At 38.2% G+C, this 222,554-nt stretch overlaps 8 protein-coding genes across 17 annotated transcripts; 5 read left to right on the top strand and 3 right to left on the bottom strand.

Moving 5' to 3' along the window:
- Positions 1-489: 489 nt before the first annotated feature.
- On the bottom strand, positions 490-9,915 carry Maf1 (repressor of RNA polymerase III transcription Maf1). The gene is made up of 6 exons (XM_019062380.2): positions 9,170-9,915; positions 8,283-8,432; positions 7,193-7,349; positions 6,248-6,372; positions 5,415-5,534; positions 490-4,319 (listed from the first exon to the last, which is right to left on the bottom strand). Exons 1-6 carry the CDS (start codon positions 9,250-9,252, stop codon positions 4,247-4,249), a joined length of 708 nt encoding a protein of 235 aa, XP_018917925.1. The 5' UTR covers positions 9,253-9,915; the 3' UTR covers positions 490-4,246.
- A 1,628-nt stretch (positions 9,916-11,543) lies between these two features.
- On the top strand, positions 11,544-45,511 carry LOC109044548 (uncharacterized). Of its 4 annotated transcripts, none has more exons than XM_019062341.2 (17): positions 11,544-11,986; positions 12,452-12,660; positions 14,403-14,562; positions 16,741-16,873; positions 21,483-21,562; positions 23,800-27,946; positions 30,389-30,608; positions 31,649-31,884; positions 32,649-32,829; positions 33,145-33,263; positions 34,608-34,705; positions 35,650-35,816; positions 38,526-38,637; positions 40,706-40,885; positions 42,542-42,640; positions 43,757-43,900; positions 45,088-45,511. In XM_019062341.2, exons 3-17 carry the CDS (start codon positions 14,410-14,412, stop codon positions 45,166-45,168), a joined length of 6,150 nt encoding a protein of 2,049 aa, XP_018917886.2. In that variant the 5' UTR covers positions 11,544-11,986; positions 12,452-12,660; positions 14,403-14,409; the 3' UTR covers positions 45,169-45,511. The 4 variants fall into 4 exon arrangements, with proteins under 4 accessions (XP_018917886.2, XP_018917885.2, XP_072159191.1 ...); XM_019062340.2 differs by having other exon boundaries at positions 11,545-11,986; positions 34,551-34,705; XM_072303090.1 differs by lacking the exons at positions 11,544-11,986; positions 12,452-12,660; positions 14,403-14,562; positions 16,741-16,873 and adding an exon at positions 20,259-20,435 and having other exon boundaries at positions 34,551-34,705.
- A 1,557-nt stretch (positions 45,512-47,068) lies between these two features.
- LOC109044394 (uncharacterized protein C18orf63) lies at positions 47,069-83,720 on the bottom strand. Of its 3 annotated transcripts, XM_072303475.1 has the most exons (11): positions 83,587-83,720; positions 81,775-82,027; positions 80,539-80,674; positions 78,945-79,119; positions 78,205-78,361; positions 76,681-76,777; positions 75,504-75,752; positions 73,143-73,268; positions 72,203-72,448; positions 70,827-71,062; positions 47,069-49,592 (listed from the first exon to the last, which is right to left on the bottom strand). In XM_072303475.1, exons 2-10 carry the CDS (start codon positions 81,921-81,923, stop codon positions 70,835-70,837), a joined length of 1,563 nt encoding a protein of 520 aa, XP_072159576.1. In that variant the 5' UTR covers positions 81,924-82,027; positions 83,587-83,720; the 3' UTR covers positions 47,069-49,592; positions 70,827-70,834. The 3 variants fall into 3 exon arrangements, with proteins under 3 accessions (XP_072159576.1, XP_072159575.1, XP_018917643.2); XM_072303474.1 differs by lacking the exons at positions 70,827-71,062; positions 72,203-72,448; positions 73,143-73,268; ... (5 more) ...; positions 81,775-82,027; positions 83,587-83,720 and adding an exon at positions 56,633-59,757; XM_019062098.2 differs by lacking the exons at positions 70,827-71,062; positions 72,203-72,448; positions 73,143-73,268; ... (5 more) ...; positions 81,775-82,027; positions 83,587-83,720 and adding an exon at positions 50,812-54,604.
- On the top strand, positions 63,369-70,125 carry LOC109044520 (uncharacterized). Of its 2 annotated transcripts, XM_019062289.2 has the most exons (6): positions 63,369-63,528; positions 64,710-64,883; positions 65,829-66,035; positions 66,850-67,894; positions 68,377-68,497; positions 69,391-70,125. In XM_019062289.2, the coding sequence occupies exons 2-6, from the start codon at positions 64,724-64,726 to the stop codon at positions 69,514-69,516; spliced, it is 1,659 nt and encodes a 552-aa protein (XP_018917834.2). In that variant the 5' UTR covers positions 63,369-63,528; positions 64,710-64,723; the 3' UTR covers positions 69,517-70,125. The 2 variants fall into 2 exon arrangements, with proteins under 2 accessions (XP_018917834.2, XP_018917835.2); XM_019062290.2 differs by lacking the exon at positions 64,710-64,883 and having other exon boundaries at positions 63,370-63,528.
- Positions 83,721-83,734: 14 nt separating the features above from the next.
- On the top strand, positions 83,735-103,391 carry LOC109044589 (guanine nucleotide-exchange factor SEC12). The gene is made up of 8 exons (XM_019062400.2): positions 83,735-83,989; positions 85,213-85,423; positions 86,135-86,297; positions 87,143-87,320; positions 88,456-88,574; positions 95,554-95,788; positions 97,353-97,512; positions 99,981-103,391. Exons 1-8 carry the CDS (start codon positions 83,852-83,854, stop codon positions 100,064-100,066), a joined length of 1,290 nt encoding a protein of 429 aa, XP_018917945.2. The 5' UTR covers positions 83,735-83,851; the 3' UTR covers positions 100,067-103,391.
- Positions 103,392-105,583: 2,192 nt separating this feature from the next.
- On the top strand, positions 105,584-151,636 carry LOC109044525 (stathmin-2). 3 transcript variants are annotated; one of them, XM_019062300.2, is made up of 7 exons: positions 105,584-105,778; positions 106,695-106,732; positions 140,475-140,635; positions 145,748-145,939; positions 147,900-148,040; positions 149,149-149,286; positions 150,661-151,636. In XM_019062300.2, exons 2-7 carry the CDS (start codon positions 106,711-106,713, stop codon positions 150,745-150,747), a joined length of 741 nt encoding a protein of 246 aa, XP_018917845.1. In that variant the 5' UTR covers positions 105,584-105,778; positions 106,695-106,710; the 3' UTR covers positions 150,748-151,636. The 3 variants fall into 3 exon arrangements, with proteins under 3 accessions (XP_018917845.1, XP_018917844.2, XP_018917843.2); XM_019062299.2 differs by lacking the exons at positions 105,584-105,778; positions 106,695-106,732 and adding an exon at positions 129,919-130,078; XM_019062298.2 differs by lacking the exons at positions 105,584-105,778; positions 106,695-106,732 and adding an exon at positions 131,956-132,382.
- Positions 151,637-152,179: 543 nt separating this feature from the next.
- ninaC (STKc_myosinIII_N_like and MYSc_Myo21 domain-containing protein ninaC) lies at positions 152,180-218,715 on the bottom strand. Of its 2 annotated transcripts, XM_019062295.2 has the most exons (29): positions 218,604-218,710; positions 200,647-200,801; positions 199,605-199,777; positions 198,797-198,901; positions 197,877-197,986; positions 196,950-197,089; positions 195,849-195,996; positions 195,047-195,137; positions 194,306-194,401; positions 193,663-193,848; positions 190,882-191,070; positions 189,749-189,948; positions 186,927-187,279; positions 182,558-182,768; positions 182,084-182,225; positions 181,392-181,542; positions 178,561-178,871; positions 177,711-178,000; positions 176,612-176,761; positions 172,357-172,460; positions 164,979-165,077; positions 163,782-163,829; positions 158,452-158,585; positions 155,807-156,009; positions 155,353-155,438; positions 154,909-155,048; positions 153,953-154,131; positions 153,302-153,431; positions 152,180-152,487 (listed from the first exon to the last, which is right to left on the bottom strand). In XM_019062295.2, exons 2-29 carry the CDS (start codon positions 200,780-200,782, stop codon positions 152,230-152,232), a joined length of 4,563 nt encoding a protein of 1,520 aa, XP_018917840.2. In that variant the 5' UTR covers positions 200,783-200,801; positions 218,604-218,710; the 3' UTR covers positions 152,180-152,229. The 2 variants fall into 2 exon arrangements, with proteins under 2 accessions (XP_018917840.2, XP_072159823.1); XM_072303722.1 differs by lacking the exons at positions 163,782-163,829; positions 164,979-165,077 and having other exon boundaries at positions 218,604-218,715.
- On the top strand, positions 160,079-162,867 carry LOC140225301 (uncharacterized). The gene is made up of 2 exons (XM_072303724.1): positions 160,079-161,201; positions 161,489-162,867. Exons 1-2 carry the CDS (start codon positions 160,723-160,725, stop codon positions 162,201-162,203), a joined length of 1,194 nt encoding a protein of 397 aa, XP_072159825.1. The 5' UTR covers positions 160,079-160,722; the 3' UTR covers positions 162,204-162,867.
- Positions 218,716-222,554: the final 3,839 nt, after the last annotated feature.

Genomic DNA, 222,554 nt, shown 5'->3' with positions numbered 1-222,554 from the left:
AAATTTTGACTATGATAACTCGGATGGAAACATAGGAATGATTGAATGATGTGGACACTAGTCTGCGGCAAGAAACTTGCTGTACATTGAACAGAATTTGAAATGCCCAAGTTTCAAGGCTAACAAGGGCATTGTCCACTACCATATATGGTGTTAAAAAAATGGTAAATGTGCGCAGGGTGTCTACCGTCAGTAAAAACGGAGAAATATCTGGAAATCTGACTTATCAGGAAGATCGGTCGGAAATCAGGAAATCTCGAGTGCATCAAGCATTTTTCAACTAGATGCAGTTTAGCATATTTAAAAGTGAAACACTTGATTCCATTCTTTAACATGTTGGTTTGCAAAATCAAAGGAGTGTTGCTTTCTTCCAGCAAAAAATTGAGAAATTTAATATTAAGAAAATATCTGGAGAATCCAAAATGATATTTTAGTAGGTACCCTGAAACAATACTTTTTTTAAGGATTGTGGTGAATAAAAATGCACTGTTTTAAAAAAAGAATATTTAATTACCCAACAACTAAGACAGAGTTACAGTTATGTTAAGTTATTAAACGGTGTTGTATTCACAACAAATAACTACACTCACTGTGATAAAGATAATTTTAGATTTTTTAAACAAAGCATAGAACTTCTTTTTTACAAATACTTACAGGTAATATAAATTGATAAAGAACATGCAAGTACTAAAAATAATGAGAGAAAAGGACATACATCAGACCACAACGAGAGAAGACCTACAAGAAAGCAAGGAGAGACGTAGGATGACGCAACTCGGAGAGTAGGAACTAGAATTGTAAATTCATTGGAAACCATTTAATCTCGGTTAATCAAGGATAAAAATTGTAAAGAACAATTCATTTCATTTTAATTAAATACAATCAGTTGGCACTTTGTTGAGGTATTGGAAGGGAAACAACAACAAAGACCCAAAATACTGATAATTTTAATCTGGTGAACCCTTCAAGTCCTAGAGTATGGTTGATTTTCGATTATTATACTATTAGATTCGATAATTATACAAAGGAAAAAGACGAACAAACAAAATTGATCATGGAACATATTAAAACCATAGTAGCTAGGAAAATGGAATCAGGAAAGTTAAAGCAGATACAAGTAAGTTTGATCTAAAAACAGTTGCTCGAATGACACTTTCCTTTTTGCTCGATGGCTCAAATTAGAATTGTAAATGATTCAGTTGCGCTTGCCACAGAATTGCAATTTTTCATTTTTTAGATCTTCAAGATTAGTAAAAATCAATGAAATCTATCTAGGCGCCAAGTTTAGATATTAGCGGAGATATTGCCCTTTGAAAATACAATGGTCCACATCATTTCTAACACTATGGCATACCATGGTTTCCTTTAGATTGATTTTCTTTAATCTATAGAATTTAATAATCAAAAGTTGATTCTGTGACATGCAGAGCTGTGTCATTAACTAATGACTAATCAATTTGTAAGTGATGCAAACGAACAACACAACGAAGTTAAAAACTAGGTGAAAAACTAACAGAGACATGTAAACTAGCCTAGACCATACGCACTCTTAATTCAGCTAACTACTGATCACTGGACACAATGGAACTGATTTATTTCATAAGGGCCCAAGCGCCAAAATTCAAGTTTTATTTTTCCCGTTTTTCCGGAAACTTAGATTTTGGTGCTTCGGCCCTTAGGAAAAATATCCGTTTCGTTTAGAACTAGAGTAAAAGGAATAAATAAAATATTCTCAAAAAATAAAAACAAAGGATAAACTTTCTACTGAGACTGGGATAAATAAAAATCTTGATAAATTAATAGAGGTTAGAAATTATAACTACTTGACGAAATTATGAGACAGATGCAGAGAAGAGCATAAATAATATTTTTTTCTAATGAAGTAAATTGGTTATTTACAGGATGAATAAAATAATCTAGAAAGTGTGGTGCATTGTAAATTTAGATATTAGGGCACGATTTATACAAAAGAAAGGAGGGATAGAGTTATAATGAAAATAACGTAAAGAACCCTCTTAATGACAAATGAGTGGACTGAAAATGTAATTTTGGTGGATAAAATAAATATGTGAGGGATGAATAAAGCCAACTGGATTTCTTGGGGGGGGGGGGGGGGATTAGAATAAAATTTTGCAAAACTAAAGTTCTCTTCTGAATTCACTGGATAGATTTAGTGGAGAAACTAGGAGGGACTTAAATATAGTAATGAACAGAAGGAGGGCCTACTTGAACTTGAACAAAATGCGATACTGATCAGATAAGAGACAGTTAATTGGGAAAATCGCTCCATTCACAGAAGATGCGTCACTCTTTTTGCTGCAATTTTGAAGTGCATTAAAGCCAATGGATTCTTTAGGGGCGGCGAGTTGTGAATGAGCTAAAAGGTAAAATTAATGATTTTCAATGAAATGGTTTTAGGTTGGTCAGAGTTTAAAAGTACACATAAATATTCCTGGAGGTAGGTTACGATTTTTAAACCTCAGAAAATAACCAGTAATTCTACGAAACCTAAAATTGAGTTAAAATCATTATGAAGTCAATCTTGTAAAAGAGTGGCTGTGAAGAATGTTATAGGTTTTTTGACAAAAGACTGCCTGTTGTCAAAGCTTCACGAAGAAAATTTCTGGAGATCTGATATACTTAAAAATCCGAACATCATGACCATGAGCTAAAAGATTCACTAGCCATTGTATGTAATTTTTAAAATAAACTCTGATCAATTAACTCATAACTGAAGTCAAAAATTGAAAACAGATCTATCGCTTACTTTTTTTAAAAAATGAGATTTTTCCAAACAATTAATGTCTGCTAACACTGCGTACAAGCACACAAACATAATTTAAATGTCCGTGATCATCATATTTAATTAAGAGAAAATAATTGTACAGTTTTTTTTATAGATTCTGGTGGAAAAACTACACATTCAAGGAAAAAATTGCTCAAGTTTTTAGAAAAGTCAGTAACGCTCAGGCAGACAGATAAATAGAATGTTAAAATTTTGCACGAGGGTAAGGTTGATCATTTTTGTGCAGTGTTAAGCAAAACTACTTTAGATTACTTCAAGAATACAACCAACATCAAAATAGGGAAACATGGGTGAACTAAACAGGCTGTGAAAACAAAAAGAGTTGAAATCTGAAAAAACATGACGTAAGTCGGAGCGATAAAAATACTGACGTAAATTCTGGAAAATGTTTGAGAAGCTGTAACAGTTTTCTTAAGTACTAATACCCTTCATTAACATTAGTTTTAAGAGAAGCTAAAACTAATCATGATAAGAGTTGCGGATTGAAACTAGTGGGACTCTTTGGTTTCATGTTTCAGCCCGAAAAAAAATCAAAATAAAAGATATAAACGGTTTAACAGTTTTCATAAATTTTCTTTGGCAAGATTCAAAAGAAATAGGTCAAGCTAGTGCAGTTTACTCAAGATAATTACATGACATTTCTTACTACATTTTGGCACATGAAAACGTAAAATTATTAAGCTGCTTCAAGGGCTGGCAAAATGATCATGAAGGAATCAAATAGGTAATAACCAAAAAATATGTAACAGAGTAATGAGCTGAAAGTGAGTAAACTGAAGAGAACGGAACATTAAACAAAAGAAAAATTCAAAAAGATAAACTAAAAACTCAAAAAATTAAATATAAAAGAAACTGTCATACTTTAGGATGCCCCTTCCATTCTGAATACTCTCTGAAGAAAAGGATAGACATCCTTAAAACACAAAATTTCTCATTTATTTATTTTAGGAGCGCTGAGTATATAATTTTGACTTGAACTTACGTTGTACATCCCATTTTCTTTCATGTATCAAATCATCCTAAACCATCTATTCTAACAGGATTACAAAAAATATAATCCCAACACTCATGATAAGAAATTCTCAAAATTTTGGCCTTCAAAATTTCAAATCCCACCAGCTAGACGTACGCTTTTGAATCTTCCCTCTTTATATTTAAAAATTTTCGTTGAAATTGCACGGTAAAATTTTAGGGCTTAAAGGTTACCAAAAAAGAACCACATAATTGCTGAAGAGGGGGGAGCAAATGACGATCATTGAATACGGAGGGTAAATCTAGAAGCACTTTCCTATTGACTGTGGGTAGGTGCTTACATAGAGAGTGTACCCATAAGATTATCCTAGAAATTAGAATTTAAAACACACAACAAAATAAGATCGATAGAGGATATTGAGAGTGAGGATGTGACAGGAGGTAAGACTTAGCTCTTCTACACTAAAATTAGTAAGTATCTTCTTCGTCTTCGTCCATAGCAAAATCGCTTCCAATACCTGAGTCAATCGCGTAGATCGGACTGTAACACAATTGTAAGAGTCAGTTAGATTGAGTGTTAAAGAATACTTTGACTTCTTTGCCCAAAAAAAAGACAATTACCCCCAAGGATCATTGCTCCTCTGGCAAAAGGGCATGCCTCAATTTTCGCATGAGCTCCAAAAAGCATGAGTTTATATGTAAAACAGGGCTCGAGAGGAAATTGAGAAACGCCCTTACGTCAGAGGGGCAATGAGATGAAAGTAAAGAGTTAGGAGCAGGAGAAATAAAAAATTAAATAAATGAAAAAAAATTCGAAGGTATGATGATAACAAGATTTGGCTACAGAAAAATGATTGCAATTTGATGGGCAAAGTGCAAAACCACGTATCTTTATTGCGCTGTTTCAAAACTTCCATGCCCGTATCACTTTTTCGAAAAAAAACAAGCCAACTTTATGGCTTGAAATGTAAACAGAATATTCTAGGTGCTAATAGAGAAGAAAAATCAAAGAAGTTTTAAAAAAATTACGCTGACATGTTTTCCAAAGAAAAAATAAAGTATGAAAAGAAGTCTGCAATTTTGCAAAAGGAGATAGGTGGTTTTACACTTTGGCCATCGATTTAATACTGGAGATAAATTTTATGTTGAATGCAATATTTTGTACCGAGCCAAAATGTGTATCACATGGCTTTCGATACAATCTATGCACAAAGTGAGAAACCTAGACAAAGCCTCAATTGGCTCTGCTCTCAAACCTGTCAGTGGGGCCAATACTTCCCAAAACCTAATTTTAGCAAACCAATATGGTCAAGCGCCCATTGTATCAAATTAGGGAAACCCCGCATGAATGTAAAAAGATAGGGAAGCCTGGTGCAAACTACAGCATTTCAGCAGTGAAAAAGGCCGATTTTTCTTCTTTTTTTGTCTTCAAGTAGAAGCTATCATGAATTTTGATCGAAAATGGGGGAGGGTTGATAGCATTTAGGGGAAGGCTTGGAACTTTCTGCACATCTGAATTTCAGCACGTTATCTAACCTTTTGGAACATCTCATTTGATTTAAATCACACTGACAAAATTATCAGAGACAAAAAAATTTCACTGTAACAGGTATGCTGCTTGAAATGAGGCACTTACTTGATAGCACGACAGGTGAAGAAAACGATTCGTTTTAACTTCTTGTTGTAGAAGAAGTAGTTGAAAGACCACAGACAACCATCCTCGCTAAAAGGATCTGATGTGAGATCAGGATTGTAACTGGACAAAGAAAAAAATAAAAAAATAAATTAAAATCGATAAAAATAAATGAGTGTAGAATACAGCATAGAAACTTTGTGCAGATAGTACAGATTTTGTGTGTTTATGTGCACTGCCATGCCAAAGAAAAACGCTGTATGAACATTTGAGAGTTGCCACATTTCCTCCGAAGAAATGTTCATTTTTGAGGAGTGTTATGAATATTTTAATTGGATTTTTCAGAAAATTTAGATCTAATTACAAAGAAATTCCTCTGAAAAATTAAAATGAAAATATTCACGAGTTTTTCTGAAACTTCATATTAAATGAAAGGAAATTTGGCAAATGATGAAGGTTCATACAGCGTTCTTCCTTAGCATGGCAGTGCACAGATGGACCCAGTTTAACAGAAATACACCAAGTCACGTCAAGTTCGGACAAAGAAAAGGAGGTTTGAAATTTTATTCCTTCATAAGACTCAATGTTAAACACCAATTATAATGAATATTTTCATGTTCCAAACATTTCATCTTGGCTTAAAACTATTTGAATCCAAATTACACATGACTATTTGGATACAAAGGCTATGGAGAGTCTGAAGTGAAAACATGACTCCTGATTTCTTACAAAAAGAAGTAATAATTTGTCTACTTTGTTGAATGTTGCTGCCCCTTTCAGGTTTTAAGTTTTTTACCCACAGAAAATTAGAAACGAATGAAAAGGAAAATACAAACCTGTAAATATCACATTCGTTCATTGAGATCTCGTCTTCAATGGCTGCCCATAAGTGCGACCGCATTGTTCGATATTGTTCACCTGCTGTTGTACTCAGATTGCTATCAATTGCGTTCATAACCCACTAGAAAAATTCCAGAAAAAATTATGTTATTTCTTGGAGCACGGTGAGTCTTACTCTTACACAAAGCTAGATGAAGTTTTTACCTGTATCGATTGATTTGAGCCCTTTATAAAATCTCAAAAATCTTTGTAAGACGAGAGGCATTACATTCCTTACCACTGCACTTACATCTGTAGAAATTTTTCGGTGAAAATGTCGTTTTTTAATGCTACTTTGGAAGCATGAAAAATCATTACTAATAAACTTTCAAGTTCAGAAGATAAAGCTTCTGAGTAAATAGTTCTGTTTTTTACTTTTCATACAACTTGCTGGGCAAGGGTTAAGTATGATTAACCTTGTAACATCATACACTATGTCAACTGAGACATAAAGGTGCCAGCTTCTTAAAAGGGAATATTTTTCACCAGAGTTAGCGAGCATGGTGCATGCTTTGTTTCCATGCAAATAGATGCAGATTTTCATCTAGGAAAGTATTTTCAAGAAAGTACAAAGAATTTTGTATTTTAATTTATTTGAACACTCTACAACATTACAAATTCAAAACTAAATTTTTATTAGCAGTCAAAAGATCACAAATGAAGCGGCTTTTCAATAATTTCCTCTCAGTGACAAGTGCTCGACATAAACCAAGAAAGTAACAAGAAAATAATTACTGATTGAGAATACAGTAAGAAGATTTTAAACCACAAGCGTCGAGTTCTGCCTAGCTTTTGGAAGATTGATACTTTGAATAGTTATTTTTGCTAAAATGCTCTGCCTACATAAAATCAAATAGATTTTAGTATCTTGAAAGGCTAATCAGGGTATTTTGGAGGCATACCTGAATACTGGGCTCTTTGCTGAATTCATGACTCTTGGCATGAGAAAAGTCATAATCAGGTTGGAATGCTGAGTTCAGAGTTGCGATCAAATAGAACAGTGTTTTACGACTGATTGTATCGCAGAGAGGTCCTTCTTCATCTCCAGAAACACTGCGGCTGTGAACAATAGTAGAAATTTCAGATTAATGCAAATCTTTCCTTCTGGATGAGGGTACTACATTGAGTTTGACTTCGTATGAAATTACCTCTCTCTAAAAATTGCAACAACAAGTCATTAATTTATCTATCTACTTTCACTTTTGGACATGTTACCTTTGGAGCTCTTGAAATTAGTATTTGATGATGGTTGCATTCAAAGGCTTTTTCAAATGTGATATAAAATCGATGGCCAGTTTATGTATAGACAGATTATTGTTAAGCAAAAAAAAAAAAAAAAAAAAAATTAAAAAGAACTTTTATATTAGACTTTATACTAGACCCACATGACTGTTCTTCTGAATTTCATCTTAGTAGGAGCTCTAGAAACTTAGAAAATCGAGGGAAAAAAATATTGAAATTTTGTACCTGCTTTTTCAACCTAATTCCAACAGGGTTGCCACAAAAAAGAGAAAATGAAATGCCCTGAAATGCCCCTGATTTCTTGGAATAAATTTTGGTAAAATTCCTTGACGTTTGGCGCTAAGCAAGATGATTTAAAATTATTGCACATCCGAGCTCTATCTTGCAACATTTGTTGTTCGAAACGTCAGATACATTCTAAGAAACAACAAATAGGGGATTTTAAAATTTTAATGAAAGTTTCCTATCATTTTCCAGCTATCCCTGAATGTGGCAACCCTGTTCTAGTGATCTTCTCAGCTATTCAAATGTTGCCGGTGAAGAGCCCATACTTAGCCATTCACCTGGGTGAATTTGGGTCGTTGAGGTTTAAATTAAGAATTAGCTAACAGATGAACTTTGTTCTTGAATTTGTACTTACTAGCACTACCTCACTGCATTTTGGTCAACTTAAAAGTCGTAACTTCCGAGGTTTACTTGAAATTATGATGTCCACAGGAGAAAATTACTTAGGTATACATTAGATCTTACCTATACTGACTCTGACCAGGAGAGGCACTGTATGTATGCTGCGGAGGAGAGAGAGCTTGTAGGTCATGCGGTGTCACACCTTCCTCGGAATTGAATTTTTTGTACAGCTGCTTGTCATTTCCTGCCATCTTGCAGGAGTAGCTTTCAATCCTGGATGGAAACAAGAAGCAATGGGTCATTGATAAATTCAATCAACTGCAATTTTGACCATCAAAGATGTCATTTATTTTTCATCATTACTTTCTTCTTCATTATCATTGAGAGTACTGTTTTTTTGAATTTACAAAAAATACTTTTCAAAACTTGATGTTGTCCCCTTGTAATGTACAGGACGTGAGTAGCAATTTCTTACTTTTTTCTTAATACTCTGAAAAAGTGGGGAATTGGAAATTTTATTGTTCAATTGGGCAGTTGGCCGTTGGACAAATAAAAAATATAACAAAGAAACAAAAATGTCGCCTTGTGGCAAACGGTCGGCATTTAGGAACTTTCTTCATCTGTAATTTTGAGGGGCTAATTGATTCAAGATATTGAGAAATTAAATAGAATGCATAACTTGTAAAACAACATCCAACTCATGTTAAATGGTCAATTATTTAAACCGTCTAATAAAAAGTAAGGTTATATCTCTTCAATCAGCGTTGCTGGAATTCAGCTTCTTGCTGTTCATCATCAACTAAACTGAACTTTCCTTCTTGCAACTTCTGGTAAGGAATCCTACCAGAAATACCCTAGTTTCAAGCAGACTTGTCCTCGTGAACAGAAAGCAAAGATTCTTTCTCGTCGGCTACAAAGAGAGTAAAAGAAAATGTCAAATCCTTGTTGAAAAGCTAGTAGTCCCAAAATTGGGACAATAAGAGCTTATTCTCCTGTCTGAAGATACAAACCTTCCAATAATCTTGATGTCCCCACAGTTGATTAATAAGGCACTGTTGAGAGCTTCAAATCGGCTGCTTTCTAATAGCTTCATTTTGTACTATGATGATTCCTTCAGTTACAATAGCGATGAGAAACACACAGTGAGAGCGAAGGATCTAAAAAAATTAACCGGCTGTCAACTTGAGTCTATTTACACATATTGATGATTGTTGCAGCAACTATTACTACTTATTCGACTTGAGGGACTAAAATTGTTCCTGAATATGATTTTCGGATGAAGAAATATGCCTTTTCTTCTGGAGTGTTGAACATAGCACTGAGAGGTAGATAAACTCAGCAAATCCTCGGATATTGATGGACACATTACAGAGAAATGTTTCTGCAAGAACACTAGTGCACTATCCGCACGAATGATAAATTATTGGCAAAATCCGAATTTTTACGAAAAGAAAAACACACAGCTGAAGAGCGTCCTAATCACGAAAAGTAGGAAGATCTTTCCTACGAAGAACAAAGAAAGTTCCCTTGTAGTGAAGCCAAGCTTTATATAATCGGTTGAACAACTCAAATAGACACACAAAATCAATGATGAACTGTATAGAATTAATGCTAAATGAATTTGATAAAGGCAGACAACATTATTGTTTGTAAATAGAGCCTGGGAGCATCAAAATAAACAAATCTAACGATTAACTTGAATTTGACAGTCACTGGAGGCAGCTGATTTGGATTTCTTTTTTTAGACCACAGATGTCGTAAAAGTGCGCTCGTGAATCTATCCGTCGACTTGCGCAACAGGATGCCTTTGAAGCTTCAACTTCACGATTCAACATTGATAAGTGCAGCAAATCGCCAAAGAATATTAATTTTAATCGGAAAAGGTGCAAAAAAGAAAGATAAAGACGACTTATTTAAAAAGTTACTTCAATTTGCCCATGAAAAGGTGACCTCGTCATGGAAATACACCGAGTGTGATGCTTTTGAAACACCCTATGACTCCAAGCAGGTATATTTTCACGTCGCAATCGCAGAGTGGGGTGAGCAAGGACGCGGGGATGACCGACGAAGGTAGTTTGAGGAGGGGAGGAGGGGAGAGACGTATTCCATTGCTTGAGCAACCTTCTCGGATTTGAACTAGTGCCATGAAAGATTGCAAATCGTTTAAGAAAAAGAAATATTTTGATTATTTCACTACCTTCCTTATCAGTTACGCTGGTTCCTGTCAGATCGCAATGAACCGATAACTTTTTTTCATACTTCAATAAATCAATTGCCGCTCTCAATTCAAGTATTCATAACGCTGATATTAGACGTTCTTTTTTTGACTGATAGTTTTCCATCATCATAGTTGAGGCTTTAGTCTTTACACAAGATGCACGTAGGTGTCCTAGAATGCGACTGAATGTTATTGTGTTTAAAAAATGATGCCTATTTCGAGAGTTCAAGGGCGTACAGCACGCAGCCGCAATAGGATAAAACTCAAAACTCAAAAAATTAAATCGCTGAAAAAAGCTGAAGTTCGCTCTGCTAACTTCCTCAGAGCCATATATTATAAAAAACGCCTTCAAAATTACATATGTGCAAGTAAATTTGTGACAGAGCTAATTGAAGGCGAATTCAAACTGCAAGAGGCTCCTGTTTTCTCTCTGACATAGCGTAGCGACATTCACAGCTTTCATAAAAAATTTTGGGAGATTGAAAATTTTAGTGGAACATGCTGATTCTCAAAACATTCTTGAGTGAATTGTTTTGAAGTTGTAGATCGCTATAACTTTCTTAGAGACTCAGAGCCATTATCCTTATGTTGTGAGAAACGCCTTCAAATGAGGAGATTTGTAAAATTATTTCCCTGTAATGACAATTCCCACTTGCCGCACAAAAAATTGACAGCGAAATAATGTATGGAAGTAAAGTTGCCGCAGAGCTTATTGAAGGTGAATTTAAATAAACGAGCAGCTGAGCTCCGCCGCGCTGTTTGCTTCTCTCACAAAATAGCTACGTTCGCAGCTTTGCAGATGGAGTGTCTCAGCTAAATGGACTGCATTTTGCAATTTGGAACTATAAATTCTGGCCTGGTTTAAAAACAACGTATGTGACATTAGTTCCAAATTGCAAAATGCAGTATGCTGACACATACTTTAATAATTATAGTACCCTAAAGTTGTAGTTCTTTATTTAACCTCCTCAGTCCTCAGAGCCATCATCTTTCCCACAAGAAACGCCTTCAAATGTTGATGTATGTAATATCAATTTTTCTGAAGTGACAATTGCCGCACAGCTTATTGAAGGCGAATTTACGATCCGTCTACGCGCTGTTTGCTTTCTTCCAGATATATCGATGATCGATATTCGACTGTCGATTTCTTCGTCATCGAATATCGAATCGGCGTTTCTAGTTTTTGATAAGATAAGGAGTCCAAGTTGAGCACCCGCGAGGAAGTGACCCAAAACGGAAACTGAAAATAGACTGCAGGTTGTAAACGAATCCAGAATTGTTTATAAATCGTCTGGGAGCTTGGAGGAAAGTGCAGGCCGGGCCGATTACCCGAGGGGAAGCAGATTACTTCACTCACATCGAAAAATTGCAGCTCTTTCATGGAACATCGTGTGCTTCAGTCTGTTTACAAAGTTGGGTGCTCTTCTGGCATGATGTATGTTTCTTGACAGTGCCATTCATGAATTAGGTACTCACTAATGTGCATATTCAATTAAAAGTTTTGTATAGTCAATTTTTCTCTGCTGTGCTTTCATCATCTCCATCCATCAGTGCTTCGTTAACTGAAAGTGATATTTGCAAATTTGTTGGTCCTCTCGCAGAATCTTAGGTAAGCACATCAGTAATCTTCTTATTTCCTTCTCATTATTCATGATCACTTCATATGCTCTGCTAACAAAAAATCAAATACATCAAGGAACTTGGGCGTTGAAGATGGAAACTGAGGAAATATTCCTGTGAATAATATTGTTAGTCAACACTCTCCAGCAGCCTGATTGTTAAAATTTATGTCGGCACGACAAAAATCAAAAAAGGATATATTAAGGGCTTTTTTTTATCCAAACCACAGTGGACCGCAATGGAACGCATCACTTTTTTATTGCGTTCCACTGGCGTGATCCAGGAGACGTATCTGGAAAAAATCCTCAGGCGCAATTTTTTTATCGAGTGTGTGCTTTATTATGGAACAGCTGGAACCTAATTACTCGGATCTCATTACTATTATCTAGGAAAATTGAAAACTGAGGTAGCGTCTGCAGTCAATCATTGATTTTGTTTTTGTTGGTGTTTCTAGGTTGATCAAATGTCAAAACAATGTGCAAACGTTACAGTGACAACGTGTTCTACAAAGAAGGAGAACTGTACTTAGAGGTCTAGCCGTGGTGTTTAGTTATAGTTGGTAAGGTGCCTGTCGCCCCTTAGGCCAGTCCAACAAACTCTGGTTGCATCCAGCTTTTTAGAGGCAACAGAAAATTGAAGCAAGGAGTGAATGCAATAGTTACGGTAGGTTATTCAAACAGGTGTGCCAATATTTCATCACCTAGGTTAAAAATTTTGGCAAATTATGGCTCCCAAGCCGACGTATCAATACTGCTGCGCTACGGATTATTGCTCATAGACTCATAACTCAATCTAGACTGCGCACTAAGCTCAACATTAGGCAGGAGAGGCGAGACAGCTAGGGGGTGAAGACATGTCTTCACCTGAGTTGATACAGCCTGGTATACATGTAGTGACCTATGACCTAATTGAAGGATTGCGTTCCTTTTTTCCCGATGGGCAGTTTGCATTCACAGAAATTCACTAGCTGTCAAGGCTGCTGGCAGTATGGCTGAACCATTGCCAAGTGATGGCTGGATAGCACTACATGCAAGCCGCATTTCCCATCGTCTCGCCGAAATATTCTAATGTGCGGTCTGGATTGTATTATGCGTTTATGAAAATGCCGTAAGAACATTTGAGAGTCGCCAAATTTCCCCAGATAAAACATGAATTTTTAAGGAAAGTTATGCATATTGTTTCTTGAAATTTTCAGATATCTTAGATTAAATTGCAAACAAAATCTTCTGAAAATTTTGAAGTAAAATACTCACAATTTTTTCTGCAAATTCGTTTTTTACAGAAGAAAATATGGCAACATCTGAAGGCTTACGGCGCTCTTCTCTAGCATGTCAAAATATTGACCCCTGTACATGAAATTTGTAGAGAAAAAAATTGCAATACCTACACAGAAAGTGGAATTTGGTTTAAAAAAATGATTAGTACTAGATGCGAGCAACTGATGCTTGGATACATCGGAGCAGGGACTGGTAGCGGCTACCTGGCCGCAAGTATCTAGCCCGGATACGGGATCCCGGCTACTGAGCTATGCTCAAGGCTCCTGGATCTCGGGGCATGCGCATAGTATGCTATGCTGGTAGGTCAAAGGCTTCGATCCTCAGAATATCATTTTCAGCATATGGATCCGGAGATACTCAGGTAGCCGGCTAGACGGTGACCCAATAGATCTCGGCAACCGCATAGTAGTTGGATCCTGTAGCAGCCCTCGAGAGCTGGTTACGTCAAAATTCGGCCCGACGTTCACCCTGGAAATCCCGACGGACAATGGAGACAATACCCTCAATGCGAGCGCTTCAATGGAAGTTCCGCGAACTGCGGCGGCCAACCTCGGTGCATTCAATAGCCGGCTAGTAGCCGATACCTAGGGGATATTAGCATCTCAGCATATCAATGTAGCCGTCCACCCTCGTATCCTGGGATCCTTCGCGGCGAGGTATGCCAGCATACCTAGAACTTCAGCTACCAACGTATGCTGGCAGATCCTGCTACTTGGGCATACGGCATCCCTACGTAAGTGGCATCTCGACGTATTCCGGGGGTCAACCTCCGCTATCAGTCCCTGCATCGGAGGTGAAACTTTCTGTGTAGCCGAATCCTGTTTTTACTTTTTGAGTTCTGCAATTTTTTGTTACAAATAATTTTTTACATTTGTGGGAAGCAGCAGTTTAAGTAAACCCATCAAGTCTTGTCACTCAATAAGTTTAAACTGATATCAAGAAGCTGATATTTATTGTATCAGTACGGTAATTTTGTTATTTTTTGGCTTTCTCCTCCCAACAGGGATTGGTAATTTTATCAGGTATTTTATTTTTATTACTTTATTTTCTTTAGCAGTCACTCAGAAAAATGTCTAGTGACCAACAATGACACATCTTTAATTTTTCTTATTTATTGTTCTGTTACAGTGACAGGATGTTCGAGAATCAAGTGCCATTACCAGTGTTAATCGGAGAAAAGGTTCTTTGGCTTGGTAGCGGAAGTGGAGAGCCAAAATCAGGGAAAGTTTTGTGGATAGGAAGGCTGGCAGAAATTTCTGGCAATGACTGGACACTAGGATTGGAGCTGGTGAGTGCGGAAAAAAATTATCTGCATAGTTGCCTCCTTACTTAGTTAAGTAATCGTACGTCATTTCTGACTCCTAGGTCAAAGTTTTTTAGAGTTGCATAATTTCCATGCCCTGTGTATAAGATGAACTTTTCCACAGAATAATTAGAATTTGGATCGTAGAAAAAAGGGAACAGATACTTCAATTTTTCCTGTCCGTCAAAATTAAGCAACTCAAATCCATGAACTCATAAAATGTTTGCAGGAAAATGAAATCAGTCAGAAGGTCATTTTCCTTTACAGTAGAATAACTGGAAACCGAACTTTATTTGAACTTATAAAATGTGGGTGAGAAACTGGATGGTTGCAGATAAAGGGATCAAGTTTAACTTGGTAGTTTAGCCAAAATACAAATTACCAATCAAGTAAGACTGACAGTTTTTGGGTGACTGAAGCAGTGGATGTGTGCATTGCAACAAAATTGTCATCAGAATGGTTTTTGCCAAGTCTAGAAAATTAGATTCTATGCTTTTGATGAAAAACTCTCCCTAGTCTCTCGAATATGAAGTTACGGGCAGTTTTAATTCATATTTATGCCCACAGAGCGGGTACAATTGCAGAATGATCCATTATGTGCCCTAAATGTGGAAAATTATATGTAGTGTAAAATAAGTAGCCTTTTCTTGAATCTACCGTTTCTGAACTGCAAACTTCAAACCGTCAGGACTCCAATTTGGTTTCCAAATATTTGATGTTTTTAGGCCCAACGTGTTTTTAGGACATTCCTTGATTATCTGATATAGGAATGTGATTTTGAGTTTTGTCAACAAGGTCATTTTGCTCGTACACTGTCAGTTGTTTATTAATGCAGTGAGGAGAAAAAGAGAAAACACAATATTTATGCAGGAACAACATTCTAGAAAAATCATAATGATTTTTCTGGAAAAGAGATACTGAGTGCAAGTAGGTAGGTATAGGGTTATATTGTAATAATCTTTTTTCCAGTTGTTGATGCCTCTCTGGAATAAAAAATACATTGGAGTATGAGTTTGTAAATTATGGTTTTATTCCATGACTAGCTGTAATATCAAGTGAAATTCCATTTGTCCGAGAACGGACAAATGGAAGATGGTCATCAAGAAATGCTGAATTTTTTTCTCAATACGGTTGGTTTTTTTTTCATGCTCTGATGTAAATTTCCTGTGCATTGTCGATATCTTCGATTTGACTGCCTGATGCAAAATTACAGATGATAAAAGTACCAATAATTTCATGTAAAAGAGAAGGTCTCATTCCAGAAAAATCCAGCAATTAATGAACTCACAACTGACAAGACCAGTCCTTGACAGAAATCAGGGTAGTCAAGAGTAACCGAGGTGCTGATGAAGAGTAAATTCACAGATTTGCATGCAAATAATTTACCTTGTTCTGATGCATGCAGAAGTTGTGGATACTGACTGTCTCAAGCACTTGGAAATCAGAGTACAGAGCCAGTATTTCAGGGGTGCAGTTATTACGCAATCTTGTGATCATGATTGCCAAAACATTGCCTCAGTTTTTCTTCGCATTTTTGTGCAATTTTTTGATTATTATTGTTTTAAATAATTAAAATTATGTAGGTATTGCAAATTTTTCCTCTAAGCAGCTGTTCCAATATGTTGATTTTTCAGTTTTTCGATATTACAGCTCCTCGTTGCATGAATACTCTATTTTTTTACATATTTCCATTCATCAGAAACTCCTTTGCAATGAATAATCATTTCTAACTATATAATCCTTCCTTGCAAACTGCCACTGTAACATATCATACAAATATATATTATTGAAATTTGCGATTTCATCGCCATTTCACAGAGACAGTTTGCAGGATCATTAACATTTGTGTGATCTCGCCCAACTTAGTCGCAGTTTTTTCACTGATAATGTCTCTTGAAATTGTCATTGGAAAATCAGCTTTTTCATCGCAGTGAAGCTACATTTTTTATGAATCATATTGCAGTAAGTTGCGGCCCACAACCAACAATTATTTATCGATTGAATCGCAACTTGTTGCTATCATTGAGCGCTAGTCAAATCGAATTCAGTTCTTTTGAAAATTGCGATGTTGGTTCTATGCAATATAGTGGTTTTTTCCCTCCCTCCTGCAGTATACCCCTTGAACACTGCTAACTTGCAATGTTTTGTATATTTTCTTTTCAGGATGAATCATTACCATACGGAGGAATTGATGGAAAGTGGCGTGGCCGAAAACTATTTGATTGCAAGCCAAAGCATGGTTTATTAGTTCCTGCATCAAGTATCCTCTCAACAAAAGGTCGCCTCCCGTTTCTAGGTATGAATATCAATGTATTAATAGTAGTTGTCACTTCCCAAGCAGACATGCTTGCAATGAAGTGTAATTTGATTGGTAGATTATCGCAATTTTATCAGTGGCTCCTCAGGAGGGATTGCTGAAAAAGGGAAAAAGTAATTTTGAAAATCAATAAACTTCTTATCCTTACAGACATTCCAAAAATAGGTATCCCATGATTGAAGAAAATTCAAAATTTCTTTCTTGTCCGCTTATCTTATTCTGAGAGGCTCTCTCTCTTTTCATTCTTGTTATTCTTCTTTTCATTCATCTTTCTTTGATTCCTCTTCTCACTCCTTTTCCCTCCATTCTTATTTGCATTATTATAGATTTCTATACTACGTATAATAAATACTATAAATTTATATTATACTTTTTGGTATTACTCTTTTAAATGCGTTTTATTATTGTATTTATTCTACTCTTTCTGCTTATTTATTATTATTTTTATTATGTTTTGTTTTATTATTACCATTGATTTTGCTATGCTTTATTTTATTTTCCTTTTGTCACCAATTCTTTTAACCTTTCTTTTTTGAATGCTTCTTATTTTTATTCCTCCTCTCCTTGTCATCTTCTTTTCCTTTTTTTCTCTCTACCTTCCTCTTCTTTTATTTATTGTTTTTCTTCCTCCTCTATATCTTCCTTTTTTATTCTTTCTTGTCCTCCTTGGCCTTTTCTTTTTCTTCTTCATCTTCTTCATCTGCCTCCTCTCCCTCATCATTCTATTTCATTTCTTCTTTCTTCTCCTTCTTATAACTCCTCTCTTCTTTAGCATTCTCCTTCTCCTTCCCTTTCTTTTCCTTCGTTCTTTCTATATTTTTCTTTTTCCTTTTCTTTATCTTATTCTTTTTTTTATTTATCTTATTCTTCTTTTTCTTTATCTCATTCTTATTTTTCTTTTTTTATCCTTCCTTTTCTTTCCTAATTCCTCCTCTCTTCTTTTTCTTTGTCTCATTCTTCTTTATCTCTTTCTTATCCTTCCTGTTCTTTTACTTCTTCCTCTTATTATTTTTCTCAGTCCTCTAATTTTTATTGGTATTATTCTTCCTCTTCTTGTCCTATTTTTTAACTAACGTCCTTATCATTCTTCATGTTCTTTGTGTCTTAGCTTTGTCTCACAAAGTGGAGATCCTCTTTCATTGTTGCCCAACAGTGGTATAAACCGGCTTTTTCCATATTTAAACCCATGTAAAATAATCTCATATCATTGCACAACCTAGCAACTCTGCGCGTATTCCTCTATAGTTTTTCAAAAATCTATGGCGCCTGAAACAATTGATAAAGCTAACTTCTGGCCGGAAATCAAGTTATTTGTCCAAGTTAATTCTTCCTGCCTTCTCAACAAGATAACAAATCAAAAAGAAACAATCCAGCTTGTCTGGTGATGCATGGCTTGTGGCTCTCCAGCTGAGACTTGCTAATTTTAGTATGCTTATTGATGTTAATAGAGTGAATGCTGTTTATATGGAATGGTTCTTTCTTTCTCTTTCCCCCCCTTTTTTGTGTCCAGCTCACCTCTTTTTTTTCTCTGCTCAAATCTAAAATTACTCCATCTTAGAGCCGACAGATCTCCCCTATCATGATCCTCTCCCCCTCCCTCATCCCATCCTAACCCCAGCCACTCATCCCTCCCCCTCCCTCACCACCTGTCTCCCCTCTGGTCGTTCGTATTTTAGTCATCTGCTTTATGTTTTTGTTTTTTTTTTTTTTAAATTTTTTGTCCTTCCACTCTTGAAGTCATGTCTGGCTCAATTCTTTGTTTAAGCTGTGCATTTTTATCTTTAACACATAGTAATAATTTTCACAAAGCATTCCTTAGAAAGTCTGTATTTTTTATTATTTACTGACAATTGATTCTTTCCAATATTTAATTCTATTATCCCATTTTTTTTTCATATATTTCAGTCTACTGTTAGTGTTAACGTTAGTGTTTTATAATGAACAGTTCATAATTTTCTGAGTAGTACAGTAAGTTTTTCTGTACTTTTTCCCTAAGAGGGAAACGATTCAAAGGACTTCTCAGTGTCTAAGGATGTTTAGTTGTGACTTTCCAATTTAAATTGGTGCAGTTTTGAGTTATGTACTTTTTGGAGTAAGTAATTAAAATCCTCCTAAATTAAGGTGCGAATAGATTGCTTTCTCGTAAAGAGTTTTCAGTTCAAAAGATTATTTATGGAGTGAAATCAACAGAGTACGTAGAGGATACAAAAATGTTTACTCCCTAAATCTCTTTCTTTTTCTTCTTTTTCCTTTGTTTTTTGTTTGATATTTCTCTTTTTAAACTAAGAATTTCTGCCTCATAAATAATGATAAAGGAAATAGACATACAAATAAAAAAACTTCATCAAAAATAAAACAAAAAAGTGCATGTGAATGAGGAGTCAAACAAGATAAAAAAAAGAACATTTTGCTTAAAATTAATTAAATAAAATTAAATGCTACCGCAAGGAAATTACTTTTAAGCGCTTAAAATTTTAAAATCAAAGAAAACAAAAGTAAAATATCAATACAATAATCTTGAAACAAAACAAAAGATTCAACACCTTGGAGGATATATATCTGCCTAAAACAAAACTAAAAATCAATCTTCAAAAACTTGACCGGGAAGAATAATTTTTTTGTAATTGAAACAAATTTTATTTAAAAATATCATAACTACTACAAGAACTATATGCCTTGTATCGGTCCGTACCAAGGTACTAAGAAACAAAGTAACATTAGACAATGCAGATTATCTAGAAGACCAGGAATTTTAGAATGCTCTATTTTTTGTTTTAAGAAAATCAAGTGTGATTCATTTCAAGTTCAGTTACGTTGTTTTGTCATGCCTCCTTTTACTCTTCATTCACACTTTACAGAACCATAACTCTACAACACAGACTTCCAAAATCAATCTTGACGGGAGCTTAAAAGTCTCCCATCTTTTTAATCTTTTCACTAAAATAGTACAAAGCAGGAAATGAACATTAAAACTCAGGAATTGAATAACTTATCAACTTTAATTTATCAAACAAAGTAGCTAATACACTATCATTATCAAGGAGGTGCACACAATCACAAAATTTTGCTGTAATATATCTAAGCATTGTAAAAATTATACTGAAAACGTTTATGCATTTCTGCCCTAAAGTATCACAGTTTCAATGAAAAAGTTGTTGGTTTTATTCAATGCCCTGAGTGGCAATATTCTATTGATGGATCTGTCTAAATCTAGAGAAGCAAGCTCTGTGAAGGGAAGACATGATCATCATGGAGGGAGGATGGAGGAGGTGTTGGGGAGTGATGTCATCCGAGTGTTCAAGATCTAAAATTAAATCCCAACTTAACGCAGTTCTGCTGATATTAATTTTTGCTGAGATGTACAAGTGAGCATGTGTGGGGTGTAAAATTAATTCCTCCGGCGAGTTCAAACAAAACTTTAATGAGCCATCCTTACCTATTAATTTTGCTTGGCTCCATCAGATTCAATCAACTTCAGAGTTTTTCATTTTTAACCGAGCTCCCAGTTGTTGACATCAGTTTTAACCTTAATTAAAGTGCGGTGTGTTGAAGTTTTTTCATTTTTGATTTCTTTGTGGACAGGTGTATCAGAAATTTACCTTTGACTAAGCTTCTACTGAATTTTTGTCTTGAAACTTTACTTGCATGTTTTTTTTATGATACCTCTGCCCAGCAAATAACGATTCACTATTTTTTAATTTTTATGTCAATCAGTGGACTGCAAGGCTAGGTTAGAAACAAAGCATCATAAAACCGATGGATCTTCGCTCTTATCAAAATTTTTCCTATGACATATTGAATCGATCTAAGGTTTTTAAAATGAATTCTCAAAGTAGAAATTAGTGTTTTTCTTGCTTGCAAATCCAAAGTTTCAGCTTGTCTGAAAAAAAGTCTACTTCTCGATGGACAAGTTTCCTCAGTGCTTTGAATTCTTATCAGCAAGATTACAAGCACTGCTCATTAAAGGGAGAGGAGGCAATTTTATTCCATTTTTTCACTAAATGATGAGTATGTTTTCAGTGGCCGATTTGACCTGTATTGATTTTTATTTTATTTTATTTTTATTTTGTGAGAAGGAAGTTTGAACGGACTAACAGACAGTCAAGAATCTAAACATCGTAAGACATATTTTCTCATCAAAATTCTATGCAGGGCACTTTAAATTTACTGAAAATACCGAAGATCAATACCTAAGAGGGAAATTAGTGTCACTTTCAAACATCAGTGTCAGAGAATTCAAACATTTTGCTTGTAATAAAAGCCAAAATCAATGCAAGTCAAATCGACCATTTTGATCAAACTTATCGTTTGGCAGATAATTAGACTTTTATGAACAGAATTGATCAATATTATCTCGGTATGAGTAAATAAAAAAAATCCTGGTAATGACGGAAAAAGATGACTCATCTCTAGGTATTAGTCTTCAGATATAAACATATATATTTTTTTAGTGTTTAGCAAATATTTCATGGATATTTTTTGCTAGGATAACAATTGGTTTTTAAGAAGGATATTCCGTCCAGTTCGCGTTACAGATTCTGTTAAGTATTCTTCACTTGAAAATTAATTGGTTTTCATTTTCTTTCAGACCCTGTCAGAAATGAAGCAGAAGATGAACTCTCGAAAAACCTTATCAGGTATCGTGGACAGGAAAGCTTTTGCGGATCGGTGAGTTTCATTTTATAGTTGTTGTAAGATATTTATATACTAGATAATTCAGATACCACAGGGAGGTGTTTTAGGTCATGAAATTCCCATGTTTTCCAAATGAGAGTTTGTCCTTTACAATGAAGATAGGTGGGAAGGCCTAAGTGCTTACATCACTTGACAAAATCACTTACGATTTTTAGGGATCCAATTATTGAAAATTGAAGTTTAGGAAGCAAGTGTCCTTGCTTTTTAAGTGTCCTTAAAAATACTGAACCTGTGGCCTGAAACTTTTCTCGGAGAATACTGTACCCCCCCCCCCCCCAAGAAACCAGTCTTCCAATTGTCAAGTGCAATGGTTCCCTCATAGATTACATTATAAGTTATGCGGTATTTTTGTTGCCCTTTTTCCTGTCTTTGCTGAATTGCTTTGCAAATCTCAACTCCAACAAAATATGTAGGGCCATGCTTTAAGCCTCCCCTCTAATATTTCTTTAGAATTTATGCAAATCACTGGTTTTGAAATTAAAATTTTACTGTGCTATTTTATACAGCCCTGAATGTCTGCCTGCAGCTTATCCTGCGCCTTTTATTAAATCCTAAACTCCTTTCCTTTTTGTAGAGTGTAACGTAATGGATCAACGGACTAAGTTAGATGCCAGGCATCACAGGACAAGTATTCTCATCAAAACTTTATGTACTTAAAAGATGGTGGATTCATTGTAAATTTCCAAACTCGACTCCTACCCGGGAACTCATAGCTTTTTATATTTTTTAATTCAAACTTATTTCTTACCAAAAAGTCTTAATTAATCAAATCTGAAGATGTCAAAAAGTCAAGATGAGATATCAATGCAAGGTAGCAATTTTTCAACGCGAGCTCATCACAAAATGTCACACACAAGCGCTAATTTAAGGGGGAATGAACTGTGTTTTACGTAATTATTTTTGGGGGTGGAAGGAGGGAGGTGCAGATCTCTGTTAAGTGTGCATGACAAAGGGGGGGAGGGATCCCATTTTCAGCGTTACCTATTTTATGAGGGGTCCCTTATTTCCTTTTGAAAAATGAAACAAATAATGATTTGGAGATTCAGCCTAATGTGTTCATGTACTTATGACATACCTGCAACAGCATGTATGAAATCCTCAAAACTTGTTTTTCCTGTCCTTGAATTTCATTGTTTAGCATCAAAAATTCTGTTTCTTACACAATATGTACTTATATTAGAATTTCAATGTTCTGAGCCTTTATCAGACTTAATGCAGCATGTTCGTTGTTTGCTCTCTGACAGCATGGTTTTTTTTCTTCATTGTTATTATAATGCATCAGACTATATACCATTTTCTCGAGTAAAGTTACCTCTAGAAAGAAGAAAAATGCTTCCACATAATGAGTCAGTAGATTGCAGTATTTCCTCCGAGTATTTCTTAATTGTTAGAATATGATGCGTAAAACACTTTAAAATGAACTACAACGATAGATATTGGAGGCTGTAATTATCATTTGTGTGGAGAAAAATAATAATAATAAAAAAAACGAAAGAAAAAAACCATTGATTTGATTGGATTGACTTTTGAAATTTTGCCTTTGACAAATATCAATTTTGAATTTTAAAGACCTAGAAGTAGAAATTCAAACTTTAAGTCGAGACTACCATATCAAGTCAAATTGTGAAGAGGTAACATCTGAAAGGAAGCGTGGACTTTCCCAGACCATCTACCGGCAAATTTATGAATGATGAGTTTTAAATAAAGAGCTATAATCAGGGGCGTAGCTAGGAAATTTCTCTGGGGGGGGGGGGCATGGGACCACCTCTCGTGGTGAAGAGAGCGGGGGGGGGGGTGAGGAATGGAGGATCCCGTTTTTCTGGGGGGGGGGGGGCTGCCTCCCCCCAGGACCCCCCTAGCTACGCCCATGGCTATAATGTACAGTAGTGATAAAGATTTCATCATAATCGTCTCACTTTTTACTGCAAAATTTTAAAAGTAAAACAAAAACTCTCAAAAAACTACTCATCTAATCCAATTAAATTATTTTGTTTCACACAGGGACATTTTTTGTTTTTTGTTTTGGTTCCTGTAGCAGCTAAACAGAACCATATTTTGGGCATTTAACGCATTTTCATCAACAGTTTTATCATGCTCAATAGACCACCAAACAAGGTATAAACTTTAACACTCTGAAATATGTTTTCTTTTTAAAGCAAAATTATCTCTCTTTAGTTTTCTCCATTGGGCGTTCTGTTTTGTGATTTCAGTTGTATTCACACGTGAAGCCAAAGCCTGCTGTCAGAAAGAAACACCAACAATGCATTAAAAGTGACCGTAACAATAACACTTGCAATGAGGCAGTTTTAGGGACCGATTTTTTAGGAAGTAGCGTTAGTTTAATGTCGAACAGCAGTCCGTCTGTGCCTGTCATTCCGCCTCGAAACAAAGATGTCGTGAAGTTTTGCAAACTGTTTGGCTACTCGGACCCAACAAATATCATCATTGACGACCGCCACTTTCAGCTCTACAACGAAGCGAAAAACAATAGTGCAGTTTTAAATTTCAGCACTGAAATCGAAGGAAACCAGAATGGCATTCGGATCCGTAAAACAATGAGCGCCTACTATGGAAACGAAGAGCCAAATCTGAGTTCAAGTCAAGAAAGCAAAAAAGTTTCATCATTGCAGTCAGTAAAACGGTTATTTTCAAAGTCCTCTACATCTCAGACATCGATTTCGGCTGCCAGCTCAGCAGCGTCTGATTGTAGCTCGCAAGAAAAGAGACTCAGCGGTTTGTTTTCGTTCTTTCGATGGTTCAACAAAGACAAACGAAAGGACAGCCTTTCTTACACAGACTGTGATAGACTTCCTCCAGAATCTGCCTTTTTACAGTTCAAACAAACCCCCGTGCACCACACAGGGAGTGTGGACAGTGTATACAGCACAGCAACTTGTAATAGTTTTTTTTATGTTCCTCCTTCGCGGTACAAGTCAAAATACTGCATTCAAAGGCGAATACCTTATGACTCCGAGACAGACACATACCGAAATCGAGTTAAACAATTTGAAAGATCAAGAGAAACGGAGCAGAAAATCAGTTTAAGGAAGAAATACAAGCTACTGGGTAGCGCTTTAACTCTTCATAGCAGTGTTGACAACGTATCTCTCTGTGATCGCGGTAGGATAGGTAGTAATCTAGGGCTCTCAAGTTTAAATTCAACTTTGCAACGAAGAAAACGCCAAGCACCACCACCTCCGCCACCTGTAATACGTGAAGCATCTCCCCAGCCTAGTCCCAAAGAACCCCTTCAATCAGGCAGCAGTCAGTGGAAGAACCATCGCAGGAGTTCAAGTGAATCGTCGAAAGATAAAAGAGCTGGTGCTTACTTCCATGTTAAAGGAAAGCGGAAAGCACCCCAACCTCCTTCTTTCCTTCATAGAAATCAAACATTGCCCAGAAATTTAACGATCGGTAGCACAAGAAAAAAACGCCTCGCTCCACAACCTCCGAAAAGAAATAGTGCAATATTTCCGTCTAGTAGTTTTGATCTTGAAAATTTTACGGACCCCAAAAGTTCAACAAACGATCAATCTCATACTGACATTGTTGAAGATCCTGAAGAAAAAACTGACGATAGAACTCAGTTAAACGCCGATGTTTCCCCGTCCAGTAAAATAGAAGAGTCTGTTATTAAGTCAGAAACAGAAGTGGATTGCTCAAACATAGATCTTGAGGAAGGGCAAATAGAAACAAATGCTGCTGTAAGAAAAAAAAATGGAGAATTGTTGACCAAAGCAGATAAACAAAAGCTCTTTGAAGACTTCGAGAAATTAGAAGCGCACAATAAAAAGCATTTCACCGGCTCAGAGTTACCTAGTGAGAGATTGGAAATGGCACAGTCTGTGTGTAACGACTCGTTGAAGCTGGAGAAAGGAATTTTAAAACCAAATAAGGCTGACTCAGGAGCAGAAAGTAAAATTGTCGAAGATCGAGTGGTCCCTCCTCCTTCTCCAGTTTCGCCAAGGCCGTGGTACAAGAGAACAGTTCAGAGCACGAGCATCTCTCATAGCATGAATAAATCAAATCTCCTTGAGAAGTTGAAACATTTGGAAAAAAATAAAGTAGAAACAAGCGAAGCGAATGATCTTCCAGAAGTAAGTAGTTCAAGAACGATGAAAATTGGGAATGAGTCAGGAAGTCGGCTGGGATTATCACCAAATGTCAGCTCACCGACCAGTGAAAACAAAAGACGATCTCAATTGTCGATTTTAACTAATATCAGCGAGTTGGATCGCGAGGCTGCTGAAATTGTTCGAAACGAGCGGTTGCGCAACTCGCGCCTCATATCTGTGGAAAACGAAAAATTTTACGACTCTAAACTTGAATTACCATCGTATCATCCATCGGAAACGACTAATTCCTGCAGCGCAAGCTCACAAAAGAAGACGTCTGCACGAGATTTGATATCTTTGTTCAATGCCATCAGCAATGTCACTAAGGTGACCGTCAATACCGCTTTCTTCACGAAAGACAGCCTGAGTTTGTTTTCAAAAGATTCTGGTGACAAGAAATCAAGCTTTTCAAAGTCCAAGAAGACACCAACCAAGAAAACAAGTTATGTTCCTGAACCCTCCTGTAATGTTCCTTCAGTTCCTAACCGAGAGGAACACCTGGATGATAGCATTTTTGTCAACTTGCATGCCCTCGATGATATTGAGCCGAAACTGAATGAGTCCAAAAATTTGTGCGAAGAAGTCATGACAGAATTTGACATCCGAAAATCGCGAACCCAAGAGCTTTTTGAAATCAACAGACAGCGGCGGCACCATTCCCCAAGCCCATCGATCCCTACTATCACAGAGATGTCGGAGTCTATTTCGGGTTCAACCACTGTTGCATCAATGAAGATTGAGTCTCCAAGTCCACCGGCACAGGTCAAGCCCATTGAGCAGACACAGACAGCTATTGAACAGACGCAGGCAGCGGTTGAACAGACGCAAGTAGCAAGCGCTAGCTCCTACAATGCTGTCTGGTCTTGTCCCCGGTGCACACTCCAAAACCCAATGTGGAGGATACTTTGCGATGCGTGTCATTTGTTCCGCACGACTATTTCCGTCAACCCAATCGAGCCCCCTGTTATCAAACCCGTTGATCTGTCATTATCGCCTAGAACTCGAGTTGCATCTTTTGCTAATACATCGGACTTGAAGAATTCATCTGAAAGTGCTTCGAGTGAACAAGTCTCAAATACAAGTGAATCCTCCTCAAATGTTAGCAAAGACAAAGAAGCACCAAAGGATGGTGCCGTAAATTTAAACAAATCATCAACAGGTACCGTTAATAAAGAAGCTCAGTCCTCTTCAGCTGTCGAAGCTCCCAGTATCAACTTTGCAGAAGCTAAAATGAAATTCAGCCGAGCCAGTGAAAGTGAGAGTAAGAATTTAATCGAAAGTAAAAAATTACCACCAAAAAATAATCTCATCAGTGAAAAGTTGGGCAATGTCTCCTCCGCCTCTGCTGTAGTTGATGACACCACCATCAACACCAACACAAGAGAAGAGAAACTCATCCGAGATAAAGTTGTGCTGTCAAACAGTGCAGAATTAGTGGAAGTTAGAAAAGCACGGTTGGCTTTTTTTGACAAGAAAGGGACGGAGAACAACTTGAACAAGAAGATAGAAGATGGTCCTGAGAACAGTAAGGCTAATAAAGATATGGACCATGCAGAAAGAGAGAAATTGAAGGTGATGTTGAGGGAAATGAAGCACTCATTGACGAAACAAGACAGCACCGAGGAAAAAAATGGCTCTGATAATACTGCTCCAACAGCACCTTCGCTGGCAAATGACAGAAGGTTTGGAGCCATCAAAAAAGTGAAAAAAGTAGACCTGGATAGTAAGAAATTGAGTTACAAAAAAGTTGAAGACTATTTAGATGGAATCCAGAGTGAAAAAACGGCGGAAGCATATTTAGTAACAAGCGATGTAATATTTGAAGATGTCAAGATAAAATCCTCCGACCCGTCTACATCTGCAGACAAAGTTTCAACCTCAGTTCAAACTAGCTCAGTTGTTCGAAAAATGGACCTACCACCTAATATCCTGAACAAGTCTGTTGAAAATGGCTTGGTGATTGCTCCAGTCATCATTGAAAAGTACAATATCAAAGATGGCAAGGTTAAATCGTCAGTCAAACGAGATACCAGGTCCATTAGTATGAGTGCATTCGAGTTAATCAGAGCTCAAGACTTTGCAGATCTTAAATCTAAACCCCCAACCCATGCCCTTTCTCCTGTCTATGCCAACATTCCGTCTGATGCGAGTGTTTCTGAATGTTATTCTCAGATTTCGGACCTGGTGCCTTCAAAAAGTTCCAATCTGTCTTCGAGCCAAACGCAGTCCTTCGATTCTTCAGGTATTCACTCAACTAGCTTTTGAAGTGAATATGTTTTTGCATGTTAGAAATCACTTGTATTAATAAACATAATTTTATATTATACTTTATAGTATTATAAGTACTATTGTGCTTAAGTACATTTTACTTATCATGAAAATTAGTAGTGCTAATGATTTAGATTTATTTGTGTTTAACGCTGATTTTCTCTAACTTGATTTCACATGATTTCACATAATTTTTCTTGCTTTTGTATTCTAACCTCGAAAAGTTAAAAAAAAAACAAAAAAACTACAGAGTTGTTTTTATGTTCTGCAAAACGATTCTTGTTTAGTTTCAAAAGATTGTAATAATACTTCAGTATTTACCTCGATTTTGATTATTTCAATGCGTTATGGTGGAGCATGATCAATTTTTATAAAATTCTACGATTTCTAAAAAGATCAAATTTCTAATCGATTAAGTCTCCATCATTAATGACTCCAAAATACCATTGCACTACAGAAAAGAAGGGATTAAGTTTTTTCCACTGCTTTCAATTTGTCCAATTGAAGCTTAAATAGAGCATCTTCTGTTGTAATGAAGTTATCAATTTTTCAAGAAAAAGCCAGGAAATATTTTTCAAAATTCCTTTTTTCCACAAACCTTTTGGTCACAGAGCAATGCAGAACTAAACTTCCCTAACAACTTGTATATTTACTGAAAAAAGGAAAAATTAACCTCTCCCCTTTTCATCTGCACCAATAACTTTCCATTCTGTGAGATCAATTTTTGCCCAAGAACAACTGATGCTAAACTTTTCAATGAAATTGTTTCACAGACAAAATATATAAGTTCAGCACGTTTCCTCTCTTAAAAGCTTAGCCCTTCATTCATCAGTAATTATAATTAGGCAGAGATGAGCATTATTCTTCATTCAAAAACACCGAACTCTGAAATGGAGCCTTGGATTATGTCCTCTAGTAGTCTATAGTGGGCACGTCGGAAGATGCACTCATTGATCATAATTCACCAAAATACTTTTCATCTAGGAAGAGAAAAATGTGATTGTTGTGTTTCCTCTCTAACGTACTTAACCTTTTTCAATATATTTTTTACTAATTTCTTTTGGTTTTGCTTGCCCTCACAGATAACCACTTAAAGCAGTGTGTACTGAAAGTAAGTGTTTTTGGATTGTATACTCATTTTGATGTGCTAACAAACATTACTTCGATGTTCATGCGAAAAGACTCTTAAGTCTATGAAAGCAAATTCATCACAGCAATTTTTATTATATTTAACCGAAAAATTGGCATTAAGTTTTGAGAGAGATTTCGTTTTATCTTTTAGCACAAGCTAGAAGTAAAGTAGTTCATTTTGGATCGAATGATTTTTGCATTTTGTCAGATTTTGTATTAATATACTCACTCTTTTCTTTACTTTGTCAGCCTGATCTATCAAGGAATTGTTGTTTATTCATAGAGGATATCAACAATGTAAGTCAACAATCACATATCTCATTTGCGGTGTCTGAAAATATCTGCCTCTATGTTATTTTTTTAAAGGAGAACAAATTGACATAATTCCTTGAAGTTTTTGCAGAATTTTCTTTGCACAGAGAAGAAAAATCACGGCAGTTTTAAAGAATTGCCGTTGAGTAGTTCTCCATTTAAATAGTAAAGTATGACAGGAAGTCTGCAACGTTGCAAACCAAGTTAGGTGATTGCCGACTTATACCGTCGATATCTGTTTTAATCCTCTCAACTCATCTTCAAGCCACTGCACATAGCTTGCAATTTTATAAGGTCCGTTCAATAGGAAACAAAACAGAAACGATAAAAATTGGCATCTTAAAAAATTATAAAACTAAGTTAAAGATAATAAGACTGTCACCAGAAATGAAAGAACGAAAAAAGGCTGTTCTAACAGAAATTTCATGAATACTAAGCTCTGTCTACAGACGGAAAATTAAGTGGCAAAATGATTCTTTCTCTTTTGATCAGGAAATGTAACAAGATCGGACAATATTCAGTATGGTCAAGATATCAACTCGGGATGAAGTCACTTTACCAAAGCAATCCCTATTGCTTGTATAATTTCAATTCATACGGCTCCCTTTTTAGTCTAGTTATTTTTATCTTCAGTTTGGTTAGATGCTTATTTTTCCAAAATAATTTTTTTTGAGGAATATGGTACTGTTTTTTTTTTTTTTTTTTTTTTAGAGCTATGCAGGTAGTTGACATCAATGAATGAGATGAATTGGACATATTTCTATCAAACAGAACTATGTGCATTATGAAATGAGCCCTGTTACACATATATTCTTATGAGTCTCAGGGCTCATGTCTTAATGCTTATAGTTCTGTTTGACAGATATACGTCCAATTACTATTTAGTTAACTAGAAAACTCCTTAGAAAAAAAAATGATCATAAGAACTTTTAAGTTGATCTGCCAATTTTAACAGAATTTTCTGTGTTTGCAGCTAGCACTAGTACCACCACCAGCAATAATGCTTATCACGCTCCTCCAGAGAATGTCACAACTTTGGCCATCAACCGACTTCTGCGACGTTTGGAGACTGCCATTGCCAAAGGTCAGCATCACCAAGCTGCAGCTTTGGCCAAAGAACTTGCCAGACTAAAAATTAGCTGCTCTGTTGTACGTCAAAAGCCACTCAACGCCAAAGCTTCAAATGACATCACGTAAGTATTTCATTGCTGTTGCCAATTTTCCTTAGATAAAATGAAACTTTATAGTAAAAGTTGTAATTATTTTTCTCCCAATTTTTTAGACAATTTCGTTTGCAGTTTAATCTAAAATATCTGAAAATTTCAAGGAAATATATGCTTAAAACTTTCTCTACAATTATTTTTTTCAAGGAATCAAGGCACTCAAATGTTTATACAGCGTTTTTCCTCAGCATGACAGATTATCAGATTTCTTACAACCTTGAAAAATCCTTGATTTTATTTTCGGATCTTCAAAGTGGTAAAATTACTCCGAATTAGTTGTTGAAGTTCCCAAAAGTCCTCAAATTTCAGAGACGTGTCTAATGGACCACTGAATAGAGTACAAATTTAGGCGATCCGATTTATATTTCCTCTTCAAAATTTAACTTAGAGCACCATCTGCGCAATGAAAATCACCAAGTTTAATCCCTAGCCATGAAATTACTTAGCTCTATTTATGAAAATTTTGAAATCCATGTTCACAAAACAGACCAAACCTACAGGAATCAAATAGTGCAATAAAAAAATTTTGTCAGGGTTCTTAGTCGAGCAGACACTTAGTGGTGCTTATGAAACATTCCATCTCTATATGAAATCAAATTTTTCACGTTGAGATATGGCTAAACTTATCTGAATGGGGAAAGTCAAAAAATACAAGTGTTTCAAAATTTCTGATTACATTTTATTTTTTGTTTAATGTGGGACAAAATTACAATCTGGAAACTTGATAGAACGTTGCTACACAGTAACCCTGCCAAAGTTTGTCGCCCTATCTCTGCATGGAAAGATTGACACAACAAAGAGGCATAGAACCTCCTGTACATATCCTCTTTTTGAAGCATGAACTATCACCTCCCTCTTAACCTCAATTCAGTAAGCTATGGATTTGATGTAAAAGGAAAGTAAAGACACACATGTGTGTTACTTGCAAAATCCTTCTGTTTTATGCAAGGACTCCATTCATCCCTTAAAAATATTTGCCGCTAACTCAGACTCATCGCTTTATTTTCTAGGGTCAGTCTGTTTGTTGAAGACAAAGTCTCCCATCAAGGACCATTTTCATTGACAGTCCATCCAGGTATGAAAGTCTCAGACTTAAAATTAAAAATTGAAGCGGATTATGAAATTCCTGTTCGATTTCAGCGATGGATTTTGGGCAAAGAACTTGTGACAGACAATTCTCGCACCCTACAACAGTTAGGGGTTGCTGCTCCCGGCTTTCCGTTCTTCCTTTATCTTGTGGCTCCTGGTATGTATTTCAAATTGGTCTCTTTTCTTGCTCCGTTCCAAGGAAGCTCAATAACAGATTAAGCTCTCGAAGTTTCAACTTACCTGAATGCACCAATAATATTTTAATTTTTGTAGCATTTTTTCTTTCTTCCAAGGCAATTTCCAAAAATTTACTAATCATAAAGTACTTAATGTCCGGGGGGGGGGGGGGGGGAGTTAGGGCATTCAGGGCTAAAGTTAGAATGGTTGCATAATGCTAATTACTTAATGCTGATTACTTGAAAATCTAAGATGAAAAATCAATGCAAGGTAGCAACTTTTCATCCAAATCTCATCACACAATGCTGATTTAAGAGGGGGGGGGGGGGTTAAATTAAAAACTGAGATGGTGGCTGCTAGATAGAGCTGATAGATGTTTAAAAGAATTTGGTAATATTTAATGGGCCCGAATTTTTCTTCCTTGAAGGGGAAAAAATCTTATGTTGATGGTCAAAGTGTAAAACAACATATCTCTGTCTGCAATGTTGCAGACTTTTCGTCATATTTTATTTTTTCTTTGAAAAACTAGTCAATGTAATTCCTCGAAAACTGCCTTGATTTTTCTACTTTGTGGGCAGAATATTCTGTACTTTCATGCTTTAAAATCGGTTTGCTTCTCTTTGGAAAAATAAAATAGGAGCAGAAATTTAGAAACTCTACATTGGAGTCGCACAGTTTTGCATTTTAACCATCAATGCTCTTTATTAGATGAACTCAGGACTGTTTTTTTCGTCTGCTCAACAGAGTCAACTAAGCAAGAAGCCTCACAGTCAAGCTTGTCTGATCCAAAATTATTCAATCACCAACAGAAGTCAACAACAGTTGCGTCTGCACCGCTTTTGAGCCTTTCCAGCAGTGAAACAGATGACCTCTCTCTGCCTGAAAACACGACGTCTGGCATCTCTAATATTCTGGAAGAAGTTGTGTGAGTATCCCCTTCTTTTTCCTTTTTTATCCCCTAAAATTAGTGTTTCAGAACCATGAATAGGATATCAGGTCTCAAAAGAAAGGATCCACCTTGAACATCTTCTGAATTCAAATATCAAAAAACGCCGAAACTCTTATTCAATAATTTTAAGGGGCACCTTTTTTCCGCACATTTTTGGCCTCCCCTAGGAGCGTTCCGGAACTTTTCGAATTCGTTCAAAAAATATGCTGGGTAGACACCTTCTTTTGAAAAACCCTGTATTATTTCAGCATCCTGGGTTTATTTTATGCAGCTGTTATGTTTTTATTCCAGGGAGGAGGATATCTCTGAAGAGTTGGACAATGCTGATGCCAGTTTGATAGAAAATGATCAACAGTTGCCAGAACCTGGACCAAATGTAATTCATGAAGCAGATGACTTGTCATTAGTCGGTAAATACTTACCCTTATTCTTCAATTTAATAATGTAATTGCTTCAAAGCAAAAGTAAAAAAACTGCCTGGTGCTAATTACTATCCATCAATGAGTTTGCTACACGCAAGATATTCAGCCAAAGAAATAGATTCTTCCCAGGTGGAATAACAAAAAAATCATGCTGCGCACCTAAAAAAGTCTGAAATCCTCTTTTCAGCAAGCAAATTGCGTAATTTGTTACCCAATTTTTGAAATTTCCTCTGCCCTCTGGAAGTTTTTCTTAGCCATTGGCGATCAGGTTTCCTCTAGAAGAGATGTAAAAAAACCTAACAAACATCTTGCAAGTTTTATTTTGCATATGATCTCAATCATTAGTTTCCTCCTCATTGCTTTGTTTTGCAAAAATGAAAGGTTTTATTAATTAAAATCATATGTAAGCAAAATTGGTAACAGCCTGCAAGAAACAAGATTGTCTCTTAATTTCGGTTAGGTTCTCTTGCGTCTCTCTCTGGGTAAATCTGACTGTCAGTCAGTAAGGACAGCTACCCGCAGATGCGGGAAATTTGAAAAAGCATGTTACGAACTTCACGGATTGGATGGCTGACAAGTTGTACAAGTATATCACCCGATTTTATTTACAGCTCATTCAATTGTCAGACAGTAGGATCAACTGATGATTCGATCCTCAGAGATTTGATGTAATTACATTCAGAGGGACAATGGAACTTATCAATGTTGATGAACCAATTGAACTTATTTCAATCTACCAGTAGAATCGACTCGGCCGTCATGTAACAGTGACAGTTAATTTGCTCTGCTGCGAATTTTGACATTCAACAATGATTCTTTCAGACACAAGAGAAAATTTCCATTTAAAACTGAAAGTGTGATTTCTCTATTGCATTCAACGATTAATCTCCTAAAAAATCTGCCTCCAAGAATTTTTTGTTAAGGAAAAACGTCGTATGGACATTCAAATGTTGGCAAGTCTTCTCCAATAAAATGTGTAATTTTGAAGGTAGTTATGGATATTTTTACTTTAAATTTTCTGATAGTTCAGATTAAGTTGCGAATAAAATTATATGAAAAATTGAAAAAAAATAGTCACAAATTCCCCAAAACATCTGTATTTTGTGCAAAGAAATTCGGCAACGTCTGAAGGCTCATACGATGTTCTTTCTTAACGCAGCAAAGTATTGAAGCATTTTTCTCCAAGGTAGTCCGAACGTCTTTTTTTATGTTTAAAATGAAGTTAAACTTGTTCTGTTCAAATGCTTTCATACTTATAGTTCTTGTGTTATTTAGACTGGAAATGTTCAGCTTGTACTGTTTTGAACCCACCATCAAACTCTTTGTGTGCAGTTTGCAATAATCTCAGGCTGGAAGATAAGCAAATTTCATCAAGTCACATCGATGAAAAGTCCAAGAATCAAGAGGCAGCGGTCAAAATAACGGAAGAGGTTTGTTCATGGAATACTCTGCTTAAAAGTAGAAAATAGTAAGGTTCAGAAAGCCCAATAATATTTTCACAAATGGATTGCATTTTGCTAACAGGAACCAAGAGCATTCCAATGTCGCCAAGATTTGCAACTTTGTTTACCTTGTAAACGTAAACTGATCATCTCATCAAGTTTTATCTTTACTTTCAAGAAACTATAAAGTCATACAAAAATTACCTGAGTAATTTTATTTTTTGCATAATTTCAGTATTTCTATTGTAAAGAATTTAGGTTGCGCAATCCCAGCAACATTGGAATGCTCTTGGTTCCTTTTTGCGAAATACCATCCAATTATTATTATGGCTACATAAACGCATTTTATCTAATTTTATATCGCATAACGCAATAGCGCATTTGTTGTTTCTAAAAAGACTCCAGAACATTAGCGCCTTATTGTAAAATGTAGTACAATTAGCATTGATTAAGCAGGTTAAAGCAGATGGTAAAATTTTATTTTGACCCCTCGTCTATTATGTATAGATGCTGATTTTTTTGTAAGGCATTGATTTTGAAATTTTTTGTCAAATATGCTGTTTTTATTATTAAGTATAGTTTGAAGTGAAAACATGCAATGTTTGTTTTAATCTCTAAATATTCATTATTTTTTGTTTTTATTTTTTCCTCTCACATGTGCTAATTAATTAGTGAATTTTTGAATGTAAAATTATGTAAATATTGACTAACTGGTTCTTTAACCTTTTATTTACTTCTCTTTTATTTCTGCTGTTGCCGCTTAGTTTTAAATATTGAAGAATAAATGGGACAAAACCACGAGAATCAGACGTAGGCATCACTCTAGGGCAATTTTCCATGTTTGCTCTAAAAGAGAATAAAGAAAGATAGAGAGGGAGGGGAGAGGAAATCATCAGTAGTATTTATAATAAAATCACGATTTATTTTTTCAGGCTGGTACAAGTGCAGAAGTCAAACTCTCCAACTATCATGAGCTTCTGAATTTGGATAAATCAGACCTTATACCGAATGTCGACGAATTTGAGTGCCCTGTTTGCTTTTCCACCTGCAAGTCTCGTGAAGGGGTCGTACTTCGAGAATGTCTCCACACATTTTGCAAGTAAATCCATTCTTGTTGAATCATCAAAATTTGAAAAATTTAGTCTTACATCTCTCCAATATTTATCTTTTGATTTTTGTGCGAGATATTCTAAAGAGCCGATCCCCCCTCTCCCCCTCTTTTGACCCTGATTTGGATGAATTCTGAAGTGAATCAATTGGATTTCATTTTGCAAAAAAACCCTGCCGCTTGCGGCGGGGTTTTTCCGTGGGGGGCTGCCGGCAAGTAGGGGACGGTTCTTTTTGTAGTCCGCGCATTTACCGCGGCATGAGTGTATTTTCTGAAGGGTAGTGTCACATTGGGGAATGGAATCATTTACCCTACCCCTCTTGCCACAGATATGTTTCAAGAAACAGCTCTCCTTGGCTGCGCAACTCCTACCCCCCCCTCACCCGTAAAAACGGTAAATTGTCACTATTATGGAACGCAGTGGCCGATTTCGCTGAAATTCAATAGGAAACCAGTCTTAGTAGATATCTAACTACCATCAAAATTTCAGCTCAAAATATTCATTTTTACTCGAGTTATCGCGTGGACAAAATTAAACCTCCCCCCACTTTGACCCCTCGCTGCGCGAAAAGTAATTAACGTATTCCGATTTTTTCTTCACAGTTTAAAAGTACTCTTAGGGGACTATAAACCCCAGAAGTTTCGTTTCAAGAAACTTAAAAATTAACTGCCGCTCAACGCTCTGAAAACTGAAAAATCCTCACGCTGGCTGAAATACATACATATATATATATACATACACCCTAACATACATACATACTTAGATGCTGATCGTCGTGAAATAAAATTAACTAACTAACTAACTACATACATACATACACACACATATATATATATATATATATATATATGACAGAAAATGAATGACATATATATTCGTGATCTACGACTTGAGATCGGTGCTCTTTACATGGTCCCAGGTCTAGGTCCCACCATGAGGGAGAACGCAATAGTGTATCTTTCCTTCGGAAAATACACTAAAAGGAACCAAGAGCATTCCAATGTTGCCAGGATTGTGCAACTTACGTGGTTGCAATAAAATTACTGAAATCACGAAAAAAATCAAATTTACATCGGTAACTTTCACCTTGAATTTATAGTTTACTGGGAGTAAAGATAGAACTTGTTTAGATAACCAGTTTATATTTGCACGGTAAAAAAAGGTGCATGATCTTAGCGACATTGAAATGCTCTTGGTTCCTTTTGCAAAATGCAATCCAATTATTGGACTCCATTTTGATCATGAAACTACCATTTCTGGCTCATTTTAAGTATGAAGTTTACGCCATTAGTTACCTCATGCAGTAAGTTTCTTTTATGGATGAGTTAGAAATATTTGTAGTAGTTGCTTTTTGAAAATGTAGTCCACTTTATTCATGTCAAACGAGTCTATTTGCCATGGATTCTCAAAAAGATAATTTTCTCGTTCCACAAAACCAAGAGTAGTATATTTTGAGTGGAACAACTATGGAAGTACAGCCACATGTCAAATTACCTACGAATTCTTTTAAAACTAATTCCTAATGTCGTTGTGTCCTGGACAAAGGCAGGTATCCACTTTCTAGGGTTTCAAATTACATGGTGTGTCCTAATTATTTCTGATTTTTGCATGAGCGCAGAAGGAAAATCAGGGAAATTTTCAGGTAGAAATGCCCAAGATTCACCTGGTGATAATGCAATTTGCACGGGGATATTTGACAATATTTGAATTTAGTTACATTTTTTCATGAGTTAAATGACGAATGGGTGTTGGCGATGAGTATGCAGCTGAGGAGAAGAGGACTTGAGGTGAAAAAATTAAAAATTTAGATCACTGTGTTTTTTGAAATTAAAGGGCTAATTTTGAATCATCTGCCATTAAAAACACTCGAAAATACAAACAAATCGACTTTTCTGAAGGTATCAAAGTTTGAGAAGGATAAAACGCAATTTAAAATTTTAAGAAAATAGCAGCTAAAGTTTTAGAACAACCTTACTCAATTGATCACTCAAGGCTTCTTTTTCATTAAAGTAATTCCCTCATGAGTATTGTGTACCTCAGTATCGTGTAATGAACTCTAACATATCTCTAAGTTCATATTTGTAATAAAAAAGCATAGTCTTGCTAAACATTTAATATTTGCCTCTCAGCTGAGTTTGGATTGAGCGTACTGTTGCTCGTTTTAACCTTCTTCACTGAAAATGATGATATGTAGCATCATTAAAAATGCAAATTATTGCTTAAAATTTTAACTACATGGTCTTGAGATTTTTAGAAATTGACTAGGATCCAAAACTAAAAATTTATCATTTTGACCAAAACTGCTTTTTTTTCGCTCTCCTGAACAAAATTGCAACTCATTTTAAAAGTCTCCGTTTCCTCTGGTGCATCGCATGTCGATGGCCAAAGTGCAAAACCACTCAAGTTCATTATGGTGTTTCAAAATTTCTGCTCCAATTTTATTTTGTTGAAAAGAAACAAGTCAAGTTCATAGCTTGAAACTTAAACAGAATATTGTGTTGATACGGAAGTAAAATCAAGGAGGTTTTTGAGAAATTACTTCGAATAGTTTTCCATAGGATAAATAAAATTAACCAGAACTCTGCTACGCTGCAAACGGAGGTACGTAGTTTTACACTTTGGCCATTGAAATGTAAGAAGAGTTTGAACTAACCTGAATGAATCGGAGCATTTAATCCATGTGATGTTTATTTTTGCAGAGGATGCTTGGCTCAAATGGTGGAATTCTGTGAGGAGGCCGAGGTGAAATGTCCATTCCAAGATACGAGTTACTCCTGTGATTCTGTCATTCAAGAAAGAGAGATCAAAGCAGTAAGTCCCAGTGAAGAGTACCTAGTTCAGAATTTCTGCAAGGAAGTGACAAATAGCTTTGCAAATTGCAAGTTTGGAGGCCAGGGTGTCTACAAATCTGGATATAGTACTGATTTTTTAAGGGCGGTCCGGAAGTACTGAAAAAGTGCGGAATTTCGCGAGAAGGTCCGGAAGTTTTGTCGCAATTCGAGCGAGAAATTCAAATTTTTGAAAATTTTCGAATTTTGTCAATTGGATGTACTGAAAAAGTACTGAATTTCTCTTATGAGGAGGTACTGAATTTCTTGGGAATGGACTGGAAAAGTACTGTAAAAGTACTGATTTTGGCCAGCCTGTTTTAGTAGACACCCTGGAGGCTTACGCTATGGTGTGGAAAAACCAGGATTCATCAGGGAATGAAGAATTTCGGGAAAATCAGGGGAAAAACCAGGGAATCTGCTCCAAAACTTTGGAATCTTTTCTTCTACTGCGCAGGGACAATTTTAAGGTTTATGTTATTGCACCTGAGTCGCCATCATTGACCTATTGAATCTTCAAATCATCAGATCAATAGAGAAGCTTTCATTGACAGAATAATATAAATGTCAAAAACGCTTTTAGAATTAGAAATTCTAATGTGCTCCTAAGAGAAAAATGAAACAAAATCGATATTCTCATCTGGAACATTGCAGAATTACATAGGCAGTTTGTCTCAAGAAAATCCTGAAAAAGTGGGAAAACACTTCGATTTCTTATCAGAGAATGAAGGGGAAAAATCAGGGGAGAAACTAGGAATGAGCAATGTCAACAATTCTAGACATTATGCTGGAGAGGTATGAGAGAACAAAGATGGAGCGAGGATCTACAAAATCTAAAATAACGCTCTATTTGAAATTCTTTTCGCATAGAACAAGGTCCAACTTTTTTGATGGTCAACATATTGATGGCTAAAATTGAAAAACACGTATTTTAGATTGCAAAGATGAAAGTCTCCAAACTTGTTTTATTTTTTGAAGGAAAACCAACCAACAGTCTCATTATTGTTTATTCTAAGTAAATCACAGAAAATTACAAGGAAACATTTTGATTAGTTTTCCTTGCTGTGAATAAAAACTAATCGGAGGTTTTTTGAAGGTTACAATTGAGACACGTCTTTTTCGTGTTTAGCCATTGATACATGAAGAGTGGAAGATTAAAACTTGTCATCAGGTTATTGCTAAAATTATGCTTATTGTTCCTCACCTAAAAGGAGCCTAAAATCTCCCCTCCATTGACTTTTTATGAAGAAATTGTCTCTAAATTTTGGTCCTGTAGAAACTTGCTCAATCATGGCAACACCTGATTGCATTTATCAGGTTTTGAATTTCCTTTTTCTTATAGAAAATGAAAAAATCAAACTTCTTTTAGGGTAGCGCAGCTTTCACCTGAAAATTTCAGCATTGCACAGCTTCAGTGAAAAGTTTCTCAGGTTTTGACGTTACTTACATATTAATTTTTTCCATTGTATTGCCAGTAGCTTTAATCTACAACGCTGAAGAAGAATGAGGAAACAGCTTTTGACAAGCTCGCTTTCACACCGTCACCTTTAGGAGAGTCCAATCACATAAAGGATATGGTGCTGCTCCCGGAGGTAGAACCACATAGGACAGTTAAATAATATATGTTCTAAATTCACTAGCTGCTGCATATTACACAGAGAGCAAATTTCTTTTAGGGTAATTTTATATGCAGATTGGTTACCTCTTATAAGGAGCCAATTTTCATTTGGTGTCCTCTGTTGGCTGAATCTCCAAGAAGCCGAATTTATTTTTTCTTCATTAAGATTAATCGATTTAATGTCGTGTTTCTTAGGACCCTTCTGTCCGAAATTTAGGTGGCAATCACTCTGTGGTCCTCTCGGCTAGCCGGCCATTGGGAAATTATAGTCGTATATTTCATTTTTTTGGTATCCAATGTAGCTGCGCCTAGTCATTTTTGTTTTTGGCTTGTGCCTCTTTCCTGGAATGAATTTGTCCCTGTTGGTCTTTGATACAAATTACTAAATCTGCTTGCCTAAAAACGTAACTAATGTGGGTTTTTCTGCCTCCAGTTAGTGACGGCAGAGCAGTACGAATTGCATTTAGCAAAGTCCATCGCCCAAGCTGAAACGAAAATAGGAAACACGTTCCATTGCAAAACACCAGATTGCCGAGGTTGGTGTATCTTTGAAGATAACGTCAATTACTTCCTTTGTCCGGTCTGCAATCGCAATAATTGTCTCACATGCCAGGTGAGACCCTATTCTATTTTGTTTTATAGTTTCTCCTTTGAATTTTTTTTTTAAATGTAATATTTGTGACATTTTATAGGAGAAGAGATTTTAATGCTCAATAACTTAAGATTGAGATGTTGGCTTCAATGCTAAGGGGAGTGTTTCACGAACATTTTGGCACAAAAAGATCTGAAAATGTTAAACGAAACTGGAGATGTGACCATTTTAAGGTTTGAAAATAAAAAGAAAAAACTTTGTTTTGAGAAAAGGTTAATAAAACTTTTGGATTGCCAAATCCGAAGTTTAAAACTGTCGAGTTTTAATGTAACTGTACTCTCTTCATTTGTACAAAAATGAACTAAACTGCTCTCAACATATTCTTTATACACATAGCTTGGAAGTTTTTTCTGTTGAAAATTCTAAATGCTACTCTCCCTTGACTTGAAAAAAATCGCTTGACTAAAAATTTTTCTCTACACAGAAATGTGATTTTTCTCCTGAATAATCACATTTATACAATTTTACTGGTAAAGGAGCGTCTACCTCAACTTTTATCAAGAGACTTTTGAGAAAATGAATTACTTTTGAGCGCAACTGTATTAAGTGCTCAGTAGGGTATTGGCTAATAGTTTGAGTTTCTCTTTGTTTGAAGAGCCTCTTTTCCGTAGACCCTCTCAATACTGAGTGAAGATGACTAAAATTGAGATTATTAATTTACGATACAAAGTCAAATAGCGTGTATTTTTTTTAGGTCTTATTCCATCAACATGGAGAGGCCTTAGAGCGTGTGCTGCAGTCCAACAAGTTCACTTGTTATTGGTTCACAGAGTGTGCAGCACAGTAAATAAGTCAGTACTCCTGTGGTATTGAAAGGACAAAATGTCTTGAGTGGGGAAAGATAGGTTTATCAGCTTGTATGTACTTCAAACATTTTGAAAATGAAGAGATGTTTTGGACCATATGGATGCAGGGTTTCAGGTGATCTAAAAATCTGGAAAGTCAGGAAAATTCAGGGAATTAAAGGCATTTTGGAAAAGTCAGAGATTCCCTTGAAAGTCTGGGAATTTTGTGAGTCGCATTTTGCAATTGTCAGCATAAATAAAAAGGCAAAAATCTAATTGGACTTTTTATTCGAAGGTCTGTTAAATTGGAAGAATGCGAAAAGTTTTTAGTCAAGGAAAAGCAAAGAAAGTCAAAAAAAGTCAGGAAACAAAGAATTGAAAATATTATGGAAACCCTGGGATGGTTGAACCAGGAAAACGTGCGTTTTAGACAAGGCATCCCAAAATTTCTGCTCACATTTAATGATTTTAAGAAAGTGCTATTTGACATTTTTGCTTGAAATTTGCTGAAAATCTACTGGAGAGGATAAGAGAAGTCACGTAAAATCATAAATAATAATGAGGAAAGGTTGACTTCCTGAAATCAAGAAAACAGGAAATTTCTAAAATCATCATTCATATTTTTCCCGATTCCAATCGATAATTCCGGAAAATTGTCACCTGTGGCCTCCTCAAGTAATTGACATATTTTTAATTTTGAATTTTACAATTTTCATTGAGCTAATGACCAACAGATCGGTGTCCTATTACTTATTTCAAGAGCACTTAGCTTTTTACAAACGCTGAAAACCTGAGAAACAATGAATGCTTTTATTCTCTCCTCTTTTTCCAGGCAATTCACAGCGGAATCAACTGTAAACAGTACCAAGAGCAAATGCGGGAAGAATCGGAAACAAATGTTGACGCCAAACGGACAAGAGACATGTTGGAGGTGAAGGATTTATTCGCCCTTAAGAGAAATAATCTTCAAGATTTGATGATAGATAGTGAGGATATTATTTAGAAGAAAAGAAGGGAAAAAAGGGGGGGAAAATGATTGTTTATACCGCCATGCTAAGGAATCATGCCCTATGAACATTTGCGTTTTGCCACTTTTCCTCCTTAATAATAATTTCAGAGATAAATTATGAATATTTCTACTTAAAATTTTCAGATACTTTCGATGATATTGCAAAGACTATCCTCTGAAATGTTGGATGGATAATTTTCAGAAGTTCTCCTGAAACTTTGTGTTTTATTTAATGAGATTTGGTAATGTACATACTGCGTTCTTCCTTATTAGCATGGTAGTATAAGCAGCAAGTCAGACTTTTCTTTCCTTTTTAAGTTCTTGTTTCTCAGCTGAAATAGTGCAGAAGCTAGTTTCTCTGGTGTTTTAAAGAATAAAACAATATATTAGAGTGATTCTGTAGCTTTTCATGAATCAATAAAGCAATTAAATTTTGGTTTCTAAAAAAAAAAACAAATTGAAAAAAACCCCAAAAGTCACATAATGCTGCATTATGTTAGGTCATTGCACACAATATTTGATTGAGAATTACTTGAAATAACTCGGTAAGTACATTCTAAGTGAATATCCCATGTCAGAAGACAAAATATTCATGATATTTACTAGGAACGTACTCTTTTGAAGCTATTTTAAAGATGTTTGTTTGAAGTTATTTTCCCGATCATATTTTAAATACAAGCACCTGACACTTCAGAGCATAGTGTGACTTTCAGGAATCCTCAAAAAAGTGTTTTAAAATCCAGAGATCATTTTATGTAGATTGATCAACTACCGAACTGTGCAAAATGAACTGCAGGTTCAACTACAGGCGTTTGAAGAACCCTTGACAAATGGATTTCTGGATAGATTTCGAAATCAAGCATTAAAACCCATGTTCTTCACGTAGTAATTTTGTGTAACATAGGATGTATATGTTGCAGGCAAAAAATCAAATCAGGCATTTTGTCAAGTTCTTAAGAGATTTATCCAACATTCTCACTCAGTTTGAAATTGAACACAAATTTACTGGATATATTTAACTTGGATTTGATTTTGCAGGAGATGGTTGAGCGAGGAGAAGCAATGGCATGTCCATCGTGCCAAGTCGTCCTCATGAAGAAATGGGGCTGCGATTGGGTTCGCTGCTCCATGTGCAAGACCGAAATTTGTTGGGTCCGTCGATGTGCCAGATGGGGTCCCAAGGTTCGTAACTCAATCACTAGTAGGGTTGAAGAGAAAAAAGATTCTATGCTATTGTTGGTTCTTTTTTGTTTATTTTTCATCGTAATGAAGGAAAAAAGGCAATGGCGTTTTCCGCTTTGTTTACACCGAGTTTTAGATTTCAATGTGCAAACAAGATATAAGTGTTTTAAATGAACATTAGTTAAATGGCAAAAATACAAATGACGTCATTAGTATAATCTAACCTCCATTTTGTCCGTGTTAAAAGGACTTGTAAAGAGCTCGCTCAGAAGTCGGTCTTCCAACTTCCTGTTGTGTGAATCGTTTTCCATGTAAAATTTTGAAGAGCAAACATTGATGCAGAACTTGTCAAATCTCATTTGAACTTTCAAAATCAATTTATAAATGAGAGATTAGCGTTAATTATTACAGTTAAAATTAGTCTTTTCGAACTCCTACCTCACAAAAGATACTAAAATTAGCACCTATCTAAGTATCTTTAGAGATAATTTTATTATTCAATAAATGACTCGAGTTGGGTTTCACAGACATTTTCCCTCTCCAATGTTCAGTATGTTTAAAATTATCAACAACAATGAGCCTGTAGACGAGGTTTGAACTACCGGTAAGCAACGTCACACGTTCTCCTTTCTAAATTAGACATAGAAAATGATTCATGCAATGGTAAGCTTGAAAATCAGCTTCTGAACAAGATATCAACGGGTATTTTCAATACGTATTAAATGGAAGTTAGAATGTCCAAATTATGTTATTTGTATTTTTACCTTTTAAACAATGTTACCTACTCGCAAACTTTCATGTCTAGTTTAGGAGTTTATTCCTTGTTGAGCTTCATTTTCCTTGTGAAATTTTAAAGAGAAGTTATGTTGCTTAGTGCTGAAATGACTACTTTGTCTTGAGGCCCACTCAGCTTACAAAGTAAATTTTTTCACCATGAAGCAGTTTTGATCTACATAGCCTTGAACATTATAGATTTAGTAGATTTTGGTGAGCAGGAAGTATAAATATTTAAACTTGAGAAACGATTGTTTTTCAATTCTGTTTGAGTCATGTACACACACTTTTCGTGAACATTTTCAATTTGTCCTTTGTGCTCTACAAGATATTTGGATGTAAAAAATAGTATTGTGATGCCGCAATCCGTCCATTTGATTGTCCATTCTTAACACAAGCTAATACTGTTACAGGGAAGAGGCGACACCACTGGTGGATGCCAGTGTGGAGTAAATGGAATAAAGTGTCACCCAAAGTGCACCTATTGTCACTAGTACCCAGAACATGGGTCTCAAATTGGATGAACTGCAACCAAGAATTCTCAAGGTGCTCTCAAGATGACTTGTCCCAAAAACAGTAATTTTATCCATGACAACCACTGCAGACGCTCTCACCGAACTGTTCTAGATTTGGAATGAACTCTTCGCATCAGGACAATCATTGAACAAGTTTCTAAATGACTGTCAGAGCTGTTCAGCCAGATTGTTATGTTGTCATTTCAACTGGCTCTCAGACTGTATTATCTTCTTGTAAATTTAATATAATTCAGAGTTTGTCTCATTTTGTGTGAGCTTTTGGATTGCATTTCTGATTTGAAAAAATTGAAATCTTCTTGTCTTCATGTATTTCTTTCACTCTTGGACCCTGCATTAATCTCAAGGTTACTTGAATAATCTCCTGTTTCGGAAAGTGTCCAACTTGGGGGGGGGGGGGGGGAGAGAAAAATTCTGAAAAAGACAAGAACCGAATCTTGTCAAATATTTTTGGTGAGGGAGCGTTCATAAATCACCCAACATTCTAAGGGGAAGGAGGGGGTATATGAGCCTGCGTCACACTGCATTATAAGGGGGGGGGGGGGGCAGTGCCAGCATAACATAACCTTCTGTATTGGTAAAAATTACACAATAACCCAAGATACTTAGTTTGCCAATTTTCTGAATTTCTTATCCATTTTTTATTTTTTTTTACCCTGTTATGGTATCTTTTGCCTTCTATAGACATTGGTTCTCTGTCGAATACAGTGTGAATATATATGTTGCAGAAAGTAGTCAAATCAGGCATTTTATCGAAATACTGGGCAGATAGTCAAATGACCATTTTCGAAGTTTAGTATGCTTTGACGAATAGCCCTCAAGTTTTTAACATGTGTAGAGTAAAAATTCATAAAATCTACCCAATTTCCCCATTTTTTCTCTCTAAATGCTCCTCGTGTGTTAACTGTAAAAATTCTGTATTTTAATAGATTCTGTAAATTTTGAGATGAATCCTAGCTAAAAGGGTTAGTGATCCTAAAGATACTGTTGTATGATACACATCTTTATGGTGAATTTTTTCCAACACAAATAAGGAGTTATTCATTCGAAAATCAACAATAGAACCAAAATTTCATTCAAGTAAGATTATTTTACTATCTGCCAAGGCATTTGTCATAATGCCTAACTTGATTATTTGCCTGCGACATATACATGGGTATGTATATATTCCAACGTATGAAGATTTTCCGATTTTTAAGTATCTTACATTGCGAGATATTTCAGCCAAACTTTTTACATTTTGCAGAGCCTCTTCTGGCCTCATCAGAGCCGCTATTTGGTGTAAAAAATTTGAAATTGAAGGCAGTAGATTTTTAGTCACGGGACGTGAAAATGGATGAATAAGGTTCAATCTTGTAAGCGCAATGAACCAAGTTAAATCGAATATTCTGAGCTAAAATTTTTTTAATCTTGATATAACATCCGACCTCATTTCACTTCCTCCTTAAAATGCTGAAATATTTTACTTTAAGTAACGATGTGCCCATTAATTATATATTGTATATTATATCACATTAAGCAGAGGGGAACCAACGCCATTATGGTATTTTATAACTTGTGCATATTTATCTAAATAAATGCCCAGAGTAGAGAGCAATTTTGGTTTTTCAACTGGAAAATTGTAACGGAATTTTAAAGGAAAACAATGTGCATACTTTTAGTACTTTTTAGAAGAGGAAGAAGAAGTTGCACGATTTTGAAAACACTTGATCACATTGGTTCTCTTCTACTTAATGCGATCCAACTCTGCAAAAAATCTAATGAGAGACCAGGCCTGAGATTTAAGCGGGTAATCTCCAATTAACAACCATGCGAGAAGAAAATAAAGGAAGTACATAAGGACTAACGCAAAAACAGAGACTTAGAGAAGGAATAAACATTTAATGAACAAAAAAGGAAATATAAAAATACAAAATGAGAATGTCGGTGGTTCACAGGAAAAATAAGTATTCTAGGCACTTAATACTGGGACAAAAAATACAAGAGACTGTACTTGAATTAGACCTGAGAATTGCCAAAATGAGGCCAAAGAAATATATCATTAACAGATATTTCATCTGTAAAACAAATTAAGCTCTTTTAAACTGGAACACTATCTTGGTAACATACACTTTAAAAAAAAAACTGCAAATGCAATAAAGGATTTTACTCCTAATGGACCACTAGACACGGTGCGTATTTAGGCAATATGACACAATATTTCCTCTCCAAAAATCTACATGGAACTTGATTCACGCGACTAACATCACTGATACCAACTCTAGACCAAGATAATAACATTCGTATTTAGCACTTGTGAGGAAAAAATTGAATTTCCCGCTCACAAAAAAAAGAAGAGTATACTTGTATTAAACATGCACAACAACGGTTATGGCGGGCTTTTCACTCGAGCGGCGTTTCTTTCCCACCCTGTGTTCTTTACATTGTCCTTAAAGTGGAACAGCTGAGCTGAAGTCCCGAAATTTTAAACACTTTAATTTATACCATAGAGACTGTCAGGGTTACGTTGTGGGCGATTTAACACAAGTGGATGATTGCTTCTTTAAGAGATGGAAGTTCGATTTCTGCATTAAAAAACGTAAATATCTTGGTAAGGAACTACTTTCAGTAATTATTATTGTCCTTTCAAGAGATTTTCACAAGAAAACATTAGTTCTGTTTATGCGAGGCTCTAAACCTAACTTCAATCGAAACCTGAGTTTGGAACCTAGGTTCAAATCACGGCATAAACGATGCGGAACTAACGAAATATAGGTTTCCTAAATTTGTGTTTGAAACCTTAATTTACACTAAAGATTAGGTTTTTGCATTCCACATAAAAGAACTGGAGGTTGAAATTCAACTTGAAATGCTATTTTCAGGTGGACGATCGGTAACATGACATGTTATCCAACATTTGTAACAGCTGGTGCTTTTTTCACTATTTCGTTCTAATTTTGCCATTAATCAACATTTTTTGTTATCATAATTTTAGTAATTGTTGTTAAAGCAATTTAGCGTAATTCACTAAGTCGTATGTGGCTTATTTATCCTGATTTAGTCAATTTTTAAAAATGAACATGAAATCATTTAACTAAACATCCACTGTCATTTTTCCAATAATTCCTCGGAAAGTCAGTAAAGGTTTTTCTAGTGAAGATGAAGCCTCGCATGTATTGTGGAAGATACACGAGATAAAAGAGTAATAATATATTATTAAAAATTAATTCATAGCCGATAAATTTAGTATAGGTTGTGAAAAAAGGGACAAACATGAAATTCAAGTTCGATCGAAAATATGATGTGCACAAACTGCGAGAAAATCGGATAGTTTGATTTCCTGCGAAAGTCGGGTTACAGCAACCGCCTAAATCCAACGAAGGAAACTCGTATTACAAACTCGGGTTTCGAGCCTCGCATAAACATAGCTATTCATCATATAACTTTGACTTGAACCTCGTCTAGCGGTCCATTGCAGTCACAGTCGATCACACTAACTAAATTTAACATAAACATTCAAAAGGTTATCAAAATAAAAAACAATTCTTAGTATTAAGGTACAAAAAGCAGAAGAAAGAACAAGGAAGTAAAATGACTGAATGTATACAACTCTACTGAAACCTACACTTTAGAGGGGCCAGAGGTTGATCTTTTAACAGTGGTTTCTCATTGATTATGATAAACAAATGATGCACACGGTAAGTTCAAGATTCATTTCATGGAAGATATCTATGTTTAAAATATTTGATGGTTTTCAGCACAAACTGCAAGAAACTTGAAAAAGATGCAGGCAGCTTTCAAAACGGTTTTTAGATGGTAGAATTCAAGTTTTACTCAACAATTAAAGCAGAAAATGAAGTAACATGTGATTACAAGATTGTTATCATTTGACAACAATGATGAAATAAAGTCAACTTCAGAATTAAGAGAGGTGGAAAAAAAATTCACACGACACCCTCTAATTTTTCTGGCCGAATATTTGACAGACTGAAACACACTGTTGACTCTTGATGGATGGTTTGCATTTGTAAAAGCATATTACAAGAAAGGTTTTTAAATTTTAAGACGTTGCATATCCGAAAGCAATATTTTGCGAGTCACAAGAGACTTAAAAATACAAATGACAGTAGTACTGTAAGAGTAAAACTGCAGGTTTCAATTTTAAGAACTTAAACAAAAAGTATTAATTGGAACTTTAAATGACTGAACAGGCACAGCTGAGGAAGAAAAATTAATGGCAGAACTTCTTTAAAAAGTGAGACATTGCCGTTGATAACTGTTCTTGACTGGACATTTTTTAAATTAAAATAAAAAAAAAAAAAAAAAAAAAAAAAATAAGTTGATCTTCTAAACTTAGAGGGTGCCTTCCTAGATGAGATGTCCGTTGGTTTTCGGCTGATAAATTCCTGAAACAAAAAAATAACGAAAATATTACTTCTGATAACGCTAAATCAAATACCGATACATTTTTCATAATTGAGTAAAATTGAATCAGATTCAGACCACATTTTGCGATACAGAACTACTATTTGGACTGCATTTTGCAATTTGGAACTATGAATTCTGGCTCATCTGAAAAAACACTTATGTGCGTAGGGAAACAAATGGCACTTACGTTGTTTTTAAACCGAGCCAGAATTTATGGTTCCAAATTGCAAAATGCAGTCCATTTCTAGCTCAGACAAAAAAGGGCTGATCTGCAAATGGAAACTAATGGCACATAATGTTTGTAAAATGAACTAAAAATAAAAGTCCCTTATTGCAAAATGTAGTTCATTTAACTATACCAAGCAAGAGGGCGCGGTTTTAGAGGACCTTAATAGTTCCTGATGAACAAACAAAAGAAAAAAAAAAAACGTCTTTGGCATGGTAAATCACGTGCTCTTTTCTAGTGATCTCAGATTTTCACAAAATCTCTTGGAAGCTAGGTATTTCTCAGGAAGAGGATCAACAGCATTTACATTTTTTTCTCAGTTCAAGAGAGAGAAAAAAATATTAATAACACGATTCATTACCTAATAGGGACTGATTCATAGAAGCGCAGAACATGAAAAAAAGCAATGCAAGAGCAGATTTGCAACATATCAAAAGCTGAGAATATTTAGAATTAGAGCAGGAAATTTTGAGCTTTACAATGAGAAAAAACACCAAATCTGTGGAAATGTTCCATTTCTTGCACTACTTGCATTATTATGGGAAGAGTTGCACCTGAATAATTGAACAGTACATAGTTGAAATAATTCATTTTAGCTAGGAAAGAAACTGATACAGAATAGGAGAGAATAAATAAATAAAAAAAAACAAACAAACGAACAATCAGCTTAAAAGGCAAAACACTGCAACAGCACACCTTAAAAGGAGAAAATAGATAGGATGAGACTAAAGTGGGGAAAGAAAAGTACAGCAAAAAATTCTCCTGAAATAGATGGAAAGTTTGAGTAGTAATTAAGCATTTATGAGCACGACATTGTCTTGATGACAAAGTTCATGAGAAAAAACAAAGGAACAAATATGCTTAGTAACAGATCCGAGATGCAAAAAGCTCATCAAAATTTGAGCCAGATGACGTCCTATCCCACAACAAAAGAAAAACAAAAATGAGTCAAAGCATAATGCCAAACTTACACAAAAATCTAAAGTATTTTGTTTAACTGGCAGCAGGGTCTTCTCCTCTCTCTTGAGAAGCAGCAATACTTGAACAAGCATTAATTAAAACTTCTAAATCTTTATTCATTAAGTGGCTCAGGACTTGTTCTTTCATATCGCTAGGTAAAATGTCAAACTCCTTGAATAGTAAGGGACACAGTTTTATGCTTTGATCAAGAAGCATTCTCCTAAACATTCCTCTCTTCATCCTACATGAAATAACATGAGCATACGAGGGAAATTTACTTTCGAGATCTTCCGATATAAAACTCTCCACGAGGATCTGGTTTCTGGCGTAGTGACTTAGTTGCGTTTCATCTTTGGTGAGTATATCATACAGGCTTACACTTGTGTAATCTATGATTCGCATTTTCAGTTGATTGATTTCTTGGTCAAGTTTTTCCGTTAGGTCAACCACATCTACAGGATTATACCCTATGTCATATTTGAATTTACTTAAGTTTTCCGCTTCAAGTAACAGAAGGGATGGCTCTGAAAGGCACGGTGAGGTCCAGGCTACGAACTTGACTAGATTCTCTTCATCCGGAAATGCTGCTTTCATTTTCATCAAGAAGCATAATAACATTTTTGTCAAGTTTTGCAACTTCACTCTGACGTTATCATAATGATAAAGCACATTGTTGTCTCCGCTTTGCTTCAATTGTGAAATGTCAGAGAAACGGAGAAATTTCAGAATACCAGTGCTACAGATAAGTTGAAAATTCGTAAAGGCATACTCCAGAAGAGCTTCAAAGATTCTTATATTATCTTGTAATACGGCGTAGTATAAAGGCGAGTAACCATATTTGTCAAAAGAATCGATCCTAGCCTCATACTTCAAGAGCTCCATAACGACGTTCAAGTCTCCTCTTCTGACTGCATGAGCTAGTGGTGTTAGCCCTTTGAAACACCTGGCTTCAATGTCTGCTCCATACTTGATTAGTAGCCTAACAACTTCTTCGCCATTGCTATCAGATACACAATGGAGAGCTGTCATTCCTTTTAAATTTCTGGAATCGATACAGGGGCCAAACTCAATCAACTTTTCTAACATCTTGATGGAGCCACATTTGGCTGAGAGAGGAATATACTCCGAAAACATACCAGCTAATCCTCTTTCAACCCATCTCTGTATAGCCTCTTTCATCATTTCATCATCATCTATACGCATGAGTGCTTCTAAATTGTCACGGTTGATGTCAGCTTCGTCCGAGGACATCTTTTTCTGAAGAAGGATTTTAGCGGCTGTCCAATTTTTTGCTTTACGAGCTGCACACATGGGTGAAGTCAATGACCCGAGGTCCTTGTCTGTAAAAGTCAAGTCCGCTCCAGAATCGACAAGCAACTGCAAAATATCATGGTGATGATTGTCAATAGCAATAATGAGAGGCGTTGCTTTCACACAAACAAAATCATGCCAAGTGGGATTGGGAAATGAATGTAGATAGACTGAATTTGCCGAGACACCAGATTCGAGGAGTTTTTTAACGACATTGATGTAATTTTTACCTACAGCTTTGTGTAACAGTTCAATGGTAAAATCACAATTTCTGTCTACGTTAAACCCATTCTGAGAAAACAATTGTGCTATTTTAATAGAGGTATCATCTTCTCTAAGTACAACTTTACTGAAAGCCTGTTGATTAGCTTTACTGTTCAAATCAGGGTTATGCTTCATGATCTCTGCGATAACATCCTTTGATTGGGAGGCACCAGATGCAGCCAGACAAAAATCAACAGCCAGTTTCAGAACAGACTGGTCACCGTAACAAGGTATGTTGACATCGGCACCTCGCTCTAGAAGACACCTGATCATTTTCAGGTCCATCAACTCAACAGCTAAAACTAGAGGTGTCAAACCTTCTGTATGGCAGTAAGAGGCGGAGGCATTGACAAAGGCACCTCTATCAAGTAGTTCAAGTATCAGACTTGTATCCATTCTAAAGTCATCTGTGTTTGAAGAAAAATTAGCAGTACCGTTGCCATTGTCCTCTACAATGGAGGGTTCAGATGGATCAACTTTGATTTCACTGTTGTAAATTGCAAAGTGCAGAGGCACAAATCCATTATTATTTCTTAAATTAACATCTGCACCTCTGTTGAGTAAGAGCTTTGCTAATTCCAAATTGTTCGCTTCACAAGCTAAGATAAGACCCGTCTCGCCTGAATTGGTCTGTGCATTCACATTTGCTCCTTCACCTAGAAGATAGGAGACAGTTGCTACATGACCCTCTAAACAAGCTAATAGTAAAGGTGTGTATTTGCTGAGGTCACATGTTTCTATACTGACACCATACTTTAACAGCAAATGGGTCAAAAGGTTATCACCAATGCGGGCTGCAAAATGTATCAAATTTACATCGCCAGTGCTACTTCTAAATCCTAGATCAGTTGAAGTACTTAGGACCTTCTCCATGGTACCTTCATTACTTTCATCAACAATTGTACTTGAATTGGGACTGGGCTTCGTACCTCGATAGACGGCTGCATCACGACCGAAAAGTAATTGGACTCGCTCGTAATCATAATCTTCACCAGATACGGAGACTGGGAAAAAAGGCGTTACCTCTGAATTGAAAACGTTCTTGCTTGATTCACTTTCGATGATCAGGGCTAGAGTGTCCACCTCTTTGAGTATTATGGCTTGTTGTAACGGAGTGCAGTTGTGGCTGGTAAGTATTTCGATATCGTTGCGGGTGAACAACTTCAGAACTTCAGTATCTTCGGCAACTACAGAGGCTGGAAGCAACACAAAGCCTTTGATCGTTTCTTCAGTTGAAGATGTCCATGAACCGATAGCAATTTCACCAGCTTTCCCTTTGGGTATGAACAATAAGCAATGTATGCAGAATATTTTGGTACTTTCCTCCGTCATAGTTCAAAGATCAGTCTGGAAGGGAAGAGAAGTTTGTGCTAGGTACCTGTGGAGCACAGCTCAGTCAGTACAATTTAACGATTCATTACGTGCACCGTTTGATAACGACTCAAAATTTCGTTGAGAGGTACCGAAAGTAATTCACAGACACGCAACACGTAACACGTTATTCATTCAAAAAGTTGCTCTGCACTTGCACTTAGTTAGTAACTTAACTTAGTTAACCTAAAGAGCACCAGCATTGTCGCTACTAAGGTTTCTTTTCCCCCCTGCCGCGTAAAAGCCGTCATTAGTGTTACTTTCCGCAATCTGGCAGCACTGGAACTCGCCAGCAGCCAGAGAGTAAACAAAGTCCCGGATTGGTCAAGAAACGGAACACGAGTAGACGCGGGAAAACTGGAAACATTTGAATCGGCGGCGGCTCAGAGATGCAACATGAAGTTTATTTTTATAGGGAAGTGAAAGCTGACTTTCAATAAATTTCAACAGAAGCTGCGCATGCAACCCACAACAACAGTAATTCGTGAACTCGTGAAGAACTTGGAATTTTGACTCCTCGTTTTATTATTTTGCCTCCAAAATTGGAAGATAAACATTTCGCTGAGCACGTGCGTTTCATAGCATACTAAATCCATTGTGCAGAAGTTTTAAGTAAGTTTAATGAAATTTAATTGTATACATTTTCATGAAATATTGCATCTCTGCGCGTGTCTCGATTTGCGACGTCGATTGTAGGTTCCCGATATAGATGGCCTGAGTGCAAAGACACGCATCTCCATTGCGGCGTTTCCAAATTTCCGCTCCTATTTTGCTGTCAGGAAGAGAAACAAGCCAACTTCATAGTTGGAAATTTTGACAGAATACTCTGCTGAAAGAGGAAAAAAATCGGCGAAATTTTCAAGAAATTACATTGACTCGTTTTCCGAGGAAAAAAAACAGAGTATGACAGGAGGTCTGCAACGTCGCAAACGGAGATACGTGGTTTCGCACTATGGCCATCGATGTACTTCGTGCTGCAATCAGAGAGCGCATCAACGTAATAACATTTTTGTGACGTCTCATTTCCGTTCCAATGGTATTATGAAAAAATTTCAAGCAATGACGTCGGCTTGGCTCGTTTGCCTTAGAGATTAAAATGAGAGCTAATTTAGGAACTCCGGAATTCAGATGGTGGTTTCCGGGTTCAGCCGTCGAAATCTCCCTTCGCAGGGTTCGGGCATGATCTGAAATACTAGTTTTATCATAATCAAAGGGCCCCTGACCGCTTCGCGGCCCAACCCCTAAGCGCTTCGCGCCTCGTGCGCTATATACGTTACGCGTCACTCTTGTGATTTTATATTGTACAGGGTGACCTAGGATTAAGTGCGAAAATTGAAGGAGTCGATTCTTGGGGTCAAAAAAGATGTTTTTGAGGTATGCTTTTTTCCAAAAAACGCTTTCTCTCAGGGCCCCATTGTCCCCTATTATCTCGAAAACGATGAGTCATGGTGAAAACACCCAAGATACATACGCTAAATCTAGTGGTGCCGTCAAAAATTTCGTCGCTGGCAACACCAATTTTGGCCACTTTAGGTTGATGACCCCCTACCCCCCCCCCCCTCAACAAGTTTTCCCTTTAAGGTCAAAATTGTAGAGCGCTAAAAATTACCCCCCCCCCCCCCCCCCCCGTTACCAATTTTCATTAAAATTGGTTGATAAAGATTGTCACAGTGTTAAAAAGACTATTTTTTCCCGACTTGGGGGGCCATGGCCCTCAGGAAAGCCCACAAAAGGAACTAAGTCACATCAGTTAAATCCAATAATAATTGGACAGTATATTTATTCACGAGAGAACATTTGGGCGGATTCCTTTGAAAATTTTAACTAATTTCCTTCATACTATGCAAAAATCTCACTGAGATTTGCACAAAAATCTGCACTACCATTTTCATGCAAAAAATTAAATGGTCTAATTAAATTTGGTAATAGCAGCTGTGGCTCGGTTCTTTTCTGCTTGATGCGGCCCATTTTTCCAATTAGGAACTACAATTCTTGGCTCATGCATTAACACTTACTTATGTGCATAATTGAACTACATTTTGCAATTTGGGACTATAATTTCTGGCTCATCTGTAAAAACACTTATCGATGGTGAAACTACCAAACCACGTATCTCGGTTTGCGACGTCGCAGACTTCCTGTCATACTTTAAACTACTACATACTAAAAACTACCTAACGTCCTGTCTTGAAAATTTTCGTGATTTTTCCTCTTCGCGTGGAGAAAATTCTGTGAAAATTTCAATGAATGATATTGATTTGGTCCACTTCAAAAAAATTGTGAGCGTAGATTTTTAAACACCGCAAACGAGATACGTGTTTGGTAGTTTCACCGACGTTATGTGCATAGCGAAACTAATGGCACATATGTTGTTTTTAAACTGGCCCAGAATTCAAAGTTCCTCATTGCAAAATGTAGTCCAATTGGATTGCATTTTGCAATTTGGAACTATAAATTCTGGCTCTTCTGGAAAAACACTTATGTGCATAGCGAAACTAATGGTATATACATTGTTTCTGAATTGAGCCAGAAATTGTAGCTCCTAATTGCAAAATGTAGTTGAATTAGAGTCTGATGGGAAATACATTGCTCCTAAACTAGGTCAGAAATTATAGACCCTCCTTTATTGCAAAATGTAGTCCTAATAGTTTGGAGTTTTGATGGTTTGAGGCAGAGGCAGAAATTAGTGGGCTGCCTGTGCAGAAAGGTTTTACTTAGTTTTCTTCTCTTTTTATTCCTTAAAAAGAGAGAATCCAGCAAACCGATCCTGTATTCAATCTACTACCAATATTCAAGCCTAATGACATCCTGACAAAACAATTGAAAAAGACAGAGAACAAGGAAAAAGAAAACAAAAGAAAAAGTTGAAAAATATGAGTCACTCACGAGTAAATATCGAAGTATCTCCTCTAGTTAGGGAGAGAGATTGCTGTAATCCCTTGAGCAGTAGCAATTCTTTGACATGCATGGATTGAAACTTCTAAATCGCCATTAGCCAGGTAGTCAAAAATTTTCTCTTTTATATCACCCGGTAACATGTTGAACTCCTTGAAGAGCAACGGACATAATTTGACAATTTGATCTAGAAGTTTTCTTCTGAAAACTCCGTTCTTCATTCTGTGTGAAATAACACTGCCATAAATAGGGAATTCTTTTTCTAGATCTTCCATGTGGAGACTATTGACTAATTTCTGATTTCTGGCATAACGAGCCAATTGCGACATATCTTTGGTGAGGATGTCGTATAGACTTATACTAGTGGAATCGATGATGTGCATCTTCAATCTGTTGATTTCCAAGTTATTCTTTTCCATCAGATCAGACACATCCACTGCTATCTCTCCAATATCATACTTATCTGCGAGTAAATCATCATCCCCAAATAACTGAAGGGCAGGTTCAACTGATCGAGCTACAAAATCGGCAAGATCATCTTCATCCGGAAATGCTGCTTTCATTTCCATTAAAAAGCACAATAAGAACTTGGTTAAATTCTGAAATTTATCTTTGTTATCCTCGTACGTAAAATCAAAGTAAGAAATATCTCCGATGCTCTTGACAGTTGAAATATTGGAGAAGCTTAAAAATTCCAAGATTTCCGTGCTGCAGATTAGTTGAAAATCGGTGAAAGCATGGCGCAGAAGAGCTTCCAAAATTCCCGAATCAAAGTTTAACACAGCATACTGTAAAGTACAGCAGTCATAGGTATCAAATTGATTGATTTTAGCCCCATACTTCAGAAGTTCCAAAACGACTTCTATATCTCCACGTTTAGCAGCATGGGAGATCGGGGTCAGTCCGTGAAAACACTTGGCCTCTATGTCCGCACCATTTTTGATCAGCAGCTCCACAATTTCACTGCAATTTCTATTGGATACATAATGAAGAGCTGTTTTCCCTTTCCAATCTCTGGAATCAATACAGCCACCTAACTTTATTAGCTCCTTCAACATGTTGGAGGAACCATATTCAGCAGAGAGTGGAATATGTTCCGACAAGAAACCTGCCAGTCCTTCATTGATCCATCCACACACAGCTTCTTTGATCATTTCCTCATCGTCTATATGCATCAACGCTATCAGATTGCTAGTCCTCCAGCTTACACTGCCTAAAGCAAAGCTCTTCTGGAGAAGAATTTTGACAGCCTCCCCATTTGATTCCTGACAGGCAGTGCGTAAGGGTGATTCCAAGTTATTTGGAGCAAAGTCATCGTAAAAGATGTCCACTCCAGAATCAACAAGGAATCTGACAATTTCATTGTTATGATTCTCGATAGCGGTTAGAAGGGGCGTCGTCTTCCTTCTCTCATACTCGTAATCTTCAACATAAAAGTGAACGTACTGATAAACAGCATTTGCACTAACACCAGAATTCAGAAGTTCTTTGACAATGTTAATGTGATTTTCACGAAGAGCAAAATGTAATAGGTCAAATGAGAAACTTAATTCCTCTTTTACGGTGAACCCATACTGCAAAAGCAATGAAGTGATTTCACTTGAAATATTATCCTGCAGAATACCTTGCGTTAGAGCTTCTCTACTTGCTTTGTTGTTTAAATCAGGCTTGCATTTTAAAATATCAGGAATTAGAGTTCTTGCACAGTCAGAAAAGCTGCTTGGATACTCCTTACAAGCATCAAGGAAGATTTTGAGGAAACTCAAGTTCCCATAACATGGAATGTTAACATCAGCACCCCACTCTAGAAGACACTGAATTATTTTTGGTACTCCTTTATCAACAGCTAAAACTAACGGTGTGAAACCTTCTGTGGAACCGAGAGAAGCACTAGCATTAATGAAGGCACCTCTGTTCAAAAGCTCAATTGTCAACTTTAAATCCCATTCCAAGCTGTTTGTATTTGTTGAAGCATGTGACACTACACCTTGGTTTTCATTGTTCGGAGGACTGTTCAGAGAGGGTTGTTCTTTGAGTTCACTAAAATGAATTGCAAAATGCAAGGGTGTGAATCCTTTCTTAGTTTTGCAGTTTACATCAGCACCATTATCAAGGAGGATTTTTGCTAGCTCAAAATTGTTCTGACGACAAGCAATGTGCAAACTTGTCATACCAGATTCATCCTGTGCATTCACAGCTGCCCCTCTTTCCACGAGCAAAGAAATTGTTGATATATGACCATTTTCGGAAGCTAGAAGTAAAGGTGTGCAATGGTACTGGTCCTGTACGTCTATGTCAAATCCATACTTTAACAGTAAATTGATTAGAATGACTTCATCCGCACAGGCAGCAATATGCATTAGTGTTCTACCGCCACTACTTCTGACTCCCAGATTGACTGAAGTATTTAAAAGCTTCTCCATGATTTCAGTATTATTTTTGTCGATAATTGGCTGATCATGAGACTCAAGAGCAGGAAGACCTCGATAGACCCCTGCATCCTTACCAAAAAGTAACTGGACTCTTTCATAATCGTACGCACCACCTGCGATACAGACGGGAAAAGGGAAAAGAAAGCTCCCAGAGGCTGAATGCTCTTTTAAATCACTTTCAACAATCAATTCTAAAGTATCAACATCTTTGCGTGCAATGGCTTCTTGTAAAGGTGCACAATTGTCACTGGTAAGAATTTCAACATTATGGGACACGAACAGCTCCATAACATCGGTATTTTCCTTTAATGCACAAGTTGGGAGCAAAGCGAAACCTTTGATTCCCTTGGTGGTGGTAGACAACCATGAGTTATTGGCAATTTCATTGATCTTGCCCTTCGGCAAAAACAACAAGCAGTGAAAATTTATTACTTTACTATCATCTTCAGCCATCCTTCTCCGATTAAAAATGCCTTCTTAAAGAACAATGCTTCCGGAGATGCTTCGTAAAACTTTCTCACAGTTTTTGAACGATGACAAGGTCGACACACGATTTCGATGATTCAAGCAGGAACACTAAACAACCAAACAATCAATGTATGGAATTTCAAACTGCTCACTAAGTACAAGAGACAACTTTACGTACACAGTTCACAGAAAAGGAAAACACGAACACACGAGAGAAAAACATATAACCTAAAAAGCACAGCATGACCAATTTCGACAGTGTTGCCATTTGGAGCGACAATTGTTAAGGTATGACAACTTAAAGGTCGTTTAATAGTTGATAACATTCGGTGTTGAGCTGTTTCGCATATAGTGTGGTGGCTGTTTGTCTTCTTTGACCAAAGCCAATTTTCCTTTTCATTTTCTTGTACATACTACGATCTTAAATAAATAAATAAACAAAATCCAAGTGGCAACACCGACGCTTGCCGCGATAACATAAACAAAGTACGTGATTGGCCAGGAACCGGGACATGATCTACGGCGGTAAAAACAAATATATCAAGTCTCCACATTGAGGGAAACAGATGCGCGTTATGTCACATTATTTTTTCAAAGGTTCAACAAAATTTCCCAGTGATCTTGAGTATTAGGTATTAGTACCGACCGATATAAATGCACGCCAGTGGCGAATCCAGAGACAGTCGCAGAGGGTGGCATTTGATGATGTAGAGGGGGGTCTGCCTGCGGTGACACCCCCGCAGGATAGGGGGTTCCGGGAGGCCTCCCCCGGAAACATTTTCGGGAAAGAAATCCCTCCACAGGTGAATCCAGGCTTCGAACTTCGCGATTTGACCACCACGTCGCACTGCTCAGAATAGCCGATATATTTGCCAAAATAATGAAAACCGCAATACTTATTAAAAAAAGTAAAAAAATCTTCTCAAAATTCCCAAAAATAAAGTCGTAACTACAGCGGAAAGTAATTCCCATTGCGGCAATGAGAGAGAGAGAGAGAGAGCCAGAACATAAGGGATTCCGTTGCGCGCTCGACCGCCGCCGCTGATTCTGAGCTGAAAGTTCCATCAGTACTTTCTCTGCGTTTGTGATTCAAATTGCCGATATTTTTGGCTCAAAAAATCAAGCAACAAATAATCTATATCTTGTGAATCTTCTGCGGTTTGTATTTTGAGGAATATTATTTCAGGAATATCGTCGACGGAAAGTGAAATTGTCAGAGGTGACTGGTGGCGCTATCTCTAATATTGAATTATCCCTAATCGAACCCTGGATTCACCTTACCCTTTAAAGATTTGTGAAATATTTCAGTGTTCCAAATTGCCTGCTTTTGATCTTCGTGATTTTTCTTAAATAATTACAGTATTCGACGCTGGGGTGCGGGAAATCGTTCACAAATTACGAAACGCTCTAGGGAGCCAAGGAGAACGAGCCTGCGTTACGCTGCGTTTTAAAGGGGGAGTGGGGGGGGGGGGGGGGGGGGGGGGGGCAGCGCCAGCGTCACGTAACCCTCTCTATTGTTGAAAAAAACACACAAAATCCGAAATGGGTCATCCTCATTTCTTCAACGTTATTTATCACATTATTATTGAAAATACTTCAAATATTATCCAGCAACATAAGTATTAAAGAGTTTCCCAAAATTTTTGGGATCTTGAGGAGGGAGGAATTCGTCGAGCGTTACGTATTTGTAAAGGGGGGCCCGGGGTTGCGATACGAAGCGTTGCGACCCAAGTAGCATTTTTCAACGGAAAAATCGCGATTTGTCGCGATTGTGTCGGCGATAAAATCGCTAAGATCGTCAACATCCGAGCGATTATCCTCGATCTTGTTGCAATAAAATCGCGATTTTATCGCCCGGCAATTTATCGAAATATTATCGCAACAAAAATCGCGATATACGGCGATTTAAATCTCGATTTTATCGACGAAAATTGATCGCGATTTAATTGAACAAAAAATTGCGATGCATGGCGATTTAATCGCCATAAATCGCAATTTTTTGTTCGATAATATTGAGATCAATTGCCACCGATACCTATAATCGCGATAATCAACCGATAAAATCGCTATTTATCGCGATCACTGCTACTAGGGGATTGGGAAGGGAGGGGGGGGGGGGGTGTCGAAAAAGTGCGTTACGCAATTTACGAATGCTCTTTGAGATAACCGGGAAAATTGGGAACGATACTGCCGTGCTAAGGAAAAACGCTGTATGAGTCTTCAGGAATTGCCGAATCTCCCCTGATAAAATTTATATTAATTTTTTAAATTTTCGAGGACAGCTATGAATATTTCGACCGCATTAAGCAGAAAGGAACCAAGCCGCATCAGCTATCGCCCAATTTAATTGGACAATTGTATTTTTTACATGAAAACAGTTCGGCGGAATTTGGTCCGAATTTCAGTGAATTTTAGTCTACAAGGCACGAAGCAAATTCCTTAAAATTTTCGAAGGAATCCGCACGAAGGTTCTCTTGTAAAAAGTTAAAGTGCCCCGTTAAATGCGGCAACAGCTGTTGCGGCTTGGTTCCTTTTTGTTAAACGCGGTCCATTTTCCCATAAATTTTTCCATAATTGGTCAATCAGCAACGTCCGATCAATCGTCAATCGGACGAATAATTTGACGATCGATCTATCTTATCAGGTAGAGAATTCTGAGGACCGAGCGACTAATCAAAGTTGCCGCACAGTGGATCGAGTCAATCAGAGAGGTCGGACATGAAATTTTGGACTAAAACTGCAAATTTTGGTGTTCATTTGGTCACATTTTACATGTAACGGGTTCTTCAAGTTGAAAATTTCTCGAAGAAACCAATGGAACTACTTTCAGAACCTCAAAATTTTGTAGAAACGGAGTTATAAGCGTTTAAAGTTTCCAAATTTCGTCCGACCTCTCCTATTGATTCGATCCACTGTGTGCCGCACCAATTTCAGTAATTGCTGAAGTATTTGCGCCCAACTCTGCTTCAAAATTCGTATTTATCGGAGGAAATTTGGCAAGGCCTGAAGGCTCTTACGGCGTTTCTCCTTAGCACGACCGAGTAAGAGGGCAGTAGCGCAATTCGACAGAGCAAGTCCGCAACTACCTATCTTCGGTTTGCAGGGTAGCAGACTTCCTGTCATACTTCATTTTTTAAATGGAAAACTACTCAATGGCGATTCCTAGAAACTACCGTGACTTTTCTTCCCTGAACAAAGAAAATTCCGCGGAAACTTCAAGGAATGATGTCGCTTTGTTCTCCTCCAAGAAACAAAATAAGAGCGGAGATTTTCAGACACCGCAAACGAGATACGTGATTGTGGACTTACACCGTCGAATTAGGTCTTGAAACCACCGTCGGTATAAAGGTATGCTACTTATACTTCCCGTTTCCCCTTTCTTCCTCCTCCTTTCTGCCGCGGGCTGGGGGATGGCCCTCCCCCCCCCCCCCCCCCGGATCAGCCTCTACTGCGAGCAGCAGAAATCGTATTGACTTTGATAACTGACAATAGCGCGCGATGGGTTATCATTCTGCGATCCGACTTTTCACGATCGGGCGGATGCGCCGTGCCGCACAGTGGATCAAGACAATAGAGGAGGTCGGAAAAACTTTGGAAACTTTAAACGCTTATGACTTCGATTATACAAACTTTAAGGTTCCAAAATTGGTTTCATCGGTTTCCTCGCGAAATTTTCTTCTCAGAGCACCCCATAAAATTTAAAATGCGACGAAATAAACGTCAAAATTTGTAGTTTTGGTCAAAAATTTCATGTCCGACTTCTCCGATTGACTCGACGCACCGTGCGTCGCCACGATAATCAGCCGCATCTTTTGGGCGCGGGCGATCTGGCAGATCCTATCGCTCCATCACCAAGTCGCGAGACTTCACTTCAGGTTGATCGACTATCGAGGAGTATATCAGTGCGTGATGATCAGCCGGAGCTATCTCGTCAAAAGTGGAATTCTAGAGGGTGACTAACGTCCCAGTTCAGTACGTAGTCTTCAGGTATGTACCTAAAACCACGGTGTTCAAAATTCTGGGATCATCTCATTCCGTGACATTTCCCAGCACGGGAACTGGGAACTTTGTGGGGAGGGCAGAAGAGCGCTTCATCAAGAGGGTTCTGAGGGACAGTGCCCCCGGGCCAGAGTTGCTAAAAGAAATTTCATCGAATGAAATTTCTTGAAATTTCACAAGAAATTTCATGAAATTTCTTTCCTTCCCATGAAATTTCTTAAATTTCATGAAACTTCTTTTTTCCCATGAAATTTCTTGAAATTTCCTAATGATATTTCCTTTTATAATCTTTCATGAAATTTCTTAACTCTGCCCCGGGCTCCCAGGCCCGGGGCACAAAAAGACATCCCATTACGGTAGATTTGTTGAGCTTCTTCGGTTCCAAGGGAGGGTTCCAGGGATTTCCCTGGCTCAAAAGGAGAGTCTGAGGGGCCTCACCGGAAAGGTTGGGTCGTTTCAGAGGTGATTTCGACCTGCCCTCACCGAAAAATTGATCAAATTAAAATTTCAAAGATGAAAGAAATGCCACGCACTTACTTAACAAAATTTTGCAAATTTCGTGAGGGACCATTTGGATTTTCCCAAGTTCCGCCCATTTTTCCTTGATTTTAGGGGGGGCAAATCTTTGGTTGAAACCTCTGAGTTTCCAGATCAGAGGACTCCCTCTCTTGGATTTCAGACTCTTATAACTTTTCGAATCTACCTGGAGCACTGAAGTACTTTGCCTTCATGAGACATTTTTCACGCTGAGCCCTTCGAAATTGAGGGGGAGGGTGTTTCACAATACCAAACTCCAAGACTTGGAAATAGAGGCTACTAATCTCTATGACCATAAGCTTGCCTTGAAAATTAAGGGAGAAAATTGGATTAATTTCCCCTTGTTTCTGAACTGAATTGAATCAAATATTCAGGGTGACAGGTTTTCTTTGATTTCAATATTTTCTATTCTTTCCATGAATTTAAGGGCATTGGACCGTAAGATTCTCTGACTTTTTAATCAATGGCAAAACTCCAAATTGACATATCTCAGTGATGGCATTTAAAAATTTCAGCACACCTTCTATTCTTTTGTCAATTACCGACTAAAAAAAAATTTTTGAGTGGGAATTTGGATATTTTGAAATCAAAGTCAAGATACCGAGTTTCACTACCTATATACATTTTTCCAGCGAAAGCAGGGTAAATGGCAGATGACATAGCATTTGAACCAATTTTTGGGAAAATTGACTCTATGCTTCAGTTTGGCTGGACACAGTACCTGATTCACGTTAGGGATGGACATGTTGCCAGAGTTCAAAAAATGATTTCAGAGGGATACACTCCCAATGACTGCAACAGTTACGGTACGTCCATTTTTGATAAGTTGAAAATTTTACCAAGACCTTACGCAAGAACAGAGAGGTCTCTTAAACTGATATTAGCCTTGAAAGATAGTTTCATGCATAGATAGAAAAGTAGATATTGTTTTTGATCAATCATTAGGATGAACTAAAGCTAAGGGTATCTGCGAAAATCAAAGATACCACAGAATTTAGAAAATGAAATATCCTGACTCATTTTAGTAAAATTCTCAGCCACCTGAGGAAATGTCCATGCAAAATTTGTTCTCCAAAACGTCACACTCATTCAAGAACGTAAATGAAGGTGATTTAACAATTTTTCCTTGTCATATTCATTATTTTACTTGACAATTTCAGGTTTTCCCTGACTTTAAAAATGTCCTGAAATCTCCCAGTTTCGACCGAGGCAATTCCTGTTTACTGGTTCTTCTTAACAGAGCACTTTGTCACAGAAAAATGATTTTCTTATTAATATCTTTAGGTATAAATGAAACTTGAAAAAAGAGACCAGTATGCTCCAGATCGATGGTGAAACTAAAAGACCACATATCTCGTTTGCGGTGTTTAAAAATTTCCGCTCCCATTTTATTTTTTGAAAGAGAACAAATCAGTATCATTCCTTTAGAGTTTTCAATGGGTTTTCTTTGCATGGAGAAGAAAAATCACGGAAATTTTCAAGAATTGACATAGAGTGGTTCCCCATATAAAAAATAAAGCATGACAAGACGTCTGCAATGTCAGAAATCGAGATACCTCGTCTAGTGGTTTCACTGACAATATTCTACAAAGAAATACATCTCTCCTATCACAGGTGGAGAATTCCAGCTTAAAGCTATGGTGTGTGTCAAAAATGCTCTGTCACGGGCAAAAATTTGCAGTATTCTAGTTTTGGTTTGATTTCCTTCACCAATTTTTTTTACCACTTCTCTGATGTAATCTGTTTCTTAGGACTAAGTTCTTTGACGGTGTCAGTGATCAGTAAGAATGAGCGTATGGTCGAGACAATTTTGAACACAGAAAGCTTCACTTATGATAAATTAGCTAGTGAATTGATAGACCCTGTAAGTTTGGCAAGCTTGCTAGGGCTGCAAGGAATTGTACTAATATTACTGGATAAATTTCCTAACCTCGTGAACAATAAGAACACGACCTGTGGTAAGATCCTTGTTCTAATTTATTTTGAATTTTACTACACAGATTACGATGTTAGAATGTTCAGCTTAAATGAAAAATCGGTTTCTTTATTGATTCTACATTTTTTGGACTGTCTTTCCTCAGATCAACCATCAATTGTCGGCCTCCTATGGTGTAGTAGTTGTAGCGCTAGCTCCATGATCGGGAGGTCCTGTGTTCGATTCCCGCCAAGCAACCTGAGTTTGATGGTCTTAAACAGTGGTTGTCTGGGACTGGTTGTTAGGGACGGAGGGGGGACAGGACTAAAGCGCAGGATTAGCCCTTGTGGGCTATTTAGAGTAGTAAAAAAAAAAAAAAAAAAAATTATTCAACTCAAATTTAAAAATGATCATTGTATTCCTCTTGACTGAATAGGTTTTATTTGGTTCCAAATTTCAGACATGGTTACATTTTTGGAAAAATGTTCTATCTCTTTAGAGTCTCTTTGCATAATTTTAGGATTTCTGCAGACTCCTTACAGGATGTCTTCTAACGTTCCCTTTTGAATTTTCTTGATATTTTTATGAAAAATCCTGATTTTATAATTTACTGTAACTTATTTTATTTCTTTATTCATTTCTGAGGGCACATTCAGATTTGTGAATGAAATAGCATTATTGCCACTGAAATTATAAACCAAACAGTTTTACCGCAGAAAAAGAAAATAATTGCGAATTTTTTCACTTACTTCCTGGTGAATTTCCTAATTTTCAGAAGATTTTTTTGTTCTCTTATTCTGGTTCTTAGAGATGAAACAATTTTAACTCACTTAATGTATGCTTTCTTTTTTCATCAGGATACACACCGATTTTTTTTGCTGCAATCAAGAGACACTACAGAATTGTTCAAATCCTGATAGCAAGAGGTGCTAACTTGAGCATTCGAAACTCAGCCAACCACACACTTCTGGAAGTTGCGATGATGATGAACGACGCAGAGTTGGTAGCTTTCCTTAGTGCTAAGTCAGGGGTCGATGACTTACGGAAGCCGAGGTGCCACCCCCGTTTGTACACTCCCCCGCGTTGTCTAAAGCAGGTCGGAGTGTCACCCCCGTCACCAGCAAAGCCATATTCAAAACCTGATAAGAGGAAATTAGCCAGCCCAGTATCCACACCAAAAACTCGACCGCTCCGTCAGATAAATAATCAAAACCTTCCAAACAGGAACATCACTCTTCAAAACAACTCTTTCGAACCGAATGACCAGTTTTCAGACATCTCCTTTTCCGACTCTTCAAGTTTTTTCTCCAACGATTTTGTGCCACTTGCAAAATCTTCTCTTGCCTTCAGAAACTCTTCTTCATCAAACACTCCCTCCTTCAATTTCAACAATTCCAGTTTCTGTGCCTCTCCTAAGCTCCAATCTGCAATGCTGTCTTCACCATATTCTTTCCAAAAGATGTCCTGTCCATCACCCAGACTTCCATTACCAAACTGCACCTATTATCACTATTCAGTATCCGACGTTCCAACGCTAACAACATCTCCAGCAACTCCAAACTTGTCGTCACCAGACTGCTCCTATTTTCACTTTTCATCGCCGACACCTCTCCAGAACCATACGCTTCCACATACTCCACTTACCACTCCTAAAAATTTCTTGCATCCCACTAAGAGCTTCGCACCCTCCCATACACCAGTCTCAACCCCAAAATTTGGTCAATCCTTGATGGTTCCTCAACTCCTCAACACACCTCAGACACACCATCGTAAATTTTTACACCCTCAAAAGCTGACGTTTCAACAGCCTAGGTCTTTTATCGCCTCATACGTGACTCCACTACGAACTAGGAACAAGAAGGTGCCATTGAGGACTAAACTGCTGGATAAACTGTACAGAAGGTATCACTTTAGTTTCTGTGTAATTTTGAAAAAAAAAAATTTATTCAAAATCTCTTTCCGATTGGAAAAAATCACGATGGAAATGTCGTCTCTAAAAATGTTTCCAACAAAAGAACTATGATACAGTGCGATCCAATTCTTTAAAAAGCGCACACACTTGTCTCAAAACGGAATATGCTCAAGTTGATGCGACTTAAAGGTAGATTCTCATAAAGGATACATTTTTTTTGGACACTATTAAAAAAAAATCTTTCATGGAGAAAACTCTACTCAAATTAGTTTCTCAGTCGCATAGAAAAAAAAAATTGTGTTGAAAGAAACTGACTGATTCTGGATAAAAAACTGGAATTATTATTAATTGACGGCGAAGATAAATTTCTCTAAAAGTGGTTACGTATGTACACTATCTTTTTAAATATCATAAACATAATTTACCTAACAAGACATAACATGATTTTCTGAATCCTTTTTTTGCATTCCAGAGAGAAGTTGATAAAAAATGATGAAAATCAAAATTTGGCACCGATATGTGCTGATGATCTCAAGAGTGTTCTGGAGTATTTGGGACTTGAAAAATACTATAAACTTTTTGAGTTGAATCAGGTAATTTGCCTTGCAACATACTGTTGATTTCTTGAGTTATTTGAAAAATGGGTGAACTGATTTTTCTCAGTTCTGATCAGATACATTTCGGCTGTGAGATTTCAAAACGAGTAACTAAAAATACAATAAATTCAAATAAAAATCTCTGGACACCCGTTCAAATTCACATTTATGCAGGTTGTCAACGGACACAATGCGAACAATTTCCCTAACTTTTCCAGGTTTTCAAATCTAAATTATCAAAATTCATTGACTTCTCACATTGACAATTATACATGCATACCTAGATGTGAAAATAAAATTTCTTTGGAATTAATTTCCCTGCTAATGACGGAAAAAAATAAACCTATTTTCTTCAAGTGCTGATCATTTAATGGACTAAAATTGCAACTTGTTGAAAACTATTTCTCTATCCAGTATTCAGAGTGCCATAATTTTTAAAATTCCTGGCTTTACACAAAATTCCCTAACTTTTCGGTGATTTCCCTTATCTGATGAAATTCCCTAACAATAATCTGGTTTTCAGACTTGTAGACGTCCTGTATTACCAAAACTGTCTGTTGTATCTTGATGGCAAAAGTCTGAAGACATTTATCTCTTACGTTTGTGACTTTGCAGACTTCCAGTCATAATTTTTTTTTCTTTTGGAAAACTACTGACTATGATTTCTTGAAAACTTCCCTGATTTTTCTATTCTGTGGGCAGAATATTTTGTAAGAATTTCAAACTATTTATTATGGTAATGCACTTTGGCCATCGATCGGGGAAAACCTAGATTCTTTGTGACTCACATTAGGTGCTGCCACAAGACTTTGAAAAGGCGGTAACAAATCCTTGTCTAAAAAGTTAAAAACAAGAGTGAATTAAAAGACATATGCTTTTATGTACTTCAGGTAGAGCCAGAAATTTTGAGTACTTTCACTGATGTCGATTTGGAAACGATGGGAATTGAGGACAAGAAGACTCGCAAGACTATTTTGAAAAAAATCAGGAAAGGTTTGCTTGATGCAAACACATGACTTTTTCAGAGTTTCGGTTCTAGTTCTTAAGATTTTCTTCAAGTTTTAGGCGTTAATCAGTTAATTTTTGCGCATGTTTTCTACTTGAAATGCATGACTGCCTGTATTGGCTTTTTAGATTTACTTTTAGTTAAGGGCTTTTATTAGTTTAATTACCGCACGTTTTCTCAAGTTTAAATTCATGACTGCTTAGCATTAACATCTACATAGTTTTCAGTTGAGTTTTAGCATTTTAGACTTACTTTGAATTTAGATTTTATAAGTTTTAATACCAAATGCATTTTCTTTGTAAAAATTTGGACCAGTTATATTTGATGGACATTAAGAACTGCTTTTTGACAACTTTTATCTATTAATATAACTTTGAATGGCACAGTGCGTACTCATTTGACAGTTTTAAAAGTTTCTGCATTTATCTTTACTTTTTCAAATTTGCAACACTATAAGACAAAAGCTTGATTATTTTCAACAACTCGCAGATTTACTGTTTCTTAGTTACAAGTTCACAACTATTCATTATTTCTAGATTTTGTATTTTTAATGTTTTATATGATTATCATTATTAACATAAATATGCCATCAATAAAGTTCATTCAATTTACATCCCTACTTAAATTACATTTTTTTTTTCAATTTTGAAATTCCTGAGGGTAGAGTCATTCTTTGCAGACACGATAGAGAAAGGAATTAAAATCATATGTTCTTGGAACCACTGCCTCGATTATAAAAAACAGAGGCATTTTAGGGAGAACACTTTAACGTGAGTCATTTTGCCAAATTTCAGAAAGCTGAGCCGCGAAGCATGAGCAGCTGCCTCAAGTTGGTTCAAAGTTACAAATTTTAAATAACAATCTTCTCTTACATTTATTTTTCTACCTTCTGGCATCTACAACAGGCCAATTAAAACCTTTCTATTGTTTTTCTAGAATTTTTAATTCTGGCGCTTAGGTCCTTTGGAGAATGACTGATTCAATTTAGTACCAAATCTTGGGACATATTAAGTCTTTCTTTGCAATTTTTGCTAAAATTCGTAGTCAATTTAAACCTAAGAAATTTCAACAAATTTTTCTCCCATAAATCCAGAATTTTTGTGCTTTTTAGCTACATACTTCTGAACATATCTCATGGGATGCAGCGTTATTCTACAGTTTTTTGAACCAGAAGGTAAATCTCTTTAAGGTTATTCTTCCAATTAATTTGAAAGATTCAAAGTTGATTCACTTTCTAGTTATGTTTTCTTCAATGCGACAATACTGTTCTGATACACTTGCAGTCAGTAAGCAGGAAGATGAGTAGAAATAGAGACTTACCGATTTGCTCAGACAGCTTGGTTTGACACTTCCTGGTTCTCTTTCTCTTTGTCCAACAGTCTATAAATTTTAGCGATCAAGTCAGGTTTCCTATCTTTTGCTTGGACGATGACTCCGTTCTTGCGCAGGTAATACTGCAGAGTGGGAATGTTCACCTGTCCCAGCAGTCCTCTTTGCGCATGATCTTTCATATCGATGCTGTCATTGACAGCAGCTTTTTTTGGTTTTTTCTCTGCCTGTTGGATACAACAAGAAGACAGACTTTCAACACATGGACAGTGCCGATACAAAGAAACATATTTTAATAGATCAATACGCAGGGTGAGAAATGAAGTATCATCACATGTGAAAGACCATTCAGAAAATGGGCGCGTGTCCATTTGGTGCTGACAAAATTGTGTAACTTTGCCACTCTTTTCTTCTGATGGAAATTTGCTTAACTTTGCAGAAAGTTTTGGGTGAAAAACTTCATAAAATTACAGTTACATTATATAAGAGGAAAGTTCGCACTGTCAAGTGAAAATAAATTGATTTCGGTCATTGTTATGTTGCACATGTGTACTATAAAAGGAGACATTTTCTTTTAGTTGCACCAATGGTGCTTGAATATTTGAAGAGTTGTTTGATAAATTTTAAATTATCCTACTGGAATCATATACTGTTGCCAGAACAAACAGCACATCATAATCATTAGATTTTTTTAATGGATTTGACCAGGGTGAGCATTGAAAATATTAAAAACATAAAATCTTGTTTTTATCACACACTCTACGGAAAGATTTTGGCACTTTTAACAGAAATACCAAATTTTTTCGAACATATTTTGTCTCTTCTTCAAAGATTTTAAGCGTACTAGAATTTTTAAGGGTGTACAAGTATTAGAATTTTTTTAGGTGTACAAAGGAGTTTAAAAGAAAACAAAGTATTTTTAAATATCTGCTCAAAATATGCTGCAAGTGCTAAAAAAACATACCAAAACCTATTTGTGGAGAGTTTTCTGATTTTGATTTATTAATGTAGTTTTGAATTACCGCTTTTTCATCAGAAATGATTTCAATGAGATTTTAAGTTCAGAATTTCCATGTTTTGTTGCGATCGTTGATTGGAATGCATTTTGCAATAAAGAAGGGCAATTTCTGACTCATAGATAAAAACATCTATTTGCGTAGGGAGACTAATAGCAAATATAGTGTTTCTATAATGAACCAGAAATTGTAGTTCCTAATTGCAAAATGTAGTCCAATTTGTCCTGGTAGTTGGACTCTTTCATTTCAGTTCAACTTTTATTCGGCTGATTCTAAAAACCATGAACTGGCATCGGAGAACAGGAAGCCATGCACTGTTCGTTCAGCTGATTGGATTGTCAGGTTACTTACCGACGGCAACAGAGCATGTACAAAGTGTGCGGGACGTTTCATGGTCGGAGTCTGGCTATGATTATGATTGAGTCCTGGGTTCAGTGTTGTAATTTGGGCGTTGGATGCTTGGAGGTGGGTAATTGAAAGAGCATTGGATGCGCTTCCCATCGGAACGAGAGGGGTACTATGAGCTGAAGACATGCCTGTTTGCAACTCGTGAACAAGGTTGTTGTAGACGCTGGAAGAGGAGGCTGCATCAGAGATCTAAAATTCATGGGAAATATAAAATAATTAGAAATTATTCAACGCAACTGATGTATTTGAAAGGGGAGTTTTTAAAGGAAGGTTGTCTACTAACGCATTTTGACAGAATATGTCTTATTTTATAGAATTTTTTGTATACAAATCCTCTCTACTTACTTAAAAATGAACTTCATTGTGTACGCCAAATTCAGTAAGACCACGATTCATTGGATTTCACAGGACTGATGAAAATGTTAAGTCATGGAATCCGTAAGTTCGAATAGCTTGAAGGCCTCAACAAGACCGGAAGATTGGTACATTAAATCGTGGAATCTATTTAGTCACAATCAAATAAATCGAGGTCTTACTGTAAGTTTATGTGCTTTTAGAGAAACGTTGTATGGGTCAGTCAATACCATCAAAAGCGCTGAAATTTCGGATCTGGCGAAGTAACAAAGCGTTGTGTGGATCAGTCATTGTCAAGGGGTGCTTCTTTAAGGAAATGTTACGGAAAAGACAATATAACCATTTTTCAACTCTGATGTTTCATATTAACAAAGATATAAGCTTTTGAAGGTTTCACATTATGTTCAAACTCTTCCATTGACTTGCTCAATTATGCGCCGAGGCTGACAAAGGACAATGTTTTAAAAAACATTGGAAAAAGGGCATACCTTGCACTCTTGGATGGCAGATAACTATGTACTTTACTTACTTCGCTTATCTGTAATTCCACTGAATGGCTTGGACCAGCTTCAAACTCTGCTAAAGATTCTTCAACTTTTTCCTCGGCATTTTTAGCAACTTGTGGATGCGATGACAAATTTGGACAAGAAAGAGTCTGTGGAAATTCGAAATGATTAGTTAAAATTTTCATTAATTGTAACATTTTACATCTGTTGGTACCAATTGTGAGGATGAGAAGAATTTCTTCCGATATTTTTAAATTTAACGCTAAGTTCTAAATTAACTTAGACAGAGTTATTATTTTTCCAAATTATTGTTCTGATAATGGTAAAAATTCAAGAGATAGATAAATGAAAATTCCGCTATTTACCAGAGAGTTCAAAGATTTTCTAAAAATATTCAATTTCTTGTCATTTAAAACCCTGGAAATACCGTGGTTACAAAAATTAAAAGTTTGGGGTTTAGAAACACTTTTAAAAACTAAAATGAAGGATTAATACTGGCTTATCACTGAGCTCCAATTAGTAAAATTGAAAGCTTTTTGAGAAGTTTTCAAACAAATTTGCTAGCACTTTCAAGGATTTACAGGTATATTTGGAAGACCTAAACACTGTAGTATGGCTAGATCTGACAATATTGGTGTTAGTCCAGTTGCCATGTTTTCTTTTTGCCAAGAAGCTGGAAAAAAGAAAGTAGGAACCGCATGTGCCCTCTGCCATGCTAAGGAAAAACGCCATATGAACATCTGAGAATTGTCAAATTTCCTATGATCAAATGTTTATTTACAAGATAAGATAAGAATATTTTTTTCTGACATTTTCAAAAACCTTAGGTGAAATTGCAAATAAAATAATCTGAAAAATCGGAAAAAAATTATTCATAAATTTACCAAGAAATTTGTATGTTATCAGAGGAAATTTGGCAACACCTTAAAGTTCAGACGGCATTTTTACATACTTAGCATCCTACTGTCTCTTTGTAAACATCACTTGAACCGTCATTCTCAAGGGTGGCTGCAGTCTCATTTTCCTGCCAATTTGCAACATGGCTTGCATTCAACAAGAAGAGCCCAGTGAGTCAGAGACAACTGACTGGAGTAAGGAGGGCTTGGAGAGCGCCTCTGCAAGGGTTCTTGAGCCCGGGGAAAAGACACTTCGACACCCAAGTTTTTTAATCTTCTGCGAAAACCTTTAAGCGAATATCTTGATAGGGTTTAGTTCTCTACATAGAGCTACATTTCAGCAATTAATCGTAATCTTTTGGCCACATTGAGATCAGCTCTGCATCTGTGGTCACAGCATTCAAAGTATATTTTTGAGTTCATTTCTTTCCATCTAACCTTTTCGCATATATTTTTCATAGGTAAAGGGCAGTGCTTCAGGCAATCCCTTCCCCTACAACTATTAAGTGGGAGATTTTCCTTCCTAAACCTGTATTCTTAGCTACCAATAAATGAAGACATTGATGTAGAACATACTGCTTATGGAGAATTTGTGGGGAAAAAATGTATTGCTGCATCTCAGAGTGCTGAAGGTGCTGCGTTTGCAGTATTTCTTAAGATTTTTCACCGACATAGGAAATGTAAAATCCTCTCAAAATTTGGAAGAAAGATATTTACGAATTTCCCTTGAATTTTGTATTTGATCAAGGGAAATTTGGCAACGACTGAAGGCTCGTACAACGTTCCTCCTTAGCACGGTTGTATAATTTCTGAAATCGAAGCTAATTCTAGAAGAAAATTGTGAAACAAATTCTAGGTCATCCTACAGCTTTTCAGGGCATCACAAGGCCTGGGGTTAAGTTCAGATTTGGCGTTCCAGGGGTACATTAATTACAACACCAAAGCACCGTCAATAGTATTAGAAACGCAAGTACATTTTAACCCTTTGACTCCTGAGTATGTGGTTCAGAGCGCGCACCCCTGGCCTAGGTTAGGAATGAGAAATCATGCATAATTGACAGCTTTTAGTTTTCTTACCGTCATTCAATTATTTCTCCTCCAAATAGCTTGAAATTTTGTTTAGCACTCATTCCGACACTCAAACTAAATATCCGCCGCGAAAAACCCGGAAAAATTGCGATAAAAATAGTCCGAAAGTGAGCATTACAGACATAACCCAACAACTAATTTGTAAACAACATTCGGCGAGGAAAATCATGTGTTGCTGAGGAACGCCGGCAACGAAACTTGTTTACGATTATTCCATCATGTAGTTCATTTCATTGCCGACAGATAGCACTACCTATTTAACCCTCTGCGACAAGCGATACTCGCTCAAGAGCGGCAAATACAAAAAGAAGTTACGAAACGACTATAGTCGGGCGTAGGCTGTGGGCGCGGTTTTCGAAGGACGACTTAAGTCGGGCGTAGGAGTCAAAGGGTTAATACCTCTATTGCTGGATTCAGCCGCAATGAAGGAAAACCAGCGGGGGTTACACAAAGACCTGGCAGCTTTTGATTGAGATCAAACGCAAAAATCTTGAGAACTTCATCAAGGTCAAAAGGCTGGACGACAATCAAGGGCCTTTGCTTTACGCACAGACTTGGGTATGTTAAGGGTTTCATGGAGGAGCCGTAACCAAATCGAACAGCGACGTAAAAGAGGCCTTCCTCTGTTTCAGGTAAAATGTAGCCATGCTGTGAATCACAAGATAAAAAAATAAATATTGTACCAACAGTTGGTTCTTAGTTTTCTCTAGAATTCGCTGGGTTTTTCAAGTGTTTTCCACCAAAAAAAGAAGTAGGGAAAACATTTTTTCCAATCGCTGAAAACTGTTCAAGTTTTTTTTATGAAATTTCTGACATTTACAGGCTCTCTCTTTCCGTTTTGTAGCTCAGTTCTTGAGAAATCAAAAGTTTCCCTAAAATTCTCTGAGTTCTTCAAGGTATTTCTCATCTATAAAAGACGTAAAAAGTAAACACTTTTTCCAAATGCTGAAAACTGCTCATGTCTTTTTTAGGAAATTCTTTTAACACTTACAAGTTTTCCCCGGTTATTTGACAGTTTTTAGAGACTCAAAATTCTATCTACAAAGAATTACATAGATTGCAGATTTAGCGATTAAATTGTTAAAAAATATGTCCGACAGGTTTCAAATGTAAATTTTACAATAGTGGAAGGTTAATTAAACCACAGGGGTATTTAAATTACCATTTTTTTATTGTAAAATCTACATTGAAACGTGTCTGACACTTTTTTTAAACTACAAAATTATTATACCAGCAATATAATTTTTTTCCGTGTACAAAAAGAAAGGCAGACACTACAAACAAGAGTGAGACAGTTCTAGCCTTCTTTATTTTCCCCACCGGTTTTCCACAAACATTTCCATCAATTTCAATTGAAATTCGATTTTTCTAAGCGCTGAAAAATATAAAATGAATTTGAGGGCTCAGATACCTTTTATTATAGTGCAATGTCCTTACACATGACTTTTCTACACCGTTAAAAATGCATCTTGCTGAGCTCTTCAAGGATTTTATACTTATGATTGATTTTAATATTTTCTTTTGATTGTTAATTTTAGTATTTACCTTATCATTAATTTTTGAATTGAATACTTACCTTATTGAACCAGAACTCCCTCAGCTTCTCGTAACTTGAATTATCGTCGGATGGGGGCATTTTGCTGCTTACTGTCTCAATCCTGGCCTCGGTCATTCTGGAAAATCAGATTACACGAGCTATGAAAGAGGACAGTTGAAAAAAAAAAAAAGCTTTTGAATATATTTCGAAAAACTGCAAAATTTATATTCCAGATTTGCATTCATTATACAAGAACATTTATTAAAGATTACTACAAATGAGCTCAAAAGGTTATGTTTTTTAATTCTTTATCCACAGGAAAAAGAGCTCTGAAGGCTTTTGTCCATGTACAAACTAAAGCTCTCGAAGAGGCTTTCAATACTTTCGTCCGCCCTCTAATTGACCGGCGATGCAAGTTGCAATGCAAGCTTCTTGGAAACCTCTACTTTGCACTAGGATAAGAACCTTAACACATGTAGACAAATCTTTCCAAAGAATAACTTTAGAAATTTTTGGTGCCGGGAACTAGAATTTGAGCGCCCCATAAGCAAACTGTTAGAATTCTTCAAATGGTTGTAAGCAAAAGAGGTTTAATTTTGTGTCAAAAAAGAGAATAATGTTGCTCTTCAGCAGGACAGTTTTGAGCCTTGAACTGGACAGTTTACAACTTTACGCAACCTTTTTTCAAAACTATGTTTTTTGAACTAAAACATATTCAATCGTCAAAACTCCAGTATCTTTTGACATTTAAGGTGCTAGGAAATGTCCCGGAATGATTACGATTGAATTGTTCATTCTCAAAAAGACTTGAGCGCAAAAAATCGAAAATTGAGCTTTTGGTGGTTTGGTATTGCTCAGATGCATCTTGCTACAAAGTGACAGGCAAAGAAACGGATTTTTAAGGCCTAAAACACAACTGAAAAGTCCTGACATGCTCAAAAAGACCCAAGTGCCAAAGCGTTACATGAAACTGGCTTATCTTGAATTGATACATTGAATCTCTCGCGCAGTACCTCAAATTTTTTAGAGTGAGAGGGTGAATATGTGTTCCATAGACCAAATATGTCTTTGTTTTTGAAATTTTTGTGAGTTTATTCAATGGCAATCATCAGTAAGTAAGATATAATCGTAGTTTATGTAGAGAAAGTGTAAATGAATGTTTTCATGCACATTAAAACTTAAAACACTGAAAATTTGAATTTAAATGGGGGGAAAGGATGTTAAAAAGATTCCGCTCATTCCCTAAAAGACTCAAGCGCCAAAGCATGGTTATTTTTTTTGGTCTTTTCCCATTAAAAATGTAAGAAAATTTCTGAAACGACAATAATCCGGTATTGAATTGCGATCTACTGAGACATTTATTTTGTTGACTTTCAAGATTTAGAACAGGTCGATTAAAACAGTTTCCACTTGTTTCTGGAATTCTCATTTTTAGCACTTAGGTATTTTTGAGATAAAGAGATTCAACTGTTAAACTAAGAATCTAAATTTTCCTTACTTAATTCTACTGAACTATAGCTAAAAGTAGAGAAAAATCAGAGGATGGTGAAGAAAAAAAATTACCTCGGTAGAACAAAAATTTTTTTACCACTCATTGAAAAATCATAGATAAATTCACCAGGGACTGGTGTCAAGTTTTGCTTCCGCTTCACTAAATCTTTCAGTGTCAATGGTGGGAGGCACACACGCACTGGCCGCACAGAAAGATGGGCATTATTTCCTGTGAGACAAAGATTGAAAACGTTAAATTCTGCAGAATGTTCTCATAATTTTACACTATAGATAGTTACTTTTAATAAAACATGTTTTTGTTTACACATGAAAAATCAATTTAATGTATTTACTTTTTGAGTAATCCATGACAAAGAAGTCCAAAAATTACCTTTTGAAGGTAAACTAAGTTAACATTTTAGCTACCTGATAAGGTGAAATAATGAAAAAAAGGAACAAATTAATAATTTTATTCTAGTTTCAGAATATTAAGAAAAAATTGAGGAGTTTTACAACCTAACAGTAAAAAAGTAAGTCCAAAAATGTAATCATAAAGCTGAGAGCGAGTGACAAGAAAGGTAAATTTCAAGGAATAGTCACTCTTCAAAAGGAGGGTAAGCAACTGAGGGTAAAAGAATAAGGAAAAGGTGGGGCAAAGAGCCGCGGGGATTACGTTGCTATACAAAAGAGGTTCAGTAAAGTTTGCAGAAAATTAATGTTTCAAGACCACGAAATTCATTAAATTGCATTTGTGACATTGATTAGGTATTTCTAGAATTCATAGAAGGGTGGACTTTGCAGACAGCACCTACCTTGTAAAATGATGTCTAATTGAACAGCACCCATTATATTCGGATTTGTCAGGAAGTTAGCACCACAAACAAGATATGGTTCAACGTAGTTCCATGCTGGACAGATTTTAGTGTGTATGGTGTACCGGAGACAGGCCTCGTAAATTTCTTGGCGAACTGGAAGTGGTGGGTTGTCCTGGAAAATGTATTTTTTCATTCAAAGAAGTATAAGAAAACCCCGATCATTACACCGTTTAGTAATTCGATTATAAGTATCATATTTAAACTATTCCTTCATTTTTCTAGGCTATTACAGTAAAATTTCGGAAAAATTTTAGGCTCATTACTTAGACAACTTACTATGATAAAAAATAATTTTAGGATTTCGCATTTTGTAGAAAAAACTCGCCACTTCCGTAAATTTTCCGATATTTGCACTTTTGTGAACATATTTTGTCCCTGCCTTTGGAGTCCATTTCTCTTCTTTTTCTCTGACCTTTTTCCTTCCCTCATTTGCTCTTGCTTTTCTTGTCTAAGACCTTCCTAGTCTTTGACAGGATACCCAGCTTTGCAGGAGGTTAACTGGGAGGGGTTGGTTGTAACTCGAAGATTTTCAACGATTTCCTTTTGGTTTTTGTTGTCTATCGCTTCCTGTAATTTTGATAGACGATGCTTGGAATGTATAAATGCGATAGATTACTGTCATCCTGTTATCAATTTATTATCTGCAATACTTTCGATTCCAGCTCATTCTGTAGGAAACCCGAGTCAAATTGAAAGTAATTTGTAAAATTTTTGTCCTTTTCTGAGGGATCAGTGTTAGCATCAGACATTAATGCACATCAAAATTACTCTTGAGTAGTAAATCAGGGTTGCCACAGAATTTAGAAAATGAAATTCCCTGACATTTCCCTGACACATTATGGTGGAATTCCTGACAATTGAAGATGTGACGGATGGTTAAGAAGGCATAATTGGACGTATTTCTACTAAACAGACCTATGTGGAGGTGAGAAGTATGGGGTGTGCTCGTCAAAGCTGCATAAGAAGCAATGTAAAAGTGGGCATGATTCCTTTTGAAGAATTGGAATAGCGGGATATTACATTCTATCAAACAGACCTGTGTGCCAACTGAATGCGGGATTCATGAGCCGCGGGATGGCAAGAGGGCGTTGTGGACAGGGCTCATGAGTTAAAGCGCCCCGACGACGATCTCCCCGTTGCGCGCGGAATCCTCATTGCCGCTGGCGTCACTGGCGCTTTATTATTCTCATTCACTCTTACGGCCAGAGAACTAACGAGCACACCCCATATTTCTCAACTCCACATAGGTCTGTTTGGTAGAAATACGTCCAATTGAAAATAATTTTTGGGCAAATAAAACCCATTCTAGAAAGCAAATGAAGGTGATTTAACAAATTTTCTATGACATTTTCGTAATTTTCTTCGAAGTTTCCTGGTTTTCCATGACTGTGGCGACCCTGAAATTACTCTTGAGTAGAAAATTCATCAAAAATTTGTAATATTTTTTTATTTTTTTTTCATTTAAGCAGGGGCGGAGCAAGAATTATTTTGAGTCGGGACTTCAATGACTTTACACAGAGTTTTTACTTACGGATAAACTAAGAAAAGCCAGTAATGTTTGAAGTTTGCCCTCATTGTAAAATTCTTTAGTGCAGATGATATGAATTTGATTTGTTTTTCCAATGACGGGAGCTGCCATCAGTAAAGGATCGGCATGAATGAGCGTTCTGCAAAATTGAAAAATTCCAAAGAATAGCAAGACAAGAAAAATTGGAGCAGGAGATAATTTGTTCTGTAGGCTTTTCTATTGGTGGGTAGGCAAGGTGTCTACCAGTTATAAAAAACCAAAATTGGGGACTTTTAGGGGTGTTTTATCAAGAAAATTGGGGACTTTTTCCCTGAAATCGTAAGAGAAAGGGAGCTAAAAAAGGCATAATTTATACGACTAATTATACAAGTCATGTTGAACCAATGAAAACATGGAAAACTAAGCAACAATTCAGATTTTTTATTCCTGGTTATACCGCGCCACCGCAACTGGCAGGCAAATTTGAAAATGCCTGTGTTTAGGACGATTTTTGTCATGTTTTGGGACCTGAACAAGAAAATTGGGGACTTTCGGGGATATGGGGACACCCTTCCAAAATCGGGGATAAGGGGGGACATTGGGGACTTACGGGGACTGGCAGACACTCCTGGTAAGTAAGTACAAAAAGTGAAATTGTTTGAATAACATTCATGGAAAACCAAGAATATTTAATTTACTTATTTTATTATTCAGCAAGTAATAAATTTACTGCAAATGGAAGGAGGCCTGGGTCTGATTACCTAATCTCTGCAGCAACATTTGTTTAACATTGCTGCAATATCCCAAAAGCCTCGGCGATATTAAAAGGGATGATGCATTGTTGCTGAAACAACATAACTTAATGGACAGACCTTGTGATCTGACTGCAAATAATGTCATGAAATGTTGCAGTATTCTCCAAGAGTATCAATAGGCATTTTTCAGGTAATAACACAAATTTCTACCTCAGAAGTATTTATGTACCTCAGCATAGGTATTATTTCAATGATGATGTTAGGCTAATATTGACTGGCTATGGCTTCTCAGCAAAATTTCCTCCCATCTTGTTGCTTGTTAGAGTGAGTAAGATCGCTAACCTTTGAAATGGACTGCACTGGATATTTCATTGAATTTAATGCTCGTTTTTATCAGTTTGGTCAACATTAAAGTAATGGTGGAATGGGAAACATGAGGTGCTGAATTCCTTCTTTTCAACAAATCGTTAGGATACTTTTGTTTGAAAGAAACAAAGATATATACCTGCATTTCATGACGGCAAAGAAATGATTTGAGCTGTATGTATTCTTTGGAGCCCGAGTCCCCGTCTGTTGAGCCTGGACGTACCATAAATCACTGGGTTTTGGGACAGAGACAAGCATCACACCCTTCTGGTTGCTTGAATACGACATCTTCACTTCAGATTTCGAATCTTGGGAATTTCGACAAAAGAAGGAGGAACTGTCTTGTGTTGCTTGGAAAAGAAATCAACGATACCTTTGAAGAGGTCCTTTACCTGCACAAAACAAAACACACACAAAATGAAATCATACAATTGGCGATGCTATAATGACAGCAAAACAAGAGTTTGCCGCTTCATTATTAATTATTTTAAAGAGGGTTCCTCGATGCTCGTGTCAGCATGACGCTGAAAAAACTAGAATACTTGCTCTCAGTTGAGCGGAGTTTACAGCTTGCAACAGCTGTTGTGCCCATGTTTTTTTTTTTTTTTTTCCACATAAAGGAACACTTTCTTCACCTTCGTTACAGGTGACGAATCTTACCTAGATTTCAGTCTCATAGGAAGAATCTGTCTGATTTAACTTCAATTCTGCATTAAGATACCTTAGGTCCACTTGAAGTAAGTTTACAGATTTGCGGCGAGTGAGATGGAAAATGTGCCATTTTGAATTGAGAGGTTGACTCTCTATGCTAAAAGGAAGATCTTCTGTCTTGCTGTAGAGGTTGGTTTTCTTTACTTGGTAAAAACATAATCTCTTTCAGAACTTATTTGCTAACAGCTGCATCTTAATGAGAAATCTTTCAGAAGGGAGTTTCCTCAAAATCAACTTCCTTTCAGAATGAAGTAGGTACTGGCATTAGAATTTAAGAGCCTTCTTTAAAAATCCTTCTCAATCACAGGAGACATGTAAGCATAATGTAAGTCTATTTATCAATATTGAACACAAACTGATCTCTGAAGGTTGGGATTTGACAGAAGTTATAGCGGGTGTTCTGTAATGAACTCTTCTGTCTTTTCAAATGAACTGCCACAGCATTTGCTAGGTTTTAGAGGTCGTTTAGAGTGACTTGTGAAGTTGTCGGAAGTCGCTCTCCAAAGATGATTTACGTTCAAACCTCGTCAAGGTAGCAAACATTTGCAAAATTAATTTCACAAATTAGAACAGATCAGCGAATAAAAGAGTGCCACATGCCACCATCATTGCTGTCCACATGCACTCCAGTCTAAATCTGGATAGACCACTTGAAAAAGTGTCAGGCACTCATATTAAGAGATGAGCCCAGTTACGCCCTTTGCAATGATTGAGGTTCTCTGCAGAAGTCAAATGAGTTTCACCAATGTTCGCCTGTTTGGACTGGGCTGAAGTAGGTATTTACAGGGTTGCAGAATTAAAGCAAATAGTCTAAAAGAATTGTATCCGACCAAAATGGCATCGTGTTTCTAGCGGATTGACGTTTATCAATGTTTTGTGCTGTAAGAAAAGTTAGAAACAATAAGTAAATTGAATGATGATTTTGTACTTTGGAAGGCTGATAAATGGTTCTCTAGTTGAGACATCTTAAGAAATTCAGACTCACTTGTGACATTGTTCCCTACCATTCAGAAAGGCAACAATGTTTCCAAGCATGAATTGTCGAAATTTGTGAATTAATTGACTTAGGAAGGCAATGAGAGTGCTCGGAAACAGGAGGGCATCAGCGAAACCATGGCCAAACCTCCATAGCAGAACGCAGTCAAAAGAGACAGAAAATCAACTGAAAAAAAGTCTAGTTGCCACATTGATGAGTGCAAATGGGACAAAACAAATTAACAAAAGAGTGGCGAATACTTACGAGCGCAATTAGTCAAAATTTCAAGTCAAACAACTAACAAGGATGAAGCCGATGAAAATTTTCCTCACATTTCTGCAATTCTTCGCGCCGAGAATTTTCACAAACCGGTCAGACATCAGACATTGCGTAATGCAGCAATCAACATAAACGACGTCACTTTTAGGTTATGTTTACGATAATGACGACTGTGACGACTAGTTTGAAATTTTCCGAACTTCTTTTAGTGCCGTAGAAAACTCTTTAGGTCTCCTAATTTGAATCTAGAATGTTTTCGAAAAAACCCAATGAAGGGCTACTAGCCAGAGTAAATTTCCCTCTTTTTACTGTCCAAATGTTAACTAGTCGACATGTATTAGTGGCAGGTGGAGGTGGCTCCGCAAAAACTGGAGTAGCAAATGGTTTTGTAAGTTTGTAAAGTTGTCATTCTTATTATTTTAACAGCAGACCCTACATAAACTTGAAAAGGCTCACAATTCTTTGCTCTTCCTTCATCACAACTGTCGGTGTATTTGATGCTTCTTGTAGAAGAACAATATGTCAGGTCCCGCACATCCATATCTCGTATCGCCCACTTATATAAGAGCTCGTGAGCCTCTCTTGTCTGACAAGGTAGCTCATTAAAGAAATAGTGTTAGAGAGTTACCAACACCAATTCACACAGGTTATCATTCCTGCAGGCGAGTTATGAGACCCCATTTCGCAATGGCACGGAGGGTTTGAATGCAATGCATCAATCTACGGGAGGGGCCAATATTGCGTCATGCTGGCTGTGGTCAAGGAATGGTTGGCAGGGAAGTAGATCTCTTCAAGAGATACAGTGACTGACCTTTAAGGATTGGTCTTGAGAGTAATGCTTAGGGAGATGAACTTTCTGATATATTTGGTGGTCAGGGAACGCTGGAGCTCTCATTGTGAGACAGAAATTTGGTAATTGACTTAATTCAATGAACTTTTCGTCAATCAGTTAATTGAGTTACTGGACAAGAAGAGAGCTCTTCTCAATTGTGGTGTTTCAGAATCTCTGTTGCTAATCAATCCCTTGGAGGAGAATTTAATGGGTAATTTTTCCAGAATTCTTTTCACAGAGAATTGTAGAATCTGATGGAATATTCAGTAAAATTTTTAGTGGTATGGATGCATTGACTTTCCTTACTTACAATCAATGAAATATTAGAGGAGACTCTGAAACATTGCAACCAAGAAGTGCCCTATTCGCATCCAGTGCCTCAGTTTACAGGTGATCATCCCCCTGATACCATTTTTGAATTCAGTTACATCAGACTTTAAAGGAATGAGATACTTAATAACATATCTTTGCACTACTCAGGGAGAGAAGATTATTTAAGATGAGATTTTTCAAGATAGATCTACCCTTATTTACTCCAAGATTGGTTAAGCATGCGAGTCATCCAGTGGGAAAATTATCTTAACAACTCTCTAATAGTCCAGCAAGGTAAGTAGTGATAAACTGTTGCAGTTAAACAAATCTCCAATCTCTCTTTCAAATCAACTGCATAATGTTCCAAAGGCCCTCCTTGATATGTTTTCCGTGCATAATATAATGTTGATTCGAAGGTGGTTAGTCAAGTGACTCATCATAGCTTTCTGTTTTTTGTTCTTTGCCAGGAAGTGTTTGAGCTTCACCACAATGGTCAGCAATTTTCGGCAGAGGAATGTTTGCGGCACATCACAGGTGGTAGTGTTGTCATGAACTGCTCCACTTTATGCACTTCTCGGAATACCTACCTAGTGGCAGGCCAGGAGAGCCACTGCCAGCTGTATACTGTCAATTTTAGGGTTGTTTCTGGTGAAAATTCCTTTGATAGAGAAGACACAAGTACGTAGTTCAAACCTCAATTTTCCTGTATTTAAATGAAACTCCAAATGACTAATATCAACTACCTAGGTACTTAAGTTTAATGAATTTGATTTCAGATTTTTTTGGCCGGAGACTTTTATTTCATCGCCTTAATTGTTAAGGGAAAATAGCAAACGACTGTTATTTTAGTAATTTTCCCACCAAAATTAATGCTCTCAACTATTCAAAAGACTTTTCTTGCACGTAACTATAATTTTTTTTCAACAGCTTCAACCGTTCCATTGACAAAGCAAAGAACTAAGCACCTCAGGAAGCAAAACTAATAACAAAAATCCTTGAAGAGTTTTAGTCTTCTACTTGACTTTTATCATTACTTACTCTAAGCGTTTGAATGACTAATTCCGAAAGCAACTCTATTGCGGCATTTCAAAATTTTTCCCTCCGCTTTAATATCCTGAAGAAAAACAAGTTAACTTTATTGCGTGAAATTTTCAAAAATTTTCTCAAAACAAAGAAGACAAATCCTGGGTATTTTACATAATGAATAATGTTGATTCACCTTTAAGTTGGAAAATAAAATTTCAATGGAAGTGGGCACATTGTACATCAAAAAATGATGTCCTCTAAGTTGAGCCATTGATGTCTGAAAATTTTGCCTGTTCCAGTCATCCTTGATTTTCAATGGTAATCATGATATTTCAATTTCTAATCTAGTATTTGTTGATGCAGGTAACGACAACAAAGAAGTTGAAGTACGGAAAAGGAAGAAACGAAATTCTGATTCAGCATCTGGATTCAAAGAGCATAATAGTTCAAAAGATATACCATTAGATAGTGGGAAAGTGTTAGAATTGGCCATAGAGCCTTTGAAAAGCGTCCAGACAGACTTTAGGTAAGACAGCAATCTAGGTTTCTCCTGGTTTGCACAGGTACTTCGGAATGTTTGATTTTTTTTCCCCTGCTCTTTTATGTATCATAGAATATACTCAACTTCGGCTTATTTGAAACAATTTTTGGGAAGACCGATTTTTTTTTTTTTATCTTTTTTTGTAATTTTCTTTCAGCTCTCAGCGTGCAGAAAAAGCCCAGTAAATAGACTTCTCTCTATTCTTCTCCTGTTTTCTTTTCCAATATGTACTCGTATTTTCCAGATGTTTTAAGAGGCTTTTTAAAATAGGTTTTTCATCTGTTTTTAGTCTCTTATTGTATATTTTATTCATAAATATTCAATGCAGCGTTTATTTAAATTTTGTGTTAATTCATCAAATTAAATGAACAATTTCATACGAACTTTCCTCTATCAGAATCAGCCAAACAGTCTTATTAGTTCGGATAATGCAAGGTTTAGTGTGTTCACTTTCTGAAAAATCATCTGTAAACGTGAATTTCAGGGGCTTTCCATTGGTACCAGAATGGTTTAGCTTGCATCAACCATTCTAAAGTGACAGACTCTTATAGGTGCCATGTCCATGAATATGCCCCATTTTTAAAGCTCTACCAAAGTTGAATGAGGGTTCAACAAAATGTACATCTAGGTTTTTCAACTCAGGTCACCAAGCAGTATGAGTGATCTAAATTTCATCCAATTCTGATATGTTAAACTCGTATCACTGGTCTGATTTGGCATGGAATGACCCATACATGAATATTCTCGAAATTCCTTGAGAATTGACAATATCTTCCAAGAAATAGGTTGAAATATTAATTTTTTCTTTAACCAACTGTTTCTTTTTCCAGTGATGGGGAGTCGCTACAACGTGTCGTTCGAATTAGTCATATTGGCAATCTTATGGCCACTGGCGGTACTGATGGTTATTTGAGGCTGTGGACTTTTCCTGACTTGAACAGTCTGCATAACATTCCAGCGCATTCAAAAGAGATTGATGATCTTGACTTTAGTTCAGACGAAAAATTAGTAAGACTCGTTATTTCTTTTCCATAATTTTTTTTAGTAAGTATGACCAATAAAAGACACTAGTCCTTCAGAACTGGAAGCTAAGATATTGGTAGCATGCTTAAAGGAGTGTAATACGAGCATTTTGGTGCAAAAGACACAGTCTTTGGTTTCAGTCTTTTGGTCTCAGTTGTAGTTAAAAAAAATTAGTAAAAAGCAACATCTATCATGTTTGAGGTTTGTAAATTTTTGATCATTATATAGATGTATTTATACTCAAAGGAACTATGTACAAGTGGAAAGTTGGGGTGTGCTCGTGGTGAGCTGCATAAGAAACAAAGTGGATATAGTTCCCTCTGAGAAAATGGAAAAGCGGGATTTGACATTACATCAATAGGAACGGAGCGCTAACTCATGAGCCGCGGACATATGACAAGAGCCTTGTGGACAGGGCTCATGAGTTAAAGCCGCTGACATCACTGGCGCTTTAAAATCCCCGTTCATTCTTATGGCCCTCAACCAACGAGCATACCCCATCCTTCCACTTGCACATAGTTCCATTTAGCATAAATATGTCCATATGACCTCACCCTTTGCAGGCTGATCATTGAAATTGATAAACAAAGCAATAGCTAAAGGAGACAAAGTATAAATAGAGCAATACTTTTGGTTGAAATGTGTGATATTTATAAACAGAGGGGGAAAATGATGAACTAATTATGGAGTCTCTCATGGGTTGCCGATAATGAATAAATTAATTGCCTTCTTTTATTTATCGCTACCACCTGCTTTCACCATGTTTTTTCATTCCTTTATAAAGAGTTTTCTGATTGTAAATTGTCACTAAATGATGATTTGTAGATGTCCGTGCAAATACTGTTTCCCTTGCTAGCTGTCAGCTTTAACATTGTTTTCATCTCACTTACATATCATCTGCAATAGGCTCCATATCAGAACGTATTGTCCTGCCGCAGGTAAACAAATTTTGGATAAAATTTGTCATGGTTTAAGGAGATGATGTAGGCAACTAGTAGCAAAAAATTCTCTAAGTGATCTCAAGTACATTTCTACTTCTGAAAGATTTGTGAATTTGCATTACTTTTCTTTCAGTCCTTGTACTAGTAGTGTGTGTTTTTGACGTTTCCTTCCTTTCCAGATTGCAAGTGTGGCAAAAGATGGACGTGCTGTTGTTTGGAATGTTTCCACGGGAAAAAAAGCAAAAGAATTACAGTGGGTCTTTCCGAATGGAACAAAATATCTTTGTAAGAGGTGTAGGTGTGTATGATCTTATTCTTTCACTATTTTGCCTGTCTGTAGCAAAAGAATCTCACTCTCAATAAAATTGATAGCAATCCCAAAAACAGATAAGAAGTCAGAAGCTTTGAAGCTAATATGAGTGGGCAAAGTACACTCTACTATAGGTATGGACAAATGGAATTTTAGGAAGTCGTCAAAACGCGTAGATTCGACAGTCTTCAATGATTCGACTGCGACGCCATATTGAAAACTTGTTTACTTTCTGTTCTGAGAGTGGGTCTTGTTAATTTTGTGTTATTTTTTTGTGTTCTTAGTTAAGTTTTTCGTTACTTTGAGTTTTATCAATTTTTTAAATTCATCTGATAGCTTATTGAAGCTACCAGATCTGCCAAAACCTCTTCAATAGGTCATTTTGAACTGCGTGGCAAAGACGGTATGACTTGCGATGGCCTATATTCTCAGCGCTGCCACCTTGGCACCCGTTTGTCCATAATTGTAGTAGGGTGTACCTTGATGAGTGGGTACATGAACAAATAGCTTGATTTTGGATGCATTCCTTTTTCGGAGAACTTCTCTCTGCAAGTGACACAAACCCAAGTTTTCACATGAAATTTCATGACCACAACACAATTTTTGAACGGAGTCAAGGAGTTTATCTTTGGAAAGGTCATTTTTTGACCACAAAAATTAAAAATGTAGAACATAGTTTTCTGTTAAAGTCATTTTACACTCCTGCTGTTTTCCCACCCTCATGCTTGTATAAATTTTTCAAAAACCAGGGATTTAGACAATAAAAACGGTGTAAGCTTTTCAAATCCAATAAATTGAGGACAATTTTCCAAAATGATCTCTCTTTTCCAGAGTGATCCTTGCAAAATAAGACGGCTGCTCATGGCCCCATTTTGGTGTTTCGCGCTTTTTAGTCGTGCGGCGAAGCCGTATAGACTCTAGGTTTCGCCGGAGGCTAAAAAGTGTCCACACTTTTAGGCTAAGTCCAAGAGGAGAATTTTCGAGGAACCAAGTAACATATGAGGTATTGATATCGGTCCATTTTGGCCCAATGGAGATGTTACATGTGCGAGGAATTTGCAATTTAACTGTTGATTCTTGTATAAAAGTTCGCGAGGAACACAATGGTGCCACTGGTTTTCTCTGAAATCATCTCCCAAGCTCAAAGAAAGCTCTCAAGTTGAGGCCAAAATGGAGGGGATATCCCACCTTACCCTGAGAGTCCACGTCTACATGAAGACAAACTCTCCATGCAAAGATAGGGAGCAAATACATTAGCAGGGTTGCCGTGTTTTCAGTTTTGGAGTCCCCAGATAAATTGGTAGCCGTGTCAATGTATTAGCTCCCTATCTTTGCATGGAGAGTTGGTCTTGATCTAGACTTGGACTCTCAGGGTAGGGTGGGATATTCCCTCCATTTTGGCCTCAACTTGAGTGCTTTTTTTTGAGCTGGGAGATGATTTCAGAGAAAACCAGTGGCACCATCGTGTTTCTTGTGACCTTTTACCCAAGATTCAACAGTCAAATCGCAAATTCCTCACACATGCAACATCTCCATTATGCCAAGTGGAATTTCTGATCATTTAGCCATGGTTTGGTAGCGTTTAGCAATCAACTGTGACCATAATGTAAAGAACCCACACAGGTGCCTTTCGGCGGAATGTCGCCCTATGGCATTCTTTATCATCAAGTCACTGTTGAACATTTACTGTTAAGAAGCGTTTAGCAACCAAGTATAGCCAAAATTTCCAGAACTCATACCTCAGATGTTCAAAGAGTGTTAACATGTGTCGCCAAATGGAATTTCTGATCATTTAGCCATGGTTTGGTAGCGTTTAGCAATCAACTGTGACCGTAACGTAAAGAACCCACACAGGTGCCTTTCGGTGGAATGTCGCCCTATGGCATTCTTTATCATCAAGTCACTGTTGAACATTTACTGTTAAGTAGCGTTTAGCAACCAAGTATAGCCAAAATTTCCAGAACTCATGATGTTCAAAGAGTGTTAACATGTGTCGCCAAATGGAATTTCTGATCATTTAGCCATGGTTTGGTAGCGTTTAGCAATCAACTGTGACCGTAATGTAAAGAACCCACACAGGTGCCTTTCGGCGGAATGTCGCCCTATGGCATTCTTTATCATCAAGTCACTGTTGAACATTTACTGTTAAGAAGCGTTTAGCAACCAAGTATAGCCAAAATTTCCAGAACTCATACCTCAGATGTTCAAAGAGTGTTAACATGTGTCGCCAAATGGAATTTCTGATCATTTAGCCATGGTTTGGTAGCGTTTAGCAATCAACTGTGACCGTAATGTAAAGAACCCACACAGGTGCCTTTCGGCGGAATGTCGCCCTATGGCATTCTTTATCATCAAGTCACTGTTGAACATTTACTGTTAAGTAGCGTTTAGCAACCAAGTATAGCCAAAATTTCCAGAACTCATGATGTTCAAAGAGTGTTAACATGTGTCGCCAAATGGAATTTCTGATCATTTAGCCATGGTTTGGTAGCGTTTAGCAATCAACTGTGACCGTAATGTAAAGAACCCACACAGGTGCCTTTCGGCGGAATGTCGCCCTATGGCATTCTTTATCATCAAGTCACTGTTGAACATTTACTGTTAAGAAGCGTTTAGCAACCAAGTATAGCCAAAATTTCCAGAACTCATACCTCAGATGTTCAAAGAGTGTTAACATGTGTCGCCAAATGGAATTTCTGATCATTTAGCCATGGTTTGGTAGCGTTTAGCAATCAACTGTGACCGTAATGTAAAGAACCCACACAGGTGCCTTTCGGCGGAATGTCGCCCTATGGCATTCTTTATCATCGAGTCACAGTTTAATAGCGTAAATAAGCAACCAACGGTGGCCAAAATGTCAAGACTCCAAACTGGTGCTTTTTGCTGAATTTCGCCCAATAGGATCTTTGATGATTTATCAGTAATGGTTGATGTTTATGTTGAATAATTATTACTGTCTGAAAGTGAATCCTGTGGGAGAATATTATAGGGTTGGTTCAAACAAGTTTTAGAATTTTTTTCCTTAGCGCTAATGGACCCTAAGGGACAACTTCAATTCATCGAACTAAAAGTTTTCAATGTTCATAACCATTTTTTAACTGTCAGAACTCTCTAGACCACATTATATTCATGATGAATTTAAAGAATATCGCTGTCAAAAGTTGAGTTCTCCTTCAATTTAGCACTTTTTGTCATTACCTTAAAGACCATACGGAAAGTGCTAAATCTACGGAAAACTCAACTTTTCACAGCGATATTCTTCAAATTTATCATGAATATAATGTGGTCTAGTGAGTTCTGACATTTAAAAATGGGTATGAACATTTAAGGCTTTATTTTCCTTGAATTTAAGTGGTTTTTCAGGGTCTACAGTAAGAAAAAAAAGTCTAAAACACGTTAAAAGTTACTTGAACCTACCCTATAATGTTGAGCTATGACTTCAACTTTCATGAACCCTTACTTGTGCCTTTCAGCTTGATTTCGTTAAATGGAATTATTTATGATTGAAGTCGTGGTTGAGTTTACTATGCTGATAAAATATCATTGGAAACTTTAGGTTTCACCATCATAGTCTTCTAAAAATAACCATCAGCATTACTGCACCAACCAAAATCTAGCCCAAAAAAAAAAATAATTCGGCTGAAAAAGTGGGAGAAGTTGGGATGTGCAGTCTCAAAATAAAAATACCTAGCTGTGATTGGACATAGCTTTGCTTTCATTGAGACTTTCAAATTTTATGAATAAAAAACAGTAAGCGTTTAGCAAAAACAGTTAGTTTTGTCCTTACCCGTAGACCATACAAAAAGAGCTAAATTGAAGGAGAACTTAGCTTTTGACAGCGATGCTCTTCAAATTTTTCATATACCTATACAATGTGTTCTAGTGAGTTTGGATGGTAACAAATGGTCAGGAACATTTAAAGCTTTATTTTCCATGAATGTAAGTTGTCGTTCAGGATAGATTCTGACGACTAGATCCTTACTAGAGTAAGGAAAGAAAGTCTAAAATTGTTAAAAGTCACAGTAAAACGCGAAAAAAGAAAAAATTCGGAAAAGGAAGTCAAATTTACATAATTATTAAATTAACATAAAAATTTCGTAAAAAATATTGGAAATTACGAACAAATGTATTTACGTAAAAACTGTATTAAAAAGAAAGTTAATTTTAATTAAGAAAAATAATCTTGGTAAATCAATTTCTCACGTAAATTTGACTCAAAATTCATTTAAAAAACAGGGCTGGATTTACCTACTTGCCGCCCATGGGCCGGATTTACCTACTTGCTGCCTATGGGCCACCTGTATTTTGCCGCCCCCTTCTCATTCGTTTCGAAACATCAATAAAAAACAACTTAATCGGCCCGAAACAGTAACAGAGAAACAACTTAAAACGGGACTAAGGCCGCAAATAATAAAAAGAAACACATAAAATATAATAAGAAACCCGGGACGTTTCGCAGGGATCACACCCGCATTTTCAACCGGCAAAACAAGAAAAATTAAAAGAAAGGACACTATGCCCCTCACTACTAGCAAAAGTTCGCACGGAACTTTGCGCGAAAGTTAAGTTCCGTAAACCTATCTATGTGTGAACAAGGCCTTCCATTTGTAAGAAATGAAGGTACATAAAAATTATGCAAGAACAAACATAAGTGTGGTTTAATAATTTTAACTTCCGCTGACGCGCCGCGCTGACCGCACTGTGTTTGGCACAATGCGTGAAGTATTCGTACAGTCTTGTAGGCGTTATGCGTATCACGCCGACCGCCGCACAGTGGATTGAGTCAATTAGAGGGGTTGGACATGAAATTTTTGACAAAAACTGCAAATGTTGATGTTTATTTCGTCACATTTTAAAGTTCAAGGGGTGATACTGGAAGAAAATATCACGAGAAAACCAGTGGAACAGCTTGCAGAACATTAGGTTCTTGTATAAACGGAGTTCTGAGCGTTTTAAGTTCCCAAATTTTTTCCGACCTCTCTCATTGACTCGATTCACCGTGCGCCGCGCTGAGGGCTTCTCCTTTTTATCTCAAGTCCCCATCATCACTGCTGCACCGCTCCATGCCAAATTGCGTGTTTAGTTTCTCTCTTAACTCGACTAATTAAAAGTGCTGTCTCTTGTGTCACCGAAAGACGCTTTCTCGTTTGTAATTTTTTTTTTCTGAATCCGATTTTTTTTAAACCTACATTTTAAAAAAATGCAAAATTTGCCGCCCCCTGCGTTAAGAAATGAGAGATGCTGTTCTTTATTACCCAATGCATCTGACGAGTTTTTCAATTCAAAAAGGAACGTATGACACTCCACAAATAAATCACGTTTGAAGTGCAAACCGGAAAAAACACGATTTGTCAAAAGTATTCATTAAGTATTGCACTTTCCACAGAAGCATGTTGCACAAAAATGTCACTGTAACGACTTCCGGATATGGTTGCGACCAACTTAAGGCTCAAAATTTTGATTTGTTCGCTCCCTAAAAAAAATGGTCCATCTCTGTAACTGTGCTCACCGAAACTGACATAGAGGCCGGGCCGGGCCGGCCAGGGTCACAGGCCGTCCGTGGTCCCGGGGGGGGGGGGGGGGGGAAGGACATTGTTCAGGGTTGAAATCCCTCCTCTTATTTAATTGTTTTTTTAAATAAACCTATGCTAGGACACTATCCCTGAATAACAAACAGACCAATTTGGCTGCAATGCACCGAGCCCTGCACGTGTGAACTTGAGTCATTCGTTTTTACGACTTTTCCGAGGGTCGGTGGCCGCTAGCCTAGCGGGACCGCTGTGAGGCTCGGCCGCGATTGCAGCCTTGGGCCCCCCTTTGAGACCCGCTCGAATGAGGCTCAATAATTTGGGTTCGGGCTTCGGGTGCGATTATTCTATCGTCTAGCGACTGGTCACTACGCGGCCCAACCCCTCGAAGACGCTCCGCGCCACCTGACTATCGATATTTTAGACCAAAATATTGTATCGATATTTCAACGTTTATTTATCGTCCGTATCGATACATTTATCTCCAGAAATATCGAATCGATTTTTCTTTTTTTCTTCTGCTGAGTTGTGTATTTTACACCTCGGAAAATCGGAAATTATGGTCAATTTTTCATAGTTCGAATTTCGGATTTCGCTGGCCAGGTTGTACAGACCTACGTCACAGGGTAAACAAACCTCAAGATGCAAATACCTCCTTTTTTTTCTCTATGTAGGTATAGGACTTTTCGCGTGGCTGCTCGACGGTTTGTTAATCTGTGGAGGTTAAGCTACATTCACGCGTCGCAAGCAACCTGGCGCGTCTGCTTCTTGCTACTGCGAGCGCGCCTTCATTTCCTCCCGCACGCAACAAGGACAACCGCGATGATAAAGAATTCCATTCGGCGAAATTGAGCCGAGAGCAGGCACCACGAGTATATACATATGGGTTATTTTAGTGATGGGTGGGATTTTATTTAAAATTCCTATGAATCCTAGGTTTAGTATTTACTGTAGTAAACAATTATCAATTATTCCATCACTTCTTCGGATTATTTATTTTTAATCAATCTATATTCATGTGAAGTGTAGCTCATCTGCATTTTTCTTTCCCTGGAACCTAAATGTATATTATGAATTTGAATCCATCAGAAACTAAGTCAGTCAAAATCAAATTTAACTACATACGAAGTGAAAACGATTTGTACTTCGCAAATCAAAGTGATAGTTAAAGCAACCAAACTGTGTCAGAAATGTTCCCAAATTACTGGGTAAGGCTTTTATCAGCTCATCATCTGATCCAATAATTTTAATTTTGGCATTTCATTCGGCATGTCGCCGCACGACTTCTATGATACTCAAAGTCTCACATATATAATTTGAAAGGGGGGGTCTGGGGGGGCGGCGCCCCTCAGCAGGTAGCTTTTGCTACCTTCTTTTAGTCAGGTAGACTCAACTTTTCTGCTTTAATTTACTATCTTATTCCCCAATTTTTGTTTCAGGTTTGGCGTAGTTGAAGATAAGAAGGAAATAATTAGGTTATTCATTTTGACGAATCCTGTCGGCAAAGGCCCGTCTTTTATTCAGCAGTGGGATGCCTTAAGTGGTGAATTGACAAAATCTGCTGGACTTAGTGAAAGTGGTAGCGCTCTGGCTGTCAGAAATGATGGTAGATTTGTTGCTGTTGGAACAATGTTTTCTGGTTCTGTGCATATATTTGTGGCATTTAGTTTACAGGTGATCATTTTTTTTTAGAGAATTTCTGGCACTTTTGACAAGTAAGAAAAAATGTAATAGTCAACTATTTCTGATTGACTTTTTGAACTGGAGAATACGTTTATTCTGATCTGTTCATAATCGCCAAAAACCAGGTTCACCATGAGAGAAATGTAAGGAAACCTAACTTTGTGAAGTCGATCTTTAAAATAGGTAATCATTAGTCTTTCTGACGTATGATTCCAATCATTTCAAAGCCCTTGTTTTTTCCTTCTTTAGAAAAATAGGCCAAAAAAGCTTTAAAACAATTTTAAGCATTTGTTGATAATTACTGACAGCCCTCAAAATGTTTTCTGTTTGGCATACCTTTTTATGTTACTTTTGCGGGTAACCTGGTTTACTGCAGCTATGATTAAAGTGCCGGTAGGCATGTGGCAAACTTGAAAGTGCGTAGTTTGGACTGTGCAAATTGTGCACTACGTAGTGGACTTAAGGTATATGATATATTCATCGTTATTTTAGTTTGATTTTATCTTCCTGAGGTCCAGTTACTCTTCTGAATCTAGTATCTTGTGTGCAAAAGGTCTGTTTTAAGCATATCCTTTTCTCCTAACACAATTGTTGACACAATGACAGCAACAATTGACAGAGAAAGTTCATCCCCCTATAAATAATCTTCTGATAACATCTGGACTTTTTTAAGCAACCTAGATCTAGCAAACCAAAAGGAATTTTGAAAAAAGTATGCATTTGCCAAAGTAGTGATAGACCTTCGTTTTTGTCTGTCGTTTCTCAAAACGCTCCTGATTGATAGATCCCTTCCCCTTTATTACGTCTAATTGGACTCCATTTTGCAGGGAGGAACCACTATCGCAGGCTCATCCCTAAGAGCACCTATTTGGGTAGGGAAACTGAGTAGCATGTAAGCTTTCTCTAACATGAGCCAGGAATAATGCTAAAAGGAGCTATGCTGCATACAAACCCAATACATACAGTTCCTTTTAGCATGAATATGTCCCACTATTCATAAATTATGCTCTCTCAGAGATATATTAATTTTGAGCTAATGACAGGAACATTCATGCAAAGTTCTGTAATAGTCTTTGGGTCCTGTGCATTTTCTCTCTTTTCTGTTCATTTGTCAGGGTGTCTAGCATCAGGAAAAACCGGAAAATATCAGGAATTTTGGTCGAACAGGAAAATCGGAAAAATCGGGCGTTTTATCAGAAATTTTTCTTACGCAAATCTCCTCAGCGGAGAAGTCTTACTGCTTTTTGCCTACCGTGCCAGGAGTCGTTGCGCCGTCTTTGTTTCCGATAATTTCTCACCCTTTAACTTAACTTTATCAGAAAATTTAGTTTCCGCATGCATTTATGCAATTAATATAGTTTTTTACGAGAAAAATCAGGAAAATATTCGGTTTTTTCAAAATTAAAAAATGCTAGACACTCATGTTTGTGATCGCTTGCTCCTTCAAAGCTGGACATTCTATTCCCAAAGGTCCACATCATTCAAATTCACTTTGGTGTCCATTTAATTGTTCCGGTCTATCCAAAATTATCTAATTATTGTTTTTTCCTTTCAGCAAGTTCTTTTGGTAAGGCACGTCCATGACATGTTTGTGACCGGATTAGAATTTTTGCCGGTGCAGCAGGATAGTTCCAGCTCTGTTTCCCCTGTGGAGGCAGCAGTGCTTAGCATATCTGTTGACAACAAAGTTTGCATTCACAGCCTCCCATTTAGAAGTAAGTTATTCTATAGTGTCCATCAATATCATTGATAAAATCTAATGCACTTGATTTGTTGCAATTGTGTGGCAAAAATTTCATTGTATTTAAAATAGACCGATTTTAACCAAAACGCTCCAAGTTGCAACAAGTTTGAACAGAGAAGAGGTCAGAAGTTTTATTTGTCCTTAAGATTTATTGTTACGGACAAAGTTTAATGGCTGTTTTCCTGTTCAAAATATTTTTTCTCAACTTTGATCTTTTGACAGGAGAACATTTTATGGTTAGTTAAATTCAAAACTACTCTTAAATCATTTTTTCCGAAATCGACTTCGTCCATTTAAAGTTATTACAGTTTTTCCATGCTTATATCTGTATTTTAGGGATTTAAATTCCAGAAAGATCTCAATAAAAGCTGTAATATTTGTATCTCTGCTTACGGTTTTTCTGTCATGCTGAAAAAAAATTGAGCCACTTACAACTTTTTCTTTGGAATTTTATAGAGTGTCTTTTATTTAAAACTCAATTTTGATGAAAATGGCTTCACTGAAAACTTGGCCACTTCATAAATGAGTTACTTTTCACATAAGCGTTTGCAAATTTTTTTTTTTCACTTTCCTCAAAGCCCATTTATCGTGTACCTCAAAATTTTGTAGTGTTTATTTTTCATCTTCCCCCAGAATAGAATTTCGTTGAAAATTGGCTTGAATTTGTTTGAGAGTCCTTTAGAAAAATAGAACAAACATTAGCTCAGTTTGAAAACAGTGCAATGAATGTAACAAGTTTTGAATTTTGCATTCTCAATTGGACTTCATTTTGCAATTAGGAACTTCAATGTCTGACACATCCGTAAAAACACTTAACTTAGGAAAACCAATGGTCTATACAATCAATTCAAACCGAGCCAGAAATCATAGTTCTGAATTGCAAAATGTAGTCCAATTCACCCCACCTAGGTTGCTGCTCTCAGGAAAAACGCTGTATGAACCTTCGGCTGTTGCCAAATTTACTTTGATTAAACACAGATTTTCTAGGAAACTCGTGAATATTCTTCTTCTAAGTTTCCAGTGAAATTTTCTCGCAATTTGATCTAATTCATTTGAAGCTTTCAAGCAAACGTAGCAATGGTGAAACTCCCAAATCATGTATCTCAGTTTGCAACGTTGTTGACTTCACATGTATTCTATTTTTCGAATGGAAAACTATTCATCGGCAATTCTTCAAAACTACCGCAATATTTCCTCTGTAAGTGAAGAAAATTCTGTGAAAACTTCATGAAATGATGTTGATTTATTCCTTCGTTAAAATATAAATTGGACGTATTTCTACCAAACAGACCTATGTGGAAGTGAGAAATATGGGGTGTGCTCGTTAGTTCTCTTGCGTAAGAGTGAATGAGAATAATAAAGCGCCAGTGACGTCAGCGGCAATGAGGGAGCGGGAGCGGAACGAGGGCAACGTCGTCGGGACGCTTTAACTCATGAGCCCTGTCCACAACGCTTTCTTGCCCTGCCCGCGGCTCATGACTCCCGCATCCAGTTGACACATAGGTCTGTTTGATAGAATGCAATATCCCGCTTTTCCAATTCTTCAAAAGGAACCACGCCCACTTTTACATTGCTTCTTATGCAGATTTATAGAGCACACCCCATCTTTCTCACCTCCACATAGGTCTGTTTGGTAGAAATACGTCCAATTAGGAGCGGAGATTTAAAAACACCGCAAACAAAATACGAAGTTTGGGAGTTTCAACATTGATATTCATAATTCATGGTGTCGAGCATCAGAATTTTCTGGGTTCTATCAGGATTTGAGGTCAATCAGGATTTAATCCCAATTTCATCAGGATTTGAGGAAAACTCAGTCGTAAAATCAGGATTTGAGAGAAGTTGACCGTTCGATCCGATTATTTAATCAAGATATTTTTGTGAAGTTACATTCGCCTTGCGTGAAGTCAGGATTTGATCAGGATTTGGATAAATTATGAAATCAGAATTTGGCGGTCAAAAATCAGGAAAAATCAGGATTTCATCAAGATTTCCCAAAATGAAAAAAAACTAGACACCCTGTAATTGGACCGAGCTCATCAGAAAGGAACTAACCCACATTAAGTTGAAACTGAGGAAAAGAGGTTTGAAGTTTTTATCCCTGGGTAAGGCTCCATGTAGAGAATAAACTTCAACCCCTCTCCTAGCAAACTAATTTCGTTTTTTTTCGACTTATAGTTTTTGGCAGGAGAAAGTGTACAGCTAGGGGAACTCAAAAACATTCTCAACTCGATTTTTTCGAAAATGTGGGTTTGTTCCTTTCTGATAAACGCGGTCCAATTTCACTTCAAAATATGTACTTCATTGGGAGAAATTTGGCAACATCCAAAAGTCAATATGGCGTTTCTCTTTAGCATGGCAGTTTGTTTGTCACAGGTAGTCTGTTTAAAATATGGATTTTTTAAGTATGTCGGTCTAAAAATAGTGTTCATGTTTCAGGATCTCTGCCTCTTTGGGTGTTCCTGCTCATGATGGTCATCGTCTTGTTCAGCTCGTTTTTCCTCTGTTGTTTCTTTGGCTTGTGATACAGTCAAGAAGCCTGGATAATAAGTCTCACTTTTGATAAGTTGTCCAAGTCATCAAGTTCAGATTAAATAATATCTCAAGTTCGACAGGTTAATGAGCCACTATACAAGGTTCGAATTCAAGCATTGCAACACATGTATTCTTGTCAAAATTTAAAAATTTTAGAGCTCAACTTTCTTGTGTAAAACAAGCGTTTTTTGTGTTGTGAATTCAAACTTTTTGCTTGCCCAATAATTAGAATCCTCTTGAATAAAATTGGGCTCTATGCGGATTTCAAAGTACTTTACAACTAAGTGATATCTCAGTGTGCTGAATTGTCCTGGGCAAGTTAACACGCATCATGAATCTGAGGAATAAAGACATTTTTGAGAAGCCCCAACTTCAGTCATCTGTCAGACTTTCCTTCCGATTGCTGGTTGAACCCGAGGCGGTAAAAGTTCTTTTTGGAAGTGGAAACTTTGAATTAGCTTCTCCAAATGTAAACAACAAGCACTATTTTCTTATTTTTAGGTTGATCTCGTAAATTTTCACTTCGCAATATTTTCGATCAAATTTTGATCTGAAAACATCTTTTGTGATGCTTTAAATCGTAATGTGTTTATTGGTTCACTATCGAACCTCAGTCAATTGTTTATCAATTTCTGAGAGTTGGAAATGATCAATATCCTCAGTGCTACAAGGGACCGCATGATATTCTTAACCTTAAAGGAACTTAAACGCCCCTTTTCATCAGGAATTTTTCTCTAATTGTGAATCTCAATTTTCTATAAGAATTGTTTTGCACAGGCCACCAGATTCTTGTCAACTGAGAGAAACAGCCAACACTTATCTTAGCAAAACTTAATGATTCATGGGATGTTTTGGATTTCCACTCTTTATTTATTGATCAAGGTTGCCAGATGAGCCATCGACTGTGATTCAACAATATTAAGATACATCGTTTTTTGGAAAGCCATTTTAATGGCTCTCTCCAGCAAACGTCTGAACTGGATAACAAGTTATTATGCATTTCGTTTTCAAATTCAAGCCTCTGTATGCATATTGAGGTAGCTTGTCGCGCCTTTCTAGTAGAAATTTTAATCTCGAGCCAAAATTATTTTAAAAAGAAAGAAAAGTTCCATTCAATTTGAATGATCAAATCTATTTCATTCAAATTTTAATAATTTGAAGTATCAATCCTAATTTAAGTGACAAACGGTACTAAGTTCCAACACAAACCATTGTAATTTTCCGTTTCAGAGCACTGATAGATTCTATCACAACTGTTACAATATGTAAGTTACATTCAATTTTTAATATTGTTAATTTATTTTGGGAAGCAATCTACCCCCTTTTTTCAACAACTCATTAACAAAGAGATTATCTTATCAGTTTTCTGGAGAAAAAAATTTTCCTAAGGAAAAGCTTGTTGAAAAAATTGGTGGGTATTGGGAATGAATTGAAGTCATTTTCAAGTTCAGTCAACTGTTCTGGGAGCCTCTATGATTTTACATTGCTGCCTGTAGACTCATAGTTTTGGTCCCAGTACAAATTGTTCATCTCTGTGAACTAAAATACATGCTGACTAGGTGTCTCCTGTCAACAAGCATTATGGGATATGAATCATTGCATTCATCTTTGAGAAATATTTGTTGTTTGTTTTTTATCTTGGTTTATATCTTGTTCACATTTTAGTCAAGCAATTGGATCATCGATTTGCTTCTTGATCATTGATCATAACTTTTTGTAGTTACGTATCAGAATCACTTTTTTTTTATTTTTTTTTTTTAATTTATTCATTTTACAGGTTGTAGTTATTCTATTTTAGGGGCTAGGGTTATTCTATAGGGCTAACTTTAAAGAGAGTTTTTTTGCTCTTAAATTACCAGCAGGCAAAAATCAAACAAATTGGAAGTTACTTGCACAAGTTCTCTAGCAATCAATTCTCTATGCCAAAGTGTGACTTTTTTGTTGTAATACTTTATTGTTCAAGTCATCAGGAAAGGGTTTACACTGGCAAAGCCCCCTCCCATTTTTCATTAATTTTTACTCTTTTGTGGCTTTGTATGGATAGAAAGTGTTAACATACCCTCTTGTATCCAATTTAATTTTGTTAATTTGTTGCTCTAACTGTTGAAACTAGTAGAATCAATCGCCAAATTATTCGCATTCCTTTTTACCTAGTAATTTTTTTTTGCATGCGCAAATAATCCAGTATAATTATTGCATTTTTCTGCCATCAGGAAGTTTTAAATGTGCAGGAAATTTGTGATAAATTTTAATGGTGCATTTGTTTATTTAAAAGATAATTTCATCGGCAAAATGAAATGGAGAACAATCAGTGGTTGAAAAGATTTAAGTAATAATCTGTGTCTTTTATATAAAGAGCCTCTGATCGAGTGATCCTGCTTATACTCAGACTATTCCCTTGTTCCTTTTAAAATTCTTCTAGAAATTCCCCTTCTAAAAATTCTTGTTTGGTGTTCGTCTGTTTTTCACCTTGCTCAACTCAGTTTTCTCATTAAATAGGTTTCGTACGATGTAAATGAATCATTGGTTAGTAGAAGGGCATTTTTCGTTTGTAATGTTTCAGAATCTCTGCTGCAAATTATATTGTAGAGATGGAACATGGGACGAATTTTCTGAAATTTTCTGTTCAGAGCGTTTGCATAATTATGAAGAATATTCGGTAAAATTGTTGACAAATTACTTTAATTTGCTGTCAGCAAAATGGATGAGACCTTATTGGAGATTCCAAGACACTGTAACTGAGAAGTGCTCTTTCTGCATTCAGTGCTTATTAGATTATAACAATGATTTATGAACTTATATGATTTACAGCACAGAAAAATGTGATGAAACTCTCCAAAATTGTAGCGCTCTGAGTTGCTGCTTTTATTCTATAATTTTTTTTTTATGAAAAAGAACAAGCTGACTTAATTGGTCAAAATTTACATCGGATATTCGACACACAGCATAAAGATCTTGAAGTTTTTTTCAAAAAGAGGTGTTGATCAGTTATTGTTTGAAAATTAAAATAAGTTCAGCAATCAGAAATTTTTCAATTTTTGATGTGTTCTCTGAGTTCAAAACTGACAAAATGAAAGGGGAATGTTGACTGGACGTGTAGTAATTTTATTGGATTTTGTCCTCTGCATCCCTTATATTTAGAGTTGTAGTTTGAAGGGGTGATCCGCTCCTTTTCTAAATGAATACATCTTTGTTATGACATGTTTTTTTTAAGTCGCTGTATCATTTGTATATAATTTCCTTTTCCAAAGTTTTTATCAATGTTAGAAAGTTTGTTGGTTATTTAAAGATTAAAAGTGCATAGTACAGCTGCAATCCACTGTTTTATTCCTCTATATACTAACCTACGTTTTTACTTATCTATATGAATAATATTTGGAACGAGTAGGGGCTGATTTCAAATAATACAGTTCAAGACTATTCAGAATTAAGTACACATTGATTTATAGTCAAAATATTTCGTCTGCCGTGAGAGGAATGTATCTCGCCCATGCTGTTTCAGTATGTCCACAAACATTGTATTTTTTTATAGCGCAAATCTGTTTGAAAATTACAGGGTCTTTTTTCATATTGCGGTAAAGGAAAATCACAAGAAATTTAGGAAAATATAAGGGACAGCTCTCTCATATGCAAGTAAAATTTAAGTTAGAAATACTGGAACAGCCCAATGGAGACTCCTTTTTCCAACGTTCTGTTTTGCAGGAAATGGCCACTCAGTAAATTTCATGTTATCAAAAAATATTTTTTTTGTCCAATGTATTCTCTTAAATTTATTTCAACTGAAAATAAAGGTAATTACCACAAAGATCATTGAGATTTGCAAGGGAGGTGTAAACACCAGATTTATAAGCTCAGTAATCACATATTTGGACCTGTATTTTTATATAATATTGCAGTGAGACGTCAGAAAAGTTAAAGACAGTGCTCGATCCTGATGAAAGGTCACAGTGATTCTCTTATATCTGTAAAAGGCCTTTTTTCCTCTCACAGGCTCAGTATGATAGGGTTGATATCCCTGATGACTTTTTATGCAGTTACTCATAATATCAATGGCCAAAGGGCGAAATCACGTATCTCAATTTTCAACATTACAGACTTCTTGTCATTCTTTATTTACTACATGGACAACTACTTAACGTAAGTTCTTGAAAAGTGCCTTGATTTTTCTGCTCTCTCAGCAGAATATTTGGACGTATTTCTGCCAAACGGAACTATGTGCATTAAGACATGAGCCTTGAGACCCATGAGAGTAAATGCATAACAGGGCTCACGTCATAATGCATACAGTTCCGTTTGGCAGAAATACGTCCATTTTGCACAAACAAGCTATGAAGTTGGCTTGTTCATCTTTGAAAAAAATAAAATAAGAGCGGAGATTTTGAAACACCACAGTGGAGATGCGTAGTTTTGCACTTCAGCCATTGATATCAATTTTAAATAATTGATAGAATTCCACAAAATGGGACTTAAATGACAAGATAGCCTACCCAGCATTTCGTCAGTGTAAGTCCTTAACCACGTTTCTCGGTTTGCGACGTTGCAGACTTCCTGTCATACTTCATTTTTCAAGTGGATAACTATTCAACCGCAATTTCTCAAAACTGCCGTGATTTTTCTTCTCTGTGCGAAGAAAATTCTGCAACTGCAAGGAATGGTGTCAATTTGTTCTCCTTTAAGAAAGTAATATAGAGACGGAGATTTTCAAACACCGGTCAACGAGATACGTTGTTGCGGACTTAAGCCGTCGATTTTCTCCTATGCTGAATAATTTGACCTCATACTTCAAGTCATTTTTTGCCCGACTCCATGGCTCACGCGAAAATAGGTTTTTTTCTGTGTGTTTGCTGATCATTACTGGAGGCAATTTGTGAGAAGAACCTCATCATGAAATGCTCAGTCTCAGTGGCTCAGAAGAAAAAAAAAAAAAAAAAATAAATAATACATTCTATAGGAAGCATGAAAATCCATTAAAGAAATCTATTATTCAAACTAATCTCTTCATTAACTATTAGGCTGATCGAAAGGAACGTGAAAGAAATAAAAGTGATGAAGTAGGAAAAGCAATGGTAGTACCCTTGTCCTTTCTCTCTGTGGGTAAGTACGTTGAAAAAACTACCACTACTCTTCTGAAAAAAACTCATTTCAGACAAGGCAATAAGAGTCAACTTATATATTTTAATATTTTTGGCATGTTTAATTAAGCATCTATACTTACCGCCGTTTTCAAAAATCATAATACACCTAATCGAATGCTATCTCAATATTTTGAAACTGCACATCTGTTCTGCGAGAACATAAAGGTTCTGCCAAGCGGAATCCATGGCTTCCCCTCCCCTCTGTACTGACGGGCAGAGAGCGTCGACGCGTAAAATTGAATTCCGCGCGTTTCAACAGCCAATGAGAGCACTTGCAGTAAATAAGCCAATCAAATCCCTTCATTTTTAAAATCGAATCACGCGCATGCGCAGTGTCTGGTTAATGTAACGTAAACAAACGACAGCCGCGCTTTTTGCATTTGTTTTGTTCGGATTCTCGTTTCTGGCGGTTGACCGTAATCTGTGCTTCCCCGAAGTGTTACTGATAAGTGATCGCAGTTTTACATAGTTCGTTGTTATTTCTAAATCAGAAGACTTGCAAATTTCACAGGAATTACGTGCTGACGATAACCAAGCTTTTCCAATTATTTTACTACCGGTGATCAGGTAAGCATCTCCTCAGTATTTCGAGTATTTCCCGTGATCTATCTTCACGTGGTTTGAAGTCCTATCGTCCACGGGACTTTTTGTGAACTCTCTCCTTATCGGAGCCTGTGGGAGTTGATCGCTAATTTATTACTTTTATATTCCTCAGCTTCTCTCTCACGATCACCGAATGATTATGATTTCACTAATACAGATCCTACTTCATCACAGTCAGAACTTCACTTCATTTCTCAACTAACCTCTCGCTGGTCTCAACATTTTCAGATTCTCAGATTATCTCCATGGCATCAGTTTGTGTGGCTTCATTTCTAAAGTGAACGGTGCATATTTTATTGCCTTTACCAGCAAGCTATCTCAATTTAAAATTTAAATCTTTCCACTGCATGCCCTACCTCGAGTCGTTCAGCCAATTCTTGTCTGATAACCTAGCTCGTGAAAATGCTGACCAAGTAATTAAATCGCTTTAGTGACTACGTCATTTGATCCCTGATGGTTCCACCCAGAAGAAATTGTCCTTTTAGAAATTCATCACTTTGCCATGCTTTTTAAGGGCAGCACAATGGTCGTATCTATATGGAATGATGAAGCCATTGAATTAGCCTATTGGATCTGAAAAATGTTCAACCTCCAGAGGATGCCCAACTTGAAGTCTTGGTTGTGACCTAAGGAAGATCTGCTTAAGCGTTGAGGCCTTTAAAATTGTGTAGCTGATTAATTACTATTTGCCAAGAGAAAGAATATTGCCGACTTGTCCAAATCGCTGTCTGATTAATATTTTCATAATTTTTTTTGTATCTTTATCTTGTTATAATATATAAAATATTTCTTAAATTCCTCTGTATCTATCACCTATCGAAACACATGTTGGTACATTTATCAAAACATGTTGAAGTAACTTGCATTTTATTGATTACAGATACGTCTAAGAAAAAATGGCCCAAGTTGAAGTACCTGGTAAGTTTTTTTCTCATTCATTCCTCTATCGAGTAGTGTTGCTAGGCCTGCATATATTTTTGTACTAAGGGTGAAGTGTTGGGTCTACAGGGATCAAAACTCTCGTCTATCAAATTGTAACGCTTGCATGTTATCACCGGAGTAAGTGCATCCAAACTTTCAATCATACCTGAATCAAGGATGCACATTCTTTTACAGTTTACACAGTCACTGTGTTCTTCAAGCTCATACTGATCTTCTTACCGCGTTTGCTACGAACCTTGTACCGTCTCAATGAGTATCTATGAAAACCTTTGTTAAATCAAATTGTGCTCACAAGAAAACTTTTTCCACACAGTGCTTGAAGAATTTGCAGTCATTAGCTTGGACTGAAGTTTATTGTAGCGTATAAAAATCAAATTATCTATGTAAACTCTTATCTACTGTCGGCTTACTTTTTTTCTAAGAACCAAAAGTAAATTTTGAAGGCAATTTATGAAATTGTACACCCTGTATTTTGTACCTTTGCAGCCCATAATGATTGCCAACAATCTAAAAATATTGTAAAGAATCTATACCACTAACATAAATCTGGGACCATAGCTCTGTAGCCTCTCTTCATTAGATATTTTATTAATCTCCTCTTTTACCAGTATAATTATCTGATAACTGTACTGCAGCCTGATTGTTGAAATCCTTTGTTTGTCGGGACGACATAGATGACATAGGTTAAAAGGCGGAGCGTGATTGGTCGGCTATGTCTTATCGCAGCTTTGTCGTGCCTTTGTCAGGTGGAATGGACAACATACTGTCGGAAACTTATGAGATACCGTTAGCTTGTCGTGAGTTCAACCCGATATAGGCACGACAAAGCAGTGATAAGACATAGCCGACCAATCACGCTCCGCCTTTTAACCTATGTCATCTATGTCGTCCCGACAAACAAAAAATTTCAACAATCAGGCTGCTGGTGTAAAGCTTTACTTCTCCAAAATCGTGTCAAAATCTATATCAAATATTTTCCCATTTTTGAACAATCTGCCATCTAATGTTTTCCTCCTAGTTCATTTGTAACTTCGTTCTCCTGCTAATTGAATGACATCTCGTTTTTTTTTTTTCATTGCCGGAATCTTTCCACTATGTATATGTACTGTGCTTCCACATCTCGAATTAGAGAAGAATTTTTTTTTCAAAAGTTGGAATTTTTCTCGTGATGCTTCAGCACTGCTTCTGACTCACTGAGAATGTCCTCTTTTTCTAGTGTTCTGCGAATGTATCAAATTTTGACATGCTTTTTGCTCCTTGAAAGGCTTATGGAGCGTTTAGGTTATCAAAGCATCAAACTTTGCCGGGAAGAATGTATTAGTAAAGAATTGGGTTAAAAAATCAATAATGACTTGTCCAAGTAAATCTTTTTCCTAGGAATCCTTGTTCACCCATTTTTTCGTGATTTATTCTTGATACCTTTTTTCCCCCCTTCCTTTTGTAAAAAATACCCTCATTTTCAGCATGGACAGCGAAACGATAATACGATGCACATACGCGAGGGAACGTTTCGACGTTTCCCAGACAGAAGAACGTATCTCCATTCCAAGGTTGCAAAATCTACACACGCAGCTGTGTTTTTCACACGAAAATCACAGCCCCATTTCTATCTGAAACGATGATTTCTAACTACAATCCATGAGCAAATTCGTGAAATTTTAAACAAATCGTCCATTAGTTTCCGAGTCCAATTACAAATTGTGAAAAGAAATTCGGCAACGTTGCTGGAATTACGTTCCTTCGTCCGGGCTGCCGTGCTAAGGAAAAACGCCGTATGAACCTTCAGGCGTTGCCAAATTTCCTTCGATAAAACACGAATTTCCTGGTCAAATTAAGAGTATTTTCCTTCCAATTTTTCGGATAATTTTGTTCACAATTTCACTTAAAGCCCCTGAAAATTTCAAGGAAAATTATTCACAACTTTCCACAAAAATAAACATTTTGTACAAGGAAATTTGGCAACTCTCGAATGTTCATACGGCGTTTTTCCTTAGCACGGCAGCGGGGACCTACGATTTCTCTCGGGATGAGAAGTCGCTGGATCCAAGTCCTGCTCGGCGTCCAACACCCATCGTTCGGTCATGATACCGACCGAGGGAGGAACACGCCAAGCCACGGTTCCATAGGCAGCGCACGACATGCCGTCAATCGCGCGGTCGGGTCCAACGATTCCCGAACCTCCTCGCCGTCGAAGCAGACTTGGAAGGCGCGAAGTTCCTTCTCACACCGCAATCACACGCTGAATGTGGGAGTTGAATGTGGCTTGAATGTGGAAGTCATCGGCCCGATGCCTGAATTTTGCGCGTCACGCGCAAAATTCAGCAACGATTCTCAGCAACCATCGGACCAATTTTGAATTTGTCTGAACTATTCGAGTAGATTTAATACACATCTGGATGAAAATAACTCGAATTTGCTAAATTTTAGCCGTTGGGCGATGACTGTTGACTTCAGGTGCTAAATTCAGCGTCTGATTGCGGCATCAGTAGCAGCTGGCAAGAGTGACAGATTCGAAGAAAAAAAAGCAACATAATATCCGATGTTGTATCGCGGTTGATTTCGCGTCGCGACGTCTTGCTGCGTGTGGAACCGTGGCTCGGACGGCCTGTCAACGACGATCGTGTGCCAGTGGCGTAGCGTGATATGCGATGTATCGATTGTTCTGCCATTTAAACCTATGGTAAAGAATCGATTATTCAGGTGTTCGCTGCGGACACCCTGTTTATCGATCCTTTTCCATAGGTTTAAATGGTATAACAATCGATATATCGCAAAGCACGCCACGCCACTGTCGTGTGCCACCCCACGCAGAGACTCCGTCGTCATGCCTGGACGTCAAGCTGGGTCCCCCACGCTTCGACTTTCGCGAAGTGCATGCAACAGGCTTCCAACTCGAGTGCAGAACTGTCATGCATAAGGGAAAATGTTTTATAAGCAGTCGGGCGCCGCCAATGAGTCAGTCGGACTACATTTTGCAAAGTGGACCTAGTTGCTTGCTTCTAGAGACCCTTTATAGAGAGAGTTAAGACAACGCGGCTCATGGATGTCACAAACGGGAATGAAGATCATACAAATTGGACGTTTTTTGTTATTTTTGATCAACCCATTCCCGAATTCCTATCTCCGTTCCCTCTCTCATTCCATGTCTTCCTTGCCGCACCCCCTATGTCCCGGTCCTTTCCAGTTTATAATCTTTGCAAATTGTGAAACTGTAATCTTTATTCCCGTTTGTGATACTGTGAAGGCCTAAAATACGGGAACCAATTAGAAATGGATTCACATTGTCTTTACTCTCAATATAAAGGGACTCCAGTTGCTTCCTGCGTTAAAATCTCTTAGTCAGTCGAATCGAATTTCTCCTTAATTTCTTGGATGTGCAATTTTACCCACTTAAAAGTTGAAATAGTTGTATCACGCGTTTCACCCCTTTCAACTTCTACTACTGCGTTAAAGTCTCTGAGTCAGTCGAATAGAATTTCTCCTTCATTTCGTGGATATGCAATTTTACCCACTTGGAAGTTTAAATAGTTGTATCACGCGTTTCGCCCCTTTCAACTTCTACTACTGCGTTAAAGTCTCCGAGTCAGTCGAATAGAATTTCTCCTTCATTTCGTGGATATGCAATTTTACTCACTTGGAAGTTGAAATAGTTATATCACGCGTTTCGCCCCATCCAACTTTCCTACTCCCGCGCTCGAAGTGCGGAAAAGAGACCGAGGTATTTTTCTTCGTTGTGGATGTGCGAGAAAGTTTTGTTGTTTCATAATTGGACCGCGTTTAACCGAAAGGAACCAAATCGCATCAGCTATCGTCAAAAATTGGGCAATTTAGTTTTTTACACGGAAACGGTTGTGCGGATTTTCGTTCAAGTTTCAGTAAACGTTCGCTCAGTACGAAGCAAATTTGCTCAGCCGTTTTTACGTATAGATTAAATCGCCTAATTAAATTTACCGAAGCTGATGTGGCTTGATTCATTTCCGCTGGACGCGGTCCAATTGTGACCGGATGTGTGACAAGGGGCCGGAAGTCCCCACCCCTGCCCATCTTCCGTGAGGAAGTTTCCGCTACTTTAAACTTTGCGCGAAATCTGTTTGTAGGAAGCGCCTGCAAAACTGTAGGTATACTTCAAGCATCGCGCCGTCTCCTCTAGTTCTTTTCAGAACCCGATCTCTTTTCTCTACACAGTCTCGCTCTCGGCTCTCGTCACTAGACGCTTTCGCTTTTTGAAAATGCATAGGGCAGCGCGCGTACCGGACTTCGGAAGGTGTTCGCAAAAATGGAGCACTTTGATAAAAACGCCCAGTTTTGTAAGCTGAGGTAGCTCGGCCAACTTTCAAATAAAATTCTTTGCAGTGGCGTGGCGTGCTTCGATATATATCGATATTTCCCCATTTGAAGCTATGGTAAAGAATCGGTTATTAAAGTGTTCGTTGCGAACACCCTGATATAATTCCCACACGTTTAAATGTCAGATCAATCGATATATCGCAAAGCACGCCACGCCACTGATTCTTTGAAAACTCGGGGGAATAATATCACCGGAATCCCAGGTGTGCCACACGGACCGAAGTCTTTTTTCTCTGTCTTGTTATAGGATGCTGCGGAGGTTGATCAGAGGCACACATGAATTGGTCAATTTTTAAACTTAACGAGTCTATTTTATGGTACACCTATAAGCCTCAAGTTCCATAAGAATGCCTTTACTCCAGAGCTTATCAGGAAGTGGGCATGTTCGATTTTTCGACCGATTCATGTGCAAAACCTCTACAGCCTCTCGCACACATACGCAGATGCAGCCAGGAAAGGTCAAGCCTGAAAGGATCGCATTAAGCAGGAAGGAATTCAGTCACATCAGCTATTGCCAATTTTCATCGAGAATTGTTTTTTGTTTTGTTTTTGTTTACGGGAGAAGATCAGGGTTGCCACAGTCAGGGAAAACCGGAAAATGTCAGGGAATTTCAAAAAGTCAGAGAAAACCTGGAGATGTCAGGGAAATGACGGAAATGTTAGTGAAAATTTGATAAACCCCTTTATTTGTTTTCTGGAATGGGTTTGACGTTTTATAAAACAAATTTTGTCCAAAAACTATTTCTAATCATGTCTTTTTGATCATCTGGCACACTTACAATTGTCAGGGAATTTCACCAAAATGTGTCGGGGAAATCAGGGTAATTTCAGGGAATTTCATTTTCTAGATTTGGTGGCAACCCTGGAGAACGGTAGTCTAGATTTTTTTCAAAACTTCGGTGGATTTCTTCCGTAACGTGAGGAAAATTCCCTGGAATTTTGAAAAGAATTGGCATCACCTTTCTCCCGTAAAAAAAAAAAAAAAAATTGCTCGATGAAATTTGGCAACAGCTGATGAGACTTGGTTTCTTTCTTCTCAACGTGGTTCTTTCAATGCCGAGCACACAACAATAGAGGCACCAGTCAAGATGAAAAGGAGCGTAAACGGTCAGTTGACAGGTGCGCGGAACGCGCTGGCAAGATCAGTTTTGTTAGGAAGAAAATCCCCTATACTACTCAGCCATCAGCCGTTGCCAGCGAGAGAGTCAGAGTTTGCTGGCGAATTTTGAGTTTCTCGTCGTCCCAAAATCTCCTCTTTCCTGAAAGTTACAGCCGCATTCCTTTGAGTCTTATAAAGTTCCTTTTTCCCCAAAAAGGAACAGTCGTATTTCTTTGATTTCTAAGGGAATGGGTGCGTTGTGCTAGTCGCAGAATCGTGTTTTGATGGTTTCAGATTAAAGATCGGCACAAATTAATGAAATCAGTCTGTCCTAGCGCAAACTTTCTATTTCTGATAAAGTTCCTTTTCCCCCGGAAAGGAACAGCCGTATTGCTTTGATTTTTAAGGGAATGGGTGAGTTGTGCTAGTCGCAGAATCGTGTTTTGATGGTTTTAGATTAATGATCGGCACAAATTAATGAGATGAGTCTGTGCCAGCGCTAAGTTTCCTCTTCATGTTTCACGGAGGTATCCCTTTTCGAAAAACGTGGTCCGCGTGGAGAAATCCGCTTGTGCGCGATGTAAATTTTTAATTTTTATTTTATCTATTTATTTTTTTCACTGTGAAAATGATCCGGAATTTTTGTCATTTTTTGTAATTTTGGTCATTTTTGTCGCAATTTGAGCGAGAAATTGAAATTTTTCGAATTTCGTCAATTGTAGGTACTGAAAAAGAACTGAATTTTTCTGTTGAGGAGGTACTGAATTTCTTGGGAATGTACTTAAAAAGTGCTGAAGAAGCACTGATTTTTGGTTAGTCTGTTTCCACCCTGGTCGTTTTCTCATAGCGTGGCAGTTTTTCCTCGGTGTCAATGGAGCGCGGAGTAAGAGACGTGAGGAATTGCACCCCCTGAACTGCACAAGCCGCCCCTTCAATTCCCTCGTGCGTTTTCCCGCAGCACACGGTTTCCCGTCCGCAATTCGCGTGACATCCCGTCATCCCGAAGAAGGCCGGACGGGGCTTGTACACGAGGGGTTCCGTATCTGCGTTCCGTTTCGCGGAGAATGGCGAGCTTTGGCTCCCCGAGTATTGATTATTCCACCCAAGGTCGCCAGGCTAGGCGTTAAAATGTGGATATTTTACGTGATGTGAAATGAGGAGAAGTGCTGATTTTTCAGCACTATCAGGCAACCATGATCCACCCGTCGGATTTCGTCGCCCCGAGGCGCCACGCGCCGGTAACTTGCGGCAAAACACCGAGAAACTCGAGCTGTACAAGGCTCGGAGGGTGGAAATGGACCACTAGGCAGACAGTGGCGATTCTTGCAAGGTGGCAACACTGTTTTTTCTTGATTTAAATGTATGGAAAATAATCGATTCCAAGTGAGGGAGCCTGTCTCGCCTGCAATCGATATATTTAATGGATTTAAGTGGAGTATTAACAGTGTTGCCAACTCAGCCTGGCAGTGGCGATTCTTGCAAGATGGTAACTCTGTTTTACTTTTTTCTTCATTTAAATGTATGGAAAATAATCGATTCCAATGAGGGAGCCTGTCTCGCCTACAATCGATATATTTAATGGATTTAAGTGGAGTATCAACAGTGTTGCCAACTTGCTGGAATCGTCGCTGCGGGCAGGGTGTGGTTGAATGTATCGCGAGGTATTCATCTAAACGCGGAGAAAACTTCGTAAAGTGACTAGTTCTTGGAAAGTTATTTTAAGCCTGGAAACGTCAAGAATTTTGCCCCACCCTGAAAATTCAAGCGAAAGTTAGGGATTTCAGTGCAGAATCTTGAAACTCTGTCTTCCGTCCTGAACATGTGATGATTTTTAACTTTATCCACTCGCTCTATGCACGAAAATTAGAACCAATCCTGTAAATTCTCAAATTTTGATTTTTTTCAAGTTGAAGAGACTTCGCGCCAAAATTTTTGTGTGTATTGCATTTTAATGAAAAACTTTGTCCAAGAACCTTTGAAAAGTCATAAAGTTTAGGAAATTTTGCGTCTACAACCTTGAAAAGTTAGGGGAAAGTTTGGAATTTATAAAAATTCACAGAAACTCAAAATCTGTAAAGCTCTTAAAAAGTCAGGGAAAATCTGGAAATTTCAGGGAATATCACCCAACTTTGAAAACGAACTCCTTTTTCCTTGTGAACGATCGAATTCTTCGTTTGAAGTCCATTTGGATTGGACTACATTTTGCAATTGAGGCATTTTTCGGTAAAAAGGCGTATGAAACCTCCAATGCCGCTAAGATTGTGCAACGTAGTTCTGAAGTTGTAAGTAACTTATCCGACAGTTCTGCTATGAATTTTTCCCTGAATCTGCTCCGAATTTTTCCTAGCACTATTCAAAGGCCCTGTCCACACTACCGCGGTTCAAGCAAACTTGTTCCAGGAACATGTTATAGTTCAGCCATAACTTGTTCCTGGAACCGGAAGTTCGTGGAACTAATTCGTCCGAACTAGGTCGTGTGGACAAGGCCCAAGGAAGTATGTCAACTTAGAATGACTTTCATATTCAAAGGCCCTGTCCACACGACCGCGGTACAAGCAAACTTGTTCCAGGAACATGTTATAGTTCAGCCATAACTTGTTCCTGGAACCCGAAGTTCGTGGAACTAATTCGTCCGAACTGGGTCCGTGTGGACAAGGCCCAAGGAAGTATGTCATCTTAGAATTAATTTCATCCGTCGCAATTGCTTTAAATAATTGCACAATCTTAGCAGCATTGCAAGCCTCATACGTCCTTTTACCGAAAAAGTCCTCTTACAGGGTGTCCAGCATTAGAATTTTCCCGTTTTTCCGATTCTATCAGGATTTGAGGTCAATCAGGATTTAATCCCGATTTCATCAGGATTTGAGAAAAAATCGGTCGTAATATCAGGATTTGAGGAGAGTCGGCTGTCCGATCGGATTTTTCTATCGAGTTATTTTTGTAATATTAATTTTTCTTCGCAAAAAATCAGGATTTGGAAAATTTATGAAATTAGGATGCAGCAGTCAAAAATCAGAGAAAATCAGGATTTCCCAAAATGAAACAATAACTAGAAGCCCTGTACAATTTGGTGCGGTGGCGTTTGCGGATTCTAAGAATCGGGTGGCGTTTGCGGATTCTCATATTTTGACGGTGGCGATTGCGGACAGGCGGAACAGGGCCGGTGGCCTTTGCGGACCAGAGAATTTCGGCGGTGGCGATTGCGGACGGAGGGGTAGGCACCTACATATGCTGCCCCCCACCCCTGCGCTGTATATTAAAGAGAAAAATTACCGGAGAGGCTCTTGATTCCTTTTCGTGGATGTAGAAAACATTAGTATTATATTAGTATGTATATTAAAGAGAAAAATTACCGGAGAGGCTCTGGATTCCTTTTCGTGGATGTAGAAAACATTAGTATTATATTAGTATAAAAACATATGAGAATTGAACGTACAGTAAATTTTTAAAAAAAGGCATATCAGAAATCGCAAGAAACTGAAAAATCGTCAGTTTCAGTCCATTTTAAGGATGAAAAACATGTTGTAAATTCTAATCCAAAATTACTGAAAGCTAAAAAATTACATACGAAAAATGGAAACATACATTTTAATTTTTTGACTTTCAGTAATTTTGGACTAGAATTTACAACATGTTTTTCATCCTAAAAATGGACTGAAACTGACGATTTTTCAGTTTCTTGCGATTTCTGATATGCCTTTTTTTAAAAATTTACTGTATGTTCACTGCTCATATGTTTTTATACTAATATAATACTAATGTTTAATACTAATATTTTTTTCATTCTACATCCACGAAAAGGAATCCAGAGCCTCTCCAGTAATTTTTCTCTTTAATATACAGCGCAGGGGTGGGGGGCAGCATATGTAGGTGCCTACCCCTCCGTCCGCAATCGCCACCGCCGAAATTCTCTGGTCCGCAAAGGCCACCGGCCCTGTTCCGCCTGTCCGCAATCGCCACCGTCAAAATATGAGAATCCGCAAACGCCACCCGATTCTTAGAATCCGCAAACGCCACGTCCGCAAACGCCACCGCACCGTACAATTTTTGGCTCAGTTTAGAAACAACGTATGTACTATAAGTTTCCCCAAACCCGTGAGTGCTCAGATGGATTAGAGTCCCTTCATACTGAGAGTTAAGACAACACCCCCTCGTGGAGTCACAAACGGGAATAAAGATTACAGAAATAGAACGTTTTTTGTAATCTTTGATCAGCCCATTCTCAAATTCCTTTCTCCGTTCCTTCTCTCATTCCGTTTGTTCCTAGCCGAACCCGTAATTCCCTAGTCCATTCCAGAGTATAATCTTTGCAATCGGTGAAAATGTAATCTTTACTCCCGTTTGTGACACTGAGGAGGCCTAAAATACGGGAACCAATCAGAAATGGATTCACATTGTCTTGACTCTTATAATATAAAGGGACTCTAGTTTCCCCAAACCCGTGAGTGCTCAGATGGATTAGAGATGATGATGCCTAAAGATGGATGAGCCTCAAATTGTCGTTTTTTATAGAGTCCCTTTATACCCAGAGTTACGACAACTCAATTTTGGTCGGGCTAAAAGTGGCCTAAAAAAAATCCAATCCTGATTGGTTCTCGAGTCACCAACGAGTGCACCAAGATGGCGGTGACTTGAATGTGAACAAAAATAATGAAAATATTACCTAATTGTGGTTTATCAAGAGTAAATTGTTATTTTCATCGGTCCAAAATGAAAATAGATTAAGAAATTATTCACAAACCAATGGCATTTTCTTTTTAATTGATTAATTTGTTGATGTTGTTGTTTTTGTGTGACAGACATCGCAGGATTCCTGATCCTTATCCCTCAATATCGTTCGTTTGAGTGCACGCGTTTGTGCCTCCACGACCAGCCAAGGCTGGCTGCCACACGGAGAAAAAAAACTCGTGCGTGGGACCCGAAGTTTAGGTCATATGGATCTCTGAAGTTTTCAGATTGAGCATCTGAACACTTTAGGTCTAGCTGCCGAGGTTTGGATCATACATCTGAAACTTCAGTTCTTACATCCGAAGTGCTATAGTTGTGACAACCGAAGTTTTTCGGATGTGAGAACCGAAGTACTTCAGATGTGTGATCCGAACCTCGCAGCTAGACCTAAAGTGTTCAGATGCTCAATCTGAAAACTTCAGAGATCCATATGACCTAAACTTCGGGTCCCACGCACGAGTTTTTTTCTCCGTGCAGTCAGCTGATAATCGAGTTGTCTTAACTCTGGGTATAGATAGGGACTCGATGTTTTTTATCGCGAAAATGTAGTCCATTCGAACCGTGTTTTGCCGCGGTTGTCGACCCGGGGGGGGGGGGGGGGGGGGTGTAGCGGGTCGCGTGCAGCCGCGGTGGCGCCCATTTCGCGGTCTGGACGCGTGTCTCGGCACGGTGGCGGTGGCCTCCGGTCTGCGACTCCATTCATGATTCATCGCACACCTCTGCTCTGCCCGTCGCACAGAGGGGAGAGTCCAAGAGGAAAAGTTGGACATGAGGCGGAAGAATCGTGTATCTTCGTCAACGTACAGGATGATTTATAAGTTCCGCACCATCAGCACTAGGCATTACTCCTGAAAAGAGCGCCCATATAGGTGTCGGTAGAGTCCCTTCTCTGGTTTTTCCTAGAGTCCCCTTTATACTGAGAGTCAAGACAATGTGAATCCATTTCTGATTGGTTTCCCGTATTTTAGGCCTTCACTGTGTCACAAACGGGAATAAAGATTACATTTTCACCGATTGCAAAGATTATATTCTGGAATGGACCAGGGAATTGCGGGTTCGGCAAGGAACAAACGGAATGAGAGAAGGAACGGAGAAAGGAGTTTGAGAATGAGCCGATCAAAGATTACGAAAAACGTTCAATTTCTTTAATCTTTATTCCCGTTTGTGACTCCATGAGGGCGAGGGTGTTGTCTTGACTCCTAGTATAGAGGGACTTTAGTTTTTCCCATATTTTTCTTTCGGGATCAACCCTTATAATGTCTAATTTCATGAAATTAACATCCGAATTCGTAATTTTAGTCAATAATTTCGTGTTTGCGGGCCGGCTCTTGAAAAAGATGGACCAAGAGGTTGACGAAGAAAACAAAAGGTAAGTGGAGCGATGCCATTGGTTAAAACGGATGTCTAAATCGTCGTCCCTCATACGTAAGGGCGTATCTCAATCTCCACGTTAGTCCTGTTCTCTATGTAGCCCTGCGGGCTGCTTTTTGAAATTGGTAGACAAAGCGATAAACATAGAAGACATAAAGTATATAGAGGGATCCTATTGGTGGAAGCGGGTGGTTTCATCGGACAAAGGAGGTAGGTAATAGACTAACTAACGACAATCCACAAGAGACCTTTTAGTTAGTCCATCATTTTCTCCCTTAGTCCGGAAAAGCCACCCATTTCAACCGATAGGATCGCTCCACATCCCTTTCGTCTTCTTTGTCTATAGCTTAGTCCATCGATTTCAACAATCAGCCCGCTGTTGTTTATATAACTTTATGCCTTTCAGATCTCTTGTGGAAATAGATAAACGCCCCTACGCCAGAAGAGCGAAGATATAGACCAAGGGGAAAAATACGGATTGGCTATGAAGTGGGTTGCTCCAGTTGGACCGAGTTTGTCCGGAAGGAACCAACCCACTTTTTCGAAAAAATTAAGTTAAGAATGTTTTTGAGTTTCGCTAGTCGATTATTTTCTCCTACCAAAATCTGAAAATCGGAAAAGAATAAATTACATGCACTGGAAAACAAAAACACATTGGATCTAGAGTCCAGACTCTTGAAAACATTGAGAAGAAAAAATACTCTTGATTCAATCGGAGTTTTGCTTAAATCAAGAACCAAGCCTCTTAATTTGAGCGGATTTCCTTTTGATTTAAACAAAAATCTGATTGAATCAAGAGTATTTTTTCTTCTCAATGTTTTCAAGAGTCTGGACTCTAGATCCAATGTGCTTTTTTTCCAGTGTAGTTTGTGAAAAGAGTGGTTGAAATTTATTTTCTACACTAAGCCGTATGCAGGAATAAACCTCTCTTTCTCAGCTTCAACTTAATGTGGGTCGGTTCCTTTCTGATGGACTCGGTCCAGTTAGTCCACTATTTTACTCATTCGTCTAGTACAGTGCGACCGCGACCACCCGCTTCCGCCACTAGGATCGCTCCATTTCCTCATCGTCTTGTTTGTCTATAGCTTTGTCTATCGATTTCAATAATCAGCCCACAGGGAATATCTCCACTGTGCGGCGTCATGAGCGTCACCCACCGACGTTGACCGCCTCTTCGATCCCTCCTGCTCCCCGACGCGAGGACGCTGCAACCGCTTTTACCCGCGTCCCACCGCCTCCAGGTTGCCACATCCTATGGAAAATGAGAGGTTTAGGTCGGGATATATCGGGAAAAGAGCGGGGTTTTCTGCGCAATCTTGCGACTGTGCAGCGTCGCGGCGTCCTGCACAAAAACAACGTGTCGCGTGTCTCGCGTCGCGGATTTCTCCCATCTGTCACCGACGACGGAGGAAAATCGCATTATGCTGGAGCAACCGCAGCCGTGTTGCATGCTCATCGCAGCGGCTCGGTAACAGGAATTGGTGAATTTTTCGTTATGAAAGGGCATTTAGAGAGGACTTATATGTAATAATAGCGGTCGCTGACATCCGCTATTTTTAAGGAAAACGCCTTTTTTCAAATTCTGGAGCCCTCAAGAATGCCTGTGCAAAGTTTCAGACTTCCAGCGCAATTGAAAAGTTGTGCAGAAAAGTTGGGGGATTTCCGACACATCTACCTATCAAAGTCCAGCAGAAGACGGCGTAAACGCATCCCAGCAAATTACCCGCTCATTATCAACTGGAACGAAAGCTATAAATAAAAAAATAAAACAAGGATATGTGCGCGTAACTGTAGCACAAGTTCGTGAGATCAGTCATTCCATTTATTGCATGCTCCGAATTTTATACGACACTATAATCCCGATATGGAAAGCTGGTAGTTTTGAAAACGCCTTCAAGTGTGGCGTGATACCTCACGCATTCCGGAGAGCACGAATTGTGGTATCGTTGCGCCTTAGCAATGCGATGGGATATTAATTCAAGTAGCCTTAACGCTGGCCTTGTCGGTTTTCCATGCATTGCCGTTATTGCAGTCTTCTCCGCATAGTCTAAGTGTGCTCAAGTTAGGAGTGTATTTAGCAAAGGAATAATTTTTATAGAATAATTAAAAATCAGCAAGCGGTAAGATGTATAACTAAATAATAGGAACTCAAATCAACAATCAATTTAAAGTCACCGAGAAAGAACTGAATTTTTCTGCTTATGAGTTACTGAATTTTTTGGAGAGGTATCGAAAAAGCACAGTAAAAGTAATTAATTTTTACCAGCCATTTTTAGTAGACAGTAGACACCCTGTAAAGGCAATGTGTTTAAATGGCGCACGAGCTCAAGAACGAGATAGAAACATATAGAATAGTAATCTATTCTATTTACTATTCTATATCTGTGATACCTGTATTTAATGCTTCTGATGTCAAAGCATGGAGGACGATAATCGTTACTCCATAATTTATTCTTTTAGCGGTAGTTGAAGTTCAATCTGCTCAAAATTCAAAAACATTTTTAAATGAGACCAAGGCCGCAAAATATTGCAGGTCCCCGGCATCGGCGAGAGATACGTTCCGCGAAAACCTCGCGGATACGGGAGCATCACTCCTATAGAAAATCGGGAGATCGAAGACAGATTATTAAATTAAATGAAAATAGTAAATTTTTACCCAATTTTTGGTCAAACCAACCCCTGCTGGCACCAAAATGTTTTGAAGAAGAACTTTCAGAGAATGAAAAAAATTCATACAATGCGCTTTAGTTTGGATTCAAGCAGTGCTCAGTGGCATGTTATGGCTTCTCTGGTATGTTAACCGAATCGCGGATAAGCAAGCCAAGAGTTCGCAGATACTGGGGTCATGCCGCTAAAAGCCAATCGTGAATAAGCGAATTCGCGGATACCGAACTCGTGAATACCGCTCAGTGGCAGCCTTCTCTGGTATGTTAACCGAATCGCGGATAAGCAAGCCAAGAGTTCGCAGATACTGGGGTCATGCCGCTAAAAGCCAATCGCGAATAAGCGAATTCGCGGATACCGAACTCGTAAATACCGGGGATCTACTGTCAACCATGACACAAAAAACCGGGACATTTCGCAGTTCTCCTGCCTGAATTTTCACATTCAAAATGTTGAATGTGCGCCAAAGAAATGACCGAAAGATGAATTAAAATCGATATTCCTAGATTGAACTCTGGAGAATTATATTATTTTCCCCCGAAAATCCCGGGGAAGTGGGAGAAAACTTCGGTTTCTCATCAGGAAATGAGCTCCTGAAAAATCAGGGAAAATCAGCGAAAAATCAGGCAATGAGCCTGGTCAAAAATTCTAGATACCATGATCAAAGCGAAAAGAGAGAATTCCGCACAAAAATCGGCCTACCCCACTCTATCTTCCACGGGTTTCGGTTGGGCAGCATCGCCCGATACCGCCGTGCTCAGGAAGAACGTCGTATGAACCCTCAGGCGTTGCCAAATTTCCTTTGATAAAACACGAATTTCTTGGTAAATTTATGAATATTTTCCTCCCAATTTTTCAAATAATGTGGTTCGCCATTTACGTCGATTCCTGAGAACTTTAAGGAAAATGGACGTATTTATGCGAAAAGGAGATATGTGGAAGTGAAAGATGGGGTGTGCTCGATAGTGTCGGGCCATAAGAATGAATGGGAATAATTGTGCGCAGTGACGTCACGGCAATGAGTGCGCACTCTAACGACGGGAGATGGTCGTCGGGCGCTGTAACTCGTGAGCCCTGTCCACAAGGCTCTCTTGCCATGCCCGCGCTCATGAGTTAGCATATTTTGCGTTTAGCTCTTTTGATTTAATGTCAAATGCTTCTCAATTTCTCAAAAGGAGCAATCCACTTTACATTGTTTCGCATGACAACTAACGAGCAAGCCATCTTTCCACCTGAATATCTCCTTTTAGATAATTAAGTGAAATATTCATAACTTTCCTCAAAATAAACATTTTATCGAAGGAAATTTGGCAACATTTGAATGTTCATAGGGTGTTCTTCCTTAGCACGGCAGAGGATAGTCATCGGGACGTCCCACGAGGGAACCCGCCGTCGGCGGCCGTTGCTCGATCGGCCCGACGCTTGACCCCGCGACGCCTCGCGCCAAATCGCGGGAAAACCGAGGGGTTCGGCACGAATTTTGTAGGTGAGAAGAAGATTTTCCGCGCGGGATGGCAGCGCCCGATGCCGGAAAACGATGCGATCGACGGACGCGACGCCGAACGCCGAGTTTACTGCAATCGCAGCCGAGCAAGAAGGTCGACGCGGTCCAGCGCCCCCGCGCAACGGACGACACCGCATTTGTCAGATCGCTGAAAAGAAAATTCGCCTACTCAATCAAGAGATCGCAAATTAGGAAAGGTAGATTCCCACATAGGGAAAGTATTGCCATGTTTAGTCGCCCCTTAGACAGCTCCTTTCCTTAGAAGGCTCCATTTGGTTTCTATTGGTTTGAATGGTTGGACACAGCATTTGTCAGATCGCTTGAAAGAAAAGTCGCCTACTTAATCAAGAGATCGAAAATCAGAAAAGGTAGATTCCTCACATAGGGAAAGTATTGCCATGTTTTGTCGTTCATTAAACAGTTCCTTTCCCTAGGAGGCTCCATTTGGTTTCTATTGGTTGTTAGGTTGGACACCGCATTTGTCAGATCGCTGGAAAGAAAATTCGCCTACTTAATCAAGAGATCGCAAATGAGAAGAGGTAGATTCCTCACATAGGGAAAGTAATGCTATGTTTAGTCGCTCCTTAGACAGCTCCTCTCCTTAGGAGGCTCAATTTGGTTTTATCTGGTTTTTATGGTTGGACACCGCAATTGTCAGATCGCTGGAAAGAAAATTCGCCTACTTTTTCAAGAGATCGCAAATGAGAAGAGGTAGATTCCTCACATAGGGAAAGTAATGCTATGTTTAGTCGCTCCTTAGACAGCTCCTTTCCTTAGGAGGCTCCATTTGGTTTCTATTGGTTGTATGGTTGGACACAGCAATTGTCAGATCGCTTGAAAGAAAATTCGCCTACTCTGTCAAGAGATCGCGCGCAAATGAAAAAAAGTAGATTCCTCACATAGGGAAAGTAGTGCTATCTTAATTATTTCTGCACAGAAAGACCGAGGGCAGGGTTGCCAGTCAGGGAATACCCGGAAAATCGGGAAATGTCAGGGAATTTAAAAAGTCGAGAAGAACCCGGAAATGGCAGGGAAACGACGAAAGTGTCGGGGAAAAATTGTTAAGGCACCTTTATTTGCTCTCTAGATTAGGCTTGACGTTCCGATTAACAAATTTTGCTTAAAACCTGTTTCTGATTATGTTTTGTTGACCATCTGTGGCATATTTTGAACTGTCGCGCTGGTTCCTTTTTGCTAAATGCGATCCAATTGTAAGACCGCCCGGAAACTCGTCGCTAAATCAGGCCCCGAGAAACCGGGATATCGCCAATCGCAAGTCCGCACCAAGCAGCCTGGTCCAGGTTGCTAATCTGGGCGCTGCGCCGGTGTTTGGCCAGTACGTGGATCACTTCTCATTTGCATAGGGAACTGCTGTCAGCGTGAACCTTCTGGCCTGGCTTGTCCACTTTCGGAACATATGGTCGTCCACTATAGTCCTAACCCTCACTTCCGTTTAATACCAATGCGCCATTCCTGCCCTGTCATTTGGAGCTAGAGATAGGAGACCCACTCCACCGGCCTCTTGGCAACAGGTGGAAGCTTTTCCTTTCGGGAACTCAACAGTTCCTTATGGACAATTATAAGGGAGCAACAGTCATCACTCTTTTTTCAGCTTTTGACCGACCCACTTGGTGGATGATGAGCTTTGGGTGACGTCATGAGTCAACAAATTTCTCAAACTTCGGCTTGTTTGCAAAATGAAATTGCCAACACGTTGTTAAACATCAACCATGTAGTTAAGTTAACAGTAGAATGCTACAGTCCCGAAAGTAAAAGCTTCCACAATTGCCAAGATCAGGCCCGCCACATCCCATCTCGGGCCCTGGTACCAGTTTTAAGGTCCGGGCCCCAAGCACGGAGGGGGGGGGGGTCCGAGGGGCATCCCCGAGAAATTTTAGAATTTATACGACTAATCGGACGCATTTTGAAGCTTCCATAAAGAATTTTTCCATCAATTTCTGCGGAATAATTATGTTTTTTTTTCTACTTTCAGCACAAAATACTTGCGAATTGTTGCATTCAAAACATATGGAAAATTTTTATTTTTTTTTGGGGGGGGGGGAGGGCATATGATACTATTTTCAGTTCTAAGAGGGCCAGGCCCCCCTGGACTCCCCCTTCGTTTGTCTATGGCAAGGGAGTTGAGCCATGAGCCATTGAAGTCGAGGATGCCCAGACTGGAGACTCTTAGCATCTGACGACGGAAGAAAATGAAACGCAGTTACTAAAAATATCCCTCTGTACTAAAAATCTTGAAAATAGATAGAAATTTTCCAAGAAGTATACTTCTTTGAAAATTTAAGAAGAATTCTACAGTGCCCCAGCGTGTTTCTGAATATCTATTCACCTTTTGCGAAATTTTTAGGGTAAATTTTTCACTTTTTCTTACGAAACAAGGGTTGCATGTGAATTCGTAGTGGTTTTTCACGGGTAACACGGGCCCCCTCCGGGCCCCGGTACCAGGGACCCAGTATCCCCCCCTTGTGGCGGCCTGCCTTCATGCACGCTGCGCTTGTCGATTTCCTCTGAAATTTTTGCAGTGGTGAATGCATAGCTGAAGTGCGCTTCAGCTAGAATTGTATTTACAAATGGGTGGTTTTTCTACGAGGATTAAAAATAAACGAGTGGTACGGAATATAACAAAAGAATATGAACTATGCAAAACGATAATCCGGGTATCGGAACTTGGCTGTTTTGAAAACGCCTTCAAATGCGGCGTGATACCTCACGCATTCCGGAGAGTTCAAATAGTTGTATCATTGCGCCTTAGAAATGCGACGGAAGATTGCAATTGAAATAGCCTTCATGCACGCTGGCCTTTTCGATTTCCGTTAACATTTTTGCAGTCATGAATGCGCTTAAGTGCGCTTCAGCTAGAATTGTATTTAGCAAATGGGTGGTTTTTATAGGAGGATTATAATTAAACAAGTGGTTAGAAATGGAAACAAAATAATATGAACTATGCAAAACGATAATCCGGGTATCGGAACTTGGCTGTTTTGAAAACGCCTTCAAATGCGGCGTGATACCTCACGCATTCCGGAGAGTTCAAATAGTTGTATCATTGCGCCTTAGAAATGCGACGGAAGATTGCAATTGAAATAGCCTTCATGCACGCTGGCCTTTTCGATTTCCGTTAACATTTTTGCAGTCATGAATGCGCTTAAGTGCGCTTCAGCTAGAATTGTATTTAGCAAATGGGTGGTTTTTATAGGAGGATTATAATTAAACAAGTGGTTAGAAATGGAAACAAAATAATATGAACTATGCAAAACGATAATCCGGGTATCGGAACTTGGCTGATTTGAAAACGCCTTCAAATGCGGCGTGATACCTCACGCATTCCGGAGAGTTCAAATAGTTGTATCATTGCGCCGTTAGAAATGCGACGGAAGATTGCAATTGAAATAGCCTTCATGCACGCTGGCCTTTTCGATTTCCGTTAACATTTTTGTAGTCGTGGATGCGCTTAAGTGCGCTTCAGCTCGAATTGTATTTAGCAAAGGGTGGTTTTCTTAGGAGGATTATAATTAAACAAGTGGTTAGAAATGGAAACGAAATAATATGAACTATGCAAAACGATAATCCGGTATCGGAACTCGGCTGATTTGAAAACGCCTTCAAATGCGGCGTGATACCTCACGCATTCCGGAGAGTTCAAATAGTTGTATCATTGCGCCGTAAGAATGTGACGGAAGATTTAAACGGAAATAGCCTCCATGCACGCTGGGCTTGTCGATTTCCTCTGAAATTTTTGCAGTGGTGAATGCATAGCTGAAGTGCGCTTCAGCTACGAATTGTATTTAGCAATGGGTGGTTTTTCTAGGAGGATTATAATTAAACAAGTGGTTAGAAATGGAAACGAAATAATATGAACTATGCAAAACGATAATCCGGGTATCGGAACTCGGCTGATTTGAAAACGCCTTCAAATGCGGCGTGATACCTCACGCATTCCGGAGAGTTCAAATAGTTGTATCATTGCGCCGTAAGAATGTGACGGAAGATTTAAATGGAAATAGCCTCCATGCACGCTGGGCTTGTCGATTCCCTCTGAAATGTTTGCAGTGGTGAATGCATAGCTGAAGTGCGCTTCAGCTACAATTGTATTTACGAATGGGTGGTTTTTCTACGAGGATTAAAAATAAACGAGTGGTACGGAATATAACCAAAGAATATGAACTATGTCAAACGATAATCCGGGTATTGGAACTCGGCTGTTTTAAAAACGCCTTCAAATGCGGCGTGATACCTCACGCATTCCGGAGAGTTCAAATAGTTGTATCATTGCGCCTTAGAAATGCGACGGAAGATTGCAATTGAAATAGCCTTCATGCACGCTGGCCTTTTCGATTTCCGTTAACATTTTTGTAGTCAGGGATGCGCTTAAGTGCGCTTCAGCTAGAATTGTATTTAGCAAATGGGTGGTTTTCTTAGGAGGATTATAATTAAACAAGTGGTTAGAAATGGAAACGAAATAATATGAACTATGCAAAACGATAATCCGGGTATTGGAACTTGGCTGTTTTAAAAACGCCTTCAAATGCGGCGTGATACCTCACACATTCCGGAGAGTTCAAATAGTTGTATCATTGCGCCTTAGAAATGCGACGGAAGATTGCAATTGAAATAGCCTTCATGCACGCTGGCCTTTTCGATTTCCGTTAACATTTTTGTAGTCATGGATGCGCTTAAGTGCGCTTCAGCTCGAATTGTATTTAGCAGAGGGTGGTTTTCTTAGGAGGATTATAATTAAACAAGTGGTTAGAAATGGAAACGAAATAATATGAACTATGCAAAACGATAATCCGGGTATCGGAACTCGGCTGATTTGAAAACGCCTTCAAATGCGGCGTGATACCTCACACATTCCGGAGGGTTCAAATACTTGTATCATTGCGCCTTAAAAATTGCGACGGAAGATTGCAATTGAAATAGCTTTCATGCACGCTGGCCTTTTCGATTTCCGTTAACATTTTTGTAGTCAGTGGATGCGCTTAAGTGCGCTTCAGCTCGAATTGTATTTAGCAGAGGGTGGTTTTCTTAGGAGGATTATAATTAAACAAGTGGTTAGAAATGGAAACGAAATAATATGAACTATGCAAAACGATAATCCGGGTATCGGAACTCGGCTGATTTGAAAACGCCTTCAAATGCGGCGTGATACCTCACGCATTCCGGAGAGTTCAAATAGTTGTATCATTGCGCCGTAAGAATGTGACGGAAGATTTAAACGGAAATAGCCTCCATGCACGCTGGGCTTGTCGATTTCCTCTGAACATTTTTGCAGTGGTAAATGCATAGCTGAAGTGCGCTTCAGCTCGAATTGTATTTAGCAGAGGGTGGTTTTCTTAGGAGGATTATAATTAAACAAGTGGTTAGAAATGGAAACGAAATAATATGAACTATGCAAAACGATAATCCGGGTATCGGAACTCGGCTGATTTGAAAACGCCTTCAAATGCGGCGTGATACCTCACGCATTCCGGAGAGTTCAAATAGTTGTATCATTGCGCCGTAAGAATGTGACGGAAGATTTAAACGGAAATAGCCTCCATGCACGCTGGGCTTGTCGATTTCCTCTGAAATTTTTGCAGTGGTAAATGCATAGCTGAAGTGCGCTTCAGCTACAATTGTATTTACAAATGGGTGGTTTGTCTACGAGGATCAAAAATAAACGAGTGGCACGAATATAACAAAAGAATATGAACTATGCAAAACGATAATCCGGGTATCGGAACATGGCCGATTTGAAAACGCCTTCAAATGCGGCGTGATACCTCACACATTCCGGAGAGTTCAAATAGTTGTATCATTGCGCCTTAGAAATTGCGACGGAAGATTGCAATTGAAATAGCCTTCATGCACGCTGGCCTTTTCGATTTCCGTTAACATTTTTGTAGTCATGGATGCGCTTAAGTGCGCTTCAGCTCGAATTGTATTTAGCAAATGGGTGGTTTCTGTAGGAGGATTATAATTAAACAAGTGATTAGATATGGAAACGAAATAATATGAACTATGCATAACGATTATTCCGATAACGGAACTTGGCTGTTTTGAAAACGCTGTTTTGGGATCAAGTTACGTGGCCTTTATTATTTAACTTTCAAGCTCGCGTTTGTTTCTAAGGATTCCAGACGTATGCTGCTAGAACTTATGAGTCTTAGAATTTAAAATATCTATTGTGATATTTAAATACTCATCACTGATTTCGGAGTCGGATTTTAGCAGCGCGACGTGGTGGATTTTTTCCGGAACCACAGCTGAAGATTTACCTTAACTTACTGACTTTAAGTCGAATTCAGTAGTCAGGTGTGTCAAGATCCTTCAACCGGGGGAGGGGGGCGGCTACCCTCAAAATTATTTCAAAATTTTAATGCTTCGATCATGCAGTTTGCGTAAATTTCGCAACGGATAGTAATAAGCGTCTTTCATTCTTCTTCTCTCCGTTCCTTCTCTTTCTTTCCTCTCTTTTGCTTCCTCCTTTTTTTCTGGCAAAGAGGAGGGGGGGACGCTCCTCCTATGAATTCGCCCATGTCAAAGGTCAGGTTTTAGGTTTCTCAACTCGCGGTCGACCATGTGGCGAGGCGTGAATGATCGATTATCGATATTTCTTCATTTGTAGCTATGGTAAAGAATCGATTATTAAGGTGTTCGCTGCGAACACCCTGTCTATCGATCCTTTTCCATAGGTTTAAACGGCATAACAATCGATATATCGCAAACCACGCCACGCTACTGCGGTCGACCCAGCGCGCACCCAACAGCAACCAAATGCCCTAGAGCTTCCTTTGCTCTCGTCTCATGATGACTCACCGATCGGGCCGGAGATACGTGCTGACTCCTGTTTTTTTCGGCGAGGCAGTGTGGAGGAAAACAATCCAGGCTCAGTTGCCATCTGAGTTCTGTCCAGGCTCGTCGTCATCCATCGTGCGTCGCCGAAAGCTCGCATCGTAGGCCTAAACCTTCGGCAGTGTTAACAGTTCGAGAAATTCTGTAACCCTCTTCCAGTCCCTTGACCTCCGTTTCGGTTATGGCGTCCGGCAATCCAAAGTCCTATCTCATGAGGCCTGCTGTAGTCGCGGGCACTGAGTTGCCAACGAACGAGGACGTACTGAATGCAGTCTTTATCGTTGGAGGAGTGTATCGAGAATTCCCAGCAGCGTTCGTGAAAGTGTTGAGGAAGTGGTGGACACGCTGCTGTCCATCTGGGACAAAGCGGGAATCCCTACGAGGGATCGGGCCTATTGTGTGCAGAAAGCCGAAACATTATGCAACACTTGGCAGAAAATTCGGGATAAAGTTTACTTGTTTGAAATGATTGAATTTCCTAAAATTTTTAATATGTCGAGCGAGGATGCCAATTGTGTGCAGATAGCCGAAAAATTATACAACACTTGGCCGGAAATTCGGGATAAATTTTACTTGTTTCAAATGATTGAATTTCATAAACTTTTTGATATTTCGAGCGAGGATGCGCGCGCGAGGATCTCGGAAGCTGAACGTCGCCTGTTGACGATGAGGCGACCTTCTCTCACTCTGATTGAAGCGATTAACAATTGCAGCCTTGAGGATTGGCCGAACAGAAAACGAGAGGAAATCAACGGAAGTACGTATGAATTTGTCGTATAGATTAGAGTACCTATATTGAGAGAGCATGGCCACTGGTGTTACCACCTCTGATCGGCTCAGCCATCTTAGACTGAATGGAGCCCTTAGGACCCAAAAATGGCGGACGCCATTAATTAATGTAATGCAAAATGACTCAAAATGTAGTTTTCTTTGCTTATCGTAACGAGAAATTTACCCAAATGCACTATTGCGACTTCTTTACATATTTTTAAGGCTAATCGTGTGCAATTTTTGAGAAAAATTATCTTAGATTGTAGTAAGGTTGGCAGCAAGTGCGGTTGGTGAAAACCGTCAAAAGTTGGCAATGACCCCCCCCCCCCCCATCCACAAAAACCAAACAGAGCACCGCCACTTTTGGGTCCATGGGGCCCAGTGGCCATACTCACTCAATATAGGTACTCTAGTATAGATCGTATTCGATACGTCAAACGGGTGAGATAGTATCGATATAGATTGGTTCAAAACGTTTTGAACTAATGTTGTGTTATGTGTTTAACGTCATGTTTATGTTTCAACGTCATGTTTATGTTTCAACATAAAAATAGCCTCAAAAGTCAGTTGACGAGTGATCTGACGGAGCGGGTTTTTTGCGATAGGTTTTTGCTTCGTATGAATACTAATTGGCCTAGAGTAGATAAAATGTGATGAGGAAAGCATCTAAATTTGCAGGTTTAGTAAAAAAATTCATGTCCGACCTTTCCGATTGACTCGATCCACTGTGCGCCGTGTTAGATGGGATTAATCTGCCGTGCTTAGGAAAACGCCGTATGAACATTCGAGAGTTGCCAAATCTCCTGAGATATAATGCTTATTTTTGAGGAGAGTTATGAATATTTTTCCTTGATATTTTCATTAACTTAAGGTGAAATTGCGATCAAAATGGAGATGTCGCATGTGTAAGGGATTTGCGATTTGACCAATGATTCTTACGTAAAAGCTCGCGAGAAACACGATGGTGCCACTGGTTTTCTCTGAAATCAACTCCTAAGCTCAAAAAAAGCTCTCAAGGCCAAAATGGATGGGATATCCCACCCTACCCTGAGAGTCCACCTCTACATCAAAACAAACTCTCCATGCAAAGATAGGGAGCAAATACATTGGCAGGGTTGCCACTTTATTTGGGGACTCCAAAACTGAAAACACGGCATCACTGCTAATGTATTTGCTCCCTATCTTTGCATGGAGAGTTTGTCCTGATGTAGAGGTGGACTCTCAAGGAAGGGTGGGATATCCCCTCCATTTTGGCCTCAACTTGAGAGCTTTTCTTGAGCTCGGGAGATGATTTCAGAGAAAACCAGCGGCACCATTGTGTTTCTCGCGAGTTTTTATATAAGAATCCTTGGTCAAATCGCAAATCCCTCACACATGCAACATCTCCATTAGCTGAAAAATTGGAAGAAATACATTCTCAAGTTTATCAGGAAATTCGTGTTTTATCGAAGGAAATTAGGCAACGCCTGAAGGTTCATACGGCGTTTTTCCTTAGCACGGCAGTATTCCGCGGCGAGGTCTTATGGCCCTTCGTCAGCGCGACCCAGCGGCCCGGATTTTGCCTGGATGGCTGCCGGGCAAACGAACCCGAACTTGAATGGAATCCGCGTCCTTGTGTCAACCCACCGCGTCCCTGGTATCAACAACACCCGCGCCGGGGCGGGGCGGGGACCGTCGCTGGATTCTCGAATCGCCATGACGAACTCCCGATTCGCGATAAGACGGTCCCCAGAAAACGCTGACTCCTGTTTTTTTCAGCGAGCCCGCTCTCAGTCGGGAAGAAGGCCTCTCGGAAGTCGTAGCCTTGTCCGCGCAGTCTACCTATCTATCGCAACTCCGATTTCACTCATTTCGAACGGAATTCAACGCTGTTTTATCATGGCTCAGTGTCCACCATCTGTGCCATTCGGCGGGGAACTTCCGTCGAAAAGAAGGGTCTTGGAAAGGTTCTTGTCTCACCTGCGCGACGGACATACCCTTCGCCAAAGCGCGGAGCGGACGGTAGATCACTTCGCGGCGTTGTGGAAAGAATCCCATGTGCGTACGGAAAGGGAAGAGCTTACTGTGCTCCAAGTGGAAAAGCTCTTCGAGGAGTGGTTGGGACTCTACGAGATGGCGGAGAAACACAGGAGGGAAGTCGAGGACCTCTCCAACGTGGCGCAAGAGCTTTCAGCGCGGAAAGTGCGGGAGTTGTTCGCTGCGATGCTGGCTATTCGATTGAAAGCAAATGTGTTTTTCAGGCGTTTGGACGATCTCTTCGATGTGGCTGAAGAAAGGAATTTCTACGGAAGTATGTATGGCTTTTTCGCTTTGTGTGGCTCAAAAATCAAATTCGCCCGAAACTTAGATTTTGTGTCCCGTGTTTTGGCAGAATTAGTTTTCGGGACGAATCAACTTTTTTGGTATGATCAATGGTCATGCGTAGAGAATGGCAGGAGACAGGTTGCAAAAGAGGGTATTCGATCGGGTTCCTCCTGGGAGGAGGCGCAGAGGGCGCGATGGGAGGTTGATAGGGATGGGTTTGAAGCAAGGTGCTCGGTGCCCGAGGGTTTGTGGTTTGACAGGGGGCAGTGCTGTCGTGCTAAGGAAAAATGGCGTACGAACATTCGAGAGTTGCCAAATTTCCTTCGAATAAATGTTCATTTTTGAAGAAGGTTATGAATATTTTCCCGTTAAATTTTCAGAATCTTTAGGTGAAATGGAGATGTTGCATGTGTGAGGAATTTGCGATGTGACTATTAATTCTTATGTAAAAGTTCGCGAGAAACACGCCAGTGCCTCTGGTTTTCTCTGAAATCATCTCCCAAGCCCAAGAAAAGCTCTCAAGTTGAGGCCAAGATGGAGGGGATATCCCACGCTATCCTGAGAGTCCACCTCTACATAAAAATAAACTCTCCATGCAAAGATAGGGAGGAAATACATTGACAGGGCTGCCACTTCGGGGACTCCAAAACTGAAAACACGGCAACCCTGCTAATGTATTTGCTCCCTATCTTTGCATGGAGAGTTTGACTTTATGTAGAGGTGGACTCTCAGGATAGCGTGGGATATCCCCTCCATTTTGGCCTCAACTTGAGAGCTTTTTTTGAGCTTGGATGTTAATTTCAGAGAAAACCAGTGGCACCATCGTGTTTCTCGCGAACTTTTACATAAGAATGGACCACTAGACAAGGTACGAATTTCAGCATTCTGATACATGCTTCTTAACCAAAATTTCACGTAGAACACGATGCGCACAACGAAAATTACCGAAATCAACTCCTTACGAAGGTATTCAATAATTCTTGATGCGTGAATTCAAACCACCCGCTCATGAAAACTCAATGCTCTACGTGATACACATCGCGCTAAACGTTTATCGTGACAGTCTCTGCGTCATAAAAATCTGGCAACCTCAATCTTGACGCTTTGGCTCAGCTACAGCAAATTGCTGATAGTTTGAACAACACATGGTGGGAAATGAACATTGCTCGATTGAGAAGATTGCTGAAACCGTTGTAGTGCGCGATTTGACTCAAGTAGAGCTTTGAGTTTCTTGTGAGCGGGCAGTTCAAATTCCTCGAAACCAATGTGAAATAAAAACGTTAATATCTTCGTTAGGAGTTGGTTTCACTAATTTTCGTTGTGTGAATAGTGTTCTACGTGAAATTCCGGTTAAGAAACATGTATCAGATCGCTTAAATTCGTACCTTGTCTAGTGGTCCATTAACAGTCAAATCGCAAATCCCTCACACATGCAATATCTCCATTTTTGCGAGGGCACTCGGAACGCATCGCGGCATAGCCGAAGATCCACTCGGACCAAGACCGGGCGAATTTCCGGGGCGAAATTGGAGGAAAGGAGGAGGCAGGATCGGCGACCGCGGCCGGGACTTTCTCGCTCGATTTCACGCGCCGCGCTGCGCTCATTACGTGCGTGAGAACCGAGAAAATCGTAATCGCCGCGCCCGGGCTAATTATCCTCCCGCGACCCGCTCCTCCCCGCCGGATTTTCTTTTCTGCCCGCCATCAATGGGAGGAACCGCCGCGCCGTCCGACGCCCGCGCTCTCGTGCTAAGGATAAAACGCCGTATGAGCATCCGAGAGTTGCCAAATTTCCCCCAATAAAAGCACAAGGAGAAAAAAACCTCGTGCGTGGGACCCGAAGTTTAGGTCATATGGATCTCTGAAGTTTTCAGATTGAGCATCTGAACACTTCAGATCTAGCTGTCGAGGTTCGGATTTCACATCTGAAACTTCAGTTCCTACATCTGAAGTACTATAGATGTGAGAACCGAAGTTTTTCGGATGTGAAAACTGAAGTACTTTAGATGGAAGAACTGAATTTTCAGATGTGTTATCCGAACCTCGACAGCTAGATCTGAAGTGTTCAGATGCTCAATCCGAAAACTTCCGAGATCCATATGACCTAAACTTCGGGTCCCACGCACGAAGTTTTTTTCTCCGTGCAGGGTGTCTACAAGTCCGGAATTTCCGCAGAAAGACCGGAGGTAGTACTGATTTTTTAAGGGCAGTTCGGAAGTACTGAAAAAGTGCGGAAATTTCGCAAGAAGGTCCTGATTTTTTTCATTTCTCTGTTAGGTATTTTTGTCGCAATTTGAGCGGGAAATCCAAATTCTTGAAATTTTTCGAATGTCGTCAATCAGAGGTACTGGAAAAGTACTGAATATATATGTTGAGAAGGTACTTAATGTCTTGGGAATGCGCTGAAAAAGTATTGGACAAGTACTGATTTTCGGCCAGCTTTTAGTAGACACCCTGGTCAGGGAAAATCGGGAAATGTTAGGGAAAATTTGTTTAATCACCTTCATTTGCCTTCTAGAATGGGTTTGAGGTTTCGAATAAGAAATTTTGCCTGAAAACTATTTTCAATTATGCCTTATTAACCATCCGTCACATCTTCAATTGTCAGGGAATTTCACCAAAATGTGTGAGGGAAATCAGGGAAATACCAGGGAATTTCATTTTCTAAATTCTGTGGCAACCCTGTAAAAGGTTAATTTGTGAGAAGAGTTATGAATATTTTTCCTCTAAATTTTAAGGTACTGTAGACTGTAGGTTAAAGTATATACCTGTAGACGGGAGAGTATTGCCATCTCTGTGCTGCTCTCTGATTGGTTTAAGGCTATCATGGAGCTCCAAAGTCGGCCCAATGTAAAGAAACCCGACCTAAAGGAAAATGTTTTATCGGCTGAGATTTGAATGATAATCACACTCGAAGGTTAATTTTCGGCAAAAATATCCATCGAAGTTCGACCCGAACCCAATTCAGAAGTTGGATACAAAAAAATTCCATCACATCCAAAATCAAGTCTAGAACTTAGTAGAACTTTGTCGCCATTTAGTTTTTTTACATTGGGCCAAACTATATAGGAGCGAAGGGGCCGGGGTTCGTTTACATCGGGCCAACTTTAGGGATCCATGATAGCCGACCAATCAGAGAGCGGTACACTTTCTCTGTAGTAAAAGGATTGAGATGGCAATACTCTCCCGTATACAGGTGCCGTATATTAAATTGCTGATGAAATTCTGTGAAAAATCGGGAGACAAGTATACGTAAGTTTTCCAGGAAATCCGCACTTTATTAAAGGCAACTTGGCAACACCTAATGGCTTGTGAGACGTTTTTCATTAGCACGGCATCCGTCGCGGTCGACTCTGACGAGTTCCGTGTTGAGACCTTGTCTCTCCTGTGGCGGGAGAATTTCGCGAATTTTATGGAGATCGGCACTGTCATGCTGCACCCCCCCCCCCCTCTCCGTTTTTTACTCGATTATTCTCTGAGGATGTAAGAAAAACAGGGGTGGCAACCCAGCTGCCAAGCGGTCCATCCCTGCAATCTATTCGATGAGCGGACAGCAGGCTCAGCGAGCTAATTGTTGAAATTGATAGACGAAACGATAGACAAAGAAGACATATGGAGAATGGAGCGATCTTATTGGTTGAAATAGATGGTTCCTATAGATTAAGGGATAAAATTATGGATTATCCACAGGGTCTCTCGTGGACCTACCTTCTTTGTCCATTGAAAGCACCTTCTTCCCCCAATAAGATCTCTCCATATCCCTTTCGTCTTTTTTGTCTATAGCTTTGTCTATCAATTTCAACAATCAACCCGCAGAAGCAGTTTCCTGTGAAGCATCCTCTTGGGGAGATTGTAGACGTATCCAAGGCTTTCGGCGGTCTGAAAATACTGGAAAGTCAAGGAATTTTGAGAGCAGCTTTTAGTGGAAGTCAGTAAGAATGCCAAGAAAAAAAAATTCGAAGTAAAAAAACTTAATCGCCGCAGAAAAGTTGCTAAGGGAGTTAAAGCGGATTTCCCTGTTTTTGGAAATTCTGTTCGAGGGCCAGAGAACGTCAGGAAATTCACAACTTTTAGAGGCCGGGAAAGTTAGGGAATCGGAAAATTAAGAAATTATGAAAACCCTGCGTATCATTTTGTCACTCGGCTGACAATAAGAGCGGAACTACACGTTGAGATCAGCCTGGGAAAGCATTGAGTTATATGGGCGACAGGGTTCATCGCGAAGTAGACATACGTCCTTATGTCAAGGCGGTTGACGATTTGATGGCGATCTCTACATCTTTGTTTTTTATGCTCTCCACAATCGCAAACCTATTAAGTTCAAAACCAATAATCAAAAGCAAGTAACATGTAGAAGTAATAATACTGAACGCACGGTGACCCTCGCCCTTCACCGATTCCGGGTAACTTTAATTTGAGACCCCTAATTACGTCAGTTGCATCATCATACATTTTGAGCAATTGTGATATAGTTTTAACCGTGAGCTCGAACCTTGATGCTTCGCGCCAAAATTTATCACAGTTCATCGTCTCTTAATCGCACTCAAAAATTATCAGTAATCGATGAAGCCTCCTATTTCGCGCCAAAATTTGTCTCTCTGTATAATCTAATCATCCGTAAAAAAAAATTATCAGCATGTGGCATTCACGGAGGTATCAATCGCATCAGCATGCCTTTCAAATATTTTACTGCCTCTTCTTCGGATTTCACGTTCCCTCTTTTTATTTATCGTCGCTCAAACAGAGTAATTTTATCACGGGGTGAATTTTTTGGTTGAAGTAATTATCCTTCAATCCATCACATAATGCTGAAAAGCGTACCTTTCCTGAACTTTCAGTGACTTTAGATTGGTTACCGGTTAATTATTGCATGCCCCTTTTTCAGGAGACAAAAAATTATTAATAACAGATTTTTGGATTTAGCCGTGCGAGGTGTTATCTATCTAGTATTAAAAACATACTAAATTCAAAAAATTATCACTCGAAGGAAGAAGAGATCGTCACTAGCAGAAACTTTTAATGTTGGCCGAAATTCCTCGCATTGATAATGAAATTCGCAAAATCCGCATCTCGCTTTGCGACGTTGCCGCTTCTTTGCTACTTTTAATTTTTACAAAAGAAAGACTTCGAACAATAATATTTTTTGGGATCAGTAACACTGACTCATCTTCATTCTAAGCAGAAGGGCTTGCGAAAATTTCGAGCAGTACCTTTAGTTAGCCCAAGTTTTTTTTTCCCCTCGTTATAACAGAAAAACTGCAGAGATTTTGAAAAGTCTCAATCGAGATGCGAACTAACCGACTTCCGCGATCGATATTTTTTTCGCCATGCGATCAAAGTAGGACCTCCGAACAGAGGGACGTAGAGTACCTTTAAACTGCCATGCAAAGGACAAAAGCCGCATGAACAAAGCACCGATTTCCTCCGATTAAATATTTATTTTTAAGGAAAGTAATGAAAAGTTCCGGAAGGAAATTTTCGTTTATCTTATAGTTCAAATCGCGAATAAAATTCGTGGAATAATTGAAAGACAAGAATAATTGGATCTTGGAAATTCGTATTATAGAATCGAAGGAAACTTGGCAACGTCTGAAGGCTTATTCGTCGTTCTTCTCAAAGCATAATTGTGTTGGAAAAGTATGGTTATTGTGGAATCCATCTTCGATTGGCCCACCGATCCCTCGACTCGATCTTAGGATCCCAGGTTCGCGGTGTACTACATCAGTCGAAAACCGTGTGGTGAACGCGCAGTGCGTGAAGTATTCTTGTAGTCTTGTAGGCGCTAATATGCGTTTTGAGCGTTCACCGCGTTAGTAGTGTACGACTGTACGCTCTTTCCCGTCGTTTTGCAGCGGGTATGTTACTAATAGATCCATTAATAAAGGCCCGCACTGCTCCATGGGAATCGGCGCCATTTTTCGTGGCGGGGTGCAAAACCTAGTTTCTCAATTTTGTTTATGTACCATTTCTACCTTTTTTCTCCTCTTTTTTTCCACATTTTTTTGATCGATAATACTTTTTAGAGTTAAATTCAACCTTGAAAGTGGTGTTAATACTTGATATAGGGTTATCCTCATCCTAAATCAAGTATTGGCACCACTTTCATGACTGTATCCAGGGGCGGACTGGGACGAAAAAAGTTACCGGGAAATGTACAGCCAAACCGGTCCACAACTGAAATGGGGTGGGGGGGGGGTCACCGCCCAGAGAAGGGGGGTCCGGGGGCCCTCCCCCGGAAAATTTTGAAAAATAAGCACCTCACGAAGGCATTTTTAAGCACGAACATACGCAATTAGAGTGATAAAATATTTTTAAAGTTGGCTGCGACCATGGAGCATAAAGCGGCCCTGTGGAACAGTGGAGGCCCTTGGAGCTTCACCCTATTTTATGAGAAAGTGACCAGTTCTTTAAGATTTTATCCCATTTCTCCACATATTTCTAGACTATGGAGATAAAGATAGTAAGAAAGAAAGAAAGAAAGACCAATAAAAAGAAAAAGAGAACAACACAATTAACCGACTGGCTCAAAATACCAACCGGCCCACCGGGATTTTTCCCGGTGTTCCCGCCTGCCAGTCCGCCCCTGACTGTATCAACTCTTGAAAAGTAGTATCGAAATAAAAAAAAACTGGAAGCTGAAAAAATGGACTTCAGCGGTTTTCGCACGACGCAACTCAATTCAGATCTGCGTATTACGCATGCCTCTCGATTCGCGAGTGTAACGCATGAACGGTGGCGATTCTTGTCAGTTGACAACACTGGTGTTTCTTCATTTAAATGTATGCAAAACAGTCGATTTATGGCAAGGCAGCTTGCTTCACGCACAATCGATATTTTCAATGGATTTTAATGGAGGTATAAAACAGTGTCGCCAACTTTATACTTTAATGGATTTAAATGGAGGAAAAACAGTGTTGCCAAATTGCAAGAATCGCCTCAGCGATAAAAAATATCGGTAAGAACTTACTCTTGAATTGGCCGGGAGGGAGGGGGGGTGTGTTTTTCACTCACAAGAGGCACAATAATTACTCAGCGGTAAGACCAATTGAGATTCAAAGAGCAGGATTTGAAACGATTTTAACAATAGGACGTTTAATGATGGTTTTTCAGGCATGTCCTGTCTTGCCTCCATAGGTGAACGAACACGAGAAGCTGATTTCTCTTACTCCTCCGACGTAAGAGCGTAGCGTATCTCAATATCTACGTGAGCCCTGTTCTCCGTATAACTCTATGCTTTTCGAAGCTCATGTGGAAATGGGGATACACCCTTACGTCGGATGAGTGACGATGTTTGAAGTGTAACCCGTGGGAAAGTCAAGGCTTCGCGGTTGTTACAAAATTCAATGGGTCAATATTTAATCACTTTTTTCGGAATTTCTCGAAATTTTTTCAAGAATCTCGAAAATAGAGTACCTATATAGGGAGAGTGGACATGTCGAAAATTTTGAGGTCAGGTGATGGAGCTCTTAGACTCCAAAAGGGTAGTCAATCTATGAATTCAAATTATCCAGAGTGATTTATAATCACAATTGTTGGCAACTGTCGTTGGTAAAGCACGTATTTGACTTGGTTTTTGCATTAACTTACTCATTTTTGCGGAAGAATACTTGCGTATGAATTTTCTTGTCCATTTTCGTTTGATATTAGAGTCTAAAGATTGACAGTGACATTTTTCGTTTTCAAAGGTTACCTACCCTTTTGGGCCCTAGGAGCTACGTAATTCGAGTTGTCCATACTCTCCCTATGTAGGTACTCTACTCGAAAACCAATATCATTTCATCACTGGAAATTCAAGGAAATGATTCGTTTTTTCGCCTCTCTACAGAATAAATATTTAACACCTACGCACAGGATTGACGAATAGTGCTGGGTCCCTACTATTCCTGGGGGACCTACCTCAAGGCAAAAAAATGTCTTTAAATTTTCACTAGATTGAAGAATTTGAATTGTAGTCTTTAATCTCTAAACTATAAATATGAATTTACTAACATCCTGTTATTTTTAGTTCGGGTCACATTTTTGTGTGTTTTTTCATTGTGTTCTCATCAATTCAAATTCAATGTTTTGTTTTGTTTCAGTTGATGTCAAAGTCGAAGAGAAGAAAGGTGGAATCAAGTTTGAGCTGATCGAAAGTCCTGCCAACACCCCGCCACCAAAAACCAAAAGTTCCTCTCCAACCAGAACTATTTCTTCCGAAAACATTGATGAGAAACTAAAGGCTGCTGCAGAAAGGAGACTGGTAAGCTGCAGTCTATATTTTACTTCAAGTATTTCTCTTTTCACCCAGAAACGGGCAGACTTAGTTGTATTTTTGATAATTTTTCCTAAATTTTCCTTTTTCACGGAATCATGGCTTCTCATATTCTCACGAAAATTAAAGGGAATTTCCCATGAATTTAGCCAAAGTAAAATGAATTCCATGGAATCGTTTCTCTTATTTTTTTCTTAAAATTATTTAGGACGTAAAATCGTTCAATGCGCCACCAATTATGTACGAAATCTTGTAATCTGAGCATCTTTTCAAAGCTTTTGCATTGTTTCGCGAAGAATGACTCCATTTTTCCAAAGGGTATCCCGGGATAAGCATGTCAAAATGCCCTTGCGAATGGATTTTTATTTTAACCATTTTAAGTCATCAAGGGTGTCCTAAAACTTAGGTTTTGGGGGATATTAGCCCCCCAACCCCCTCCGCCCCCCCTCAGACCCCCAAAAACCGCTTTTTTGGGCTATTTTTGACTATGCTAACGTCATTTCCTCATAACTTTCGTAATTTTCGATAGAATTGAACCAAAATTTGTCAGAATCTACTTCAATTAGCTTAGTTTTTGTAGAAAAAAATTCATTATCATCGGATAATATTTTAGCCTCCAAAAAAATTCGTAAAATTTTTGAAAAAATCATTTTTTTCCTTTTTTCGCGGCTAGGTGGCGTATGGAAACATGTACACAAACAAAAATTGTCTCTTTTCTTAAGTTATACATCCAATAAGATACAGTAAAAATTTCGTGTTGATCGGAGTGGTGCGCCATACTTAAAAACGCAATTTTCTAACCTCAAAACGGCCTAAATGCCACCATTAGCCTCCTTTGATAACTAGGCGTGGAGAGATGTAGAGAGAAATATCCGGTTTTATCGTCTCACCTCTTAAGTGATCCACTTAAGTACCTTGAGTCAAAATTTCGAGTCGATCAGAGTGGTGCGCAACACCCAAGCACGCAATTTTCTAACCTCAAAACGCCCAAATTGCTCATTTCGGCACCCATTATCACTCCGTGTGAAAAAATAAGAAGAGATACATCCGATATTATAGTCCTACCTCATGACTTAGGCACTTAAGTGCATTTCGTCCAAATTTCGTGTCGATCAGAGTGGTGCGCAACACCCAAGCACGCAATTTTCTAACCTCAAAACGCCGAAATTGCCCATTTCGGCACCCATTATCACTCCGTGTGAAAAAATAAGAAGAGATACATCCGATATTATAGTCCTACCTCATGAATTAGGCACTTAAGTGCATTTCGTCCAAATTTCGTGTCGATCAGAGTGGTGCGCAACACCCAAGCACGCAATTTTCTAACCTCAAAACGCCCAAATTGCCCATTTCGGCACCCATTATCACTCCGTGTGAAAAAATAAGAAGAGATACATCCCATATTATTGTCCTACCTCATAAATTAGGCACTTAAGTGCATTTAGTCATAATTTCGTGTCGATCAGAGTGGTGCGCAACACCTAAGCACGCAATTTTCTAACCTCAAAACGGCCAAAATGCCTATTTCAGCACCCATTATCACTCCGTGTAAAAAAAAGAGAGGTGGGTACATTCGATTTTATAGTCCTACCTCATGAATTAGACACTTGAGTACCTCGAGTCAAAATTTCGTGTTGATCAGAGTGATGCGCAACACCCGAACACGCCGCTTTCTAACCTGAAACCTCCCAAAATTCCCATTTTGGCATTCATTATCACTGTATGTCAGCCAAGATCCCGCTTGAAAATTGTATGATGCACATTTCAAAGTTTATTTTGGCACCCTGCCGCGTAGCAGACCCGGTCACTCAGGGAAACCTCTAAACTCCTAGGATATATGTATATGACGGTAGGGAGGCTCGCTCATCCCCCACGAAGAAGCGTTCCCTCGTCCAAACTTCCATAATACGTAGCGGTGCAATGAGTGCTGGCAAATTCAAGTCAATAAATTAACAAGAGGTTAGAAAGAATCCTAAAGTCAAAGGAAAACACTTTTTCAGTAAAGAAACTTTGTTGTGAGTGAAAGAAACGGGGTTTTTTTTTTTAAATATAATTAACATTTACAATTGTAGAGATGACAAAATTATTACTTAAGGTAAGACATGATATACAAATCGGAATATAAACAAAAATCAGTGGCAAGAAATAAATACGAGTGATAATACCTCTGAAACAATTTGTACGTATATTAGGTTAAAACAAAAACAAAAAACAAATTGAAGGTGTGGTTTTTTTTTTCTTTTTTTTTGAAGTGGGTCAGACTTCACGTAGTGTGTCTGGGGATTCATGAAGGGAATCTCTCTGGGCGAGCTGAAGGGTATACTGAGGCCAATGCTAGACCACGGTAAATACGACTATATTAAGGTAAATACGACTATATTACGGTAAATACGTCTCCTGTAATCCGTTGAATTCGGCTATTTAAGCGTTAAATTCGACTAATTGTCCTAAGTATTACGTGACAGATTGACTTGAATTTGCCAGCACTCATTGCACCGCTACGTATTATGGAAGTTTGGACGAGGGAACGCTTCTTCGTGGGGGATGAGCGAGCCTCCCTACCGTCATATACATATATCCTAGGAGTTTAGAGGTTTCCCTGAGTGACCGGGTCTGCTACGCGGCAGGGTGCCAAAATAAACTTTGAAATGTGCATCATACAATTTTCAAGCGGGATCTTGGCTGACATACAGTGATAATGAATGCCAAAATGGGAATTTTGGGAGGTTTCAGGTTAGAAAGCGGCGTGTTCGGGTGTTGCGCATCACTCTGATCAACACGAAATTTTGACTCGAGGTACTCAAGTGTCTAATTCATGAGGTAGGACTATAAAATCGAATGTACCCACCTCTCTTTTTTTTACACGGAGTGATAATGGGTGCTGAAATAGGCATTTTGGCCGTTTTGAGGTTAGAAAATTGCGTGCTTAGGTGTTGCGCACCACTCTGATCGACACGAAATTATGACTAAATGCACTTAAGTGCCTAATTTATGAGGTAGGACAATAATATGGGATGTATCTCTTCTTATTTTTTCACACGGAGTGATAATGGGTGCCGAAATGGGCAATTTGGGCGTTTTGAGGTTAGAAAATTGCGTGCTTGGGTGTTGCGCACCACTCTGATCGACACGAAATTTGGACGAAATGCACTTAAGTGCCTAATTCATGAGGTAGGACTATAATATCGGATGTATCTCTTCTTATTTTTTCACACGGAGTGATAATGGGTGCCGAAATGGGCAATTTCGGCGTTTTGAGGTTAGAAAATTGCGTGCTTGGGTGTTGCGCACCACTCTGATCGACACGAAATTTGGACGAAATGCACTTAAGTGCCTAAGTCATGAGGTAGGACTATAATATCGGATGTATCTCTTCTTATTTTTTCACACGGAGTGATAATGGGTGCCGAAATGAGCAATTTGGGCGTTTTGAGGTTAGAAAATTGCGTGCTTGGGTGTTGCGCACCACTCTGATCGACTCGAAATTTTGACTCAAGGTACTTAAGTGGATCACTTAAGAGGTGAGACGATAAAACCGGATATTTCTCTCTACATCTCTCCACGCCTAGTTATCAAAGGAGGCTAATGGTGGCATTTAGGCCGTTTTGAGGTTAGAAAATTGCGTTTTTAAGTATGGCGCACCACTCCGATCAACACGAAATTTTTACTGTATCTTATTGGATGTATAACTTAAGAAAAGAGACAATTTTTGTTTGTGTACATGTTTCCATACGCCACCTAGCCGCGAAAAAAGGAAAAAAATGATTTTTTCAAAAATTTTACGAATTTTTTTGGAGGCTAAAATATTATCCGATGATAATGAATTTTTTTCTACAAAAACTAAGCTAATTGAAGTAGATTCTGACAAATTTTGGTTCAATTCTATCGAAAATTACGAAAGTTATGAGGAAATGACGTTAGCATAGTCAAAAATAGCCCAAAAAAGCGGTTTTTGGGGGTCTGAGGGGGGGCGGAGGGGGTTGGGGGGCTAATATCCCCCAAAACCTAAGTTTTAGGACACCCTTGATGACTTAAAATGGTTAAAATAAAAATCCATTCGCAAGGGCATTTTGACATGCTTATCCCGGGATACCCTTTGTGGCAAGTGTTTTCATTGAAAAATCTCAAATTCAACAAAAATCTAGTTTGTCAGGCACACATGACTCACGGTAAGACTGTAACACTTTTCATGGCCCAATTTCAGACTTTCATTTTTAAATCAATCAAATTCTGTCAATGGGTTTGTTTTTCACTCTCTTTCTAACCAGCTTCAGTTTTTTTTAATTAGCTAGAATATCTTAGAGTCTCGCTTCTGAATCGCAGATTTTTTTAAGGAGCTTCCAATAATGGTATTTGGACTGCTCTGGCCAGTTGGCGCCTAAAAGGTTGCACCTTTCCATTGGAGAAAGAGTATCGGGCGTGGTCTGGCCACGATTTAGAAGTCGAGTACTGTGGCAAGGAGCTTCTTACAAGGCCGGGGAAATGTTACAAATTTGGTATTGCCACAATGGACCACTAGACAAGGTACAAATTTAAGCATTCTGATACATGCTTTATAACCAGAATTTAATGTAGAACACGATTCGTGCAACGGAAATGACTGAAATTGACTCCTAACCAAAATATTTAATGTCTCTTGGCGCATGAATTCAAACCTCCCGCTCGTGAAGACACAGTGGTCTATGTGAATCAGATCGCAAACTAAACGTTACCATAGCAGTCTCTGCGAAACGAAAATTTTGTGATCTCAATTGTGACGTTTTGGCTCAGCCATAGCAAATTGTTTACACTTTGAACAATAAAGGATTGGATATGATAAATGTTAGATGAAGAAGCCTGCGAAAACCGTCGTAGTGCGCGATTTGACTTCCGTAGAGTATTGTTTCTTGTGACCGTGCACTTCAAATTTTCCGAAACCATTGTAAAATTAAAACGTTAATATATTGGTTAGGAGTTGATTTCGGTAATTTTTTATGCAAGAATCATGTTTTATGTGAAATTTTGCATACAAGACATGCATCAGAATGCTTGAATTTGCACTATGTCTAGTGGTCCATTTTATCTTCAGCCCAGTAATCTGTTTTTTTTTTTTTAATTTAGTCCTTAGAAGCTAAGAAGATAGAGCAGCTGAGCAACCAACTATCAAAAATCGAACACGCCATGAAGAAGAGGGACGAAATATCGAAGGAGTTCAGCGTACGTTCCAAGAAAGTCCTGGAGGAAAAGATGGAGCAGTACTCAGAAAAGAAAGAAGCACACATCTCAGAAGTCCTTTGTAAATTGAAAAAACAAGTATGTACACAGGTGTACAGTTTTTACATCGATTCATTTGCCTGACTTTTACTTCTGACTTGACAGCGATCCACGCCCACTGTTAATTTGAAAGGCTTAAATTTTGCTCCTACATGCTTGTTTAGATTTTTTGCCGCTGTGCTTTCCTGCTAAGGAACCAAACATCCTGAGTAGTCTAAACAGGGTGTTCACTATCCGTAGAAACCGGAAAATCCGGAGAATATTAGGAAATTCTCTTTCATTAGGATAAATTTGTAAAATATTAGGAAAATCGGCCTTGGATCAGGAAATTGTAAGTGCATCAAGCATTTTTCAACTACATGCGCTTCGGGACATGCAAAAGTGAAACATTGGACTCAGTTCATTAAATATGTTGGCTCGTAAAAACAAATGTGAGTCAATTTATTTGCACAAAAAATCCGGAAATTTCATTTGAAATATCAGGAAAATCCGAATTGAAATTTTGGTAGATGTTCTGCTTTCTTCTGCAGGAATTTGATAACAATAAATTATAAAAAAAAGTTGTTCAATACAGTACATTCTCTCTGTAAGGAGAACTCAAGAGACCAGCGTCTTCCCTCATCATAGAGAGATTCTCGTTAAAACAATAGTCGATATTTAATGTAGGAAGTTAAAGGAACCGACCGATTTCCTTGTTACGGAGAGATTCTCGTTATTACGATAATCGTTACTGAGAGAAAGTATTGTATTTAACAATTGAGTGTAATAATATTGTAAAATTTTCTTTCAAAATGATGGTTTTCAATTTGATGATAATTAATTGCAATGCATTAGCTATTTAGTGTTCCTTAATTTGGCTATGAAACAATCTTACTTAATAGAATAAACAATAATTTAGCATCAATAGGCTGATTTCTACAAGGAAACGTTTTGGAGGACGTGTATGCTCACGCTCTGTTTTCAAGACAAAGGAAGTAGTTTTTCTTTCATATTTTAAATAAAACTTTAGAAAATTGCAATAAAAAACTTCATTCGGTCCGACTTTCGTTGGTGCGCTTCAGGCGAAGGTAACCAGAAGCAGCAAGTTTCAAAAATGTTAGCGGAAATGCTATTAACTCTCTCCAGAGCATACTTTCTGGAAGAAGTGTAACATCAAGAGATGCAATAGTCTCCATAATCGTATATTGTAGAAATATTTGGGAAGTAAATTGATAGAGTTCAGTTTATCAATTTGTAAATTATCTGCTGTTCATGAAAAACAGAATTTAACTTTCAATGCTCTGAACTACCGCAGCCTGTTCAATTTAATCTTGCTAACCTTTGCTTTGCATTAAAATGTTATCTTTACTACTAATATAGCTTCAAAAACCTCAGCAGTAGTATTAATACATTAATGTACTACCAGGAAAGCCTTGTCGCCAAAGAACTGTAAATTGAATTATTCGTAGCATTATCTGTGAGGGTGTTTTATTGGGTAAGATTCTGGTTTAAGAAGTGCGATAATGTCAAACGAAATCGAAGTTGTGAGATTTTGAAGTTCAAAATTTGGAATCATAGTTTTGAGAGGAAGTCATTCAAAGCTCTCAACTGTCATTTTTGAGGCTTTTGACTTTCTCCTTGAATTGTAACTGTACGCCCTATATTTGCGCAAAAATAAATGAAACTGCTAACAACTTTTTCCTAATGCTAGCAGGGAATGAATTTTGTAAAAATCTCAAATACTGATTACTTGACTTAATATCTGTATCGATAATTTTGCCTTTTTGATTTTAGACACTTGCGATTTTTTGTTCCGTTTCTTCCATTGAAGTTATTCTCAAGATAAGAAGGGATGATATGATGCACACTCACTAGATTTTATCGCTTTTTTCATTTTGCCAAAGCACAATTTTATCTCTTGCTTTTGATATTGTTCACGCGTTTTGTGCTGTTTTCTTTTCAATTTTTGCTCGAACTTCTTTTAATTTTCATTGCTTGTTTTTTTTAATTTTTTAATCAGTTTGAAAACGGAGAGAAAACCCGCCAGAGCTTGGAAAGTGCCCTTGAAGAAATTAAAGAAAACACGAATCTGAAACTTTTACAAGCCTCAAAAAAGAGAGAGAGCCAAATTCAAGAGTTAACCAAAAGGCTGAAAGAACATGTAAGTGGGTCTTCAAAATTCTAATATTAGATATCCTCCTGTCTAAAACAGCAGGAATTTCTTAGGTACAGGCATGAAAGGCTCTGCTTATAGTAATGAAATCAGGTGAACCAGAAATGGCTAAAAATAGAATTTTCTCTATACGCAATCCTTGAAAATTATTTTGCAATCACGTATAAAAGAATTTTTCATGTTGATGAGCAGTGGGTTACTTCCAACTAGCACGAACTAGGAAGCACTGAAGCAGTCTGAAATGTCTCTTGATGGAGCCTAGTAGACCCTCAGTTGTTTATTGGCGGAGAGAGAATGAAGGGAAATAATCTTTGGTACTGACCCAAAGTCCTTACTATTCACCATACCAAAATGGCAGCCAACTGAAATCTTGAAAACTTCAACATAGAAGGCTGCCATTTTGAATTGGCGCAAAATAAAAATCTACAATCTGAACTGAAAAATATCTTTGTTGATCTCCTTTCTTGTCATTCATCCATTTACAGGTTTAAGTAAGATTAGAGAGCAGATATTCCGGAATGTGACATATTCCTAGGAACTGAGTTCATTTAAACCAAGAGTTTTAAGAAAGACCCAAAGGCATTACTGTAGAACTGATTATTACATTTAGATAAGGATGGAGATGTAGGTGTAATATGTCTGGAGTTTTCAAAGCAAATAGTTTGTCGAAACCACTGAAGAGACTACTAAAAAGCACAGCCAGTTGTTGCTTTATAACTCTCCATCAGAGATATTTTCTTCTAGTAAGATCTAAGGAACACCCATGGACACTTTGAACACAAGAAATATGTATCAGAATGCTGAAATTCGCACCTTGTATAAAGATCCATTTAGATGTGTTCTGTTCGTTGCATTATTCCGGCTCCTAACGTATATATTCTTCCCCTCAGTAAATTCATTGAAATGGAGCAATGCATTTCCAACTTGAAACCCTGTATTATATAATAGCTGACAAACTTCCATCTCCCTTTTGTTGATAATTTTTGACATGTTTTCAATTTTTTAGCCTTTTTAAATTTTAATTTGCTAAATTCACTTGCTTACACGCACAGCTTTTATCTTGCTTTCTGCACGTTGTTTTCTTTCAATTACCTAGGACGAGCATGCCAAAAGTGTATATAATGCCTTAAAAGAGAAACAAGAGGAACTGAAACAGCGAATCCTAACGAAAGAAGAAGAGGCTGCTTTACGCAAAGAACAGAAGATCAAAGAAAAGCTTGAAAAACTGAAGGAGGTAAACAAGATTTCCCTTAATTTTCTTCCAGTTTTTTTTTAAATCATGAACCTCGAGGGTGAGATAAAACTAATTCTCCTCAAGAATCTTGAAAAATCGGGCCTTGAATGACAATGACCGTGAAAAATAGAATGACATCATATTCGATGTCTTGACCTAACAGCTTATCTGGTATGGTCATGTGAACAGGATGACGAAATAAGGGCTGCCATGGATTATGCTTGATTGGGTTCCTCCTGGGAAGAGACCAAGAGACGCCCAGTGAAAGGGTGATCATGGAGATTTTAAATGAAGTAAGCGAGTGGCAACTCCCTGAAGGGCTGCGCGGATAGAGAATTGTGGTAGTTAGGTGTCACAAAGCACTGGATAAGTGGCCTCTATGTATACGTATGTTTTTGTTTTGTCTCTCTCTTGATTGGTAGGTAGCTAAAGATCTGATGTTTTGAAATTAATTGTTGGCTTGGGAAATAGTCCAATCTAGTCTCCATGTTCTTCTAAATTTAATTTCAACCCCGTTTCAGGATCATTGATCTACAACAGATTCTTGTTTTAGTGGCGCCTGTTTTGGTAGCTCTAACGCGTTTGTTTATGAAAAAGATGCCTCAGTTTTCTGAATAGCTTCAATGTCTTGTGTGCACCTAAGCATTAGAACTAACTCAGAAGCATTTTTATAACCGTCCTCAAGCCTGGTTGATTTTGTGCTGTACAATTACTGCTTCAATACGCTACTAAACATCTCGTTCTTCTTTGTTTGTTGAATGTATTACTGCTCAGTTCAAATTTTTTATTTAATATTTTTTACTGTTTAGTTTAGTAGTGTTTCCAATAGACTGAAAGTGTTTCTGTTGTTCTTAGACCTTTGAAGTTTGTTAAAAATGGAACTCTTGATGGGGTAAGAGTTCAAGCTGATTTAACCGCAAGATGTGGTGCTCTACGAAAAGTAGAATACTATTTATTTTTGAAGTTTTTCATCACTTGGCAGCAAGAGATTATGATCCGATAATTCAAACTTCCCTGCACAACAAAACCAAAGTCACTGTACGCCTATTTGTCTATCGAAAAGAAACTAGTTTGTCTAATAAGAATGAAAAGTTTTGTTTTGCTAGAATCCATTGCAGTATTTGAAACTCAGTCTGTCTTAAATCGTCAGAAAAATTCAGCACAGTGCTAAAAACATTTGGTATTAAAGTACACTGAAATTAAGTTTGCAATGGCTACAACCTTAGTAGACTTTTGATATTTTGTTCGCAAGAAGTTTGAAGTGACCAGCACAGAAAACCTACATTTTTCTCTTGCGAGTCAAACGACTTTGATGTGTCTGTCAAGTGTGTATTAATTTTTTTTAACGTAACTTATTTTTATTTTTAATTTCAGAAAGACAATCGTTCAGAGAAAGTGCGCCAAAACAAGACCTCTGAATCATGCACAGAAAACGGAACGGAATCTCCAGCCTCTGGTTGACTTATCACCTCTCTTGCTTCGCTCAGGTCAGCCTGACCTGCTCAGGTAGCTTCTAACCCAGCAAAATGTTTTCCTATTTTTATTTTTGTTTAATGGTTTAATAACTTTTATTCAATGGTTCCTTAGCCTTAATACTCAGCCTTAATACTCTTCATTCAAATTTTCATATGGCTAGTTTTTCATTTTTCAAAATTTTTCAACCCATGACCTTTCAAAACTCCTCAAATGGTGTTGTGTTTTTTATAATATTTTTCATTTTTTCCAAACGGCTAGTTTTTCATTTTTCAAAATTTTTCAACTAATGACTTTTCAAAACTCCTCGCATGGTGTTTTGCTTTTTAATGATTGTCGTTTTGAACTCAGTGTTTATTTTTCTTCTCCAGCTCGAACTGTAATTCAATTGTAACTCACATTGTATTTGCAACTCCAATTGTAATTTTTAATACTCTTAATTTAAATCTTTAAATGATCATTTCTTAATTTTTCAAAATTTTTGAACCATCGAATCCTTTTTAACCTCTTGAAGTTCCTCTCATGGTCTTATGCTTTTTAATGATCGTCGTCCTAAACTTGGCGTTTTTATTTTCTTCAGCTCAAACATTAATTGTAAATTTGTTGCCTTCATATTGCCTAGTGTTTTAGCTTTTGTACAAGCCGAAATTATGTGACTGGCTTATTTTTTTATTTTTGTACTTTCCATAAAATCAAATCATTTCTCTTAAGCATACATTTTTTTACATTCCTTGCGTTTTCTTCTAAAATTCAGTTTTTGAACATAATCAATTAGTTTTAATGTTGATGGCAAAACGCTTAATAACTCACTTTTTTATCTGTAAACGTACTTATCACTGTTCAGCATTTTTAGTAATAAATTTATTGTAAAAAGTGATTTTTGTTCTCTGAATTCATCATTCAAAAACCCAAAATAAAATTGAGTCCAAGGAATCGTAATCCAATTATTCTATAATATTAACAACTTAAAAAAGTTACTCCTTTTTTGCCAATTGGGAGTTTTCTTCAATGAAGTGAGTCATGTGCCTCTCAATATTAAGTCTGCAAATATTAAGATGAACCTTGGAAAACTAACTTTTTTCATTTGACTGAAGTAAACTAATATATTTTGCTTTTACTTCCATCTTAAAAGACTGTGCATTGCAAAGCACATTCTCAAGGAGCATTTTCAAGCCTGGATCTCTTCTTAAGTGAAAGAATGTCAGAAAATTTTTGGTATGAAACATGTAAAGTAATGAAATTCTAAAATTCCAATATTTTGTCACCTTTTTTTGTCTTATTGCCAAAGCATGAAATTTTGGATTGATGGTCCAAGACTCAATGTGAAATCTGGTATCATGTCAGAGAATTGTAAAAACCATGTACGTAATGATTCAATACAGTTCTGATTCAGGGGTTGGTGAAAGAGTAGAGCTCAAAGTTCAAAAAATACTCGGCAAAGTTTATTTTTACAAGTGCGATTGCAGAGAATTACAGATCAGCAGAATCGCCCTCGAGAATGATTCCAGGCGCCAGCTCGACTCTATCACGGCGCGAAGAGCTGTTGTTGTAATGACGTATGGAAGAGCGCTTCCTCGGAACCGGTTTGTAGCCGGCCGGCTCGTAGCCCCGTTGATTCGAGTTGAAGTTACTGTTCGCACCTGTATTGGAGTAGTTATAAGTTGTTGACTCGTTGTTGTAGTTTCGTCGGAGAGAAGCGCGATTGTGATTTGTTTTCCTCAGCATCGCCTGGCACAAAAAATTATTTCATAGGTTGGATTTTTTCTTACTTGGAAGGAAAACTCAGATGTTCTCTTAAGAAAATTAGCAATTCCTTAGCTGTCCTGAATTTTTATCAGAAAGTTTCTGAGCTTGTGATGTTTTAATTTTCAATCACTTCAAATCATGGTATTGTTTCTCTGATGAAACCATTTAACAGTTTAAAATCCACATAAAATAAATAACAGGAGCTCAGAAGGTTCAAAGTTTCTCCCTCGATCAAAAATTGAAAATTGAGGTTACTTCCTCCCCTTCTCACTATAAGGATATACAAAGAAGAGAGAAAAGGCAGGCAAGAATCTGGAATTTTTCGCCCCATAAACAGTAATTGACATTGTAACAATTATGTTGAAAAATCTGACATCTTTCACCCATTGTTCCCGGGATGTTGGCCGGATGAAGAACAGTGTTCTGCATGCCCCGAAAAATTAAGGTGTCAGTTAGGCCGAATAACCCCATTTTTAGAAGCCAAATTAAGTTTTTGCGTTTGCATCACAAGCTACTGCTGTTTTGCGATTGCATGTTTGAAAAAATCGGCAGGTTGCTTCAGCTTTTTAGGTGTATCAATGGCTGCCCCCCCCCCCCCCCCCCCATTTTTAGTCGCCAAAGCCCAATTTTCAGGTGTACGTTGCCCGAGGAAGGCAGAATACTGATGAAGTTTCCATATCCATGAGATAATTTAGGTTGAGGTTGAGCGAAGGACTTATCTATTTCCTCTCCTGCAGAAAAAGTATTAGTCAAACCGGATGGCTAATTGTTTGTCACAGTCGATTGTCAAATTTACCTGAAAGTTGAAAGGCGGGTCATCTGCTTCATCATCTGCATTGTTGTTGGATTGCACCTGGCCTCTTGTTTTCATCTCAAGGATGTGGTCGTAATCTTTTTTCATCCCGTTTGTCTTGTATTTGTCTCCCCTGAAATATCAGACAAATTGGAGATAAGTGAAATAGGTCTCATACGAGTCAATTTATCTTAAGCAAGCTAACATGTTTCAAGATCTGGCTGCTATCTTCTTTAGTAAAAATACATATGATGTGACAAATATTTACAAAGATAACAAAATCTTTAATACGTCAATGGTTAAAGTTGGGATTGTGTATCTCAGATTGCAACATTGTGAGTCTCCCCAAATACTTCATCTTTTAATCAATAAATAATCAATCGTCTCTATTGAAACAATTAATTGATGAACTATTGAAATTCTCTGTGAAATTTCTTCACGTGTTCTGAAAAAATCACAACAAATTGCACGAGAACATTTGATTTGTTTCCCCTAAATATCATGAAACATGATGGGAGTCTCAAACGTCACAATGGAGTTATGCATTTGTAGCCATCGACATAACTTAAATAAGAGTTTTTTAGCATTTAAACTTCTACCACATCATCAGGTTTCTCTGTGTATTTACCTGCAGTCAGTTTTTATTTCACTAACCTGTAATCATCGTTGGCTCTATTGTGATAATTATGATGTGACTCGCTTTCACCCGAGTTCTGACGGTAATCATTGGATGTGTAATTGTTCCGTTGGTAGTTAGGAGGGGCTGGTGCACGACGTTTGGTACTTGTTCGACTGGAGGGTCGTTCTCTGGTCCTTGGCGGTGGGGCAGATTCCTGTCCACAAATTGAATTAATTTCATGGCCATGACTAAATTTTTCGACTGTTAATATCTTAAAAAAGCACATCGAAATTGGTATTTTCAAAATAATAGGTATCGTCGATGAGCTTGGAAAATGATGGAAGGTTTGCCAGAGGTTGTGACTCTTCGAAAACTCCTCAAGTATCATTAAACTGTAGGAAATAGTTCAAATATTCCCAAAAGTTCCTCATTTTGCCAAATTTCTCACAGTCATTTCATCCAGAAACAGTAGGATGAGCCCTCCTTTTGTTGCTGTGGGGAGTCTCCAAATGTTGAAAAGCAATTGATTGCAGAGAATGAAAATACCGGAGGAATATGTTTCAACTTTTAAGATATTCTCAAAAGTGTTTAAGTTCTATTCGAATCGACGTATGCGAAAACGTCCGATGTCCAAGACAGTGTTTCAGAATTTGAGTTGGACAATTTCGTTGTAACTTAACGACACAAGATGGTTTAAGACGGTAGGAATGTAGAACAGTTTTATAAATAATCCCCTAAGTGTAATTAAACGTTTACGAAAGAGATCGATCCTATCCATCAGTTTCGTGGGACAAAAGAAACCCACCGCAATTATGAAACCCTGTATTGGACAACGGACGTTTTCACATACGTTGATTCATTTGTTCTTGCAAGTCCTGAACATTTTTTTCGGAAATCCTTGAAAGATCCACGAGAGTCCATTATTTTTGCTGATTAGAACTCCTGAGCAATCCCTCCCTTGAGATCTATCTACTTTCTCGGATGTACAAACCTGTCTGTAGATCTGATCAGCGTAGACACTTCGAACTTTCCATGGGTCGCGGCAGTATGGAGTTTCAATAAAGTTCACCTCCTCAGGTGTAACTTCTCTTTCGTTCTTCCACTCGCTCAAACCAGTCTGAACTTCCTGATCTGAAATCAGTGAGACTGAATTGATAAGAGGGTTTGAATGTTCCCTGTTTAAGGGAAGTGTTAGTTACCTATTTAAAAAAGAGTAGCGACAGGTCTGTGGGAAATTTAAAAAGAGAGCTCAAAAGAAATCAATCGAAGGCATTCTAGTCTCCAATTAGATTCTTCTCTTTGAAATGCAAATATTTCAGTTCAATAGGCTATAACCCATCTTAAATAGAATAAAATGTCTTTTTTTATGGACAGTCAGATTTATTTTAGATGTTAGTTAAGGAATAGGACATGGAAAAAGAACTAAAAAGTTTACCTTTGTAAAGATATCCTGACATACTCTCAAAACCATGACCTCTGCGCAGAGGGATATCCCAGGATTCATCATCTCCAAATTGTGACCTACGAATAAAATAATATTTTATCAAAATTTACTAGCATTCATTGGTTTCCAAAGGGATACAAGGGTTTTTTACAGTGTCCTAATTTCATCAGACATCATTCTCCCAGTGCGCTGTAGCACAAGGCTAAAGTTGGCACCAAAAAACTTTTGTAGCTCTGATTTTTCGTACATCTCTACTCCTCGAAAAATTTTCATTTTTATAGTAAAAGAAGCTGTGACGCCCAATACCCAGGCCTCCAAGCCAAATCTCTCCATTTATTTGGGGTGAAATTAGACTACTTCTGGTCTGGAGAATTTATTTTACAAATTTGTAAAACTTTCTTTGCGGAGGCATAGTTGTAAGTGTAAAAACCAAAGGATTCCTTACCCTTTGGGTGCAAGAGGATCACTCATGGCATAGTTGTCGAGGAATGGAAGGTCTCTCAATCGGAATGGCAGTTTTAAAACGGCAGGTTTATGAGGACCAAGCATCTTGACTGGATTTACACCTTCCTTAATATGATCCAGCTTGACAACTTCTTTCATATCAATTAACAGAGTCCCCACTGTGTTATTGTTGTATAAATGTACCTATTAGAAAGCAACAAAGACATGTGAGTGGTTTAAATTATCTCACATTGCAGTAATTTTGACTGCATAGAAAATCATTCCATGGTTTCAACCACCATGAAGGTGTTCCAGAAATACAAAACTCTTAACAAAGCCAAAAAGAAGAATAAAAGTAAGTCTTGACAGATAAACTTCTGATGGACAGAAAACAGAGTATCGAGCTTGATCCAATCGATTCAGTGGAAGAAGTCAGACCATGCTTGACCATAAAACGAGCGCAAGAGAATTACATGTTTATTTAAAAATTAAATGTAGAGGTAATTTCAAAATGAAGTGTATTTAAAAGGTATTTAAAAGTACATACAAATTTTAAGGTATTTAAAATTTAAATGCAAAGGTAATTTTTAAATAAACATGTGATTCTCTTGCACAAGCTTTTATTGTCAAGCATGGCCTGAATTTATATATGTAATTTCGCTTTCACTGAATCATCCAAAAGCTCACTATCTCGTTTTCCTTCAATTATGAGTAGTAGCCGTAGCCGGTAACCTATTAATTATCCTCTAATGGGCTGTATCTGAAGAGTGCCTTCCTTTCGATTTTAGTAACATGAATGTCTAGAAATGCAGGATAGGTGGTGTTTGTTGAAATTCCCTTTTTTTCAATCACCTATAATTATTTTTGTCACGATACTTGATTCGCAAGTGTTCTGAGCTTGAAGTAAAATGCTTGAAAGAACTTAAATTTTTCCACTTATATATCCTTCCTTTTCCAATTATTAGTTTTTTGAAATGCAGACTTGCAATTTTATTCTGAAATTTTCCTTCCCCGGTAAAAATTGGCGATAAGAACTGCGTTTCAAAATACCATAGTAATTCTAATAGCCGGCTAAAGAAAGCCACAGAAAATCATATAGCTGGCTGTAGAATGCGGAGAAAATCATACGGCCGGGCTATACGAAGCAATAAAAAATTATGCAGCCGGGATAAAGTTCCTATCGCCGGGCTTTACATTTTATCGCCTGGCTGTTGCTTTTTCGCCATCGATTATAAGGCTACAAGAAATTGTGTAGAAATTCGTGTGCTTTGGAAATCATTAAGTTTGATACGGAGTCACCTTAATATTGACAAAACACACATTAGGTATATTCTCCTTTAATACATATTTTTTTCATCAATTAAAATGAGAATAATCCATACAGGATGTGCAAACATTTCAAAATTATGAGTTGAATAACGCTGACACCGCCAGATTAAATATTAGAGCCCAACACAAAGCGGAGCGGCGACGCACTGGCTCCTACAAACCTAACAGGGATACTTCACGCAGTGCACAACGCGTGAAGTATCCCAGTTAGGTTTGTAGGCGCCAACGCGCGTTCCGCGCTGGCTGCCCGCCTGCCGCACCGCAGCGTGCCACGGCGCTTGAAGCAACTATTTCACACTAGAGGTATTGCATAGTATCATACGAAATTGAAGGCGCTCTAATATATTAGGAATGGTAGGCATCTCCATCAAAAGTACGGAGCTTTCCTCGCAAAATAAATCAAGATACTACGGCCCAAAAAGAGAGCGGTAGTCCAAAAACTCACTAAGTCCTAGCATCCGTAATTAGTAACGTTTAGCATACCTACACTTTATCGCCTAGCTGTTGCTTAATCGCCATCGACTATAAAAGGCTATAAGAAATTGTGTAGCCGGCTATTGAAGCTATTGGAAATCTTACTGCCGGCTGCAGGTCTATGGTATTTTGGAACACAGATTCTACTGCCAATTTTTACCAGGGTTTTTAAATGAACATTGGCTCAACGATTTGATCGCATTCAGCAAAAAGGAACCAGCGTGATCTCAGTGGTTTAAAAATGTTGCTTCTTCATAATTATCTAAAAAAATCTCCCAAAATAGCAAGTAGTTTTTTCTTCCCACGAAAAAATGTTAATTCTAAAAAAACATAATCGTGTAAATTTGAATACCGTACATATCCCTGTATTAAGTGTTTCTAAAAGAAAAGAAGAAGTTGCACGATTTTGAAAACACTGTAATTGCGCTGGTTCCTTTTTGCTAAATGCGATCCAATTCTTTTAAAGCGTTTTTGAAAGAAGGGATGGTATTTCTACTCATGCCCCTTTTTGTAATCATTTCTCGGGAAACGATCTGGCCCCGGTAGAAAATCTTCATTGTTAGTAATATTTTCACTTATTGTAACATTTCCAAGCATTGAACAAGCAATTCATTTAAAAGACCCTCTTTTTACGTGACTTCAAAATGGTTTTTAGAATGAAGTTAGACAACAAAATTTTTCCACTTATCAGCTCTCATCCATAGCAAATTTTCTTTGTTCACGCTGTCTTTGAGGGTCTCTAAATCTTAGTGACCTAGAGCTTGATATAAGTATCGGGATGTCTTTTCTCCTTTATAATGAGGTGCAATCGTGTCGTTCACAGTAAAAAGCTGCATTGCTAACCTGCTGGCCGAAGTAGATAAGGTCTTGGTGCTTGGCAGCTCTGTAAAGGAGGAGAACCTGGAACATTGTCTTGGCCTTCCATTTGTAGTAGTAGTGGCGAATGAATTGTATTGTCTCAGCCTCCATTTTATCTCCTGAAAGGTTTAGAAAAAAAATTCTCTTTCCTATCGTGTTCACTGATAGTAGGTATATTCTATCAGGTAAGTCAGGCAGTTGTTACTCACTCTTATTCAATCAGAGAATTTCTTCAGGTCATGAACAGGGTCAATCAAAATGCGATATTTTTTAAACTGACAATGAGGGCATGAAATGTGTCCCGCGAGAGCGAAGTGGCGAGTGCTCGGTCAGTCAAAACGCCTTCATATCGGTGTGTATGCAACACAGACATTCGCGGGGGTCGAAGAGTTGCATCTGGTCGTCATAATGAAATTCGTTCAGTGTTCGTCGCTTGCGATACTATTGACCTCGATGAACGGTCAATTCGACTAACTAATACCAATAAGCGATAACCAATAACCAATTTCGATGAAAATATACCATTTGATGACTGTTGGTCTCCATGCAAAATTATTCTTTGATCAAAATTGAGTACCACCCTTTGTCATTTCCTGCCTCACAGAGCATTTGTGTCAAGTTTTCTTTTGAAAATAATGCAAAGTCTAAAAATGACGAGTAGGCTATTCAGAATTCGCCAACTCACATGAGTATAGAACTTCATACTTATATGAGTAGAAATCTTACGCATATGAGAGGGAATTCTACTCATATCAGTAGAATATTCTACTCATAAAAGTAGAAAAGTTCAACTCATGAATTCAATTTTTTTAATTTTTCAGAAATGATGTTTCTGACCGACAACTCATGTAAAGGGTATCCCGGGATAAGCATGTCAAAATGCCCTTGTGAATGGATTTTTATCTTAACCATTTTAAGTCATCAAGGGGGTCCTAAAACTTAGGTTTTGGGGGGTTTTAGCCCCCCAACCCCCTCCGCCCCCCCTCAGACCCCCAAAAACCCGCTTTTTTGGGCTATTTTTGACTATGCTAATGTCATTTCCCTCATAACTTTCGTAATTTTCGATAGAATTGAACCAAAATTTGTCAGAGTCTACATCAATTAGCTTAGTTTGTGTAGAAAAAAATTCATTATCATCGGATAATATTTTAGTCCCTAAAAAAGGGACTAACATATTATCCGATGATAATGAATTTTTTTCTACACAAACTAAGCTAATTGATGTAGACTCTGACAAATTTTGGTTCAATTCTATCGAAAATTACGAAAGTTATGAGGAAATGACATTAGCATAGTCAAAAATAGCCCAAAAAAGCGGTTTTTGGGGGTCTGAGGGGGGGCGGAGGGGGTTGGGGGGCTAAAACCCCCCAAAACCTAAGTTTTAGGACCCCCTTGATGACTTAAAATGGTTAAGATAAAAATCCATTCACAAGGGCATTTTGACATGCTTATCCCGGGATACCCTTTGAAAAATAAAAACATTTCGTTCTTATGATTTTTTCGATGTGGCGACTAGTTTCTGAGATATCGGACACGGTAGATTCAACGCTGAACTCATGTGAGGTGAAATCTCTAGTATATGAGCTGGCGAAAACTGAATAGAGAAATTCTGCCCATCTTAATATCTAATTTGAAAAATAGAATGAAATTGTGAATCAACCACTGTACTAATTGCGAGGGGCGTTGGTTCATTTGAAAGGTGTTGTTCTCAATGCTTCGGGAAAACTATAAATTATTTTCTGGGGTTCGTCCCCGATTTTTAAATCCCTAAAAACTCATAAATTGGATGAGGGGAAGTGGGGGTTTTTTGTTTTTTGTTTTTCGGAAAAGTTTTGTTGCTACGCATCTTACTTTACTGTTTGCTGTCTTTTTATCAGCTGTTTTCATTCAACAATCATCATTAAGTGAGGTTACTTCCAACACTCAACTGCCATCAACTTACATTTTTCTTTTCCCGCGTTTTTTTTTTTTTTTTTTTACGGTTTTTCATGATTGGTTCCATCTTTTTCCTATTGCCAATTTTTCCTCATTAAGTCAATTCAATAACCTCCAAGTTTTTTTTCTCATTTCCGATCAGAACTTTTCACGCTGTTTCTTTTCAATGTGTATAAATATGTTTATTATTAATTTCCATTTTCATTTCATCCTTTTTCTTCTGATTTATTTTTTTTAATTTAAAAATTGAACTTTTCAGTTATGATTTTGTTAAAATAATAATAATTTTTACTAATTTTAATTTTAAATTTAACAGTTGTTATGAGTGAAATTTTCAATGACCGAGGCGGTCGTCCTCCAAAACGTGGTCGCGTTTTCCAGAATTCTTCGCATGTTCGTTTAGTGAAGCAAGAACTTAACTCTGTTATTAGTATAGAAAATCAAAGTTTCATTTCTTCATTTCGGAAGTATAAAATTGATGATCAGAACTTTGATGAAAATTTTGTTACCAAATTTTCAGTCGGTTCAATGAATATAATTTGTCATCATTGTGATGCTCGCCATTTTCAGGGTGAAATGTCCAATGGTCATTTTAATAACTGCTGCCAAAATGGCTTAATTTCTTTACCGAGTATTCGGACAAATACCGATTTGAAATCATTATTTTTATATTCTCCAAATTTCATAAAGCATATCAGAAATTATAATAGTGCTGTTGCTTTTGCCTCTTTCTCTGCAAATCGAATTGATATTCCGGGTGATGGACCTTATTGCTTTAAAGTTCAAGGATCCATATATAGGTAAGTTTATTTAATATTTACCGTTACGTAACGTACTTTTTTCAGTTTCTCAGTCCGTCCCTCCCTCCTTCCCACCCCTTAACGCATCCGGAATGCAGCTGCATTCCGGATACTGCATTTAAATCTTTCCTCCTCTGTTAGTTACTATTTGGACTTTGTCTATTCCGTTTTGTTTTTAAACATTTTAAAAATAAACAGTTCAGAGAAAATAATAAGACTTAAAATTCTGTTTAATAGTGTTGTTATTATTTTATTACTCATCTCTAAATTTTATTTTTTAATTTTAGATACATTTCTGACCTTTTGCCCCCCAATGAAGAATCTCCAGTTTACGGACAGCTGTATATAGTTGACACGTCTACATCTTTGAATGTTCGTACTGCACGCGACGAAAATAATGAATTAAAAGAAGAAATTCTTCTTTCGTTGGGTAATATTCTGTCTCATAATCCTTATTCAAACGTTTACAAAAAAGCATCGACAATGATCGACAATACTCAAAGTTGTCAAGATTTTAGCATACGATTCATTGATAACATTGCCATGGATAAAAGAACATCAAGTACTCCTTCTGCGGACGAAATTGCCGGTATTTTTGATTCATCCGAAGGAGAGCCTCCAGGGTACCGTCACGTAGTGGTCAACTTCAAGCACGGTGGTCCTAAACTTTTATCAGTCCTCAGTCCACACTGTGATCCGATGATATATCCCCTTCTATTTCCGTATGGAGAATCGGGATGGGATCCATCTTTGATTCATAATGGTCCTCGGAAGCAAAAGGAACGCAATAAACTTACAATGCGTCAATTTGCCTGTCATAGGCTTGCTTTCAGAGAAGATTTTTCTCATGTACACCAAGCAAAGAAACTCTTTCAGCAATATTTAGTTGACACTTATGTTAGAATTGAAAGTGACCGCCTGGACTACGTCCGTCAAAGTCAATCAAAATTGCGTGTAGAACACTATAAAGGTTATATTTTAACATTTTCCAGATTGACATAATCCTGTGGAACGAAACTACCAATGAAATTGAACACGAAGACTTGGGAAAAACCATTTTTATCAAACAAGTTAAGTTAGGAACATACATGGGTAATAAACAACTGACTTATATGTGGAATAGTGAGAAAACGAAAAAAGAAAAAGATAACATACCAGCAAATATGGAAACCAGAAAGCAGACTGAACATGGAAAAAACGAAGAAGAAAAAGCGGAAAAATTAGATGAAGTTAAAACAGGAGCAGAAAAAGAAGAAGAACCAGAAGGAACAGCTACTGAAGAAGAAAAAGAAGAAGCAAAAAAAGAAAAGACAAAAGGAGGAAAGAAGAAGAGCAAAGTTGTAGGAAATATAGGAAGAAAAGCAGGACAAAAATGGCAAAAGAAGAATCAACAATTTAATCGAAAAAAAAAGCAAAGTATTTAAAAAATAAAAAAAAGATCTTCTTTAAAATTAGTTTGAAAACAAATGTAAAACCTAAAAAATAATTTTGTATGAAGATTAAAACAAAATTTTAGTTTAAAGTTTACTAAATAAAATTACAATTTTTGAAAACATTTGTTATATTTATTCTCTCAAAAAAATAATTAGACCCGATTCAAAGACAAAACAGAAAATTAAATGAAAATAAATAAAAAAAAAAAAAAAAAAAAACATGTGAAAGCGAAAAGTGTACAGGAAAAATAAGGGGCTGCGAAGCAGCCCCATAAGCCCCTAGTATGAGTTAAATTTTATTCATAAAAGTTGAAATTTTATTCATATGAGTTGAAATTCTATTCATATGACTTAGATTTTCTACTCATTTGTACTCACCATTTTCAGCAGGGTAACGATTCTAGGACTCTCCATACTTGGATGGCAACAAATTCAGGAATTTGATGGTTTATCGAGGTCCTAACTGCGTCTCTTTTCTTGTTTTTCTTTCTTCTTAAATTAATTTTTATCCCGACCATGATACGTCAATTTTTCGAATACCTAATGCTTAGTTTTCCTAATCAATCAGTACGGAGTACTGAATCAGTAATCCTTTGGAGTCCGTTTATAAAATACGACGCTCTAGGCGGGGAGGAGAGAGGGGGGGGGGGGTTAAAAAATACAGCCAAAACGCACAAGATAAGATAAAAAGATAAAAGATAGGGACCTACGTCATAAGGTGTAAAGAGATGGAAGGGGGAGAGGGGGGTCCAAAAATCCGAAATTTAGCGTTACTTGCGTAATTCATGAACGGATTGCGTAATTCATGATCGCGGAAAATTTACTCAAAAAATCGAACAAATTTTGACCAAAGAAACAAAATCATGACTTGAAAAATAGTTTTCAAAAATAAAACATTATCCATGAATCATATAGACAAAAGATAGCATCAAAAACTACTATAGAAAAATGTTAAACCAAAAATTCTCGTGAAATCGTAGTTCTTTAAGAATATTGATTTCTCTCTGTACTGCATCAACCGTAACTCGAACCACGAAGATCATTGAATGGTTTCATTTCAATAATTTTCATTTATCGGTAAATTTTTCAATCGTGATACTACAAACAAGACATTGATACGTGAAATACGTATGGAGTCGAGCTGTACCTGCAATTAAAGGTCCGTACTGTTTCCGTACTTGATAGCCGCGGTATTCTGAAATAACAAACGCAAGAATGTGAAATTTCTCCAATTTCGTAAGGCTGTAAGTACCTATATTTCTGTCGTCGCCCTAAAATGATTTGAAATTTTTAGGCTTTTCCTTCATTTTTTAAAATATAATATTGCCTATACATATAAACAGACCCTCCTTTCAGTTCTATAATTTTTTTTTTCTTTTTTGGCTAAACTAGGCTCGCCTCATATAATTAAAACCTCAGTTTTTTTTCCTTCGTTCGTATCGATAATTATTCATTTGAGGTCTCCGTTTTCGGAATACTTCTGTTGCTCGTATTTACAAAATAAATAGTAAAAAAAAAAAAAAAAAAAAAAAAAAAGCTCACGGTACAACACAGCAATTTTCAAAATATCCTTAATTTTTCTCCGGAATGCAAGGAAGGCTCTTCCTCTGAAAGCTATAAGATGACCGTTCTTATCCCCATCATTAGACTACCTATCGACGGTGAAAGTCGGCAATCACACAACTCGTTTGCGGTGTCTGAAAATCTCCGCCTCTACGTCATTTTTTTAAAGGAGGACAAATTGACATTATTTCTTGAAGTTTTTGCAGAATTTTCTTCGCATTGAGAAGAAAAATCATGACAGTTTTAAAGAATTGCCATTGAGTAGTTTTCCATTTAAAAAATGAAGTATGACAGGAAGTCTGCGACGTCGCAAACCGAGTTATGTGATTGTCGACTTACACCGTCGCTGTGTTACAGCCTCATTAAGGGCCGATATTTAATCAACTTCCTGTTTAGGTATTTATTTTTTCTTGGGAGCAGTCTGTCACTGTCCGGTCCGATAGGTGATCGTTTTTTCTGAAACATAAATGGTAATCTTCAGTTTTGATCTCAAAAGGGCTTTTGTACTTTTGAATGATTTACAGGATAATCCAAAAGTCTTGCATAATCAGCAATCCCCCCCCCCACCCTGTAATTTTTGAAAAAAGGGAATCACTCTGAGCAAAAACCCTAGGGGCCAAAGAAGTGGTGCGAGACATTTGAACAACCCTGTACTGATGTAGTGGACTGTTTTTCATGCGTGTTACTTAATTAGAGACGAAAAAACTGAGAGAATATTCTGGAGTAGAGTTTCTTGCTATTATTTTGTTTTCGTAAAGAACAAAAGATGAGAGAAGCTTACTCTTTTGTATGATAGTCGCAGCTTCATCTTGCGAATACTGTTCTGTGCTACCGACCCTTGGTCTCGGTGTCCTCCGTTTCTTATCCGAAAGTCCGTCGACTGTTGATGAGAAGAATGCAAAAATCAAAAAGCGGATTCAAAAATCAATAAAAACTGTCATCGACAATCATCAGTTTGGTCCAAAAAAAAAAAAAGGAGAAACAAGCGAAAATGAATAAAATGTCAAAAAAGAAAAACGAGAGGAAAAAGTAGGTTTGAAAACTTGTCCCGCATGATAAGGAGAGGCCAGAGGATGGGAGTGCTCGAAGTTATTTTTATAATCATAATCAAATAAAAAAAAATCGATAAAACGGGAAATAAACTTTTTATTTTAAGCTTATTTGGCCTAAAAAAATACTGCTGAAGCGAGGTATAACGCCTATGATAGGTGAAGTGTGTAAATTTTTCCAAAAACAGGGCAGCTGAAGCGTAACTTAACACGGATCTGTTTTTCTTAAGATCCTTTTAAAAAGATTTAAGAATCAGTCACTTAATGAGAAAGCACGTGAAAATATGCAATTTCAATCGTTGATTCCTATCCGGTATCAAAGGATTTTTTCCATGTTGACATCTATCCAACATTTTCCTGTGTTTTGATTTTTGGCCGTGTTATTCCTGACTTTGCATCAAATTTTTCTTAAAATCTTGTCGTTCAATACAGTCCTCGTAAAACTTAAATTTTGTGTATCTGAACTTACAAAAAGGCAATACAGTTCTCTAAATTTTGCTGAAGTTGCGCAGCTTATCGCGATATTAAAACCGAAGCACAAAAGATACTCACATCCTACACCTGTAAGCAACTATTCGTGCTGAAGTATAAATTAATTATCTAAATTGATTGAATTAAAATTAAGTATTGCTTGGTTTTTGTAGCATACACGAAGAGTTGAAGGCACTCGGTCTTTCTGGGTCTTCGCAGTACTCAGTGCTACCCGCCCACGCACCGTCGCGCCACAGCCACAGGTGGAGCTTCGAGTTCAGTGCCTGGCGAATTAAAACGCCTTCACTTAAGTGCGTATGCAATACGGACATCCGTAGAGGCCGAATAGTTGTATCCAGGCGCCTGGCGCTGTAATGAGATCCGTTCAGTGTTCGTCGCTTATTGAAATACTAACAGCGTCGCTTTTCTTGTTTTTCTGACGACTTAACTTAATTCCAGCGGTGCCTATTATGCCGGTAAAGAAAACTATTACTGATTTTTTACTGTGGCATCGTTAATTTTCTAAAAATGCATTAATTTTCACAACGAATTTGAACTCGTTTTTCTAAACGTATTACCTGCAACGTCGTCGATCCTCTAAACAGCAAAAAGTCAGGTATCCGAGTACGATTTGCAGAGTTTCCTTTGACCTAATTTAACAAGTCTGCCTTTTTTGGATTTTCCTTCCTTTTGGAAAAATAATTTTTCCGTTTAAGTACGAAATTTTCAGAAAACAAGCGTGATAAATCGAACGGAATTCGGAACGAAAACAATGACCATGTGTCTTTCGAAAAAAATAAAATGCGATAGGAAATCTGTATCACACCTTGAGCCGAAACACACGTATACGATTTGATAGTTTCACTGGTGAAACCGTGGAATATCTGCAATTGTAAGCCCAGTAAATATGTTCATGAAAATCATGTAATGGTCTACCTTTTACTCTCTGAGCGGCAGCGGCCCTTACACTTACAGACCTTTAAGAATGACGAATATGACAGAGTCATTTCATGAAAACTCCAGAAAAAGTTCTTCGTATAGCATTTCAGCAGTGCAGTTTTGAAGTGCGGCGTTTTTGAAGTCCCTTCATTTTATTGGCAATGTAATTTGAGCCGCTTGGATGATGAAATATGTGGTTCCATTACATAAGCGTCTTGGTCCTCCGCAAACGCTGCAGTTTTTGAGCTGCACGGAAATATTTTTCTCCATATCGGATTAAAGAACCCCTCTTTAATTTAAATGGTCCCGAAGATTTCGGAATATAAATTAAATAATATTTGGTCCCTCGAATGCGTGACCAACCGTTTCATAAATAATTGTTTTCTTGTCATGGCATTGTAGAGAGGTAAATGGTATCCATCCAATTTTGAATCAGCCAGTATATTTCTGAATTTTGCTCTGCACAGGAAAAAAACCACATTGGATCCAGAGTCCAGACTCTTAAAAACATCGACAAGAAAAAAAACTTTTGATTCAATCGGATTCTTGCTTAAATCAAGAACCAAGTTTCTTAATTTGAGCGGATTTCCTTTTGATTTAAGCAAAAATCTGGTTGAATCAAGAGTATTTTTTCTTGTCAATGTTTTCAAGAGTCTGGACTCTAGATCCAATGGATTTTTTTTTCAGTGTGCTCCGAAGTGACGAGAAAAAACTCCGTAAGAATATTCAAGGGTTGTCAAATTTCTCCTTATACAAAATATTTGTTTTTATAAATGGTTTCGAATGTTTCTTTTTATTTTTCTGATGAATTAGATTAATGTTCGAATAAAATTCTGTGGAAAATTCGAAGAACAAAGTTAATCAGGTAACTATCGAGAAAATGGGGGTTTTATCCGTAGAAATCTGGCATCGTCTCGATGTTCGCATGGGGTTTTTTTGACGAATTTTTGAATTTTTAGCTTTCCATAATAGGTGTAATTACTTAAAGCTTCAGCACGATATACATTTTTTTGTCAGCCCTGGTAAAAATTGGCGATAGGAGCTGCGTTTCAAAATACCATAGGAGTTCTTATAGCTGACTGAAAAAGGCGATAGAAAATTATATAGCTGGCACTTTATTGCCTGGCTGTTGCTTTTTCGCCATCCGCTATAAAAGGCTATGAGAAATTGTGTAGAAATTCGTGTGTTTTGTAAATCCTTAAGTTTGCACGGAATCACCTTAATATTTACAAAACGCACATTATATTTTCCTTTACTACATATTTTTTTCATCAATTAAAACGAGAATAATCCATACAGAGTGTGCAAACATTTCAAAAGTCATGAGTTGAAAAACGCTGACTCCACGAGATTAAATATTAGAGCCTAACACAAAGCGGAGCGGCGGCGCACTGGCGCCTACAAACCTAACAGGGATACTTCACGCATTGCGCAATGCGTGAAGTATCCCTGTTAGGTTTGTAGGCGCCAATGCGCGTTTCGCGCTGGCTGCCCGCCCGCCGCGCCGCGCCGCAGCGTACCACGGCGCTTGAAGCAACTATTTCACACCAGAGGTATTGCACAGTATTAAACGAAATTGAAGGCGCTCCAACATATTAGGAATGGCAGGCATCCTTCAAAAGTGCGGAGCTTTCCTCGCAAAATAAATCAAGATACTACGGCCGAAAAAGAGAGCGGTAGTCCAAAAACTCACTAAGTCCTAGCATCCGTAATTAGTAACGTTTAGCATACACTTTATCGCCAGGCTGTTGCTTAATCGCCATAGGCTGTAAAGGGCTATAAAGAAATTGTGTTGCCGGCTGTAGAAGCTATTGGAAATCTTACAGCCGGCTGGAGGTCTATGGTATTTTGGAACACAGATTCTACTGCCAATTTTTACCAGGGAGGAAATTATACAATCCTCTCTGGGAGGTTGTTTAAGAAAGGCAAGAGAGACTAGTGAATATATTGGAAGTTAAACTGTTGCCACGATTTTCTCTTGCGATATTTCAACGTACCGTCCCATTTAATATTCTCGGAAGGAAACAATTCAACTTTGTTGCTTGGAACAGCTAACGAATATTCTCATTCAGCTAAGGAAAGTCAGAAATTCATGAAATCTTTCCAAATATTACGTAGATTGTTCTTCAACTTGTAGAACGAAGTGAGATAAGAGGTCGGCAACATCGAAAACCGAAGTTCGTGCTTTCTAAGTTATACCTCTGTTATGAAATTGTTTTTTTCTTTTTTTTCTGTTGTTTAATGGCTTTGTGACTAAGCACCTGCAGCCAAATGAAATTTTTGTCACAGCCGAAGGCATATTTTACAACTGTAGCATTAAACTAATGGATTGTAATTTTTTTTTTTTTTTTTTTTTTTTTTTTTTTTTTTTTTTTTGGTATTAATTGATTCATTTACACTCATGAGATGCTTAATACGAGTAAAAAAGGCAGTCACTTGAGTGACACTTGTTGGAAATAAAGAGTTTCAAAGGTGACAATTTTCATCAAAGGCACCAATGTTGCGGTGCAGTTTTTCGCTGATCGGGCATCTCAAATCACTGGAATTGTAGTTACAAAAACTCGCTCGTCAGCTGTAGAGACAGTACCCTCCCCTCCAGTGAAAATTCAAAGTCATTCTCCAGAAATATGTGGACTCCTTGCCGTAATCGACACAAAATGAATATTTTCTCAATCCGATATTGAATCGATAGTAAATCAGTGTAGGGAAATTCGAAAGGAATTTTTTATCATACTGAGCGTGACTTGATCTGCGTGCAAACATGTTAATCTCGAAATCCAGTTGAGAGACTAAGTTTAAAATGCTCCAAAATCTGGATTTGTTTATATCCGTAATCTTATCTATGTATATTTTGAAATAAATTTCAAACGGTGCATCAAGTCAGAAGCAAAGCTGAATTTTTTAACTCATGAATCGGAATCTAAATGCTCTTCAGTCCAGCTTTCAATATGATAAAAAATGCTTTCTTTTTCTACCGACAACGAAAAAATAACAAATTAGTTTTAAATTTTGAAATTTATTTATTAACATACATAAGTAATTAACGAATATCAACAACTTCAGATCCTGGATGCATTTGGAAAGAAACTTTCATCTGAAAGTCCTAAGTTCTTACGATCCTTCTCATATCACGTCACTGGCACTTAAAAACACTAAGTTTTTTTTTCTAAATCTTCGGTAGGTATAAATCTGTTTGTTTAGATACTATACAAAATGATTAAAATACACATTAATAATCTGAGAATTATCTCGAAAGCTCTTATTCTACGGCTGATTTTTCATTCCAAATATTTCTTTAAACTTATTTCTAAGTTGAAATAAGTCCTTATCGAGTCAATTCAAATATTTTGTTCTTACTTAATATGCCATGAGACGTGATCCAGGTATGTGAAATTTGGTTTTCTCCTTCCGAAAAGTTCAGATTTTAAAAATGTATTTGAATCGTGACAAATCCCGGCCAAGATGTGCGCCGATATGCACCGATATTTCAAATTTTCGTCTGAATCAAGAGGAGCTATAATTGGAGACCCGAAAACAATATGCAGACATTTTGGAATGAAAAATTTGCTGTGAGTGGGCATCAACTTGACGCAAAAACAATAATTATACATCGACTTATTGAACTAAAGAAACGAAGTGTATTTTGTTTAAAAATATCAAACGTCTGTACGCGATAGTTAGAGCGAACTTAAATTATATAAAGCATTTTTCCTTTTTTACGGACTCATTCATTTCGTGTAGGCGCCCTAAAGGCAGTCCTTCAATTCCGTAAAGAGGATTCCCTCCAGTGGCGTGGCGTGCTTTGCGATATATCGAAAAATCTGCCATTTAAACTTGTGGAAAAGGATCGATAGACAGAGTATTCGCAACGAACATCTTAATAATCGATTCTTTACCACAGCTTCGAATGGGAAAATATCGATACGTGTAATCATCATTCCGCCTTGCCACTGATTTCTGCCTCTTCGAATGATAGTAATTTTCTCGCATTCCCTTTTTACAAAAAAGGTTTATGATTACACCGAAAAAAAAGTTTGGTAACATCTACTAAAAGGCTACTTGATTTTTTACACAGTGATACCATTTAGTGAAAATAACCAGAATTATGGTAGTGTTCACCAGCATTCTGTTAATCCTTACCGTAGTATAGTAAATACTACCATACAGTCCAGTATTTATTACCATACTGGTTTCACTGTGTCCGGGTTTGGTAAAATCTACTATATTTCTTTTCAGTGAATGTTATAAAATCATAAGAGTAACGTGTAACGCATAACGCCTGAAGCATGGCATTTTGCGATGGGTTGGACTGCGAAGAGGTCAGAGGGGGCTGGTTTTTTATTTTTATTTTGCTCGCTAAATTAATCGCTTTTAAACGGAAGAATTCATATCGAGAGTTTTAAAGAAAGACGTAAGTGAAGTAATTAAGGGCTGGTAGCATACCTATGTTAGATTAAGGCGTATACGAACTTAGAGGCGGAAGACGAATAGAGTGGCCAATCAGGGACCGCGAGGGGCACTCTCGAAAATCACTCGAGGCCGTACTGCCATGCTAAGGAAGATCGTCGTATGAGCCATCAGAAGTTGCCAAATTTTCTTCAATATAATACGAATTTTCAGGGAGACTTGTGGATACTTTTCTTCGCATTCTTTAGAGAAAAATCCGAAAAAATCGGTTCGTAATTCGATCCGAAGATTGTCGAAAATTTTTGAAAAAAATATTCACAAATTTCCTAGTAATTTCGTTTTTTGTAGAGGGAAACTTGGCAACGTCTGAAGGCTCGCACGGCGTTTTTCCTTAGCGTGGCAGATTGGACCTGTTCCGTTCGAAAACTGATTTTTCACCTTAAGCAACGCTGGGGCATCGATTACTGCCAAAACCACCCTCCAAATTCCGATCCTCAAGCACAAGCGATCTCTCGTAAAGATTGTGTTTTTTTACTTCCATTTGTAGATTAGATCGACTCCGTTTTCATAAATCTGGTTCTTCATCTCTTCGAGTAGCACTTGACACCTATATTTTTTTTTTTTTTTTTTTTTTTTTTTTTTAACTTCAAACATTCAGTGGTATTTTTTTTGACTGAAACATTTACGCAGAGCAAAATTGGCTCGGAGGAAGTACGGAAGTCAGGCGCATTGCTATTTCGCCTTCAATTTTTGAAGTAGGCAAAAAAATAACCTCTAGGTAGAGATAGGACACCCGAGGATGTTTCCCTCACATTTTTGGAGTTTTGCTTCGAAGTAAATAATGTCGAAGTCCACTCTAATGATTTTGATGCTCTGTTTTTCCTGGTCTGTATGACTGATCTTAAATAAATAACAATAATGATTCAGCGCCAATCTTGAGGGAAACCATGCTTCCGCAGCGTATAATAATCGTATTATGCAGAAAACCACTCCCAACCAGTGGCGAGGCGTGCTTTGCGATATAGCGATTGATCTGCCATTTAGACCTATGGAAAAGGATCGATAAACAGGGTGTTCGCAATGAACATCTTAATAATCGATTCTTTACTATAGTTTCAAATGGGGAAATATCGATAATCGATCATTGAAGCTTCGCCACTGCTCCCAACCTTGGTGGTTCTTGTGGGTTAATTTGCTGGGAATCCCGTGTCGCGGAATTATTAAACCGAGTCGAGGATATTTTTCTTAACTTAGTCTTTCGACACTTAAAAATTTAATAATTGTCTATGCTACCAGAGTTTTGACGTGAACCAAGTTTAGGCACCCTCTTCTTCGCGATGAAGGCTCTCATCATTGCTTGGACCTTGATGATCTTCTTGACCTGCGTCTCGTACAGCCTAAATTATCAGGAAAATAAGAAAAGTCACTCAGTCTTACAGTTCCAACATAAAAGGCAATTAGCTTGTTCAGTATAATTTTAAATTATTGAAAATTTTCAATAAGAAAAGAGTGCCCTTAGTGGGTCAGTTGCGCTCGTCACAGAATCATATTTTGATGCTTGATTCTTGTAGATTAGCACAAAATAATATGACCTGGCCGAACAGCAAATTTCTACATTCAATATGATCCGAGATATCGCCCTTTGAAAAGTCGGGTTTTTTGACGTCATCCACCGCGGTAATGACACCCTTTGTTTCTTCCACCTTGCTTTCATCCGAGCTTCTACGTTGAACAACCAGTGCGAATGTGCGTCACATCGACTGATGAAAGCAATTTGGAAGAAACCAAGGGTATGACCATCGCGGTGGATGGATGACGTCAAAAACTGGACTTTGCTAAGGGTGATATTTCGGTTAATACTGAGCGTAGAAAGTTGCTGTTTGGACGAATTTTATTATTTTTAGCTGGTCCTCAAGAATCAAGCATCAAAACATGATTCTGTGACTAGTGCAACTGACCCATTCACAGGAATTTACTCTGATTTTTTTAAAGTATATCAACCCGCGATAAACAAGCTCAAAGTTACGTATTTGAAGCTCTCACTTGAACGCGCATCGTCGAGAAAGCCAAGATGGCGTCCGGAAACATCCCTCCGGTAGTGGGTGCATTTTCGGTGGGCCTGTTTCTCTGTCGCAATTTATTATCCGTGCAATCATGCGTTGATATCAACTGCATGGACCATAAATCGCGGCAGAGGAGTCATGCGGTCAAAATTGTACCCACGGCCGGAAGGATATTTTTGGAAGCCATCTTGTCTTTTTTGGGGATCCGCATTTGATGGGGAACCCAAAATACGTAACTTTTAACTTATTTTCCATGGGTTATCATCCTTAAAAAAAAAAAAAAAAAAAAAAAAAAAAGAATTCCACTCTTCAATAATGCAATAATGCCTAAATAATCTCATTGACCAATGGAACACGGAGAAAAAAGATTAGTGGCTGTGACTATTCGTGGTTGGTAAAACAGGATTTAGTTTCACGCAACAGAAAAATTAGAAACTATTACTCATTGAGTTAGCGGCCTATGCTAACCCGAGTTGGTAAATGATGATCTAGTGCTCCTAACTGGGACCGTGATACCACTTGACATACCGACTAGTCACAGAAACCCAACTCCTTCGCTCTCAAATTTACCAACCCGGAATAGTTGCATTGTCCACCACGTCAGGTTTGCTTACCTTGAAATATGGTAAACAAAGACAGCACTAAGTTGTATTTTACGACCAATCTGGAACTTTCAACATACACTTATTTGAAGGTAATGCGTACTATGAAATAAGTTGCATTTCTAAAAAGAATTGGTGGGAGAATCAAATTCGAGATATTAATTCTGATGTAAGTAAATTTATGTACACTCTAGTGACTTCTGCATTTCTTGCTTAAGATCCTAATAACAATTTTACTGATGTAGATAAGTATGTGTATTTGTTGTTTCCATGCTCCAATTACTAATTACAAACTAAGAAGTTATACTTGTTCTTTTCTGAAAATGTTTCTTCAGATGGAAAAATTAGGTGTTTCCAGTGAAAACTAGTGAAAGTCAAGTGTTAGTTCAGAATTCGATCAGGCTCTATCCATTGAGTTCTTAAAGATTAAATTAAATAACAAAGAAAATAAAGTACCTGCGTAAATGAGCTAGATGAATTAAAAATAGCAAACAGTACAGTATTAAGTAAAAAAATTAATTAATTAGGTAAAATAAAAATAAATTTAAAAAATCTACCTAATAAATAACAAAATTATATGAAATTTAGGCCTTAGCAAAAAATTGCAAGTAAATCGGTATGGATCTCATAATATATTGTACATCTTGGCGGAAAAATCTAAGTTGATTGCAGAAATTCTAGTTTTTCGACAAAATCAAAGTTATATGCCGATTTTTCGTCGCGATGATTATCGCTCGGTTTTAGCTTAATGCTTAGGGTTCTCGGCTAGTATTAGGTAGGTTGTAGGTTCGAACCCCGACAAAGGTGAAAAAATAATGTCGCCAAAATACACTGGATTAGCCTCCGAGAGATTAATCTTTTTCATTTTTCACGGTTTCGGTGAGTTTAATTGTGCATAATCGTTTTATTTGGGGGAAAAGGGCTCTTTTCCAACACCTTCTGTTACAAGCCCCAGTTTTTGTGTGCCGCCAGATTGGAGCTGGAACAATCTCGATTCATTCTGTAAACCAGGCATTCAATAAAGCCTACCAGGCGTTTATTCTTACATAACAATACGAGTAAGGAGTGAAACTTTAATACTTGGCAAGATTTACCAACCCGCGTAGTCGGAGAAGGCAACCCGCCCGCCCGTGACACCGTTAGCCATACTTACCAACCCGCTTTGTTCGGATCAAACAGGAGTGTAGCTATGACGAAAACGAAATAGGCGGGTTGGTAAACATAGCCCTTTTCCTGGTTGCGGCCACCAATCTCTTTTCTCCGTGAAAAATTGCAGGTGTCAGAAATTTGATAAATTTCGTGTTTAAGTGGGAACTCTTGGGTGAGCTGAACACGAGGATATTCTCCGTTCATGAATCGAACAATCATTGGAGGAGATATGACAGAATTACCAAATCTGCCAAAATAACAAGATGGTTAAATGGTCCTAGGTCCACACCATTTCGTGGGGGGAGAAAGTTGCCAAATTTGGGGAATTTTCTGCCAAAATATATATGTTTAGTGCCGGGAAAATGCCGCCAGATTGCGTCACTAGAGGGTGCATTTTCTCACTTCTAAATCTAATTATTTACTATTACCCATATCAGAAAAAAATCACAAAAGAAACTGTGAAATCAGCTCTTTGAGCACTTGCAGATGAAGCGATAAAAAAAATTGGGAGCAATTTCTCCATTGATGTCGTTGTGCCTAAATATTTCATTTTTTGAGCAGAGTGTTCAGTTTTTGCAATGACAGGAGAAACTAGAGAAAAAATTGGTAAAGTTAAAAAATGGTGCTATCAAATTTTGGATATTCTTGTTTTGTCAGACGCCATGAATAGCTCTGATACCTTTCATGTGCTCTATTGGCAGACAGGGCCGGATTTACCTTCTTGCCGCCCCCTATTCATTCGGTTTGAAGCATCAATAAAAGCCATCGAGTGAACGTGCCGGAGGGGAGGGGTGTATAAGACGCGTTTACTAGTGTTGGACACATTTTTTGCGAAAACCCTGTCAACACTACCTGCAAAAGTTCATGTAACTTTGCGCAAAAGTTAAGTTCCGTAAACCTATCTCTGTGTGGACAAGGCCTTCCATTTATAAGAAATGAACGAAAAAATTATGAAAGAACAAACATAAATGTGGTTTAATACATTTAACTTCCCCCACCGCGCCGCGCCGCGTTGACCGCACTGTGTTTGGCGCAATGCGTGAAGTATTCATGGAGCCTTGTAGGCGCTATACGTTTCACGCCGACCGCTGCTGACCGCACCGTGTTTGACGCAATGCGTGAAGTATTCATGGAGCCTTGAAGGCGCTAATATGTGTTACATGCCGACCGCTAAGTTGAGGGAGTCTCCTTTTCATCTCAAGTCCTCGTCATCATTGCTCTGTGCGCCGTTCCAGGCCAAATTGCGTGTTCGGTTTCTCTCTTAACTCGACTAATTATTAAAAGTTCTGTCCCTTGTATCACCGAAAAACGACTAAGTTGGAAATTATTTTACTCTCAGGAAATGAGAGATTTTGTCGCCTTTTCTCGTTTGTGATTTTTTTTCTGAGTCCAATTTTTTTTAAACACCTACATTTAAAAATATTGCCAAATTTGCCGCCATGGGCCGCGGCCCATGTGGCTACCCCCTAAATCCGGCCCTGTTGGCAGATCTCTGCGTCTTAAGATTTTTGTTTACGATTTTCGTTCAAATAAACAACGTGCACGAAACCCATTCACAACCTATGACATCATCATACAAACTCATACTTCAGTTCCATCGCAAAGTCGCTTTCCTTTTTCTTAATATATGTCGCAAGAAATGTTGAGCTTTTTTTTGAGTTGATTCTGTATGTACGATTCATACAATTTTATCATACCTAGCAGCAGTTTAGATAATCAACAACAAGTACTTACCTCGATAGATATTCTTCGTTATAATATCTTAGGAACACCTTGTTCTTGCCAATGACCCAGCCTTCCATTTTCAAACGAATTAGTAGAAGTCTACAGTTTTCTTTAGTGATATCGACATTCTCATCAAAATCAAATGCTAAGAATTTATATCTGCAAAAAATACGGTCAGAATTGATCAGATATTGCACATTTCGATTGGTGAGACTATATTTTAGTTCAAATTATGTACTGATTTTCCGAAGTAGAACCCTGTTCTTGTTGACGTATAATTAATTAATTTTAATTAAACGTTAAGTTAGTTGGGCAGTTTAATGTTTTACACGAATACTACGGTTGTGCGGATTTTTGTGCAAATTTCAGTGCATTTTCAGCGTAGCACGAGGCAAATTCCTCAAAGTTTTCAAAGAAATCCGCACAAATATGCTCTTGTAAAAAATTATTAAATGGCCGAGTTAAATTTGGCGATGGCTGATGTGTCTTGGTTCCTTTCTGCTAAACGCAGACCATTTTTTCCTTACGATCCTCATAATAAATGCCGTTCATATACTAAAAGAGATAATAATTTACTCTAACTCCTAACTGGAAAAAAAAACACATTGGATCTAGAGTCCAGACTCTTGAAAACATTGACAAGAAAAAATACTCTTGATTCAATTAGATTTTTGCTTGAATCAAAAGGAAATCCGCTTAAATGAAGAGGCTTGGTTCTTGATTAAAGCTAGATTCTGATTGAATCAAGAGTACTTTTTCTTGCCGATGTTTTTAAGAGTCTGGAGCTGGACTCTAGATCAAATGTGTTTTTTTCCAGAGCTTGTTTAATACTGAATCAATAATTCGATCGGATTAATCCATGCGAACCTAGTTTTAAAAGGATTGATGCGAAAAGTATTGATCCTAGGACTAACGGCGTTATTCAAAAAATGATAGGTTATGGCTCTACAATATCAAAATGGTTAATCTAAATATGGTTAATCAATATTTGCTGATGTATCTATAGACGAAGAATTAGATGAAATCTATTTTTTATTTATTTTATAAGCTATATTTGTATACTCTAGTGAATAATTAATACATTAGCTTCATCCATGAAGGGACGAACCTTTGGAGGAAGTCGTTGAAGTTGACCCTGTGTGAGTAGCCCTTCTGACGGGCCTTGGCCGTGTCGACGATGGCGAGGGCCCTCATCTGCTGGCGGACGACCTCCGGCTGGAAGCCCTTGGGTTGCCCGGTGAGGTCTGTGCGGATGCAGCGGACGAAGTGCGTGCCGCCCCCGGACGCGCTCCCCGAGACGTTGCGCAGCACCTCCAGGCACGACGCCCGGAACACCGCGCAGCCCGTCCGCATCCGTCGGGTCTGCGAGTACTCCCCTCGCGACTCCGTGTTGAATTTCTGAACAAATCACAGATCAAGCATATCAGCAGGCTGATTGTTGAAATCGATAGACAAAGCGCTAGACAAAGGTAAAATTTTATTCAAGTCAGAACTGATTCATTAGTTCACTTCAGGTATTAAAGACCTTTTAAGTTTAAAATGATTTTTTCTCTATGTATATTTTAAAAAAAAAAAATTAAACGTCCAATGTTGTTTTTTTTTTCAAAGCGGCTCATTACGAATTTTCAAACAACTGCAATCATTCTAAAATTTTGAAAGGTCAAAAATCTTGCATGCACTAATCTGAATGAGTGCGGAAATAGCATTAAATCACTCAGATTCGAGGCAAAATGGTAAAAAATTTTCGGGGGTGGCCCCTCGAACTCCCCTCCTGCTGGGGGGCGGTGGCGGTCCCCCCTTACATACTTCACTAAAAGGAGGCCCCGCTGACTGATCCGACCCCGGGGTCCACCGACGGATGTGGGGGGCCTGGACACTGTGAAGGCCTAAAACACGGGAACCAATCAGAAATGGATTCACATTGTCTTGACTCTTAGTATAAAGGGACTCTAGCTCACCCTAGATTTCTGGTTTTCTTGAACGAGCGCGGCTCCCCATCGCTTCTTCTTGCCGACGGCGACGAGGGTGTTCTGGTCGGAGCTGATGGTGAGGTTCCCGCTCTTGGTCAGCTGGTTCGTGAACATCTGCTTGACGATCTTGCAGGACGAGGTTCGGAGCGTTTCGATCATCTCCGGCGGGAGGAAGTCTCGGTTCTTCTCCGGCATGTCCTTGATCTCGTAGCAGACTTTCCCCGTGTAGTGGGCCACGCAGAACTCTTTCCCGGTCGCCATCTTTATCCGCGGACCCCTCCCGTCGCTCTCCAGCGTCTCTGAAAATCGTACGGAATTATTTGGACCGCGTTAAACAGAAGGGAACCAAGCGACATCAGATATTGCCAAATTTAACAGGGAAATCTCATTTTTTACGGAAGAACGTCTGTGGAGATTCCTTTGAAAATTTTAAGAAATTTGCTTTGTATTATGGAGAAAATTCACTGAAATTTGCACAAAAATCCGCACAACCGTTTTTATGAAAAAAATTAAATTGCCCGATTAAATTTGGCAATAGCTAATGTGGCTTGGTTCCTTTCTGTTTGACGCGGTCCATTTAATGATGACGTCATTTCATTCACAAAATCTGATTCGAAATTACAGTCAGTGACCAGCGGGCCGATTATTGAAATGTTGTGATTGTCTGTGGGCTGATTGTTGAAATTGATAGACACAGCGATAGATAAAGAGGACTTAAGGAGTGTGGAGCCATCCTATTGGTTGGAATGGGTGGTTCTTATATCCTAAGGGAGAAAATGATGGACTAACTGGATTGCATTATGCAAACAGGAACCACTAGCATTGCAATGTTGCTAAGATTGTGCAACTTCTTTTGTCTTGGAGGAAGAACTCGATCATCCCTTAATAGTTTCTATTTTACTCGCTAAAAACTGTGAATTTAAGACAAAAATTACCGTCTAAATTTCATAGTTTTTCACAATTCCCGCAATTTTATTGCAAGGTATGAGGTTGCACAATCTTAGCATCATTGCAATGCTAGTGGTTCCTTTTTGCAAAATGCAATCCATTTCATTTACAAAATCTGATTCGAAATCCCAGTCAGTGACCGGCGGGCCGATTATTGAAATTTTGTGTTTGTCTGTGGGCTGATTGTTGAAATTGATAGACACAGCGATAGACAAAGAAGACTTAAGGAGTATGGAGCGATCCTATTGGTTGAAATGGGTGGTTCTTATATCCTAAGGGAGAAAATGATGTACTAACTATAGGGTCTCTTGTGGGTTGCTGTTAGTTAGTCTATCACCTACCTCCATTGTCCATCGCAACCACCAGCTTCCACAAACAGGATCCCTCCATATATCTTTTGTCTTCTTTGTCTATAGCTTTATCTGTCAGTTTCAATAATCAGCCCGTTGGCGGGCATAGCTTGAACGGCGGAGCGTGATTGGTGGCTATGTCTTATCGCTGATTTGTCGTGCTTTTGTCAGGTGGAATAGACGACATATGGTCAGGAAATCAAGAGGTGCCTTTGGCTTGTCGTGAATTCCACCTGACAAAGGAGCGATAAGACATAGCCGACCAATCACGATGCACCGTTTAACCTATGTCCACCCGACAAACACAAAATTTCAATAATCGGCCCACTGTTTTGTGAAAGGAGGGGTATCCATAAGGCCTTTTTCAGGGTTGCCACAGTCAGGGAATATCGGGAAACCCGGAAATGTCGGGGAATTTTAAAAAATTAGGGAAAACCTGGAAATTTTAGGGAAACTCACAAAAATGTTAGGGGAAAATCGTCAAATCACCTTCATTTGCTTTCGCGAGTGGGTCTGACGTTTTGAACAACAAATCTTGCCTGAAAATTAAGTCTATGTCTTTTTAAGAACCTGGCATTTGTACAATTCTCAGGGAATTTTACCAAAATGTGTCAAGGAAATGTCAGGGAATTCAATCTCCCCAATTCCGTGGCAATCCTGTTTTTTGGGCCCACCCAGCGAATTTCCTTAACTCATCGATTTTTTACTCATTTGGTCATTTTTCAATCTCTTCCCGAGTCTATCACTGGCCTAAACATGGGCCTGAAGGTCAATTTGGGCAAAAAATGAGAGTTTTGCGGATTTTCGGTCGATTGCCGGTAACTATGCATTTTTTGCCAAAATCGACCCACAGACCCATGAGCAGAGGCTGAAAATGACCAAATCATGATGCATTCCGTAAGTTATAAACATGGAGATTAGCCGTTAACCTCATGCTACTTTTAGATTTACTCATCATATATTATTCAGTCGAATCAAAGTGTTGAGTTTCATTATACCCCTTTTTCAGAAACTTCACTTCCTGCCTCTCAAGATACATACACATCAACCTAATATAAGATCATTCTTTTCACCGTTGGATTGCATTTTGCAAAAAGGAATCAAGAGCATTCCAATGTTGCTCAGATTGTGACATTTTTTTTTTTGCCTTGCATTTATAAACTGATCATCTAGACAAGTTTATCTTACTCCCAATAAATTATAATTTCAAGTTGAAAATTACCCTTTTGATTTTTTGCAAGATTTCAGTAATATTGTTGCAAGGAATGCAAGTTGCTCAATTTTAGCAACATTGGATTGCTCCTGGTTCCTTTTTGCAAAATGCAATCCAGTTGCTCGAGGTATCACGCTTCCGTGTGACCAATTTTGAAAGTTCCTTCAATGCGTTGGGTATGCAACACCATGCGCGACTGCAAGTTTAGTTGCCTACTTTAGCTCCTACTTCAATGCCCAACTACGAAACGAGCGTACCACACAGTTTATTAGTCGTGCACTCATTCCTTGCTCTAGCGTGAGACTTACCTGCGATGAAGTTGGCTCCTTGACTACTCCTGCTAGCCTCATCGATCACGTAGAGTAAACCGTCTGGTTTCCTCATCAGCTCGTCGACTGTTGGTTTGTTATCGTAAAATTGAAGTGCCTGAATTGGAATCTCTTCCTCCTCTTGCTCTTGCTAGAAACAAGTTTTCAATAATTTTTCCATCATCAGTGAATGCTTTATATCTTTTAGCAGTTAAGTTACATTCTAAATCAATTTGCAGTTCTCCATTCTGTTTAACTCTACTTTTTACAGATAGCCTTTAGTATTCATGTGGCGTATCATCCAGTGGCGTGCTTTGCGATACATCGATTGATCTGCCATTTAAACGTATGGAAAAAAATCGATAAACCCGGTGTTCTCAACGAACACCTTAATAATCGATTATTCACCAAAGTTTCAAACGGGGAAATATCGATAATAATCGATCATTCACACCTCGCCAGTTTTAGCAATAAAAAGAGCCATTAACTATCTGTTTGATCAAGTTTGACTCAAATGAAAAGATCTATTCACGCCAACTAGTTTTCTGGTAGAGCTGTGAGAGGTTTAATGAATTATTTAATAAATATGATTAATTTAACCGCATTCTTTTCTCGCTTTAAAATCAGCCATTCATATGATTGAATTTATGTTTTCCGAAGTCGAATAAAATATTTTTGCATCGAAAACTTACCATCTCCCACGAGAAAACCTTTTGATTATAGTGATACTGCATTTGCTCGTTAAAAGTGTTGACGTAAAGTTGTTCCAGGTAATTCTTCTGGAAGCACTCGAAACCAAACATATCCAAAATGTTAATGTAGTATTTGTCGCCGCTGAAAACAAAAATAAAAAAATGATTTGATCAATGCAAGCTCATTGGTGGATATACAAGTGGTACTGGAATATGCATGCAAGCGGTGGTTTTGAAGAGAAACAATAAAAAACATAAATTCAATTGGGTTGAATAGGGAATTAACCCCAAGGAATTCGAATTTCATGATCTCGAATTCCTTGGGGTCAATTCCCTCTTCAACCCCGCAGTCGCTGACTTCCTCCTAAATCAACCGATGAAAACGCCTGGTGCGGGCGCTTTGGGACACCCTGTATAGATACTCTAGTCTTCACTGATGGACGTACGTACAAGCTTATTAGAATTTGTACTCACAAAATGACTCTTGTCATGGAGAGTTTCAAGTTGAGGATGTTGACGATCCAATCGACAAGTCTGAAGTAAAGGCCTCTTGCGAGGACATCCCGGGCGATGGTGGCCTCGACTCTAGTATGTCTTCGTCGCGCCGCGGTGCCCTTTTGAACAACGCAGTAGTTCAGCAGAGACCAGCAGAATTTCTTCTCGTCAACGCCAATCAGCTGTGCAACTGAACAAAAACAACTAAGTTATACAAGCGATATTGAAATTCTGAATTTATCCAGATTTCGTCGTTTTCCTGATGATCGCGATCCCGAAAATTGCATTTTTACGAGGAGAATCATGGCTACATATTTTCATCTCGAAATATTTCACAGATGTTTTTCCTGATCTCACGTAAAAAATCTGAAAAACGTTGAACAAAAATTGCGCAGGTTCATACTTGTTAAAAATGTAATTATTTGCGTCAACTTTGCAACCTCAGAATAAAGTTATGTTCCTCGGTACGGAAAATAACGATAAGGAGTACCACGTGAGGGGCAAACAGGCCCTTGACCTTCCACAAATGTTTTCTAACTAGGCTTAGGCTGTTCTCACAGGTTTCCTTTATATTCGACGAAGATTTCACTTCATCGTGCTTGTACTGCCATGCTAAGTAAAACGTCGCACAGTGGAACGAGTCGTCGAAATAAGTCGAATATGAAATTTGTCACAACAATTGTAAAATTTTACGTTTATCTCGTAACAATTTTAATTTTTAGGGGTGCTTCTCACAGAAAAGTTGACGAGGAAAGCAATGAAACTACTATTAAAACATCAAAATCTCATATGAACGAAGATATGAGCTTTTAAAGTTGTTTAAATAATCATGTCCGACCTCTCCCATTGACTCGATCCACTGTGCGCCGGATGCGCCATCGGGTGTTGCCAAATTTCCCCCCAAAAAATCTCGAATTTTCAGGGAAATTTGTGCATCTTTCTTCTCTCATTTTTCAGAGGATTTCGCACGTAATCTGATCAAAAATATCCGAAAATTTCAAGGAAAAATACCCATAACTCTCCTAGAAAATACGTGTTTTATCCGGGGAAATTTGGCAACCACACTAAAAAAAATAGTTCTGTTCACAGGGCTCCTGCACTTCTTTTGTAACAAACCCAGAAGCTTCCGTTATGAGGACAGAGTGCTCTGTTCCCACGACCGAAGTTCTGTTCTCACAACAGAAAAATTCCGTAAGTGTAACAAAGAAACTGCAGGAGTCCTGTGCGCAGAAGGTTCTGTCGTCAGCACCATCTATTTTGGCGCGTATACGTAGTATACCGCCTTTGCGATCGTTTCGAACCCTGCTCGATACAATAACCGAGTCCCTTAGTTCCTTACCGAAAAGTGACTACCGCGAACTTCTGAGATTTTCCAAAGCGTGTAAAAAGTTTATTTATCCGTCAATAATTATGATTTAAAGTTGTTTCTCATTCTGGGGCTCTCTAGTTTATGTGCAGTGAATACCAAGAGTCTACGTTACTTGGTTTTCTTAAAAAAAGCCTAAGAGTACGACGCGCTGATTTAAAATATGCATATATAAGCAGAATCAAGCGAACTGATTCGAGGATGGCTGAGCAGGTCGGCACTCTCGGAATGAGAATTTAACTCCTCCGTTTTGTTCAAAACGTTGCTTTGACAGATCTCCAAACCTCTGTTATACTTTTCAAAAGTTGGTACCCGTGCTCTGATAGTGCTGTTCATCTGACAACAATGTCAGTGTCAGCTGATAATAATATTTTTATCATATGAGGTTAATAAAAAGTTTTCAGTCAGTCTTTGTGAGGCGTCCTATCCAAAGTCAACTGAATACATATATTGTAGATTGTTGTTAAAATACAATAAAAAAAAAAAAAGTCTTTGACATTCTGAATAAATGTCTTGGTATTTATTTACTAATTTTACAGAATTATATTTTATTTCTTATTAAAACTAAGAAATACAGTGCAATCTGTGTAAGTGCAATCTGTGATGAGCCTCGAGACTCATTAGACCATTAGCTAAACGTGGCTCATACAGGAATCCACTTACCCCTCTCTTCCCCACGCTCCTGATCACTGCGTCGGCGTCTCGACGAACAATAGCTAATGACGGTCGCCAAGCTAGGCCGGGATCCTCAGCCCCTCGCCCAATTACTTACGCTTCATTAACCATTTCACCGTCACGCTAGGATTCGCCCAATTTTCAAAAAAAATTGTTTCGCGAGTTTTTAGCAATTTTTTCCTTACTCTCCGTTGAAACACGAATTAAAAGAGGTCTCATTCATAAAAATCGGCCAAATAGAAGAGAAGTTACAGTATTCGAAATCCGAAGAAATCAACAAAACTTCTCCAAACAAAAAATAAAATGAAGGGGGAAAAAAAGAAATGTATAAATTACAATTTAATATGATTGACCTCAGAATGTGACAAGCAATTCAATTATAAAAAGGAGAAAAAATTGAGTGAAATTACAAAAAATTAGCCTCTTGCAAGGGGCTTCCTTGTATGAGTTTTGACCTGAAGACAAGTAAATCCCGTTACATTATTAAAACGAAATTGACTCCATAGTTTAATGCCTTAGTTTCTTGAATACGATTATTTTAAGCTCTCGAAAATTTATACCAGCAATTTTACCCATGGGGTGATTTCCTGAGAGCTGATAATATCACGAATTTCTCATAGAGCCCTTCAAAAATGGCTTGCTTTTTGGGCAGCCGATTCGGCCATCAAACCGGGGTTTAAATGGAAGCTGATAATAACACAAAGCTCTGAGAAAAATTTTGAGATGAGTATAGGAACGGTTTGTAAATTACGAGGAGAGGCGGGCATTCTGTTCAGCATATCGATACATAAGTATTTTCACACGTAGAATTTAATTTTCACGTCAGGGAGTCGACATATTTTGATTTTTTCGATTTTATACGGAAAATGTATGGTTTTTCGGGATTGAAATTACTTACAATTGTTTCATGAAAAATGAATGCACCCAAAATGACTATAGCATTTTGACTTTCACATACGTGCACTCACTAAATCGATTGGTAAATTCAAAGAGTGGGTACATCGACCTGGTATATCAAGTTTCTGCAATTTTTCACGGCAAATCGGTAGATTTTCGGGATGTGGATTGCTTACTTTCAATTCATGAATGAATAAAGCATGGACATGGTTAAGCTTCTTTGCATGAAAAGACGTTTAAAATAAAAAAATCAAGACATATTTAATACAATTGCATTTATATCGAGTAAATCTCTTTTCAATAATATAACGGGATTTATAATACCGGTGATTTGGGTATTTTAGCCCCAAAATACCTTTAAATCGACTTTATCTTCTAGGAGTTCGACAGAATTTTTCCTTTCTTCGCTTAAATTTTTCCGTAGCACTTTTCTTCAAGAATCTGATAAGATTTTGCTTGAGGCAGATCAAAAAACTTAAATTTGTTCGAATAGCTTTCTAGATTCACAATACACGGTCTCGTCAAGGTGCGTCGTTGACCTTGCACTGTTGGATCGTGAATTCTCTTGTTGTGCTGCTTGCCTTTTTTGAAATCTCTGTAAATGAAAACTAAAGGGGTTGATATGTGCGAGTTAATGACGCGCCTTATCAACACATTGTGTTGGAGGTTCACTGCTTGTTTTTCTGTGTATCGAATGTTCATACGGCGTTCTTCCTTGGCACGGCAGTGTAGTAGCTTAGATCTGTTAGTGCAGGTATATAACTGGACGTATTTCTACCAAACAGACCTATGTGGAGGTGAGAAATGTGGTATGTGCTCGTTAGTTCTCTGGCCGTAAGAGTGAATGGGAATAATAAAGCGCCAGTGACGTCAGCTGCAATGATAGTGCGCACTCGAGCGAGGGGGAGATCGTTAGAGGGAGTCTTTAACTCATGAGCCCTGTCCACAAGGCTCTCTTGCCATTGCCCGTGGCTCATGCATCTCGCATTCAGTTGGCACATAGGTCTGTTTGATAGATATAAAATCCCGCTTTTCCAATTCTTCAAAAGGAATCACGCCCACTTTTACATTGCTTCTTATGCAGCTTCAACGAGCACACCCCATATTTGGACCGAGTTTAACAGAAAGGAACCAAGCCACATCAGCTGTTGCCAAGTTTAACTGGGCAGTTAAATTTTTAACGAGAGAACGTTTGTTCGGATTTCTTTGAAAATGTTAAGGAATTTGCTTCGTATCATGGAGAATTTTCACTGAAATTTGCACGAAAATCTGCACAACCGTTTTCATGTTAAAAATTAAATTGCCCAATTAAATTTGGGAGTAGCTGATGTGGCTTGGTTCCTTTCTGTTTAACTCGGTCCATTTCTCACCTCCACATAGGTCTGTTTGGTAGAAATACGTCCAACTGACCTTTGGCGGCGACCTGGGGGTTCTGGACCTCGGCGGTGCCGTCCTCGAGGTCGTGGAAGGTGACCTCGCCGAGGAGGAGGATGGCGGCGAGGGTGCTCCAGATGACTTTCTGCTCATTCTCCTCGATCTCCAGGGCGGCGAAGATCTCTTTGATCTCCTTGAAGTGCTGGACGTTCTCCCTTGGGGTCTCCCGGGCGGAGCGGATGGAGCGCGGGGCTGTCTCGCCGTCGTTGGTCGTCCGCAAGTACTTGTACTGCCGCCCGCTCTCCAGACTGTACTTGCTCAACTCGCCGGACTCGTCCATCGCGTCGTAGAAGTAGTAGAACATGTGGAAGTTGGCGTTCTGGAACTCCCTGGAATCGTCAACGCAAAAGGCCGCATTCGAATCAGTGAGCTCGAAAACACTGGAGTACCTATATTGAGAGAGTATGGCCACTGGTGTTACCACCTCTCATTGGCTCAGCCATCTTAGGCTGAATGGAGCCCTTAGGACCCAAAAATGGCGGACGCCATAAATTAATGTAGTGCAAAATGACTCAAAATGCAGTTTTCTTTGCTTATCGTAACGAGAAATTTACCCAAATGCACTTTTGCGACTTCTTTACATATTTTTAAGGCTAATCGTGTGCAGTTTTTGAGAAAAATTATCTTAGATGTAGTAGGGTTGGCAGCAAGTGCGGTTGGTGATAACCGTCAAAAGTTGGCGATGACCTCCCTCCCATCCACAAAAACCAAAACAAAGCACCGCCATTTTTGGGTCCTAAGCCTCTCCATAGGGCCCAGTGGCCATACTCTCTCAATATAGGTACTCTAGAAAACACTTACCAACTCGGAAAAAAAAATTGTTCAGGAAGCACCTAAAACTGCGCAGCGGGCGAAGAAGTTAGTTTAAGAAAAGCCTTTTTGGTGCCTAAGGACAAGTACTTAGAGACTTTGTAAAGCATCAGGTTGAAATCGATACGTTATGTTTGATGACGGAGAATTAAGCGTTTAAAAACCCTGGTAAAAATTGGCAATAGGAGCTGCGTTTCAAAATACCATGGGAGTTCTTATAGCCGACTGAAGAAGGCGATAGAAAATCACATAGCTGGCTGCAGAAATTGGAAAAAATCATACGGCCGGGCTATACGAAGCGATGAAAAATTATGCATACAGCCGGACTGTAATTGCCGGGCTTTACACTTTATCGCCTGGCTGTTGCTTTTTCGCCATCGGCTATGAGAGGCTATAAGAAATTTTGTAGAAATTTGTGTGCTTTGTAAATACTTAAGTTTGCACGGAATCACCTTAATATTTACAAAACGCACATTATATTTTCCTTTACTGCATATTTTTTTTCATCAATTAAAATGAGAAAAATCCATACAGAGTGTGCAAGCATTTCAAAGTCATGAGTTGAAAAACGCTGACTCCACGAGATTAAATAATAGAGCCCAACACAAAGCGGAGCGGTGGCGCACTGGCGCCTACAAACCTAACAGGGATACTTCACGCATTGCGCAATGCGTGAAGTATCCCTGTTAGGTTTGTAGGCGCCAATGCGCTTCTCGCGCTGGCTGCCGCTGCCCGCCCGCCGCGCCGCGCCGCAGCGTACCACGGCGCTTGAAGCAACTATTTCACACCAGAGGTATTGCACAGTATCATGCGAAATTGAAGGCGCTCCAACATATTAGGAATGGCAGGCATCCTTCAAAAGTACGGAGCTTTCCTCGCAAAATAAATCAAGATACTACGGCCCAAAACGAGAGCGGTAGTCCAAAAACTCACTAAGTCCTAGCATCTGTAATTAGTAACGTTTAGCATGTACTTTATCGCCAGGCTGTTGCTTAATCGCCATTGGCTATAAAAGGCTATAAGAAATTGTGTTGCCGGCTATAGAAGCTATTGGAAATCTTACAGCCGGCTGTAGGTCTTTGGGATTTTGGAACACTGATTCTACTGCCAATTTTTACCAGGGAATTTCCGAGTTGGTGTGTTTTCGTTCTCACCGACTTTCAGATTTTGATTTTTCATAGTCTGCCCGGAAAAATTTATATTTGTCGACCTGAATAATGCTTGAATATTTATATAACTTGTTGATACAAGGTATACTGAACCGAAAAAAGAAAACCGCAAAATCGGATGGTCACTCGTTTTCCCTTGAAATGGCCAAAAATTGGTATTTCTAATGAAATACTTGAATTTTTCCCTTTTCCCGTCGCTGTTTCGAGCACTTCCGATTGCAATTTCAAAATTTTCTTTTGCGTGCAGATGCCTCTATCCATACGTGTTACTAAACCGTAAAAATGTGAAAATCGAAAAAAACCGAGTTGGTGTGTTTTCGAACTCACTTATTCATTCATAGTCGTTACTTCAGCAGCGGGCTAATTATAGAAATCGACGCCAGCGGGCCGATTATTGAAATTTATAGACAAAGCTATAGACAAAGAGGACATAAGGAGTATAGAGCGATCCTATTGGTTGAAATGGGTGGTTCAGTTAGTTTAAATCAAATGGGACCACTAAAAAAAGGAGCCGTTTAAGTAACGACTTTTGATGCGACCCTAAATTAAAAGAACTAATTCGAGGACGCACTGGAAAAAAAACACATTTGATCTAGAGTCCAGACGCTTAAAAACATCGACAAGAAAAAATACACTTGATTCAATCAGAATCTAGCTTAAATCAAGAACCAAGCCTCTTACTTTAAGCGGATTTCGTTTTGATTCAAGCAAAATCCGATTGAATCAAGAGTATTTTTTCTTGTCAATGTTTTCAAGAGTCTGGACTCTAGATCCAATGTGATTTTTTTTTTCCAGTGCGTAACGTAAGGATGTACTAACTTGCTGCCGGTGACTCTCCATTTTTCCAGCTGGTAGAGCCAGAATATAGCTCCGCTAACCTTTCCCGTGGTGGTGAAAGTAACCTGGGTTTGGAGGACGTGGCGGGTGGAGTTGTCGTGGAGGGGTGTGGCAGCATTGGCGAACGCGTGGATCACTTTCAGGCTCTTCTCAATCCTGTCCCCGATCTTATTCGTCGTTTGCTGTCCAAAAGAGAATAAAAAAAAACCCATGAGTTAGTGAAAGGCACGATAAAATTATAAAATACCAAGGTATGTAAGAAACCAGCGGGCAGATTATTGAAATTTATAGAAAAAGCCATAGACAAAGAGCCATAGACATTAGGAGTATAGGGCGATCCTATTGGTTGAAATGGGTGGTTCTTATAGACTAAGGGGGTAAATGATGGACTAATTATCGGGTCTCTCGTGGGTTGCCGTTAGTTAGTCTATTACCTACGTCCTTTGTCCATTGCAACCACCCGCTACCACCAATGAGATCCCTCTATATCCTTTTTCTCTTCTTTGTCTATTGCTTTGTCTATCAATTTTAATAATCAGCCCGCGGGGCCGACCGTAGCGCAATCGGCACCCTTGGCGGAAATGGAGCGAGGGTGGCAAAATTTCGTGAAAAATAAAATCTTCACGTAAAAGATTTCATGAAATTTCCGAAATTATGAAAGATTTTAAAAATACCGTCTCTTTTCCATGTTTCGCAAAAAGTAAAAATTGTGACTTTCTTCTATTTGTTTTGTGGGCCACGTACTCTGGTCCCTGAAAATTATGAAATATTTCACAGCCTCGTGAAATTTTATAAAATATTTCACTGAAATTTCCTATCTTCCATTTCTTTCTTATATTTCATGCCACCCTGGTGGAGTTCTTGCACGTGTCAAGGGATTGACTTTTTTAGTATTTTTTCTAATGCAAAATTTCGCGAGAAACACGAAGGTGCCAATTGTTTTTTCTGAAATTAACTTTCCAGTTCATAAAAGATCTCAAGTCTCGAAATTCGCCAAATCAGCGCAAAACCGAAAGGGGGGACGTTAGCGTGGGCCTCGCGCAAAAAAGGTCCGGCTCCCCCCTCCCCGTTAAAATCAGGCTTTTGAAATGAGTTGCGAAAACGGTGATGCTTACTTGTCCGAGGAAGAGGAGGTGTTTGAGAGCGTGTTTCATGGTGGTGGTTTTCCCGGAGAGGGTCTCGCCGGCGATGAGGATATGTTGCGCCTCGTTGTGGTGGAACAAGTCTTGGTAGGCGCTGTCCACGACGCTGAAGATGTGAGGCGCGTTGTCTGAGCGAGCTTTCGCCTGGTACTTGTAATGATGCTGTCCGATTAAATAAAAAATAAGTCGTCAGGTAAATCATGCAACTTTGCAACGCAATTAAGTTCCTTTTGATCTGAGATCTTCATATATGGACTACGTTTTGCAATTTGGAACTATAAAGTCCGGCTCATCTGAAAAAACACTTATGTATGCATAGGGAAACTAATGGCACATACTTTGTCTTTAAAATGGGCCAGAATTTACAGTTCCAAATTGCAAAATGCAGTCCATATATGAGTGAACGAAATTAGTCTGTACAGTGATTTTAGTAACAAAAATGGAGAATTTGCACGCAATTTTGTTTGATTTTCGCAATTTTTTTTGAGATTTTCATATATATGAGTGAACGAAATTAATCAATACAGTGATTTTAGTAACAGAAATGGAGAATTTGTACGCAATTTTTTTATTACTTCATCTGAAAATGCTTAAAGAGCTGATTTTACAGTATTTTTTATAATTTTTTTCTAATATGGGAAATAGTGTAAGAATAGATTTAAAAGTGAGAAAATGCGCCGCCTAGTGACGTCATCTGGCGGCATTTCCCATTAAAACGCATGTATTTTAGCAGATTAGATCATTTTGTCATATCTTCTCCAATAATTGTTCAATTTATGAACCAAGGGCATCCTCGTGTTCAGCTCACTTGGTTGCGTCCATTCAAACACGGAATTCATCAAATTTCAGACACCTGTAAATTCTCCATTGCATTATTTGGATCGCATTTAGCAAAAAGGAACCAATGCAAGTACAGTGTTTTTAAAATGGTGCTACTTCATTATTTTCTAAAAAATGCCCCAAAATAGTGAATAGTCTTTGCATCCCACCAAAAAATTGTTAATTTTAAAGGGAGATGATCGGACCGCGTTTAACAGAGGAACCAAGCCACATCAGCCATTGTCAATAACCGGGCAATTTAATTCTTTACGAGAGAACGTTTGTGCGGGTTTCCCTGAAAATTGTAAGGAATTTCCTTCGTACTACGGAGAAAATTCACTGAAATTTGCACGAAAATCCGCACAACTGTTTTCATGTAAAAAATTAAACCGGCCAATTGAATTTGGCAATAGCTGATGTGGCTTGGTTCCTTTCTATTTAACGCGGTCCAAAGTTCCTTTTGGTCCGGGATCTTCATAATTGAACGAAACTAATTAACACAGTGATTTTAGCGACAGAAATTGGATTATTTGAATCGCATTTAGCAAAAAGGAACTAGCGCAATCATAGCGTTGTGAAAATGTTTCCTTTTTTATAATTATCTAAAAAATCTCCCAGAATAGCAAATGGTTTTCGCTTCTCACTAAAAATTGTTAGTTTGAAAGGAGAATAATTGTGTAAATTTTCATACTGTACGTGAATTGAGTATTTTTAAAAGAAAAGAAGAAGTTGCACGATTTTGAAATCACTATAATCGCGCTGGCTCCTTTTTGCCAAATGCGATCCATTTGATATTCGAGTTTTGGACACTGCGTAATTCGCCATTAATGAGAAACAATATTCGATGAAGCTTTATGCCGTTTAGCTGTCGTTCACCATCACAGTATATAATTTGTTTAATTAATTAATTTATTATTAATTAATTAATTAATTTGTTTAATTAATTTTAACCTGATCCTTCGGGTCAAAATTCAGCGGGAACCGCGGGGCCAACCCGGGCACGTGTGGTACTGGCTTGACCATTCCGGTCTTGTTTTTCTCATGACCGGGCAATTAAAAGTTCCCGTAACCAATAGACAATTAGAACGTTAGTATCCTAGCTTAAAGTTGATTTCAGTAGTTTTCGTCGCGAGAATCGTGTTTTACGTGAAATTCTGTTGAAGAATCATGTATCAGAGTGCTTAAACTCGTAGCTTGTTTAATGGTCCATTCGATCTAAAAAAGCGAACACACAGAACTTTCTTAACTTTTTTCAGAGTAAATATTATATATCGGGAAAAACTAGGCAACGTTGGAGTGCTCATACGGCATCGATGAGCAACATGGGCCTTTTAAGCCCCATCGTTCGATACCGCGCTTATCCTAACGCGAATAATCGAGCCAAACACGGTGCGGTCGGCACGGCGTCAAACTCATATCAGCGCCTGCAAGACTGCAGGAAACTCGCATTGCACTAAACGCAATGCGAGAGTTATTATTTGCGATAACTGAAGATGACTCGGCACTCGACCGCACTCCCTTCCCTGGCTTGCGAGACGCTAAAATCGCCGCAAAACTAGGTCCACGCATCATTTCTTTGGATGGTTCCTGTCCGATTTTTATCGCAACGATGAGCAACGATTCAGAAACTCCGAAGATGTTTAAAAGATGAAGCGATTCTGAAACTTGAATTGCATAAAATTAATTTTGGTTTTGTAAAAAGGAAATAGAATGAATGAAAACATCGCGTTGAAATTTTTTGTGATTTTATTTTAAGTTATTCCGGTAATTTCTCGGAAACTTCTAAAAAACTGTGTGCAGCCTCTTTTTTTTGTTAAAAAAAGAGAAAAAAAAACTAAACTTGGGAACTCTTCAGAAAAACTGTATGTAGCTTTCGAAAACGGTTTTCAAAAATAAGACATAAAATTCGTGTATAATGTAATTTTTGAAGTTTACCTTAAGACTGTAAATATTGAGATCTGTGTAAGGGTTCAAGTACAGTAAGACATCTCCAATGAACGTATAAGGCATGCCGGCTGCTAATCGTGCCTGAAGTTCGGCTACGATTGTATCTTCGGTGATAACGTCCAAAGCGGCCAAATCTTCCACGTGCATGCTCTCCAACTCTCCCGTTTCTGCCACCTACAAGCAAACCACATCGAAATGAGAATGATTTTCCTTGCAAACAATGAATCAATACGTAAATCATGGGTATGAACAAGATGATTAAAGGTCATGCTTTTATGAGCAAAGAATTATTTTGAACTATGAATTTTTTTTTAAAGAATGGAAGCTACTCTTGTTGCAGAATATCAGGTTTCGCAAGGATGTGCTATTTGTTATCATTATGTCATTATTAAAAATAAATATATGATTGAATTATCACTTCAAAACTTCTTATGAATTGTATTTTCCTTCTACTTCTGATATTCAAATCTGCAATATATAACAATTTACTGTACGGTAAAATGTATTCTAAATTCAAAGTTTTCAATCTTGAGGAATGATTATTTTCAACCTATTATTATCAATTTTTCACTATTGAAAAATATTCCACATCGATGAAATTACCATGCACGGTCATGGTCTAAATACTGACCTTCAGGAGTCCTTTTCTGATTTGAACTTCAGCTTTTCGGTGCTCTTTCATGTTATTGTCAATGGAAGCCATTAAGGCTTTCAGCTCGGAAGCAAACTGAAAATGTCAAAAGAAGAACATGTTAACAGGAAAAAATCCACTTGGACAAATTATCGAATTCAAACATTGTTAAAAACTTCCTACGCGTGAGAGGATAAAGGGAAATACACCACAACAATCCCATTGGAACTCGCGTCTCATTTATGCAAGCCTACATTCCTGAGTGATACCTCGCGCATTACCACATTATTTTGTTTGGCCATTTCTCAGAGATATCTATTGCAGTGCTACGAATTTAGTTCGTTTGTTCGACCATACTAAAAGTAACATACAGTACTTTATTTTATATTTCGGTTCATTAAAGTGAAAATTACGTTTTAATTAATTCTAAAAATCTCTCAATGATCCTTTGATGATTCTAAATTATCTGCATTTGCCGAAACCACATATGCGGTTTTAATTTCAATTTTTCCACTACGTGGGTGCTAAATAATCGAGAATGTCGTAGGCATGTAATTTGGATTGCATTACGCAGTTAGGAACCAAACCGAAAATCGATTTGAAACTTTATACGTATTGTTACTTCCTTGTTCCTCTCAGCTCATTCGATAAAATTGTTTTCGTGGGCTTTCAATACTTAAAATTGAAAACTCACGCACCATTTATGAGAAAATAAAAATCACGTGGAGCAAGATTACTTACGTGAAAATCATTCTCTGGAAGTGCTGTGATGAACGGGTGCTCCATTAGCTCCATTATGAACGGACGATGCTCTGGATTTTTTTCCAAACATCTGAAATCAACGAGCCCTTTTAGTTCTATATTAGGTAGTGGATAGACATTTTTTTTTAGTTTTATTGATGGAGATCAAAACACACGTTTTCTGGTTGCGATACCTCAAAATTTCCGGAGATGCTGCTTTTTGTAAAAATTAAAATCAATTAAAAATGAAAAGACGAAAATGAAATATTTTTTATCATGAAGTTTCTAACCTTTTGTATTTTACTTTTTTCCTTCTCAATCAACGTTCCAATTTCAGGGAAATATTGAAGAACGATCGTTGTAAAGACAGAGATTGGCAGATCGGTAGGACATGTTGCCAAACAGTGTTCGAAAATCACAGGCGCCAACGCGCCAAAAATCGGTCATGGTGCCTAAAAAATGAAGGCTCTAGGCGCCAACGTGGCCCCTAAAAAGTGCCCCCCTCCCTCAAAAAAAATCCTACTTTTTCTATTAGGTGATTTTTCGAAAGTTACAAGTTACAGCTACTAGTTCTGGAACTAAAACATCTTGCGTCTGACTTTTCACAATATGCGCCGAGATATGTAGGCAAAAAGTCAATTTGGCCCCTAAAAATCTTCGATGGCCCCTAAAAACTGAGCTTAATGGGCCACTTGGCTCCTGAAACTCTAAGGTGAGTTTCGAACACTGTTGCCAAAACTCTGTCCGAAACGGAATTGTACTCGACGAGTCAGGAGAGACACGATTTAGGTGATTTACTTACTCTGTGATAAAATCGTTGTAATTTTGACTCCAGTTTGACGGGCGAGCTAAGCTAGGGGGAGGATTTTTCACAATTTGAAACATAGCTCTTGTCGGGTGAATGTCTTGAAATGGGGGCTTCCCATCTCCAATTTCAATCGCTGTAATACCTGCAGGGCAGAGAAAAGGATTAGTATTCAAATCTTGGAGCAGAAAAACACCTGATCGACTTTAAAACAAAACTTCAAAGGTTTTTAATTAATTGCGTAAAGTTTCAACACTTTACACCAAAAATTATTATTGCGAATATAGATGTCGCATTATCTTGCTGTTGCTGCAAGTCTTACTACTTAGGAACGTTGCAGCGGTAGTACTCTGCTCACTCGAGATTCGAGGCTTGATGAGGTCAACACGATTCCATATGCAGGAAGTCAAAGCGCCTGCAATTGTGTGTGTATGCCACACAGGCATCTCTTGAGCATGTTTAGTTGCTGGCAAAAATTAAGTACTCTTGAGTTAAAGTTTCTGACTTTTTGTTTTAAAACTTCTTTTTTCTTAACCATTTCGATATTGAACTGCTATTAATATATCCCACTTAAACAGTGCAATTTGAGGCGAATGGTTGAAAAACAATTTTATTTAAACACAGAGAGCACTAGCAGCACCCAGGCGCTACTTTTCGTCATGTGATACCATAGAATTTTACTTCATTGCATTTACAGACACAACTGAAAAGAAATGCGCTAGTATAAGATAAGTAAATCGATGGTAAATATGCCAATAAGAAGAAGGCTAGTTTTTGCGGCGGTTACTTATTTCATTTTAACTTTCATTATTTCATTCAATCACCTTTTAAATTTTTTTATCTGATTTGTTTAGAAATATTGTGATGCGGCTCTCTTCCGGACATGAGACACGAGATAAAGAGCGATAAAGAGAAGGTATAGGAGAGCGCAGGCGCCTCACAATAGACACACATCATATCGTAAAAAACACTCACTGCTATACCTTTCGTTTCCCTAATTGAAGTAATTTTTTAATGTCAATAAAATTTCCACGGTGTTTTACGAAATGTGGGCAAACTTGATAATTTTTAATGAAGAAAGATTAATGAAATGTTTACCTAGTGCCCAAACATCTATTTTACTATCATAGGTATTTTCTTCATCGTCACTGCGCCTTGAACTGTTCACCAACTCTGGAGCCATCCAGTTGGGAGATCCCAAGCAAGAATTTCGGCGGTCTAGAGTGCTTTTCAGTTCACTATGTGCATGAAACATGAATGATGGAAATTAACATTTTATTTGGAGAGAACGGGATAATTAGTGTGAAGGTCCTTTTTTGGATGAAATTATGATGGTTTTTGAGAGGAAGTGTTATTTTAGACTGCATTCCGCAGTAAGGAACTCTTAATTTTGGCTCATCTGTGAAATGACTTAACTACATAGGCAAATTAATGGCACATAAGTTATCTCTAAAATAGCCAAAAATAGCGTTTCCGTATTGCAAACTGTAAACCATTTAGGCTGCATCCAAATAAAATTAATGACTAAATCTTACGGTATAAATGGTTAAAACATATTTTGAGGATTCTACGTGAGAATTCAGTCTCGCGGATGTTGCAAATTTTCAAAGAATGAGCAAAAACTGAAAAAAATTGACACGTGATGGAGCGTATTGCTAGGAGTCTCGGGAACTGAGCATCTTTGTACTAATCGTATGCAGGTATCCTCCATTTTCCCGGAAATCCCCTCCTAGAATCGAAAGTACGTAAATCCACAATTCATATCTTCACCACCGGAAAACTACTTTACATTTATATCTCGAATTTTCAGTTGTGATACTTGTCTACTCAAGTTTCTCATAACATTATCTTTGAGTAAAATTACCCTTCAAAGGTAAATGACAGCTTTTTGCGATGTTCCGAAAGTTTGAAAAGGTTGATGCGATTTACTTTTGATTCTACATAGGTACGTTGCTCTATTAAAATGTACTTTTACTGGAGTAAGAAACAGTCGCGGTGCACAACAAAACTAGTAGATACCCTTACCGAGACAAGCCAAAGTCTGCAACTTTGATCTCTCCATCTTTTGTGAGTAAAATGTTGCTCCCTCTAACGTCCCGATGGATAACGTGATTTTCTTGCAAATAACATAAGGCCTGAAAACGATAAAATTCAGACGGTTATGTTCAGAAAAATTGCAGACTTCGAACCAAACCAAGAATGAATTTGAAGGCCACATTTTTAGAAAATACTTGAGCCAAAAAATATTCATGTAACACTGTAAGATTTGCTAACGTAAAAACGGGTAAAAAACTTCTAAAAAAAGAAAGAAAGTACGTATAAAAGAAAATATCGTGCAGTATCTATTACCTGCAAGAAAATACTTTTAAAAAAATCTAATTTGCCCTCATAAATGTTTGTAGTATTTTAATTCACGATTTTTGACTTATTTTCGAATGCTGATAAATTGAGTGTGTTTTACGACTTAAACGCACAACTCTCAAACTTCTGAGTGTTGTCAAATTAAATTTTTTTTTACGAATTGTGTTCCATTTCTCATGTTGACAAAACTTTTCTGGTGTCAGTTTTCTCTCAATGTATGTTCAGTTCTCAACCAGGCGTTTAGTTTGAAGTGAATAGTTGTCCTTAAATCTGGAATCGATCAAAGTTAAAACCTGAGAGGCACATTCTTTGATGACCCCATAGCTCCATAAAACTGCGTATATTCTGGGACTCATCAGATAATGTATATGGTCGATTTTAATATTAAAACGCTTGGGGTAGGTCCAACTCTCACGGTGCTGTTTTGTACATGCACAGAGAAGTCTCAGTCAGTATCAGAGTTTTGTGAAACTTTTTTAGTTTTAATTTTTTGGATCACATTTTGGCTGATTTTCCCGAGTAAGTACCTATCATCGATAAAAATAGGGAGAGACTATAAAAATAGAAATATCATTGTAGCTTACCTTAAGTGTTTCCTTAAGAATGAATGATATGTGCTCTTCGGACATTCTTTTCCCTTGCATTAAGAGACCTTTGGACAGATCAACAACAGTGCCGCCTTCACACAACTGTCAAAAAGGAAATGTTTTTTTTTAGTTTTCAAAAATTCCTCACGGTTCAATGAGATGATGTCTCTCCCTTATTTTTTCTGCTTTGGTATATATACAAGGAGGATGGTATGCATTTGTTTGTAGGAAAAAACATTTCTTGTATTTTTTAAAGGCTCTTGGGTAAATTGAATAATTTTAAATTGTAAACCCCCTATATTTTTCTCTATTTTTTTCTTCTCCTCTCTGCTTTTTCTCCGAATAAATTGATTAAGATTTTAATCGCTTAGAGAAACCTGCATAAGATCGGACGCAATCTTCTCGGAAATTTTAAATCAGAAATCTCGTCAGAAATCGCTCAGGGATCTGTTTACCCTGGTGCATTATTCGCTTCCATCAATGGATGGGAGTGGAAAAACAAGGATGAAAAACGGGAAACAAGGCTAAAAATACCAAATTAATGAAACCCGAGACGTTTCGACTCAAAACTGAGCCATTTTCAGCCGGAAACAATAAAAATTTAAAAGAAAAAACGATAAAAAACCTGAGCCTACATGGTGGTGGCCGGGATCTGAGAAAAAGAGAAAATTGATAACAAACAAGGCACATCGATGCCATTCATTGGATGGGTAGGTGCAAAAAAAGCTATCTCGAAAGAAAACTCGGACGATAAGTCGGAATGGTTGCATCCCAACAGAGTGAAGGGTGATGCATATGCACGCACCTGCATGACAAACCAGATGTCGTCATATTCGGAGCCTCTCCGTAGGTAAGCACCATAGAAGTCTGGGAGGTTGGAGTGGTTCGATAGATCTCGCAGTATCCTATACTCTTCCTTGATGCCACTCATGTTATCAGGATATGCCTTCATTACTTTAATAGCTACTTTCATTCGACCTGCAATAACCAAAGCAATAATTACTTAATGTGTGCTAAGTAGTTTTTGTAACATGATCACATTATGAGTTATTTATAAGCAGTTTTGAAAATACAAAAATTAGATTCACATTATCTGGCTGGCTTGGAAGATATTTTTTAACAATCCGAACTTATGAACATTTAAATTCTAAAATTAGGTTTAATGATAGAGTATACCGTATCGACGGTGCAACTACCAGACCACGTATCTCGTTTTGCGGTGTTTAAAAATCTCTGCTCCTATTTTATTTTTGTAAAGGAAAATAAGGCAATATCATTCCTTGAAATTTCCGCAGATTTTTCTTCACTCCAAGAAGAAAAATCACGGAAGTTTTCCAAGAATTGACGTTGAAAAGTTTTTCATTTAAAAAATAAAGTATGACAAAGAGTGTGCGACGTTGCAAACCGAGATACGGGGTCCGGTAGTTTCACCGTCGGTATACATTATAGTATACTGTGAGTATACTGTGTGTATTTGTATGTAGTGTGTAGTTGGTTATAATAATAGGGGGTACCCCCTTAGCAACTACGCGGTCCCACCCCCAGAGGGTGCTGCTTACACTGGCCCTCGTAAGTTAATTTATATAGAGTGGGCTCGCATCGAGGGACTTGGACTATCTACCTAAAATTATCGATAACCGCAAAAATCATGAAAATCGGCCAAGCAGATCTGCAGAATAGACTGTGTCAAATGGACATCTATTTCTTAAAAGGGAGAATTCACAATTTTATTGTAATAATAATGCGTTTTGTCACGTGGCAATTTCGATAAATTTATGACCTCATGAATTAAATCGAAAAAATATATTTTGGGTTCCTATGAGCTATAAAACGTGAGTCGAGGTTACCGGATTCATTGTCGATAGCTTCGTAGACCTCGCCTCCAACTCCAGAGCCCATGAGCTCACCCAGCTCATACCTGTCTCCTGGGTCCGGTAGCGACTCCAGGTTCAGCTGATCCTTGCTCAACCCTTTTTGTGCCATGTTCACTTTCCTTCTCCTTCTGAAAAAACCGAGAAAAGGTAGATGAATCGAATGCATTCATGTATAAATTCATGTACCTCCACACGGAGAAAAAACTATGAGAAAGCTGTGAGTGCACAAACATTGACGTTGTTCCAAAGAAAACAGCCAGGAAATCACACAACGTATCACAAGCACCATGTGACGTTTCAAAATTTCTGCCGCCATTTTGTGTTTTAAGGGAGAAATTGTTCAACAGAGTTGTCCGAAAATTTCATCGAATTTTCTTCGTTTCTAGTTCGAGGTCGCTCGCCGCCGCACCTCGCCCTAGTCGCACGCATCGACGCACAAACTGTGCATATTAAAAAAATCTCATTTTAGTATTAGTGATAATCTACTGATGCAGAAAAAAAATTGAGATTCCAAGACTCGTCCTAAGGAAAAACGCCGTATGAGCCTTTGGACGTGACTTTCCGGCCGAAATATCACAATCACCATGCAACATTTCAAAATTTCCGCCGCCGATTTATTTTTTAACAGGGAAATCATTGGTTGAGTCTGTTTGAAAATTTCATTTAATTTTCTTCGTGCTGCCAATAAAATTCAGTGAAATTTTCAAACAGATTCAACCCACGATTTATCTTGTAAAAAATAAAACGGCGGCGGAAATTTTGAAACGTCGCATGGCGCTTGTGATACTTCGGCCGGAAGGTGACGATACCTATTCGCAAGTCAAAATTCATTCGTCGTGTAGTGACCCATTGCTTATCAAATTCAATATCAGGGTGATAAAATCTGATTCCGTATCAATCCGCCAGATAGCATAGGTGTTGACGATCAGTCTGCTTTCCCCAGCGATAATCGTGATATGGATTCAATGGGGCCCGAGCTAGAATCACTTCATATTCGGTGTACTTAAAGAAAATAGTACGGTTAATTTTTGATAGCCTAGACGCCTCGCGTCTGGGTGATAAAGAAAATAATTCCCTCTTCTTCAAATATGTATAATATTTGTTTTATTTTCAAATAGATTTAAGGTGCCGATTCAATCTTCGTAGTCGGAGGCCGTACAAGATCAGTACGCGCAGTTTAAATTGCTTCGACCAAATTCTGTGAGGCACATCTCCTCGCCTTCCGACCAAAGTATCACAAGCACCATGCGACGTGTCAAAATTTCCGCCGCCATTTTATTTTTTTGCGGAGAAATTGTTCACCGGAGGTGTTGGAAAATTTCACCGAATTTTTTTCGTGCTGCCGATAAAATTCAGTGAAATTTTCAAATGGATTCAACAAACGATTTCTCTGTTAAAAAATAAACGGCGGCGGAAATGTTGAAACGTCGCATGGCGCTTGTGATACTTTGGCCGGGAGGTGACGATGTATATTCGCAAGTCAAAATTCATTTGTGTTTTAGTGACCCATTGCACCGAAATAAAAACTCCGCTCGTGGAAGCCGTACTTCCAGGCTATATAGTTATACCGCCCGCATACCGGGCTCACAGGTTGAAAGTTCCGGATGTAGCACCCGGAGCAGCCTAAGCTACGGCTCCAGTACCCGGAACTTTCGGCTTCTGAGCCCGGAACCCAGACAGTGTGTCTGTCGCAGGTAAATGGTAAATTCAGGCATTTTGTCAAATGCCTAGGCAAATAGTCAAATATTCTAATTTAGATAGAAATCCTGATTCTTTTTCTAATTTTAGGCAGAAAACTTAATTGCTCAAGTGAGAAAAAATTCTCAGTAAAAATTTGCATCACTCGATAAAGTTTTAAACGATTTTTAGCTCCGGAACAGACTTTTATCTTGAAGTTTTCAGCTTGTCATAAAATACAGAATTTTTAGAATTTCAGCATTTAAGAATATGAGAGGCAGTTGAAGAGGAAGCGACAAAAAGAGACCATAGGTTTGATGAGTTATTTTTCCAAAAATATTGAAAACTCGGTGAGCTCTTCGCCGTAAATTTACAAAATTTTGTAGACCGTCAAAATTCAACAATCTGCCTCGGCATTTGACAAGACGCCTGATTTCACTATTTGCCTGCGACATGTCTACGTAGCCCGTAACTTTTTTTCAGTCATAGAGTACATACGAGGTCTGTTAGATTAGAAACCGGATTTTGGTCATAACTAGCCCACAATACGTCCAAATTACATTTTCTTGAGCTTTTCTGATAGCTGAAAATATATTTAAGAACCCTACGTTCACAAATTTGAAAAATCCTAATTAGTTTCGTTGGTATGTGGCTTGAAGTAAGGCAACCTTAAGGGTGTTTTGCGATTTTTATGTTTGACCGAACTTGTCTCTCTTTTTTCGGTCTTGCACTACATTTTTCAACCCACGAGGACGATTGGAGTTTCGTCTCCATATCGTAGCCGTACACTAAAGTATTGTCACCGAAAATTATCCTATCCAAAAATGTAGGATCATTGTTAGAACGTTCAAGCAGCTAAAGGAAGATTGACATTTGGTTTGTTTTTCGTTGAACGGACAACAATCAAGGGGCAAGTGTACCTGAAACTCGATGCGTGTCTACATATTCTATCAAAATTGTATGTACAGAGCTTCAGAAATATTACTCTGTTCAACAAGCTCGAAACGACCATTTTCGAGCACTTTTGCCCGCACTTCTTCCACGTGACAAATGCCAGTTGCCGTTGAGGGTCGATTCCCATGCTCCCCATCTTTGACGAACTTCTGACCAGTTTTGAATCGTTTAACCCATTCAAAGCAGTGGGAACATCTCATACAGTGATCATGGTAAACTTTACTTAGCATATACTAAAAGTTTCGGTAGAGGGTATACCGAGTTTAAAACAAAATTTAATGTCGAATCTTTGCTCTATCAGTGATCGCATGATTAAAATCGCAAAACGCACCTGACTTACTCGTATTCAAGATGACACAGAATAAACACTGATCAAATTAAACAAAATCTGTGAACGTAGCGTTCTTAAGTACATTTTCAGCTATCAGGAAAACTCTAGAAAACCTAATTCGGACGCATTGTGGACTAGTTATGACCAAAATCCGGTTTCTAATCTAACAGACCTCGTAGAGGTCGTAATGCAAGTGGGAGAGCTGGCGCCACTTTTAAGCGTTTTCCAGGTCCCGAATTCCGAGATTCCTGTGCGGCGCGGGGTCCCTTTTTCGATACATAATCGATTGTTTGCGATACACAGGGACCCGGCCATATTCCACATCGCCATTTTGGATCGAACATGTATCGAAAAAGTGACCCCGCACACCGGGCTCGAAACTCGTCGAGCAGAACATGGCGCAAGCTCTCCCACTTACATTACAACTCTATGTACTCTATGTTTTCAGTAAGCTTAGATCGTTAGTGCAGGGTTTCTAAAATAAATTGTGTTCGTTTCCAACAACGAAGACAGAAAAATCTCCACCACGATCCGAAGTTGCACTAGGTCTTGGACCTTAATCCAGGACATCTTCCGGCAAAGCGCGGCGCCGGCCAAGCGGGAAAACGGTGTCAAAAGTCGAATCGATATCCAGTTCAGTAAGGCAAAGGCGGGCGGTCGGTCATTTTATATGACTTCGTGCAAATCGAATTACTCGCATAACTCGATTATCTCCTCAAGGCTTCCGGATCTGCACTTAAACGAGCACCCATCACTCACCCGCCCCGTTCCCCGTTGCACCGCATCAACACCCTCCCCGATCTTTCACTAACCTTTCATCAGCTCCCAAACGGATTTATATATCTGATTTATGTATAACGGATATGTCGCAGGCAAATAGTAATGTCAGGAATTTTGTCAAATGCCTGAATTTTCAAAGTTTATTTCAAAGTCAAATTTTAACGTTTATTTCGTGTCAAATTCAATTTCAAGGAGCGTTTTTGCAAGAAAATTACACAAAGAAACCAATGGAATCATTTAAACTTTTTTGTTCCATATTTTTGAAAAAATAAGCTTTCAAAGTTGCCAGATTTTGCCTGACTTCTACTACTGACTCCTTTCATTGTAGGGCGGTACCTCTGAAATATATTGTCTTTGCGCATGCCCATCATAATTTTTGCCTATTGATATGTCACAGGCACTTATTTAAGTCCGGTATTTTAGCTTAGGCAGATAGTCAAAGTTTTGCAGTTAACGAAATCTTGTAAATTTATAGTGAAGAGCACGGAAATTTTCAAAATTTCAGAAAAAATTACTCATCCAATTTACGAACTCTCCTTGTTCCTCTTGCTCTTCAAATGAAATTTTCTAAATGAAATGTTATTACTTTCTCCTTTAGAATCATCTTTTTAAATTGTCATTGGTGAATATTTGGTTTTATTTCTATCCTTAAAATATTCGATGCACAATATACCTTATATATGTGTAGGTACTTTTTTTTATTTTTTTAATTTTTTCTTTGCGAAATTATTACTTTATTTTGAAAACATTTATATTTTTAAAATCTGACAAATATTTGTAAAACCTTTTCCAAGTGACATTCATCTCAATGAGCCGCAGTTGTGCCGACAGAAACTGCAAAAATGAATAAAAGAGGAAAAAAACCAAGAAGCACGCAATCTTTAGTTTTAATCCATTTGTACATCGATCTTTTAGAGTCAAATACGTCAAATTTTGAGCGTTTGGTTGCGCGTACACCTCGCTGCAGCACAATAAAAGCACGGAATGTAAAAGAAAAAATTGAAGTGCTTTGGAAATCATTAAATTTGACACGGAACCACCAATATTTAAAAAACACACATTATATTATTAGTCTCCTCTGATAAATTGATACATATTTTTTCCCCATCAATTTAAATGAGAATAATCAATGCAGATTGTGCAAATATTTCAAAATCATGAGCTAAATAACGCTGACCATGCGAGTATAAATATTAAAGCCTAACAGAGCGGAGTGGCGTGCTGCCAGCGCGAGAGGCTCACTGGCGCCTACAAACCTAAGTGGATACTTCACGCATTGCACAATGCTTGAAGTATCCACTTAGGTTTGTAGGCGCCAATGCGCGTTTCGCGCTGGCCGCCCGCCCGCCGTGCGGCGGCGCCTAAAGCAACTATTTCAGAACAGCGGTGTTGCACATATCATACGAAATTGAACGTATTAAGAATGACAGACATCCTATAAAAGTACAGATCTTTCCTCGCAAAATAAATCAAGATACTTATCGTACACAGGAAAAATCTGAGAGCCTTTAGCTGAGGCAAATATAGAGGTTTATCCGGTTCAGGTATAACAAGGTGGGAAAATCTTGAAAGATAGTTAAGTCCTGTTACACCAAAGAGGTGTAGAGAGTTTTAGTGAATTTTGTCTCATGGAATTGACGCTCCCCCATTTTTACCAAAACTCTCAACTATATATTATTCTCAGTTGGACCAAACAGACAAAACAAACAACAAGCAAACCCTCATTCTTCCAAGACATTATACATTTTCATCCAAAAACGTCATGAGCAATTGTCGTTTGTATTTACATGTGGGCCAATTTACTTTGGGTCGCAACTGCCACGTGGACCAAAACTCCCGTGCCGAAAAAACGCGTGGACGTAAATTACTGGAAAAAACAGGTGCGTGGACAAAAAATCGTTGACAAAATGTCCTATAATCGCCTGCAACTATAACCATCAATAGGCGAATTTTTGCGATCGGGTATGATTTGCAGAGACAACATATTTTGGAGGTACCGACCCTCAATGGAACGAGTCAGTAGTAGAGGTCGGACAAAATCTGGCAACTTTGAAAGTTTATATTTTCGAGAATATTACACAAAAAAGTTCAAATGTGATTCCATTGGTTTCTTTAAGAAAATTTCTTTCAGAACCACCTCTTGAAATTGAATTGGTGACGAAATAAACATTAAACTTTGAAATTTTAGCTAACAATTTCATGTCCAACCTCTTCTATTATTATATTAGCTCGTTTCTCTGTGTGCCTTGACAATCTAGGCTGTTTAATTGAGTGAAGCAAAAATAAATTTGGAGGTCAACGCTATTTCTCTCCTAATGCGGTGGATGCGCAATTTGTTCCAAAATAGAAAAATCATACAAAATTCGCCTAGTGATGACTGATGAATTTGGTGGTGAGTGCTATGCAGTGGTTAAATATAAGGTCCGGAATTCTGAGAGTTAAAGAATTATTTTAAAAATGATTACCACTAGTTATGGGTTCAACGTCAGATGACTTCAATCGTTAAATCAGACAAGTATTAGGACGATTTGTCCCAAGGCTCGGCAGTGCTCGAACTTGCGTGTAATATTTTGCATTGTTTAGATAAAAAATCTTCGGAAATTTTGATTTTTAAGCCAATGAAACGACAATACAGTCCTTTGCACGAATCTAAATCCAATATTCAACATGGCCGACGCCAACCCGCCAAAACACGGGACGAGACAGGAGTTTACCAACCGGCGTGTTTATGTTTACATTTCCCTTCCGTTGATACAGACCATGGTGCTTCGACCCACACGAGAAATCCACCCTTGTTGCTTATAGAACTTCCCGAGTTTGCTGTTTCATCGGCCATTCCTCACACTCGTAGGTTACTAAGGGGTTACCTCTCTCTTTAATTTCTAAAATTTTCAAGCTTTTTAGGCCTCGGGCAGCTAACGTCAGGTTTAGCCTGACCTTCATTATCCCCTCTCAGGTACATATCAGGCATCCCTTGACCCCCCCCCCCCCCACATCCTGATGTCATCTATGGATGATGTCAGCAACAAGGAAAAGGTGCAAAAACAAACGTTGATCGGAAAAATTTCACATCAAGGACTTCGAAGGAATCACGCTCTATCAATTCAGCATACGGCAGCGGACCTGTGATCTGTGTTTTTCTCTAATTTAATTCACCTTCCGCAACCCGCTCCTCTGTTTATTTACATCAAGCCATACATCCGATTAGCATCGTTCGTTCGAAACGCTCCCTTTATCAAATTTAATCCTATCAGCGTTGTCAATTCTCGTGTGAACCGCGTTGGAAGACTATGGAATTATCGCACTGAGGCACCAACTTAAAAAGAATGTTATTCGGATACATAATCCAGAATCGGCTCAACTACACTGTGCGATGCTTAATTTTGCGATAGCATGTTTTATTCTTTCGAGGAAAAATGACACTTTGAACCTTTCCGTAAATCTCTATCAGTGTGTAAAGAATGTAATCGCAGAATTTTCTAAGTCTGAATAATGCTTCGATTTCCTGTACAACAATGAACATCAAAAGGAAATGTCTCCTCCAGAACAGGAGCGATACCTTATACTAGCAAACTGGGAGCGCAGAGAAATTAGCTTTCCGAGCGTCATCGTGGCATCGCGCCTTCAATTTTGCATAATGCAACATGGACATCCATCAAGTACGAAAAGTTGTATCTCTGCGCCGTCATCGCCGCGCTCCCTTTCCCTCGTTCTATTTTCCTGTTGTGTTGGTTTCGCTAGTCTTTGTTTTACGTGGAGCTTAAGGGCTACGTGAGCAACACAGCCGATGATAGGAAAGTTATAATCCGACCTCGTTTCTTAACTTTTCTCCCGAATCCAAGCGACACCTCACAAGCAGTATAGAGCGGAATATTGCGAATATTCTCGCCTCACGCCATTGCTCCTTCAATTTTGCTTTTGCAAAATTGACACCTTGATATCAAGCAAAAATAGTTGTATCTCTCAGAGCGCTTTTAGGTGTCTCTCATTTGTGAAGAAAATTTAAGGTTTAGTCAGCTCAGGAGAGCTAGCTTTAGGTTAGATTTAGAAGCAGCTCCGTGATAACAGCTGGGATCAGGTCGCCATTAAATTTTGTATCTATTTTTTCGTGTTTTTTGCAGCTGAAAATGAGCTGATAACAGTAATTCGAAGCGTCCTGCCTTTAAGTGTTTTTAATGTTTTTATCCTTGCTCACCCATGATTTCATTCCCTCATATTTATTCGTATATTCGGACTAGGTTTTTGCGCTTTATCGTTAGCTCAAAGTATACTATGATGTACTCATATCAATAATAATTTTGGAAAGAAAGTAAAATATGTTCAGAGATCTCTCAAACGCTAAAGGGCACACGTCCAAACATTGGTATTCATGGCTGAAGTGCGAAACCACGTATCTCCATTTGCGATTTGCAGACTTCCTATCACTCTTTAATTTTTCCGTGCAAAACACTTGGAGGTAATTTCTTGTAAATTTCCTTGATTTTTCTTATATGTATGTTAGCAGAATATACTGTAAAAATGTCAAGCTATAAAGCTGGCTTTTTTTGCTCTCAAAAAAATGAAGTAGGAGCGGACATTTTGAAATTCCGCAATGGAAATATGACCCAATGAATATACTACCCAACATGAAGCAAGGAAGAGGGGCCCTTACCAACTAAAATTCTTCGATTTGCAATTATCCGAACAATTTGAGAGAGCTTTTTAGATAATTTATCGCTCATCAAACGAAAAGAAGTATCTGAATTTCCAGCCGAGCCCTGTGCTCCATATAACTCTATGCTTTCCGGGGCTCACGTGGAAATAGAGACACTCCCATACTGCCGTGCTAAGGAAGAACGCCTTATGAGCCTTCAGACGTTGCTATAAGTTTCCTCCGATTAAAACCGAAATTACTGGGAAAATTGTGAATATTATTTTTTCAAATTTCCAGACAATTTTGTATACAATTTAATCGAAAATATCTGAAAACTTCAAGGAAAAATATGCACGAGTTTTGTCAAAAATACAGGTTTCATAAAGGGAAATTTGGCAACTCCCGAATGTTCATACGGCGTTCTTCCTTAGCACGACAACATACGTCAGCAGAGAGACAGATTATGTCAATTCCTCAAAGAGTAACTGAGAATTCGTTCGATGAAATTTTCCGCCCAGTCGCTACTGTAGGTCAAATTCCTCAGAGCTTCATGTTTGCATTCACTGCTCTTCAGTGGCGATTTTGCGAGTTGGCAACACCTTTTTTCCTCCATTTAAATCCATTAAAAATATCGATTATACGCGAGGTAAGCTGCTTTACCAAGAATCGATTGTTTCACATACAATTAAATGGCGAGGAAAAACAGTGTCGGCAATTTTCAAGAATCACCGCTGTTGCTCTCTTCGTTAATATGGCAGCACAGTTGTTCCTGCTTTAATTCACTTATTCTTGGTCCTTTGCAACATACACATCGACGGTGAGACTACCAGACCTCGTATTTCGGCTTACGACGTTGCAGACTTCCTGTCATACTTTATTTTTCAAATGTTAAACTACTCAACGTCGATTCTTTAAAACTTTCGAGATTTTTTGTCTCAGTCCGACAAAAACTCTGTGAAAATTTCAAGGAATGAAATTGGTTTGTCCTTTTTCAAAAAAGTAAAATGAAGCCGGGAATTTTTGAATACTGCAAACAAGTCACATGGTCTAGTATAGTTTCACCGTCCAATTGCCAGATCGGACTAAATTTTGCAATTCGGAACTACAATTTCTGGCTCATCTGTAAAAGCACTTATGTGAATAGGGAAACTAATGATAATAACGTTTTTTTCTAAAATTAGCCAGAGATTGAAGTCCCAATTGCAAAATGTAGTCCAAAGTCATCTGTGAATAAGCGAAAGGGCAAGGGCGCGATGAAGGGTCGGTACCGCAACAACGCTGTATGAACGTAACAGTATTGGTTAGGCTAAATAGTGATACATAATACAGGGTGACACAGGATTAAGTGCGAATATTTGAGTAGTCAATTCTTAGGATAAAAAATACCTTTTTGTAGTAAAATGCTTTTTTTCTTTTTTTCTTTTTTTTCTCTCTTCAAAAACGCTTTCCCTGGGGCCGCATTATCCCCCTGTTATCTCTTATTATCCCTTATTATCCCTTATTATCCCTTATTATCCCTTATTATCCCTTATTATCTCTTATTATACCCTATTATACCCTATTATCCCCTATTATCTCTCATTATCTCCATCTATTCCCTATTATCTCGAAAACGATAAGTCACAGCGAAAAAACGCAAGAACACGTCCTCAATATTCTTTAACACTGAATCTAGTGGTGCCGTCAAAATGAATTGTTGTAGCTAGAAACATTTTTTGGCCACTTTTAGGTTCGATGCCCCTCTAAACCCCCCTGAAAATGAGTTTTCCCCTTTTTTTGAGGTCACAAATGAAAAGAGCGCCAAGAAATACCCCAACTCATTAATATTTAATGATATTGGTTGATAAACATTGTCACGGTGTTAAAGAGACGATTTCTCCCTCCAACTTTGGGGGGCCGTGGCCCCCGGAGAAAGCGTTTTTGGAGATAATTTATCTCACAAATCCGTCTTTTTTCACCAGAAAAATCGAATCCTTCAATGTTCGTACTTAATCCTGGGTCACCCTGCATTGATATGATGTTATTATTATAATTGAGTCCAGATAATCACTCACCACTACTTTCTCAGGACTCTTGGGTTTGTCTTGGTTCAGCTGGATTTTATACGTGGATCGTTGTTGCGTCACGTGCTCTTGGATGCCCTCATTAGATGCCAGTAAGATCAATACCATTCGTCCATAAATACAGATACAGTGTTCTGTTAAAGATTCACGGCATCCTTGATTACGTCACGAGCCTAGTTCCAAACCGAATTCGAAAATCTGACCGTTACCTTTATCTTCGGTGACACGGCGGCGGTGGTGATTTCATTCTGACCCTATCTGCGGGCTGACTGTTGAAATTTATAGACAAAGCTATAGACAAAGAGGACAAAAGGGATATGGAGGGATCCGATTGGTGGAAGCGGGTGGTTGCAATGGACAAGGAAGGTAGGTGATAGACTAACTAACGGCTATCCACGAGAGACCCTACAGTTAGTCCATCATTTTCTCCCTAGTCTATAGGAACCTATTACTAATAGGATCGCTCCATACTTTCTATGTCTTGTTTGTCTACCGCTTTGTCTATCAATTTCAACGATTAGTCCGCCGGTGTTTATTAGTTTATACACTGATAAAAACAATAACATTCAGTTCCTATATTGAAGATGAGTTTGAGCTGTTTAAATTGACTTTCCATCGAGGGCAATTGGACTGCATTTTGCAATTTGGACCTATAAATTCTGGCTCATCTGAAAAAACACTTATGTGCATAGGGAAATTAATGGCACATACGTTGTTTTTAAACTGGGCCGGAATTTATAGGTCCAAATTGCAAAATGCAGTCCAATTGGACTACATTTGGACTGCATTTTGCAATTTGGACCTATAAATTTCGGCCCGATTTAAAAACAACGTATGTGCCATTAGTTTCCCTATGCACATAAGTGTTTTTTCCGATGAGCCAGAGTTTATAGGTCCAAATTGCAAAATGCAGTCCATTTCGCGATTCGGAACAACAATTACTGGCTCATCTGTATAAAACACTTACGTGCATAGGGAAACTAATGGTACATACGTTGTTTCTAACCTGACTTTGAGCCAGAAATTGTAGTTTCTAATTGCAAAATGGAGTCGAATTAAAGTTATTTTACCGACCATTAGAGCCATCTGCGACCGGATCTTAGAAACGGAAACTTAAATTGGACTGCATTTTGCAATTTTGAACTATAAATTCTGGCTCATCTGAAAAAACTCTTATGTGCATACGGAATCTAATGGCACATACGTTGTTTTTAAACCGGGCCAGAAGTTACAGTTCCAAATTGCAAAATGCAGTCCAATTGAAGAGCCGAGAGTGAAATTCAGGTTAATTTTCCGTTATTGATGAAAATTTTCGTCTGGTATTCTCAAATTTCAAGTCAAAATTTCTATTATATATGAAGTTAAAAGTTTCTCAGTGAAAGAGGTCGGAAGCTAGCAACAGCGCGTCGGTGCCATTTAATTGCGTTTTGCTCGAAATTGCGATTTTTCGATCTCGAACTCTAAAACGCTCCATTAAAGTCAATTTGAAGAATTTTTGGGTGTTTCATCCAACAAATGGTGCGGAATTAACCCCTTAAACAGTGGTGAGCGTATTTCAAAATTTTGCCTACTTCACTGTAAGCTCCTATCTTCCCATACCCGGTCACATTTCGACGGTGAAACTACTAGACCACGTATCTCGGTTTGCAACGTTGTAGACTTCTTATCATACTTTAATTTTCAATGAGAAAATTACTCACCGTCAATTCTTGTACACTTCCATGATTTTTCTTCTATGTGCGAAGAAAACTCTTTAAAACTTCGAGCAATTATATTGATTTGTCCCCCTTTAAAATATAAAAAGGGAAAATAATTTAATAAAACCGCAAACGAGATACGTGGTTTGGGAGCTTCACCGTCGAATTATAGTCAATTGATCAAAGTCAAGTGAATTGAAATGAAGTCAAATTTAGTCAGAAGTAGAGTCACAGCCACCCCGATCTCATCCACGACGAAGGAACAGAACATTATAATCTTCAACAGTGTAGCCTATTCTAGAACCTAAGTCAATCGCACAACCACGGCGGCAAGGCATCCGAAAAAACCGCGACTTCCATATCAGAATCTTCCAAAAAATGAAAGAGAACTCACGAATAATCAGTTGCAAAAACACAAAACCTCCGGGAGGAGGCTTGCCCACCGAAAGGGGAAATGTCACGCGCGTAAGATATGCAAAGCTCGGACTGGCCGCTAGTGCGAGCCGCTTGAAGAGCCCGAAAGCTCGCAACTTTTAAGGCTTCCCGGGTCCGAGTCCACGCCGCGAGGCAGGAACCGCGTATCTCCGGTGGTAATCCTATGGAGATGAGTGGTTCCTGCTCAGCGCGGCGGAAGTAGAGTGCTGCGTCTACAGTTTAAAAGCTTATCAAAATCGGCCCGTTGACGGCATGAAAGGGAGGATTCAGTCCTTGGGTGTTTAGTGTGCTGGAAAATTAGAGGTTTTTCCGATACGCCTCCATGTGAGGTATTCGAATTTTATCGCACAATCTGACAACCTTATGGGTGGTTGGTTGCCACACTCTTAAAAATCGTGAGATTTGGTGCCGGAGTCTATGTAGTGCCTAAACACCCCGTGTGATTTGAATGCGGAGTTAAAGTAGCACCATGAAAGCGGATGCCATTCTAAAAAACAGGGTACATTCCGCTCCGTAATAGTGGAAGTCACTCCGTAAGAATTAAAAACAACTTAGTCAGCCAAAATTCACGTAATAAAATAACAACTTAATTTTAATAACTTAAAAAACAACCTAAATATAAAAAACCTCACTCCGTAAGGTGAAGAGATTCCGTTCCGTAATCATATCGCTTGGGGTTTTTAGAGCGCTTTATAGATTTTTGCACAGAATTTCACTCGTAAATTTTCAAAAGGGCAAATTATGTTGGAAATCAACACTTGCCATGGACGCAATGAATGGGAATTTTAAAAATCAATTTCTCAGCGAGATATTAACATTACACTTATTAATGAAAAAGTAGAGCAAACATTATACATTTAAATCATAAAACCTTTGATTTTCTTTACGAGAGCTAATTTTCCGAGCTATTTCCGAGCACTTATTGTTCGTTGAGTGATTGATTTTCCTCGAAAATCTTCGAGAGGAAATGGATAATGAAATTCTTCAGTTCGTGCCTTGTGTTGTCCGTCAGTTTTTGGTATTTTGATGGCGAAAGCGAAAAACCACGCATCTTCGTTGGCGACGCTGCATACTTCCTGTCTGACCTTATTTTTTCTTTTGAAAAATAATCAACGTATGTCTTGAAGACTGCCTTGATTTTTCATCGCAAGTAAATGTTCAGTTAGAATATTCAGTCATGAAGTTCGTTTTTTTCTTTTTGAAAAAATAAAATAGGAGCAGAAATTTTGAAGCACCACAATGGAGATAAGTGGTTTCGCTCTTTGGGCATCGGCACCCTTTGTGTACATTGTATTTGAATGGTATAAGCCACGCCGCTTTTAACGTATAGTTACTACTTTTGAACCAAAATTATACAGGCTCCATTCGGCCGTATACTACATTTTAGGGTCATCTGCAATTTTTCAAGAGCCCACACAGACTTTTGAGACTGCGGCGAGGACACAACGAAAATAAAAACTGAGCTAATTTTTAAGTGCCTAGCTTGGTAACCACTCCTCATTTTCAGATTAGATCCAGCCAGGGTCTGATTTCTAAGCGCTCGCTCCTTGCGCGCCGAGCCGTATTCTACGGCTACGTAAACCCCTAACCCGCCCGGCCTGAGCAACTATTTTAACTCCCCGGAGATTGGGTTGCATATGCGAAGAATTGAAGGAACTTTGAATCTGTTTAGGTATACGAATCCTCGAGAACTAATTGAGGACATGAAGCTCCCACGCTTCAAGTTTAATTCACTCCTGATTCACTCGGAGAGTGGTTGCGGAAACATTTACCACAACGTTGTCAATGTTGTTTCCAGTGGCGTGACGTGCTTTGCGATAGATCGATAAATATGCCATTCAAACCTATGGAAAAGGATCGATAAATAGGGTGTTCGCAGCGAACACCTTAATAATCGATTCTTTACCATAGGTAGCTTCAAATGGAGAAATATCGATAATCGATCATTCACGCCACGCCACTGGTTGTTTCATGAATAACGTCATGCCAAGGTGTTCGTAACCACTACAGCCTACTATAACTCTGCCGTGATAGTGCACGGAGAAAAAAAACTTCGTGCGTGGGGCCCGAAGTTGAGGTCATATGGATCTCTGAAGTTTTCGGATCACGTATCTAAAAACTTGAGGTCGAGCTGCCTAAGTTCGGGTCAGACATCTGAGGTATATTCGATGTATACCGAAGGGTTCGGGTCACACATCTAAAGTGCTCCGGTACATACCGAAGGGCCTTGATGTTTGATCCGAACTTTGGCAGCTCGACCTCAAGTTTTCGGATGCGTGATCAGACAATTTCAGAGATTCATAGGACCTCAACTTCGGGTCCCGTGCACGAAGTTTTTTTCTCAATGTGAAGAGAGCCGTAAGTGTAAAAATGAATTCTTCAGGAAATGGGCTCACTAGAATCTAAGTGTAAGCAGAAAAAGTTATCGAAAGGAGCCTCCGTTCATTCTTAACTTGCCACGAATCAACCGAAAGACTCGTAGAAATCGTTTCGATGATAAAAAACAACCAATTTTGTTTCAATTACAGGGAAAGGGCACTACTCATTTTCATGTTAGGCTAGAGTTAGGGAAGACATCCGTAAGTGCTATCTCTTGCATGTTTTCGCCGTTGCGTTTTGGACACACAGCAAGCACATTTTCAGGTTGGCAATTGGTAAGAATGGGCGGCATTTTACTTGAAAGCACTGTTTTCATCGCTCTTTTGAGGAATAATGCTCCTTACGGCTGTTTTGTCTGAAACCAAGTCATTTTTTGCGCACTTACGGACTTCTCATATACGTCTCGTTTTCATACAAATAAGACGAATTTTGTTCGAAGTGAGTGGTGAGAAAAGAAGCATGTCGGTCAGAGATTGAATTTACTGAATCTACACCTAATAAATCTACGCATTTGAAGATGAAACAGCAGTGGCGTGGCGTGCTTTGCGATTTATCGATTGTTATGCCATTTAAACCTATGGAAAAGGATCGATAAACTGGGCGTTCGCAGCGAACACCTCAATAATCGATTCTTTACCATAGGTTTAAATGGCATAACAATCTATATATCACGATTTACGTCACGCCACTGGAAACTAGAGGTATGCCGTCTCCGTGCCTGCAGTAAAAGTCTCCAGTTTACGGAGGGGAATTTTTGTCAATGTTATGCATGTTGGCTCTTACTTATTGAAGGAGTTCCTCCTATTGAACTTTATCGCCATAAAAATTAAAATTGGTCACATCTTTTCTTATGACTGCAAATTGCATACCTTTCTGATATGTGGTACTCATTGGACGGATCGTTCAAAATTGACATCTATTGACCAAATCATGTAAAAATATTGCATTTTTAGGGCAGGAAAATTGCAATTTAATTTGGTTCACTTCGATAAGTTCGTCGTAGAATGTCAATTAGGACTTACTTTCCTTCTATTTCTTGATGCAGCATATTTTCTATCTAACAGAGAGGTTTTAAGTAATGACGCAGAGTAGAAATATACTTAATTATTGACCGAATTTGGACCACGTTTAGCAGAAAGGAACCAATAAGCCACATCAGATATTGCCAAATTTAATTTTTTACGAGAGAACGTTTGTGCAAATTCCTTTGAAAATGTTAAGGTATTTGCATCGTATTATGTAGAAAATTCTCTGAAATTTGCAAATAAAATCCGCAGAACCATTTTCATGTAAAAAATTAAGTTGCCCAATTAAATTGGTGATAGCCGATGTTGCTCGGGTCCATTTAATACCCCTGCTGTGCGCAAGAAGGAAAACATCGAATAACATATTGTTAATTCATATCAAAATTTTTGCACTAAAATTGTTCTTCAAAATAATAAATTTGGAATTCTGCCGACCATTTTTAAAGAGCAGACCTTTTCTGCCATGCCACGGAGGAACGCTTAGTAAGCTTTCAGCCGTTGCCAAATTTTCTATAATTAAATAAATATTTTCAGCATAACTTGTGAATATAGTCTGCCGTAGAGTTTCTCCCACATCTTCACGAACAAAAGGATTAAGGGTCATCTCCTAAAATTGTGGCACACCCCCAATTTTCGTTTCATATGGACATTACCAATTGTTTTTGGGAGCACTACAACATTTGGGTTAGTAACCCAATTTATCGGGGTACTGGCACAGTTAATTAGGGCACTAAGTACTTCAATTAATTGGAAATGTCCATATGATCCACTAGTTGAGACTGAACCCCTACCTCTTTTTGCCCGTGTTCATTTAAAGTATCTGAATATTTTAAGGACTAATATTTGGATTGCATTTTGCAAAACGGAGCCAGGCTAGGATTGTGCATTTTACATTCTTCACAATAAAATCACTAAAGTCAATCAAAAAATTAAATTTACGAGGTTAATTTTCGTCTTGAATTTATAGTCCTTGGGAGTAAATATAGAATTTGTTTAGATGATCAGTTGAATCGCATTTAGCAGAAAGGAACTAGCGCGATGACAGTGTTGTAAAACTGTTGCTTCTTCACAATTATCCACAAAATCTCTTAGAATAGCAATAGTTTTTCCGTCCACCAAAAAATTGTTAATATTTTAAAGGAAAATAACTGTGCAAATTTTAATACTGTACTTATATTAGGTATTTTTAAAAGAAAAGAAGAAGTTGAACGATTTTGAAAACACTTTAATCACGCTGGCTCCTTTTTGCTAAATGCGAACCAGTTTATACTTACGAGGTAAATTTTTTTTTTTTTATAATCTTAGCGACATTGAGTGCTCTCGGTTCTTTTTTGCAAAATGGAATCCATTTATCACGGAAAAAATTAAATTGCTGATTTAACGATTCAACTGCTAAAAATAAGTGACTGCAACGTTTCAACGTGTATAATTATAGTTTAATTTATCACTTTACATATATTCTTCTTTTAATAACTTTGCACCATCTTTACTTATGTTTTTATACTCTTTTCATAATTAGACTGTACATATAGGCCTTCGTGCCAAATTCTGTTAAAATTGGTTACAATTTGTATATTCACTAATAAATTATTACATCAAAAAAAAAAAAAAAAATCAACGTAGATTTTACAATAAAGAAAAAATGCTGCTCTAACCACTATTGTAAGTTAATTTAAGTTGCATTTTTGTGTTGTAATACTACATTGAAACATCGCAGTCACTTTTTTTAGCAATTGAATTGTTAAGTCAGCAATTTAATTTTTTTCGTGTATTTTTTCTATAAGGATGAATATTTTATCGGAGAAAATCGTGTAGCGTCCGAAAATTTACACGGCGTTCTTCTGGAGCACGGCAAGTCTTCTCCTCCGCAGAAGGAGTTCCTTGGAGTTCCTGGTCCTTTCGGCTAAACACTGTCGAAATGGAGGTGGAATCTACGAGACAGAATGAAAGAATCACCTGTTCCGAGAAGTCCGGCGGCCGGAAGGAGAGCGAGGAACAGACTGATTTCCCGTGAGGCTGTGACGAGTCGCCAAGCGCCGAAGCCCGTCAAGTGGCGCCTATTTTAAGCTCGTCGTGACCTAGGGAACCAGGTGTCTCATCTATAACAGCCGGAGCTTTTGATCAACTAATAACGACAAACCCATCATTTCCCTCGTTGCCGCGATATCTAGCGTTTGCAGAATGCTTCATTTTTCTTTCAATGGAGATGTTGCATGTGTGAGGGATTTGCGATTTGACCGTTGATTCTTATGTAAAAGTTCGCGGGAAACACGATGGTGCCACTGGTTTTCTCTGAAATCATCTCCCAAGCTCAAAAAAAGCTCTCAAGTTAAGACCAAAATGGAGGGGATATCCCACCCTACCCTGAGAGTCCACCTCTACATCAAAACAAACTCTCCATGCAAAGATAGGGAGCAAATACATTAGCAGGGTTGCCGTGTTTTCAGTTTTGGAGTCCCCAAATAAAGTGGCAATCCTGCTAATGTATTTGCTCCCTATCTTTTGCATGGAGAGCTCGTTTTGATGTAGAGGTGGACTCTCAGGGGGGTGGGATATCCCCTCCATTTTGGCCTAATTTTGAGAGCTTTTTTTTGAGCTTGGGAGATGATTTCAGAGAAAACCAGTGGCACCATCGTGTTTCTCGCGAACTTTTACATTAGAATCAATGGTTAAATCGCAAATCCCTCACACATGCAACATCTCCATTGTGATCGTCAGACAATCTTTTTTTAAATGTCCGTAAATCTGGCTCCGCCTACATTACACCAGTCCACCTTTTTTCACGTCTTCATCTGCTGAAATACTGGTATAAGGCTGGTAAAAGAAATGCTGGTATAACAGCTACGATGAAGGGTAGCGCCACTTTAAGAAGAGGCCATACCTTCTTCTTAAAACTCCCAGATGATCTACAGAAAATTCATGATGCAAATACTTTTAAAGCGAAATTGAAAGAATATCTAATTAACGGCGAGTATTATGAAATTAATGAGTGCACTCATTGAATCTTAGTTTGATCTACTACTATATGATTTAATTATTTTCCCTGCTTGATAAATGTATCAAAATATTAATGTATAACCAGGGCCGGATTTAATTACTTGCCGCCCGTGGGCCGCCTGCATTTTGCCGCCCCCTTCTCGTTCGTATTGAAATATCAATAAAAACCATCAACTGAACGTGCCAGCGGGGGAGGGGTGCATAAGACGTGTTTACTCGTGTTGAACACATGTTTTGGGAATGCCCTGTCAACACTACTAGCAAAAGTTAAGTTTCGTAAACCTGTCTGTGTGTGGACAAGGCCTTTCATTCATAAGAAATGAACAAAAAAATTATGAAAGAACAAACATGAATGTGGTTTAATGACTTTAACTTCCGCCGCCGCGCCGCGCAGACCGCACCGTGTTTGGCGCAATGCAAGAGGTATTCATGTATTCTTGTAGGCGCTATCCGTTTCACGCTGACCGTAATGACCGCACTGTGTTTGATGCAATGCGTGAAGTATTCGTGCAGTCTTGTAGGCGCAAATATGTGTTACATGCCGATCGCCGCGCCGACGGCTTCTCCTTTTCATCTCAAGTCCTCGTCATCATTGCTCTCTATGCGCCGCGCCGTTCCAGGCCAAATTGCGTGTATGGTTTCTCTCTTAACTCGACTACTTAAAGGTGCTGTCCCTTGTATCACTGAAAGACGACAAAATTACAACTATACTCTCAGGAAATGAGAGATTTTGTCGCCTTTTCTCGTTTGTAAATTTTCTTTTCTAAATCCGATATTTTTTTATACCTACATTTAAAAAAATTGCAAAATTTGCCGCCCTCTAGATTCGCCGCCATGGGCCGCGGCCCATGTGGCCACCCTCCTTAATCCGGCCCTGTGTATAACTTGACATATTTGTATTAGCCTTTTTGTGCAGAAACAACCAAACAAATAAATCTAAATCTATCTTAGTAAGTATCAGGAGCTAAGTAAGTAGTGGAGGTGGAAAGATGTCCTCTGAAAACGTCCGAACAAATTGGCGAAAACCAAGTGATGGTAGAAGCATCCAAGGAATATGAGATGCTGGAGGAGGACAAGATAGTTATCGTAATGAGGAGCACAGTTTCCCTTGGCTGAACTTCGAGAATAAGAGTTGGGCATATATCCCTTCCAGCCAAAGTATCATAAGCGCCATTTTTTTTTACAGAGAAATTTTTGGTTGAGCCTGTTTGAAAAGTTCACTGAATTTTAGCGGCAGCATAAAGAAAATTTGGTGACATTTTCGAACAGCTTCGTTGAGCAATTTCTATTGAAAAAAATGAAATGGCGGTGGAAATTCTGAGACGTCGCATGGCGCTTGTGATACTTTGGCTGGAAAATGACTATATATTTACCGTCTGTTTCCAGTTTTTCCTACTTTACTGTATCTCATCTATAACAACCGGAGCTTTTGATCAACTAATAACGACAAACCTATCATTTTCTTCGTTGCCGCGATATCTAACATTTGCAGAATGAATTGACGTAGTTCTGCAAAACGGAACGAGAGACGCGTGAACTTGTTTTTTGTGGAATGGTGTCGTTTTTCAAAAAAAAAAAAAAAAAAAAAAAACAAGCGGGAAAGCTCCAATACGTAGGTATTAGCGAAGCGCTTGGCAGTTCGACTCGCTTTTCATATTGCACTTCATTTAGCGTTGAGAGTTCACTAATTACTTCACACGACCAGTGTGTGATTTCAAGAATCAGAAATTTTTTAAAAAAATAAATCGAGTCGAAATTAAATGTTAATTTTACTTCTGCAAAATTTTAAGTTTGAAACCATTTGGTTTATCCTTATAATTGCAACTTATATGGTTTGTTAAACTCTTCCTTAATTTTTTTATATCATTCAATCTATCAATCCTGTTCATCACTTATACATGTATTAATCCTAAAACAAGTGACTCGACGAGTTTCTCCGCCAGTGAGCTCTCTCCGCCAGAAAATCGTTCTCCATACGCCCGTCGGGAGCGCATACTTCACGCATTGCGCAATGCTTGAAGTATCCCTTTAGGTTTGTAGGCGACAGTGCGCGTTTCGAGCTACACGCTGCGCCGCGCTGCAGCGTGCCATTAACTTGCCCACAATTAATAGGTCCGGGTGCTTAAACCTTGGCAATTTGACATCAAATTCGAAATTAACGGCTCAAAAAACAATAGTTACGAGACGTTTGTGATCTTTCAGTCATTATCCGACTTATTTCTTCCTATTCTTGAGTTTTGGACCATAGTGCGCCGCGGGCGGCGGCTTATGATATTTTCCCCTACGCTCAATCGTAAGTTCTATGATCTACTCTTATATAAAAAAACCTAGGTCCTATTTTCAAATTCTGATCAAAACGAGCTCATTTAAGGACTATCACCTGTCGATGATCGCAAAAATCATGGAAACCGATCGGTACAGTAAAACGCTCAAGCGAACCGTGACAAAAAGTACAAATTTACATTGTTTGAATGGGAGAGTTCGCTTTACCTCGTAATATAAAAAACCAGGGTTATACATAGGTTGTCCCAAAAGTACTGCACGTTTTTTTTTTTTGGACGAACGGTAGCAGATATCAAAATGCGGTTTGTGTAATCTTAAAGACAGAGCAATTACCGATAAAACAACACAAATTCGAGCTCTCTAAGTCAAAAAATGACCAAGTTACAGGGTTTTGAAAATGGCTTCCAGAGGGGACCCCTACGGAAATTTTAGCTTCTTTTCTGGAAAAAAAAACAAAGATTTAAAGATTCAAGATCAATTGGTTTTATTAAATCAATTTTACACAATCTTACCAAGATTACTGGCATTTAATCCTCTTCACTTGACGACTGGACACTGGTTTCCTTCTCAAAATACCTTCCATCGCTTGCCACACAGCGCCGCAACTTCCCACTTTTTCAAACATGT

The sequence above is a fragment of the Bemisia tabaci genome, chromosome 8 (assembly GCF_918797505.1).
Source record: "Bemisia tabaci chromosome 8, PGI_BMITA_v3".
In the NCBI taxonomy this organism is placed as follows: domain Eukaryota; kingdom Metazoa; phylum Arthropoda; class Insecta; order Hemiptera; family Aleyrodidae; genus Bemisia; species Bemisia tabaci.
This window is presented reverse-complemented; position numbering and strand designations above follow the sequence as displayed.

What these genes read in the sequence shown, in the direction of transcription:
- Maf1 (XM_019062380.2), bottom strand. Translation starts at nt 9,252, where the DNA reads ATGAAGCTATTAGAAAGCAGCCGATTTGAAGCTCTCAACAGTGCCTTA. An exon ending in GCAAAGAGCCCAGTATTCAG is followed by an intron (nt 6,373 to 7,192) that starts GTATGCCTCCAA and finishes GAATTTTTCTAG; the next exon opens with TGGGTTATGAACGCAATTGA. An exon ending in AACGAATGTGATATTTACAG is followed by an intron (nt 5,535 to 6,247) that starts GTTTGTATTTTC and finishes TTCTTTGTCCAG; the next exon opens with TTACAATCCTGATCTCACAT.
- LOC109044548 (XM_019062340.2), top strand. Translation starts at nt 14,410, where the DNA reads ATGTTCGAGAATCAAGTGCCATTACCAGTGTTAATCGGAGAAAAGGTT. An exon ending in AATATTCTGGAAGAAGTTGT is followed by an intron (nt 32,830 to 33,144) that starts GTGAGTATCCCC and finishes TTTTTATTCCAG; the next exon opens with GGAGGAGGATATCTCTGAAG. An exon ending in AAGAAAGAGAGATCAAAGCA is followed by an intron (nt 38,638 to 40,705) that starts GTAAGTCCCAGT and finishes TTCTGCCTCCAG; the next exon opens with TTAGTGACGGCAGAGCAGTA.
- LOC109044394 (XM_019062098.2), bottom strand. Translation starts at nt 53,707, where the DNA reads ATGACGGAGGAAAGTACCAAAATATTCTGCATACATTGCTTATTGTTC.
- LOC109044520 (XM_019062289.2), top strand. Translation starts at nt 64,724, where the DNA reads ATGGCAGATGACATAGCATTTGAACCAATTTTTGGGAAAATTGACTCT. An exon ending in CAATGACTGCAACAGTTACG is followed by an intron (nt 64,884 to 65,828) that starts GTACGTCCATTT and finishes TCTGTTTCTTAG; the next exon opens with GACTAAGTTCTTTGACGGTG. An exon ending in CAATAAGAACACGACCTGTG is followed by an intron (nt 66,036 to 66,849) that starts GTAAGATCCTTG and finishes TTTTTTCATCAG; the next exon opens with GATACACACCGATTTTTTTT.
- LOC109044589 (XM_019062400.2), top strand. Translation starts at nt 83,852, where the DNA reads ATGTTTTCGAAAAAACCCAATGAAGGGCTACTAGCCAGAGTAAATTTC. An exon ending in CTTTGATAGAGAAGACACAA is followed by an intron (nt 85,424 to 86,134) that starts GTACGTAGTTCA and finishes TTGTTGATGCAG; the next exon opens with GTAACGACAACAAAGAAGTT. An exon ending in TTGTGGCATTTAGTTTACAG is followed by an intron (nt 95,789 to 97,352) that starts GTGATCATTTTT and finishes TTTTCCTTTCAG; the next exon opens with CAAGTTCTTTTGGTAAGGCA.
- LOC109044525 (XM_019062298.2), top strand. Translation starts at nt 131,971, where the DNA reads ATGGCTCAGTGTCCACCATCTGTGCCATTCGGCGGGGAACTTCCGTCG. An exon ending in TTTGTAAATTGAAAAAACAA is followed by an intron (nt 145,940 to 147,899) that starts GTATGTACACAG and finishes TTTTTTAATCAG; the next exon opens with TTTGAAAACGGAGAGAAAAC. An exon ending in AGCTTGAAAAACTGAAGGAG is followed by an intron (nt 149,287 to 150,660) that starts GTAAACAAGATT and finishes TTTTAATTTCAG; the next exon opens with AAAGACAATCGTTCAGAGAA.
- LOC140225301 (XM_072303724.1), top strand. Translation starts at nt 160,723, where the DNA reads ATGAGTGAAATTTTCAATGACCGAGGCGGTCGTCCTCCAAAACGTGGT. An exon ending in GTTCAAGGATCCATATATAG is followed by an intron (nt 161,202 to 161,488) that starts GTAAGTTTATTT and finishes TTTTAATTTTAG; the next exon opens with ATACATTTCTGACCTTTTGC.
- ninaC (XM_019062295.2), bottom strand. Translation starts at nt 200,782, where the DNA reads ATGGCACAAAAAGGGTTGAGCAAGGATCAGCTGAACCTGGAGTCGCTA. An exon ending in TTCTTAAGGAAACACTTAAG is followed by an intron (nt 197,987 to 198,796) that starts GTAAGCTACAAT and finishes TATCGTTTTCAG; the next exon opens with GCCTTATGTTATTTGCAAGA. An exon ending in GATCCTCTTGCACCCAAAGG is followed by an intron (nt 155,439 to 155,806) that starts GTAAGGAATCCT and finishes TTTTATTCGTAG; the next exon opens with GTCACAATTTGGAGATGATG.